The following is a 288,358-nucleotide window of genomic DNA, read 5'->3' on the forward strand; positions in this document are numbered from 1 at the left end:
CTCTGCTCTCTAAATTCCCTCTGCAGAGTCAGATAAATGTATTCATTTCCCAGTCTTACATACCTGCGTAGCATTTGCTATGAAAAGTTAAACAGCTGCTATTTCACACCAGAGATGCCTGCGTTTTGGTGTGATGTGAACTCATCCTTATGCAGTGAACACCTACTTCATTTGAAATGCTTGAGGCTTGTTTATTTTTAAATCACTTGTAGGTCTTCTGGAAGGAGCTACAGCAGTGCAGTTGTAGTATAGTGAAAACAGAGTAAAAAGGAACATTCTTGGAAGATGTAAAACATAATTTTGAATAACTGAAACTTTAAGGTGATATAGCTAAGTGGTAAAGAAGTCACAGGAAGACTATCCTTTTTGACTACACCTGAAGCTCCTTCCAAACAACCAAAGGAGAAAAGAACTAAATGATACTCCATTGGCTTAAGGTAGCTTTGAGAAATCAACGTGAAGAATAATCTAAGATCTGAAATCAATTTTCCCACCTCCCTATAAAAATCCTTAAAGACAATCTTCAACAGCCACTAAATGGTAATAAAACATCTCAATGTGCATTGATGGAGATGAGGAGTTTGAACAGAAGACACTTAAGTTTAGTGATATTCCTTTATTTTTCAAAAAAAGTAATATTTTGACTTGAAAATATACACTTAGCTAAAAAGAAAAGTCTGGTCTCAGTATGGAAATGGATTAACTGGCATGCACAGTGGCCGAACTTGTTGAGTTTCAAGAACTATCAGAAAGGAAAATGCATCCGATGGAAGTAAATTTCTGAAGCATGGGTGGAAAGCAGTTGGCTTTGCAGTCAGCTTTGCAGTAAGAAAAGGTTAAATTACCAGAAGTTTATTTGGGTTACAAATTATCACAATAAGGACTAATATAAAAATGAAAAAAACATTGAGGAAACAGGTTTACCAGGTACAAGAGAGCATATTTATCAAGACACAAAAACTAGCTTGAAATTCTTTCACTGGAAAACATGTGACCTTAAATTATAAGAGTAGAGAAGATACTTCTGTAGATGTAAAATTATAACCACAGTATACCATAGAATAAGTGAAAGACAATGAACCATATAATACAGTCCACAGTGATTATGACCTTCATGTTCTATAAACAAATTACTGAAGGAAATTGAAATTGGGTTTATTCTCTCTCTACTAATCAGTCTTGCGTCAGGCACATCTGTTTACACTGAGCCTATGAGCAACACAATAGCTTCTGTGTAACACACTTGTTTTCATATTTACTTGTCCATGCTGCACATACAGTAGATAAACCACTTCCAAAAGTTAACTGCGGGTCTAGTCATAAGACTCCACACAAGGTTCGCTCATAGCTTCTGTGTAGGATTTACAAAGTCACTGAAGGAACATAAGGATGCATTATTGCTTTGTACTAGAGATTTAAATGGAGATTCTTTATTGACTTCTACATAAATAACATTGTTAAGTCATTAAACAATTAAGGGTTTTTATAGCAGTTGTTAAAAATAAAGGATATAATATGATACACTTTAGTACTACAGTCCGTAAAATACTGGAAGAGAAACAGAACTGCATTTTCAAATTCCAAAGCTGATTTCATTGTTGACTAGGCACACTGGTGAATATAATAGCCTAAGCAGTCCATAATAATCACGACAGAAGTCCCTGGAAAAGAGGAAAACAAAATATGTTTATGTACTGGGAACTAATAATTATTACTGACTCTCTGGAGACTGTCAGATTACAGGCAGTGGAAACTGGCAATTGGAAATACAATAAATTTCTGTAGATTTATGGAAAAGAATGCAAAAAAGGAGCTAATTGTTTAAATTTAGTACATAGATGACAATAAAGCCTGTGTGCAATATGGAAAAATTAATAATTATATGATTCATCAATTGTTAAGATATTATTCACTTGTGCTATTGGATTTGACTCTAGCGATATGTAGTGATTAACCAAAAGATGTGAGAATATAAAATTCTACACTGAATGAGCTAGCTCTTCTTAGTAATTAAGTTTGATACACTGAATCAGGATTATCTAATATCTAAACTATCTTCCTTGGTAGGTTATTCCATTATTCCAAAGAAAGCTGGAGATATAATAATAATTCCAAAGAGGATGGGTCTAGACTGTTCTCAGTGGTAGCAGATGACAGAACAAGGAGTAATGGTCTCAAGTTGCAGTGGGGGAGGTTTAGGTTGGATATTAAGAAAAACTTTTTCACTAGGAGGGTGGTGAAACACTGGACTGCGTTACCTAGGGAGGTAGTGGAATCTCCTTCCTTAGAAGTTTTTAAGGTCAGGCTTGACAAAGCTCTGGCTGGGATGATTTAATTGAGGATCGGTCCTGCTTTGAGGAGGGGGTTGGACTAGATGACCTCCTGAGGTCCCTTCCAACCCTGATATTCTATCATTCTATGATAATAGACGAAAATAAGGTCAAAGTGGGTTATTTTAGCAAGTGTTGAGAAAAGATTTATACTGCAAATACTGAACCTATAAAAGTGTCTAAAATTCTGCTTCAATGTAGTTTCAAAAAGAAAAGGAGTACTTGTGGCACCTTAGAGACTAACCAATTTATCTGAGCATAAGCTTTCGTGAGCTACAGCTCACTTCATCGGATGCATACTGTGGAAAATACAGAAGATGTTTATATACATACAAACCATGAAAAAATGGGTGTTTACCACTACAAAAGGTTTGCTCTCCCCCCACCCCACTCTCCTGCTGGTAATAGCTTATCTAAAGTGATCACTCTCCTTACAATGTGTATGATAATCAAGTTGGGCCATTTCCAGCACAAATCCAGGTTCCCCCCCCCCCCCACACACAAACCCACTCTCCTGTTGGTAATAGCTTATCTAAAGTGATCACTCTCCTTACAATGTGTAAGGAGAGTGATCACTTTAGATAAGCTATTACCAACAGGAGAGTGGGTTTGTGTGTGGGGGGGTAGAAAACCTGGATTTGTGCTGGAAATGGCCCACCTTGATTATCATACACATTGTAAGGAGAGTGATCACTTTAGATAAGCTGTTACCAGCAGGAGAGTGGGGTGGGGGGAGAGAAAACCTTTTGTAGTGGTAAACACCCATTTTTTCATGCTTTGTGTGTATAAAAAGATCTTCTACACTTTCCACAGTATGCATCCGATGAAGTGAGCTGTAGCTCACAAAAGCTTATGCTCAAATAAATTGGTTAGTCTCTAAGGTGCCACAAGTACTCCTTTTCTTTTTGCGAATACAGACTAACATGGCTGTTACTCTGAAACCTTTCAAATGTGGTTTCAGTTTTTTGTTTTTGACAAAAAAAGATGTTCAATCAAATCCTTGCAGAAAGATCAAAAATATGGACATAAATTATAAAAATATTCCCTGTCCAAATATTTTAAAAATCTAGTGCTGCTATGGTCACTATTCACAAGGGTTCTTCTGTGTAGATTTAGATAAGGTCATAATAAGACCCATTAACTAAAACTGGGCCTAAGTGTGTAAGGGCTGCAGTTTTCATTTGATTGGTTCATAAACTGCATAGGGCTTAACATCAGACTTTTTATGCAACCTTAACTCTTACACTGAAACTATTTTTTTAAAAGCCATTTTGAGGATGTGGACAAAATCATGTTAACATAGTAATTAAGGGTTTAACCCAGAAAGCTATGAACATTCAGAGAAGACAGTTTCAATATACCCCACTCTATTGTGCCTAGGAATAGCAGCAGCTGTAGGAGTCAGCCTTGCTCACTGATTTTGGATCTTTGCAATTATTCTGGCCAAGGCAGATAGACGTCTCAGCTGAACTCTTTAACCTTTACAGGTCCTATGGGGCCTTTTGGCTAAATCTTAAATTAAGTCTTGAATTTGTTCCAGCAAACTTTGCATGTGCAAATGCAGGTTTTGTATATGCAAATGAAGAGACCTCCTAATGTTACTGTGTTAAACAGTAACTATGTATGCATTATTTAAAAATATATAGCTCCATTTAGACTACAAATTGCAAATTAAAGGCACCAAGTTGCTGAAAAAGCTCCAGGAACCATTTATTAATCAATTAACCTGGAATTTGAATGTTTCTTATGGGATTAGCAGCTGGAACTACCATTCAAAGTAGGAAATAAACCCGTCAAAAGTTAAAAGTTTCTGTCCTAGAATGACTCATTTTTTTATCACACAGCACATAAATATGGGTGAATTATTTTTTAACCTAGTATCTGACTAACTTCATTAGAAAAAGTAATCCACAGCAAACATGCACAGAAGCAGTAGATTCACAGCTCTGTAAATACATTTTTATGGGATTTGACTTTCCCCTTCACCAGTATTCAACATGTTTCTTGTGCAGAAATGTTCATTTTGGTTCACCAAGTCATCCTCTACCAATTTTTTTCGCTATCAAACTGTTCCCCACGAAGTTATTCTCAGAAAAAATATGGATTGGGACCTTTCTGACTAAAACTGTCAACATGCCTTTTCTATCAGGATTGAAGTTCTCTGTGGGGGATTGATGACATAAAATTATACTCATTTCCCTCTACATTCCTCTATTAGCAACTGCTTTACCTAGTTAGCTGAAATTCAAAGTTAATTCTTAAACCTCAAGAATAGATATAATCCAACAACAGCTAGGGGCACGATGGGACAGTTCAATATTAAGCTTTGCGTGTCAGACTGCTTGAAAAAAAGTACTTTTCTTTTTGGCAGACTCTTAAAGTAACTTCAGAATTCAAAATAATCACTGACTTTAGTGATTATTTAAGGATTAATCCAGAGCCTCGCAGTCATTAAAGTCTTTCCATTGATTTCAATGGGTTTTGAATTAGGCCCTAAAAATTCTTTTCTCTGGTACATCTTTTATCAGAGAGTTTAAAATATATGAACAGGTACATACCAAAGCATCAACCGATTTAGGTTTTTGTTCTCTTGGATTCCCAAGACGTTTACCGTTTCCTGACAAGAGAAAAGATCTGTTTACTAAATACAGAAGAAGACTTTAAAATATAAACTAAAACCAAACAATTCAAATTAAACTATTATTAAAAAGACAAACTGAATCATTAAGGAAAAGCTTTTGAAAACATTTGTAATGTTTAAGCACTGTTCTCAGTTACTAGAATTTATGGAAAAATAAGGTATTACAAACTACTAGTTATGAGGTTTTACATTTGTTTAATAGGGAATAGTTTGCCCAAATTAAACTGACTGAGCTAAGGATTTTTAGATTACTAAAACAAATTAAACTTTTTAAAATGAGAATTTAGGTGATCTTAAAGCCTTTCTAAAATCTAAAATGAAACTTTCTAATTTGTATTCTCCCTGATTTTATTGGTTATATTAAGATAAATTAAGTGAGATTAAAATCTTATTTGATTTATTTACCTTTGCAAATGAAGACCGTTTTAAGGGTTACACATCCTCTGCCTCTGACGAAAGCGACCTCAATTAGTCAAGTCAGAAAGTCTTTAAAAGCTTTGTGTTTATAGCTTCCAGCACGGAGCGAGGTGGTCATTAAGGTACCAAAATTCTCATAAAAATTCCAAAGTTGCACTAGTGAAAAAATGCTCAACAAGATGAAAACTAGTCACATCTTTTTCAGAAAATTCATTAGCTATTTTAAACCATTTTTAACCAAGATTTTTTTTTATATGTGGCATTCAAGCAGATCCATACCATTTGGATATTTAAACATCATTTAAATCTATTGTGAGTATATAAATGTACATTTAGGTTTATACCATTTTTAAAAAAAAAGCTGTACAGTGTTTAGTATGAGCCTTTTATGTTGATCATTGTTAGATGAATTTCTCCCTGTTTACTACTATTTATGAAGGTTTATTATAAAATAAACTAAAGCATAAAATTACTCTCACACACACTGATTTTCTTTCAAAAGTTTATTTAGTATCAAGCAAGAGTAAACTTTGCTTAACACTACAGAACATTTCAAGACTTGAGTTACAAAATACCACATTATTTGCATTTGTAATTTGCTTCCCTTTTTACGCATGTTTGCAAGAGAAAAAACTAGCAAAATGGTTGAAAAATAAAACTAAAAGAACTAAATTGCTGAAAACCTTTAAAATAAAAGGTTACGCTTATGTTAAAAGAATGGATTAACATATTTAGTAAACCTAGTTTTTGTTTAACACTAGTTAATCAGAGGTTATTTTTTTTGATCACCTATTTTTCAAATACAGTCTGGAAATAACAAAGTTCCTTGTTTTACATATCTTTCTGTCCAGGTTGTTCTTTCAACAGAATAGTTTAAGTTCAGTCCAACCATTCAATTTTTACGCACTTTGATTTACTAAAAAGGGATTGTTTATAGAAAAAAATTACTTGGAACAGTATACAGGACTGGTGGAGATTGGATATTTCACAACATCAGACAGTACAATCAGTATCTGGCATATGGCTGGTCTCTGTAGATTCCCTTTGTTGTCCTTGCTGAAGGTGCCTTGTGTCTTGAGTTGGTCCATTCTTCTTGCCCTGCAACGAGGAAAAGCAATCATAATTAGATCTTTCCTAATGGTCCTTGTGGCTGTGTTTGTTTTTACTTATAATTTTTTTTAGTTTAATTTTGGAATTCAGTGCTTTTGCACTGACAGTTGTAGAGAATGAAGTCTAATATTTAGCCAAAGAACTGGTGAACTTCCCCATACTGCTCTACCACCATGCCTCAGTTCTGACTGGGATTAGCTGGGGATGAGAATGTGTTTAGGTAACTATGATATTCAGTATGGCCTCTGATGAGGCTGCAAAGAAGGGTGAAACTTTGGAGGTAGATTGTGACGTGGGTACTTATACTAACAGGACCTGGAGTAAGAACATGAAAATCTATGTAGGCTACTGAACAGCTATAAATTCCTCCTCCCACCTAATTTCTTTTTGTCACTACCAATTTAGGACTACTTTGAATTAGAAAGCTACAAGTGAAAAGTTCCATAATTCCACTATGAACATTTGTGGCTTCCCTTTTGAAAAACACAGCCTAATACAGCATTTGAGATAACAGTGGATTTCACAGAAACAAATATATTTCCTGTAAAGTGCAAGATCTACAGAGCTGGATTTTTTTTATAATCTTCAAAGAGCAAAGGAAATTGCTTGCCTCGCTTGTAACAACAAAATGAATAAACATGCAAATAAAGATTTTCACAACACACACTGAACTGCATTATTAAGACCGAATCAGAGTCCAAATGTGCTAGGCATAGAAAGACATAGGAAGACATGGTCCATCCCAAGGTGCTAACAATCTTTCTGCAAATCTCGAAATATGAGGCACACTTAACATTTTGTACTATACTTCTGGCAAACAAGTTTGCCCTGGCAAATAACAAGCTATCAGTTTTAAGTAACAAAAGATTTAATGAGAAAATTTTAAATTTTTTTTACCTTAAATATTGTAACGCTACAAAAGGTTACATCCTCTTGTGTCCTGCATTAGGCAGGTTGTAAGCTTTATCACTATCGATTTTTCCCTTAGTGAGATACTCTGAGAAATCAGACCCCTACTGTCAAACAGTTAACTTTAATGCTGAAATATACAATGATTTAAGCAATGCAGTCCACAGAGACCACTTTAAAGAACCATGAGGGGCAAAAATTGCTTGAAGTGACCTCCTCTTTTGATGAACTCATCTAATTAATGACTTTCCCTCAAGTTATTTGCATCGATTCAAGCTGATGACATGTGGCAAACCTATATGTTCAAAGCATTTGTTATGACAAACAAATCTTAGCTGAGGTCATCATTGCTTCAGGGAGGAGATATCGTAAAATGCACTTCAAAAGATACACCAGGAAATGGTTTTCAGTTATGTTCTAAAAAATGTCATAACATCCATTAACCACAGTCATGATTCACTTGCACCAGTCACTGGCAATTCATGAGTTTCTGAGCTTCCTGACTGATTGAAAACTGCATTTCTCTGATCTCTAGCCAGAGGTCTAACATTTATCCATGAAATAAAGGTGCCTTTTAACATGCTTTATGCTTCTAATCCATAACAGATTCCTTTAATTAAACCGGTCACTGCTGCACTTCTGATTTGAAAAAAATAATCCTACCATTGTGGCATATGCTTTTTGCTTTATTATGCGTTGTCTTGCCTTCGCACAAGTACTCCAGTACCCTGGTGTCTATTACATATCGAAAATACTTTTATAACTTTTATATAATTACTACCTGCTTGAGTTTACAGAACTGGAGCTTGGAAATGAATTTATACATCAAAAGACCATAAACTAAGTGTGAAATGTGCTCAATTCAGCCCTGCTTCAGCAAAGAACTTAAGCATATGCTCAAGTCCCATTGACTTCAATGAGTCTTAAGCACATGCTTTACATTAAGCATACGCTTATGTTCACTGCTGAATTGAGGCCTTATGGCTCAATTCTTTGCCATCCTTACTCACACTAAATATGATTGAAAAAAGAAAAGGAGTACTTGTGGCACCTTAGAGACTAACCAATTTATTTGAGCATGAGCTTTCGTGAGCTACAGCTCACTTCATCGGATGCATACCGTGGAAACTGCAGAAGACACTATATACATAGAGACCATGAAACAATACCTCCTCCCACCCCATTCTCCTGCTGGTAATAGCTTATCTAAAGTGATCATCAAGTTGGGCAATTTCCAGCACAAATCCAGGTTTTCTCACCCTCCGCGCCCCCCCCCCCCCCAAAACTCACTCTCCTGCTGGTAATAGCCCATCCAAAGTGACCACTCTCTTTAAAATGTGTATGATAATCAAGGTGGACCATTTCCAGCACAAATCCAGGTTTTCTCACCCCCCCACCCCCCTCCAAAAACCACACACAAAAACTCACTCTCCTGCTGGTAATAGCTTATCCAAAGCGACCACTCTCCCTACAATGTGCATGATAATCAAGGTGGGCCATTTCCAGCACAAATACAGGTTTTCTCACCCCCCCACCCCCATACACACACAAACTCACTCTCTTGCTGGTAATAGCTCATCCAAAGTGACCACTTTCCCTACAATGTGCATGATAATCAAGGTGGGCCATTTCCAGCACAAATCCAGGTTTTCCCACCCCCCCCCCATGCACACACAAACTCACTCTTCTGCTGGCAATAGCTCATCCAAACTGACCACTCTCCTTACAATGTGCATGATAATCAAGGTGGGCCATTTCCAGCATAAATCCAAGTTTAACCAGAACGTGGTGGGGGGGGGGGGGTGGTAGAAAAAAACAAGGGGAAATAGGCGTAGGGAGAGTAGTCGCTTTGGATAAGCTATTACCAGCAGGAGAGTGAGTTTTTGTGCGTGTGTTTTTTTGAAAAAAAGGGGGTGGGGGGGTGAGAAAACCTGTATTTGTGCTGGAAATGGCCCACCTTGATTTTCATACACATTGTGAGGAGAGTGGTCACTTTGGATAAGCTGTTACCAGCAGGAGAGTGAGTTTGTGTGTGTGATTTTTGGAGGGGGGTGGAGGGGTGAGAAAACCTGGATTTGTGCTGGAAATGGCCCACCTTGATTATCATACACATTTTAAAGAGAGTAGTCACTTTGGATGGGCTATTACCAGCAGGAGAGTGAGTTTGTGTGTGTGTGTGGGGGGGGAGAGGGTGAGAAAACCTGGATTTGTGCTGGAAATGGCCCAACTTGATGATCACTTTAGATAAGCTATTACCAGCAGGAGAGTGGGGTAGGAGGAGATATTGTTTCATGGTCTCTATGTATACAATGTCTTCTGCAGTTTCCACGGTATGCATCCGATGAAGTGAGCTGTAGCTCACGAAAGCTCATGCTCAAATAAATTGGTTAGTCTCTAAGGTGCCACAAGTACTCCTTTTCTTTTTGCGAATACAGACTAACACGGCTGTTACTCTTAAACCTAAATATTATTGTACGCTGAAAATAATCCCATTGATTTGGGGGAATGTAGTAAATATGAGTAAGGGTGGAAAATGTAGCCCTTAGTGCTTATTTTTACTGTTATATGGCACAGATAGCAAACAGAATTACAAAAAAAAAAAAAATCCAAAACCCAACAAATATGTCTCAGTAACCATAAATCTTCCATATCTATAACAATGGGACTCCATATCAGCACAGAAGTCGATGCAAGTGTATCCTAATGCAGGATTGCAGCATTCCTCATGAAAATTCTTTTCGGTTTAAATTGATTTTTGTTTCAAAATTCTTTAAAATACACTGACATTTCCACTTGCAAAGCTACTCACCATAAGAATCATATGTTTCCTCACTAAGTCCGTGTCCATAATCATAGTAATCTGTTCCACTGTATGAAAAAAAGACAGACAACGTAAGTAATGCCATTAGAAATGTAGTGTTAAGCAGCATGTCTTAAATCATGATGGAAAAGAGTCACAAGGGACTTAGGCACTTCGCCTTTTTAGGTGCCAAAGTCCAACATTTAGGTGGCAGTGACATTCAAAAAACCATTTTTTAGCTGCCATCTGACGCTGTCGGTGCCTAAGTTTCTGCCAGAAGGCATGCAAAATCATCTAAATCTTGACACTGCGCAGCTGCTCGGTGCCCTAGCTTATTTTACAGGGACAACATCCCACAATGTTCTCATGGTCCATACATTTGTAACTATGTATAACCTTTTGCTTTTTGATTATTGCTTTAAAAATATTTTACATGTGATCAAATGTCTATTGGATGTTTGCAGGACACTAAGCTACAAATAAGAAACACAGTTTAAAATACAAAATACTTGGTACCCAGTAGCCAAAGAAATCCAGATCCAGTATGGAATACATGACTATTTGGAAAGTAACTAAATTACAAACTGCTACAACCAAAGCCTTGTCTTCACTAGGAAAAAAACAAGCTGTGTTCTTAACTTATGTTGGCTAACAAGTGCTAACTAACATGAAGTAAAATGTAAGTCAAGATAAAGCAATTTGTAGTTTTAACAGGAGTTTGAAGATAGGTAAACCACGGGCTCCCCCATAATCCTTTTATGTACAGAATAAACAATAGATGTATTGCAGTTGCATTTAACTTGCAGAGAGAACTACAGAGCTGAGACAGGTAATAAAACAGAGTTGTCAAATTTTGGAAAATACCTGGCCCAAACGTGTAAAAATTCTGACATATGTAAATACAAAACAATAAGATCAGTGAATGAGTATCTGTTAATGCCAGTCTAAAGCTTCCTGAACTAAAAATTCTAGTAGTGTCTGCACTGTGAAATTCTGAAGACCTATATAAAAGAGCTAAAATTCTCATCTATGGTTTGTCCACCCATGTGATACAGACCTGTATATTAAGGACAAAAATTTGAAGCATACAAAGTAGCATAAATTTGTCCTACAACAGTTCAGTGATAAAACAATCTTAGTTTTGACAATCCAGAACTTTAAATTGACATTCTCTATCATTTCACACAGCATCAGATTATTTATTGTAAAAGACTGTCATCAAGTCTAGAGGTCTATAGCAGCTGAGCCCCATCCCTGTGCCTGTCAATCCTGTCAGATTACTTTTGCAGTGTTTCATTTCACAGACCTAAAATGTCTATTAAACAAAAAATGACTCACATTTTATGGCATGTAAACTGCAAAACCAATAAACACTGGAAGGGAGAAAACCACTTATTTGCATTATAAGTACATCAAAATTTATCTTTATTACCTGACAGACTGTCCAGCATTAATAATCAGGTCAAATAATAATGTAAAGTGCTCAAAGTTGCTCATTGAAGAGCAATGCTCTCTCTCTTCCCTGCACCCTCTCCTCTCAGGCTCTATTACAAAGTAATGCTGCTAAACCCTTTCATGGCTGACTTCTGTCTGAACTTGAGAGTCCATAAACAAATATGAAATTTTACACAAGAGGGCAATGGAATGTTTGTAACACAGTGAACATATTTGATGTAAATGGTCGTAGGGAGGACTGAGGAAAGGAGAAAATATAGGAAAATTGTAAGACTACCTATCTATCGCAGGTCTTCCTATAGTTAGAGCCCCGTGAAATTATTTTATTTTTTGGGAATTTTGTCTTATTTTGGTTTATGCCCAAACCCTCACAATCCCCCCCATTGTAATAACTGGCCCCACAAATTTACATATACTGTAAACTTAACTGTAAGACAATAACGTTTATAAAACACTATGTTAACCTATAACAACAAATATTAATGGAAAAAAGGTGCAAAAGGGACACAAAAAGACTAAATTAGTCCAAACAAAAAGGCCTATTGATATAACCTCAAGGACTGTGTTAACATCATGTCTGGTAAACAAGAGAAGCGTTGGATGAGAAATCAATGAACTAAAATTGGTGTGCTCAAAATGAGGTCTAATTAATGGGCTATTCCACCTGTCACTCCCTGTTTATTCTTTTAAAAAGAAAAAGACTTTTTGGGGAAAATTAAGGGAAGAACAGATGTAAATGCTGGCTGACTGAAGAACTAGAAAAGGGGAAGGAGGGAGCTTCACCATGACAACTGTCACTCCTATTTTCTCATAGGACCCCTGACCTTCTTTGTACTAATCCTGAGAAATGTCCTGACCAGGCCGGGCCAGAGAGAGGGAGCCAAATTTCATTGCCACTCCACTGGCCCCGGCTAGGTCTCCAAACACCACATGGGAAGTGAGACTTTGCCGCCTCCCTCTCCATGTGTCCTTTTCCTTCCCACCTTATTTCTTTTCTTTCCTATCTCCCCTTTTCCTTGTGTCTAAGAGGAGTCTGGCTTAAATGGCCAAAACTGTATATTTTGCAACACCGCTTTGAACCTTTGACCAGAAAAAGGCAGATAAATGCAATTCCCTAAACAGCCCAACATTGGTACAAGTTTGCCAGGTCTCAATACAGCTAATAAGACCACATGTTATGCCCGTGTTTCTCCAGCAGTGAGGCTGCAAATGCGTCAGCACCAGAGACAGAGGCTGCATTTTCTATCTTTGCTGTTCTCTTCTTTCCCCTCTTGTTTGTTTTTGTCTTACTTTGTCTTCTAGAAAACAGGACTGGACTTCAAACGATAACAGCAACAATGATAGCTCCAGCTCATTTCAACTAACTTTTTCTCATTTCCCTAGAAAGGACAGTTATTACCATTTTAAATACCACCAAAAAGAATCATAGAATATCAGGAATGGAAGGGATCTCAAGAGATCATCCAGTCCAACCCCCTGCTCAAAGAAGGACCAATCCCCAACTAAATCATCCCAGCCAGGGCTTTGTCAAGCCTGACCTTAAAAACCTCTAAGGAAGGAGATTCCACCATCTCCCTAGGTAACCCATTCCAGTGCTGTAATGTGGAGTAGGGTTTCCTTTTAAAAACTTGTTCCAGCTAAAAGGAAAGGGAACACGGGTTGTTGTTAGAATAAAATTTACTTAATAGTTTATATGTCAAATGCTTTAACTCTTTTTCTCTCTTTTCTGTATCTTTAATTAAAGGTTAAAAGGAATTTTAATGGTATGTTTGCAATGGTTCTAAGTAGGCTGAGGATTCTGTATACAAAACTCTGTATGTTGTTTAACACTGTTTAATGTTGGACATTGACAGGGTCATGATAACACCTTTGACTCCTTGGGCCTCTTTATAACATCTACATTAATATAACACCTCTCCCCCCAACAACCCTGACTCCAACTGCCCCCGTGCCCACAACCCTTGCCCCTCTGAGCCTTAGACACCCTCCTCCCCCGACTCCTCCAACCTTTGCCTGACGTCCAGGCACGCTCGTCTCAATACCCAACCCGGGCCCTGACTCCTCTGCAGTGATGCCTAGTGCCCAGCCAGGACTCACCACTCCATCCCATAGAAGGAGCGGAAACCTGCAGTGCCACGACTCCTTTGATGGGCGTGCTCAGGAGAGGTTGAGCACCTGCTTTCCATAGCTCCCTCACCACAATGACTGCCTCACTCAGGTGTCTGCCTCTCTCCTGCACTCTTCATGCGGCCGCCAAATCCCCCTACCAGCCCCGCCTCAGCACGCACATTACACATGCACCATGAATGTATGGGACCCAGGCAGGGCCTTCCCTGGGCCGGTGCATGCTGTATGGTGGAAGTGATCCTATTAGCTCACTGTTTGCAGTTGTGGGTGCTGCCACTGGCCACTGAATCTCCCATGGTTGATGAGAAGCTTCGTTATTTTTTTTTTGTTTTCATTTTATATGTAGTTTTTTGTTTTATTTCTGGTTATTGTGTATTTGAGAAAAATATGAGGCTCTACCCATAGTGCCTATCACTGCAGAGTCTAAGCAGTGCTTGGATTCAAAAGGTAACACCCCATATTTTCTTGGATTTATTAGTATATATCCATCCTCTTTGGAAACATTTTATATAAAATATGAAGGTACTAAAATCACATACAGAAGAACTGTCTCATCCAGGAGCTAAAGATTTAGCTTTTGGTAACTTTCCTTTTATAGCTATTTACTTATAGATATTTACTATTGACAGCGCTGAGCACATTTTATAAAGAGTCTGCTATATTAGAACTTAAGCTTCCTTTCAAATTAAACATTTGAATTCATCCGCTGAAACAATCAAATAATTTCTATTTTTATGGCCATCACACTCCTCACAATTTACACCTATGCAGAGGGCCAATTTAAGCCTGCTATGCAAATAAAGGGATCTTCAGTTTCCAAAACTCTCAAACACTTTCAAAAGCATTAAAATATAAAATAATTAACTAAATAAAAAGTTAAAATATCTGAGTTTGTAAACAACCTGGATGCACATCTTTTTCACATATGTTAGAGCAACAAGTGCTTCAATATCTAAAGATGCTGGTTAAAGATTGCCTAAAGTTTGTATTTGACTTTAAATTATCTAAATCAAGAGCACTGGAGGAGGCGGGGGAAATCTACTTTGTCAGTATTTCAATATTGCTCAATAATTTTTAAAATAAAAAAAATTTCTTTCCTCACATTTTTTCTTTCTGAGATTCTCTATGCTTGCCCAGATGTCTGAGAATAGCTCCTTCCTGCCAGCAGATGGAGACAGTACTATGAAGCTTTTTTTGGTGATCTCTGCTCTGTTTATAAATAGGGTCCTACCAAATTCACGGTGATGAAAAATGCGTCACGGACTGTGAAATCTGGTCTCCCATGTGCTTTTACCCTATACTATACAGATTTCACTGGGGAGACCTGTGTTTCTCAAATTGGGATTCCTGACCTAAAAGGGTGTTGCGGGGGCGGGGGGTGGGTCATGGTATTGCCACCCTTATTTCTGCGCTGCCTTCAGAGCTGGGCAGCGGAGAGCAGCAGCTGTTGGCCAGGCGCCTATCTCTGAAGGTAGCTCCCCACCAGCAGCAGTGCAGAAGTAAGGGTGGCAATACCATATCATGCCACCCTTACTTCTGTGCTGCTGACTTCAGAGCTGGGCAGTTGGAGAGTGGCAGCTGCTGACTGAGGGCTCATCTCTGCAGGCAACAGCACAGAAGTAAGGGTGGCAATACCCTACCATGCCACCCTTACTTCTGCACTGCTGCTGGAGGGGGCTCTGCCTTGAGAGCTGGGATACCAGCCAGCAGCTGCCGCTCTCCAGCTGCCTGGCTCTGAAGGCAGTGCTACCCCCAGCAGCACAGAAGTAAGGGTGGCAGTTCTGCAAGCCCCCCTACAACAACCTTGGAACCCTCCCACAACTCATTTTTGGGTCAGGACCCCTACGATTACAACTCCGTGAAATTTCAGATTTAAATAGCTGAAATCATGAAATATATGATATTTTTAAAATCCTATGACTGTGAAATTGACCAAAATGGACCATAAATTTGGTAGGTCCCTATTTATAAATATACTGCTCACCCATGTTGGCTGAAGCTTTGAAAGCACTAAGGACATATTTTCTCAAAAATATGTAACTTTAATTCTGAATCTAGTCTGACTGCCATTGGAATTTTAACTATCTAACAGATGCTTCTGTACATTCATATATCTAATATCTACAACTGTTTGTGTGTATGTAACTACCTGGATTTTGATAGCACCCGTGTAGTATCTTAGAGCTGAAGGGAAGGGAGAGTCTGAAAGATAGTAAAGAAAATTAAATTGTCAGGTAGGAAAAAATTCGCTTTGATTTTCTGTGCCAACCTAAAATCTTGGAACCTCACAAAGCGGTATGTACACAACAGAATGAAGGGATTAGCATCCAACAATAGACTTCAGTATGCTGCTCCTAATTGCTGGAGGCTGGACATTAATCATATAATGCTTAGAGAGAGTGTGAAGTGAGGCCCAAGTAAGTAGTTTGCATATTGCCAGGAGGGTAGTGTCTGATTTCTCTGTTTAAGAAGTCACTACTGATCAAGCAGAGTGAGCTTTGAGAGATTCTGTCACTTCCTTATCACCACACAAGTAAGCCACTTGGATGAACTGTTTTATCCACTTAAACAACATGGTACATAATGTGGACCTGCAACTGCCTGTCCTTTCTTGATGCAGTGTGAAGAATGTGTCTCTAATTAACTGAATTTATAAGTGTAGAAAATAGTGTAGAACAGGGCCTAAATTCTCCAATTGTTTTTGCTGTGTAGACTGTTTCTAAAAATAAAACTTTCGTAGACCATAGCTACAGAGTGATTTTTCATTAGGATACAAACAACAGCTTAGTAAGGACTTTCAGCACCAAGCTCATGCCTCAAAGAGAAATGGCGGATTGATTGCTGGCCTTAACTACAGCCTGTTATTGCTGGAGATGGCTGGATGTTCCCTAAGTGACAATTATCTCCAGAAGAGTGGACTTCTAAAGGGCTGGCATTGATTCCCAAGTCCAGCCCATCTTGTAAGGATATTTGATATCTGGACAATCATAGGCTTAAACAATCTACATAACCACAAGACAGTGAACATATTCCATATTTTTGCATAGTGCACATGGGTGTACTCTAAAAATATACTATTAGCGATGAATTGGGATATAATGGCTCTCCAGGGATCAGTACTACCACATATCAAGGTATTCTCTAACAGACCACCTTACAGGGGCGTGATTGCTAAGGTTGAGGAAGTGGTCTCAGAATGGCAATTTGTAGTTTGGGGAGAAACCCAGACTGTTAACTCTGATAGGGCTGGTCACTGGAGTGGAAAAAGAGGAATATTCTGGATGCTCTTTTTCCCAGTCAGTGCCTAGAGGTTGCTTTGAAGTGTAGTTCATAAGCAGCCAGTTGGTAGTTCTGGGCTGGTGCAAGGCATGGTGGAAGAAGTGACAAGCAATCCATTGTTTGTTGCTTTTGCTTCTCATTTTGCAATAGCAATTGTTTGTTTTTTGCGGGCTTTGAGACTAACCCCTTTGGGGAGAGGTCAGGATAGCTTTAGAAAGAGTAGTTGAGGAAACACAGTGGCAGGGAAGTTTTTGAAGAGCGCTTTATGGGTAATGTCCAGTAAATTCCTGCTCAAGGAGACATACCCACACTAGCTTTGACTGACCTAACTTGCTGAAAATAGAGTGTAGCCACAGCCATACAAGTGGGTGGAAGAGCTAGCCACCTGAGTATGGCCCTAGCATCTTGGACAACTAGGTATTTGGGGGGGCTACCACTGCCACTTGTACCACTGTGGCTACACTCAACTTTTAGCACTCTAGCTTGATTAGAGTGGGTCTTGATCATAGGCATGTCTCCTTGAGCTGAAATGTATACCTCTAGGCTGGAGTGTAGACATACTCTATGTATGTGGACCCTTTTGTTTGGCCCGTGACAGACTGATAGCACAGAACAAGCGAACAGGGAACAAATGGCCTGTCAAAACAATTGTCTTATTTGGTCTGCAACCCCAGTTATGACACTGTCTGACAAATCCTCTTCCCCTGTCTTGCCCTCTCAAAAGTTATGTCAAAAACCTAAAGTAAGTTAGCTCTTCCTGTGTGACCGGTCTCAATATTAAGATATTTTCCCATTAATCAATTGTGGGAAATATGTCCTGGATTTTCCTGTTGGACTTAGTTGTTCTCAAGGTAGGGGAATCCTCACATCTGGTTTATTGCCTTGAACATCCTAGCGTTGAGTTCCTGTTCCTGTGTTCTTCTAGATCATCAGTGCCTGTTATGGACAATGCAACAAGACATGGATGTGGTAGTGTGTTCTGTCATAAAGGTAGGATCAGGCGGATGAGAGTTACCATTTTCTTATGTCTTCTGTGTTAATCAGCAACATACAAGGTTTTCATTCTGCCGGAAATGACTGCCCAAGTTAAACCAACAAGACTGTCATACAAACGAGATGACATCACTGAAAATATTTCAGCATATTGTCTTTATCTGCTGACAGAGATGAACTGTAGCCAAGCATATGGACTGGTACAGATGATCAAAAATAGCTGCTGGTTCATGAATCACTAGAAAAAAGTTTAGATACTATTACTCCCCCATCCCAAACCAACCACCCACCCCACTATGTTAAAAGAACATTAAGGTTGCACAGTCAAGCACTCAAAAAATTAGGAAATGCGAGAATGAAGGTTGCTTTTGCAAAACTTAGTTCAGGCCTCCTGGCCATATGCATTTTCACAGTCTTGAATTACATACTATTTTTAATCACAGGACCCCTGTTTGCTTTCTTTAGTGCCAATGATGGACCTGCTCTGGGGCTGAATCAGAATCTTGAAGGGGAGATTTATTTGTCCCTGCTCTCATTCTTGGAAACAGCTGAACTGTTTTATCTGAAAATTTTCAAAATAATTCAGTCTGACACACCCCCAGCATGGAGAATTTCAACCCAAACTGTTAAAGTTTGGCAGCATCATAAGGAACTGAAAATAGGGTCTTACAATGCAAAGCGTCAGGCAACCTTGGTGATAAGTGATGCCAACAGTCCTGCCTGGAATAACCACTGTGGCCTTAACAAATTTATTGTTCAGCATAGTATCTGATGTCCAGAATTTTTAATACTTGAATATTAATTACAGTCAGATGTTATTAAAAATTTTGTGAATCAAAATACACACACAACACATTTAACATTGTAAATGAACTTCAATTATTTTAGAAATTTTGAATATAGCATTACAATTTGTGCTCTCCTTTGGTCTATGACAAGAATAATTTGTTAGTCACAGAACTGCTGCCCTACAATGATACCCACAAATATTGCAAAGTGAACATTAAAAGGCTTTTGTTTTTAATTCAGCTGCTGTAGACAAGGTGCTCCTACTTGGGACTCTTGTTTCCCACTGCAAAATATTAATGCTGTACAAAATGCTGAGAAAGGCAGCAGAAAGGACACATGAAGTGGTGGTGATTGATACTTGTCGCTATCACACTGCCAGCAGGAAATTGTCTCCCCATGCTGCAGACGAAGACATAGCATGAGCAAATTCCTCCCTCAGTAGCAGCTTTCTCTCCTACTTTGTGTGTCAGTCACTGGACACTATACATGCAGGTGACCTGAGAAGTCTAAACCAGGAAGGAGGTAATGAGGAGCCACTGAATCGACAGCTGAGCATACAAGATCATAGTAAAGGCCCACTAAGCTATGAATATTTTTGCTTACAGCCATCTGCCTTCTGGTTCCATTAGGCTCTGAAAGGACATAACTAAAATAGGTAATTAGTTCAAAAGGGTAATAAGGGCTGACACTGCTCTCTGTTCTCCACACACAGCTTCTGATAATAAATGTGTTATGTGGACAGTGCAGGATGGTGGGTTTTTCCATTTACCCATCTTTGCATGTTCTCTAAAATTGATTGTAAGATTATTCCCGCTGGCACAGCATCCACTTTGAATAGAATACTGACCAGAGCAATAAGAGCTGTGGCCACTGTAGCCCCCTGTAGCCCACTGTAGCCCCCATCCCTATTTGGCATCGTAGATGGTCTAAAAGTTGCAGCTGTTGGTAAGGCAGCAGAATTCCACTCTGTATATTTTGGAATGATTCCTAGGTGCTCTACAGTTACTCAAGCAGCCATAAGAACAGAAGAATGGTCACAGTAGGTCAGACCAATCGTCCAGCTAGCCCAGTATCCTGCCTTCTTACACTGGCCAATGACAGTTGCTTCAAAGAGAATGAACAGAACAGGGCAATTATCAGGTGATCCATCCCATGAATCCAGTCCCAGCAACTGGCAGTCAGAGGCTTAGGGACACTCAGAGCATGGGGTTGCATCCCTGATCCTCTTGGCTAATAGCCATTGACGGATCTTTCCTCCATGAATGCATTTAATTCTTTTTTGAGTCCAGTTATATTTCTGGCCTTCACAACATCCCCCACAAACTAGTTCCATAGATTGACTGTATGTTATGTGAAGAAGTACTTCCTTTTGTTTGTTTTAAACTTGCTGCCTATTACATTTCATTGGGTGACTCCTGGTTCTTGTATTATGTGAAGGGGTAAACAACACATCCTTATTCACTTTCTCCATGTCATTTATGATTTTATAGATCTGTATCATATGCCCCCCTTAGTCATCTCTTTTCCAAGCTGAACACTCCTGCTACTGGTTTTAAACTCTCCTCCTAGGGAAGCTGTTCCATATCCTTACTCATGTTTGTTATCCTTCTCTGTACCTTTTCCATTTCTAATGCATCTTTTTTGAGAAGCAGTAAAGGATGGGTATTGTCTACCCTGTCCCTGATACCTACAGTGATACAGTGATATTTCTTGGATCACAGTTTCAAAGAAGCCCCCCTCTATTTTCTTCTCTAAGGGAGAAAGTGGCCTGGGTCACTCACTATAATAAATTAATAACCGCAGAGAGGACAGGTTTATCTCTTATTAGAGATAGGGATCAGGACAATGGCAGCAGCTCTAGCAAATGGAGAGGAAACTGTGGCCAGCATCAATCCATGGCTGTATTTAAGGTGCATACAGCACCTTTGTTGTCCCAGTGAGTTTATTTTCTTTAAGTTTGTGAAATAATTGGGTCAGGTGTCAGCATCTTGCTCTGCCTTTAATGTAGCTGCTGATCTGTTTCTCTGTCATCTCTGTTGTGACACGTTTCATATATTGATAGATATTCGGTTCCATATTATTTTGTTCAGGTAGACTCAAAATGGGGACAAACAAAACAACGTGGCCTGTAAAATACTGTCACATACACAGAAAGTGAGTATGCAGACTTCCTCCTACCCAGCTCTTTGGAAATGTTACTTGATAAGATCATAAGAGACCAATTACCATGTCTTTATCAAAGTCGCTGAAGAAACAGCTACTCCAATAATTGTACTTACAAGTTCCACCAAAATTTCCTGTAAATTCTGATTCTCCCAAATGCTCTTAAAAAGGACTACACAAGTGACTATTCACTCCATAAGTTAAGGAAAAACAACATTAACTTCTCATCACTTAAAAAAAGTGTGTATACATTTAAAATGAAAAATGTTCCCTCCATTAAAATATTGCATAAACAAACTATGCAATCAAAATTGGCTAAGCCATAATATGTAGCCAATACAAATTCATAAAAGAAAGGAAATACCAAATTTTGGACACCACTTAGCTGTACCTAATTTGCATTGCAGGAGTGATAAACCAAGGTCTGAATCTTGGACCTACAGCACAGACCTCTACCACTGGAGCCAACTTAAGGAGAAGCTCAGTAGCCTGTTATTCTTTAGTGAACCAGCCATCACAGAGGGACTGAACATGCACTTTTGCAATGAGTTACACTATCATCTCACATGATCCATCCATTGTAAAGTGAATAAACCCCTTGAGGGCTCTATGCCACACACACACACTCTTCCCTTATTAGATGAATATAATGGTCTTCTCTACACTCTTTGGTCCTGGCTCAAGGAGTGTACATTTTGTGTGTATAAACAATATAATTTTTTCAACTCTCTCTCTCTCAACTCCCAGACTTTCACCCACTTGCCTAACAACCCATAAAAGACAATTTTCCAAAGATGACATAAACCAGCTCTTCCTCTGCTCATAAGTGAAGTTTCATAGTTTTTTTTTTTTTAAGAGCTTTGGCATCTCCCCCAGCCCTTTCCAATTTGCTGTTTTTTTCTCCCAAATTAAAGTTTATTTGAATCACTGCATCTAAAAAGACTGTTTCCAAAAAGAAAGTGTTCAAAAGGGTCAGAAAGTAAAACTGCAAAATTTCATCCAGCTCTAAGGAAAACCATCAACATGTTGAATGCAAATATGCAAACCACTTTATCTTTGAAAAAAATGTGGTCTTGGTAGAAATTCTGGTGCATTCTTTGTAGCATTTAGAAACTAAACTGAACTTTTAGATTCAGCACTTTTTTCTGCCACAGGGCAGCATCTGTTGCTTGAAGTTGAGAAGGTTAAATTGCACACTTTACTTTTAATATAGTATCACTTTATTGGGAAAACAAGAACTTTCAAAGGACAGGAATAGGCAGATGGCTCATTAAAGCCTGCTCTTATAACCATTATTTGTTATTCCTATAACAAGTCAACCAATCATTTTAACATCAAGCAGTACATTTTGAAGAGATGTGCAGAGAGAGATTTAGCTTAACAATTCCCTCTCATAGTGGGAGTTGTATAGCTCAGTCTCTGCTCAATGGTTTGAAAATTTACCCACAAACAACTGTCTAGGTGATCACAAACACAGTATCTAAAGTCCAGATCCACAAATGGACTTAGACTTTTAAGCCCTAGTTTTAGGCACCACTGCAATCCAGAAAACTGCTTGGCTGCTGTGTAACCCAGTAGACACAAATTCACTTATGCCTAACTTTTCATTGTAAAAGTCCCCATGTCACTTAAGTTTCTGCCTCTGGGCGTGCATACTGCTGCCTCACTCTAGGTGTCTGGATGCCTCTCTCACACCTAAGCCCCAGTGTGATCCACAAATCAGGGAAAGACAGACATTCACCCATGTATCTTGCCTGCAAGGCCCAATCTGGTAGGCATGCTCACAACCCCATTCAAAATCCAGATGGAAATGCAGGTCGTGGAGTCTCCCTTATAATTTTTAGCCCCATGCTTAGATCACTCACTCAGGCTGTATGAGAAAGAGGTTCAATTCCCACTTCTGCATGATAGGGAGAAAGGTTTTGAACACGCGGATCTCAGCCTGAGAGCTGAGATCAAAGCTTTTGATATGATCTCCCACAGTATACTTGCCAGCAAGTTAAAAAAGTATGGATTGGATGAATGGACTATAAAGTGGCTAGAAAGCTGGCTAGATTGTTGGGCTCAACGGGTAGTGATCAATGGCTCAATGTCTAGTTGGCTGCCGGTATCAAGCGGAGTGCCCCAGGGGTCGGTCCTGGTTTTGTTCAACATCTTTATTAATGATCTGGATGGTGGGATTAATTGCACCCTCAGCAAGTTCACAGATGACTCTAAGCTGGGGGGAGAGGTAGATATGATGGAGGGTAGGGATAGTGTCCAGAGTGACCCAGACAAATTGGAGGACTGGGCAAAAAGATATCTGATGAGGTTCAACAAGAACAAGTGCAGAGTTCTGCATGTAGGAAGGAAGAATCCCATGCACCGCTACAGGCTGGGGACCGACTGGCTAAGCGGCAGTTCTGCAGAAAAGAACCTGGGGATTACAGTGGACGAGAAGGTGGATATGAGTCAGAAGTGTACCCTTGTTGCCAAGAAGGCGAATGGCATATTGGGCTGTATTAGTAGGAGCATTGCCAGCAGATTGAGGGAAGTGATTATTCCCCTCTATTCGGCACTGGTGAGGCCATACCTGGAGTATTGTGTCCCATTTTGGTCCCCCAACTAAAGAAGGGATGTGGAAAAATTGGAGAGAGTCCAGCAGAGGGCAACAAAAACGATTCAGGGGTTGGGGCACATGATTTAAAATGAGAGGCTGAGGGAACTGGGGTTATTTATTCTGCAGAAGAGAAGAGTGAGGGGGGATTTGATAGCAGCCTTCAATTACCTGAAGGGGGGGTTCCAAAGAGGATGGAGCTAGGCTGTTCTCAGTGGTAGCAGATGACAGAACAAGAAGCAATGGTCTTAAGTTGCAGTGCTGGAGGTCTAGGTTGGATATTATGAAACACTATTTCACCAGGAGGGTGGTGAAGCATTGGAATGGTTTACCTAGGGAGATGATGGAAGCTCCATCCTTAGAAGTTTTTAAGGCCTGGCCTCACAAAACCTTGGCTGGAATGATTTAGTGGGTGTTGGTCCTGCTTTGAGCAGGGGACTGGACTAGATGACCTCCTGAGGTCTCTTCCAATCCTAATCTTCTATGAGTGCCCAAACCACTGGGAAATAGTATATTCTGCCATAGAGCCCCTCAGTTTCTCCTGTTGAAGATATTCCCTCTTGAACAAAGAATTACAGTCACTGGCGAAGAGACATTGGACCCTGGATCTCCCACATGGGTGTCCTAACCCCAGTCAAAACAATCATTCATTTGCTCTCTCTCCCTGACCCAGTTATTAAGTATGCAGCCCCAACATAGGCACAAAACTCCTCAATAGGGGTGTGGCTTAGGACATACCTTTCTGGTCAGCATCTCCTATTGGCTCGTTTAGGGAGCACCCTGCCTAGTGTGCTGGCATTTGTGCATTCCACCCTTACGAGCCTATTTCTTCTTTTCATTGTATAGGGCACCTAATCTAGTCTTTGTGGGTCCCATTATTGTTCCAGTGATTTTCTAGGCACCTAAGACCTTTTGTGGTTCCGGGCCCATGTGCCTAAATAAAAGCTATATTCCAAGAGTTCTCTCTGCAAAAAAGTGTCCTGTTATTTGCTGAACAGAAAATTACTTGCTCTAGATTCACCTTTGGCCGGTTTCTAAACTTCAACTATCTTATCTTTTGTGTCAAAATGTTTTGCAGTTAGTTCAAGTTGTTCATGTAACTAAAAAGATATTTTTAATCCACAGTGCTTTTTTAATTAGTTACTATTATAAATATCTGCAATGTATAAATTCTGAAGATCTCACATCTTAAGATTACTTGCTTATTAACTTCTTTCTAAAGTAGAGGTCACACTTCACCTACCCTTTCCTAATGATTTCAGCTCTCCAGTAAGCAAAGGAGAAAGTCTTATGTCCTATTGATTCTCTTCCACCTTACCTGCACGGTGATAATTCAGACAGAGGTTCAAAAACTGTATCTGTGGGCGAAACTGAAGAATTTGTGCAATATGAATGAGTTAAATTTGCAATCAGAACATTTTTTTTGCATTTCCTGAATACTTAAAATATGACCTTAATGTTCTTGTGTTTGTATTATAATTATAGCAAATAAAAAAAAAGCTATAGCAGTTCTCCAAACTGATTTATTTTATTTATTTTTTAAGATATATCCTTCAACAAAGTTTAGGGAGTATTACTTACATCATTTATAGCATACCAGCTAGATTTTGGTTTTTTCCAACCGTTGAATTTCCAGGCTTATAAAACTCGGTCTATTCAGTATCACTAACGCTAACTAAAGATACTCCTAATATTTATTGTACTTAGTAGCTCCCTGATCTGCACCTTGGGCCACCATTCATTTGATTACCCTTCATCTGCTTTCCCCTATTTTCTGAAATATCTATGGTATGTTAGCCTCATGAATTCCATTATCGTTCGTCTCCGCTAACTGCCTATGCAATAATTTGGAAGTTTATCCTTTTATAGCATTCCAACTGCTCTACATTTTTTATAACGTTTATTTGCAGACTAATCATTTGTGCAAAGCATCAAACACTTTTCGTAACCTCAAATAATTTGCTAGATTTGGGGCAAAATTTTCAAAAGCACATAAGTTACTTAGGAACCTACAGCTAGATCCACAAAAAGGTATTTAGGTGTCCTAGTCCATAATTTAGGCACCACTGCCATTCTCAAAACGACAGTCCAGCTGCCAGTGTACCCCACAGATCCTTCCGGTTCTGCAGTCAGACCTGTCCAACATCAAACAACCTGCTTGGAGCCCTCTCTGAAGCCAAAGCCCAGTGGTCCTAGAGTGGGATTCTCAAGGTAGGTATTCCCCCGCCTATCTTTCAGTGTACCCCACAGATCCTTCCGGTTCTGCAGTCAGACCTGTCCAACATCAAACAACCTGCTTGGAGCCCTCTCTGAAGCCAAAGCCCAGTGGTCCTAGAGTGGGATTCTCAAGGTAGGTATTCCCCCGCCTATCTTTCAGGCAGTCTCCAACCATGGCTTTCCACCTGTCTCAAAAGACAGCCGGGTTAAGCAGGTTGGAAGGGAGAGAGTGTGTCAGAGCCTAGTAGTTAGGACACTCATCTGGGAGGTGGGAAACCCAAGTTCAAATCCCTGCTCTCCCTGATTTGGAAGAGGGACTTGGAACCCAGCTCTCAAACATCCAGGTGAATGCCCTAACCATCAGGTTATTGAGTATTCTGGAAGGTGGGTTCTCAATTACCCCTGTTGAAACTGCTCCACTTTCCATAAATCATTAAATATTCATTGGACTAAAGAGAAAGTGACACTATAGCCTAGTGGTTAGGGTGTTCAGCAGAGATGTAGATTCAAGGCCCTGCTCCAAATCTGGCACAGCAAGGGCTTGAAACCAGGTCTTGCACATCTGAGATGAGAAGTCCTAACCAAGAAAAGTCTGGGTTTTGGCTGCTAGGGCATGGGTTTTTTAAGCAACTCACCTGGCTTAGGTTCTTAACTCCAGGAAAGTGATTTCTTTCCTCTGCATTTTACTACTAGCTAGCTTGGACAGCTCCATGCTTAGTCTGTAAGGATCCCGTCCTTCAGTGTCTAACTCTAATCATGCATTGTATGGGGAGCATGGGTGCCCAATTTAGGGCTGAGGATTAGATGGCAGCCTAGGGATTAGGTGATGGTACACCTAACTTCATTTGGGGATCTAGGCCCTAAATCCAATTGAAAGTCAGCAGAACTTAGAGGGAGGGAGAGAGTCACATAGGCACATCTGAATATTTTACCTTTTGTCATTATCTTCAAAGGTTATATAATTGAAACAAGAAAAGTATCCTTATATTGTTTAAGTATAGAAGTTGTATGTGGATGACAGCACTACATAAATAATAGCCTTTTTATAGACTAGACATAATAAGAATTAAGGGTACATCTAAAGTTCAAGTTGGGTGTAGCCACAGCAGTGCCCTTGAGTAAGTGCCTCTGGTCTCAGATGGGCATGACTTTGGGTGGCTAACACGTTTTGCAGCTACAGTCTGTTTTTAACACACTAGCTCAACGAGAGCTAGAGCAAGTATTTGTCCTCGAGTTCAAAGTGCAGACACACCCTTAAAAGTAAGTCACAAGACACAGCAGACTCATTTTCAACTAGAAGCTACAGTACTATCCATGCTTGTGCTAATTCTTTTAGAGGGTTGCTTTGTCATAAATTATGTACTTCCAATAAATAAATGTGTCCCACCTGCTCTGTAATCAACAAATTGCAAGATACTAGCCATTTAACCTATCACAGGAAATCAAACTGTTACAGATAGGATCGATCGATTCCTGAATACATCAGAGACTGAAACATATTCTGCTACCAGCAGTAAGACGCAGAAAATTACATGTTGAAAAGCTATAACAGATACTGTTTTGCATATAATGCATATTTATGCACCCTGAAAATGCAGGATTACTGAGACACCTAACAATGTAAATTTAAAACACTGAGCCTCACAAACAAAATGTCAGCAATTAAATTTTAGTACAATTTTGAAATACCATCATCTGCAAATCAATTCATTAATGAAACTTTAAAATTAAAATTCCCATAATACAAAGACACTGCTGCTTACCAGTTTAAGAAACCTTTTTCTGATTGTATGCTTAGTGGCAGCTCTGGACTGAAATTATGCTGACAATCACAACCAGTTTTCAGACTGTTTTCGTTATACCAAGTAAATTAAAATTAAATATTATTGCTGCTCTGTCTGATGAATTGCTTTCTATTCTGCTTGTTTTGGTTTAGAATGTTGTCTGAGGGTTTCTCAGTTTCATTCTCTTATTTTTAGTGCATCTGACTCTTTGTTGGTCTCCTATGTTTAGTTTTGACCTCACTTTAATATAAATTAAAATGTCACTGCCAACAGCAGCCTGGGAAAGAGTGAGAACCAAAACTATGTAGTAATTTTCCAATTCAAGTAAAAATTTGGAAACCTCCATATATCTTTACAAATGATGCCCGTCTAGAGAAGCAACTAATAAAGGGATGGATTTAGACTGAGTATCAGGAAAAATCTTCCTGACTTATATTAAGTTGTAAAATTGTTTCTAATGACATTCAAATGGTTGAGGTGAAAACCAAAGCTGGTCAGGAAAAAAACCTTTGATGGAATCGTTTTCTGAAGTAAAATGCAATTCCATTGAAATAAAAATGCCTTGCAAAGTCATGCTGATTTTTACCAAAATTTAATTTAGGAAAAATAATAAGAAATTTCCAACAATGTCAAAACATTTTTGACACTGTCTAAATGAAACATTTTGACTTTTCATTTTGAAATGACTTCATTTCAATTTTTTTATATTTTGCATTGTATATGATAACACACGTTTTAAAAAGTCAAAATCAAATAAAAATGTTCCCATCATTCTTATACATTGTTTGAGTTGTCCTTAGTGGGGAATTTCAAAATTTTCAGGTTTCATTCCAATCTGAAATGAAGCAATTTTTAAAACCTTATAAACCTTTAGTGAAATGGAACATTCACCCTCTGTGCAATTCATGAAGTATGGACATTTAGAACTCGACTGAAAAGTACGGTAGTAAACATACCGGATGGTACGATCCTATATCGGCAGGAGAATGAAAAGGGTGATTTACATTTCTAATATCTAAATCTACTAGATGAAGCTGGGGGTTGGGGGGGTGGGAGGAGGAGAGAAGAGGCCACTGCTTAAGGCAAGGATGCTCAAACATTTTCATTGCCTGGACTATATTACTTTATTTTTCAATTTAAGCAAATGCTGTAGTTGCATGCCAAGTGGTCACAAACTGAATGGAAGGAGGTCTGCATGACTGATTTGGTAGTGGTGGGAAAATGGTCTGCCAGAATCTCTATAAAGATGTGGACGACACTATAAAATCATCATTGATGAAGTTTGCAGGGAACACAAAAATTAGGGGAGTGGCAAAGAACGAAAAAGAAATAATGATTCAGAGCGATACGGATCGCTTGGTAAACTGGGGTGAAGCAAGCAATATGTAATATTAATTATTATTATTATTATTATAGTCACACTTACAGGACTGGGGGACTCTATCCTGGGAAGCAGTGACACTGAAAAAGATTGGGGGGGTCATGGGGGATAATGAACCACACACAAGCTCCCAGTGCAACATTGTGGCCAAAAGGGCTAACGCTCTCCTGGGATGCATAAACAGGAGAATCTCAATAGGAGAGTAGAGAGGTTGTTTTACCTCTGTATTTGGCACTGGTGAGACTGCTGTTGGAATACTGTGTCCAGTTCTAGTGTTCACAATTCAAGAGAATTCAGAGAAGAGCCACAAAAATAATTAAAGGATTAGAAAACAAACCTTATAGCAACAGATTCAAATAACTCAATCTGTTTAAAATAAGAATATAAGAATGGCAATTGGTCCATCTAGCCCAGTATCCTGTCTTCCAAAAGTGGCTGGTGCCAGATGCTTCAGAGGGCATTAACAGAATGGGGCAATTAAAGTGATCCATCTCCTGTAATCCAGTCACATGGTCTGCCCGTCACAGGTTTAGGGACACCCAGCATGGGCTTGCATCCCTGACTATCTTGGCTAATAGCCATTGATGGACCTACCCTCCATGAACTTACCTAATTCTTTTTTGAATCCTTTTATAATTTTCACCTTCACAACATCCCATGACAATGAGTTCCACAGGTTGATTTGGCTGTGTGAATAAGTAATTTCTTATGTTTGTTTTAAACCTACTGCCAATTAATTTCATTGGGTGATCCCTGGTTCTTGTGTTATGGAAGGAGTAAAAAATACTTTCTTATTCACCTTCTTCACACCATTCACCATTTTATAGACCTCTATCATATCCCCCCCGCTTCTCTAATATGAATAGTCCCAGTCTTTTTAATCTCTTCTCATATGCAAGCTGTTCCATACCCTTAATTTTTGTTTCCCTCCTCTGTACTTTTTCCACTTCTAATATATCTTTCTTGAGATGGGGCGAGCCAAACTCTGCAGTATTCTAGGCATGGGCATACCATGGATTTGTATAGTGGCATTATGATATTTTTTGTCTATTTTCTAACCTTTTCCTAATATTTCCTAATGTTCTGTTAGGGGTTTTTTTTGTTTTGTTTTTCGGACTGCTGCTGCACATTAAGTGGATGTTTTCAAAGATCTATCCATGATGACTCCAAGATCTTTCTTGAGTGGTAACAGCCAAGTAGGCCTAATCATTTTGTATGTATAGTTGGGATTATGTTTTCCAATGTGCATTACTTGCACTTAACACTGAATTTTATCTGCCATTTTGTTGCCCTATCACCCAGTTCTGTGAGATCCCTTTGTAACTCTTCACAGTTAGCTTTGGACTTAACTATCTTGAGTAATTTTGTATCGTTTGCAAACTCTGTCAACTCACTTTTCATCCCCTTTTCCAGATCATTTATCAGTACTTTGAACAGCAGTGGTCTCAGTACAGATTCTTGGATGACCCCGCTATTTATGTCTCTGTACTGTAAAAACTGACCATTTATTCCTACCCTTTGTTTCCTATATTTTAACTAGTTACTGATCCAAGGGAGGACCTTATACCAGGAAGCCTTACTTTGATTAAAAGTCTTTGGTGTGGGACCTTGTCAAAGGCTTTCTGAAAATCCAGTACATTATATCAACTGGATCACCCTTGTCAACGTTTGTAGACTCCCTCAAAGAATTCTAATAGATTGGTAAGGCATGATTTCCCTTTATAAAAGCTGTGTTGACTCTTTCCCAACAAATTATGTTCATCTATGTCTCCCATTATTCTGTTCTTTATTATAGTTTCAAACAATTTGCCTGGTACCTAAGTTAGGCTTACTGGCATGCAATTACCAGGACTGCTTCTGAAGCCTTTAAAAAAAAAAAAGTCAGCGTTACATTATTTATCCTCTAGTCATCTGGTACTGAGGTTGGATTTAAGTGATAGGTTACATCAGCGGTTCTCAAACTATGGGTCAGGACCCCAAAGAGGGTTGAGACCCCATTGTAATGAGGCCGCCAGGGCTGCTTTAGAGTTGCTGGGGCACAGGGCTGAAGCCCAAGTCCCATTGCCCAGGGTCAAAACCAAAGCCCAAGGGCTTCAGCCCAGGATGGTAGGGCTCATGTTGCGGCCCCCCTGCTTGGGGCTGAAGCCCTTGAGCTTCAGCTTTGTCCCCCGCCCTGCCCAGAGCGGTGGAGCTCGGACTTTGCCTCTCCACCACACCTGGGGCAGTGGGGCTTGGGTGGGATCAGGCTTCTGTCCCCCCTCCTGGGGTCGTGTAGTAATTTTTGTTGTCAGAAGGGGGTTGTGGTGCAATGAAGTTTGAGAACTCCTGGGTTACATACCACAGCAATTTCATTTTTGAGTTCCTTCAGAACTCTTGGGAAGGACATATATCGGAAGGACAGAACAGGTCATGCAGGGGGGTTGGGAGTGGCACTGTATGTGAAAGAAAATGTAGAATCAAAGGAAGTAAAAATCTTAAATGAATCCACATGTTCCATAGAATCTCTATGGATAGTAATTCCATGCTCAAATAAGAATATAACAGTAGGGATCTATTATCGACCACCTGACCAGGACAGCAATAGTGACGATGAAATGCTAAGGGAGATTAGAGAGGCTATCAAAATAAAGAAGTCAATAATAGTGGGGGATTTCAATTATCCCCATACTGACTGGGTCCATGTCACATCAGGACGAAATGCAGAGGCAAAATTTCTTGATATTTTAAATGACTGCTTCTTGGAGCAGCTGGTACAAGAACCCACAAGGAAAGAGGCAATTCTAGATTTAGTCCTGAGTGGAGCGCAGGATCTGGTTCAAGAGGTTACTGTAACAGGACCGCTTGGAAATAGTGACCATAATATAACAACATTTAACATTCCTGTGGTTAGAACAACACCTCAACAGCCCAACACTGTGGCATTTAATTTCAGAAAGGGGAACTAGGCAAAAATGAGGAGGTTAGTTAAACAGAAATTAAAAAGGTACCGTGACTAGAGTGAAACCCCTGCAAGCTGCATGGACACTTTTCAAAGACACCATAATAGAGGCCCAACTTAAATGTATACCCCAAATAAAAAAAAAACACAGTAAAAACTAAAAAAAGAGCCACCGTGGCTTAACAACCATGTAAAAGAAGCAGTGAGAGATAAAAAGGTATCTTTTAAAAAGTGGAAATCAAATCCTAGTGAGGTAAAAAGAAAGGAGCATAAACACTGCCAAATTAAGTGTAAAAATGTAATAAGAAAAGCCAAAAAGGAGTTTGAAGAACAGCTAGCCAAAACCTCAAAAGGTAATAACAAAATGTTTCTTAAGTACATCAGAAGCAGGAAGCCTGCTAAACAACCAGTGGGGCCCCTGGACAATCGAGATACAATAGGAGCACTTAAATATGATAAAGTCGTTGTGGAGAAACTAAATGAATTCTTTGCTTCAGTCTTCATGGCTGAGGATGTTAGGGAGATTCCCAAACCTGAGCTGTCCTTTGTAGGTGACAAATCTGAGGAATTGTCACAGATTGAAGGGTCATTAGAGGAGGTTTTGGAATTAATTGATAAACTTAACAGTAACAAGTCACCAGGACCAGATGACATTCACCCAAGAGTTTTGAAAGAACTCAAATGTGAAATTGTGGAACTATTAACTAGGGTTTGTAACCTGTCCTTTAAATCAGCTTCTGTACCAATGACTGGAAGATAGCTAATGTAACGCCAATATTTAAAAAGGGCCCTAGAGGTGATCCTGGCAATTACAGACTGGTAAGTCTAACATCAGTACTGGGGAAATTAGTTGAAACAATAGTAAAGAATAAAATTGTCAGACACATAGAAGAGCATAAGTTGTTTGGCAAAAGTCAGCATGGTTTCTGTAAAGGGAAATCATGTCTTACTCATCTATTAGAGTTCTCTGAAGGGGTCAAAAACATGTGGACAAGGGGAATCCAGTGGACATAGTATACTCAGATTTCCAGAAAGCCTTTGACAAGGTCTCCCACCAAAGGCTCTTACATAAATTAAGCTATCATGGGATAAGAGGGAAAGTTCTTTCATGGATTAAGAACGGTTAAAAGACAGGGAACAAAGGGTAGGAATAAATGATAAATTTTCAGAATGGAGCAGGGTAATTAGTTGTGTTCCGCAACGGTCAGTCCTAGAACCAATCCTATTCAACTTATTCATAAATGATCTGGAGAAAGGGGTAAACAGTGAGGTGGCAAAGTTTGCAGACGATACTAAACTGCTCAAGACAGTTAAGACCAAAGCAGACTGTGAAGAACTTCAAAAAGATCTCACAAAACTAAGTGATTGGGAACAAAATGGCAAAAAAGAAAAGGAGTACTTGTGGCACCTTAGAGACTAACCAATTTATTTGAGCATAAGCTTTCGTGAGCTACAACTCACTTCATCGGAGCTGTAGCTCACGAAAGCTTATGCTCAAATAAATTGGTTAGTCTCTAAGGTGCCACAAGTACTCCTTTTCTTTTTGTGAATACAGACTAACACGGCTGTTACTCTGAAACCTGTCAAAATGGCAAATGAAATTTAATGTGGATAAATGTAAAGTAATGCACATTGGAAAAAATAAGCCCAAGTATACATACAATATGATGGGGGCGAATTTAGCTACAACTCATCAGGAAAGAGATCTTGGAATCATCGTGGATAGTTCTCTGAAGATGTCTATGCAGTGTGCAGTGGCAGTCAAAAAAGCAAACGGGGTGTTAGGAATCATTTAAATAGGGATAGAGAATAAGATGGAGAATATTTTATTGCCCTTATATAAATCCATGGTGCGCCCACATCTTGAATACTGTGTACAGATGTGGTCTCCCCATCTCAAAAAAAAGATATACTGGTGTTATAAAAGGTTCAGAGAAGGGCGACTAAAATTATTAGGGGTTTGGAACAGGTCCCATATGAGGAGAGATTAAAGAGGCCAGGACTTTTCAGCTTGGAAAAGAGGAGACTAAGGGGGGATATGATAGAAGTATATAAAATCATGAGTGGAATGGAGAAAGTGAATAGGGAAAAGTTATTTACTTGTTCCCATAATATAAGAACTAGATGCCACCAAATGAAATTAATTGGCAGCAGGTTTAAAACAAAGAAAAGGAAGTTCTTCACACAGTGCAGTTGACCTGTGGAACTCCTTGCCTGAGGAGATTGTGAAGGCTAGGACTATAACAGGGTTTAAAAGAGAACTGGATAAATTCATGGAGGTTAAGTCCATTAATGGCTATTAGCCAGGATGGGTAAGGAACTGTGTCCCTAGCCTCTGTTCGTCAGAGGGTGGAGATGGAGGGCAGGAGAGAGATCACTTGATCATTACCTGTTAGGTTCACTCCCTCTGGGGCATCTGGCATTGGCCACTGTCGGCAGAGAGGATACTGGGCTGGATGGACCTTTGGTCTGACCCAGTATGGCCATTCTTATGTTCTTATGTAATACCATCTGGTCCTGGTGATTTATTACTGTTTAATTTATCAATTTGTTCCACAACCTCCTTTACTAGCATCTTAATCTGGGATAGTTCCTCAGATCGGTCACTTAAAATGAATGGCTCAGGTGTGGGGAAACTCCCTCACACGCTCATCAGTACCAAGGGATTCAAATAATTCATTTGGCTTCTCTGCAAGGGCCTTATCTTCCTTGAATGGTCCTTTAGCATTTCAGTTGCCCCATGGTCCTACTGATTGCTTGGCAGGCTTCTTACTTCTGATGTATCTAAACATTTGTTGTTGTTGTTAGTTTGTGTTTTTTGTTAGCTGCTCTTCAAAAAAAAAATGTGGCCTGCCTAATTTTACTTCAACACTTGAATTGCCAGAGTTTATGCTCCTTTCTATTTCTTTCAGTAGGATTTGACTTTCATTTTTTGAGGGATGTGGTTTTTTGCCTCTAATTGCCTGTTTTAATCTGCTGTTTAGCCCTGGTGGCCATTTTTTGGTCATCTGTTTTTGGTTGTTTTTTTCCCCTTTAAATTTTGGGTGTATAATTAGGGTGGATAAAAATCAATGATTTAAAAATAATAATTTAAATCAGATTTTTTTTATAAAATTCTTTTTGATTATAATAGTTTTAATTAAGGTTTCAGAGTAGCAGCCGTGTTAGTCTGTATTCACAAAAAGAAAAGGAGTACTTGTAATTTGTTAGTCTCTAAAGTGCCACAAGTACTCCTTTAGTTTTAATTAAGATATCTTTGAGCTATAATGTATCTCATCATGGAATAGGGATTATAAATTCTAATTCTATAGTTGAGACAATATATTCATGTAATGTTTAAGAAAAGTTTTGTAAATGAGTTCCAATAGTTCATGGATTAGGGACCCAATTTTATGAGGTTCCGGGGGCTTCTGTATAGATTATTTAGGTTAATGTTTCTATCTACCAATGGGACTCAGTGCTCAGTCTAGAAGATACCATTAGAGATGCTTAGTTTTGCAGTTCTCAAAATGTGGATTTGTGTTTCCAGAGATAACATGCTTGTTAACAGCAAAAAATGTTTTTAAAGAAATACATAATATATAGAGGTGAGAAATAACAGACCTCAACTCTATTGTTCCTCTGAAAATTTGTGTACACAGAGTCAATCCCTTACCTCTCTAAAAGTGCAAAGTTTCAAAAAGTTCAACAAATAGAAGATTGTTGGGGGTGGAATAGATCTGGACAAGGAGAAAAAATCTGGAGATAAATGTGAGAAGGCAGTGACAGGCAGTAGAAACAAAAGTGAAACTGTCTGAACAGCATATTCCAGAAATCTTGAGGTCTTTCTGAGTGCAGCCTTCATTGATTTGAGATCTACCATACCATTTTCTCACTAGAGGGGAAATCTTATAATGGCAGCAGGCCTTAAAAGAGGCCCAGTTTGGGAATAAGAAACATTCAAGAAATATATGTTTGCTGATGATGTTTTAAAGAAAGTCACACCAATGAACTGATGGAAGTCACTTAAGCACTTAGATTCAGAGACTGCTGAAGTGATAATCTCACTTTTAACAGCAGTAGCTTCTTCTGCTGGCATAGAAAGAATATTTTCTCTCTTTGGATTAATTCATTCCAAATTGAGAAATCATTTGGGACCTGAAAAAGCAGGAAAATGAACAAATTATGATTATGAACAAACAAGAAAATGAAGGTGAAGACGACTGAGTTAGCTGCAGAAGCCAATATTTTAAGTTTCTCATGTTGACAGAACAAACATAACAAGAATACTTAAAGAGAGCTGTAGACTCAAAACTGGAAGTTCAGATTATCTTGATTGAAATGGCTCTGACTGCTGCGAACAATTTCCAGTTAATACAAGCTGATTACCAACTTTTGGGATCCTTTTAAATAGTACGAATTATTGTTGTGTGGGAAGTAAGAAAACGATGAAATATGTTTGACATGTTTAAGCCAAATACCAGAGAAATCTATAGTGTATTGTGTCAATGGGCAAAAGGGCACAAACAACATAACACAGAACACTGAAAGAACTAGACTGAGCCAACAATTAAATTTGGGGCTGACCCTCCCCCCTTTATTTCAACATCTAGTTTAAGTACTGTTTCTGCATCCTCAGCAATGGGGCAACTGTATAAGCCAGAAAAGGTGTTGTGTATGAACAGCTACTTAATTTAATTTTCTCCTTAAACTCATTCTAAGACTGATAAATATATTTACAGCACAATCAAATATCGAGTAAAATACTGCCATCACAAATAACCTTATTAATTGGTATAGCAGTTAATACTATACACTGCTTTGTCTATAAACAACTTTCGGTCAGATAGACACTATCCAGTGCTGAGGCCCCAATTTTTTTTTTAATTTAAATTGTTTTGAAGATGTTATTTTTTAATTTTTCCAAAATGATCCTTCAAGTTGCCAAATCTAAAGAAAAAAAATCATAAAGTTTGGTCCATTCTCCAAAATGCAATGATGATTAGACATAGCAGTAGCTACTATTAGCGTAGTATCTACCATCAGAATGAAAGCAAAGCATTATGGTGAAACACATTACATTCATTACATTCATTCTTAAAAATGTCCTTGTGGCTTGAAGGACTGATTTGAAGAAATTAACATTTACTGGGAATCTAGGACCTAAGATCTACTACATTTAGAAAATTTGTAAAACTGGTAAAATATCACACCTGGCCATCTTATGTCCTTTTAAGACAAAAAAAAATCCAAGGATTTGAAATTGAAAATTAAATTAACATTTCTTCTCGTTGAATACATTTTTGCTGTATTTTCTAAATGTTTACGTGTCTGCACCACTTGCATAGTTCAAAATGAACTGGACAAACTGGAGAAATGGTCTGAAGTAAATAGGATGAAATTCAATATGGACAAATGCAAAGTGCTCCACTTAGGAAGGAAAAATCAGTTGTACACACACAAAATGGGAACTGACTGCCTATGAAGGGGTATTGCAGAAAGGGATCTGGGGGTCATAGTGAATCACAAGCTAAATATGAGTCAACAGTGTAACACTGTTGCACAAAAAGCAAACATCATTCTGGGATGTATTAGCAGGAGTGTTGTAAGCAAGACATGAGAAGTAATTCTCCTGCTCTGCGCCGCGTTGATTAGTTCTGGGCACCACATTTCAGGAAAGATGTGGACAAACTGAGAAAGTCTAGAGAAGAGCAACAAAAACGATTAATGGTCTAGAAAACATGACCTATAAGGGAAGACTGAAAAAACTGAGTTTGTTTAGTCTGGGAAAGAGAAGACATAACAGTTTACAAGTACATAAAAGGTGGTTACAAGGAGGAGAGAGAAAAATTGTTCTTCTTAACCACTGAGGATAAGACAAGAAGCAATGGGCTTAAATTGAAGCAAGAGAGGTTTAGGCTGGACATTAGGAAAACTTCCTAACTGTCAGGGGAGTTAAGCACTGGAATAAATTGTCTAGGGAAGTTGTGGAATCTCCATCATCAGAGTTTTTTTTAAGAGCAGGTTAGACAAACACCTGTCGGGAATGGTCTAGATAATACTGTGTCATGCCATGATTGCAGGGGACTGGCCTAGATGTCCTCTCAAGACCCCTTCCAATCCTAAGATTCTATGAAAAAGCCATATGACATGTAGGTTTATGCAAACTAGTTTACACTCTGTGGCTTTCACAGTTTAAAGTACTAACTCTATTCTTGACAAACTTCCAGCACAGGTTGGAATATTATGGATATAGCACCCAAGAAGAACCTTTTAAGAGGAAGAAATCACTATATCCATATCACATATATCAACAAACGATTCTACAAATACTTTTTTTTTTTTTGCAGTTTCTAGGACACATGGGGCAAATTGAAAAGGTTCTATACATTTTTTAAGAGCAGCTTTGAAACCTGAGAAAAATTAAGCATTTTGTTTTGTTTACAAGCATTAATCATTCTCTCCTGACAGAAAACTTACAAATAGATAGTAAACCTTTAGTGCTGTTGGACAGGTAACAAACATATACTTTTTCAGCACTTGTGTCACATAATCTGAATTTTAGTAACAAACCTCATTCTCAGGCATGTTAATTCTCTGCAGCATCTGTCCCTGCTCTGAATGGTTGATCATAAGTACCTCTCTGTAGTCATCTCAATGCTATTAAGCAGATGGCAGCGCTAAATCCGAATGATGTAGTACATCTCCCTAGTGGACTTTGTTTCCATATACTACCATTATTCTACGATTCCTCAGTGATAAATCTTATGTATTCTAGAGAACATTAAATAGTGAACTGACAATGGCAATTGATTTATTAGCAGTAGTTTGCCTTTGCCCTATTATTGTCTTTGCAAACACTTGTGTAGATCATGTATGAAGCTTCCACAGCATAAAGGCCATTGGCCTAATTTTTTCTGTAATGTTTTAGAGATTTAATATTTTAATGAAATTTGTCTTCAGAGTGAACATGTCTAACTCTGGTCTACAGATTTGAAATAATTCCCTGTTAAAATTCTCCTTTTTCCTCTATTATTTTCTAATCTGTGGATTTTCATGATAAAATGTTCTAGTATTAACATTAGGCCATTAAAACAGGAACTTCTTTTGACCATAAATCCAAGTAAAAGATTACTGCCTGATGTATGGTTTTGAGAAGTATTATTTGTAATTCAACTTTCTTTCATAAATATCATATATATATATATATATATATATATATATATATATACACACACACATATACACACACATATATATACACTTATATACACACACACACACACACACATATACATACACATATATATACATACACACACGAGTGAAGCTGGTAAAAAAAAAAGGCACTTGTGTGCCAAGCAAAATGAATACAATAATATGGGGGGGAGGGGTTATTGTTTTAGCAGTATTTAACTTCTGCAGTTCAATTTATATTTAAACAGATCATTTGTGCTATATACAGCAATGTATGTTAAATTATTATGTATCTATGCTGTGCAGCTTTCATGAAGAAATTACTGAATGCATAATGCAAAAGCTGCCTGCAGAAAAGCTATATTGCATGGCATATGGCAACATTAATTTTAGTCTTTTTGCTTTCCTTAGCTTGGCACTGAAAATCTACCATGAGCATTCATAGCTTTTGACTGTTTCCATTATACTCTGGTTTTTAGGTAGAGTTGGCTGTCTGACAATTTCACAAATGTTTACTATTCTCTAATTTTCAAAAGCTAAGCAACAATGTTTCGTTTTATCTTTCTCACTATGACTGGACTGCTTTAGCATTGTTTGTTCAATTAGCCTTACTAATTTGTATGGGTTTAATTTCTATCTAATATTATCCCCTAATTGTTAAGTGCTGCATGGGAATTTAATCACATATCTCCCACAGAAGTCAATGAAGCTGGCTTGTTAAATCCAGCACACAGAGTTATCTATTTGAAGACTATCATAATTGCCAAAGATAGTTCCTTTGAAAGCCCACCAAAATACACTCAATTATTTGTGGATTTACTCTATGAACAAATGACTTGTAGACAATGCAACATTTTAGTATCCAAAATGGAAACACTCCCTACAGCTATTGTACTTGCTTGGTGGGACACTACCATGTATAAGAATTGGAGAGAAATCTCAAATTTAGTCTTCTCCTCTCTGGTATTAAAGTGAAAGGTTTTAACATAAAGCCCAAGGTTGATAGGTACCAGGAGTCATGCAAAAAGTGATTCTCAGTGATGACATCTGAATACCAAACAAAATGTCATTAATGAAACTTAAAATGGGTAACACTTTCAGTCTCCTAGTTGAAGGTTGGCTACTATATAACAATATTGGTGGCTGGAGAGAAGGGGAGGTTAGGTTGTATAGAGAGGAAGAGCTTCTCATGAAGACAAGTGAAGATTCAAGTACCCACCCACAATATTTAGACCATGGTGTCTGAATGTCATATCATTCCCTTCAACCCCTATCAGCTACAGATACCCTGGGGAGACAGTAAGGAGGATGTGAAAATATCAGATCGTGCAATGCTAGAGGAGAGTTCTATCCAGTTGCACTGGATGCCCCAAAATGGAGAACAAGCTACAAAAATTTACTACTGCACTTCACATTAGAGATGTACTTGGGTGAGACAGTGAGTTATTCATTCCTCTGCAAGAACATTCTCTTTAACTAACACTGTACTATTTTGTTTCACATAAGAAAACCATCTGACTCAATCTAGAATACCAAAAATACCACTACTCTGAGATGTAAAACAAATACTCTAAAAAGTCATTATTTTGAAAATCAGGAATCCTAAAACTGAACATCAACAAATAGATGAAGCATCTGTAATTTCCCATGAGTAGTAGAAACACACATACAGTGGGGTACATTTCAAAACTTTAGTTTCTAGAGATATTTCCAGTTCTAGTGGTATTCCTCATTTTAAGTACAGGGAATATCTCTGAAATCTGCAATATTTTCAAATCAGTATGAACTTTTTAAGCATACCAAGTACCCAATGTACTAGAAAAAAGGAAAATGTACCCCTGTCAACTGAGTTTAAAAGAGGCCTATTCTAATATTTGCTTTAACATTATTTTAGGGGTATTTAAAACAAGCAAAACTTGCTTTTACATGCTAATCAAAAAGTGACCCATTTTAAACATAATACATCAAGGGTTTTTTTTTTTTTTTTTGCCTTATAATTAGGGGACAGTATCAAATGGTTTAAAGATACTATAGCATCACAATTCTCTTTTGTTTCACATTATTTGTGAAACAACAAAGACATTTAGTTATATTCCAGTGTTACAAGCATCTCTCAGTAGTTACAAATGACATTACAATATGTCCTACTCTTTGATCATCAGATTAAAAATTGTTCTGTGTAGCTCAGGTGGTTTGCTTATAGCTATTAGTTTTAGCCTGCTAATACAATTCTGAGATCTCTTTGCATAAAAAACGTGAGCCTGGATTGTGTGAGCAATATTTCAGCGAGCCAGTTCCCTTTCACCATGAACTACCCCTATTGTTTATAAAAACAGCACAATAAGTACATGAATAAATCATTCTTTTAAAAAGTTTACCAAATTTGGAGTTTAGTGAACGTAACTGGAACTATACCTCACATGCAACATAAAGCAACTACCTAATAAAGTAGTTCTACCCTGGTGAGACTCAAGAATAAACTTCATGGCTAATAATCAGTACTTTACATGTGAATTACATGTGGTGTTTCATTTTCTTGGAAAATTCATTTTTGCTCATCATCATTCAGAGGACCATCAAAATTTGTAAAAGATAAAAAAAGTTCATAACAGGTCTTGTTTAAAACCTGACAAAAAGGAAAAACAAATTCAAATAATCATTTTTTAAGTTTTAGTCTAGTCCAGTATTTTCATTGTGCTATCTGAAAGCACAGCTGTCAACAGCAAATAAAACCTATTACTAACATAAAAAGTAGCAAAGCAAAATAGAACTGCCAATGTTAAAAGTAAAAATTGAAGACTTTTTGACCAGTATCTCTACTAAAAAAAAATCATGTTAACTGCAGCTATTTTCTAAAGGTAGTATGCAAGGTAGACACATCCTCCAGAGTTCTTAATGCTTCTGATATGCACATCAGAATAAAGACAACTCTTTTTCGGTTGTCAAAATCTTCATAAAAACAAACAATCTCAGTGAAAACAGTGGAATTTACACTTTCCACCGATTTTTCACTTTGAGCAGTTTGCCTGGTTTTGAGAGCTTTCTTCCCTCACAAAGACTTAAAATCATTCCTGACAAACAGAATGGCAAAATATTCCTCAGTTGCCAGCTGGGAAAAAGTGTTTTTCCTCCTCAACTGTGTTGTGAAATTAGGGTTCTTTACTTTTTCAGATTTTGCTGCACCGCTACAATGCATTTAAGTAAAAGTTGTCTTTAACTTGTTTACTGGTGGGTGAGATATATTGTCAGTTTGAGCAGCACACTCCCTATCCTTAGAAATATTGTAAAGGACATCTTACCCATTAGAAAAAAGGTAAGAGAAATCTTTTAAAGTCAATCACCATGGATAACAAATGAAACATAAAACCAGAATATCTGCATACTCAGCATGGTCAGCACAATGAGCTCAACCAAAAAAAAAAGTTCCCTAAAATAAAAGCTGCAGAATATTTGAAATTGTTTTATCAAAATCTATTTGTACTGAACAAGTTATACATATTATCCTTTGATTTTTGAAAATTTTCTAAGTCAATTTCCAACAAGCTAAAAAGTGAGTGAAAATTCCTTTTCTTTCAAGTATAGAGTTCAGACACCTTATAATGTTACTGTCAACCAAGTTTCTGAATAATGTCATCTTGTAAAATTTGCCATTCTTTCACTAGCTCTTCTGCTTGTTTACTTGGTTACTTTCAACCCTTTTGGCAGCAATTTGTCTTTTGTATATTCCTGATAGAGAAGTATATAAGATTGCAGATTGTTGCTAACAATCCTCTTAGTTATGCTGGTACGTACTGAAAGAAAAATTAGCTCATGGATTGTAGGAGTTTTCTGCTATAAATACAGTGGGACTTATACTTACCTTTGTGCCTGGGTGCTATAGCTGTTATCATAGGAGTCGTAACCCTGCTCATCATAAGCAGTGCCATATCCATCATCATACTCCTGAAAAAATATAATAGAAAAGTAATGTTAAAATTTAAAGAACACACTTCAGAACCTAAAAGAAATATTTTAATAATTATAAACGTGAACACTATTCACTGAAATCTAAATTCATGCAACAAGATGTACCATGGAACTATAAAATATTGATTTACTTAATACACACCAATTCTACCTAAGAGGCAACATGACTCTAAGATTTATGTAGTTACGTTGGATTTAAGTTTGAGATCTTGGTGGCAACCTGTGCTGCACTTTTATGAGACATTAGAATGTTGAATAAAAATGGCTACTTACCACAAAATAACTGTGGTTCTTCAAGGGTGCTGTCTCTGCATATTTACACCTGTGGAATGTCTGGAGCCACAGACTTTCAAGAAAGCAGTGTCAGTTTGGGACCTTTTGTGGTAACAAACTTTGGACCCAAAGTTATAAAAAGGCTATGCAAATCCAGTTGCCTTGGCTCTTTTCCCTAAGCTCAAGAATCCTGTAAGAGTAGAATTCTGAAGAAGAGAGAGGCTGACAGGCAGTGCAATTATGCAGAGACAACACCCTTAAGAACCACAATTACTAACATAAGTAACCATTTGTACTTCTTGAAGTAGCCTCTGCATAGTCCCAATGGGGGAGTTTAGTAAATGGCATAACCCAATGAGGGAGGGCAGAGATCTAATTAAACAAGAATTGTAGAACTGCCCTCCCAAAACCAGCATCAGACCTAGATCCCAAATTGAGAGAGCAGCGTTGTATGAAGGTTTATACAGAAGTGCAGATGTTTATAATGAAAAGAATATAGAGGTACGCCCATGATATTGGCTTATGTCTGGTAGAGTGAAATCTAGAACTGTAAAGAACTGACACCTTAGATAATTTACAACATGACTCAGTGCAAAGCCTAATCCACTTAAACAGGTGCTGACTGGAAATGGCATTCCCTTCACATTGATCCCCTGAGGCTACAAAACTGTTGACCTCCTAAAGGCCTCAATTTTACCCAAATAACTCAAAGTAACCATAGAAGGTATATAAGTCTAGTTCCTCCAGATAAGAAAGAAGCTTTGAAAAGATACTTGGGAGACTGATGATCTGATTCAGATGAAATTAAGACATGACATTTGGAATAAATTTGAGATAAAAATACAGGATAACTCCCTCTCTTGTAGATGTAATTGTGACTAAAAATGGTGCTTTTAGTGTCCAGTGGAATAAAGAACACTGTCATAAGATCTCCAACTGTATAATCTTGTCAGCACAACACTAAGGTTCCTTGATGAAATAGGTTCTCAACTCTGATGGGAAAACACCAGGCCCTTTCCGGAATCTTCTGATGACTGAAAACAATAGAAACATCCACTAGGAGATAATATAGTAAGATTATAGATAGATGCTCCTTGATAGAATACAAGGTGAGACTGAGACACCAAGTACAATACATATTTCAAAATCAATTATATGGGCATGACTCATGGAGACATTATTTCATTATCTTTGAGAAAACATCTTCTGAGAAGAACAATTCAACACACATGGCTTTCTAGAATGTAGCAGAGCCTTCTCTATTTCCACAGAGCATTTCACATCAGTAGTCTTATGTCTTATGATCAAAGCAATGGAGATGAAGTGACTCCAGATTGGTAAAATAGAGAAAATAGTCTTCCTGTGATAGCAGGTCTGATGATGAATGTAGGAGATCTAGGAACTTCATACCAATACTGTCTAGCTCATACTAGGGCAACCAGTATGATTTGGGAGAATGTCTTGTATCTTTTTATTACCATTGGAACTGTTGGAAAGGCATAAAAGAATCCTTGGCTCCAGTTCAGCAAGAATGTGTCTGTGATAGTCTATCCATCCCTGTCTATTTCAAGGAACACTCACACTGTTCCTGCAGCCAGCAACTGAGAGTCTGTTGCCATATTCTCTGTCAGATCTGTCAAGTTGCATTTGATGAGCCAGACTCCCATCCGACACAGCCATTGCTTCCTGGCATTATTGTTAATTAGAACCTCATTATTTATTAATGTAAATATTTAGCCATCACGTTAACAACATTGCCCTTATTCAATGCCACAAAGGATTTGAGATAACCCAATAGTTTTGTTCCACTACATTTATATGGCACTTGGTCTCCTCTCCCAGATTCCACCAATTTTGAACTCTCAGCTTTGGAGATAAGCTCTCAAACCCAAACTGGATGCATCTGTGATGATCACAATGGCTGGGGACAGAGGACCAAAATGAACTTCCTCTGTTATATTGGTTGGGAGCTTCCACCAATGGAGAGTCCTAAGGAACTTTGAAAGATGACTCAGATAACCCATATTGGCTACATTAGGGATGAATGTTTTGCTGAACAGTTGGCTCTGGGGGGCGTGGTGGAATAGAAGAGTCATAAAACAAAGAAAAGAAAAGGGGCTTTTGCTTGAGATCCAGCATATCTAAACTTTCTTAAAAGGAACAACGCCAAAATGTACTTCAAGTAGGAAAGAGTGCTAGCAAACTGACTCCACCACAAGGGAGACAAAATGCTGGATAAGTATGGCAGGTTCAACTTAGAGTACAGAGAGAGGCTTGGTTCCATAAGTTACTAGCACAACTGCCTTAATAGGGTGTAACTGGCATGGCCAGTACTACCGTTTCCTGTGCCATCCTGGTTGGCAGCTCTGTGTGTTACTATATTTAGTATTTGGATAACTTCTCTTTAAATATAATCTTCTTTCAAAAAGTTGGTATATTGTTTAGTAGCTTTGGGTTTCATTGAACCTTCCAGTCTCTCAACAGGTATTGGACTATTCTGTTTTTGATGCCTTCACTTCCCTATAACTCAGTTCTTTGAGATGATTACATATTCACACTTACAGGTATTGTGCCACCTGGTGGCACCTAACAGGAGAACCTCCTCCAAGCAGCTTGCGTTAAAGAGCACATGCCTTGCCTCTTTCCTTTGGCATTTCCAAAGGCTTTATAAGGGGGCGTTGGCCCTCTACAGTCTCAGTTCCTTCCATTGCTAACTCAGAGTTACCATAATAGGACTCTGAGAAAGAGGGGAAGATAGGAGGGAAGTGTGAATATGCAGTCACTTTGAAGAAAAAAGTAACCTTCATTTCTTCTTCGAGTGACTCTGCATATTATCTGCTATGGGCAGTTTGACAAGCAGTGCTGAAAACCCAGGAGGTGGGAACAAAGTCAAAATTAAATAATGACAGAAACACTGTTCTACCAAATTTGGCATTCGCTCTTGAAGCCAGATCCAGAGCATAACATTTAGTGAATGCGTGCACTGACTTCCAGGTAGCATCCAGGTAGCAGTTCCTAGCTGGAACATGTTTAAGAAAAGCAAAAGATGCCTCTACAGCCATGTAGAATGAGACCATACAACACAGAAAGTACAGGATTTTCTGCTAATTTGTAGCACTAAATGACACATTGTTTAACCCATCTGGAAATAGTCTGAGGAGACACACACTGACCTCTATTTTTCTTAGCATAACAAACAGAAAACCTAGATGAACTCTTAAAACTCTGTTATATTTAAACAACATGGAAGAACACTTCTAGCATATAAAGTGCATAACAAAGCTTTCCCTTTATTAGTGTGAGGCTTTTCGGGAAAAAACACTGGTAAAATTGTCTGGTCGATAGGAAACTTGGACACCATTTTTGGTAAAACATAGGGATCAGGTCTATGAACGATCTTATCTTTATGAAAAACTAACTGGCAAGTCAGCCATCAGGGATGGAATTCGCTTACCCTTCTGGCTGGTGTTTTAACAATAATGAAGATCTCTTTAATAGATGCACAAAATAAAGAACACTCTACCAGAAGTTAAAAAGGTACCCTCATAAGCATAGATAAAACCAGATTAAGATCCGAGCCTGGGACTGCATACTTTAAAGGACGATACACATTAAATACCCCTTCATAAATCTTTTAACAGAATAACATGCAAAGAGTGATCTACCATCGACCAAAGCATGGTAAAAATCAGCTGCCAGGTGAACCTTTAAGGAAGAATCCAATAATCCTTCAGATTTTAAGTACATTAAATATTCCAAGATACAGGGTATGGAAGCTGAAACTGGACAATCGAATTTTCCTGCATTCATGCAACAAATCTAGCCCATTCTAAATAGTAACATTTCTAGTAGACAATTTTCTAGAATTGGTTCAAAATGTACTGCTTAATGAGGAACATGAGTGTTCAGGACTAGCCAAAGTCCAATAGCAGGTAGTAAGATGAAGCGACGGAGGATCCGGATGAAGGATCCTACCTAGTTGCTATGATAAGAGATCTGGAGCCAGAGGAAGATACAGGTACAGTCTGACTAATAGCTGAAGAAAAAGGTCCTTATGCTACTGCTGTCTCAGCTAAGCTGTGGCAATCAAATTTCATTTTTGCCCTGTGCTGATGTTTCCTCTTCATCACTTTCTGAATCAATGGACAGGTCTACATCAGGTCGACCCCAACAGGAAAAGATGTCTCACGTTACGCAATCCTTCAGGGACCACTCATGAATTTGAGAACTGTTCCTGCTGACAATCTGCTAGCACATTGCTGTCCCCTCCTAAATTCAGGACAACCAGATAGATCTCTTAAACTATGCATAAATCCCATAATCTGACTGTTTCACCAGATAACTGGAAAGAATGAGTACTCCTTTGGTTTGTTCAGGTATTGTCTGTTGATTGTATTGTCTGTCGTCGTGATTGTATTATCTGTTGATACCTGAACAACCTTCTCTTTTATATGAAGGAAAGATCTGAAGGCCAAACAAATAGTTATTATTAACACGTTATGAACGAGCTCTTTTCATGAAAAGCTCAGTGACTCCAGATTGTAATCCAGCCTAAATGGGCTCCCAATCCACTGCTGGATGCATCTGACATTGTGGTGACAGATGAAGGGGGATTGAACAGAACACCTCAAAGAACATGATTTGTCTGTCTACCAATTCAGTAAATTCAGAATCCGTAAGACTTAGGAAGGGGATCACTTTCTGGGATTGGCAGGCTCAAATTTGGAAAACCACTTGTTCTATTTGTAGAAACCTGTCCTCTGGAAGAAAAGCCCTCCCTGCTACTGACTCCAGTATAGAACCTATAAAGAATTCTCTGGAGTTGGCCAGAGATTTGATAGGATGACATTAAGAAGCAGACCCAGATGCGAAAAGAGGGAGATTATAAATGTGATGTAGCAGCTTTTAGCCACCAATCATCGAAATATGAGTAAACAAAAATACCCTGTTTTCTCAGATGTACCACTACCATAGAAAGGCACTTTGAAAAGATTCTTGGTGCTGTGGAGAGGCCAAGCAGGAGCACTTTGTACTGGAAATGGCATCCCACCACTATGAAATGCAGGTATTGTCAATGACTGTGTCGGACAGAGATGAAATAAGCATCCTTTAAACAGAGAGTGACAAACCAATCCATAATTGTAAATGAAGGAATTATAGAGGCCAGGTTTAATGTACGTAATAGGAATGTCCAGGAGGATCTGTTAAGTTTTCTTAAATCTAAAATTAGACAGAAACCCGATCTTTTTTTCTATACCACGAAGTATCTTGAATGGAACCCTGACCCCACAGAGGTTTGGGTACCTCTTTAACAGCTCCTGTCTGGAGCAGCTTGTGAACTTCCTTATGTAGGATAACTTTGTGAGAAGGTTACCTGAAAAGGAAAGGATAGTGGCAGCCATGCAAACTGAATAGCATAGCCTCTGTCTGTAATTTTAGTACTCATACATTCTATGTAATCAGCCTCTGATGAACTGCTGATGAATTGGGCTAGCCTGTCCCCAAATAAAAGAAGAGATGGATCCTTTCTGATAGGACTATGACCGCCCATCAAATGTGGGACCTGGTGTTAAAGGAAGATGAAGATGGAACAGATTGCCTCATAGGTCTACATCTGAAAAGGCCTCTTTTTTATGCTTGGTCTCAAATGAAGATGGAAGTTGCTGGTGCCATTGATGACATCAGATTTGTACAAAAATAATCAGATGATGGAGAGTAATATTTCTATGGATATTGGAAAAAAAAGAAGCAGAAAGTATTCTTAGAAGATTGAGGGCTAAAGACCTAGAAAATGAGCAGTGGCTTTAGAGTCCTTTACCTGCAGAGGTACTGGGGCTGCAGAGGGGCAGCTCGAGGATAGGCAAAGGCAACAGGTCCTAACCCCTTGCCAATGATGAGTGGCCATTACAGACTGCAGTCTGCCCCAGTGAGCGGGGACTAGATGATGACTGACAGTAGCCACTGAGGCAAGGTGGGTTTAGAGGGTTGGGGGTTCCCCTGGGAGGGGAGACCCAGAGCGAGGGGGGACTGCTGGGGCAGAACCCTGAGGTAAAGGGCACCGGGGTCCGGGAGGGACATGGGGGCCAGCGGCAGGCGAGAAACTGGCCTGCAGAGGGCGCTCCATACGCTGGAGAGCTAATTCCCTGGACGACCAGCAGGAGGCGCCGCACCAGTGAGTCTCACCTCGCTACAGGAGGCATAACTTGGGACAAATCAAGTTTCCTTCCTCTCGCCTCCTCTAAAATGGGATCTGACCTCAGATCTGCTCTATATCACACCAGACACACCCACGTAACCATAGGATGAAGGCAGACAGATAGTGAGAAAGATCTGCCTGAAGATCCTGTTGGAACTGGAGAAGAATCATAGAATCATAGAATATCAGGGTTGGAAGGGACCCCTGAAGGTCATCTAGTCCAACCCCCTGCTCGAAGCAGGACCAATTCCCAGTTAAATCATCCCAGCCAGGGCTTTGTCAAGCCTGACCTTAAAAACTTCCAAGGTAGGAGATTCCACCACCTCCCTAGGCAACGCATTCCAGTGTTTCACCACCCTCTTAGTGAAAAAGTTTTTCCTAATAGCCAATCTAAACCTCCCCCACTGTAACTTGAAAAATAACTAAATTAAGGGCTAGATTCTCTGTTCTTGTAAACAAGTGTAGAGCCAATGAAATCAGTGGACCTGTGGCAGTTTACACCAATGGGGGAAAGCTATGGTCATAGAATCTCAGGGTCAGAAGTGACCATAGGAGGTCATCTAGTCCAACCCCCTGCTCAAAGCAGGACCAATCCCCAATTTTTCTCCCAGATCCCTAAATGGCCTCCTCAAGGATTGAACTCACAACCCTGGGTTTAGCACACCAATGCTCAAACCACTGAGCTATCCCTCCCCCTAAGAAGGCAGCGGCACAGATGGATCCTGAAGAAAAACTAATAACCTTCTCTGCTCTTCTCCTCTTTGCAGCAGGTGAAGAAGCAGACCACAGAACTAAAGAAGACTGCCTCTTCCTCATCACAAACTTCCTGTCAGTTGGCTATGAGGAATGCATAGATGCAGGAAGGTGCACATCAGCCACCACTGTTAACATCCTCTTTGGATCTAAGGACTGTCCCTGAACAGGGGTGGAGGATGGAACTGGCATCACAGACCTGAAAGCCACTAGATCTGGAGAAATACTCAGCTCCACAGCATCGGACTTTGAAGTGGAGCCATAGGCGCCACCTCCGTGGGTGCTCCGGGGCTGGAGCACCCATCGGAAAAATTGGTGGGCACTCTGCACCCACCAGCAGCTCCCCGCCTCACCCCCCACCCCGCCCCAGCTCACCTCCGCTCCACCTCCTCCCCTGAGTGCGCCGTGTCCCGCTTCTCCCCCCTGCCTCCCAGCGCTTGCCGTACGAAACAGCTGTTTCGTGCTGGGAGGGAGGGGGGAGAAGGGGGAAAGCAGCGCGCTTGGGGAAGTGGCGGGGCCAGGATTTGGGGAGGGGTCCAATAGGGGCAGGGACTTTGGGGAAGGGGTTGGAATGGGGGCGGGGCTGGGGCGTGTGCACCTACCACCGTCGGAGAAACTTGGCGCCTATGAGGGGAGCCCAATTTGGATTTCGAAATTGGAACCATAGAAGCTGTGGCAGAAGCAGATGGATCCAATAAGTCTATCAGACAGGATCCGGCACTACTAACAGTGGCCGCCTTCTCCCTCAGCTGCTTCTTTTGAACCAATACAGTCGGAACCGAAATGGCTCTAGGTTCCTAAGCTGTCAGCCCTTTTCTACCAATGGTGCCTTTAAAGTCTTGACAGCTTTTTCTGAAGGATTGAGAGCTGGCACTGGCAAAGATACCAATGACTGGGAACCCTTAGACAATTTAGCTGTGTTGGAGAAAGCCACCAGATTAGAAACACTTAGTCTTCAGATCCGATGACACTCCAGATCTGGATAGCTTAGTGGCAATAGCTTCTTTAAGCAAAAGCAGAGAGGTCTGTTCTGCCTGGCTTTGTGTTCTCTGGGCATGAAAGCCCAAAAAACAGAATATCCAGAAGGAGAGTGGCCTTGTCCCAGGTACTTAGGACACCTAATATTTTTGTCCAATGCCAGGAAGACCGTTGGTCATGAAACATCTTTTAAAATCCGGCTTCTACTTCTGTAGTACCACCATTACATGGCACTAACTTCACGAACCACATTGAACTATTTATGCTTATTACTATGTTTAAAACTACCTTATACCAAAAACTGTGCTAAGAACAACAATTATAAACTATCAATGCACTATAAATGGAGAAGAACCCTGGTGAAACAGTGGGAAAGAATTGAGGCGGTAGAGGGCACAGAGTTGCCCTCAGAACATTCGGAAACACTGATGGAGAGTATGAGGGGGGTGCACATGTACTTTAGTGGGCACTGCCTGAAGAAGGTTCTATCGGTAGGCTCCACTAGTTGGCCCTATACCCATAAGCGGGAGTATGCAGAGCCCCTTGAAGAACTGCCGCTTCACTGGAATCCTATTGCACTTTCAAAAACAAATCTATCCTCTACAAAGTAAAAGTACGATTCTTTGACTTTGTGATGCAATTCAAAGGTAGAATTACAGTTGACTATGTACTTACAGTGGGATGAAAATTAAAAGCAGCTGTTGTATTGTGATAGCTGTCTGATGTACTGTTAATCTCTAAATATGCAGTAGTGGATATCAGGATGACAAAATTAATAGTTTGAATAGAATTTTCAAGTCATGAAATTGGGTACCTGATTTCAGTCACTCTCAAAAGTGTACAAAGAGTCTTAGGGAAAAAAATCTATTTTTTTCTCTTTGCTAAATATCAAGTGTCTACCAAATGATTTTATCACACACAAGTTTCTTTGGACTGTTTTGCATATGATACTTGCAAATAGAAAACAGTGCCTTCCATACATCCATAAATCGCTGCCTCAGTTCCTTTGTTGTTGTTGGATATCCTTCTACTGGATTCAGATCAGGTGACTGGTGGCCAAAGCACAAAAGAATTAACCTTCTTCAAATTTGTAACTTTGTGTATGTTGGGTTATTTCTTGTTGAAACATTCTCTTAAGGTTTATTCCCTAAAGGAATAGTTGTGGATAGTAATATCCCTTTATGCGCTGTTTTGTCCATTATCCCATCAATGAAATATAGTTTTCAGAACAATCATCCAATGCCTTCATACTACCTTCATCACGCTTAGTTACTGGAACCTTGAATATGCAAACCTTTCTAACACTATGGAGCATTTTAATCACACCATTAAACTGTGTTTTAACATGTCACCCTTTTCAGGTTGTCTGGAGCAGAATTTAATTTTACTGCTTTACAGTATCATGATTTCCTACAGGCTATATTTTCATTGAAGCAGTCACCCCTTATTGCTTACCAGTTCTTCCATTCACATCAGTAATACGAAAAGGAGTACTTGTGGCACCTTAGAGACTAACTAATTTATCTGAGCATAAGCTTTCGTGAGCTACAGCTCACTTCATCGGATGCTTTGTGATGAAATGCATGCATCTGATGAAGTGAGCTGTAGCTCACGAAAACTTATGCTCAAATAAATTGGTTAGTCTCTAAGGTGCCACAAGTACTCTTTCTTTTTGTGAATAGAGACTAACACGGCTGCTACTCTGAAACCTATCAGTAATACTGTGTTCCTTAGCTCTTTTTTTTCGTAGTGTACCCTCCTTTCTTACTGGAAATATCAATATTGCTTTTTCCATTTTAGATTGGTAGCCTCTCTCTGGTTTAACAGTACACAACTCGTTTTGTTGCATTCTCCATAATCTATTTAGATAATAGGTCACCAGATTCTCATTTTCAGCCTAGTATTTAAATTTATCAAATAAATTACCTTGAAAACCAACAAGATAACTCATTCTACAAAAATAGAAGATATCTAAGAACTACTCTGAATGGATTATAGCACCAGAAACAGAAGGTCAAATATTCAAATCCTACAAATTCTCTTACAATCCAGGATTCCCTTTAAACAGCAATCAGGCATGGATGTTTCAAGTATGCTTTAAAGCTTGCCCTAGTGCAAAGTGCTTTACTTTTAGGAAGGAAAAGTCAAATACACAAAAAAATGGGAGATAACTGGCTAGGTTGTAGTATTATTGAAAAAGAAGTGGGAGTTCTAATGGATCACAAATTGAATATAAATCAACAGAGTGATGCAGCTGTGAAAAAGGCTAATATTGTTCCAGGGTGTATTAACAGGAGTGTCGTATGTAAGACATGGGAAGTAACTGTCCTGCTCTACTTCAGCACTGGTGAGGCCTCAGCTGGAGTATTGTATCCAATTTTGGGCATCACAATTTAGGAAGGATGTGGACAAATTCGAAAGAGTCTAGAGAAGAGCAACAAAAATGATTAAAGGTTTAGAAAACCTGACCTGTAGGAAAGGTTGAAAAAAATCGGTAAGTTTAATCTTGAGAAAAGACGACTAAGGGGGGACCTAATAACATTCTTCAAATATGTTAAGGGCTGTTATAAAGAAGATGGTGATTAATTGTTTCCATGTCCACTGAAGATAGGGCAAGAAGTAGTGGGATTGATCTGCAGCAAGGGAAATTGAGGTTAGATATTAGGAAAATCTTTCTAAATATAAGGGTATATTAGTTGTGGAACACGCTTCCAAGGGAGGTCATGGAATGTGTATCATTCAGGGTTTTTAAGGACAGTTTGTCCAAACACTTGTCAGGGATGGTCTAGGTCACTGGTTCTCAACTGTGGTCCACCACTTGTTCAGGGAAAGCCCTGGAGCGCCAGGCCAGTTTCTTTACCTGCCGCATTCGCAGGTTCGGCCGATCGCGGCTCCCACTGGCTGTGGTTCGCCGCTCCAGGAAAATGGGGACTGCGGGAAGGGCAGCCAGCACATCCCTCGGCCCGTGCCGCTTCCCGCAGCCCCCCCATTGGCCTGGAGCGGCGAACCGCAGCCAGTGGGAGCTGCGATCCGCTGAACCTGGGATGCTGCAGGGAAACAAACTGGCCCGGCATGCCAGGGGCTTTCCCTGAAAAAGAGGTGAACCACAGTTGAGAACCACTGGTCTAGGTTAACTTGCTCCTGTCTCAGAGCAGGGGGCTGAACTTGATGACCTCTTGAGGTCCCTTCCAGTGCTATATTTCTATGATTTTTAAAGTTTAACCCAGAGGGCACTTCAGGCAACTACAAAACTATTAAGGATGTTGGCCAGTATCTAAGGCCAACCCGAGTCACATCATTAAGGGTATTGGTGGCCAAAATACACGTAGATTGTAGGCTCTTTTTTTTGCAGAGTTCCTGTCTTTTTTTCTCACCTCTAGTCTTGTACACTTTTGATTGGGATGTAAGTAATAAATAAGACTTTTCTTGACTGAGTTAGGGAGAGAAACACAAAGCGTTTTTTTCTCCAGTTTTACCTCTGTAAGCCAAAAAATGAGAAATATAGCAGTGGGCAACCATTGTAAACTGAGCCATCCTGAGGTCAAAGAATACCCATTACTTTTCTATTCATTTGGATACAGAGGGAAATATTAGACACGAGAGAAGAATGTGTGTCCATACCATAAATACAGAATGTACTTTTGGGGAGGAGAACACCAAGCCATTTTCTGGAAAAACTGGGTGAGAAGGTAATACTGTTTGGAGGTGGTTGTTTTTTAGACAAATCAGTTTAAAATGCAAAATAGCACCGGCAGTCTTCATGAGTTTCTGTACAAACAGGTGGAGAATTAAAGCTTTTCCTTGGACTTTACTCCCATAGAGATGTTGCAGTCCTTAAAAATCAAACTTTTCTTTGTGCTCACTCAACTTCATGGCCACAAATAAGAGTTTAATAAGGTAGCCTAAGTCCTCCTGAGAAACTGCACGGGGAGGTTATAAAAATCCTCTTTTTCCAGTCCAAATATGTATTCGTTTACACTCTGAGAAAGGTTCAGAGAGGAGAGACAAGCCGAAGGCATTAGAACCACAACCTACACATGTGACTTCTACTGGGGGACCATGGCAAAAAGTACATTGGACGCCTACAGAAAAAATGGTCTATTGAGCAGGAGGTTCCCACTCTTTCAAAGGGTGATCTGAGGAGATGATATTTGGTAGAGTATGGCCTTCATCCTTCTGTAAGCAGCCAGATAGCACATTTAGAACAAATGGAGTAAAACATACAAGAGAGAGATGGAGTTTGAAATGCTTTACTAGTTCCAAGGTCTAGTTCTCATACTATTCACTGAATCTATATCTCCTTTCCAGCGATCTGCCGCTAGGTCTCATGGGCTACTCCGTATGCTGCAATCCTGGAACACTGCAATCCTGGTACTTTTGTAGGAGCTGCCATTGAGGGATCTGCTGAGAACTACTGCTGTGGGATTCTCTGAAATTATGGTGGGAGTGGGGGCTGCTCATATTGTGAACAGTGAAGTATGGAGCTAGTGATTGATAAGCCTTTTTTCATTGGTCTAAACTCATTTTGAGCTGAGAAGCAAAAATGTAGGCCTAAAAACAATTGATATTGCTGTACCAACTTCTTGCCACACTACCTGCTGTAACAAGACAGGAAGAAAACTGTGGGTTACAGGGTTCATTCACGTGGAAAGAGGCAGAACTGGAGGAGCAAAGAATCAATGTGATTGTGGTAACCACCCCCACGTGAAGACACAGGCAGGTCAAAGTCTTTTCCAGGAGACTAAGTTTGAAAATCCTGTACAGTAAAACCATGGTTAGAACTCTGTTGTGATTGAATCAGAAAACTACCGATGTTTGGCTGGCCAATGAGAATGAGGCTAAACAAAACTCCATGAAAACAATGTTCTTATAATCATTTTAATACAAGTTACTTTAAAATGGGTAATGCTTACATTTACAGTAATAGAAACTACTGAAGACTTAGCAATTCTGAAAATCAGGTCACTTATTTAGGTGCCTAAATATGGAAATAGGAACCTAACTTCAGGCACTTAAAAAAAAATATCTTGGCCCAGAATTGTAAAATAGTTCAAAGGATTTGTAGAAATATTACCTTTTATTTAAAATTAGAAAGGATCCCTAAATGTCTATCTAGTATACTCTCCATCTTAATTAAATTTCCTATTATGGCAACCAAGCTAATTGAAGCATTTTAGAGATTAGTTAACTGTCAGAAATTATGCAATTAGGCACTGCATTAGGAAAATCTGCCATCAGTGCAAACCTTGTCTGAAGGCTAACACAAAAAGCATCAATAAAATAGCCAGACACATAATTAAAGCTCTGTCACTAATTTTCACAGACTGGAAGGAATCCTTAGAACTAATTGGTTTGCACAGTGGTCTTAAAGAAAGACTACATTTCAAATAAAATTACAACACTCTGATTGTGGTTGGCAGGACTTCTGGGATTCTCTGGTTTATAGTGCAGAATCTCCCTATACTCATGAACCACTGGTTCTAAGTTTAAATTCAAAACCCAATCCCATAATTACCACTTGTCTAAACACAAAACATTATCTTGAATGTATATCCTGTCCATTTCAACAAGTATGAGCAGTGACTTGCCATGCAATCATTATATAAAGTCTTTATATAATTCTTGAAGTCAAATATTTCATTTGGAATAAATCATTTTAAAAATTCTATAAATCAGATCAGTAATTTTAAAAATCTCTTCTCAAAACAATGACACTTCAATAGAGTCCCTTCCAAATTATTAGTGAAGAGGTTTAGACAATCTTTAAATATTGTGGGAAGGGGATAATGGCAAAAAAGGTAATAAAACCTTGATTATTTATAAGAAAAGTAAATTAGGGTAAACATGTAAGTTTACTTCTGTAACCGCAGTCATTGTTTCAGAGAATGAAATGATATGAAAACAATGAGTTATAGGTATGTTGCTACTAAATATCTGTCTTCTGCTTACTGAGAGAAGTCTAGAAAAATATGAAATCATGTCCATTCCATTAGGTACTTATTAGAAATAATTACTGTTTCTTATTATAATGCAATAAAGTCAGTTGATTAAATTGCGTGCGCACACAAACACACACACACACACACACACATAATGTCTTGATTTTTTGTCGGCTTAATTTGGCCCAGTGCTCAAGAGAATAATCTCTTCCTCAGTAAACAGCATAAACATCTTTATTAAGCGGCCTACAAAAGAGGTTACTCTAACTTACTAATTGAAGCAGTGTTCCAGCTAAAGTCTTTTGCCATCCTCCAGTTAAGAAATCATGAACACAACATGTTTTGATTGTAGTTATAGGAAAGTGCACAGATTGCTTTCCTGTAACCCTGTATCTCCTAAAGATGCAAGTCTTAAACAGATTGTCTGTCACTTGGAGGCCATATCTGTCAATAAATTAATTTATTAGTTAGGGCTGTGGTTGAAACTATGTACAACCATTAAGCCAGCACTTAAAAATGCAATAGTCATGGTCCACAACTTTGAAATGATCTCTCTCTGACTGAGCCAGTAGAGAGGTTGCACTGAGGTTTATCACCTAGTAGTGAATCCCAACCTAATCCACTTTTGAGCTTGTCAAGCAGTTGCATATTAAATACACTTAACAGAATACCACTTCTCGATGACTGAACTGTATGTGAAGGAACAGCAGACCGTCACAAACAACTAAGATTAGAAATGAAATCCAATCCTCATCCACAACCAGCTGCCCTACATGGTGTGCTACAGGGTCCTCGCTGGGCTGAAAATCTTTGCCTGGCATTTGCTCATACATACACTATTTCTTTCCAGATTGCCTTTTTTGAGGAAAAACAACTATCTAGAGGAGTTTATAGAATCATAGAAATGTAAGGTTGTAAGGGATCTCAAGAGACCATCTAGTCCAGCACCCTAGAGCCAAGTATACCTAGAATGGTGTAGTATTGTGGATAGAGTAATCTTTTACTTAAAGATCCATCCCTTTCACCCCTTCTCATAAGTTGTTCAAAAACTCATGACTAACCTATCCTTTGACCTCTCTGGGTATATCTACACTGCAATAAAAGACCCACAGGCATGGCCACAGCTGGCCTGGATTATCTGACTCAGGCTTGCAGGGCTCAGGCTAAAGTGCTACAAAATTGCAGCAGGGTGAAAAGGTCTCAGAGTACATCTACACTGTGATAAAAAAAAATGTAGCACCAAATCTCAGAGCCTGGGATCAGCTGACTTGGACTAGCAGGGCTCCGATTGCGGGTCTAAAAATTGCAGTGCAGACATTTGGGCTTGGGCTGGAGCCCATGCTCTGAGACTCAGAAGGGAGGATCTTACAGGATGGGGTCCAGCCCAATCCTGAACATCTAACATTTAAATTTTATAGCCCTACATCCTGAACCTCGCAAGCCTGAGTCAGCTGACCTGGACCCTGAGACTTGGTACCATGGTTTTTTTTATCATAGTATAAACATACCCCGAGGTCTTGCTGCAAAACCAAGAGATACCAGAATTGTCATACTTGATATTTCTCAGAAAGAAAGCAAAACAGAAAAATCCTAAAACCCAATCAAACCTATTAGGTCTCTTTCTACATCAAGAAGAAAAAGGACACAATCCACTTAAAAAAAAAAATCTTTGCAAGCTACATAACTGCTTTAGGTAACTGATCTCGTATCCTCTGGTAATGTACACAAGCTCCTTCCCTTAAAAACTGACCCATTACATAAACACATTAACCTCCTTGAGATAGTGGCAATTAAGCACTGTCCCAGTTAATAGAAGCTCCTTGAACATCCAAAAGAAATGACCTCCTTCCCCCACACAGCTTGCAGATCTCCAACCCCAGTTGATGGTGTGTGTCTATTACACAAAATCTTGTAAGGACTGCAAGGACACAGCCATACTCCCTTCCCAGCACAGCCAGTATAACATGTACAATCATCTGTAGCAGTAGAGTGTTCACATCTTCCCCATAAGGGCTTGGGGTCATCTAGTTCTGCCTACACTAGGGTGTTACTAACCTCCGATATAAATGAGGACCTCCTATTTCTCTCCCTTATGCTGCTCCAAATCTACACTACTCCTGATAGGGGAACATATCTGACTTTCCCCACCTACTATTCTGGTTTAATTTTATTCATCAAAACTACTGCATGTCTGGAACTTCTGAGGAAACCTCAATACTCTGATTTCACAAACTCTCCCAAATTCTGCACTAACTTGTAATACAGTAGAATCTCAGAGTTATGAACACCAGAATTACAAGTCAACCACACCTCATTTGGAACCGAAAGTGTGTAATCAGGCAGGAGCAGACAACAAAAAGCAAATACATTACAGTACTGTGTTAAATGTAAACTACTAAAAAAATAAAGGGAAAGTTTTCAAAAAAGATTTGATAAGATAAGGAAACTTTCTATGCTTGTTTCATTTAAATTAATGGTTACAAGCAGTATTTTTCTTCTGCACAGTAAAGTTTCAAAGCTCTATTAAGTCAACGTTCAGTTGTAAACTTTTGAAGGAACGCCCACATTTGTTCAGAGTTATGAACAACCTCTATTGCTGAGGTGTTCATATGTGTGAGGTTCTACTGTATTTGAGGGGAGTAGGATAAATTTAGCCATCTAAATCTACTGGATATTTTCTCAAACATTCTTAGAAGAAATGAATTAATGGAATTTTGAAGGGATATCCAGTATAGAAACTTCACTTGCGGTTCCCCCGATTAAGAGTTAAATTGAGTTTTGCACTTGAAACAGGGGTTCAACCACTTTGCTACATATGAAGAATACAGAGTATCCGCCACAGAATAATAGCACTTACTCTCCAAATATAGAACAAATTTTCATATTATATATATATAATAAATAATATAATAAATTTTCTTATATATATATATATATATATAAAAATATAAAAAATAATAAAGAAATATAATATAAATAAACCACTTGTTTATTCTAAAACCACTGGTTAATTATATATATAAAATTAACAAGTGGTTTTATGTGTTAAAATTAATTTTAAAAAATGTGTTCTTTAAAACATTTAGCATCCTGTGTCAAAACATTTTTGATCCAAATCTTAATGAAAAAATGCAGATTCATCAACTTTCCTCTACATTTAAAACACTGAAATCTTGCACATTTGATTTTTTCCCTCTTTTTCTTCAAAACTAAATACTTCCCCTTCAGCCAGGGCTGACAAATAATGTTTTCCTACAAAGAATTCCTTGAAAAAGTGCCCTCTTTCAAAATGGCTGCCACCTCCTCCTGTTTTCTGTAAGAGTGAGGTTAAGGCAGCCTTCACTTAATATGTCCCCTTTTCAAAATGGCAACTGCCTCCCATTGTTCCCAACAGCAGTTAAACCCAGCTGCACTGGCTAAAGGGCCACCATCTTTCTTGGCGGTTGCTTGGCTTCTCTTTTATTGGGAACGTTGGCAAGCAGAGGCCATTTTGAAAGAGTGCAAAGTTGTTAAAGGACAGCCTTTAGAGTTAATCTCTTTCAGAACAAGATGTGAGAGCAGCCATTCTGGAAGAGGGCAATTCTTAGTGGAGTTCTCTTTATAGAAAAGACCACCACACCTACTGCCAAGAGGAAGGTGGAAACTAGTATAATATGTATGTATGTGCCTGTGAATGCGCATGCAGGGGAACATGGAAGTAGAGTTGGGGAAGACCAGCCTGTGTACTCTGGTTGTTTGCACCATTGCAGAGTGCATGTCTTCAAATAATTAAACATATTATATGGTAATATTTCTTGGTTTCCTGTTAATTTTCATATATGAATTTTTTAATAACTTTTTAAATCTCAGGAAACTTCCAGACAACAGCCACATGAAAGAAGAGTTAATTACATAGTAGCTGTTCTTTGAGTTGCACTGTCCACATAGATTCCATTTCTGATGTGCACAGATCCCATGTATGTGCGATCAGTTACTTTTAGTCAGTCAATGACAGGTTTCAGAGTAACAGCTGTAGCTCACGAAAGCTTATGCTCAAATAAATTGGTTAGTCTCTAAGGTGCCACAAGTACTCCTTTTCTTTTAGTCAGTGGTTTCTGTTGGGGTCAGACCCGCACCCTAGTGCCCCTCCACCCAAGGGCATAAAGGGTGAAATAAGCCCAACTGTCCCTCAGTTCCTTTGCTAATACAGATTCCAAATGGTATAGAACACTATATATGGGGAAAGAGGGTGAGTCAAGGAAACCATGTGGATAACACATCTTGAAGAACCACAGTTTTTGCAAGGTAAGTAAACCTTTTTTCTTCTGTGAGTGATTATCCAAGTGTATTTCACTTCTAGTGACTAGCAACCAGTGACTTCATCATAGTCAGAAGGTGGGTGTTACAAGTTTTGTTTAAACAAGACTTGCAGGATAGCTCTACCAAACCAGGCATCAGATCTTGAGGCCTCAACTAAGGAATAGTTCTGGGTCAAACTGTGGACTGCTCTACCCATAACATTTCAAAAGAAGCTGGTTAGACTGCCTGAGCCCTGGTGGAATGGGCTCTAACCTGCATAGGTGGATCTTGTCTAGATATTTACGATCTAATAGAGTGGATAATGCATGTTTTGAAACTATCTGCAAATGTCACAGTCTGGGGGAGCTACTGAAGAGACCTGTCCTGTTCAGGTAGTATGAAAGAGTCCTGACCATGTCAAGGAGCGCAGTTTGATTTCCTCCAGGTCTGAATGGGCTTAGGGAATAAAACTGGAAGGTGAATCAGCTGCTTTAAATTAAAATCAGACACATTATTAGATAAGAACTTGGGGTAAGGCCTGAGAGTCACCCGGCCATTAGGCAACACCATATAAAGTGAACCAGCCAGGAGGACCTAAATTTCCCCTATTCTACAAATTGAGCTGATGTTATGGCTACTAAAAAGGCAGTCTTCATAGACAGGTGGTAAAAAGAATAGGTAGGTCAGGCTCAAATGGGGATCTTATTAAGCCACATAACACTGTGTTGAGGTCACAGGACTAAGGGAAACATGTATGAAACCTCTGAGGAATCTAGCAACGGTAAAATGGAAAAATATATTATGACCCTGAATTGGAGTATGATAAGTTATTGCTGGTAAATGTACTCTTATGGAGCTAATACATGAAACATTCAGGACTATGGCTACTAGATACTCCGGAACAGCAGAAAAAAACCCAATGGTTTCCATGGAAGACAGATGACATTGTGCTGTACAAATGGAAAAATCTCAATTTAGTTACATAAATTAGTCAAGTGGAAGTTTTTCCACTATTAACCTAGATGTTCTGGACTTTTGGAAGAACAGCTTCTTTTGGTGGCAGTTAACCAGCCAGAATCCAGGTGGTCAGATGTGTAAGAATATAAACACTCTTCCTCAACCAGGTGGACATAACGTGTCAGGCATCCTAATATTTTACTGAAATCCAGTCATTATTTGAATAGGAGAGCTCATCAGTGCAATGGTTGTGTTAGTAAGCTATACCAAGGCAGAAAAACCTTTGGTGGAAGACATACAGAGTGTAGAGATGACTCTGGTTCTGTGGTCACCTTGAGATCATTCAGTACCAAGAAAGTCTTTGGTACCAAGAAAGTCAGTGACAGAAACATCTGCACTGTGGAGGTGATGTTGGAGTCCTAGTCACTGAGGCTATTGGTAATGAGTACAATGGCACAGACATTAGTACTGAGGAGCTGGTAGTGGAAAAAGTGCAAACCATGGCAGCAGCCAGTGCTGCAAGTACTCTGAGAGTTGCTGGTGCTGAGGTGTCAGAGGGAACTGATATGGGTTATGAACCATCCTTTCCCTGAAGGGCACGAGTTGATCTAGAAACTTGATGGGTTTTATGTCTCATTTTAAGGTGATGTTTGTCTGTGTTCACCCTGGGAGTGATGCTCCCTCCTACCCCTTTCTGACAACAGGTAGGTGGAGGAGTTCTTGACCATTCTGAACTCAGTAATAGGGAATTTCATTCTCTGAAAAATAAGCTTAGAAGCTCAGAGGAGACCTGGGGCCCACTACAGCACTTGTTTAAAGAAACCTGAGGGGATTTAGCAGGAATTTTAGCCTGAGACTCTGAAGAGGCCCTCATCCAACACTCCAAAAAGAAAAGCTTGAGACTGGCCCCCCTGGCTTTGTGTCCTCTTGGAAAAGGAGTGGGCAAATGTACATTTATCAGGGATATGTCCCTGGCTAAGAAAGACAAGGCACTTAGAGTGCTCATCACTGAGTGGTATAGCAGCCTTACAAGAAAGATAAGTTTTCAATTCCAAGGATTTAGTCTCAGCCATACTGGTTAGATACTTGGTACCAGGGTTAACCCCAATTTAATTTAAAAATCCTAATTTAAGAGAATGTGTGTGTGTGTGGGGGGGGGGGGTTTCGTCTTTTACCAAAGTGATCAAGCTACAACAACTATTAACTAACTTCACTAACTAACTAAAATGATAATAAAAAAGTAGCCTAACAACTAATTGCACCGTGTTCAGAGTAAGCAGACACTGCAGGAGCTACATCTCACTGCCACGGGTAATAAGAAGGAACCAAGGGATGACTGAGCCTGCCCTGTTTTATTATGCCCTATGGTGGGGCATCTAGGCCCCAGACATAATCCCAGGAGACATCGCTGGTCAAAAGAACCTAATCTCACACATGGGGCATATATGCACCCAGAAGCTGAAGCCACATGGACAATCACTTGAACATAATGGAGTTAAGGTTAAGTATATAGCAGTAAATAAAGGGTAAAACATTACAGGGATGTTGTAATTATCTCAAAAAGAAACATTTGCAATTCAAAGTCGGGTGCAAAATGCACAGTTAAGAAACACCAACCTTTACTTCTATCTGCACTAGCACCAAGAGGGAAAAAAAGTGATGCATCTTCAATTTAACCTAATATAGGACTACAAACACTAAAATGTACTAATCATAATTGCAACTGTATTGCACGGTGTCACTATATGACAGAGTTAAGGCTGTTTGAGTGCCTTAACTGTGCATTTCTATTCCTTAATACGTTTTCATTTCTTTTAAGTTTATCCTTAATGTTGAAGTTCCTGGGTTTGTAAATTGTGGTTTTGGCATAATGGAACAGTTCTCTAATGTTTTCACCCTGGAGCTACAGATACGTAATCAACTGTAACTTCATCATAGCACAGTTTATGTCTGGGAATATATTGTAATGTTAAAAATGAAACAGCAGGCTCTATTGTATAAAATATGGTTTTAAATATGGTTTTCCATTCTAGTTCAAACGTTTTCTATTGTAAGACAAATGATATAGTACTGGAGAACCTTCCATTTAAAAGTTACTGTGCGTCTTATTCATTTTCTTTGTTATTGTTTTCTAAGAATTCTCTTTTAAAAGCTAGCTGTACCTCAGTATATTGACAACCCTACCAATTATTACCATACTACATGCAGCTACAGCTTTAGGCAATAGGTATATATTAATTAACAAACACCAATTTATTTTCTAACATATATTGCCATCAGCAATGAAGAGTATGCCTTGGGAATAGTTTGTGAGAACAGATTTAATGAGGAACATTTAAAAGACATCACAAAATACATTCATTGCTCACCCTGTGGCAATCAATCTTCAGTTAGGTATTATCAGGTATGGCAACAGGACATACTTTGTCATATGTGCTAACTATATGAATCTATTAAGAATCCTTTTGGTCGATCACTCAATTGATCCTAAACCAGTGCCTACATTCAACTCTCTTTCTTTACACAGGCCTAAGAAAATTACAGGAAACTACAGGTACATATTTAAGATTATGTGATATAAAGGAGGGGGTGTTTTTGGTGGGGGGGCGGAGGAAAACGGAGGCAAGGGAGATATAGACTGAAGATCTAATTCATCAGATACACTGTCTCTAGCAAAGGAAGACCATATGAGACTCCCATTACAGGGAGGTCACTTGTGAGATATAAAACACACATCCTCAGCCTTCGTAGCAACAGACCTTTAGACCTGAACTCAGATATCACCCAGCTGAGCAGCGTGGAACAGCAGAGCAGCACACAGCAGGAGCTTGTCTGGGATTGGTGAGTATCCGAGTGTGTGTTTGCTGAATGAGTATCTGAGTGTGTGTTTGCTGGAAGGGCAGTTTGAAAGCCTGAGCGAGTGCCTGATTGGGTGGTAGCCTGCAGGGGGCGGGTATTGGGGGAGTCTGTTTGTTTGTTTCAGGGAAGCCTGGCTGTTTAAAAATAGCCAGAGCTCCCTGAACCAGCTGAGCGGCGGCGGACCAACTGAGCAGCGGGGAACAGCAGCACAGCACACAGCAGGAGTTTGCCTGGGAGTTCGCCTGGGGTGAGCCCAGTGAGGCTTACATCTTGCCAGCTTCTCTGAGAAAGCTCATAGTAGGAAGGTGATATGAAGGGGGGTGCTATTGTGACCTGCACTGGATGTGCCATGTTTGTCTTTCTTCCACAGGACAGAAGCGACTTTGTCTGTACAAAGTGCAAGCTAGTATCCATATTGGAAGAGAAGACTGAAGGTCTGGAGCAACAGATATCGACCCTGCGTTGCATACGAGAATCTGAGGATTTCCTGGACAAAAGTCAGGATATGTTTCTATGGGCACAAAACTCTAAAGATTTAGAGCAGGTTGCACAGCGGAGCCAAGAAGCCAGTGAAGAAGCTTGGCAACATGTGACCTCCAGAAGAAGGGGGAATGTCCGGGTACCAGCAATGCAGACACAGGTAAGTAACCGTTTTCATGTTCTCTCCACAGGTACCATTGCGGAGAGTGGACCAGATGATACGTCTCGGGGGAGAAAGCAGAAGGAGACTCCGCTGGTTGGAAGGCATGAGATGCGACGTCCTGAGGTTGGGGATTCCACGACCACCACTCCCAAGAGAAGGAAGCGGGTGGTGGTGGTCGGGGACTCTCTCCTCAGGGGGACTGAGTCATCTATCCGGCGCCCTGACCGGGAAAACCGAGAAGTCTGCTGCTTGCCAGGGCCTAAGATTCGCGATGTGACGGAGAGACTGCCGAGACTCATCAAGCCCTCGGATCGCTACCCCTTCCTGCTTCTCCACGTGGGCACCAATGATACTGCCAAGAATGACCTTGAGCAGATCACTGCTGACTACGTGGCTCTGGGAAGAAGGATAAAGGAGTTTGAGGCGCAAGGCTGTTCTTGTCCATCCTCCCTGTGGAAGGAAAAGGCCGGGGTAGGGACCATCGAATCGTGGAAGTCAACGAATGGCTACGCAGGTGGTGTCAGAGAGAAGGCTTTGGATTCTTTGACCATGGGATGGTGTTCCATGAAGGAGGAGTGCTGGGCAGAGACGGGCTCCACCTAACGAAGAAAGGGAAGAGCATCTTTGCGAGCAGGCTGGCTAACCTAGTGAGGAGGGCTTTAAACTAGGTTCACCGGGGGAAGGAGAACAAAGCCCTGAGGTAAGTGGGCAAGCAGGATACCGGGAGGAAGCACAGGCAGGAACGTCTGTGAGGGGAGGGCTCCTACCTCATACTGAGAATGAGGGGCGATCAGCAGGTTCTCTCAAGTGCCTATATACAAATGCACAAAGCCTTGGAAACAAGCAGGGAGAACTGGAGGTCCTGGTGAAGGCAAGGAATTATGACGTGATTGGAATAATAGAGACTTGGTGGGATAAGTCACATGACTGGAGTACTGTCATGGATGGTTATAAACTGTTCAGGAAGGACAGGCAGGGCAGAAAAGGTGGGGGAGTAGCACTGTATGTAAGGGAGCAGTATGATTGCTCAGAGCTCTGGTATGAAACTGCAGAAAAACCTGAGTGTCTATGGATTAAGTTTAGAAGTGTGAGCAACAAGAGTGATGTAGTGGTGGGAGTCTGCTCACTGGACCAGGTGGATGAGGATTTCTTCTGGCAACTCGCAGAAGCTACTAGATCGCATGCCCTGGTTCGCATGGGTGACTTTAATCATCCCGATATCTGCTGGGAGAGCACTACAGCGGTGCACAGACAATCCAGGAAGTTTTTGGAAAATGTAGGGGACAATCTCCTGGTGCAAGTGCTGGAGGAGCCAACTAGGGGGAGAGCTTTTCTTGACCTGCTGCTCACAAAATGGGAAGAATTAGTAGGGGAAGCAAAAGTGGATGGGAATCTGGGAGGCAGTGACCATGAGTTGGTCGAGTTCAGGATCCTGACACAGGGAAGAAAGGTAAGCAGCAGAATACGGACCCTGGACTTCAGGAAAGCAGACTTCGACTCCCTCAGGGAACTGATGGGTAGGATCCCCTGGGGGAATAACATGAGGGGGAAAGGAGTCCAGGATTGCTGGCTGTATTTCAAAGAATCCCTATTGAGGTTACAGGGACAAACCATCTCGATGTGTCGAAAGAATAGTAAACATGGCAGGCGACCAGCTTGGCTTAACAATGAAATCCTTGCGGATCTTAAACATAAAAAAAGAAGCTTACAAGATGTGGAAGATTGGACAAATGACCAGGGAAGAGTATAAAAATGTTGCTCGGGCATGTAGGAATGAAATCAGGAGGGCCAAATCGCACCTGGAGCTGCAGCTAGCAAGAGATGTTAAGAGTAACAAGAAGGGTTTCTTCAGGTATGTTGGCAACAAGAAGAAAGCCAAGGAAAGTGTGGGCCCCTTCCAGAATGAGGGAGGCAACCTAGTGACAGAGGATGTGGAAAAAGCTAATGTACTCAGTGCTTTTTTTACCTCTGTCTTCACGAACAAGGTCAGCTCCCAGATTGCTGCGCTGGGCAACACAGCATGGGGAGTAGGTGGCCAGCCTTCTGTGGAGAAAGAAGTGGTTAGGGACTATTTAGAAAAGCTGGATGTGCACAAGTCCATGGGGCCGGATGCGTTGCATCCGAGAGTGCTAAAGGAGCTGGCGGCTGTGATTGCAGAGCCATTGGCCATTATCTTTGAAAACTCATGGCGATCAGGGGAAGACCCGGACAACTGGAAAAAGGCTAATGTAGTGCCCATCGTTAAAAAAGGGAAGGAGGAGGATCCGGGGAACTACAGGCCAGTCAGCCTCACCTCAGTCCCTAGAAAAAATCATGGAGCAGGTCCTCAAGGAATCAATCCTGAAGCACTTACACGAGAGGAAAGTGATCAGGAACAGCCAGCATGGATTCACCAAGGGAAGGTCATGCCTGACTTATCTAATCGCATTCTATGATGAGATTACTGGTTCTGTGGAAGAAGGGAAAGCAGTGGATGTATCGTTTCTTGACTTTAGCAAAGCTTTTGACACCGTCTCCCACAGTATTCTTGTCAGCAAGTTAAAGTAGTATGGGCTGGATGAATGCACTATAAGGTGGGTAGAAAGTTGGCTAGATTGTCGGGCTCAACGGGTAGTGATCAATGGCTCCATGTCTAGATGGCAGCCGGTATCAAGTGGAGTGCCCCAAGGGTCGGTCCTGGGGCCGGTTTTGTTGAATATCTTCATAAATGATCTGGAGGATGGTCTGGATTGCACTCTCAGCAAATTCGCAGATGATACTGAACTAGGACGAGTGGTAGATACGGTGGCAGGTTGGGAGAGGATACAGAGGGACCTAGACAAATTGGAAGATTGGGCCAAAAGAAATCTGATGAGGTTCAATAAGGATAAGTGCAGGACCCTGCACTTAGGACGGAAGAATCCAATGCACCGCTACAGACTAGGGACAGAATGGCTAGGCAGCAGTTCTGCGGAAAAGGACCTAAGGGTGACAGTGGACGAGAAGCTGGATATGAGTCAACAGTGTGCCCTTGTTGCCAAGAAGGCCAATGGCATTTTGGGACGTATAAGTAGGGGCATTGCCAGCAGATTGAGGGACGTGATCATTCCCCTCTATTCGACATTGGTGAGGCCTCATCTGGAGTACTGTGTCCAGTTTTGGGCCCCACACTACAAGGAGGATGTGGAAAAATTGGAGAGAGTCCAGCGAAGGGCAACAAAAATGATTAGGGGTCTGGAACACATGACTTATGAGGAGAGGCTGAGGGAACTGGGATTGTTTAGTCTGCAGAAGAGAAGAATGAGGGGGGATTTGATAACTGCTTTCCACTACCTGAGAGGTGGTTCCAAAGAGGATGGTTCTAGACTATTCTCAGTGGTAGAAGAGGACAGGACAAGGAGTAATGGTCTCAAGTTGCAGTGGGGGAGGTTTAGGTTGGATATTAGGAAAAACTTTTTCACTATGAGGGTGGTGAAACACTGGAATGAGTTACCTAGGGAGGTGGTAGAATCTCATTCCTTAGAAGTTTTTAAGGTCAGGCTTGACAAAGTCCTGGCTGGGATGATTTAATTGGGGATTGGTCCTGCTTCGAGCAGGGGGTTGGACTAGATGACCTCTTGAGGTCCCTTCCAACCCTGATATTCTATGATTCTATGATTCTCATATAAGGTTTTTATATTATATTTTCAACATATGGAAGTTTTTCAACTGCTTAGACATAACACAATGTGATTCCTATAAATAAGGAAAAAGTAGAATATGGCTGACTGCATGGTTTTTAAACCACTTTCATTGGAACCTATAATTTAACATTCTTCTTAAAGCTTATTCAAGTAGAACTTCATTAATTCATATTTACAACTAGACAACTGACCCATTACATAGTTTTGAGTGTTGTAAGTTAGTAAGAACAAGAAAAAAGCAGGGTAATTCATTAAAAGAAGTATTTTATTCATTTGTCAACTGCAGGTTAGATTTATCTATATCTTAAGGTACGATAGCGAAGTGTAATAGAGTATTTTGTAAAGACACTAAAATTTAAGAATGTGGTATCCAGTACACTGTTAAATCTTTGTAAAAATGCTGAGACCACCAAATCTGGTGCAGATTTCAGGTGTGGGGTTCAGCAAAGTGCAGAATAAAGACTTTCTACTGAATTCTAAAATGATAGTCACAATCTTCTGTTACAAGAGTAATGAAGATTATGCTTGGTGGTGGCCAACAGCTCCATGAAAGGTTTCACTTACATATTCTCCATATGTCTCCTGTGCTGGAGGTGGTGGCAGAGGCCGGTAGCCTGCAGGTGGAGGTACTCCTCTTGCTCGGGGGGCTAGAAGTCCACGACCACGACTGACTGGACCTCTACTGGGAGGTACTCCCCTGGGAGCTGGTGCCCCTCTTGGTACACCTGCTGGTGGGGGTGGCACTCCTCCACGGCCCCTGTGAACAAGATGATAATTCTATTAAATACAATATTCGCACTCCTGGTTTTCCCTCTGCAAGGTTTCTCCCAGTAACTTCTCAATTTGGCTCCAGTTATCACTGCTACAGCTAGCTAAGAATGTTTAAGGGTTCTTTACAAAAGAGGCGATTTAGAGTTTGGCATTTGTATTTCACATTTTGATTCAGTTATGCTTAGTATGACAGTAATACCAAAGGCACAAGTTGCACTTAGGTGATTTTTCACTAATGTCTTGTGAAAGTTTCTGCTCATAGTGTATGTAGAAGCCTCCTAGTGAAATTATAGTAATCAGTCAGGCAGAAATAAAGGATTATTATTGGTTATATCATGTCCCTTAGATCCATGCACAGAGAAATCAAACCCATCTCCCTTCAGACCCTGTAAAGATGTCTCTGTATGGTTCATGGAACATGGTGAAAGGAGAGACTGGGTGGGAACAGCAGTTGATTTTCTTCCCTTTCTGGCCCTATGGAAACTACATTAAAATATATAGCATAGCTGTACATTTGTGCTGTGGTGAGAGCTACAGAAACACATTGAATTTGCAAAATACAGCCACTTATCAGTGTTTCAAGCAGAGAACATATAAATGCCCTACTTCAAGAGCTTTATAAGATTCATATATAAAATTCCAGGTGGAGTTCAAGGTACTGGCTTTAACCTAAAAAGCCTTTGGGGTACGAGGAGTGGTTACATTAGAGAATACACTTACCCACGTGTGTGGTTTATGATAGCGGTAAGCTGTGTGCTGGTGTGTGAAGGAGTACAGTTATGTACTGCTTGGTGGCTTACCTTTTCATTTCCTTGCTTTTATGATTTAGTGTCTGGCATGTTTTTAATTGTTCAAGTGTAGTGAATGAGGGTGGGGAGAAGTTACTCAGAGCTTTGTCACAGAAGTGTAGCCGCTGACACAGAAGCTGCACTTCTGTGGCAAATAAAACCTTCTCCATTGTAGGATAAAATCCAACAGAAAAGCATAGTTGCTGAAGGTAAAGATGTTATGATTGTGCTGGATAAAACAATCGATAGGTGTGAAATATAGATAGTAAGTCAATTCTTCAGAAGTACTTACCCTACACACAAGTTTTAGTCAACCCCCTTTTCTTGTTCTACAGAATTTATATCTGAGGATATGATGCGGGAGGGGGGGAGGTGAGGAAAAACCTATATAAAAATCTATGTCTTTTAAATGTAAAAAAAAAAAAAAAAAAAAGATAGTGGTTAGCTACCAAACTACTACCTTCTTTGCTTAGCTTGTGTATTAAAATTGATGATGGATGACCTTTGAAATGCTAGCAGAAAGACCTAGACAAACAGCTTATTTAAAATGTGCACTTGGTATTCTGATTCACTTATCTACTGCCAACATCTTATAATACATCTAGAGTAACCAACAGAACAATACACTGCATTCTCCACCAAAAGTAGAAAAGTAATTCATCCCAAAAGAAGTAGAGGAGCAAGAGTGACCCTTGCAATTACAACCTATTAGAGAGAATAGATTCTAGACAAGTCTGACTTGGGCAGAAATGTTTCGACTCATCTGATATGATATAAAATAATGAGGGTCAGACTTGTCTTGTGGATAACATATTGATGATCTGGGATCTATACACACTTCCTGTGTAACCCTGATTAAACCACAGAACCAATCTGCATCTTACTTTTCTTATCTGTACAACTGTTTTAATATTGTCTTACATCACAGCTGAATATATTAATGTATAAAAAATTGTGGCACTGGCTGAGAAACTTAGAAGTGCAAAGTTTGATCATAATCAGAGTAGATACATATGCAATTACTCATAATAATTAATCAAAATAGCAAAGGGCAAAATATTTTGAACAGTACAATGAACAGTATGATTAACTGGTGTGGTCTGCTGAGTACTTACTGGTCACAAGCTGCTAGCTGAAGCTCTTACTTTATAGCTGCTTCTACAGGGTTTGCAGAAGCAGCTTTAAAGGAGAAACAGTAAACCTAGCACCTTCCACTAAGGGATGCAAAGAAAGGGAGAAGAGCTTCATGTCACCGGAAGGGTCAGTGCCAGGAGATATCAGCAGATATAGACCAAGAGCCAGCTGCAGTGCCAGACCCAGAAATTTCCTTAATGACGTACTTCAGCAGAGAGAAGTAGTCAGGGGTGCAAGAGACCAGGCAGATACATGCAGGGAAGTGGAGGTGGAGGATGGGGAGGGGAAAAAACAAAATAAAAGAGGATTCTTTCACGAGAAAGTAAACTATCTAAAAAGTTTATTAATTGACCAAATTCTACAGCTGTTACAGAGCTGGCATGAGATCATGAATTCCCTCCCTTGGGCTTGCCTTCCTTTCCCCTCCAGACCGACTCTCCCTGGTCACAGACACAGAAATTTCTCCCCTGCTCTTCTCTAAACCTCTCCACTTACACCAATGATCTTATCCCATCTGCCTCACATGCACGCTCATCCCTCCCATCACTTTTCTCCTTAACCTCTCACTTTGTTCTTGTTCTTTCCCTTCACAATACAAGCACGCTTTAATCTCTCAAAGTTTAAAAACCCCATCCTTGAACCTACTTGCCTCTCCAGTTTACCACTCTAGCTCCCTTTCATGTCTAAGTTCATTGAACATGCTGTCTACAATCACTATCTGGAGTTCCTCTCCTCCAGTTCAATCCTAGACCCTCTTCAATCTTGCTTTTGCCCCTTGCATTCAACCGAAACAGCTCTCAGCAAAGTTTCTAATGACCTTTTCCTAGCCAGAAAAGACTCAGGTCAAGGAAGATAAGGATGGAATACTGTCAGCCACATTCCATGCAGCTGACCATGTTCTTGAAATTTTGTCCTTCCTTGGGTTCTGTGACTCTGGACTCTCGTGGTTCTGCTTCTATCTCTCTAATCTCTCCTTCATAGAATCATAGAAATGTGACCTAGAGAAGTCATCAAGTTCAACCCCCTGCACTGTGGCAGGAACAAGTGAGCCTAGACCATCCCTTTCAGGTGTTCGTTCAACTTGTTTTTAAAAGCTTAAAATGATAGGGACGCCACAACTTTCCTTGGAAGCCTATTCCAGAGCTTAACTACTCTTATAGTTAGAAAATGTTTCCCAATCCCTAACCTAAATCTCCCTTGCTGCAGATCAAGCCCATTACTTCTTGTCCTACCTTCAGTGGACATGGAAACAATTGATCACTATCGTCTTTATAACAGACCGTAAAACATATTGGAAGACTTAACAGGTTGCTCCTCGGACTCCTTAAGACTAAACATGTCCAGTTTTTTCAACCTTTCCTTACAAGTCAGTAAACCTTTTCTAAACCTTTTATCATTTTTGTTGCTCTTCTCTAGACTCTTAGCCAATGTGTCCACATCCTTTCTAAATTGTGGTGCCCCAAAAAGGACACAGTACTCCAGCTGAGGCCTCACCAGTGCTGAGCAGAGTGGGACAATTACATCCTGCTGCTTACATACAACACTCCTGTTAATACACCCCCCAGAATCATACTAGCCCTTTCTGACAGCTGCATCACATTGATGATTCATTCAGTTTGTGGTCACTCTAAACTCCAGACCTTTGTCAGCAGTACTACCTAGCCAGTTATTCCCCATTTTGTAGGTGTGCATTTGATTTTTCCTTCCTAAGTGAAGCACTCTGGGCTTGTATTTATTGAATTTCATCTTGTTGGATTCAGACCGACTCTCCAATTTGTCAAGGTCATTTTGAATTTCAAACCAGTCCTCCAAAGTGCTTGCAACCCCTCTCAGCTTGGTGTCATCCGCAAATTTTATAAGCATTCTCTCTACTCCACGATCCAAGTAATTAATGAAAATATTAAATAGTATGGACCCAGGACCGACCCCTGTGGGACCCCACTAGATATGTCCTCCCAATTTGACAGCGAACAATTGATAATTCCTCTTTGAGTACTGTCTTTCAACCACTTCTGCACCCACCTTACAATAATTTCATCGAGACCACATTTCCCTAGTTTGCTTATTAGAATGTCATGCAGTGCTGTGCAAAAGCCTTACTAAAATCAAGGTATATCACATCTATTGCATCCACCCTATCCACTAGGTCAGTAATCCTACCAAAGGAAATTAAGGTGATGTGGCATGATTTGTTCTTGACAAATCTATGATGATTCCTTATAACCTTTTATTATCCTTCAGGTGCTTACAAACAGATTGTTTAATAATTTGCTCCAGTATCTTTCCAGATATTGAAGTTAGGCTGACTGGCCTATAATTCCCCAGATCTTCCTTGTTCCTCTTTTTAAAGATACAGTAGAACCTCAGAGTTACGGACACCTCGGGATTGGAGGTTGTCCGTAACTCTGAAATGTTGTAATTCTGAAAAAAAAAGTGCAGTTCCGGCTCCAGATACAGCAGCTGAGCACCCTACTCAGCCCCAGCATGAGTTTGCAAGCTTATCCCCCTCCGGGCAGGGTGTGCGTGTGAATTTGCGTTTTTCCCCTCCTGGAGGGGGTAAAAGCTCCAGCTGCCTTGGGCTGGCAGCCCCAGCTTCTTGCTGTAAGTGGCTATCCTGTGGGTGGGGGTGGGAACAGGAAGCCCAGATGTGCCTACCTTTAAGATGCAATACAGGCATAGTACAGCACTTGCTTTTTTTTTTTTTTTTTATCTCTGCTGCTGCCTATTTGGTTACTTCTGGTTTCACATGGTATCCGGTTGACTGGTCAGTCCATAACTCTGGTGTTCGTATCTCTGAGGTTCTATGTTTACCCTTCTCCAGTCTTCTGTCCTCCAGGAGTTCTCAAAGATAATTGATAACAAGATTAAGAAAGTAGCTGAAACAAATACCCTTGGATGAATTTCATCAGGCTCTGTTGACTTGAATACATCTAACTTATCTAAATATTATTTATTCATCAATATTCTCTCCCTATTTTTGCTTGCATTCCTTTCCCCTATTAATTAATTGTGTTGAGTATCTCATCATCAACTTTTTTTTAGTGAAGACAGAAGCAAAATAGGCATTACAAACCTCAGCTTTCTTGATGTCAACAGTTATTAGCTCTCCTTCCCAGCTAAGTAGAGGACCTACACTTTCCTTTGTCTTTCTCTTCCTCCTAATGTATTTAAAGAACCTCTTCTTATTGCCTTTTATGGCCCTTGCCAAGGGAATCTGCATCTCTCCTGCGATTCTGTGCAGAAGATCCTGGAATTGGCGGTAGTCATCAAGCGATGCTGAAGCCACTTTCGCATCACGTGCGGACAATGGGAATCTCTCCTGCTCCAGCAGTACTGTGTGAACCGGATTGAGCAGCTCTTCTTGTGCCATCGGTTCCAAGTGTCTACTCAAAGGCACCCAAGATGGTGAAATAGACAATATTTCTCTGATGGAATGGACAGGTTCTGAGAGTAGGTATTGGGGCCAGGATCCCCAATAGGGCCAGCATGACAGAATCTGGAGGGTGTTGTGGGCCCCACGGTGCAGGAAATGAGTGACTCCATGGTGTCTAGAGAGGAGGATGGTGGGGTCCATAGTGGTGGTACCACTGGTGCTGGACTTGGACTCCATAGTGGGAGGTGCACTCCTCGCTGCTTCAGGCTGATGTATGGGGGTCTGAATGAGGTCTCATGGCAACTTCCATGAGGTGCTTCCAGAGGTGGCTGAGAGCCCGGCCTTCTTGGATATGGCTGAGGAAGGCCTGGAAGATACTGCACTTGGATGAAATATGGACTTCTCCCAAACAGTAGAGGCAGTGTTGATGTTTGCTGCTGACCAACAAGGAACATGGGCAGGAGATGCAGATTTTAAAGCCTGGGGTCTTTGGCATTGTCCAGTACCCACATATGGGTAGAGGGGTGTGTGTGTGGGGGGGTATTTACTTGGAAACAAATCCCGCAAAGTAGCCCCAATTCTACTCCTAAATCTAGTAAACAACCAAAACAACTATAAAAATATAAAAACAGTAAAATACTCTAAACTATGTACAACTATATTGTTAATAAGTGCATCATACACAAAAGGACACTAATAGTTCTGACCTGGACCATGAGGCAGTGAGAAGAAACTGGAGACATGGTCAGTCTGTCCCACCCTTTTTCACCTTGGATGAAACCATGAAGTGAACCAAGTGCGTATGCATGGATCAACAGTCACTACTACTTTCAAAATCTCCAGTTCTGGGCACATGTGTAAACCCTCAGTGGAATACAATAAGGACCATCATGTGAAAAAGAGCATGTTCTTATATAAAACCATATACGCTGGATACAGGATTGTCATTTAACACTCATCACGCTGCATCATATGTGAAAGTGTGACAAACAGAAAGAAACTAGCATCTTCATTATTATGTTAATTGAAAAGAAACCTCTTCTGGGAACCATTTTTGTGGGAACCTTATTCTTTACATATTATTGTTTCTTGACTATATTTCCTATTTTGTTTTACTAGATTTGAAGGGTAATGAAAAATGGGGAAAAGTATTAGTCCCTGGGGGACTAACTTGAAGGGGAAAGGAGTCCAGGAGAGCTGGCTGTATTTCAAGGAATCCCTGTTGAGGTTACAGGGACAAACCATCCCAATGAGTCGAAAGAATAGTAAATATGGCAGGCGACCAGCTTGGCTTAACGGTGAAATCCTAGCGGATCTTAAACATAAAGAAGCTTACAAGAAGTGGAAGGTTGGACATATGACCAGGGAAGAGTATAAAAAATATTGTTCGGGCATGTAGGAATGAAATCAGGAGGGCCAAATCGCACCTGGAGCTGCTACTAGCGAGAGATGTCAAGAGTAACAAGAAGGATTTTTTCAGGTATGTTGGCAACAAGAAGAAAGCCAAGGAAAGTGTGGGCCCCTTAATGAATGAGGGAGGCAACCTAGTGACAGAGGATGTGGAAAAAGCTAATGTACTCAATGCTTTTTTTGCCTCTGTTTTCACTAACAAGGTCAGCTCCCAGACTGCTGCGCTGGGCATCACAAAATGGGGAAGAAATGGCCAGCCCTCTGTGGAGATAGAGGTGGTTAGGGACTATTTAGAAAAGCTGGACGTGCACAAGTCCATGGGGCCGGACGAGTTGCATCCGAGAGTGCTGAAGGAATTGGCGGCTGCGATTGCAGAGCCATTGGCCATTATCTTTGAAAACTCGTGGCGAACCGGGGAAGTCCCGGATGACTGGAAAAAGGCTAATGTAGTGCCAATCTTTAAAAAAAGGGAAGGAGGAGGATCCTGGGAACTACAGGCCAGTCAGCCTCACCTCAGTCCCCGGAAAAATCATGGAGCAGATCCTCAAAGAATCAATCTTGAAGTACTTGCATGAGAGGAAAGTGATCAGGAACAGCCAGCATGGATTCACCAAGGGAAGGTCATGCCTGACTAATCTAATCGCCTTTTATGATGAGATTACTGGTTCTGTGGATGAAGGGAAAGCAGTGGATGTATTGTTTCTTGACTTTAGCAAAGCTTTTGACACGGTCTCCCACACTATTCTTGTCAGCAAGTTAAGGAAGTATGGGCTGGATGAATGCACTATAAGGTGGGTAGAAAGCTGGCTAGATTGTCGGGCTCAACGGGTAGTGATCAATGGCTTCATGTCTAGTTGGCAGCCGGTATCAAGTGGAGTGCCCCAAGGGTCGGTCCTGGGGCCGGTTTTGTTGAATATCTTCATAAATGATCTGGAGGATGGTGTGGATTGCACTCTCAGCAAATTTGCGGACGATACTAAACTGGGAGGAGTGGTAGATACGCTGGAGGGGAGGGATAGGATACAGAAGGACCTAGACAAATTGGAGGATTGGGCCAAAAGAAATCTGATGAGGTTCAATAAGGATAAGTGCAGGGTCCTGCACTTAGGACGGAAGAATCCAATGCACCGCTACAGACTAGGGGCCGAATGGCTAGGCAGCAGTTCTGCGGAAAAGGACCTAGGGGTGACAGTGGACGAGAAGCTGGATATGAGTCAGCAGTGTGCCCTTGTTGCCAAGAAGGCCAATGGCATTTTGGGATGTATAAGTAGGGGCATAGCGACCAGATCGAGGGACGTGATCGTCCCCCTCTATTCGACATTGGTGAGGCCTCATCTGGAGTACTGTGTCCAGTTTTGGGCCCCACACTACAAGAAGGATGTGGATAAATTGGAGAGAGTCCAGCGAAGGGCAACAAAAATGATTAGGGGTCTAGAACACATGACTTATGAGGAGAGGCTGAGGGAACTGGGATTGTTTAGCCTGCAGAAGAGAAGAATGAGGGGGGATTTGATAGCTGCTTTCAACTACCTGAAAGGGGGTTCCAAAGAGGATGGCTCTAGACTGTTCTCAATGGTAGCAGATGACAGAACGAGGAGTAATGGTCTCAAGTTGCAGTGGGGGAGGTTTAGATTGGATATTAGGAAAAACTTTTTCACTAAGAGGGTGGTGAAACACTGGAATGAGTTACCTAGGGAGGTGGTAGAATCTCCTTCCTTAGAGGTTTTTAAGGTCAGGCTTGACAAAGCCCTGGCTGGGATGATTTAACTGGGAATTGGTCCTGCTTCGAGCAGGGGGTTGGGCTAGATGACCTTCAGGGGTCCCTTCCAACCCTGATATTCTATGATTCTATGATTACTTTCAAAATGGTGTTGAAGGTCACAGACTAGTTCTATCCGTTTATACAATTCAGTAACTTTTTAAACTGACATCATCATTAAACATATTGAGGAAGAGTTGGATTTTTTGTACAAAATATTGAAAGGCAGCTACAGCACAGATTCTAAGTAGTATTCAAAGTACCATTAAATTATATGAACAATAGAAAGCAAAAGGATCCTTAATCGGATACAGACACAAAAAGAAGGAATAGTACCATATAAAGACTTATTTTTATACTTATTACTCCCCACCCCCACTTTTTGTATGAAGAGTATTTCTAATGCTCAGAATGTCTTTCCAAGTAAATCCAAGCTCATGCTCAAATAAATTGGTTAGTCTCTAAGGTGCCACAAGTACTCCTTTTCTTTTTGCGAATACAGACTAACACGGCTGTTACTCTGAAACAAGTAAATCTAGTCTCTCTCTCAGCACCATGATATATACTTTACTAGGGTTAGAGAGGAAATAAAACTAGGACCATCCCAGTCTATGTTTCATCAGCTGAAAAGGAGTATGTTCGTTGCCAAGCAGCAGCAGCAAAAAAGGGGAAAGATGCAGTTTTATTTTGTTCCACTTCTTCTCAGCTTCTTTATGCACTAGAGGATAAACTGTTTTGTCTGAAGTATTTGCTTCTCACAAATGAGATTTTTTCAGTGCATTTAAGATTACCTTCACCTTTTTCTTTTTTTATTTAGTCTCCTGGAGGAATTTAGCCCTTTTCTAATTGAGGCAGATAGCTTTGGCAACTACTCTGATTTTCTTGAAATACTTTATTTGATAGGATCAATTCCAGATGTATATTGCCCTTCCTTTTTCAAATCTGCACTGGCTCTTTTTAGAAACTGTTCTCGGCAAGAATCTGCCACCAGGAACATATAGGCCTGGATAAAGAATACTCTACCCATACAATGAGAGAAATGAAATGAATAGATCCAACCTAAACATCTCCTTCTGTTTCAACTGGCTGCAATAGATGCCAACTGGCTATTTAGGAGGGAAAGTCCTAATTTTTACAATTTACTTCTTCTGTACCACAAAAAAATCCATGTATTCCAATGAATTAAAAGTGTACCCTATTTACCCCCTACAAATATTCCTATTAATAATTCTCAATTGTTGACACCTATGACTATTACTATTTACTTCCAGGCCTAAACTGTTGTGCATTACTGAACTGTGCTGTTAAACCATTATAGATTAAATTTATAACTGAAATCTCAGTACAGCATCTCCTGATATCACAAGATGCTATTTTCATGAGAAATAATAGCACAGATGCACTAACTTTTAATATAACCATTGAAATCCTATTATGGGAATAAAATATGGACAACCATTGTTAAACTATTGCCAGCTGCCATGCCATTATTACAAATAGCTTTAAGCCAGAAGTTTTGTCAATGTGTTCTATTTAATATTATGAATTAGATTCATAATAGTCAAACCTTGCTTAATTAATTCAAAGAGGCATATCCACTCCCAAAGCACTAAGAGGGATAAATCCTTCCCTGCATAATTTCTAATGCATGTCAGTTAAAATGAGTGCAAAATTATCTGGCACACAGGAGCTTTTCCAATAGTTCCTTATCCAATTAAAAACCCCTAGTTCAAAATATCCAATCCTACCAAGCCATTCTACCTTGCCCACATTCTGGAATTACTGCCACTTTTGCAGTTCCAAGCTGAAAAATCAGTATGTCTTACATGTTCATGTTACAAGGGAGTTCACACCTGATACATGGAAATGGTAAATGCTCCATGTCTTGACGTCTTTAAAATTAAGAATCGATGCCTTTCTGGAAAAAGATATGCTTTACTTAAACAAAATATTGGGTTCAATACAGGGGTAACTGGGTGATATGTAAAGGTCTGGGATTTACAGAAGGTCAGACTACATGATCTATTCTGATATCATACTCTGATCTATATGTAGAGTCCTCCCACAGCCCTGGATATCTCTAATTTATCATTTTCAAGAAGCACAGCCCAGTCTTCAGATGTCATTTTCAACTGTGCTCTCAGGTTTCAAAAAGAAACAGCCAGCTTACTGTTAGCCAAAACTTCTGGGGCCACAGCCTACCAGAAGCCCTCTGAAGAAAGGGAGCCTTACCACACCTGGGGGACAATTCATTTGAGTTCCTTTTTTGTGTTTGTTGACAACCCTGGAAGGGGTGGATTGTCTCAGGCTCAGACAATGGGCTGAGACTTTACACCTGGAATACCCAGATGTCAGAGACCAGAGGCCAAGTGAGGATAAAGGCCTGGGCTGGTCCCTAGGGCCAATCCGCGCAAGGAACCTGGTGAAAAAACTCCTGAGACATTTTGTGCTTAACCAAACCAAGAAAAGGAGATTAACTCCTCTTTCTGAAACAATCTAGTTGATCGGACTTATTCAATCATTTCCAGGTAAAATTTAAGGGCTCAGACAAGCTGAGATGAATACGGGATCATTTCTTTGTCACATTTTCGGTTGAAGCAGGAAAAAGCCAGGTACACTACTTGATTAATGTGAAGGCTAGAATTTTTCTTTGGAACAAACTTTGAAGTCCCATCTACATCAAAGAAGCAAAAGAAGTCTTTTTTTTTCTGTTTGCAAATCACTTAAGTGGCTGATGTTCTTGGCATTAAAATACTTCAGCAAGGTGTCCTCAGAATCAATCTGATCTAAAAAGGATGAAAATGTTTCCCCTTCATCAGAAATCTCAGAGATATGTACTTTCTGACCTACTGGGAAGTAAAACCAAATCAAATTTCTTATGAGAGTGGAATTCTTTGTTTGGTGTTTGACAGTACTTTCTCTTAATGAGCTGTGTATTTCACTTCTACCGTACCCATCACTGTGGCTTTTTTGGATTCATAGAGTTTAATGCCGAAGAGACTGTTAGGTCAGGGTTTCTCAAACCTGATCACCTAGTGCAACCTCCTGTGTATCATATGTAAGGCTACGTTTTAGTCATAGGTATTTTTAGTAAAAGTCTTGGACAGGTCATGGGCAGTACCCAAAAATTCACGGCCCATGACTTGTACTATATATCCTTGACTAAAACTTGGGCTGGAGGGCCATGGGTGCTTTGGGAAGGTGGCTCGGGTGCTGGAGGGGTGGCCCAGGATCCCCGCTGGTGCTGGGGGGAGCAGGATTGGCGGGGCTGGCAGGCTCCCTACCCGGCTCCGCATGGATCTCTAGAAGCATCCGGTGTATCCCTGCAGCTCCTATGGGGAGGAAAGGCCAGGGGGCTCTGTGCACTGCCCCCGCCATGAGCACTAGCTCTACAGCTCCCATTGGCCGCGAATCACAGCCAATAGGAGCTGCGGGGGCAGCCCTGGCCCCTCCACCTAAGAGCTGCAGAGACAATGTCAGCCACATCTGTGACTTCTGTGACAGGCATGCAGCCTTAATCATAGGCCATTATGTTTCACTCAGCTATACCTATATTGAGTCCAATAACTTGTGTTTGACTAAAGTATATCTTAGAACTTCCAGAAAGGCATCCAGTCTTGATTCAAAGACATCAAGAGATGGAGAAATTACCATTTCCCTTGTTAGTTTGTTCCAATTATTTATCAACCTCATCGATAAAAATCTGAGCCTAATTTCCACTTTGAATTTGTCTGGCTTGTTACCCCTTTCTTTGCTACGTTAAAGATCCTTTTAGGATGCTGTATTTTCTTCCCATAAAAGGTACTTATACACTGTAACCAAGTCACCTCTCCAACCTTCTTTTTCATAGCTAAACAGATTGAGCTCTTTAAGTCTCTCATTGTTAGGCCATTTCTCCAACCCTCAAATCATTTTGGGCATCCTCACCAATTTTTCAACATCCGTATTAAACTCCAACTGTACAGAACATTCCAGTATTGTCCCACCAATACCATACACCAGTGGTTCTCAACCTATTTACTATTGTGGGCCGCATATGCAGTTCTCTATATGTTATGTGGGCTGCATCCACACAATATTTATACAACCCTGCCTGCTGTAGCTGGCCAGTCGGGCACATCCCTCGATACCTGCACCCAGACAGTCAGGGGCAGAGGTGATCCCACCAACCAAGCCATGAGAAGCCGCCCACACAACAAATTTACCCCCCACGTCAGCTCTCCACCCTGCGACAGTACTTATAGGGCAGCCTCCTGCTCTGGCTGTGAGTTCTGGAACTGGATATGGCCAGCAGGGGACAGGCTGACGGGCGCTGTCTGTTGCAGGCAGTCCAGAGCGCGCTCCAACCTGGAGCATGGTCATCCCCCGCAGAGGTTACATGTAGCTGTTGCTAGAGTGTGCGTGGGGAGAGAAAACACGTACCTCCTCCCCATTTCTCCAGATGCCTCTGGCACAGATAATCAGAAGCAACGAGGCAGCGTTCCCTCAGCGATGGCACTCGGTCATCCTCTTTTCTCCCCTCTAGCCCATCCCCCTACTCCGTTTCTTCTCCTCACTGTCCTCTGCCCACCCCATCCCCTTTCCTCTCCACACAGTCCCCTGCCTCCTCCTTCCTGCCCCATTCCCTCTTCCCCCTGCCCTACCCCATCCCTCATCCTTCCCCACTGCGTTGCTCTGCCCCACACGGGCACTCATCACTGTACAGAAACAAGACCCAGCACGCATAGATGAGGATGACGATGGGTACTAGGACCCCGGAGTCAGCATCCCGGAGCTGCCAGCTCAGTTGAGGGAAGGCACTGAGTAACCTGGCATAGGTTGGGAAGGACAGAACCTCCATCCCCCGTGACAGGGTGAGCAGAGCAAGCCCTGCTCAGTGCTCGCAGAAATTGGGGGTGGGGAGCATTGCCCCGGTGTGGATTGATGACCGAGTGCCTCCCCCCACCCTGGCAACCCTACAGTGTGTCACTGCAGTGTGGGAGCTCCTCCCCCACCACAGCGAGCTGCTTCACCTTCCCTCCTGGAAGGGAGCACTCCTGCAGGGCTCCATGGCGCCGTCTCCCCCCTCAGCCGCCTCCACTCCTGCTGGGACCGGGAAGCAGCAACCCTTTTTTTTAAAAAAAAATAAAGCAAACAGCTGAGCCACAGCTGAGCGCTAATTCGGCGGCAAGCAGCCCGCAGGCCACGTGTTGAGAACTACTGCCCTTCACAGAAGTAAAATCACCTCCTTATTCCTACACACTACTTCCATGTATATACATCCAAGGATCATATTATCCTTCTTTCCCCACAGCTTATGTTGAATTGCTTGTCCATTCGGACTCCAAAATCCTTTTTAAAGACACTGCTTTTCAGGATACAGACTTTCCATTTTGTAGCTATGGCCTGAATTCCATGTTCCTAGATGTATTCTTTGTATGTACCTGTATTAAAATGCATTTAGCTTGCTTGGTAAAACTATGGGCCATTCAATCTAGATCACACACTCTTATCATTTACCACTCTACTAACAGGCCTATAGTTATCTGAGTCATCCAACCTGCACTTTTTGAATATAGGCACAACATTAGCACTCTTCCAGTCTTCTTGCCAGCATTCCAAGATTTATTAAAAATTAACTTCAGGAGGCCAGAAATCCTCAGCCAACTCTTTTAGGACTTTTGGATGCAAGTTATGTGGGGCTGCTGCTGAGGACTTAAAAATATTTATCACTAGTAGATATTATTTAACATGCTCTTACTAATGGACCAGAAAAATATTTCATCATCCTCACGTAAGTACATCATCCTGCTTATTTCCAAAAAGATACCAGAAATATTTATTGACCATCTGTCTTTTCTGCAATATTCAAAATTTTACCACTCCCATCTAGTAATGGGCCTATGATATGCCTGGGATTTCTTTTGTCCTAATATACTTTTTTAAAAAACAAACAAACAAACCATATTGCCCTTAGCCTGGCTAGTCATGGATTTTTCCCTTTTGTCTTTAGCTTCTCTTATCAGTTTTCTACATTTCATAACTTCCATTTTATACTGATTACTCTCTATTTCTCTTTTTGCCCCAAGTTTTATATTTGGGTTTTTTTATTTCTAGTCGCTGACTTTGTTTTACTACTGAACCATGATGGGCTTTTAGCTAACTTTGTCCTCTTTCTTGATGGCTTTTGGCCATCCAATTAACTCTTCTTAAAGAGCTCCCATTTTTCATTCACATTTTTCTTTGCGCTCTCCCTTCCAATCAATTTTGCTCATAGATCTTCTTAGCTTTGGTATCTCAGTGCCGTTAAGAATAAAGAAAGACTAGTGTCGGTCATTTAAGTTTCCTTCTCAATTTCTTCCACTGGAAGGAAAAGTTAAAAACATCAATAGTTTTAAAAATATATACTGGGTATTGTTTGGCAGGAAAGGAAGACTGAAGTGACTTTACATTTGGATTTTTAAAAGTGTTATGGTTTTGACCTTTGTGCTTAGACTGATTGTGTGAGAGGTGGAGACAGGAGAGGCATAGGTTCAGACTTTCCTAAAGGCCTTGTAGATAGGCTCCCTGGTCCAGTATTAGAAGTTAAAATTTTAGAGAGCTGTGGGGGACCTAAGGAAACCAGTGACAGGAACAGGAGCGTCCTTGGAAAAACACCAGATGGTGGTACAGCAAGAAGTGTTCTATGTGAAAGGTTTTACTTTTTGGGGGTGGGGAGGTCTTGTCAGCAGTTTGTGGGGACGTTCTCTGTTTACTGGAAGGTGATGGATACCACACTTTACTAGACTCAGCAGCTGATTGCATGTTGAGCTGGAGGTCTCACCTCACATAATTCAGGCACAAAATCTGCCATAGTTGGAAGCAGGCAAATGCAGACATTAGAATAATAGAATATCAGGGTTGGAAGGGACCTCAGGAGGTCATCTAGTCCAACCCCCGCTCAAAGCAAGACCAATCCCCAATTAAATCATCCCAGCCAGGGCTTTCTCAAGCCTGACCTTAAAAATATCTAAGGAAGGAGATTCCACCACCTCCCTATGTAATGGATTCCAGTGTTTCACCACCCTCCTAGTGAAAAAGTTTTTCCTAATATCCAACCTAAACATCCCCCACTGCAACTTGAGACTGTTACTCCTTGTTCTGACATCAGCTACCGCTGAGAACAGTCTAGATCCATCCTCTTTGGAACCCCCTTTCAGGTAGTTGAAAGCAGCTATCAAATCCCCCCTCATTCTTCTCTTCCGCAGACTAAACAATCCCAGTTCCCTCAGCCTCTCCTCATAACTCATGTGTTCCAGTTCCCTAATCATTTTTGTTGCCCTCTGCTGGACTCTTTCCAATTTTTCCACATCCTTCTTGTAGTGTGGGGCCCAAAACTGGACGCAGTACTCCAGATGAGGCCTCACCAATGTCGAACAGAGGGGAATGATCATGTCCCTCGATCTGCTGGCAATGCCCCTACTTATACATCCCAAAATGCCATTGGCCTTCTTGGCAACAAGGGCACACTGTTGACTCAGCCAGCTTCTCATCCACTGTAACCCCTAGGTTCTTTTCTGCAGAACTGCTGCCGAGCCATTCGGTTCCTAATCTGTAGCGGTGCATGCGGTTCTTCCATCCTAAGTGCAGGACTCTGCACTTGTCCTTGTTGAACCACATCAGATTTCTTTTGGCCCAATCCTCTAATTTGTCTAGGTCCCTCTGCAGCCTATCCCTACCCTCCAGGGTATCTACCGCTCCTCCCAGTTTAGGGTCATCTGCAAACTTGCTGAGGTTGCAATCCACTCCATCCTCCAGATCACATCATTTATGAAGATATTGAACAAAACCGGCCCAAGGACCAACCCTTGGGGCACTCCACTTGATACCGGCTGCCAACTAGACATGGAGCCATTGATCACTATCCTTTGAGCCCAACAATCTAGCCAACGTTCTATCCACCTTATAGTCCATTCATCCAGCCCATACTTCTTTAACTTGTTGGCAAGAATACCGTGGGAGACCGTGTCAAAAGCTTTGCTAAAGTCAAGGAACCAATTAGCTGGCAAAGACCCTCTTAATTCAACATTTTACATTTTTTCCTTCCATCTACCGAATTAAAAAGAAGGTTCTTTGGAGGAGGGCTATACAATAGCTCCTTTCTGATGTGGAATGGAAACTGGTTCTTCGACGGTTAGGAGCAGCAATCCCTTGTGGAAAGAGACTTCTTCTTTGGCCATCTGCTTGTCAAATCATAGGTGGAAGCATCTCCCTTAGTAAAGATTTTACCGTGAATAAGTCACACAAATACCATGAACTGTACCACTTCCCCCAATACCTACACAACCCAATGGTATAATTACATGACAACAGTATTTTTCAAATACAGAACTCTTTTCCTGCAACCCTTATATACATGAATACAGCATTTTGTAATACTTTATCATTCTTGTATACTTACATAACATTTTTTTATAAGTGTGCAATAAGTCTTTAGTGATTTAGACTTACATGATAAATTCGTTTTTTTTTAAAAATAGTATGGGCTATTGTTTTAGTAATTTCCTTTCTACAAAAACAATATTTTTCCCTTCTATGGGCACAGATACAAATCTTGTTTTAGTAGCAGGGCAGAAACTGATCCTCAGAGAAACGTAACTGTAGAGGTAGCATTTAGTAAATATATTCATATTTAATTCTCTTGTCAAATTTCTTTAGCAACGTTGATATCTTAGCACTTTGCTATCCACATGCCAAAAATAAACAGGTCATTAGCACCTCTGCCTTCTCATTTTGTTTTGTTTTATTTTAAACACATGTCATTGCTGGAATAAAACTATCAAAAAGGTGGCCTTCATTTTGAGCTGAACATAGGCTCATACTCAGTCTCTCATCCTCTGCTAACTGCAATAAAGCCATAGAGAACACACTGCCCCACACAGCTCCTGAATCTTCTCTCTCAAGCTTCAACAACCCTATGGAGTACATTGCCTCAGTGGATTGTGGACAAAAAGGCAGTCTTTATAAATTCAAATTAATTCAGAGTATTACAGATTAGGACTGGGAGTTTAAATTCGATCTGGAAATTAATAAGGAATTTGTGAGAGCATTATAGCTACCAGCACTCCCAGCTACCTTCGAGCCATAAACCTGGAACTCCTGGGCGCCCCATCATTTCAGGCATTGGCACCCTGACAGCAGGATTGTCTGGCTATGTAGACTCCCTCCTCAGGCCCTACGCTACCAGCACTCCCAGCTACCTTCGAGACACCACTGACTTCCTGAGGAAACTTCAATCCATCGGTGATCTTCCTGATAACACCATCCTGGCCACTATGGATGTAGAAGCCCTCTACACCAACATTCCACACAAAGATGGACTACAAGCCGTCAGGAACACTATCCCCGATAATGTCACGGCTAACCTGGTGGCTGAACTTTGTGACTTTGTCCTTACCCATAACTATTTCACATTTGGGCACAATGTATACCTTCAGATCAGCGGCACTGCTATGGGTTCCCGCACGGCCCCACAGTATGCCAACATTTTTATGGCTGATTTAGAACAACGCTTCCTCAGCTCTCGTCCCCTAAAGCCCCTACTCTACTTGCGCTATATTGATGACATCTTCATCATCTGGACCCATGGAAAAGAAGCCCTTGAGGAATTCCACCGTGATTTCAACAATTTCCATCCCACCACCAACCTCAGCCTGGTCCAGTCCACACAAGAGATCCACTTCCTGGACACTACAGTGCTAATAAACAATGGTCACATAAACACCACCCTATACCGGAAACCTACTGACCGCTATTCCTACCTGCATGCCTCCAGCTTTCACCCTGACCACACCACACGATCCATCGTCTACAGCCAAGCTCTGCGATACAACCGCATTTGCTCCAACCCCTCAGACAGAGACAAACACCTACAAGATCTCTGTCAAGCTTTCTTACAACTATAATACCCACCTGCGGAAGTAAAGAAACAGATTGATAGAGCCAGAAGAGTTCCCAGAAGTTACCTACTACAGGACAGGCCTAACAAAGAAAATAACAGAACTCCACTAGCCGTCACCTTCAGCCCCCAACTAAAACCCCTCCAACGCATTATTAAGGATCTACAGCCTATCCTAAAGGATGACCCAACACTCTCACAAATCTTGGGAGACAGGCCAGTCCTTGCCTACAGACAGCCCCGCAACCTGAAGCAAATACTCACCAACAACCACATACCACACAACAGAACCACTAACCCAGGAACTTATCCTTGCAACAAAGCCCGTTGCCAATTGTGCCCACATATCTATTCAGGGGACACCATCACAGGGCCTAATAACATCAGCCACACTATCAGAGGCTCGTTCACCTGCACATCCACCAATGTGATTTATGCCATCATGTGCCAGCAATGCCCCTCTGCCATGTACATTGGTCAAACTGGACAGTCTCTACGTAAAAGAATAAATGGACACAAATCAGATGTCAAGAATTATAACATTCATAAACCAGTCGGAGAACACTTCAATCTCTCTGGTCACGCAATCACAGACATGAAGGTCGCTATCTTAAAACAAAAAAACTTCAAATCCAGACTCCAGCGAGAAACTGCTGAATTGGAATTCATTTGCAAATTGGATACTATTAATTTAGGCTTAAATAGAGACTGGGAGTGGCTAAGTCATTATGCAAGGTAGCCTATTTCCTCTTGTTTTTTCCTACCCCCCCGCCCCCAGATGTTCTGGTTTAACTTGGATTTAAACTTGGAGAGTGGTCAGTTTGGATGAGCTATTACCAGCAGGATAGTGAGTCTGTGTGTGTATGGGGGTGGGTTTTTGGAGGGGGGTGAGGGAGTGAGAGAACCTGGATTTGTGCAGGAAATGGCCTAACTTCATTATCATGCACATTGTGTAAAGAGTTGTCACTTTGGATGGGCTATCACCAGCAGGAGAGTGAATTTGTGTGGGGGGGTGGAGGGTGAGAAAACCTGGATTTGTGCTGGAAATGGCCTAACCTGATGATTACTTTAGATAAGCTATTACCAGCAGGACAGTGGGGTGGGAGGAGGTATTGTTTCATATTCTCTGTGTATATATAAAGTCTGCTGCAGTTTCCACGGTATGCATCTGATGAAGTGAGCTGTAGCTCACGAAAGCTCATGCTCAAATAAATTGGTTAGTCTCTAAGGTGCCACAAGTACTCCTTTTCTTTTTGCGAATACAGACTAACACGGCTGTTACTCTGAAACCTGTCATTATAGGAGTGACATGATCCTATGTCACTTATGACTGAGGCAGGCTGCAGCATTCTAAACTAGCTGTAGAATTTGTGTGACCGTTATATTTAGCCCCAGACAGAGTTGCAGTAATGAAGCCTTGAGGACCCCAGCCTGCACACAAAGGTAAGTAACAGGGTTTTAACAAGATATATGAATAGCGCTTCTGATCTATATTAATTGGAAACTTGTGTCATTTTCCCAAATAAGCTATCCCAAAATATAAGGACAGTATAAGGAGGGCTAAGACAAGGCATTATATGGGGTAGCATAACAGTAATACTCTATGAAGGAGACTGGTGAGAAGATTTGATAATAGCTGCATTCTTAGACGCCACAATTCTAGGAATTTTCTGTGTAGGACCAACATAACTCTTGCATGCACGTAATTCCATCAAGGAATTTGAGCCACTGAATTTTAGGTGGATAATTTTGGAGATTTTCTACATGATATTAATACTCTAAAGGAGGAAAGAAGGTATAAAAATGGGAAGTCACAATGTTTCTTCATATAGCACAATTGCACAAAAGTTACTGTATGCTAGTCCACCTTGAAGCAAGTACTTGAAATGACCATTTATATTTTCCAGGAGAATATTAGTCAGAATAGCTTCTTGTGCTCTTGTATGAGATCCTCAAAACCCAATTAAATATTCTACTGTAACTCTTATCAGTTGCTTGCATAAATTCCTCAAGTATTAGAATTTTGACTGCAAATCTGATCAAAATAAGTAGAAAGAAACCAAATGGCTAAATGGATTAGCACTGGTGGGTGCAAGCATTTAACATAGGAGAAATTATTCAACCCCACCAGAAAGCCAGGTGAGTCATAAAAGCAATTCCCTTAGCAACAATGTCAAGAGCTTTTTTAAAAAAAAATCAGGGCAACTGCGGTACATTCCTTCACTCAGGTAAATTAAGAAGTAGTGTCCAGTAAAGTCCCCCCCCGCAATATTTTTGGGTTAGAAAGTTTGTCAGGAATCTGATTAATTCTGAAGAGTCATATTTTAAGTTTAAAATAAGCTAATTATTTTTTTCAAGTGTAAAGTAAATAAAAAATGCGGTTTTCAGGTTTGCAAGAGGCCCTTGGAGAGAGACACTAGCTAGAGTCCATAAGACTTAACATTCCTCACTATACACTTTTAAAAATTGTATCTGCAATTCATATCATCATTGTCAATGCATGCATTTTTAAATAAGAAGATACTGAAAATCATATTGATTCCAAGGGAGATGTTACAATTAGAGCCTGTGTGGATACAAAATTTGTATTCACATCTGATCCACAAAAATGATCCATGGATATCTGCAGATGTGCAGGGCTTTAAATAAAAAATTTGGATCCACATCCATCCGCAATCTGCAAAAATGGTCCACTGATATCCGCATCCACGGATGTGGATATCTGCAGATAAAAAGCGGATATCCTAGGATTTGCAGGGCTTTAGTTACAGTTGCGTGAATTAACACACCAGTAGGGAAGTGACACTGGCCCACTCACTCTTGAATAATTTTTCAAATTTTAGAGCTTGCTGGGCTCCAGGAGCTGGGTAGGTGTGGGGATAGAGGAAGGGAAGGAACAGCAGCTGGGAGATGGAAGAAGCAGAAGCAGAAGCAGCATCACAGTTGGAGAACGGCTGGTTCTGCATGCTAGCTAGTAGCATGTCAGAGTTAAACAGCTAAGATTCTTCTTCCCCCCTCTTCCCCAAAGAAACGATAGCTCAGACACCCATGATGACCAAGTCCCTTTGTCCCCTCCTTTCTGATACATACTCAGAATAGATATAGAATATCTAAAGGGTAAGAGATGTTTATCAATGTAAGCCCCACCATTTTGTAGTATTGCTTCCTTCCTCCTGTCATTATCAGGAGAGCAGAGAAACAAGCCGGGGGGACCCAAGAAAAAGGAAGTAGCACTAGATTCAAGATCAACGGAAGGAAGGAAAGTGAATACTTAAAAGCTCAAGTTGGGAAGGGAGGCAAACTCTTCTGTGACAATTAAGTCTTATTTTCTACTTCTATTTTTCTCCCTCAGGAGTAGGAGGCAAGCTTTCTGTACAAAGCCATGGGAGGGATGTGGAGATGATGATATGAGAGAGAGGGAGAGGGGCAAGATGACTGGGAGAGTCCTAGTTCTAAGCCAAAGAATGCTCTATGAAAAAAGTACTCTTGTCAAGAAAGTTAGTAGGAAGCTAACTGACATACATTTATGACAATCTAATGTTTGGCAATTTACAAGAGGTAACAAATGTACTGATCTCTATATTCTGAAACTTCTAAATAAAGCATATACTGGAATTTTATATATGTAAGAAAAGGCACTTTTGACAAGCTATATTGTCTGCCAGATTTAGAATATAAAGTCCATAGGGAAAGTATCAGATCTTTCCCTGTGCAGCACTCAAGCATACAGTTGGCAGCTAATAAAGAAAAATGTGACCAATTACCAGGTACTGTACAACAGGTATATATAAAGTACAGAAACTGGAAAAGAACAAGGTATTCTGTCATGTCCTTAAAATGAAACAGCGAATAAGGAGAGAATTCCACCGTGTGGTGAAAATATAACAGGTGAAAACCCAACACTTTAACCTGTAAATAGGAAAATAAACATAAGCAAAGGAATTGAGGAAAGATTCTGTGCAGAAAGATGTTTGTTATATCATATTACATAAATTGGTTGCTGAATGAAGTGAGAGGAAGGGTTTGAGATCTTATATTCAAAATGAATTTAAAAGTATTGGAATTGTAATCTTCCTGTCTTTTATGAGGTATACGACTGAAAAGCGTGGGGTTTTTTAATCAACTTTTCTGCATCTATGTTTTCTTAGAAACATCAGGAATGTCTTTTTTGTCTTCTCTGATTTTGTTGCCAGACCTCAGGCATGTTTGTTTGTTTAAACATCATTATTTATGGGGCTGGATGTTAAAGCCTTTAACAAAGGCTTCCTTAAATCACAATGTTAGACATTTCAAGTTCTCATATTACCATTTCATCAATTCTCCAGCCATCACCTGAGACAAAACTTCAATTTTTAATGTAAAATAAAGAAACAACTTTTAAACAACTTAAACAACAACAAAAAAGGAACTCATTTCAGGGCTTCTTTATATCATCAAAAAAGGAACAGAAGACACAAACCCCATTTTTTTCCCTTGGCAGATCACCTTTAAGTTGAACTCAAACCCAGAGGTATCTAGCATACATTTAAATAGAATTGCATGGCAGTTATAAGAATTTAAAAAAAGACTGGAGGACACACAATTTTAAGTGATTGCAAATGGAAAGGGTAGAAGCTTACAGACAAATGGTAACTAAAGATCTCAAAAGAATCAATACAAGAACAGAAACAAGTTAGTCCAAGATAATGATCAAATTCTGTATCACAGAAAAAGGTGTTTCTAAGGTAAATGAAAAATTTCTCTCTAAATATTAGTAGAGTAGAAAAGCACGACAGAACCAAAAGTCTTTGTGATGAGAACTAAGTTCAGCGTGCACTTGTTAGAGGTGTCACTGAGAAAGCAAGAAATGTAAAGTCAGACCCTGAGAAGTATAAACCTAAGTTATCTACAAATAACCAAAATGTGATGTTTGTAGGAATTAGTGCACAAAAACCTTTCAGATGCAAATATATGTGTACCTAAATCTGAACACTATGGAACACCCATCAATAGATCATATGAAGAAAAATTAGAGAACCACATTAGCTGGAGAAAAGAACCAGAGATATAACACAAACCAGGGGAAAATTCCTGACAACCAGAATAATATTGCAAGAAAGGTCTACAGGATAACCAAGATGTGGCTACAAATGTTTTCAACTGGTACCTTAATATTATAAAAACAATTCAAATATATTTTATAGAAATAAAAAGATCACTGTTAAAGCTTCAGCAAAAACATGAGTTATCTAAGCCTTTATCAAAGGATTTTCATGCCCACACATTGATTGATTGATCTAAAATATACACTTAAAATACTGTAATGAAAATATTACACAAGCAGAATGGAGGGATCCAGAGGCTCCTTTCTTTTAAAACAAAAAGTGAATGGATTTAGCCTTATGGATTTCCTAAGCCTAGTGAATAACATGTACAATGCTAAGGAAGTGGGACATCATGACAGTTTTATCACTGTTTGAATAATCTTAAAATTGAAACAGCAAAGTAGACAACATGTATCTTGCAATAGGTAACTTGGCAAAGTGTACAAAAGCAAATAATTCCTCCAATACAAAAAGCCAGGACAGAGAACAAAACTATAACCTCGAAGGAATAAGGCTCTGATATAGAATACCACCATTCTAGATAATGTAAATGCTCAAAAATTAACAGACTCCATTTGCATTGTTAAATGAGATGAATAATTTGGTCATCTTTCCAGATTGTCTCAGTTCTCCAGGCACTTTTTCCCCCAAAAAATATCTGTTTACATGAGTTAGGTTAGCCTCAGGACTGTATATTGAACTTCATTTTGAAATTAACCTGTGAGTTAGGATTTACCGTAAATAAAAATGACGGATCTGGTAGAAGGGAAATGACTTAATTTACAGAGTAGCAACAGTTTTCTCTATAGAAACTAAGATCTGTGTTATAACGTAAATGCCCTGCACTACTTTTTTTACCCCCTCCACCACCCAACACACACTAGGGATTCAAAGGACTTGGAGGAAAAAAACCTGAGCTGTCCCTTCTGAATTTCAAATAAATGGGCATGAAGAGGGTTGATAACGAAGGCATAAGACTGTTCTTGTAGTAAAGGAAAGTACTATGGAAGAGGAAGCATATTTCCCCCCTTTTCTCCATCTAACAAAAATGCGTGTTAAATACTCAAATTCAAATCTGAAGGATTTGGACGTGTGGCTTTTTTTAAATTGAGAGATGGGTCCAAAACCAAACTCAAGCTTCAAAACACTTATGTGAACTTATATTTTTAGCTTTTGATCGTGCTGAATTATCACGATAATGTTAAAATTAAAAAATTAGTACATCTTATAAACCAGTTACAGAGTTAAAACAAATTAGTCTGAAATTCAGGACTCAATAAAAGGAAGCCAGACCATTAATTGTTTATCTAAGAAATGTGTCCCAAAAAGCCAATCTATAGCAGCTAAAACAACCGAAACATCAGAAGTATCATTGTGGGAGTAAAGATGCAAGACCATTTGTATCAGTGACTGCAGTTACTTGAAAAAATAACTGAACAACCTTAAGGACGGAAGGAAGGAAGGAAGGATGACACACTGTGGTTTTGTGGCTAGTGAATGGGACTAGAATTCAGGCGGACTGGATACTAATTCTAGATGTGCCAATGAGCTCCATTGTGACCTTTTGAAAGATTAACTTTTCTGTGCCTCAAAGAGTTTCTTGTTTGTACAATGGGGAAAATACATACCCTATTCTTACCTAATAACGTAATCAATTAAAGTACTGATTACAAAACTCTTAGCATTTTATAACCCTTCCTATCTGAATATCTATCTATTAAGCACATTGTAACTAGGGCTTCTGTTTTTCAGGGCTTATTAGTTTAGTTGGAGTGGAGGGGGTTATTTTAGTAAATTTTGAGTTCTATGTTGGTGCCCAAAAATTGTGGGTGCGGGAGGGAAATCGGGGTGCTCTCTTTGTATATACTTTACAATGAGATTACTACTTATGGTATACACTTCTGTAATGAGTAATGTTCCCTAGTGCACTATAATGTAGTACTGTTTCAAACAGCATTACTTTGAATTAGGCTAGGGAACCTTTCATGTGCACCAGCAGGGCCTACTCAGTTCAGTTAATGTGCAACACATTAGTGTGGTTCAGAAATCAAACCCCCACACGCTGCAGTACCACTCAGTGTACACAATAAGTAACCATTTCCAGTTTTATACTGGTCTTCATTGGCTAAACCCCTCTTTATTTTGGACAAGAAGCGTTTCATCAGTTAAAATGAAAAATCAGAAGTCCTACTTATAATTAAAACAAAACTTGATTGGTCCCTTATGTAACTGAACATCCAGTGTTACACTCAATACTGCAGAGTTATCTTTTCTCAACACAGGCATCATGTCACCCTTGCTAAGAGTTCGCAAGACATAGGCTTGCTAATTCAAACCACAATGTGTGTAAATCAACATGTGTAAACAGGAAGGCCAAAGCACAATTGGAGTTGCAGCTAGCAAGAGATGTGAATGGTAACAAGAAGGGTTTCTACAGGTATGTTAGTAACAAGAAGGTCAGGGAAAGTGTGGGACCCCTACTGAATGGGGGAGGCAACCCAGTGACAGACAACGTGGAAAAAGCTGAAGTATTCATTGCCTTTTTTGCCTCAGCCTTCACAGACAAGGTCAGCTCCCAGACTTCTGTGCTGGGCAGCACAGTATGGGGAGGAGGTGAGCAGCCTTCAGAGGTGAAAGAACAGGTTAAGGACTATTTAGAAAAGCTGGGCATGCACAAGTTCATGGATCTGGATCTAATGCATCCAAGGGTGCTGAGGGAGTCGGCTTATGGGATTGCAGAGCCATTGGCCATTATCTTTGAAAACTTGTGGTGATCTGGGGAGGTCCCAGACAATTGGAAAAAGGAAATTATAGTGCCCATCTTTAAAAAAGGGAAGAAGGAGAATCCGAGGAACTACAGACCAGTCAGCCTCACCTCTGTCCCTGGAAAAATCATGGAGCAGGTCCACAAGGAATCCATTTTGAAGCACTTGGAGAAGAGGAAGGTGATTAGGAACAGTCAACATGGATTCACCAAGGGCAAGTCATACCTGACCAACCTGATTGCCTTCTATGATGAAAGAATTAGTTCTGTGGATATGGAGAAAGCAGTGGACATGACGTACCTTGACTTTAGCAAGCCTTTTGATATGGTCTCCCACAGTATTCTTGCCAGCAAGTATGGATTGGATGAATGGACTTTAAGGAGGACAGAAAGCTGTCTAGTTCGTCAGGCTCAATGGGTAGTGATCAACGGCTCAATGTCTAGTTGGCAGCCGGTATCAAGTGGAGTGCCCAGGGGTTGGTTTTGGAGCTGGTTTTGTTCAACATCTTCATTAATAATCTGGATGATGGGATGGATTGCACCCTCAGCAAGTTCACAGATGACACTAAGCTAGGGGAAGAGGTAGATATGCTGGAGGGTAGGGATAGGGTCCAGAGTGACCTAGGCAAATTGGAGGACTGGGCCAAAAGAAATCGAATAAGGTTCAACAAGAATAAATGCAGAGTCCTGCACTTAGGACTGAAGAATCCCATGCACTGCTCCAGGCTGGGGACCGACTAGCTAAGTGGCAGTTCTGCAAAAAAGGACTGGGGGATTACAATGGACGAAAAGCAGGATATGAGTCAACAGTGTGCCCTTGTTGCCAAGATGGCTAACGGCATATTGGGCTGTATTAGTAGGAGCATTGCCGGCAGATCGAGGGAAGTGATTATTCCCCCTCTATTGAGCACTAGTGAGGCCACATCTGGAGTATTGCGTCCAGTTTTGGGCCCCCCCACTACAGAAAGGATGTGGAAAAATTGGAGACAGCCCAGCAGAGGGCAATGAAAATAATTGGGGGCTGGGGCACGTGACTTATGAGGAGAGACTGAGGGAATTGGGCTTATTTAGTCTGCGGAAGAGAAGAGTGAGGGGGGATTTTATAGCAGCCTTCAACTACCTGAAGGGAGGTTCTAAAGAGGATGGATCTAGACTGTTCTCAGTGGTGGCAGATGAAAAAATAAGAAGCAGTGGTCTCAAGTGGCAGAGGGGAAGGTCTAAGTTGGATATTAGGAAAAACTTTCACTAGGAGGGTGGTGAAGCACTGGAATGGGTTACCTAGGGAGGTGGTGGAATCTCCATCCTTAGAGGTTTTTAAGGCCCGGCTTGACAAAGCGCTGGCTGGGATGATTTAGTTGGGGTTGGTTCTGCTTTGAGCAGGGGGTTGGACTAGATGACCTCCTGAGGTCCCTTCCAACCCTAATCTTCTATGATTCTGTGAACCAATGTGAATCTTTCTCCAGAACCACGATATTTCCTCACACTTTGGTATCCGTGTAAATAGAAATCAAATGATACAGAGTTACTTTGCCATTCTTGTTTTTCTTACATAATACCTTGCCATATGCTCTGGAGAGTCAGACTTGATTCAAGACTGAGAGCAAATGTACATGTACAATTAAAACGGTGTGGCATTTTGAGGTACCTACCTGGCCAAAGCAGGGACTGGTACTCCTCGTGCTCGTATTGGTGGTTTTCCACGAACAACTGGAACTTCTGCATTTTCTGAACCACCATTCAAATATGTTAATTCTTGGAGCTGTGCCTGTCTGATTTCATCATTGTAGTCCTAGACAGAAGAAAGGAATGGAAAGCTATTCAACCAACACAGAAAAATACTTATCTCAAGGACTGCTTCTAAAAAAGTATTTTTCATAATATTCTAGATGAATTTTTTGTTGAAAACCCTTTAGAAACAACGATACAGAAAAATGCGGCAATGGGAACACCCATTTAATCTAAAATATGATTAGAACCTTCAAATAAAACATGTTTTTTAATTATATTTTTGCTTGCATCGTGTTTTCCTCTCTGAGGCTGCCCATTACCTCCAGCATATTTTCTATTAAACAAAAACAAACAAAACCAAACCACACCAGTAAAAAAGAGGTGGGGTCTTTACTGACTAGCGAAAACAATTACCATTACTTAAAACACTATATATGCCTCTTAACAATTTAGAATGAGTATCAGGCAAGAGCTGATGGTGGAATCACATTCCACTGCAAAGTGGTGAAAATCCCATCACTTCATTTCAGCTTGTCAGATCTGATGAATTTTCAGCCGAAGGCATTTTGACTGCAGGCCCGTGTACCACAGGGAGAAATCCTGTGATGGTGGAAGGTAGATTAAATGACCTGCCCCAGTAGCTCAATTCCATCTTTAAGTTCTGATTCTATGAATTTCTCTCACATATAGGAGTAATTTTATCCAAACAACAAACATACTGAGTGCTGAAAATATTTTCAATTGAAAAATCTAAAATAGACTTGTATAAGTAAACTGAGGACACACTAGATTTATTTGCTTTCCTCGATAGAGCTACTCATAAGTAAACTGAAGAATTCATAAACAGTTATTTATACAGAGTTAGTAGAATACTTCTCAAACACATGCAGACCTTGAAATACCATAAGGTATCCTTCAAATCCGGTGCGCTATGTAGGAATGAAACAGATGTTGTGAGCTAATGCGAAGTCAGAGCTGAATTTCTTTATCATCAAATTCCATTCAGTATAAATGAGCCAAGGATTGCAGTTTTAGTGTAAAGCAAGAAAAAAAGATTGTATTCAAAACAAACAGGCTCCTCCATGTACCAGTAATAAGCGCTGGTTCTCACATCATTTCACTCTTGTTAGTTCAACAACTATATTGTCTCTACTCCTTTTCAACCAGAGTGGAAGACTTTTATTCAAACACTGCCAATAGTTACAATTCTAATGAAGGAAGAAAGGGAAATCTATCAATGTGAATGCGACCAAAGAAATATCAAATGTTGCCTTATATACTTTACTATGAAGCACAGAAACTGAACAAACAAAAGGGTTAATGCCACTCTAACAACACTGGCACCCATCTGTCAGATGTTGTGCCTCCTCTCAATTGTAAGGTGTTTTACTTTTTAAAAAAAACAAAAAAACAAAAGAAGCCTTGGGTTTTCCCTCATACTTCGTTCCAAGCCTTTTGGTTGAAACACAGATTCTAAACAGTGATGTTACCAGTTAAGCATCTTTGTACACCTTTGGGATGTTAATTCAGAGAGGATAGGTTGCAGTTCACTCTCCATTCAGGCAGAAAGGCTGCAGTAACCAATCAGTAAGTAAGGCTAGGTCTACACTAGAGAGCTTACAGCGACACAGCTGTACTGATGCAATAACATCTCTCGCGTAGCAGCTCTATGCTAACAGGAGAGAGCTCTCCTTTTTGTGCCCTTCTATAGATGCCTTCTGTGACAGTTTTATTTCCAGGACCTTGTTCTTTCTAAAGCAACTGCTTCAGTAAACTGTTAATACTTTAAACTTGTGTAAGCAGCAAAGATTTTACTGCAATAAGATCTTAGATTAATACCCACATGTCAGTTATTTCCATGGGGGGAGGGATATTTCATTCTGATTGACATACAGTACAGAAAGGCAATTCGAACATAACATGTCTATTTCTGCACCTGATGTATGACAAGTCATGATGGATGGGAATTGTATATAGGAATCCCTTAGCTACAAAATACCAAATTATAAACAAGGTGTACAATGAAGAACATTCAAGAAGCACTAGATGAGCACAATAAGTAGGATGCATTGGCCAAAGTCCCCCACTAAGGAAAGCAGAGGTGACTAGTCTGCAGAGTTTTGATAAGGCATTATATGGATGCCCTATATAACTCCTATCCATATGCATGTCTGCACCAGAAATTGTCAAAGCCCCAGACAAAACAGCTTTGACTCCTAAGGGATGGGGTGGATTAGATTTTTGGTAAGTTTCTTTCCTATATCTTTATTTACTAGGCTGGAGCAGACCTGATCCAGTAGACCCTGATCTGGATTCTTCAATTAAAACTAACAGACATTCTGATTTATGAATTGCAGCCATTAAAATTTTGGCGAATAGCATGCTTTTCCAGTGACATTTGGGAGATGGCTAGAAGGTACACATGAATATCTTCTGTTTAGCCTGGAAAGAAGAAGGGAGTGGGGGGCATTTCAGATTGCTTTCATCTCTAAGATGACACTGACTTTGTCAGCCAGATACTTTTGAGAAAAGTTTTAAGTTGGTGAACTCCCCCGCCTGGGAGACTGGCATCCCTTATGAATGTTGCCCATTCTAGTTATCTAATCTCCATTCTTCCAAGCAGTTTGACATATTATAACCATGGAGGAAAGTACTGGACAACATCCTAAGGAGGCTGACCTTCTTGGGGTCTCTCTTCACAGAAAAGCAAGACAACTGAATTGTAGCCTGCCCCAGGAGACTTGAGTATGCTGGCATCTCTCTCTCTCTCTCTCAGGTATTAATATGACATTTTTAGGGACTTGGGGAACCAAAAGGACCACAAGCATATTAGAAATGTTGAGATTTTGGAGCAAAAACATAAGTATTTCTATCTTTTATGGGCATATACCGTATTATCTTGGAGATCAATAGACGTTAGATTCTATCAATAACCCAGGATTACCTAGTTTATAATTATTAATAAAATATTTTATTAAGCACGATCCACCTGGAAAATGTTCATGGTGTTGAACAATCATAAAAACAATTTGTCATTCATTAATAAAAACACCCTGACCTCAAAGTTACAAACAAGGTGGATAAATAAAACACACAGATATTTTACTATTTAAAAAAAATTACAGTTTTCATTTGCAAATTAGATCCATAAATCCAGTATGAATTGTATCCCTCCTCACATCTTCCAGACAACACATTTATAATTGTCTGTCTGTCTCTGTCTGATTTAGACGCTAATTGCTGATCTTATGTACAAGGGATAGGATATTGTATTTTGGACTATGAGATTAGGTCTGCCACATTTCTGGATAGAGGGGAAGACCTGTACAAAGCATGCCGTAACTCATGTGAAATACTGATATCACCATCTGTCCACTTTTATTTATACCTAGCATTTCCAATACTATGACAGACCTCCTCCAACAGGGATTGGCTGGTGAATTTGGTGTCAGCCAATCAGAAGAATTCATAGGGATTTATTTCAGAGGCCACAGTGGGAGAAGAACAGAATTTCACAATAGATTCTTCCTCTAAACACTTGAAAAAGGGAAATGAATATACAAAAGCTTTGACTCAGAGGACATGTCCTTTCTGCCACTGTTACAGGTGGAAACCTTGTTTTCAGACCTCCAAGTTATCAGATCCTTTCACAGCATCTAAATACACAGATGGTTGTATTCAAAATACATTCAACGGAGAGAGTGCATACACAGCTTTGTGTTGATGTAAATGTTTTGGATGATGGTGAGCTACTATCGCAGAAGCTGTATAAGCTTGGACTCCTTTAAAAAAATTGGAGCACGGTCAGACAGGAAAATAAGTTATTTAGCAGGCCTTGATTTTTCAGCCTCCTGGGAATAGGATCTCAAAACTCTCTCTCTCAATGGAAGTCTAATAAAACACAAAAGGACTTATAACCATATGAAGGAAACAGTACACATGAAGATGTACCTTGTGAAGACAGGCATTTTGACAGGCAGGCATCCATGATGGAGATCCTTCTACTCTTTAGTAAGACCTATCAAACTTGTTCCAAGCAAGTTTGTTCTCTAGGATTTAGCCATGGAGCTTCCAGACCATTAACACTCAACTATTTACAATAAAATACCAGAATACAGTCAACTGAGAGTACTTGCAAAAGCAAAGAGAGGAGTTCCAATGACCATCACAGGCCGTAAGAAGGAACTGAGAGGGCTCAGAGTCAGCTGGGCCTTTTATGTGGATGCCAGTGGCATGCAGCAGCAGCAGGTGTCCTAGCTGCCCCAACAGGTATCGCTGAGGGAAAATTTGCAGTGACTTTGAAGGGGGGCACATGTTCACCAGGAGCGGTCTGCACATGTACACTCACTCAAAGAAGAACTTTCAGTTTATGCTGCAAATAGAAAATAAAAAGTATAGGTAATATTTTTGTTCCAATGAAACTAATCGGTACAAGAATGACCTCTCTGCTCTGACAACCATGCTGCCCCCAAATATCTGTTTGCTTTGGTAGGAAGAACAGTTAGTTCTGCAAGTTGTGGTTAAATAATTTATCTTAGGAGCTTTCTTCTTCAAAAAATCCTGTTCACTTCTTGTTTTATCAAACTCTTCAGTGGGTTGTATTTAAAAATTACCTTGTCTACCAGAATGCTTTCTTTCCTCTTCTAGAAAAATAAAAAACAGTAAGAATAGGCTCTGCTCTTTCCTGCTGGTTAATACAGTAAATTATTGACTGCTTGGACAATTTCTTTTTCTCAAACGAATTTCTGTATCTGTAATCATGGGAGTTCTGTACTAGATATAGATCTTGAACATCTAAGACTGACCTGTTCTCTTGGAAATTTCTAATGAACGTGTTTCCTGAAGGAACTGTTCCCTAGAGGTATTTAGCTTCTGAGTGAAAGGCTCACCAAATAGTCTGAACATATCTAATATGAAAATACTTTTGAATCAAGGATTTGAAATCAAGTTTTGATCAAATTTAATATTAATTCTCCTCTAGACATAGTTTGTCTTCATAGAACACTTCTAGTGTCTCTTGAACTGTCAGTCATTTTTGGTGTTGTGTTGAAGACCATTGAATCAAATCAGAGAAGAGAATGAGTTACTCCTTAAGCACCCATCTGTACTGTGCAGAAAGAAAAATTGTGTTACTGGGATTTCCAATTTGGGATACATATGCAGGAGATCTTATGCAGAAATGGTATTGCACACAATACAAGGTAACTCTTTTGGATCTCATTATGACAGATAAAGATGAATTAATCACTAGAGGAGAAGTTGGTGGTGGTTGCGTAGGGACCAGTGATCATTAACAGATTACATCAATATAGGCAAAAAGAGGACAGTCATAACCAGTAATTGTATCTAGGGGGAGGGGTGAGAGACAGTCTGTATCCCTATGTTCATCCTTTTTACAAAACTATAATGGATTTTGTACAAAGTATGCCTTGTGAGGTATTGTTTGAAACTCATGATGTGCTCATTATTATTGTCCTGGTAAAATATGTATGGCAACATTATATGTAAAGTTATAAGATACTACTGTATAAACACTGAGACATATTCCAAGTTTAGAAAAGCAGGCACAAACTGGTTCCTCAAAGACAAAAGGCAAACTGACACCTCAGCCAGGTGTCAACAAAATCAAATGGACTATCACATGTGACCACTCTTTGGCAGGAAAAAGGGTACCAGCACGAAATTTACATGTTGGCAAACAGCTAGAAGTTCCCATCCCACAGACATTTTGTCTCCTGAACCCAGGGCTTGGTAACGAGTCTGTACACAGACACAAGTGTCTGTTGTAAAAATTTTGAGGTCCATGGCATGGGGTATGCTCACCTCGGGCAGCTCGGCTCCCCGTCCCTGCTGTTGCTGGCTAAGGGGAGGCATGGCCAGGCAACTCTGCAGGCAAGCACGCATGCATGTTGCCAGATTAGTCTGCTGCAGGCACCGCTCCCCCGCAGCTCCCGGCCAATGGGCTGGGAGCCGCAGAGTCAGCACATGGGGAGTGGGGACAGAGTCAGTGTCATTAGTTGCTGGGCAGAGTCAGCCAGGACAGCACGAGGGAGCGAGGGAAAAAGGCAGGAAACAGGCTGGGAGGTGGCATGCGGCTCCATTGGCCACTGATCGCATGAGGGGGCATGCTGCCTCTGTCCCCCCCGCCCCAAGCACTGGCACCATGACCAATGGGAGCTGCGGGGGGGGGGGGGGAGGAGGGGGGCCTGCACCTGCAGATGGAAGCAGTGTGCCTAAAGATCTGCCTGGCTGCACCTTGCCTCCACCAGCAGGGACATGGAGCTGCCTGAGGTGCTAGAAGGTGAAGAAGAAAGAGGTTCTTTCGAGCTGTTGGCATTGCAGGTCTCTGTAATGAAATAGGTCCCTACACAATTATCTGCTTTTACCCACTGTCGCATGTTGCTAGGCTATGTAGAACAGGGCCACCTCAGCGGGAGCACCAGGGGGCATTAAACCTGATGGGAGCATAATCCCAGACACACAGGGTTAGAATGCCCACAGCCCCATCCCTTCAGGGTAGTAGCCATGCTCCTCACCTTCTGCATCTGAGCAGCAGGCAGGCCATGACCCTGCCTCCTCCTCAGCCCCTTGTGTGCCCAAGGAGACCCAGCCCAGCAAGGCCCCCCTGTCAGCAGAGTGTGGAGTGTTGGAAAGTGGAGCAGGAACTGCATCATCGTAGGACGGTCTTAGTGATGGTGCTTCGGAGTCCCTGAGAGGCTAGGTTCGTATTCTTGGCACTGCCTCTGCCATGGATTTCTTGTGTGACCTTGGGCAAGGCCTCATCCCTGTGACAGCTGGGGAACTAACAACCCCCCATTGTGCAGTAATGAGGGCCATAAAGAAATATTTAGAAAGAGAATGAAAGTCTGATGCTAAAAAGAGATTCAAAAGGTGGGGAAGGAGAGGAGAATTTCTGGTACCTTCCCCTCCTCCTCCCCCTCCCCACAGCTAAGCATCCATGCAGGGCCCGGGTGCAATCTGGCCCATAGTTTTTATTAATGAACTGCTACTGCTGTACAGATCACAGAACTTTGATTTTCTGTGAACCCTGTAAAAAGTAGTTATTTTTTAAAAGTATTCATAATTCAAAAGAATTTCCTCCATATTTAATAAAGTGTATGAACAGTTTTTAGTAATTGCAAACCCAATAAAATGCAGTGGGGGTACCTTTTATTGTGTATGATGTTTTGATACCAACCTAGGGTGACCAGACAGCAAATCAGGACCGGGGAGGGAGGGGGGGAAGAGACGGATAACAGGAACCTATATAAGAAAAAGACCAAAAAATCAGGAATATCCCTATAAAATCAGGACATCTGGTCACCCTATACCAACCAAACCCAAGCACACAGTTATAGCAGGCTTTAATCTATTGATCTACCTACCTACATATCCACAACAATAATTTGGGATACATAACATTTCTGAATGCCATCAACTTCAGTTAAAGTTAGTTAGCCCAGTCCTGAAAGGTCCTCAGTATCTTGAACTCACAGTGCAGTCAATGGCTGTTGAGGGCCCTCAGAAGCTCATAGCAGCTGCTCAGCACCTTGCAGTATCAGGGCTTCATTCTCTTTCCAAACATCTTCCTAGGTACTTATACTGAACTCAGTAACACAGTATTTGAGTGCCTCAGACAATGAATTTAGCCTCATGCAACATTTTTGAGGTCTCCCTGTGTCTGCCTATACATATGCTATTATAGCCCAAATCTATAGCAAGGAGCAGCCCTGGCAACGACTTACATGGCACTGTTTCTCATTTTCAATCTAAGTTTCTCTCATTGTCTCTGGAACCTCTGATTCAACCCCCCCCCCATTTATTTATTTATTGGTTACTTATCCATTAGTGCTATAGTACAGAAGCAGGACAGAACTAAAGCTAAAGAAATGCATTTATAATGAATTCCCAGCACCTGTAGATTTCCACTTAACTTGATGGGATATTTTCCCTACATTATGAAAGTAACTATTCCACAGTAAAGGCCAAAATCTGTCCATCAAGTTGTATGTAGGCAGAATTGTACTTCAGCAACAGCTGTATGAAAAGGATGACTGTAATAAAGAATAAATACAGAACACTGGGAAAGCCTGATTAACATTATGTTAAACTGTTTCATATTGAGATGACAGAAGACATGGGAATAGGGCACCCATTTCTGATGCCTGTTTCCTGTATGTATGTATGTATGTACGTACTATGTTAGGTCAGTTAATCCCACCACCACAAGCGTTCCCTTCTTAGGGTCTTTTACTAATATGGTACTTCCTGATCATAGCTTGTGAATACGGATCTACATTACATGAAATTGGTTCTGCCTTTTCTTAGTGGAATCCAAATATTTTTTATTTAGCTCCTCAATTTCTCTTTTGCTTCCCCTAACCCAGAGGATCATTACATTTTTAAAAATATATTTTAACAAACAGGGATGTCACACACAAAAAAAGTTACATTGAAAATGGGTTGCCAAACCCTAGGAAGAGCTGTCAAAATACTTAAAATATTTGGAAAGAGTTCATGAAGTTTGGTGGGCTGCTTGAGCCCCTGCAAGAAATTGTTCTCAAGGGACCATTCATGCAAAACTCCCCAAAAGGAATTTAAGAACAGGCCCTAATTATTAAGCCCTCAGTAACAAAGTATGTAGCATTCTTTATAGACATCTGAAAATATCCCGTGAAAAGCTGTTGAAATAAATTTTCAAGCCATATTTTCAGGATGCTGTTTTTCCTGTAGCTCCTACAATTTTTTTCACCATTGTTCAAATTTATGCTATTACAGTTTTCTAGTTAATTTAATATACTGATCCTACAGCCACTGAAGTCAGTGAGTTTTGCCCTTAACAGCAATGGATGTAGGATCAGGCCTTTCACTGAATGTATCTGAACTGAGTTTCTGTGTGTTTTTTTTTTTTTGAAAGTATAACTTAAAAACAACACTTGATATGAACATTTATGTCCAAGAACAATAAAAAGGTGGTGACAACAATGCACTGGATATATGGTTTTAGGATAAATATTTATTTAAATACCCCCATCCTACAAAAAAAAATGACTCATTTTTTAAACAGAAAGCCCATACTGGACTTCACAGAAAATAGACTATGTACTGATAGAATAATAATAATAATAATAATAAAAGATTTAAAATGGGGGTATTCCATGTTTTTGCCTCACCATGTGAGACTGATCTTTATCTTGAAAGTTACTGAATTAAAATTCCCATACTACATGTGGCAGTAGCAACATGATAGAGTTTTGCTTCACTGATTAGAATAAAGTGAAATAGGTTACTGTAGAATCTTGACACAAAAAAAGAAGAGGCTTTGTTATCCAATCAGCCAAAGCATTAGTGTGATGTTGCACCCTATAATGCTTTACAGAATATGCTTATAAATGTAAGTATGACACAAGTTTTATGCTAGATACGCCATGTAACATATCTTTGCAAAGGTTACATTCTACTGCATGTATTCGTCCTATTCGTATGCATGTATCATTTTTATATCTGAACTTATGCGCGTTGGCTCTATGCTTGTATTTAAAGTGTTTGCTGTAGAAAGCACCTAAGGCAGATTTGGTCAACATAACGTGAAGGGGTTATTCAAGTAAATGGAAGTATGTAGCTAACAATGGACCTTGACAGACACCAATCCACATCTGAGCTTTCCTGGGAACGTTCGGGCTAACAAGTGGGCAATGGCGTCGACCTGTTGAGAACTGAGTCATGCATGGACATGTGACTCCAAAACTCCATCTTGTAGCTTTCAGAGTAACAGCCGTGTTAGTCTGTATTCGCAAAAAGAAAAGGAGTACTTGTGACACCTTAGGTCGCTATCTTAAAACAAAAAAACTTCAAATCCAGACTCCAGCGAGAAACTGCTGAATTGGAATTCATTTGCAAATTGGATACTATTAATTTAGGCTTAAATAGAGACTGGGAGTGGCTAAGTCATTATGCAAGGTAGCCTATTTCCTCTTGTTTTTTCCTACCCCCCCCCCCCCAGATGTTCTGGTTTAACTTGGATTTAAACTTGGAGAGTGGTCAGTTTCGATGAGCTATTACCAGCAGGAGAGTGAGTTTGTGTGTGTATGGGCATGGGTTTTTGGAGGGGGGTGAGGGAGTGAGAGAACCTGGATTTGTGCAGGAAATGGCCTAACTTGATTATCATGCACATTGTGTAAAGAGTTGTCACTTTGGATGGGCTATCACCAGCAGGAGAGTGAATTTGTGTGGGGGGGTGGAGAGTGAGAAAACCTGGATTTGTGCTGGAAATGGCCTAACCTGATGATTACTTTAGATAAGCTATTACCAGCAGGACAGTGGGGTGGGAGGAGGTATTGTTTCATATTCTCTGTGTATATTTAAAGTCTGCTGCAGTTTCCACGGTATGCATCTGATGAAGTGAGCTGTAGCTCACGAAAGCTCATGCTCAAATAAATTGGTTAGTCTCTAAGGTGCCACAAGTACTCCTTTTCATCTTGTAGCTGTAATTCTACACGGGGAGGGGCGGGGGGAGGGAGGAGGAGAGAAGAGGTTTCCACTCACACAAGAGAGAGACTATATAAGCCCCTGGAAACCCCTCCATTTTGTCTTCAGCTGGCTCAAGAGATAGCCTCTCCACCCCAAAGAGATGCCTGAAAGAAACTGGAACAAAGGACAGTAATTACAGAGGTGTGAGTGATCGCTGGACCCAGACTAGGAGGAAATCTAGTCTGTAAAAGAAGCTTATTGGAACATCTCTGAGGGTGAGATTTACCTGCATTTAGTGTTTTACTATAGTAGGCTTAGACTTCTGTGTTTTTCTGTTATTTTGCTTGGTAATTTACTTTGTTCTGTCTGTCAGTCATTATTTGGAACCACTTATATCCTACTTTTTATATTTAAAAACATCACTTTTTACTTATTAATTAAGTCAGAGCAAGTATTAATACTTGGAGCAAACAGCTGCGCATCTCTATCAGTGTTATAGAGGGCGAACAATGTATGAGTTTATCCTGTATAAGCTTTATACAGAGTAAAACGGATTTATTTCAGGTTTGGATCCCATTGGGAACTGGGTATCTGGGTGCTGGAGACAGGAGCACTTCTTAAGCGTTTTTCCAGGTAAGCCTGCAGCTTTTGGGGGACGTGGTTCAGACCTGGGTCTGTGTTTGTAGCAGGCTAGTGTGTCTGGCACAACCAGGCAAGGTACTGAAGGCCCAAGCTGCTAGGGAAAATGGGCTCAGTAGTAGTCCCAGGACACCAAGTGGCCATTCCCAAGGGGGTTTCTGTGACCCGACCCATCACAGTTAGCTATGTTCAAATCAACGTTGAGAGAGTTTTTCCCCCCTCATTCCAGTGGGGAAAAGAACCTGCACAACATGGCGCTGAAAAAAAAAAAAATCATTCAACCCAGCTTGGGAAAAGAATATTTTATGTTCCAAAGACCCAAAGATTGTTTTATGGAGTGCCCAAGGTGTGGCCAAGTAATGAAACTGCTCAAGTCAACTGTAGCTCGCAACCATGCTGAGAAGTGGTGCAAAAAAAATGTCCAAGACTTCAAACACCTTGAGTGTAGAGAAGCAAATTCACTCAGGAGGCCACATCAAAAAGAGATAGAGAGGTAAAGTCAATGACTGACTTTAACCAGAATGTCAAAGATGCACAGAATGATCTTTGCCTTGCCTACAGTTTAGCAAAAGCCAAATTGCCATTTAGAGCAGGTAGCATCTTCAAAGAAATTGCCAAAAAAATTGACCCAGAATGTTCTCCTTTTCAAAGACTGCACTGCAGTGCCAGAACTGTAGCAAGAAACACTGACGATTTAGGTGATTACCTTTACGGTGAAACTGAAAGCAGCAGTAAATGCTCCATTTGTTAACTTAATGTGTGACGAAAGTATCACAGAATCTCAGGGTTGGAAGGGACCTCAGGAGGTCATCCAGTCCAACCCCCTGCTGAAAGCAGGACCAATCCCCAATTTTTGGCCCAGATCCCTAAATGCCCCCCCTTCAAGGACTGAACTCACAACCCTGGATTTAGCAGGCCAATGCTCAAACCACTGAGCTATCCCCCCACCCAGTACTGACCACAGTGACAAGAGTCAGCTTATTATGTACCATTACTTTGTGAATGTTGACACAAGTGAAATTCGCTTCAAGTTTTTGAGCTTAATTGAAATAGCTGAACGATGTAATGCTGAAAATCTGAATGCAGCCATTGTTCACAGTTTGGAAAAGGACCAAAACAAGTATCCCGTGGATAAAATTTTGGGATTTACATCGGAAGGGGCATCTGTAATACTAGCCCAACGTGAAAGTGTTTCAAAGTGACTGAAAGATCGTTATGGTGATTTATTCATCCAGCATTGTATGACCCATCACCAAGCCTTAATGGATAGAGATGCTGAATCAGTCATACCTGACTTTGTGGAAGATATGATCAAAGCGACAGAGATATTTCAGGTTTCAGAGTAACAGCTGTGTTAGTCTGTTTTCACTAAAAGAAAAGGAGTACTTGTGGCACCTTAGAGACTAACCAATTTATTTGAGCATAAGCTTTCATGAGCTACAGCTCACTTCATGAGCTTATAAGCTCACGAAAGCTTATGCTCAAATAAATTGGTTAGTCTCTAAGGTGCCACAAGTACTCCTTTTCTTTTTACAGATATTTCAGTAGGGCTGTGAGAAAAAAGGAGTTTAGACAGATCTGTGAGCTGAATGAAGAATATTCAAATCTGGTTAGCTAAAAAAAATTCACAAGTTAAGTTTGGCTGCCTGAGTTGAGAGGTTTGAGCTACTGAAGGATTCTCTAGTGCAATACTTGGCAAGAGCGTCATTTGGGAACGGGTCGCCAAATTATAGAACACATTGCCAGAATATCTATGACACTATGTCATTAAGTCTGGTAATTTTGTCAAGTGTCCATCATGCAACAGGGTGGTGCTGACCCCTGCCTGAACCCCAGCTGGCAATGATTCTTAAAGAGAAGAAAAATGATAAAAATGAGGAACAGACTCCCCAAATGATCTCTCCCTTCATCTCTACTCATGGCATCACCACCACCTAAGGACAAGGAAATCAATACTAAACCAAACGAGGGATCCTGGCTGAAAGGATTCCAGCCAGTAAGACTGTTTAGCATGTGGTGAGAGAAATCTTTGATTTGAATTCACTTGCGTGTTAAGTTAGGCTTTTAGTGTGTGTTCTGGGACTGGGATTTGCTGGTGCTGCTCTGCAATGTAGTTCATGGCTGGCTAGCTAGCTAGCTAGCTAAAATACTTCTACAGTATAGCTGGAGGTGATTTACATGCTGTGTGTGGGCAGACCAGGAGCAATTACTCTCACAGCAAACCCCTGTAAATGGAACCCCAGGTAGGAGAATTGAGGGGACACAGCTGTCCATCTGTCGTGTGTGTGTGTGTGTGCACACACAGAGTACTCCAAAAGGAATAATTCTCCAAACGGAGGAAAATTCTGTGCGAATTGGGAGGGAAGGTGTAAACAGAAATGTAAAATTAAAATATGAAGTTCTTTAACAAGTTTATCAGGTGGCCAAAAAGCTGATTCCACAATCAAAAATGAGACCAACTTTGGCTAAAAGTCCAGCCCAGTTCAGTAATGAAGTGAATTAGAAATCAAAAGAATACTGTATAACAAGTGGGTGAAAAGGGGAAACAGAACAATCAGAATCTGCAGTTAGAAAATTGAGAAGGGAAGCTAAAGCCATCAGGGAAAAATCCATGGGTCGCAGAGCTAAGAACAATCAGGACCACTTTTTAAAGTATACTGGGAATAAAGAAATCCTAGCAATGGTATAGGCTCATTACTAGATAGAGATGGTAAAATTGTTCATAATGATGGAGAAAGGTAGAAAGTATTTAATTTCAAGTGTTCAGATAACCTGCTGACATGGGTAATTGTTGGCCGATTAGCCTGAAATCAATCATGAACAAAATGGAGAAGCGGATATGGGATTCAGTTGATAAACAGGACTATAAGTAATGCCAGCAAAGTTTTATGGACAGATTTCAAAGAATAAAATTGGGTTTGTCTGATAAGATTACGTTTGGTTGATGATTATTACAGATATGCAGTTCAGTTTATAGTACCGCACAATATTCGGGTTAAAATATTAGTACTACACATTATCAATAAAGCACACTAAAATGGTTCAAGATAGATTTAGAACTGAGATCTCACAGTAGTCAATGGAGAACCATCATCAAATGGGAATGTTTCTAGTGGGGTTCTGTTGGGATCGGTACTAGGTCCAACGCTATTAAAATTTTTCATCAGTAGTAAAATAAATATAAAACTACTGTTGATAAAAATTGCAGAGGACACAAAAACTTCCCATCATAAAGTAAGATCTCAATCGCTTGGTAAACTGAGCCATTCAAACAAAAATACATTTTAATATGGCCAAATATAAGAACATGGAATGCAGGCCATAGCTACAGAATGAGGGACTGTATCCTGGAAAGCAGTGATTAAAAAAAGATTTAGGGGTTACAGTGGACAAGCAACTCAACATGCACTCCCAGTGCAATGCTGTGGCAAAAAGGGATAATGTGATCATTGGATGTATAAAAACCGAAGTAGTGAATAGGATTAAGGAAATTCTTTTACCTCTGTATATGAGATTGGTTAGACAATACTGGAATGCTATGTACACAGTTCTGGTTTTATGGATATTGAAAAACTGGAGAGGGTGTAGAAAGTGATTGGGTTGGAGAATTGCCTTACAGTGAGAGGCTTAAAGAACTCAAGCTGTTTAGCTATCAAAAAGATTGAGAGGTGACTTGATTACAGCATAAGTACCTTCACAGGGAGAAAATACAGGATTCTAAAGAGTTCTTTAATCTAGCAAAGAAAAGCTTAACAAGAATCTATAACTGGAAGTGAAGCCAGACAAATTCAAATTAGGCACAGATTTTAAATTAGGGTGATTAATTATTGGAATAAACTAACAAGGCAAATGGTGGAAATCCCCATTTCTTGAGGTCTTCAAATCAAGACCGGATGCCTTTCAGGAAGAAGTTATAGGCTCAATTCAGGTGTAACTGGGAGGGAAGATTGGCCTGCAGTATGCAGGCCAGACTCCCTAGATGATCTAATGTTCCCTTTTGGCCTTAATTCAATGAATCTAGCTTTTTCTTAGAGTCTTTATTCTGGAAACAAAACAAGAATCATGGGTATATTTGTGTAAGTAGGAAGTTCTCTACAGTCCATTTTAAAAGGCAAATTAAAAGGGTAAAATACTAATCTGTAATCTGCTTGTTTTTAAATTATATTTCACAGGACTTTCTTGGTTCTTGTAGTTTCAAACATGAGAGAAGCTTGAAATTCACATTCTTCATCCACCAAGGCACTGATAGACGAGCATAAGGCTCCCATATGAATCCTTCCAAAATGTCAGTGTCTAAGCTAAAACACAAAAAATGAAAGTGCTAGGGGAGGCAGTAGCTTGTGCCAATGCCACTGCCTCCTAAACAGCTTTCTGTCAGTTCTTGAAAGTGCAGTCAGAAAGGTGAATTGAAATCTTCTAAGAAGCAGAATTACAGGTATATACATTTTATTTTATTTTTAATAAGATACCGTCTGCACCATAAATTACTCCTGGAGAGTAGACATCTCAAATGATACCTCAAAATATAAAGCATGATTAATAGTGCAGTTGGCAGAGAGAATGAAGGGCAATACCTTATATTATGCAACAAAGACTGAGAAGAATCCTCCTGCGAGGAACAGTAATACAAAAAATGAAATAGTAAATGTTATCTGGGCAAGTAAAGAGTATCAGGTTTCCTTTCTGCCTGACAGACAAGAAGAAATGCTGGGAGTGGGCTAAGTGATAACAGGCACAAAGATACCGCCCTCCCAGTCCGGGTGGAGGGAGATCAGACAGTTGAATGGGAAAGAAGAAAAAAAAGAAGATCTCCGCTGCGAAGAGAAGGGGAACGAGAAGATGCGAGTAGTGCAGAAGCAGGAGAAAATGCAATCCGTACAACAGACCAAAGCCTCAAGTCAGAGGGGAATGAATTAGGCCTTCATTTCAGCCACAAAGACGATTTCTGGGGAGAAAGGGTTGGAACTGTGGAGACGTATGCTGCTGATTATGCCTAGGGCTGAACATAATCTTAAAAGTGTTCTCTGCTAATGCTCGGATCATGGAGTTATGATGACTTGAGAGGAGAGAGAGAGGTTGGGCTTGGAGTTTTCAGTACTAGTCAGTTTATTGTGGGTTGGCTGCCTTTCAAGTGTCTACTTAGCAACTTCTAGAGCCTTGCAAACTTAGCAGCAGCAGCTTTAGTTGTTGCAAGCCAGAGTTTGATCTGATTTTAAGAAAGAATAATGTTTGCAAGCTACAGGTTATAACCAGAGTGTCGGAGTGCAATTATTTTTCCTGAAAGACAAGTGATAGCTCAATTTGCTAGGAAAGCCACACCAGGCTTCGTAGCAAATAAACCACAATTAGGTTACCCACTGCTACTGAAAAAAAACCCCTAGCTTGACTGGATTTTAGGAGGTGGACAGCTTCTCTCTTGTGCTACACAAAATGAATACTCCATTTTAAAAATGTAGGTTTTTAGTCCTTCTGGTAGATTCCTTTTGAAAAGCTAAGAGATCTTAAGACAACATGGGCTTAACCCTGGATCTAACAAAAGGTCATTTTGTACTACCTGAACTCAACACAGGCAAGGTTCCAACCCATCTCTTACAATCTGCTATGAAAAAAAATAAACCATGTAATTAGGGAGGAAAGGAGAAAGGTTGCTCTGGTTCTCAGTCTTCATCTTTCCATACTCAGCAGGATAGGATCAGCCACTGCTGAACTGAGAATCATATCAGTCTCATCTCTTATGGTGCTAGTAGAATCACAGAACAACTTCTCCACTGAGGTTAATTTATGCCTTTGCTCCAGCTGTACCAGAGGAAATACCTTCATTGCCAGTGGATGGAGACAGTGTTTCTGATCAAGCAGTCTTCTGTTGGTGCCAGGTCAGGTAGCTTCTTGTTCATTACATTAGTCAATAATATCTCCTCCATCTTCTCCCACTACTCCATCACTACCTGATTGAAGAAACAGGGTTTATCATCTGTTGACTAAATGTAATTGTGTTCGGATTAGTGGCAATCCAAAATACCTTGTGAGTATGGCCTACTGCAGGACTTTCCGACACAGGATGTTATGATCTGCTGCCTTCTTATCTAGAAGATGATGCTCAGGTTGTCCATTTAGACATGAGATCTGATTAGGATAGCATAACTGATTGCTCTCATCTCTGGAATATTCAAGAGTAGCTGTTCTTGGAGACAGCAAACTCTCTAAGTGAAAGTTCTGCTGTGTGGTATTCCATTCATCCAAGATTTGACGCAAGTTTAGTATAGTGTTTAGACACTATGGTGATAAGATACTTTATAAATACCTACAGATAAATCCAAGTGATTCCTTTCATACTGGTGTGCCTGATCGGCCAGCCATCAAGATAGGAAACCATGTGTACTCCCAGCCCATGCAGACAGGCTTCCATTACTGCTAAGAATTTCACAAGTATACACAATGCTATCGTAGAGCTACTGAGGTATAGTCCTTTAGACAGTCTGAACTTTTGGAGTCTCCAGATGCAGAATCTCTAACATACTGGAAGTCAGCCAGCGTTCAAAGAGTGTCTCTCACCTTAGAAACATATGGAAGGGCACGCACAGGAAGGTACTGCCAACCAAGAGGAACAGATGCTCCAAGAAGTACCCCACATTTAGAGCATCAAACTGTCACCAGTTATTGCTATAGATATACAGACATACGCTAGGCAAGGTATAGGTATGGAGTAAGGCACTAACGCAAAAACCAATAGTTTAGCTAAACTAACTGAGGCCTAAGGTCTAAAGATTTGACATAATAAGCTAACCAGTAAGTGACCCTATATCATAAGTTGTCACAAGATAGAGTGCTGCATTAAGTAACTGATCCTAAACTGCTGACATACCTGTTTGGAACAGCTTTTAATATTATTAAATCAGAAGCATCAGCAGATAATGCCATGGTAACGAAACATATATGCTAATAAGCTTAAGGTAAATGGCCTAGTAACCTATTGGAGAAGAGTATCCAAACATTAGTAGGGTGAGGATGTATAGGTAAGGAAAAGAGGTTGAAATCCCTATTGCATATGCCTGAGGAATAGGGAGTGTTGTCATAACCTATTATAAAGTTAGTACTCTACCTGTGCACCCCAGATAGATTTCCAGGAACCTACAAGTCCAAGGACAACTTGTGAATCATCTCACCTACTATTGGGCTCCCCACAAAGAATGGTGAGAGTACATGAATGCTGAATTCTGTATTATCTATTTTGCTGGGTTGTAGTGTTTGTGATATTGCTCATTGTGCTAATAAAATTATTACAAAAATCAGAAATGGTCTTCCCTTCCCTAAGTGTGAGTCTCTCTGATACACCGTGGCCCTCAATCTAATTTTGTAGATGATCTAGAGGCAGCTGACCAGCGCAATAAACACATCATGTTAAATTGTAAATTCTAAATAATACCTAACCAATAGATCAGGCAACAAAAGTAAACTGGAAACTATACGATGTTCCACACACCCAATGACATCCACGCTGCATCCAGGCCTTACATGACAAAACACAAAATCTCCTCCACACCAGAGGCACTTGAAGGTATGGATCCGCTGCTGAGTTGTGCCAATTTCAAAGACACTGAATTTTCATTTCTTTTTGCACATGGTGCCTCCTCCAAAGTATGTCACCAACATACTGTTACCCAGGGTTTTCAGAACCCAAAGCAGTAGAAACTTCACTGTTTCACTCCAGGTGGTGTCAGGAATAAATCAATGGGAACACAGCGCTTCCAGATGATGAAAAATTGATACAAGTGTGCTCTGATCTAAAACTACTCTTTATTAGATTTAAGCACAAGAAATAAGTTTAGAACATCCCAAGCAATTACACAGAATCTGAGATGGTACTGAGTAGTTAGCAGCAGGTCCGCAATGGTTGGTCGCTTCCCCACCAGGGAGTACGGTGTCAGGAAAGTCTCTCAGGATAGCTTCAGAGAGCTCACTCTAAAGTACACTCTATTATCTAGTCTTCTGATAACTAATTTTTACAAATCACATACCTCATAGTGACCCGTACTGGTTCATCAGTTCTCCTAACTTTAAGATTGTTAGGAATATTTTGTTAAGTAGTTTGTTAGTCATAATAAGCTTCTATATCAAAGGTGCCTGAACTCAAGGACCCCATCCACTTATTCTATTTCAGTCTCAACATGTTCAATCTCCTCCCATTCTGATTAGCCAAAACTGCAACCCTGCAGATACTTTTGACCTTGCCTCTAGAAGCCCTGCTTGTTCAAATTAATTCTTAACTATGTAGTGTTCCATATTTCATTAATTCATGGTGGCTGAATGCACACAATAAGGTTCCAATTAGCTTGATCAAATTCTGGGGTAACAAAACCACTCCATTCTGGAGCAACAGTACAACCTGCCCAACCCGAAGCACCACCAGTGTCTCTCTTGACATTTAAGATGTTCACTCTGCTCCAGGTAATGGTATTCTGCTGTGGCTCTAAGTGGGCACTGGAATTTGTGCTTGTACCCCAGAGTCCAGAAGAGAGAGAACTACTGAGCTATACAGACCTGCTTGAATGACTCCTTTCAAGCTTCAAAATCAAACATTAAACATAACATCCACCAGAAGCCAACTTTTGTCAGAGTATTTCATCAACTTCGACAAGCAAAGAGCTTATCTCCACTATGTGGTGAGTCACTCACATTGTAAAGTTTGTCTTCTACAATCACCACAGAGCACTAACACTCTCTATGCACTTTATATACACAATTTTAGTAGCACCCCTGTCATAACAGGATTAAAAATAAAAGACATCATGTAGGTGTATCAAACTTCAGTGCTGAGGACTGAAAGTGGGAGCAAACTCTGCTTCAGCTTCACTTAAGAACAAAATCAAATACATAACAATGCAAGGAAGACTCTCAGTGATGACAAATAAATTAAGTAAGGTCCCATAGCTCACACTTGGAAAAAAAAATCCAAGAGTAAGAATGCTGTGTGGGTAGTATCTTTAAAGAAGGCTCTTTATCTAGTAAGATCTGATGTAAGAGTTCAGTGTTTTCCTGCAACAGCTCAGATACTCACTAACACAACACAATCTGTACCAAAGAAAACATCACCTGAATTAACATCTTAGCATGCAAGTAAAGGGGAGGAACTGATTTTTCAAATATTTTGTCTTATAATTATTTGTAAACTTAAAGTTCATGCATATGTTTATGGAAAGCCATTATAGCTTAAAGATAATTTCATCTGGCAAAACAACGTTTAGATAAATAACCCTCTTATTATCTAGCTATTACTATCTATGGCCTTTTACTTATAACTGTTAATATTGTACCTTTATTTGCAGATAAGGTAACCATGGCTAATTTGCCTTCACTCAGTTGTCATTTGAAATTGGAGATTTATTTATTTTGTAATGGTTCCTACTTTTTGAATTGCAATGCAAATTTCCTCATATTTGCCTCTTACCCCCAACCTAACAGCAAGCAAAAGCATGGGTCTGCATATTGCCCACTCTTTCTAAGGACTTCCTTAACAGCCTACATGAAGAAACCCAAGTTACCAGGGACATCTGAATTGCCTTGTGTTTTACTACTAAGAAACCAAAAGTTGCTTTAAAGCTATATTGCCACACCTGAATATAAAACTGGTTTAAAAATCAATTCAATTGCTACCTAATTTGTTTTGACAATGTATTTTTGATAATGAGCTAACTCCAAATTATATTCAATTTTAAAACAGAAGTGGCTAAATCAAAAATATAATTAGGATGAGTTATTGGGAAACAGGCATAGCACCAGTAATAAATAACTTAGCTCACATATAACGATTTTCATCCATACATCTAAGAGTGCTTTACAAAGGAAGGCATCTGTCCCCATTTTACAGATGGGGAAACTGAGACATGGTGAGCTGGTGTGACTTGACCAAAGTCACACAGCACATTAATGTCAGAGCCAGGAATAGAATCCGGGTTTCCTGATTCCCAGTCCAGTGTCCTACCCACAAATCATGCTGCCTTCCTATTAATATACACATATTAAAATGTTTTACTTTACATGGGAATATCACAATTTAAATATTTTCATTCACATCTAGTGCAAATGATCTCTCAGATGAGTTATAGTACACATCCCTCAAAACCTAAGAGAGGGTTAGGTTAGATTATACATTAAACAGCAGTGTAAGATTACAATACTAACAGGGATAAGGAACTTCTTGATTTCTTCCAAAGCATGCCCCATTCTGGCATATGCCTCTGCTGGTGGGGCAAATACTTCAATTAGAACATGCAGGTCATCATTTAGGTGGAAGTATTTTGCTTCCCCACTTTTTCTCAACTCTTCTTCCTGGGAAGGACAGAAAATTTCACTGTTAAAATGTAATCACAAAAAGAAGAAAAAAATGTAAAATGAATGTGTGTTTGAGATGTTTGCCATATACATATAGTTCATGTACTTTTTGGATCAAATACTAAATGGAAACATAACTGGAAATTATAAATTAATATTCTCTACTGTACTCCAAGCCAATGAAACTTTACAATATTGCTATTCTGCCTATCAAAGAATGTTTTATTAAGTATATTACTCAAGAGAAAATTAGTAGATAAGATCTCTACCCTGAGACAATGACTGGTTCCTCTAACAGACAGAATTGTTTCCATTGTTTTGCCTTGATTAAAATAAACTCTCAGTATTTGTGAGCAGCGTGAAAAATATCTTTGTTCTATTTACTGTTTCAGCATTGGGGTTTTTACTCTATTCATTCCTCTTGCACCAACCTACTTCTAGGCTAGCTGGAGAGAGTGCATAATCTTTATTAAGTGACAGGTTTCAGAGCAGCAGCCCTGTTAGTCTGTATTCACAAAAAGAAAAAAGGAGTACTTGTGGCACCTTAGAGACTAACAAATTTATTTGAGCATAAGCTTTCGTGAGCTCCAACTCACTTCATCGGATGCATGCAGTGGAAAACACAGAGGGGAGATTTATATACATAGAGAACGTGCTACCATACACACTGTAAGGAGAGTGATCACTTAAGGTGAGCTATTACCAGCAGGAGAGCAGGGAGGGGGGGGGGAACCTTTTGTAGTGATAATCAAGGTGGGCCATTTCCAGCAGTTGACAAGAACGTCTGAGGAACAGTGGTGGGTGGGGGGGTTGATCATCACTACAAAATGTCCCCCCCCCGCTCTACTGCTGGTAATGGCTCACCTTAAGTGATCACTCTCCTTACAGTGTGTATGGTAACACCCATTGTTTCATGTGCTCTATGTACATAAATCTCCCCACTGTATTTTCCACTGAATGCGTCTGATGAAGTGAGCTGTAGCTCACGAAAGCTTATGCTCAAATAAATTTGTTAGTCTCTAAGGTGCCACAAGTACTCCTTTTCTTTTTATTAAGTGAATGAGCACTCAGTTCAATCTGTGTGCGCTCAGATTTCTGGAAACAGAAATTTCTGGAAATGCTTAGAGGCTTAAAGGAGCTCATCAATTTAAAAATCATACTTATGCCTGAAATGTGTTTTGATGACTTTTTAATAAGCATTGGAAAAACAACTGTGTTTTAAAATCCCAACACAAAAAGCACTGCTAACAGCCTAAGCATGGTTCCGTTGTGCTATTAGACAAGCAGTAGAAGAGTATGCTAATCTAAGTATTAATATAATTTGATTTGAATTTTTTTCTGTCATATATCTGAGGCTCTAAAAAGTATGCTATTCCTGACATTTATTCTATTTAAGTAAGAAACTAATAGTGCTCTAACATCTCTTTTAATGGGTCCAAAAATAGTAGTATTAATTACAAATTAAAGTTTTCTTATTTGTTCCTTCTCTGTCATAATTATGAGTTAAAGTTATGACAATCAGTTCTAGCTTATTGTAGGTAATCTTTGTTGTCGTCAAATGTACACAATATATGAATATTGCAAAATTGGTTGGAAAAGCAAAGTAATCTGATTAGTTGATAGAGCGTTCAGAGCAGGAAAATTAACACATCGTAATTAGTTGGCTGAATCTTCTCATCCTTAACCATCATCTTGTCAATACAAATGATGAAAGGACCACAAAAATAGAAAGTAAAAACCTCCCTCAATGACTATAATGTTCTAGCTAGGAAGGTTTTTGTTTTGTTTTTTCAAAAGCTCCTCTTCAGCTCATTTAACAAATCAGACTTCTCAAAGTGCTAAAGAAAATTTCTGCTTAAGAGCAATTTAGCATGGTCCAAAGAGTACAGGTGAGAGCACCATGAATTAAATTAAAAACTGAAAAACTTAAGCTGGATATCACAAACTTAACGGAGAATGATCAAACTGTATAATAATCTCCCTTGGGAAACAGCACAAGCTCTTGAATAATTTAAGAGAACATACCACTGGAAAACATGATAGTGAATAATCCTGCATGACACTATAACTTAGAAGAAGAAAGATGGAAAATATCTAGGATTCTTTGAGTGGTAGCAGGTTCAGAGTACAAAACAAAAGGGATTTAATCAGCCTAATTTTAACATAGTTATGTAGATTTCAACAATTTGTTTAAAATCACAATAAGCAAAGTTTGCTCATATAGAGAGCCCATATGCTAGATTTCATCCCTAGGAAATTTGTTGGCGAAAGGATTTAAAAACCTAATAAGTGGAACTGATAACAGCAGTGTGCACAGCGCTTGGATGTATTGGATCAAGGGTGGGCAGACTTTTTGGGTCGAGGGCCACATCGGGGAATAGAAATTGTATGGTGGGCCATGAATGCTCACAAAATTGGGGTTGGGGTGTGGGAGGGGGTGCGGGCTCTGGGGTGGGGCTGAGGATGAGGAGTTTGGAGAGTAGGAGGGTGCTCTGGACTGGGACTGAGGGCGATCAGGGCAGGGGTGTGGGAAGGGGTGGGGCTGGGCATGAGAAGTTTGGGGTGCAGTTTGGTGGTGTAGTTGACATCACCATCTACCTACACACTTCTGATGCCCATCATCATGGTATCTGTAATTATTTTCTTGGGAGGCACTTCATCACAATATGCCAGTGGTCTAAATTTTCCTCCCTGCATTCTTTGAGACAGTTTGGTTTTAAATAACTTCATCCTTTTCTCTCCTACTATTACATTTGTTTAACTTGAAATAAATATTTCAAAATGCCTTTGAAAGGCTATTCATGTTACAAGTTTTAGGTCTGTCTGCCATTAAATGATTTCCTCAGACATTTAACATTCTGGAAAGTTCATGACTTACATCTCAATATTGAGATGTGTTTCGCAGTGGGCAGACCCACAAGCCCATGCTGAGCCCCACTGACTTCACTATCTTCACATGTTTAGGGGTTTGCTTGCATAGAGTTCACTGCAAAATCGGAGGACTCATATGGAAAAACGGACCACATCTGAATCTGGCCCACACATGCTTTGTTTTATATTCATTTTCTAGTTCTTCTGGGCTTTTTCCACTTTCGCAAAAACTGTGCTGGGAAGACTAAGGGAAGCCACATATCATGGATGTCCTATGCACTAAAATGTTTCAGCTACTTGATTTACCTTGGATTTGTCCCTCATGGAACCTTTTCCCAATATAGACATTTTTGTCAATGTTTCTTCCTGTAAACGTTTCAGTGAATTGCCACGTGGACCCAAAAGTTTTCCCACAAAGTTGAACTGTAAGAAAACAACAAAAACACAATAAAAATATTGTAACACTGAGGAACTGTCATGTAGAATTGCAACAAGGTATGAAAGATGTTGCTTAATGTAGCTGCAAACAAAAAAAAATTGATTAGGTCACAACTTTTATAGCCATTAAACAAACATATGTGGAATAGATACCACCACTTCAGTGACTTCTCCCATTGTACAGAAACCTACAAACATCAATACACAAAACACTTTCAAATCCTATGAAGAGAACTCAATTCACGTTCAACTATATTGTTTTAGATTTAGGACAGACAGAAAAAGATGCCAACCTTTAAGCCCGAAGTACCTCTGGGCACTGTCTAAAAGCCCAGTTCAATATAAAAATAAATTCAGAAGCTAACTCAACAGTATAAAGAAGCAACCAATCAAGTCTTTTTATTTCTTAAAAGAAAAGGTAGCTCATGCTCCTTAAAAATTATCTGTGAAGGAATATGCCCCCTGCACCCCACCCCTCAAAAACCCTCCGTAAGAAGATAAGCACTTATGATTAAGGCTGCCAGTTTGTCATGGAGGTCACAGATTCTGTGACTTTCCACGACTTCTGTAGTGGCCAGTGCGCCTGGCTCAGGGGCAGCTCGGGCAGCCCCTGCGCCAATTGCACGGGCCGCTGGGGTAGCCTCAGGCTCCCACACACTCCCCTCCCCAGCAGCAGAGTTTGGATGTGGGAGGGGGAAGGGGATTGGAGCACGGGATGGGATGAGGTGGGCTCCGGGCGGTGCTTACCTGGGGGGGCTCCCCGGAAGCGGTGACATCCCCCTCACTCAGATGCTAGGCGGAGGCACGGCTACGCAGCTTTGTGGGTTGGCTCCGGCTCGCGGGCAGCCCCCTGCAAGTTTTAGTCACTGGTATTTTTAGTAGAAGTCATGGACAGGTCAAAACTGGTGAATTTTTGTTTTCTGCCCATGATCTGGGGTGACTTACTACAAATACATATGACTAAAATGTAGCCTTACTTATGATCGACAGATTTAAGCTATAATCAGACCAAGGTCAGAAACCATTTCCAAAGATTAAGGAGCTGTTATGGAGGACATCCTATCGGCAGATCCTACTTGTTGACACCAAGGAGCTCAAGCACCTAGGTTGATCTCAACTGTGATTTGTCAGAAAAAGAAAGGAAATTCAATAGCATATTGATAAAAAATTCCTATATTTTCTATATGCCTGAGTGTCTGCCTGGAGAGGTAATACTGAAAGGTAATTTACTGTAGGGGTTATTTTATCAGACACTGACCATGATCCTTTTTTGATCCTGTGATTAACAAGAATTAGAACATCAGTTTTAACAGAAAGATTAGAACCTGCTATTGGAGTAGTCAATGAACATTTAAGCATAATATACCAAAACCATTACATCTTTCTTTCAGGAGGGGATCAATCTTAGCTAGATATTAAATGTGACATAAAATCTTACTAGATTAAACTCTCTGTCTCTAGTCAGGATTTCCACAAAATTCTTTATAAGAGGTTACAAAATTTTCCATAGCCTTAAGCTTCCAGTTTTCTACACATCATATATTTAAACAGAGTGCTAGTTAGTTGATCCCCTCCTTACAGATTTAATGGTTTTGGTTAATCATTATTGCTTACAAATAGAAGCCTTATATGTAAAAAAAAAAATCTCCATTTCAGTTTAATGGAACAACAGGTCAATAGTTCAAACCATACCATGTTTCAATGTTTACAAGGCTATTTTTGTAGAAACAGTTAGAAACAGAGCCAGGTAAGAGGAAGGAATAGAAATAAATCTTCAATGCATATATAAAGACCAACTGCTTATTTTATTATATAAATCAGAAGACAGAACTTTAATACTTATCCAAAATATCAAAATTAGAAATATTTAGCATCAATTCTTCTCAATGACATTTGATAAAAGTAGTTTAGTCAACTGAATACTATTTGTTTTTATAAACACATAATATAACGTAATATTGATTTTTGTAGTCTTCCCACATAACACTATACAGTAAATAATATTTACAAAATTAAAATAATTTTAATGCATAATTAATTACAGTTGCTGAACTTCACTTCCTTTTGAAGACAAAAAGCTTTTCCAACTCATTTTAACTACTAGGCTCTCCTAACTAGCGGGCATTAGACTCAAAAGAACAAAACAAACAAAAAACAGTACACACTTTATCCTGAGGGAAGTAATCCACCTCAAATACACCAATCTCAAATCTCTGCAATATTCACATAGGAGAAAACAAGCAGAACAAACCAGAATTAACATAACTAAAAATAAATTAGCTTCACTACTCAATTACAAAATGCCCGAAGGTAGAAGCTAGTCATCATGTGCAAGCTAAGTAGACATCTTCTAGTCAACGTATTATTCAGTGAATGAGGAACTGTGTTAGCTACGCCCTTATGTCAGATCAAGACCTGCTCACTGTGCGCTGAGAAGCTCTAAATTCTAAAGTCTCTAAGGTGCCACAAGTACTCCTTTTCTTTTTTCTAAATACATTGACAGGTTTCAGAGTAGCAGCCATGTTAGTCTGTATTCGCAAAAAGAAAAGGAGTACTTGTGGCACCTTAGAGGCTAACAAATTTATTTGAGCATGAGCATTCGTGAGCTACAGCTCTCAATTCATCGGATGCATGCAAAAATATAGGAATTTTTATCAATATGCTATTGAATTTCCTTTTTTTTTCCCCTGACAAATCACAGTTGAGATCAACCTAGCTGCTTGAGCTCCTTGGTATCAAAAAGTGGGAGCTGCCGATAGGATGTCCTCCATAACAGCTCCTTGGTCTTTGGAAATGGCTTCTGACCTTAGTCTGATATAGCTTAAATCTGTTGCACCTTAGAGGCTAACAAATTTAGTGACACCTAACTTGTGGCACCTTAGAGACTAACCAATTTATTTGAGCATAAGCTTTCGTGAGCTACAGCTCACTTCATCGGACGCATGATCCGATGAAGTGAGCTGTAGCTCACGAAAGCTTATGCTCAAATAAATTGGTTAGTCTCTAAGGCGCCACAAGTACTCCTTTTCTTTTTTCTAAATACATAACTCATGTTTCAAAACTGTCAAATCCATGCTGCAAATCTGTAAAGTTTTGATGGTTTGAAGATATAAACAGCTGGAGACAGCTTAAAACCCTGACAAAAATTGATGTTTAGTGCAAGGATGTCTAACATAGGGTCCATAGGCTAGATTCAGTCTCAAGGACCCCTTCCTGCAACATTCTCCAAAGACCAAGTGTAAAATCGACAGCTATATTTTAAAAATCTAGTTTGCTACCCTGTTCATATAAAAAGAAAAAAACCTACAAACTAGAAAATGTAGGAAGTAAACCCGCTACAAAAGTTTGCTTTGAGCAGGGGTTAGACTAGATGACCTCCTGAGGTCTCTTCCAACCCTAATCTTCTATGGTTCTAAAAATGGATAAAAGCATGGAAAAAGAACATTTGCCCCAAATGGGAATTTACTTTCCCAAACTAAACCATTGTTTCAGCTCCTATTCAAGTTAAATGCCTGAGAAACACTTGATTGGAAAGACTTCTTTGTTTGAGATTCAATACAAGATATGAACCCGCATATTCCAAGGCATAAATCAACCAATAACTGATTATTATTTATATCACTGTAGTTTCAAATGCCCAAATTAAAGTCAGGGCCCCTCATGCATGGTGCTGTACAAACTTCTTGTAAGAGAAGCTGAAGCCCTCTTTGAGACTACTCTAAATTATAATGGGGACTGAACTCCCCCTCAAGAGCCCTTGTGAAACCAGGGAATACAAAATGACTTAAACCCACCTTTGTGCTCGGATACCCAGCTACACTGAGCAGAGCTCCTGTGTAGCAGAGGATCTGGGCAGAAAAAGACTCTGGTTTCAGTTATTCAATTAAATGCCTGAAAAACACTCAAGAAAAATAAAAGGTCTTGATTAAAGATTCAGAACACCTGCCCCCTACAATTAAGAGACTTTTTAAAAAAAAATTACAACAAATTTGAAACCTCCAAGACTTCCAGCAAAACCAGAGAGAACTAGATTTCAGTTTTCCTGATATTTCCAAGATTAAAATCCAAAAATAAGGACAATATTTAAACCTTTCAGAGCTGTCTTCTACACATCATAAAGAAGTGAAAAGGAACACAAGCCATTTTCACCCCACTTTGAAGGTCACCTTTAACTGCAGGATAACTTTATTTAAAAAAATTATTTTGAGTGGTAAAAAAACGTAAGACGGCTGTTCATTTTAGGTTAATGAAGAACAGTTAAAAATAATCCTATACACTGTCAACATTACATGAAAAGAAAAATTTCCACTTGAAAATTCTGTATTAAATATATTCAATAATTGGTATGTTGAAAAATAAGTCTCAGCACTAATATAGTGCATCAGTTTAACCTAATCATTGTACAGATTTACTTCCTACACAACCCCCAAATTTAAAGTGTGCCTAGTTATATATACACAGGATTAAAGATCTCTTTTTATCCAAGCACAACATCCCATCGATAGGAAAATGTATTAGTGTCTTACCTGAAAATGTCCTTTCTTGGAATAATGAGGTCCACATATTCATGACATTGGGTACACTGCTCAATGCAGCCTTAAAGGCAGACCAAAACCTGTCTGAGGCAGGGGAGATGTGACTCCACCACTGAGAAACCACCAGTTGAAACATTTGCACATCATTTGAAAAACTAAACACTATCAATAAGGAAAATTAGGCTAAGACTAAAGACTAAACAGAACAATCCTCCTGCAGAGTAAGGAATTCAGTGATTGGGAAAAATATCAAATTACTAAATGGCACTCAAGTTTATCAATTAACAGCCCATTCAGGTTGGGTTGGATCTGTGGACCTTATTAGTCCAAGTAAGGAAATTTTCACTTAAGACACATTTTCCTATTTTCTTATTCATAATGAGGTCCACAGATCCATGACACTGGGATTTTCATACCAGCATCCACTCAGAGGAACTCTACCCAGTTGTGTACAGATGTGAAATAGAATTCTTTTCTAATAGTTACTGGGATACTAAAGGAAGAGGCACCCATCTATTGAAGGCCACATCAGATGATGACTGTAGAATTTGAAAGTGGCATGAGCAGTTGGCCATGTGGCTGTTTTCCAGATTTTCTCTTTCTGCCCATAAAGCTCCCACAAGTCTGATAGATTGAGCTCTGATATTAGAAAATGCAGTTACGCTTCTTTAACTCTTGTTCTGAGATACAATACCTCAGCCACCTGGAAATGGAGAATTCCAAAACCTTCTTTCCCTCTGACACAAGATAATAAAGCACAAACAGAACATTTCCCTTTCTGACCTGAGCTGTGTGGTGAATATATACTTTAGGATGTCGTCTGAGCTGAAAAAGTAAGCCACAGTTTCTCTTTTTTTTTTTTTTTTTTTGGGGGGGGGGGGGAGGGAAGATGGAGCTTTGCTGAAGGATGGAAGAATAATCTCCTGTGCCCTCTAGAGAATGGAGTTTATCTTTGGTATGAAGACAAGGTCGAATATTGAGCACCACTTCAACTTTATGGAAGGTGCAATATTGAGGTTCCAGAAAGACAGCTCCCAACTCACTCAGAATAGACAGGATTGCAATCAGAAGGGCCACTTCAACGGTTAGAAAGTAATAGGGCACCTTCATGACAGGCTCAAATGGAAGAACCTGAGAACCAGGTAAGATCACATAAAAGAACTTTAGGCATCTAAGGAGGATGTAGAAGACATACTGCTCTCATAAGAAGAATGCTGGATATTTGGGTAAGATGAAATTCACTACTTGTCTATTGCAATAAGGATGTTACACAAAACAGCAACTTGACCTCAGTGTTTGAACAGTCAGGCTTATCACCTGGAGTCCATCCTGAAGAAACTTGAGAATGTGCAGTACCGATGCTAATGGAGGAGTGAGACCTGTCCTGGTGGTAATGAGTAAGCCTCAACCAGGCCCATGAATATATGGAATTGTGGATATTACCTCTCTGAATAACCTCTTTGGCTTAAGAGGCTCTATTCAAGAACCACGCACCCAGGTTCATACTGTCTGGATTCTGATGCATGACTGGCCTTTGTAATATATCGCTTCTGGATGGAAAGCAGATGAGAGAGCTTTGTACCATATCAAGGCAGTCAGAGAACCATGCGCTGCCAGAATTACCAATGATGTTTCTCTACTGCTCTTCAGTAACATTCTGGTGAGGATATAAAAAGGGATGGAAGGTATACAAGTCCCTCTTTTTGCCACATTTGCAACAAGCCATCTGTTGCTTTGACTTTGTGATTCCACTGGCAAGAGAATACCACTGAAACCTAGTGATTCATATGGGAGGCAAACAGATCTGTTGCTGTGAGATTAAATTTCTTAACCAAGGGATGCAACTCCTCCACCTCTAGTTCCCCTTTTTTGATGATCTAACTTTTGACTACAGAGATAGTCAGCCACAACATTGACTTTTCCTTGGATGCAAAGGCAGCAAATTGTCCTTTGGCCAAGTCATCAGGAGGTGAGCTTCTCTTTCAAGGATTGTAGACCTTGTTCCCCTTTGTTTGCTGATGTATGATATGGCAGAGATGTCATCTGTCATGATCAGCACATGAGGGCAGTCCAGATGAGAGAGCGCAAAGCCTTGAGACTGACTGGACTGCCCTGAGCTCTAACCAGTTTATGCTGTGCTTGGTCTCTCGTTTGGAACAGATCCCTTGGACAGCCCTTGATACAGGGTGAGCATTTGTGGAGATAACTATGCTGACTGGTTCTCCTACTGGGAAAAAAAAAAATCTTAGTTTACTTGGATTCATCCACCACATGAATGACCTGAGAATCTTCTTGGGGTGAGACACCTTCGCTGAGGGTTAGATAAAACAGTTGATGGAGGAGTAAGAGGAAGCTCTGTACTGTCTTTATGTGAGCAGTGGCACACTATGAATATCCACACAGTAGACCATAGATCCCAGAAGAGACAAGCATATGAATGAGTATTGCCTTTGAGAGGTTGACTATTTGGTAAGATTTTTCAGCTTCTCCAGTCTTTCCTGCCACAAACAAACTTTGTAGAGGATAATGGACTTCTCCCACTCAGAGAGATTGAGAATATGTTGAAACTGTTAATTGACTCTTTCACAAAACCAAGGCTCAGCACATCCTTGCTGTTTGGGGATACAATTTATGACTGACACTAGATGAGGCTTGAATAAGGAGGTAACCCAGGAAGGGACAGACAGACTTCTTTCTGTCTGAGAGCTGCTATTAACAATACCATCACTTTCATAAAACAAAGAAAAGGAGTACTTGTGGTACCTTAGAGACTAACCAATTTATTTGAGCATGAGCTTTCGTGAGCTACAGCTCACTTCATCAGATGCATACCGTGGAAACTGCAGCAGACTGCTGCAGTTTCCACGGTATGCATCTGATGAAGTGAGCTGTAGCTCACGAAAGCTCATGCTCAAATAAATTGGTTAGTCTCTAAGGTGCCACAAGTACTCCTTTTCTTTTTGCGAATACAGACTAACACGGCTGTTACTCTGAAACCTTTCATAAAACACTTGCAGTGTTGTTGCTAAACCAAAAAGGGAAAGGACCAAGAGGAAAGTTTAGAAAGCATTATGAGACTTTTAATTACGATATAGACATAGGAACCCTTCAAATCTACTTGAAGTCATGCAGTCCCCTTTGCTGATGGCAGCTAGTGTGGATTTTAAGGTCTTCATCTTCAATTTTTAAGTTCCTCATAGATCTGTTGAGATAACTGATGTCAATAGCTGTTCTGCAGTGTTCCTTTTTTTGGCATGACTATGAGCAATATGCAATGTCTCTGGCGAGGAGGAACAGGTCCTACTGCTCCCATTTATAGAAGCCATCCTAGGTCATCTGCTTACCCAGATTCCTCCTCTTTCTCAGGAAGAAGGCTTTAGGGTTTGCAATTTAAGTTTATAGGTTGAAAGGGACCATACTTGCAATACCGTCCACCCATGTAAGCATTGTTTGTGAAAGTCTGAGGAGGCACTTAGAATGTCAGATGACAGTTCTTTTTTATTTATTCATTCTTGTTGGCCTGTTGTCCCAGATAAAGTTCATGCCACAAAGAGGGGGCTGAGATTACAGCTGCCTGGCCTTAGCTGCCTGTGAAGGGTCTGTATAATGAGGAGGCCATGTGACATTACCCAGGGTACAATCTGGACTGTTGAACAGCGATGTCCCCTTAACTCTATAACCTGAGGTGCTTTTAATACTGCTTTGCTACCAGAACCGCTACTTCTGACCTGCTCACATAGCCTTCAGCATGCAAATTCACTTCCAGATAAATACATGAGCACTCTGACCACTCGCTCATGAATTAAACTGCAGAGCAACATCAGCAAGTTCCCTAGTCCAGACTTTCCCACCCAGAAATGTGGGTCTTGTACTACCCAGCACACTACTGAACAATGCAAGCTCATAGGAAGTCCGTCATTTCATTGAAGTGATCTATGCACCAACCTTGTTATTCAAAGCAATAAGATAAGTGTCCTAACTACACAAAGATAGATTTTAAGTGATTACCAGTAATGATGCATAAAAAAGGCAGGATTAGTTACAAAACAATTTTTTTTAAAAAAAGGGTAATATACAAGCTAATCTAATTTAACAAGATAATGGCAATTAAAAGCAAAAGGTTTTCCTCACCGTGTTCTGCTGTACATTTTACAGCTTGGGTCCCCTTTCAGCCTGGGACCACCCCCCTCCTTTAGTGGTGTCCTTCAAGTATTCACTGATGTCATAAACAGAGAGATGGGGGAGGAGAGGTGAGTTGGAGGTTACTGTCTCTGTTATATCCCTCTCCCTTCTTCAAGGATTACCCCCAGCTGGGGTGCAGATGACAAGCAGTCTCTTGAGGACGTGAGAATGGCCATTTAAGCTTCTGTTTTTTAACACCTGGCTGGGGCCAGTGTGTGTGTGTGTGTGTCTCTGAAAAACTGGTTTGTAGGGGCTACTGAAATGTTATAATTCTGGGTAACAATATACAGTAGAATCTCATAACCTGACATTAGTATTACTACATATTTCAATAGGATAATAATGTTCAGCAGATTGTGACTTTTCAAATGGTATCTCAAGGCATACTTTGTGCAACACCTGTCAGTCTTGAAAAAGTGGTGAATATAATGGCATAGACTGTCACAGTCACTCTTTCAGATAAAAATCTCATCCAGTTAGAAACGAGTCCCTGACAATCAAAGAAAGGGAACATTTATCTATGGCAGTGATGATAGGATACATTTTGACTGGTGAACACCAACAAATCTTCTGGCCTTGTAAAATGGAGGCCTGGGAAGAAGCATGGAGTAGAAAAAAGAAATGGTGGGCAAGACTCCCCTTAGTGCCTGCCAGTTCTTCCACATCTGGGCTGCTATCCCTCTCATCACTCCAGAGCCATCTGATGGGGGAAGGAGGTAGAGGTGGTAGAAAGGCATGTGGCAACCTGCAACAGAAGCTGGGAGCAAAAACCAGGATGGCAGGGCCTGGTGACCTACAGTGGCAACTGAGGAGGACAGTCTGATGCTTTCCCAGACTATCAGGTGTGACACTGGAATACACTGGAAATTAGAGCTATTAAGCACCCCACTGTTACACACACACACACACACACACACACACACACACACACACACACACACACACACAGAGTGCATGAGGGATATACAGCTATAGCTTGCCTAAGGCATCTGTATACTTCATAACTGCAGTTTACATTTCTCAAAGTATTCAGCGCACTCTGCCTTGAAAGTCTAGGTCTATCCTGTGTGTGATTGGCTTTTGTTTAAAATATATTATTCGAGTCTCTAGTTCTGATTAGGAGCATTGGCATTTCTCCCCTAAGTAGGGAGACTCCCTGAGGGGAGCACAGGATATGCACGCTTAGAGGAGACAGCACCTATTTATGGCCAGGTCTTTTCTGCACTGATTTGCCATGCTGCATTCTAGGAAGGTGGGCAGGGGGCCCCAGGATTGATTATCCCCCCTCATGCTGCACTCTGTGGAAAATGAACAGGGTACACTGGCATGGAGGAATATCTGCCCTGGTGCACTCTGGGGAGGTAAGCAGGGGAGCCATGTGCTGAGAATACCTGTCCTTCTGCACTCTGCTGATGTATACAGCTGAAGGGAAACCAATTCCACTTTGTGGCTCTTGGAGTACCTCCTAGAGGAATCCCCTGAATCAGATTCTTCAAGAGATAGCGCTTGGGGACTCTTTTTTGCGTGCCCATGCTTTATGCTGCGGAAACTTGAAGGATCTGAATGTCAGAGACCTTTTTCTTCTGCCTGTCCTTGATCTGCCTCCTCCCCAGAAGGAGAAAGAGTAATTTCATTCTGACAGTGCCCTGGAGAGGGAAGAACTTTGTGGTTACTCTTTTCAGCAACTTTCCTGTCCTGAGAAATAGAAGATTCAGACTGAAGGTGTTGCTGGACTGGGTGAAGAAGAGATTCACAAGTTCCCAAGCTTTGTTCAAGGGAGATTCCTGGACATGGCCTAAACACAGGCTGACCTCACCCCAGAAGCAGGGGTCATCCCAGGCTCCAGTCCTGGAGGTTCAAAGGGAGTCCCCCTTGGCCCACTTACAGCACTGGGAGACAGCGCTGGGCTGACACTGCTGGCAATGAGTAGCCCTGAGTCATTGCAGGGCTGGGGAGGGGGCATACTGCAGAATGGAGGGAAGGGTTGGGCCTGACTGCCTCTTAGCATACTCTCCTTGTTTTGTCCCAGATGCTTTTCCTTAGTTCCATCACTGCCATAGCTGCAGGGTAGGAGGTGGGCAGCTGCTCTGCAGTCAACAGTACTGACTGAGAATTGGCTCCAGCAGCTGGGTGAGAAACTTCCCTGACCCTTTAACATTGTACTACAAACTATATTATCCCCATGTGGTGGAAAATGAGGGATTCACCACTTGTTGGTCCCAGGTCTAGGGGATGTTGCTGTTTAGATGCTGCCACCGCTTCCTGGGAGCTCTCCTGGCTGCTTGGGGACTGAGGCTACAGGAATCTTTGCCTCTGCCTGAGTACTTGAGAGGAGGCTGGGCCTCCACAGAACAGGCACATCTTCATGCAGGCACTTAATCAACAGGAGAGGTACAGGAAACAGTGTCTTGCTCTCTCCTCCCCACTTAGTTTCTCATCCTGGAGCACCCCAGATGGGTGAGCTGCTGGCAGAGAGTTCCAGTATCTGAGGCAACCCTCTCTTTCAATAAAGGAAGACCCTGACAACCTCCCCACCCCTTTTTTCTGCAGGAGCAGCAGGAGCTAGTCTGCCTGCATTTGGAGAGGCAGATGAGGTCAGATTTTTCAAGTGGAGCCACACTTCCTCTGCCTCTGACAGCAGGCACGGTCTGCCTCCAAGTCTGTATAAAGCAGAGTACCCAAGTCTTGGATCCTTGGACCTTATTAGGAATCAGAAACAGATTTTTTTTTCCAGATTTACATTCAGACTACAAAGGACATTCCTTTCCTAGGCATTTAATCTCCTGTATGAGTTTCAGCTAGAAAAGAATATCAATGCTAAATCAAGTTTAAACATATAAATTACGGGGTAGAGGGGATACGTAATAAGACACGTAATCCTTGTTTATCCCCACCAAAGACAAATCTGCAGAGCATGCTATCTATCCAGCTTAAATGCTTAGTGAAAGTATAAACACTTGACCAAATGGTCTATTTGGAAAGCTCTAACAAGCCAATTCCAAAGCTACAGGTAGCTTTATGGCGTATTAGGTCCTCCGCTAGGGGGTTCTGTCATGTGGGATCCCTGAAACAGAGTACAGTTGTGATTGTTTATTCAGCATTCAGAACTCATTGTTCCTAAACAGTCTGATATCAGAAAACCCTGAGAGAATTTCCTCTGCCTCTTCCAAGAAATGCAAAGCTTCCACAGGGAGAAAAAAAAAAAAAAAAAAAAAAAAGGACTCTCCATTTCAAGCACCCAGTTTGTATTACACAATATTCGCCCCCTTCACTTGGGGTATCCGGTAACCATAGCTATAATTACAACAACAGATCTTAAAACAACGTTAGCAACTTTAGATTTAAACAATTAAAGAAATTCCAAAGCAATTTCCGGTACTACATCTGTACCTAATTCCTTGTAGGAAATTGTCACTTTAGAATCATCTTTTCCTGTTTTGTTTTTTAAGAATTCTCTCTCCTCCCTCTTTTTATTTGTGTTAAACATCCATTCAAAACAAGAGACATTGACCTATGAAACAGATTAAGTACTGTCAAATGTGCAATATAAACACACTGATAGAAAGAAGAAAAGGTTACACTAATCTTTGGTGTTACTTGTAACAGTAGACAAAATGCTTATAGACCAAAATGTCATTTTAAAGTAAAGTAAACAGTAGCAATTTAACATGGGGATAAACCCACAATACAGGCTCTGACTGCTGAGAGTACATAATTGAGACTAATACTTAAGGGAATACAATACGTAGATTGCTCACAGCTTTATATCTATATACCAGTCATTCTCAAAAGTCAATATGAAACAATCTTTAAATTTTAACCTACCTTAGAAGGGAAGTAACTGCCCCCAAAGTTATGATGAGTCTCTTCAGAAAACTAGTTTATTATTGACTGAAGCCATTTTTCCCCATATTCCTTCTAATGCCAAAGAAAGTCAGGTTTCCGAGAGGATGAACTGGCTCAACAAACTACTTACTCATAAAATGGAAAAGAGTAGTTACTTAACAGTAACTAATTCCTCAAGATGTACTGTCAACAAGGATTCCACTTCTGGTGTGTATGCATCCCATGCACATGAGATTGGATTCTTTTGGCCAGCAATGTCTGTTGGAGCCACATCTGCACCCTGGATGCTCATGGACCTCTCCCCCATTGGGGACATAAAGGACAGATTGGGCCCAACCATCCCTCAGCTTCTTCACGGATACAAAATCTCAAAGCTACAAGACTATGCAGAAGCAGGGAAGGAGGGCAGGTCATGGCTTCCATGAGAACAATATATCTCAAAGAACAACAGTTACCGTAAGGTAAGTAGCTTGTAATTGTCCATAGGGATCTCATTTCTGGTGACTAGTACGCAGTTACACCCCCTAGTTTGTAGGTAGATACTAGGAGTCCTATTTAAAAAAGTATTGCAGGACAGCTCTACCCAAAGTGAAAATCCAGTCTGGAAGCCTCAACTAAGGAACAGGGCTTGGAGAACTTGTTGACTGATCTCTTTGTATCCTGCAATGGATGTATCTTAAGGAAGCAAGAGAGGCTGCCCATACTCGGCTGGACTAAGCTGTAATCTAGACAGGTGGCTTTAACCAGGCTAAATTGCAGAAGGATCTTACAAAAAGTTACCTACTTTGAGACTGTCTAAATGAGTACTGTCTGACCCTTAACCCTGTCAGTAAAGGTCACAAAATCTAGGGGATTTCCTGAAAGACCAAAACTTTCATTATTTCAAGCATGTGTGGTTTAGCTTCCCTTTAATTTGAGTGAAGCTTGGAGAAGTAAACGAGAAGGTGAATAGACTGATTCAAATAAAGCAATCTTGGGCAAAACCTGGGGATGAGGTGTAAGAGTCACTTTATAGATCACCATGTAAGGTGAGCTAACCATATGGGTCTGAACTGTCTCTACCTCCAAGTTACAAGGAAGGTAGTCTTCATACACAGATAAGGAAGTCAAGAGGGGCATACAGGGGGGACCCATTAAAGTTTGTTAGTACTATACTGAGGTCCCAGAAAAGCTGGGGCTCCTGAGCTTCAGGAAACGTATATGGTGTGTGGCCCTGAACAGGAGGGTGATGTGTGAAAATTGCTGTTAGATATCCTATGGGATTAATGAAAAGTGCCAATTGTTTTAGGTCTAGCCAATAGATCAAAATAGCAGAAATAGGATTTTCAAGCGAGACAAATGTCAGGATGTCCAAATAGCCACACTGTTCCACTTTGTTTTTTAAGTCAATCTAGTTGAGGTTTTTTTTCCTTTGCTCGAGAATTCTGAACATCTGACAGGTACAGAGCCACTGGCATTATCTGATAACAAATACACTAAGTCCAAGACCTCCTGAAAAAGAGTGAAGATGATTTTGCTCCCCCAGTCTGTCAAGGTAGTGCATGGCTGTTGTATGGTCTGTCAGCAGCTGATGCAAGGGAAGGAACGCTTTGCTTGTCAGGTAGATGGCTATGAGATCCAGAACATTTCATGCAGACAAACTTTTGGGGGAAGTCTATAGGGACTCTATATGAGCACCCCACCCTTGAGTCGAAGCATCTCTCAGCAGAATCCTGGTAACAAGAGGTGAGAAGTTGCACACCTGAAGTAGATCTTTCCACCAATTTTATGAGGAAAGGACCTCTTAAGAGACCATCATCTGCATGTCCTTGCAACATGCGCTTGGCAAATATACTAATTTCAAGTACCCTTATAAAGGGCAAACTGAAGTGTGGCAAACTGCAATAGACACAAGAGGTCATACAACCCAGAAGTGCAAGGCACATTCTTACTAATGTCTTTGGATGAGCCTACAGATGGCTGAGAAGGTCACTATGTAGTTTAGAATCTTTCTTATACTAGATAAGCCTTTCCTGACCTAGAATCTAATACAGCCCCTTTGAACTCTACGCTTTGAGTTGTCACAAAGGTGGATTTTTCTCTGTTTATCTGGAGGTCCAGAGTAGCATAGAACCTCTAAATTACACTGGTCAACCTGGTCAGCTGCTAGGGTAATTTCCTATGGATGAGCTAATAGCAAAGAAATGGACAGACTTGAAAACCTTACATCTCGAGTGAGCGGCCATAGTGGCTAGGCACTTGGTGAAAACCTTCAACACTATGAAAAGACCAAAGGGTGGGGGCCCTGTATTGGAGGGCAATCTTCCATATCACAAATGAGGTAATTCCTGTGTACCAGATGAAGACACCGGTGGAAATAGGTTAAGAGCCCCAAACCAGTCATGAGGGGATTATAAAAGCCAGTTTCACCATTATGAACTTTAAATGTCAGAGAAACTTGGAGGCATCATATTTCTAGGATAGGGCACAACCTCCCTTCCTTCTTTGAGATTAGAAAACAGTGGAAATACAGTCCCCTGACCCTGAACTCTACAAGCATCACCTCCATTGCACCAACTTGCAGAACGGAGTTCAACTCCTCTTCCAACACTTTCTAGCAAAAAAGATCCCTGAGAAGGTATGGGGACGGAGAGTAAGAAAGCAATATACTTTGCTGACAAATTGAGATGCACCTTGGTGATGCCAGCCAACTATTCCCAGAAAAGGGCAAAACATTGGCCATAAAGAGGAGGGGCAGCAGTTCTAGATCCCTCATAGGTTCTGCCAGGTCTTAACTATGGTGTCAAACCTTCTGCCAAGAGGAAGGCACAGACTGGATAGCAGCTAAGGAAATGGCAAAGAATCATCCGCACTGGAATTTCTTCCTCAGTGATTCGGATGTTCTTGGCAGACTACAGGTGTATGGGGCTGAGGGATGCTGCCTGATGGACCTCTGAGGTCTGACTTGTGCTCTCTGGGCTTATACCCTGAAAAAGAAAGCAAGATAGCCCTACAGTCTTAAATCAAGGGCCTCATTGGTCTTGGAGCTGAACAGATCACAACCATACTCTACCGTGTAACTGTCAGACCTCCTTGAGTATCTGACAACTTGGGGCAATATTGGCACAAGAACAAAGAGCAAGGCCAAATGGATATAAAGAGGCCATCAACAAGTTTAGGCTTGAAATTAGATGAAAGTTTCTAACCATCAGAGGAGTGGAGTTCTGAAACAGCTTCCCAAGGGCAGTAGTGAGGGCAAAAAAAACTAACCGGCTTCAAGACTGAGCTGGTTAAGTTTATGGAGGGGGAATGGTATGATGAAACCGTCTACAATGGCATGTGGCACACCTGCCCCACTAGTAGAAAATGTGTCCCATCTTCAGCCATTGAGATGGGCCACTAGATGGGGAGGGATCTGAGTTACTACAGTGAATTCTTTCCCAAGTGTCTGCCAGGTCGTTCTTGCACACATGCTCGGGGTCTAATGGACCATCAAATTTGGGTTGGAAAAGGAATTTTCCCCCAGGTCAGACTGGCAAAGACCCTGAGAGGATTTTATCTTCCTCTGCAGCACAGGGCACAGATCACTTGCTGGTTAGATCTACAGTAAATTGTGGATTCTCAGTCAGACATTATGGGTTTATGACAGAAGTGGGAGAGAGAGATTCTGTGGCCTGTGATGTGCAGGTCAGACTAGATAATCACAATGTTCCCTTCTGGTCTTAAAAGTTTAGGAGTCTAAATGTAGCTATGGTGGATGCTGCAAATGTCAGACGATTCCAAAGCTGTCTGCAGGAAAGTTTGGGCAATCAGCTCCTCTCAAGCACTATCATGACATGCAACCCTGGCCCCAGATGTGAATAGATTTATCCAAAGCTTTTGGGAGGCACTTTGTACATCTATCTGCTCTTCTGAATGTTGTCAATATTGATGCTGGAGTCTGCCACGATTCCTTGCAAGTTTAACAATACTTCATTAACAAGCCAGTCTGCAAGGTATTAAAGGGTATAGAATACCTAACAGCTTATGCAACTTCTCTTGCACTACCTCCAGCAGGATGTCAAGGATCTGAGCCACGTGTTTCATCAAAACTTGGAATGCCTTAAAGTCATCCACTGGACAAGGCACAGGAGGAGTGACAAAACTGCAGCCAGGATGAATTGTTCTTCCACAAGTTTTTGGTGATCCTAATGACACTCTCTCCTTTTTCTTTAGGATCTATGACTTTACCAACTGAACTAGTTGGGAAAAAACATACCGTACCCTTAAGAGGCAGTGTATCTAACCCTATAAGGGAGCAGGAGTGAATGTTCATTTGTAGGACCAGGATTGTATACCCAAGGGTACCTAGTAGGGACGTGACTGATAACCATATGAATATGGATCCAGGGGAGTATACCAAGGGGGCCTGTTCTTTATGAGACCCATGCCTTTTACTGCTCAGAGAACAGTGTCCTAAGTTCCTCTCTAATAACCATAGAGAAGGGGGATGCACAGGAGAGGACTATTTATCTGAAAAGACATAAAAGATGAAAAGGAGTACATGCTCAGCAGCAGTGGTTACTTTTTCTGGCGCGCTACGGTGCTCTTCTATCTGGGAAGGCATTGGCACAGTCAACATTCCTACATATGGGACAGTGATAATGGTACCCAGGAGCTCGGTACCAGTGTCAGGTACTGCTGTGTGCCAATATCGAAGAGTCTGTGTTGGAGGAAATGTGGCCTGTTGATTTAGCCAGTACCATAGGTACTTGGTTTATGGTTAATATAGAGGCCCTAAGGGGACCCATCTTATGCCACAGGTTATACCTTTGACTGGGGAGCTGAGCCTGAGCCAAATCTAATATGATGATGATGATGATTCAGGTCTTGTTTTCATAGACACCTACATCTCAGCTCTAGAGGAGGACTTCATTGCTCTGCCACCCTTCCTCAATCTCTCCCGGTGAAGCTGTTCTACTTGGGATAAATAATTAATGAAATCCTTAGGCCACAGAGAGACAGCATGCATAAGAATGGCTGTATATATGAAACACAGGATCCAATCCCCCTGCTCCAACAGGCCAGGCTGAGGGAGACAAACATCAAAATATCCCACAGCCCAGTGGGTAGAGCACCCCCCGAAGAGGTAGAAGTTTTGTTCAATATCTCTTACCCCTTTCAGGTGGAGGGGGAACTTGAACCAGAATATCCCAGATCCCAGGTGAATACTCCAACTGCTGGGCTAAAAGTTGCAAGAAAGAAGCTGTGGGCAGAGTGGGAGAAGGATTTCCCTTGTAAGACCGACCTTAGGAACTTAACTTCAAGTAAGGGTTCACAGCTCCCTGAAGCCCAGACTCAGGCATCAAACCCCCAAGAGGGGCAGGGATCAGGACACATTCTTATCCTTAGCATCTTCCATTGGCTATTAGTGTGCTGACTTTTGTGAATCCCATTCTTAGGTGCCTATCTTCCTCCATTCATTGTATAAAAAGCCTGAGCACCAAACTCTTATTAAGATACGTTGCTCAGAACATTACTCAAAATGGAATAATGGGGGATCCCTCCTTTTCCTAGAACAGAGTGTGCCAGAAGTATAATTTAGAAAGGGTCCAGAGAACATCTTAATAATGAGAGAGGGTGTCAAGGTTCCTTCCCCACTCTGAACTGTGGGGTACAGATGTGGGGACCAGCATGAGACACCCCCTAAGCATATTTCTACCAGCTTAGGTTAAAAAAACACAAACACTTTCCTAAGGCACAAACTTTGCCTTGTCCTTGAACAGTATGCTGCCACCACCAAGTGATTTAGACAAAGAACAGAGAAAGGACTACTTGGAGTTCCTATTTCCCCAAAATAGCCCCTCAAGCCCTTACACCCTCTTTCCTGGGGAGGCTTGAGAACAAGCAAGATGAGCACAAACCAGTCTTGAATTTTTAAGACCCAAAAACCCAATCAGATTCTTAAACATCAGAACTTTATTAGAAGAACAAAGATAAAAGAAACACTCTAAGATTAGAATGGAAGATAATCTCACAGGCAATCAGATTCAAAGCACAGAGACTCCCTCTAGGCAAAACCTGAAGTTACAAAAAACACAAAAACACACATTTCCTCCAGCACAGCGAATTTACAAGCCAAAAAAAGAAAACCTAACGCATTTTCTAGCCAGATTACTTACTAACTTTTACAGGAGTTGGAGGGCTTGCATCCTTGATCTGTTCCCGGTAAAGGTATCTCACAGACAAAAGCCTTTTCCCCCCCTCCAGATTTGAAAGTATCTTGTCCCCTCATTGGTCATTTTGGGTCAGGTGCCAGTGAAGTTACCTTAGCTTCTTAACCCTTTCCAGGTGAAAGGATTTTGCCTCTGGCCAGGAGGGATTTTATAGCACTGTATACAGAAAGGTGGTTACCCTTCCCTTTATATTTATGTCAGAGGGTCAGTTAGTAAATGAAGTGGACAGAATACCCTTCAACAACATTATACTGATTAAAGCATGAAAAAAGTTTAGTTAGGAAGTAGAAATATAGTTTAAACTAAATAATTTTTAGTGTATTTCTTAAATTGCATTTTTGCCTGAGACAGAGAGGTTCAAAGGGCAGAGTCAGCATCAATGTCCCAAAATGCCATCTGCCTTTTTTTTTTCCTTCTTTTTACAGGTCTAGAGGGGCAGGTACTTAGAGTTTTCTCTTGCTCAGTCTATTAACTGACAGCAACGTGAAAGCTTTTTGTTACAACTGTTGGCAGGACTATTAACTTTTACACAGGGTTGACTCGAAACCTTCATGCTCAATTATTCGTCGCAGAATCATCCCTATTTTAGGCACTCACTGGTGTAAACCATTAAAATCATACTTTCTCTCTGCAGGCTACTCAAAAAGTTAGGCTGGTAACAATTTCTGCATTCATAACAAAGACCTGATCACCCAAAAACAGAATCTATATTAAATATAAATCACTGACAACTTTCTATTTCATACCAACATCAACACAAACAGAGACTGGCTAAGAAAAATAATGTAGTACAATAAGCAAAATATAATGGAAGAGGGGTTTCATGAAGTAAGGACAAAAATCACTTAGGGCTTTTCGATACGGACTGTTAGTGCGCAGAAAGCTAAAACAGCAATAGGTCCAAGTGCACTACACATCTTTTAGCATGCAGTAGCAGGGCTCACATGACCTGTTAATGCACAGCATGCTGCAACACTGTCAATTTACACCATAGTTTGCCATGTACTAACTCTCTGTATAGACATGCTTTACTTAAAAGCTGACAGTCCCTAGGATTTTACTGGTTTTAACCACATCTAGAAAAGGAGTACTTGTGGCACCTTAGAGACTAACCAATTTATTTGAGCATAAGCTTTCGTGAGCTACAGCTCACTTCATCGGATGCATACTGTGGAAAGTGTAGAAGATCTTTTTATACACACAAAGCATGAAAAAATACCTCCCCCCACCCCACTCTCCTGCTGGTAATAGCTTATCTAAAGTGACCACTCTCCTTACAATGTGTATGATAATCAAGGTGGGCCATTTCCAGCACAAATCCAGGGTTTAACAAGAACGTCGGGGGGGGGTGTTAGGAAAAAACAAGGGGAAATAGGTTACCTTGCATAATGACTTAGCCACTCCCAGTCTCTATTCAAGCCTAAGTCATTATGCAAGGTAACCTATTTCCCCTTGTTTTTCCTAACACCCCCCCCCCCCGACGTTCTTGTTAAACCCTGGATTTGTGCTGGAAATGGCCCACCTTGATTATCATACACATTGTAAGGAGAGTGGTCACTTTAGATAAGCTATTACCAGCAGGAGAGTGGGGTGGGGGGAGGTATTTTTTCATGCTTTGTGTGTATAAAAAGATCTTCTACACTTTCCACAGTATGCATCCGATGAAGTGAGCTGTAGCTCACGAAAGCTTATGCTCAAATAAATTGGTTAGTCTCTAAGGTGCCACAAGTACTCCTTTTCTTTTTGCGAATACAGACTAACACGGCTGTTACTCTGAAACTTATCCACATCTAGACATCGTAATAGGAAATTCAGATCTTTGAAGTAAAACCAGTATATGCTGTCCATAATGCAGAGTACTACAGGTCAGAATGAAAAAAAAATCAAATACATGAATACAAAATTAGCAATAACTGGCTAGCCAGTTGAAAAAGATCTGGGGGTTATAGTGGATCACAAATTGAGCAAGAGCCAACAATGTGATGCAGGTGCAAAAAGGTGAATATAATTCCAGGAGGTAACTATCCTGCTCTACTTGGAGCCACTAAGGCCTCAGCTGGAGACCTGTATCTCGCTTTGGGCGCCACACCTTGAGTAAGATTTTGACAAACTGGAGAGAGAGTCCAGACAAGAGCAACATAAATGATAAGTGGATTAGAAAACCACACCCATGAGGAAGGATTTTAAAAAAACTGGTCATGTTTAGTCTTGAGAAAAGACGACTGATGGGGAACCTGATAAGTTTTCAAATATGTTAAGGTCTCTTATAAAGAGGACAGTGATAAATTGTTCTCCATGTCCACGGAAGGAAAGACAATCAGTAATTAGTTTAGTCTTCGGTAAGGGACATTTAAGTTAGATGTTAGACATTTTTTCTTAACCATCCAAATAGTTAAGCACTGGAATAGGCTTCCCTGTGACTGAAGGCTTTTAACAACAGGTTAAACAAACACCTGTCAGGGATGGTCTATGTATACTTAGAATCACAGAACCGGAAGAGACCTCAAGAGGTAATCTAGTCCAGTTCCTTGCACTCAAGGCAGGACTAAGTATTATCTAGACCATCCCTGTCAGGTGTTTGTCCAACCTGCTCTTAAAAATCCCCAATGATGAGATTCCACAACCTCCCCAGGCATTTTATTCCAGTGCTTAACTACTCTGACAGACAGTTAGGAAATTTTTCCTAATGTCCAACCTAAACCACCCATGCTGCAATTTAAGCCCATTGCTTCTTGTCCTATCCTCAGAGGTTAAGAACAATTTTTCTTCCTCCTCCATGTAACAACATTTTACATACTTGAAAATATATGTCCCCTCTCAGTCTTCTTCTCCAGACTAAACAAACCCAATTTTTTCAATCTTCCCTCACAGGTCATATTTTCTAGACCTTTAATCACTTTCTCCAGTTTGTCCACATCTTTCCTGAAATGTGGAGCCCAGAACTGGACACAATACCCCAGTTGAAGACTAATCAGCGCAGAGTAGAGCGGAAGAATTACTTCTTGTCTCTTGCTTACAATACTCCTGCTAATACATCCCAGAATGATGTTTGCTTTTTTTGCAACCGCATTACACTCTTGACTCATATTTAGCTTGTGATTCACTATGACCCCCAGATCCCTTTCCGTACTACTCCTTCCTAGGCAGTCATTTCCCATTTTGTAGGTGTACAACTGATTGTTCCTTCCTAAGTGGAGTATTTCACATTTGTCCTTATTGAATTTCATCCTATTTACTTCAGACCATTTCTCCAGTTTGTCCAGATCATTTAGAATTTTAATCCCGTCATCCAAAGCACTTGCAACTCCTTCCAGCTTGGTATCGTCCACAAACTTTATAAGTGTATGCTCTATGCCATTATCTAAATCCCTGATGAAGATATTGAACAGAACCGGACCCAGAACCATTCCCTGTGGGTCCCCACTCGTTATGCCTTTCCGGCATGACTGTGAACCACTGATAACTACTCTCTGGGAACAATTTTCCAACCTTATTGTAGCTCCATATAGGCTGTATTTCCATAGTTTGTTTATGAGACGGTCATGCAAGATAATATCAAAAGTCTTAAAGTCAAGATCTATCACATCTACTGTGCGCCCCCTATCCACAAGGCTTGTTAGCTTTCTTTGACAGGGTATCAGTTTGGTTTGACATGATTTGTTCTTGACAAATCCATGCTGACTTATTTATCACCTTATTCTCTTCTAGATGTTTACAAATTGATTGCTTAATTATTTTCTCCATTATCTTTCCGGGTACTAAACTTAAGCTGATTGGTCTAATTCCCTGGGTTGTCTGTACTTCCCTTTTTATAGATTGGCACTATATTTGCCCTTTTCCAGTCTTCTGGAATGTCCCCTGTCTTCCATGTCTTTTCAAAGATAATTGCTAATGGCTCATATCTCCTGAGTCAGCTCCTTGAGTATTCTAGGATGCATTTCATCAGGGCCTGGTGATCTGAAGACATCTAACTTGTCTAAATAATTTTGTACTTGTTCTTTCTTTAGACTCTGATCCTACCTCATTTTCACTGGTATTCACTGTTAGACATCCAATCGTCATCAATCTTCTTGGTGAAAACCGAAACAAAAGCAATTAAGCATCTCTGCCATTTCCACATTTTCTGTTGTAGTCTCCCCCCCACCCCATTGCGTAATGGACCTACTCTGTCCTTGGTCTTCCTCTTGCTTCTAATGTATTTGTAGAATTTTTTTTCTTGTTTCCTTTTAATGTCCCTCGCTAGTTTGATCTCATTTTGTGTCTTGGCTTTTCTAATTTTGTCCCTACATACTTGTGTTGTTTATATTCATCCTTTGTAATCTGACCAAGTTTCCACTTTTTGTAGGACTCTGAGTTTTAGATCACTGAAGATCTCCTGGTTAAGCCAGGTGGTCTCTTGCCATACTTCAAACTATCCCACTGCATACGAAAGATAGAGATATTATTAAGGGCACAATAGCCTTTGAAAAACTGCCAGCTGCCTTCAATTGTTTTTCCCCTTAGACATGCTTCCCATGGGATGTTACCTACCAACTCCCTGAGTTTGCTAAAGTCTGCCTTCTGGAAATCCATTGTGCTGTTCTCCCTCCTACCATTCCACGATCACTTTCACCCAAGTTGACTTCCACGTTCAAATTCTCAACCAGTTCTTCCCTATTTGTCAAAATCAAATCTAGAACAGCCTCAGACTTGGTCCTGTCTCAGAGCAGAGTTGGACTAGTTGACCTATCCAAACCTCTTCCAGCCCTACATTTGTGTGATTTGATATTAATTTATTAGCATCATTTTGTTAACCACCTAGGCAACAATATCCAGTGGGTGGTATAAAGGACCAGGAGACAGCAGGCCCAAGTTCTAATTCCAGCTCTGCCACCTAATCATTGTGCAGCCTTAAGCAAGTCACTTCACTTTGTGTGTCCTTGGACTCCCCACCTGCAAAAAACAGGATAATAATGCTTACCTACTTTTGAAAATTACTTTGAGATCTATGGATTAAAGTCACTATAAGTATTTTTTATTCCTTTTTTATTATTAGAGGTTACAGAACAGCTGCAATATCTTCGAGGTTTTGGTTATGTGCTAGTTTCAATGTACTACAAACAAATATTTCTTTTTTCTACTGCTTGAAATGAGGGTTACAAGTAGCCTTCCCTTCACACAGGTAGACATAGGTACAGCTTTAAATCTACAGTTCACAGAAAATGTATCTGGAGCAGTATGGTGAGGAAGCTCGTATAAGACCTATATAATATAAACTATAGACTAGCATGAGCAATAGTAGATAATACTGTCTTAGATTTAGGAACAATCTTTTGTTGCTTAAACAACTGAATATATTTTGCTATCACATTCTTACAAAGATCCAGTTTTAAATTACTAACAAATTAACTTACCTTAGGGAATTGTTTTACTGGAATTAACACTTTCTGCCCCAGCTTCATATTTTTATTTATCACTACATCAATATACTTTTCTTCTTCCTTTCCTTCCCCTTTTTGGAATTTCTCAATTTCTGGAAAGAAAAGTACAAAAATCTGTTACTGATTTTTTTTAAACTGGATATCATGTTCCCAAGTAGAGGAATAACTTATAGCAGCAAAAATTCCAAAACCAGGGTGTAACTTGTAAAATAGACTGACTTCTCTCCTAGGCTGCAATCTACAGCCACATATTTGAGCCAAGGTAATTTTTTAAAATACTTTATCTGTTACTATCAGCACTTTGGACTATAACTGACATTTAAGAAAATATAATTTATACCACACACTGAATCATTTATAAGACTTACAAGTTACTCAGCTCGGACAATGAAATGTCTGAACTACCATTTTAGGGGGCTCTCCTGCATTTGCCTTATGCCGTTGCATGTTTCAGCTTCCAAAACTTCAAGTTTTAAATAAAAGGAAATCATTCAATGAAAACTCAAGAGCTCATCAGAACATTTCTATTTGATTTTATAAAACCCTTGAATTAAGAAAACAAATCTTGTAGCTTAAGCACAAAACAGTTGATTTGAAAAAAAACCTCTTTAAAGTGCTTTAATTTTTTTTTAATATATATATATATATATATATATATATATATATAATGTGATGGAATGTACCTGGACTTTCCTTGGCTGTATGCCTACTACACCCCGCCCTAGAAAAGGGTGGCAAAGGTGGGTCCTCCAGGCCTGCCTAGAGAGGCCTTGTGGAAGCAGACAATCCGAACTCAGCAAGCTCAGCTAAAAGACGCTGCAGGGCCTTAGCTGGTCAGTTCCTGGCTAGTGCTAGAGGGTACTCCGTTCTGGCCAGAAGATCTTGATGGGCTGTTTGCACTAAATCTGGGAGTGAGAGGACCTGAGAACTCTAACCCTAAGGTAAACAGGTAGATGTAAAGGGATCAGGTGGGAGGAGGCCCAGGGACTGTAACAGCAACTAATTAAATGAAGCAGTATCTGTGTCTGTCTGCATTGGAACTTGAAGTAGCGGGTGGACCCAGGTTCCCATACCAGCCACTGTCAAAGTGGCCTAAGCCCCCAAGAAGGGGACAAGGATCCTTTAGAAGCATGAGAGAAGAGCTGGATTTAAAGGGCCCAAAGATAGGAAGTGAAGACCCTGGTGAATGCATCCGATGAAGTGAGCTGTAGCTCACGAAAGCTTATGCTCAAATAAATTTGTTAGTCTCTAAGGTACCACAAGTACTCCTTTTCTCTTTGCGAATACAGACTAACACAGCTGCTGCTCTGAAACCTGGAGAAGACAGTTTGGCAAATGCTTTGCTACCCCAAAAGGGCTCCATTTTGATGGTGTGACTTCACCAGAGGGTCGAACCACTGAAGACCAGCTTAGTGAGGTTGGCAACCAACAGCGGGCTCCAGAAGTAGGGGAAACAATTACAGTACCACACCTTCCTGCTAGTGGATACTTGAGGTGAGTGCCCCATTACAATATTGTATATAGTTTATTTGTATTTAAATTCTCTTCTCCCTCCATAATTCACTCCCTATTCTCAACATACATTTTAACAAGAGTTGTAAAGGAGTTATAATTCTCCACTGTATATGTTTGACATCTACTTACACACATTACTGTTAGCCTCCAGATGAAGTAAAAACAGTCTTTCCAATGTTTAAAGCTACAAACTACCAAAACAAATAACCACATGCCAAGTCCAAAAGTCTAGGACTGAAGTTAATGTACAGATGATAACATTCCTGTGGATGATGGTTAGAAACACATTCACTCTTCATGCTTTTGAACATCCTGAGAATGTTATTTCCGCATCCACATCTATGGTCTCTCATTACGTTTTCCACATTACTTTAACACAGTCTCCTTTAAAACAAAGAGTAAAGCTTTGCATGTGCTTAAATCTTTGCAGTACTAGAGCCCTAAACCCTGATCCTGCAATATGTTAACCAGATGTGGAGTCCTGTGCCCACACAGAGCCCAGCTGATTTTAGAAGTGCTCCATACAGGCATAGGGTCCCCCTCCCCCATGATGTCATATTAAAAGATCAGGGGCCTTTGTCAGTAAACCGCTCTCCAAACTGATGGCAATTACCATAACTTTTGTTTGGGCTTGTCTATACTACTGCGCAGTAGTATAATCTAAAAATCACGTAGCTGAAGTTGCGTGAATAGCCTAGCTGAAGTTGACGTACTTAGATCTATTTACCACTGTGCCTTCAGTGCGGTAAGTATACAGCTGATGCTCTCCCATAGACTCCGCTTGTGTGCCTCATTCTGGTGGAGTACTGGAATTGACAGGAGAGTGCTCAGCGGTCAATTTAATCGACCCCTGCTGCATCGATCGCTGCTTGCCAATTCGGTGGGTAGTGTAGACAAGAATCAGATATCAGGGTTGGACGGGACCTCAGGAGGTCATCTAGTCCAACCCCCTGCTCAAAGTAGGACCAATCCCCAACTAAATCATCCCAGCTAGCGCTTTGTCAAGCCTGACCTTAAAAATATCTAAGGAAGGAGATTCCACTACCTCCCTAGATAATGCATTCCAATGTTTCACCACCCTCCTAGTGAAAAAGTTTTTCCTACTATCCAACCTAAACCTCCCCCACTGCAACTTGAGACCGCTACTCCTTGTTCTGTCATCTACCACCACTGAGTACAGTCTAGAGCCATCCTCTTTGGAACCCCCTTTCAGGTAGTTGAAAACAGCTATCAAATCCCCCCTCATTCTTCTCTTCCGCAGACTAAACAATCCCAGTTCCCTCAGCCTCTCCTCATAACTCATGTGTTCCAATCCCCTAATCATTTTTGTTGCCCTCTGCTGGACTCTTTCCAATTTTTCCACATCCTTCTTGTAGTGTGGGGCCCAAAACTGGACACAGTACTCCAGATGAGGCCTCACCAATGTCGAACAGAGGGGAACGATCACGTCCCTTGATCTGTTGGCAATGCCTTTACTTATACATCCCAAAATGCCATTGGCCTTCTTGGCAACAAGGGCACACTGTTGACTCATATCCAGCTTCTTGTCCACTGTAACCCCTAGGTCCTTTTCTGCAGAACTGCTGCCGAGCCATTTGGTCCCTAGTCTGTAGCGGTGCACGGGATTCTTCCGTCTTAAGTGCAGGACTTTGCACTTGTCCTTGTTGAACCTATAACAGCCCTTTGTCAAAAGGAACAAAATTTATTGAAACACCTGTTAAAAGTTTATTCAACGTAGGCTTGATCCTACACCCACTGAAATAAATAGCAAAGCTTCTAATGACATCAGTCATGCAGGAACAGAGTCTTGTTTATTCCCCACATTTTTGCTTTGGGTCGACACAAAACTCTGAATTATTTAAAAAATGACTAAGAGAACCAGAGTGTCTTCAAGGTATGCTCTCACAAACTAATTTGTCTCCTTCACTGCTAGCAGAAAAAAATTAGAAGGAACTAAAACTAGCTCAACAACAAATCTATTCCTACTGGTAAATAGGCAGCTTTGGATCATTAGTAATTGATTTTAATGAATACCAAGTCATTCTTGTTCATCACTGCAATAAAATTTGAGGGACAACTAACAGATCAATCAGCTCACATTTTTCCTCACTACTGAAATTTAACTGTTTTTATTTTTAGGATAGACTTTCACACAGCAAACAAAAAGTAAGAAATTAATACAGATAATAAGCATGAGTACGTATTTCCTATGACCCTACAAATTAAACAGAAACAGGATTCACAAATGAAGATAAAAAAGTTTCTGGTAGGGTGTGCTTCTAAAGTTTGGCTATTGAAATAAATTTCAAAGTTAATAAATGCAAAAATAAAACCAAAACTATTTTTAGATGTCACAAATATCTGTTGACCATCTCTTTAATTTTAAAGTCCTAGTGCATTTTGACAACTGAGTCAAATGTAAAGTTAGCTTGAAATTTACTTTCAGGTGAAATTGACAAGAGTGTGTATCTACAGCAGTTAGGAATTTAGGTTATACGAAGATTGAAGTTTAATGATCCATTTAAAGTTATAAAGCTTTTCCTTTTTATAGATTTATATCTCCAGTTCACATGTTGAGTGTAGTACTCTCTAAAATACTAAACTAGCTAGAATGCCTTTTTCCAAGCAAGGTAAACTTGATTATAATCATCTATGTTATATATCGCTCAGCTAATAAGGTCAGCCTATTACAAAACTTTTTAAGAGGCTGTTTACTCAATTAAAATAAATTCTGCAATATTTAATATGGAAAAAGTGGGAGAAAATGTGTGTGTTAATTGCAACATCAAAAGACAACATACTAAAGATATATAGACTCCAGATAAACCCAAAGCTTTATCATTTAAAAGACTTTGGTTATTCAACACTGGTCCCATTTTACTGACATAACATCTCATGAAAGATCACAACACGTTGTATATTAATTGTTTGTAATATAATCTTTTGCCTATGTATTTATTGCCTGTGATTGAAACAAATTAACTACAATAGAAATATATAAGCCTCAGATTTCATTATTTCCCATCCTTTGTATAACAATTTTTACTAGAAATTGCATAGAGGTGGAAAGTAAAACAAAAATGTTTCCAATGTACACTTTTACTTGTTTTATTTTGTTTCACGGAGATAAAAGTGCCACTCAAAATTGAGACTTCTGGGCACGTACTGTGCAGGAGTAAGTTAAATTTGCAGTGACTTCTGATTATGAAACTAACGTATTAATAGATTATATGTAACAAACACATAAAACTTATTCTATGAATTAAAGTAAGTTTACTAGAAAAGAAATTATCTGGCATTGTTTATCTCTGCAGGTGAGCTAACCTGTAAACAGTCATGTTTTTCTTATTAAAAAGGTTTCTCATCTCAGCATAACCAAATAAAAACTGAGGTTTGTTTTCTTCTACTAATTAAAGCTGAAGTCATGCACTGTTGCACTCAATTGAACAGATGACTTAAGATTTATTCCTCTTTTCCCAGGGCAACAAGCAAATTTAACTAGTTCTAAACCAAATCAGAAAGGACTTTTAATAAAACTTTAAAATCTACTTTTGCAATGAATGGTGGTTCACTCTAGGCTTTTATGTACACTGATGGCAAAGAACAAAAAAGTCACAACTGAAGATAATCAGCAGTCTGACCAAGAGCTGCTTACAGAATTAAGATACATTGGATGATAAGTAAAATAAAAGCTCCCACAATGCCTATATGTGCTATTCAATAGACATTGGGATTAGTTGCCTACCATCATGAGCACACTGTAAAATATGCTATTCTCTTAAAATGAGATTTTACTCTACAAAATGAAGAGTAATGAATATATATGAACTCAGTGTTCTTAAGTACCTCACTTTAAGGACAATCAATCCACTTAATATTTGTTTTCATGTAATTTTATTGTAATTTGTCCTACTTCAAATATTTTAAATTTCTAAATTAGATTTAAGTTGATATTAGTAAAAATATGTATTATCTGGGACATAAAATGCTATAAAAACAGGTAGCTTTAAGATATTGTATTCATTCACAGATGATAGATAATTAGTTAATTCAAAATATGTATCACAGATAAGTGAAAATTCATTGATTCATCTGAATATTAGCATTTCTGTCCAGAGCAAGGCATATCAATGTACATTTTATCGACCAGCCATTTGACCTATCCTACATGTCTTGCTTTCCCAATGTTTTTCAAGCTTTTTCTTAGCCTCAATACAACTATTTTGTAAATCCTTAAAGGGCCACTCATAACTTGCTGGTAAATAACAGATGTTCTTTTAAAAATTGCCAGTCAGGCTTTTTTTTCCTAAAATGAATTACTCTTCTTCCAGTAATAATAAACCTTCCCCCAATAGTCACAATGTTAGTACTAAAAACAAAAAAACACAAGACTTCTCCTATTACTCTGTTTTAACAGAATAATAATAAACTGCTGTTCCAAGATTTGTGCTAGTTCATGTTATCATAAAATTGAATTGGATTCTGAAAGAGCATTAAAAAAAAAAAACCCTACAGCAATGTCCTGTTGGCTGTTGTAACACTAAAGAAACACAGAAAAAAATATTATGCATTGCAGAGCCAATTTATTTTTACCTTTATCTTTTCTTCTCTTTCTGCTCATTTCTTCCTACTTCCAACCCCCTTTCAGGAAAGCATGAACACCAAAAGTTTTAGCATAAGAGTATACACTCATAAGATATACAAGACTCATTTGACAAATATTCATGTATATCAAGCTTAACTTAATTGGGGAAAACTACGCCAGTCCAAAGAGCAAATCCAATCAGATTTTCAAGGTCGAACAGATAGGAGGATTTGCTTTCCCTAATCCCGAGATTACATTCTGTACTACTCGGCTTTGTGGGACAGTGCAGTCTCCTTGTTCAGAAATAATAAATGAACATGTGATTAAGGCTTCTGATAATGCCAAGGGATTAAAATCCCATGTTCTCAGGCCATAGATGTAGCATTTGCATTCGTCTAGGAATTCGGCTGAATGAATAATTACGTGGGTTTTTTTTATCCACAGCAGAGAAGGCTAAGCAATGATTGCTTGCCGATTAACCCATATGACACAATACAACATTATTGAATATATTAGATAATGGCAAAGTAGACTTCTTTAACTTTAATCCCAAACTAGAATTAATCTTCCTATCAGAGAACTACAATAGTCAGGCATGTTATTTCCAATTTAAATGGTATTGCTTAGGCTTTTAAGTACTGCATATCTGCCTTTATCTGTTTAATTGTCATCATCCTTAGTCTGAGGCCAAAATGTCAAACTCAAATCTGAAGTAGGTATTGCTATAGTCTGTTCTTTTGTGGGCTGTTGTGTCAAACGATGTTGAACAAAACTGAATTCCCAATGCAATGGTTTCCAGCTCACTGAGATTATAGCTCCTAAACAAGATCCAAAAAGATGGTTTCTCCCCACTAGGAGGGCTATTTTTTTCAACATGACAGATGCAAGGATGAGAGCTAAAAATGCATTTCCTAATCTAAAAGGGATGTTCTTACAGCAATACACTGAAGTTTTCATGCAGTCTCTCTACTTATGTCTAGGTTTTCTAAAACTACTGATGCTGTGCTTACAGCTCAATTATGAACAACAAAAATAACTGAGAACAATTTTTGTATCTGCAAGCCTGGAAAAGAGAGACAAGAAACCACATCACTATTATTTTCAAACAGGTACAGTGGCCATAAAATATAAGACTCTTCACCAAACTTCTTTTGCACAAAACCTAATCACTTTACGTAATGTAAAAAGTCAGCAGGGCTAGTACTTTTTTTCCTTTTTAGAATAGTATGAATTCAGAGCTTCTAAAAGGAAATGACTGAAAGTTTGTTGACAAGTTATAGCAACGGACCTGACTGAACAATCTAAAATGTACAAGAGAATAGGATAGTCAACAGCGTAAGGAAGTACTGAAGAAACAGTAATTATAACTTAACTGGTCCAGCCCCACATTTCTGATCTTTAGGATCAGATCCAGACACAAAATAAGTACTTTTTAAAATATCTTCTGTCCACTGACCCCAAAGCACTTTGCAATCAATACCCAAGTGATAATATATAGAATATATAAATGTGGGACTTAAGTTAGTTTTAACAAATATATTTGAATGGTCTCATGATACCACATTGATTTAAGGCATCCAAATCCACTCCATCCCCCCCCACCAGATTCAAGACCACCTTGTTCTTAGGATCATTTGAAACTGGTTCAGTAAACATGAGTCACGCTGCTGAAGCCAACTAAACTGGGTCTATACTAGCTTTAACCAAATTTTAAAATCATGTTAGTTGAATCCGTTTTAAACCTATTAGAAAGTTTCCCCTGGATAGACAGGCCTTAGATTTCCTTTTTCAAAAAGTTTTAACTTTAGCAGAAAGGTTAAGCAACTGATTGCAATATGCCTACACACCAGTGGTTCTCAAACTTTTGTAATGGTGACACCTTTCACACTGCAAGCCTCTGAATGTGACCCCCCCCCTTATAAATTAAACACTTTAAAAATATTTAGCACTATTAGAAATGATGGCAGCAAAGCAGGTTTTGGGGTGGACTCTAACAGCTCATGACCCCCCACGTAATAACGTTGTGACTCCGAGGGGTTGTGACCCCCAGTTTGAGAACCCATGCTACACACTACACATAATTAATTTTTTGTAGGATTGGGGCCTTAGTATAACCATAGGGAAGATACTGTGGTTATACTAGTAATGTTTTACACTACAGTTTAAAACCGAAACAGATTCACTTGAAAGAATATTTAAAAGAAGCAAGATCTGCAACAAATATGTATCCTTGACAGGAAGCCAAAGGAAATATCAGTTTTATCTACCTTCAAGTTCAGAAAACTTTCACTTGACACTGTGCCAAATCCAGCCAACCATATAATAATTTATATAAGTGCAACTGTTTCTATTTCAGACGGAAGTGAACAAAAGAGCCCAATCCTCCATTCTTTATACACCCATCATTGACTTCATTGAAAACTCTATATAAAAGACCAGATGCTATAAAGCATCTAAGAGCTGACAAGACAAAAATGTCTCTATTAAAGATTATAGCTAGAAATTCAACTAACTACTACAACAAATCAAAGCGAAACAAGATGGTGACCTTCCTTTAAATGCTGCCAGTGCCTGATTGATCTTGAGGTGCGGTAAGGGAGGAGAAAGGTTCTGGATTGTGGAAGGGAGTCCCAAGGAATCCAGAAGGGCCATCAGCAAGTATGTGGGACCAATTCTGAGAATGCCACTGACTCTTAAAATGCTGAGGCTGAACTGTACTACAGTGGACAAGCACTTCACTAGGGCTGTTGGGCAAGCTCAGATCAGGACACAGTGGATCCAATTTCCAAGTCCTATGAGGAGTCCATTTCCTGGAGGTGAATGCCTGACTGTGAAGATGGTGTCACCAGGAGGACTTCAGCTTCCTGGACCACAGGATGTTGTTCAGGGAAGAAGGAATGCTATCATGGAAGGTGAAGAACATCTTCGCATACAAACTGGCAAACATAGTGAAGAGAGCTTTAAACTAGGTTCGATGGGAGCAGAAGACAAAAGTCCCCAGGAAAGTCAGTCAAAAAGAGAAGGGTCAGAATCTGGGTGGGGGGGAAGCATAGAATGTTATAGCAGTGATAAGAGAGACAAAAGAGAACATAGGAAGAAAATCAAATCAGTATCTTAGATGTCTGCATCCTAAATGTGAGGAGTGTGGGGAATAAGCAGGAATAACTAGAAATACTGGTTAATAAAAAGAATGGACATAGCTGGCAACACAGAATTGATGGGATAATACACAGGACTCTAATATTGGTACAGAAAGGTACAGCTTGCTCAGGAAGGACAGGCAGGGAAAAAAGGGAGGTGGTGTTGCCTTATACATCAAAAATGTATACAGTTGGACTTAAGTTGAGATGGAAATAGGAGACAGACTTGTTGAAAGTCCCTGGATAAGGATAAATGGGGGAAAAACCAAGGGTGATATCATGGTAGGGGTCTACTACAGAACACCTAACCAAGCAGAACAGGTGGATGAGGCTTTTTATAAACAAAATCATCCAAAGCACTGGACTTGGTGGTGATGGGGGACTTCAACGACCCAGACATCTGCTTGGAAAAGAACACAACAAGCCACAGATTATCCAATAAGTTTTTGGAACGTATTGGAGATAATTTTCATTTCAGAGGGTGGAGAAAGATACTAGGAGAGAAGCTGCTCTAGATTTGACAAATGGGAAAGAACTGGTTAAGAATCTGAAAGTGGAAGGCAGCTTCGGGGAAAATGATCATGAAATGATTAGTTGTTCATGATTCTAAGGAATGATAGGAGGGAAAACAGCACAATAAAGAGAATGGATTTCAAGAAGGCAGACTTTAGCAAACTTAGGGAGTTGGTAAACAAGATCCCATGGGAAGCAAGCCTAAGGAGAAAAAACAGTTCAAGAGAGTGCAGTTTTTCAAAAAAAAAAAAAAGAGACTATATTAAGGGCACAAAAGCAAACGATCCCACTACATAGGAAAGAAAAAGCATGGAAAGAGACCACCTGGCTTAACCAGGAGATCTTCAATGATCTGAAACTCAAAAAAGAGTCCTACAAAAAGTGAAAACTAGGTCAAATTACAAAGAATATGAACAAAATGCCACAAGTAAGTAGGGACAAGACTTAGAAAGGCCAAGGTACAAAATGAAAGTCAACTAGCTAGACACACAAAGTAACAAGAAAACATTTTACAAATACATTAGAAGCAAGAGGAAAACCAAGGAAAGGATAAGCCAGTTACTCAATGAAGGGAGAAAAAACAGAAAAAGTGCTAAATGACTTTTTTGTTTCAGTTTTCAGCAAAAAGTTTAGTAGGAATTGGACAAAGCCCTGGCTGGGATGATTTAACTGGGAATTGGTCCTGCTTCGAGCAGGGGGTTGGACTAGATGACCTTCTGGGGTCCCTTCCAACCCTGATATTCTATGACATCTAACTTAAAGAATGCCAATGAAAATGAAGTAGGATCAGAGGCTGAAGTAGGGAAAGAACAACTTAAAAATTATTTAGACAACTTAGATGTCTTCAAGTCACCAGGGCCTGATGAAATACATCCTAGAATACTCAAGGAACTGACTGAGGAGATATCTGAGCCATTAGGATTATCTGGAAGATGGCAGAGATTCCAGAGGACTGGAAAGGGGCAAATAAATAAGGACAACCTGGGGAATTAAAAACCTGTAAGCTCAACTTCAGTACCCAAAAAGATAATGAAGCAAATAATTAAGTAATCAATTTGCTAACATCTAGGAGAGAATAAGGTGACAAGTAACAGTTCAACATGAATTTGTCAAGAACAAATCATGACAAACCAACCCAACAGCTTTCTTTGACAGGGTAAAAAGTCTTATGGATGGGGGGGAGGGCTATTGATACCGTCTCACATGACCTTCTCAAACAAATTAGGGAAATACAACCTAGATGGAGCTATTATAAAGATGTGTGCATAACCGGTTGGAAAACCACTCAATTATCAGTGGCTCACAGTCAAGCTGAAAGGGCATATGGGGGAGGGGGGTCCTGCAGGGATCAGTTCTGGCTCTGGGTCTATTCAATATCTCCATCAATAATTTAATAATGGCAGAGAGAGCACACTTACAAAGTTTGCCAATGATACCAAACTAGGAAGGGTTGAGAATGCTTTGGAGGATAGGCTTAAAATTCAAAGTAATCTGGACAAACTGGAAAAAATGGTCTGAAGTAAATAGGATGAAGTTCAATTAGGACAAATGCAAAGTACTCCACTTTAGTAATAAACAACCAGCTGCACACATACAAAAATAGGAAATGACTGCCTAGGAAGGGGTATTGCAGAAAGGGATCTGGGAGTCATAGTGGATCACTAGCTAAATATGAGTCAACAGTGCAACACTGCTGCAAAAAAAGTGAACGTTATTCTGGGATGTATTAGCAGGAGTGTTGTAAGCAAGACAAGTAGTAATTCTTCCACTCTACTCCATGCTGATTAGGCCTCAACTGGAGTACTGGTGTCCAGTTCTGGGTGCCACATTTCAGGAAAGATGTGGACAAATCGGAGAAGTCTAGAGAAGAAGAGCAACAAAAATTACTAAAGGTCTAGAAAACTTTACCTATGAGGGAAGATTTAAGAAACTGGGTTTGTTTAGTGTGGGAGAAGCACAGACTGAGGGAGGACATGCTAACTTAAGTTTAAGTACATAAAAGGGTACATACAAAGGACGAGGGAAAAAAATTGTTCTAGTTAATCTCTGAGGATAGGACAAGAAGCAATGGGCTTAAATTGCAGTAAGGGCAGTTTAGATTGGATATTAGGAAAAACGTCCTTACTGTCCAGGTAGTTAAGCACTGGAATAAATTGCTTAGGGTGATTGTGGAATCTCCAAACACTGGAGTTTTGTAAAAACAGGTTAGACAGGGATGGTCCGATAATACTTAATCTTGTCATGAGTGCAGGGGACTGGACTAGAAAACCTCTCAAGGTCCATTCCAGTCCTACAACTCTGATTCCTCTGACCACACAGGAACTGAACCTGTAGGTCTTGAGATGGGGGTACTGGCAAAATCATTGCTGGCTTGCCTCTAGACTCAGTCTTCCACAGAGGTGCCACATGAGTAGAAGTAGTCAGTACTGATCGATGCTCTGGGGCTAGAATTGAGACTGCAGGAGCACGTGGTTCCAATGTCAGTACCATGCAAGGCTCTTGAATCACAGAAGAGGTCAAGTTACTTCCTATCTGCCTCAAACACCTCGGGTGTCAACAGCACCAGAAGGAGTCTTGAATCTGTGGTTCCAAGAGGTGCATTGATGCTTCAGGGATTTATATCAATGGACCCTTCCTGGGTTCTGGAGTCAATCCTTTGTGGTTCATAGGATTGCTCCAGAGGGTGCAACTTTTTAGGATACACCTGAGAGTCATTTTGAGACTCGGTGCCTTCCTTGTGGTAGGTCCCAGTACTGATTCCTTAGGACTCACAGAAGTTCTTCTTAGACACTGGCGATGCACATCTGGCTCATGACTCTTAGAGGAGGAGGAGCATTTCTTATAACCTCTGAAGTGCTCAGTACCCATTTAAAGCAGGTGGGTTCCAATGGTGGATCAAGTACAGACTGAGCAGATACTTAAGTCTGGCAGCCCTGTTCTTTTTTCAAAACAGAGTTTGACCTCCCTACAAATGTGACATTTGTCACTCAAATGCACCTTAATGCAACTGGGATGAGGGTCACTCACTGGCACAGACCTGTTACATGAACGGCAGGCCTTGAAGCAAGGAGAATGGGGCACCAAGCTGGCACCGGTGTCCCACACTAAAGAGATTGTTATAATGTAAACTTATACCTACTATGTGTAAAACTATATACAAGACAAACACTCTAGATACTAAGCAAAGGAAGATATGAAGATAACAGGTCTTCAGTCACTGTGATCTTGCTTTAAAATATTCCTTACCCAAAATACTTATGTTGGTGACTGAACGGTTTCTTTTCAGACCAGCAACCACTCTCTTTAGTGGAAAAAATATTCTACAACACACAAGTGGTAGGAAACTGAACTTTTAACACTACTTAGATTACATGTAAATGGAGAAGCACTTTTTTTGGCACTTCCTGATTTATACTGGCTGGTACATGGATCAAACTGAAAACAAAACATTCTACAAAAATTACTATATTACATTGAAGCTGAAGAACTCAAATCAAATATTAAGAACCATGCTGAAGATGAACCCTGGAAGCAAACCACTTTAGTATTCTCATTCACTTCCCCTATGTACACACATTACTTGCAGGACTTTTACACTGCATTGCAAACTCCTGTTTATGGCATAAGAGGAATATAGATAGTTACACTTTTAAAGTTGTATGTAAAGGTTAATCTCAGACAGATAAAGGTAACTAGTCTATTATAAGTCAGATGGCATGTACTGTTAAAGTATACATCTCAGCAATAAGATATCTGGGTATTTAAAGGTTACTGGAAGCTATAACAATGTATAAAAACATATGTGGGGGAATACTAATGATATGGGCTTTAATCTAGTTTAAGGTTATGAATACTTTTTTTGAGAACAGCTGAATTAAAGTATACAGACAAGATGCAATATCTGAATTATACTTCTTTAACTGGACTAGTTTTGTATCAGTCTGCCTACAAATCAAATGACTGAAGACCTGAAAAATTAGATACCATGAATAGCTCAGCGTACATTTTTGGAGACCCAAAGGGTTTATCAGACAAAGTTTAACACAACTACAAGTTAATATCTTCCTAAACTAATGACTTTTTGGGGGAGTAAAGTGTGTAGATTATTAAAGTCTCAGTACTGAAAACTGAGTCAACTCTTCAGCTAAATCAGCAGAAGGGTTAAGCTACATTTCTCACTTTTAATTGCAAAGGCCATTTAGATATACTGCAAAAGATCAGCTCTCTTATACAATTACCAGGCTCTGGAGGTCACCAATTAGAACCCTGCAAGGATTTGAATTAAAAAAGGCTTTGTGATTAGGTGAAGTAATGATCCAAGAAAGAGATTAGTTCTGTTCAGACTGCACTCATTATAAAACCTATTTCCTTTGTGCGAAGATTCAGTGTCTCTCACATTTATCCTGCTGGCGTTATCACACTACGAGACAGAAATATGACTGCACTAATACATTCTGTAAGAGGCATAAGAGCATTTAACTCTCTATTTTATCACTAGATGTGAAAGTGGACAAAGCGTTTTTTTTCCCTATTGACTAGCTACAAGTATGTCACAAAACTTAAAACAGTAAGAGTCACAATGAATATGGCAGGTAAGTCCAAGAAAAATTCAACTATTCATTTCTGGTCTTGGGTTTTTTTGCTTTAAAAAGTAGTTCAGTACAGGCTGTGGGTTTGGGGGTGGAGTGGGGGATGGTGTTTGTTTTTGTGGGGTTAAAACAGGAGACCGGTACCATACTATACATTTAAGTGTGTGGAGAAATTGATACCTTAGAAAGACTATTTTAGGTGGTTATTAATGTACCTGGGACTGTTATTCTTAAATCCAGATGGATTCTAAATTTGAAAGATTCTAATTAAATTCCAAAAGAGAAAAACATTCAATGTATGTATAACTTGTATGGGCAAAAAAACCAGAACTGTTGAATAAAGAATTTAGAGACTTTTAAAAACAAATATGAAATGTGTGTGGAGGGGGGGAGCGGGAAATCATGTAATAAGAGGAGGTTACTTAGCTGTAACTGGAGGCTCTTCAATATGAGAGATCCCTTTCTGTATTCCACTTCCCAGCTCCTCATTCTCCTCTGCTGCAGATAGTTTGGATTTGCAGTGGAGAAGGAACTGGAGAGGCGGTCACAGTCCGCCCCACCCTTTATCACCAGAGACGAAACCATGGGGCGACTCAAGGTGCACATGCAGACCAACAGACACTACTACTTTCAAATTGTCCAGCTCTGGACACATTGTATGCATGAGTAAACGATCAGTGGAATACAGATAATAGGGGCCACACATTTGGAAGAACCCCCAGCTACAAGTAACCAACCTTCTTCTTTACATGATGGTCCGCATTGTTGTCCACAGAGGGTGGTTAGCAAGCAGTACCTAATTCAAAAAAGAGGGTGCAAGTATGAAGATGGAAGGGTGGAGTGAAGGACAGCTATGCCGAAGGAGACATCCATTACAGGAGTCTTGCACCAAGGCGTAATGCATAGCAAAGGTGTGTACTGAACTCCACGTGGCTGCTCTACGTATGTCAAGGAGCAGCATGTCATGGAGGGAAGCCATGATCGAAGCCTGGCTCTTGTGGATGCAGTCCCGATAACTGATAAAGTGTAATGCACCCCAAAATCCACTTGGAGATTCTCTGTGTAGAGATAGCTGAAAGAGTTAAGTGTCAAGCAATTACAACAGCCATCCTGGGGGATTTCCTAGTCAGTCAATCTCATTCTCTGCAGGTAAAAGGCCAAGGCCCAACGAACATTAAAGGAACGGAGTTGTCGGCCCTCTTCCAAGGTGTGCGGCATTGGGGGGCGGGGGGGCGCAGGTAAGTGAATGGGTTGATTAACAAGAAACTGGGAGAGGACCTTTGGCAGAAATTTGGGTACAGGCACAAGGACACCATCTTTCTGGAAAGTGGTAAAAGGAGGGTCTGCCATCATGGCCCCAAGCTCAACAACCCTTCTTGCTGAAATGATAGCAACAAGGAAGGCGACTTTCATGGAAAGGAGGGACAGAGCATGATGTCAGCAGTTGGAATGGCAGTTCCGTTAGTACAGATAGAACTAGGTTGAGGTCCCATTGTGGAGCAATGGGTTGCATGGGTAGGAAGGTTCTGATGAGACCCTTCCAAAAACCTAGCAGTCAAGAGATGTGAAGACTGAATCCACACAGGGTTTGAGAGGGGGAGCGTGTGAAAGGTGCTAATTTCCACTAGGTGGACCTTGAGGGCAAGACCCCATGCCTTCAAGGGGAATCCCCTCCATTTCCAGGGAAAGTCCCTGTTCTTGTACAGGAGATGAAGCATTCCACTTCGCCTGGTAACAACTAGAGAGGATGTTTTGCACTTCTGATGAACACTCCCGTTCTATACAAGATGCCCATCCAAATACCACAAGCAAAGCGCTTATGGATTAGGATGTCTGATCTTGCCACTGTGTTATGACAGCATACTGGGGAAGGCGGGAAAAGGCAGACATATGTAGCAGTTTGGGAGACCAGAATTGTGTGGGCCAGTAGGGGCCATCAGGATGACTGTTGCTCCGTCTCATCTGATCTTGTGGAGTACTCGTGGTAGGAATGGAAGAGGCGGGAAGGCGTAGTTGATCTGATTGACCACGGCAGTATGAGGGCAACACCCTGAGAGTGGAGACCCAAGAGACTCATATCCCTGGAGCAGTATTTACTGTATTTGTTGTTGATGGGGAAAGCAAAGAGGTCTCTGGTCAGAGTCGCTCACACCCCACCGCCGCCCAAATCAGCTGAAGATGTCATATACCATGGTGCTGGAGTTCCCACTTGTGCCCAATCACCAAGTGCCTGTTGAGAGAATCTGCAACCATGTTTTGCATCCCTAGGAGATAGGCTGCCAATAAGAGGATATGGTGAGTGATGCACCAATTTCATAGGTTGACTGCTTCTGCACATAAAGCAGTTGACTTCATGTGACGTAGCAAACGGTGGTGGTGGTGGTGGTGGTGGTGTCTGACATAAGAACATGATGGAAACGGATGAACAGGACGAAAGCTTGGCAGGCCTTCCTTACAGCCCAGTGCTTCAGAATGTTTATGTGCATGCTGGATTACTGAGGAGCCCATGTTCCGTGTCATGTGCGCCCCCCCCAGCCTACGAGGAATGCATCAGTGATAATTGTTTTGTCCGAGGAGGAGGGTAGAAAGGGAATCCTAATGCAGACCTTACGTGGGTCCATCCAGCAGTGGAGGGAAGAGAGTACTCTGGGGGGGGGAGGTGGAGGGGCGGGACTGTCAGCATTTGGTCCATGGTGTGATGTTTACTCTTCCAAACTATCTGCAGCCACCTCTGGAGGTAGGAAAGTTGATGACATATGTGCACGACGCCAAAAGACAGAGAGACAAGTCCTGTCTGGGACCAAAGGATTGTTGATGATGAGCGTTCTGAGTTCTTGCAGACGCTCATCATCTGTCTAATGGTAGGTAGGCCTGTGCTGTGACTGAGTTGATGGAGGCTCTTATGAAGTCTAGGAATTGTGAGAGGTCCATGGTTGGTTTTTTTTTTTTTTTTGCATTGATGCTTACTCCAAGGGAGAAAAGGAGGCTGAGCGACATGGAGGTTGAAGCTTGAGCTTTCACCTCTGGATTGTGCCACCAGGAGCCAGTCAGTCAATCGAGATATGGGAATATAAGGACCCAATAACGCCTGATGTAAGCCGCTACAATAGAGAAAACCTTGGTTAAGACCCTGAGAGCAGTGGTGAATCCAAATGGGAGAACCCTGTACTGAAAATGGTGCAAACTGACTGAACCTCAAAACAGTCAGTGTGCCAAATAAATGTCTGTGTGAAAGTAGGTGTCTTGAATGTCAAGAGATGTAAATCACGTGAGTTTAAAAACAAAACAAAAAAAATCATGCTTGTTGCAAGTGTGACCATATGAAACAAGCCACTGAGAATGTGTAGGTCTGGAATCAGCCTCCACCCACCCTTCTTTTTGGGTATTAGGAAATAAGTTGTCTGAGGAGGGACCTGCTCTATCGCTCCTCTTTGTCTTAAGGAGTTCACCTCTTGGGTGAGGATGCAGTCATGAGAGTAGCCTTGAAGAGAGATTGGGGAGGGGGGAAGCTGTGAATGAGGTAGCGTGATTAACTCAATTGTATAGCCATGGTGGATGACGTTTAGCACCCATGTGTCCTTTTTTTACACCCCAAACTGGTAGGAAGAAAAAAAGTGCTACATGACCTCCAAAAAGAGTGAGGGGGTAGTATGGCAGTAAGGAAGGTGGTTGATGGCTCTCTAGATCCACAGAAGATATTTCTGAGAGAATGTTGCACATAGGAGGAGGAAGGCTGTGACACCTGGAGGGCGAGACTTTGGGTCTTTTGACATTTGTGTGGTGGTTCATAAGGCCTCTGATAGAAAAACTGGGAAGTCCTGTAACACTGTGTGGTGGCAGATGGTAGAATTTATGCTTCAGCACAGATGTTGAAGTACCCAAGGAACAATGTGTAGCTCTTGAATCCTTGAGGATGTGGAAAGAATCATTCACTTTCTGATTAAAAAGATGGAATTAATTGCAATTTTTTTTGCACCTCCCTGGGTAAACCAGAGGAATGGAGCCATGATTCCCTCTTCATAAGTGCCTGCTGCACTTACAGCTGATTAAAACGCTGTCCTTGCCACCAGTTTTCCTTTCTCCAAGATTGCCTGGAATCAGACTTGATCTAGTTGTGGCAGTTTTTGAGCAAATTCCTCCAGTTTGCTTTAATTCAGGAAGTTGTATTTGGCAAGTAATGCCTGAAAATTCAAAATTCTGAACTGAAGGCTAGCTGAGGAGAAGACTTTGTGGCCTAATATGTCCAACCACTTGCCCTCTATGAGCTGGAATCGAGCATGGGTGCTGTTGTCTGGACCATTCCGACATGGCCTGTACCACAAGAGAATGTGAGAAAAGAAACAGACTCCATAGTTGGTACACAGAAGCATTTTTCTGCCCCCTTGGGAGTCAGCATACACATGGACAGCATGTGTCACACTGTTCTAGCTGGCTTGAGAATGGACTTGTTGATTGACAGAGGAACTTTACCCAGTGCCAATGACTGCAGGATGTCCAGGAGCTTATGTTGTGTGCCTAGGATTTCCTCCAGGGGATGCGAAATTCACCTGCCACCCTACGCAGGAGACCTTGGAAGTGTCAAAAGTCATCTGAGGGCAAGGGAGACACTGAAGCCACTGCAGCATCTGGTGAGGATGATGGGAATCACTCCTGCCCTAGCAGTACCAGTGGAACCGGACTGAGTGGCACTTCCTTCATCAGCTCAGAGAGTGTCTGCTAGAGCAGTGGTTCTCAAAGCCGGTCCGCCGCTTGTTCAGGGAAAGCCCCTGGCGGGCTGGACCAATTTGTTTACCTGCTACATCCGCAGGTTCGGCCGATTGCAGCTCCCACTGGCCACGGTTCGCTGCTCCAGGTCAATGGGGGCTGCAGGAAGCGGCACAGGCCAAGGGACATGCTGGCCGCCCTTCCCGCAGCCCCCATTGGCTTGGAGCGGAGAACCGTGGCCAGTAGGAGCCACGATCAGCCAAACCTGCGGACGTGGCAGGTAAACAAACCGGCCCGGCCCACCAGGGGCTTTCCCTGAACAAGCGGCAGACCAGCTTTGAGAACCATTGTTCTAGAGAGCATTTGAGACAGGGAGAGAAGCAAAGTTTCCCTTGTAGAGCAGGTATATACCAACGGTAGTTATTGTGGCCAGGGACCCCAACAGGGCCAGCATGACTGATCCGGAGGGCGTTGTGGCAGGCCCCACAACGTGTGGGCCTAGTGGTTCCTTGGCAGTTGGATTGGAGGATAGTGCCATGATGTAGACAACCTCTTGGAGTCTTTGTGGTTGAGATAGGGGTCAGGAGGTCCCTGCCCTTCATCCATCTCCTCCGAAGATGAAAAACCACAAACACCAGTTCCATTAGCAGTACTGTTGGAGCTGGTGGAAGCTGAGCAGGGGGATGAAGGGTGCCTTGGCTGTGGCATGCTCTGAAGGGGAGATCTGGCCTGCCTAGGAGGTGGAAGGTAGCAGAAGGCATGAAGACCTGGGCTCTCCCAGGGCAAACACTTTCTGGGGTTCTTCCTGACCTTCCTGTTCTTAAGGGTACTCTTTCATTGCCTGAAACTGGTACCAGAGCAGTGGACTTCCTCAGAGCAGGCAGGTCTTACACCTTCATGGGGGTCTGATGTTGAGCACGGTTCGTTAACTGGTACCAGTGGATCCGTCAACTTGTGTGGTTTCTTCTCATGTTTATGTGCTTTAGAGCTCACTCCTTCCCCATGACTAGAGCTCATGGAAGAGGCATCCCTCTTCTTAGGTTTGGAGGAAGACATATTGCGACACTTATGTGCATGCCTCCTTACCTCCCAGCTAGGCCCCAGCGTAGGGTCCGTAGGGTGGTACTGCTAATGTGACTCAGTGCTGGAGTTGCCCTCTTGGCTGTCTCAGGCTAATGTGCGGTAGGGGAATGGGGAGTATCCCCAGCCTGGGTCGGAATGAGGTCTTATGGCAACTTCCATGAGCTGCTTCTGGAGGCAGAGAGCCCAGCCTTCTCAGGTACATCTGGGGGAAGGACTGGCAGATACTGTACTCTACTGCTTGGAGAAGCCCACACTGCATCAGAGGTAACATTGATGTTTGTTGCCAACCAAGTAGCAGCACAGCCAGGAGGTACATATTTTGAAGTCTTGAATCTTCAACATAGTCCAGTACCTGCATGTGGATGCTGGTGGGAAGTTAACAAGGAAACAAAAACTCCTGAAGTTCCAATTCTACTTTAAAAAAAAATTAAGACCGTAAAAACAGCAAAAATACTATTAAAAAACCACTATATACACACACAACTATACTCTTCTACAGGTGCACCACATGCAAGAGGACACTAATAGTTCCGACCCAGACCATACAGTGGTGAGAAGGAACTGGAGACATGGTTGGTCTGTCCTGCCCTCAGACGAAACCATGAGGCGAGTCAGGGCGCATGCACAGACCAATGGCCACTACTATTTTCAGCTTCTCTGGCTCCAGACATATGGTGCACATGCATAAACCCTCAGTGGAATACAAGTGTGCCTACTATAGTGTATTTCTGAAAACAAAAGTGTTCCCCCAGTGTCCAATTCAGCTGTAGGTATACGTATATTGACACAGCTAATTAGTCAGATAATATGTAAACACACAAAAGAATAAGAGAAGGGGATGGGGGAATTCTGGGGTGCAGCAGGAGCCCAGCATGCAGCATCCCCTCAGCAGCCACAGCAAGGACTCCCCTGTTAAGCAGGCCCATCAAACTCCCACCCTGATGAGCTCCACCCCCTCTTGCACCTGGACCACCCCAACGAGATCGGTGCATCCATATCCCTCACTGAGCTGCCAGCACCCAGAATACCCGTCATAAATATAAAGGGAAGGTTAAACACCTTTAAATCCCTCCTGGCCCGAGGAAAAACCCTTTCACCTGTAAAGGGCTAAGAAGCTAAGATAACCTCTCTGGCACCTGACCAAAATGACCAATGAGGAGACAAGACACTTTCAAAGCTGGAGGTGGGGGGGAAACAAAGGGTTTTCTCTGTCTGTGTGTTGCTTTTGCCAGGACCAGAGCAGGAATGCAGGTCAGAACTCCTGTAAAGGGTTAATAAGCAATCTAGTTAGATATGCGTTAGATTCTGTTTTGTTTAAATGGCTGATACAAAAAGACACAAAAACAGGAATATACATTCCATTCAGCACAACTTATTTTAACTTAAAGGTTTTGCCTAGAGGGATTCTCTATGTTCTGAATCTGATTACCCTGTAAGGTATTTACCATCCTGATTTTACAGAGGTGATTCTTTTACATTTTCTTTAATTAATATTCTAAGATCCTGACTGCTTTTTCATTGTTCTTAAGATCCAAGGGTTTGGGTCTGTGTTCACCTATGCAAATTGGTGAGGATTTTTATCAAGCCTTCCCCAGGAAAGGGGGTGTAGGGCTTGGGGGGGGAAAGACGTTTCCAAGTGGGCTCTTTCCCTGTTACATTTGTTAGATGCTTGGTGGTGGCAGTAATAAGGTCCAGGGACAAAAGGTAAAATAGTTTGTACCTTGGGGAAGTTTTAACCTAAGCTGGTAAAAATAAGCTTGGGGGGGTTTCACGCAGGTCCCCACATCTGTACCCTAGAATTCAGAGTAGGAAAGGAACCTTGACAGTCCCACACAAAACTCTCTCACCCTCGATCCCACCCCCACGTAGATCCTGCTGGGCTGACAATGCTTGCTCACATCTGGTGGGCCTGGTACAGAGGGGCAGGGCCCTGGGGTGTTGCTGGGGCAGAACCAGCCCTTGCTGTGTGTCAGGCTCAGGTGCAAACTCACTGCTGAGTCCCTATCCCAGGGGGAAGGGGAAACTGCAGGATGATCTCCCACCTCCATGCAGCCAGAAGCCTGTGCTTCCCATTGTCATGATGGAGCCTCCACATTTATTTATTGACAAATAAGATTTGCAGAATTTTAAAATATTGTGCACATAATTTTTATTTGTTTTGGCACAGAATTCCCTCAGGAGTACACAGTGTATGTGATACACTGAAAGGTGGTATTAAATAGAAGCCCCTTTTAACTTTCCTTAAATACTGCAATAAAAGCTCAAGTGTTTGAATTACTTACATGTTACATGTTCTCATCTGAGACTACTGCCACATTCAGATAGAGTCCTCCTTTTATACATGTAAATTATGCCTCCTTGATCTAATCCGGCATATTTTATGTTGAGGCTAATTAAATGTTCCTTTCTTCTACTCCTTCCCTGAGTCACCTAAAGGAGGAGCAGATGAATGAGTGCTCTGCGGTATGTCAAACAATTTGATATCTAATACGGACCTCGTGAAATCTGCAGCGGGGTTATGTGTCCCAGTGCAAGTGTGGTGAATGTGGTATTTGTACTGTGTTTTGCATATGCTGGAGATATATGGTTTAGTTGTGAAGGGGTGGAGTCTGTCAGCAAGAGAGGTTAATGGGATACGAGAGTGGTAAGGTATGTTATAAAAGTATCCCTCAACTTGACTTTGAGTTGCTTTTAAAAGTTTGCTCAAAGGCAACCCCCACTCAGTCTTAACTGACTGTTAATGAAGTTTCTTTGGGGTCTTTTCAATCAAGGCATGTATGGTAAAACAGAGGTGTAACTGACATTTTTTGAGGCAAAGATCTTTGTTACCTGTGCTATAAATTTGATCCTCCCAATGATATATTATAAACCAACATGGTCCAAGAAGTTTGAAACCAGAGAAGATATTTACATTTAGTGAACATAGCAATTTAACTTCAAAAAAGAAAAGGAGTACTTGAGGCACTTTAGAGACTAACACATTTGTCTAAGGTGCCACCAGCTACTACTCTGAAATTTAACTTCAGTGGAACATGACAATTATATCTGAAAATATGCCTGGACAGAATAGTTATTCCTCGTGTGTCTATCATCTAAAAATATTTACTATACCAAGAACTCATTAAGTTTACAAACAACGTTGTGAATAACAGAAGGCACTATATGCACAAAGCACATTGTTAATTATTAAGCTGACAAGGCAACAACACTATAGGTATTACATAAAAATACTTCATCACAGCCAGGTCCACTAAAGTCAGACATCTCAGCAGTGGAACAAAACAAGACACCACCTGGAACATAAATTGTAGATTTCAAAGCATTCTTCTCTCCCCCCACCCTTAGTAATCAACAATGCACTACAAATTCTATACCAGTCTGTTAGCAAATGAGAAGTGGGTAAATTGTACTTGTAAAACGGAATGAAACTAACAGCACACAATAGAGACTTTTCATAGAAAGCTTGTTTATCACTGATAGACACCGACTACTTTGTCTCTTCCCATAGGATTTTGTGGTGCATTTTTTAACTGTTCTTATAATGCATGATATTTCAAAACATCAGAACTGACAACTTGTCTAAAGCTGTAGAAGCTAGAAATGGGACACCTATTTGGTCATCCAGTTCATCTCCCTACCAATGCTGGATTGCCCTCTATACTACATTTTCTAGTGATTTGTAGAGTGTATTTTAAATATCCCCAAGGTAACTATAGTTCTTTACAAGTGGAATCCACATGAACAATGCATCTTGGACAGCCCACATGAGAGAGATCAGATTCTTTTGGTCAGTGTCCACACCTGTGCTTTTGATACCCTCCTCCACTTCCACTTGAGAGCATAAAAGGCAGAGTGGGCCTAACCAACAGTCAGGAGCAGCTTCAGCACTGTGGTTTCCAGACAAGTGCACCTCCCCTCCTCCCTGAATTGGGGAGCTATCCCTTGAGATACACCAAAGCTGTATTTAAAAAATAACCCAGGAAAAACAAAACGTTCAGTGACAGTTAAGTTTGCATCAAGGACATATTCTGTCCACCCAAAACCTTAGAACATGGACATAAATTAATGGAAAAGGCTTCACTTCTTTCCACCTTGTTGCCTTCAAAATTGTCAATAATATATTTCAACACACAAACATTTTCACTTCCATCTTCAAGGGATACATAAACAAATTGCACTCTAATGCAAAGCATAACAGTGAATCAGTACCGCTAAGGCAGACAGACAAACTTTGCAACTTCATGGAAGATGAAGCAAAACACCAGCAGTTCTCAAACTTCATTGCATTCATCCCTTCCGACAACAAAAATTACTACATGACCCCAGAAGGGGGGAAAATTGAAGCCTGAACCTGCCTAAATCCTGCCACCCTGGACGGGGGCGGCAATCCAAATCCCAAGGGCTTCAGCCCTGGGCAGAGGGGTTGTCCCAACCACAGTTTGAGAACTGCTGATCTGATCTGTTGATATAAAAAGCACATGAGGTCAACATTAAGGTTTTGTTTTAGAGTGCAAGTTTCAGGCAGGTCTTGCTTTTTTGATACCTGTGGAACATGGGTGGTATTCTGTTGCAACCTAAAGTGTAACTAAATGTAGTTTGTGAGCACCAATTTAAAGTATTCTCAGGGAAACCAACTTGTGAATGAGAAAATTGCCTGAAAAAGTAGCCACAAAACAACAAAATGTTTCAGGTGCGGAGCTCAAGAGTAGGAGTGACATCTAGATCTACCGAAAAGTATATATATATATTTTTTTTAGCTTTTGGAGAACTGAAAAGGAGAGGGAATTTCCAATGTTTACATTTTGCTCAGCCAATGTTGGTTAGACAGAATTGATAAAATTGTGATTTATGGGAATTGTAATTGCATTTTTTCATTTTGCCCAATGCCCCTAGATTGACATATTAGTGTTCTTTCTTCACCCCTCACCCAATATAAACTGAAGGAAAAAGAAATAATAAATAAGCCTAAATCAGATAGTTCCTATGCACTGAGAATATCTGCTTGAAAATATTTCTGCTGCTCTGTCCCCTTCTATATCTCAAGGGACTTTATGGGGAGGGAGGGGGGAGCAGCTTGTGATTATGGCACTGGACTGGGACTCATGAGATGTCAGTTCAGTTATTAGCTCTATCATGGACTTCTTGGGTAAGACATTTAACATCCCCATGCCTCAGCTCCCTGTTTTATTTCTCCAGTTTTGTCTATAATGGTGCCTGTTTACAGTAGGGTTGCCAACCCTCCAAGACTAACCTTGAGTTTCCATGATTAATCTTTTTAATTAAAGATGTGTGATGAAACCTCCAGGAATACATCCAACCAAAATTGGCAACCCTAGTTTAGAGTATAAGCTCTTAAGAGCAGAGACTGTCTCTTACTACATGTACGTATAGTGCCCAGCACAATAACACTTCAACTTTGATTAGAACCTCTAGGCACCAACTAATACAACTTAATACAATTCCATTTCTCTTGGGTCCACTAGAGGGGCAATGAGGTCCCTGGCAAAACAGGGCTAGGAAAGGTGCCATTTTTCTTCTTCCACCTTTGATAGGGAGGGAAAGGAGACAATCATGAAGTGTGAGTTGGATGCCAGATGTGCCCTAGATTGGTGTTCTTTATTTACAGTGCATTATCAGCTATATTGTCTTTCTACAAAAAGAAAAAGGACTTGTGGCACCTTAGAAATGAACAAATTTATCTGAGCATAAGCTTTCGTGAGCTACAGCTCACTTCATCAGATGCATTCAGTGGAAAATACAGTGGGGAGATTTATAGACACAGAGAACATAAAACAATGGGGGTTACCATACACACTAAGGAGAGTGATCAGGTAAGGTGAGCTATTACCAGCAGGAGAGCGGGGGGGGGGGGGGGAGGAGAGGGAGAGGGGACATTTTGTAGTGATAATCAAGGTGGGCCATTTCCAGCAGTTGACAAGAACCTCTGAGGAGCAGTAGGGAGGTGGGGGCGGGGGGTGGAATAAACATGGGGAAATAGTTTAACTTTGTGTAATGACCCATCCACTCCCAGTCTTTATTCAAGCCTAAGTTAATTGTATCCAGTTTGCAAATTAATTCCAATTCAGCAGTCTCTTATTGGAGTCTGTTTTTGAAGTTTTTTTTGTTGAAGAATTGCCACTTTTAGGTCTTTCTAGGGGATGACGTTGGATGAAAACAAGTTTCTTGCATAGCTGCAGGCAGTCCCATTGGTGATACTGTCACCTGCTTGCAGACAGTTAGGGTCTTTGGGCCAGTTGTAAAAGACAGTTATTTTTGAAATTTCTCACAGTTTTTATGCTATTCTCTGGGCTTACCTCATATATTAGACTTAAAACTATGAAACAGAGTTTACAAGATGATAGATACAATGTCTCACATTTAGGAAGCATCTTTAATATAGTATTTATACAATCATAACTTTCACCAAGGCATTTGATAAACATTACTGATGAGTAAAGGCATTTTACTACACAATATAAATATATTTTAAAAAATCAGGGTAACAACTAGGATTTACAGGGTTAAGGTGGTCATCAAAGCAGCATCATTCTGTGGCTCAGTCATTCACAGCACCTCTCCTCCTACACTCCACATACAGAACACAAGCCCTTCTTTCACCTTGATTCACTCCCCTCTCCGCCTCCCATTCAACGAAGCACTCACTCCATCCTCACATAGCCAGGTGCCAATCCTCAATTCAACAATATTTCATGGGCATGATTAGCTACACAACAGTCACTAAAGCATAAATTACAGAGAACGTTCAAGCTTCTGGGAGAAATAGGTAAAACCTGCCTATTGCAAAAGAAATATTTAAATTATCTAGTAAGAGCATGTAATTTAACTTATGAGAAGTAACAAATTTACAAGATTATTGAATATTGTATTTTATTTGGCAATTCAATTCCCGATAAAACTGTCTTCTTTACATAAAGTGCAACCTAAAAATATCACATTCACAGTTTAAATGAGGTATATGAAAGATTTTTGTTTAAGTTTTGTTAGAGTGTATTGTGATTCTTCGGGTAGACTTCCTGCCCAAAAAACTGGTGTGTGGGAGAGGGAAGAGTTCTACTGCACACGCACATGCACAGCACAAATCAGAAGTGACAATTCACATACAAAGAAAAGGAGTACTTGTGGCACCTTAAAGACTAACCAATTTAAATAAATAAATTAATTAAATTAAATAAATAAATAAATAAATTGGTTAGTCTCTAAGGTGCCACAAGTACTCCTTTTCTTTTTGCAAATACAGACTAACACGGCTGTTACTCTGAAAATTCACATACAACAACCTTAACTCTAGCCATATACTCCCATACTGTTTGCAACACTGTTTCTTGTAGTATATTTGTTTAAGATGTGTTTGTTAAATACACTGTTAAGATACTATCCTAATAGGTTTACTCCAACTTAACAGTATTTAGTGATTGGGGAGATGCAAGATTGAAATATATTTAGTTCAGATAGTCTCTTTAAAGAGACTAAATAAAAAAAACACACACACAAAAACTGGTTAAGCATGGCCACCAATGATTGTGTATTTCCTTGCACCATCAGTAATTGTTTTGTGTAGTAACTTAATATATAGGTACATGAAAATTACTATAGTGCAATTTTATTTTATATAAACACATACGTTTACAGGTCTTCTAACTTGTGAACATAAACATAGTGGCGGTAGGGTTTCAGAAATTGCCTGAATACATTAAGTATATAAATATATTTATGTACTGAAAAAGCTGAACTCCCCTGTTCTCAGGGAATGTTGCAATATGAATTTTGATTTCTTATTCATAATTGAGTGTACTGATTAAAATATTTCTCCTGAAAGATAAAAGTTATTTCTAGAGTTTATGGAAGATTTCCTGCAATCTTTAATATTTGTGTTATGGGGGAATGGGCATCAGCAAGCTAAACTCAGTGGTAAAGCAGTTGTGTGTTTTCATTCTAACCTCATTTACCATAAAATGTAAGTTTACCTACACAAGAAATCTGACTATTTTGAAAACTTATTTAATGAGTACAACTGGTTTGATACAAGGATATATAATTTAAAGGATTTATCTCAGAACAAAGCATTAAGCCTGATATCCTTAAAATTAAATGGTGCTGTTTTCACTTTTGTAAGCAACATTGTTAGTTAACTAGTTGTCCTACACACTGATTGATGTGGGTTCTTTTTGTCAACAGGAATGTATGTTGGTTTTATGTGCTGTACTCAATCTGCAAGTAGAAGCAGAAAGTATCTACTGATCATGACAAAAGTTAGTCCTCTCTTGTCCAAACTAACTGTAAAAAGAGAGCTAGGTTTTTTTTGGTAGAGATAAATGTCCACTGCATCTTGTATAATGATCCCCTCATTTTTTTGAGAGAGAACACTGAAATAAGTAGATTAGTGATAGCTATTTGCAGTAACGAAGAATATAAGTAAAAACAGAAGTATCACCAAAAGCACACAAAAAATCCCATAAAGTTAATTTCTACTGACAAAAATTAGACTAAATGCTCCCGTGGCTGCAATAGTAGCTGTTATACTATAGACAGTACACATGTATTTTTAATCACAATATTGTCTAACTCTGTTCAGGAACAGAAATCCATTGACCAAAAAAAAGTTGTAATAGCAGAAGAACACTCCATAATGGAACTGGTACTCTAGCAGCTTCGTTGCATGAATTCTAGAATGTCAAAACAGAGACAAGGCTATTTTTCCATGTCCTGCACCAGAAGAGCTTTTCCATACTCTCGAACAGGCAAGAGAAGTAGATGTACATAAAATATTTATTGCCCGAGATTAGATTTTTGTTTGCTTTTCTGCTGCCAGTATAATGGCTGCCAACTGCTCATCTTAATGGAGAAGATGCTACAGCTGCCATCCGGTAAGATGCTCTTTTAAAATGCCCACTACCTCCTACTACTGTTCAGGAAAGATGTACAAGTCTCAAAACTGAGAATACTTGGAAACTGTATAGTAGACAATAGTTTACAGTCTCACAGCCAAATTCCTACACCTTAAATTAGCATATTTATGCTTCAGTGAGCTTTACAAACTGCACTTGCTATCAGGGATCCTAAAGACTGAAGACATCCTGTACATTTAACACCATGAGCCATGTTCCAAGCTGCTCTAGGAAGTTCATGAAATATATTTTTAAAATGTTGGCATAATTTTGGATTTCAAACACTGTCAGACTGTCAAATCGGAAAAAGCTGTGAAGGTTTCATATATTTTTTTTTCTGATTATGCCAAAAATTGACTTTTAATCTAAAGAAAAGTTGATGTTTAATGGTCAACTGTTGATAAAAATTGTGGCCTTCCAAAAAGCTGGAGCTAAATCCCAACTGGTATGAGAAATTAGTGGAAAAATGTTAGATTCCTTCCTGTTACTCAAAAGTACTCTTGTGCAGAAGAATTATACCCAAATTTTCTTCCTATTGATTTTGTTTGCTAAACAAAATAGGGATTATCTCCATCCATTAGCATAGTTATTTTAGCATGCATTTTAAAGAAAAAATATTTTACAATACCAGTACACTGGATGGGTACGCTGAATTCTATACATAAATTACAGTAACAGAACTTGGGAAAATTACATGAAGTTTATCACATCTGATAATCTGAACTGTCCTAGATGCTGTGCTATCACACACCACTGCTTTACTGCCTGAGAGAGTGTAAAAGGTTACTTCTAGTCATAAAATGTAAGCTAGATATCAACTTCTTCCTGTAGTTCGTTTTAATTGTGTTGGCTTGACCTATTGTTCACATTGTTCTTACACAGTTTGCTAATTTTGTAATGTTTACAAGTTCTGTGGCCCTTTCACGTCTGTCACTGTCACCAGAGACTCCAGAGCACTTATGTATGTGACCTCCTGTTTATTAAAGTGAAAGCCACAGAAGAAGCACACAAGCTGTGTAAGTTAATAAGACAAAAAATTTGTATGCAAGGAGAGCATTAAACCAAAGATTAACATTGTAAATTCTCTTAAAAAAAAAAACAGCATGCATTTCTTAAAGGACACAAGAACAGTATTCTGCATGGTTTGCTTGTTGTGTTTGATCCATAAAACAAGATGACAGCATAAGAATTTGGAAATTGGTTTTTAATGTGTTCTACGAAAGTATGAGAATATTTTACCTGTCACTACTACATATTCATCAGAAGATCTTAAAGGGCAAGATAAGTGCCACCTCCATTTCACAGATACAGAAACGGAGGTAGGAAGGTTAATTGTCTTGTGCATAGTAACAGGAACAGAATCCAGTCAGGATATTGAAGTCTAGCACTCAATCCACTGGATCACCCTGACTCTCTTCCTTCCAAGAAGGCATTACTCCCAAAAATTAATCCTGGTGACAAGAAAGGAAGCTGAAAAAACCTTACAGAAACAGACTGGACGTGTTACATTTCTTATTACCACCAAATAACTCATTTGTTATTTAAGCGGGTCCAGACATTAGTACTAAGAATTTATCTTAGCCAAAAATGAATAACAGCATACAAGAAATTGACCAGCTACCTGACATTGTACCTAGCAATTCTGAATAGTGTTCCATTGCATGGGGTAAGCCAGATGTGACCCGAATCTTAGTTCCTATCGCATACTGGAACAAGGAAAGAAAACAAGTCACTGGACTTTGATCTAAACCCTCTTGCCAAAAAAAAGGCGTGTGTACACTATGAATGTGCGCAAGGAGCACAAGAGGTTGTGTTGCAGAGTTCTTCAAAGGAATCCCCATTTTTTTCTGTGCAAGAAGCTGTGATAGCCCTACTGGAATGAATGTGGATATTCACTTGGAAAAGATTACTCCTTTTCTAGGACCCAAATACAGGTTAGCATCCAAGTTTTAATCACCACCTTTTCTTAATGAAAAGCCAAAAAACAGAGGGAGTAAAGCAGGACAGGGCAGCCAGATCTTCCACTCTCCTACCCACTGTGAGAGCCAAAATAGCCCTCTTTCATGAAAGAATTGATACAAGATCTAAAGCAGATGAAGAGCTTATAAAATCATGAGATGGAGTCACCATGGGAATGTCCCTGGAGGTCTGAGGAAAAATTACTGCCTTTAACAAAAAATGGGAAAGGTAACCCAGACTACACCTCTTTCAGAGATACAAATACTTTAGGTATGGTCAGGTGCACATCTTGACAAGACAGCATTAGCCCAAACATTCTATCAGGGAAGATTCTGAAAAGTATTACAAGAATGATCCAGAAATGGAAGACCAGTTTATATAACAGCACCAGAGAGAAATTCCAGCTAGCTAGAATCTATTAGAAATCTCAAGTCCCACAAGAGAATTGGAGTGGTTAAAATATATATTATTTCTTGGTCCCCACCCCATCATGTTAACTGAAACATATGTTTTACTATAAAGGCTATTTCTTCTGTTTCCAGAACAAAGGGTGCATGGGTAAGCCAGTCATCCAGGCACACACCATTGCACTGGAACCATATGTTTAATTGCTTATTCACTATGACCCCTAAATCCTTTTCAAAGTCACTGGTTTCTAGAATGCAATCCTCTATTCTATAGGTCTGGCCTGCATCCCTGGTTCCTAGACATATAATTTTGCATGTGATGGTTTTAAATACACATTTGCTTCCATCTTATCAAGTGATCCAGCCTGTTGTATAACTACCCCCTCCTCATTATTCCACCAATTGTTGTCGTCTGCAAGTGATCAACACTGAATTTATATTTACTTCCACATCACTGATAATATAGATATCAGGCCTAATATCAATTCCCACAGCGTCCCATTAGAAATACCCCATACAATGTCTGAGCACAGCTTTTCTTCCAGGCCTTGCAGTGATGATTCCCTTGTCTAATAAATCTTTTGGTTGAAGGGACCTTTAGTCTCTCCCTGGGTTAGCAGTACAACAATTTCTGATGCCTGTCCTTGCTATTGCTGCCAGCTTTCTGAAGGTGGAAGGCTTCTTCTGACATCAGAACAGACAAGTCTGCCCTAAAGGAACTGTATCTTCCCATTCCTCTTCCAAAGAGTGTTTGCAATAAAAAAAAAAAAAACTCAAATCCCATTTTCTAGAGTAAAGATCAGGGAACATATAAGGACAATGACCCTTGCAGTTTTTGAAAGCACTGCCTATAATAGTTTTTAGCATCTTGCACAAGAACATGCATAGTCTGGCAATACTGGAGTCTCACCAACATATATGGGGATGTCAAACCACTCAGAACAGGCAGAGCAGTTGTGTCCTAAAAAGTTAACTTCAATTTTATCAGCACCAAAGTAAATTAATCTAAGTATGTGGCAAGAGGACTAAAATCTAACTATACAAGTTCTCAGAGATCAAAGCAGAAAGGCATGAGATGCTGAACAAGTTGAAATCTGCAATTTCAGCAACTGTAAGCACAGTGCAATGCTCCTATATAGCCCATCTCCATGCTCTCAAAAAGCTCCCTTCTAGATACCTGCTGAAGCAGCTTTCTGCAGATTTCCTCTTAATAAAGGCTCTTCCTAGGACTTCCACTCTTCCAAATGATAAATATTGGATGGAATTATATGGGGCCCGTCAATACCATTTATTCAACAAGTGGGACACACTAAACATGTATTTGCAAAAATAATTAGCAGGCTTTGTGTTAAGGAAGAGAAAATTTCTTCAAAGATGCAAAGAGATGAGAAATACACTATTTTAATCTTGAAAGTACACAAGAAACACTGCAGAATTTCTAAATATACTTTAAAGGAGGCATTATAATCAATAGAAGATGCACTAAAAATCAACAGAAGGCGCTCTTTTATTAAAAGCATTCAAATGGAACTAGTTTATGGCTGATATCTTTCCTAAAAATAAGGACACTTTTTTGACCAAAGGCAGCTAACAGAAGGCCCACGGCCACCAATTCACACAGATATTTTAATTCATTGTTTATGCACCATAAGGAATGTTTTTCACCATGTGAACCAAGATCTTGCTCCATACCATAACATATATCCAATTTCCTTTTATGCGATTTTCTGCAACACTGTAGCCTTTGGTGACCTAGCTATGTATTTTTGACCTACAGCTAAGCATTACTTCTGCTGCCTGATGGGAATTTATTCTTTTCTTCCTTCCCTTGAGGCTTGTTTACACAGTGCAGCAATGTGCACTACACAGCTGTGAATTCTAAAGTGCACTAAAATGTTGCACACTAGTTGTTTCATGTAGACCCTTCTGGGGCATGTTAAAAGCTCCCTAATGCACTTCAAAGTAGGGTGAAAGTAGTAAGCAGCACTCAACTGGGGACAAGATAGCAATGGCAAACAGGTGCATGTAGCAGATGGTATGTTGCATGGGTGCTTGAACAAACGTGTATAGTGGAGGTGCTGAGAGCCATATATAAAAACGGAAACCACTTCAAGCCAGAGGGTGCAGCAGCACCCTTAGCACCTCTAGTCCCAGCACCTATGGTATCTTGGATATGTGCAGCTCCTTGGAAGGAGATGTTCTAATGTTCACTATTTATAGAGAGAAGCAATGAAGGCTAGCACCAAATGCCTGTGTGACGTGTAAGGCCTTGAGAACTAAGCTTCCCAAGATATACTCAGAGTTGTATAAGGACTGCAAGTGTTTCTTCATAAGAAAGAGTTTCTATATATTTAATATTAGTTGCCATGTTAACAAATTAAGAATAGGAGTTACCATACACATTGGTGTTCCTCTGTTCCACATCTAACCCCCACTTGCTCCATAGGACTTGGATGTACAAGAATGCCTCACTTCAGCAAAACTCATGATTTGTTATTTTTCCTTAAATAACGTAAGCTAAAATTTGTAGTGGCTTTCCAAGTGATGCATTTAAATATCACATGAGAAATACAGGCGTTCTACTCTACCCTGAACAGCTTCAAACCTAGAACATTTACACACACACAGACACACACACACACACACACACACACACACCCCTCACCACCATCACAGAAAGAACTCTGCACTCTTCACGAGGATCAGTGACTGACTTGAGTCCATCAAGCAGCCAGAGGTGCCACTGAAAACAATCCCCAACTGAACTGTCAATGTTCTGCTGCTTTGAGCCAGCATAGATTAATATTATCCAACATCACTAATAAGACCGAAGAATATACTTCAGGATACACCATTCTGGCATGTTGCCAATTTTTAATAGCCACTCCCTAATTATTGGAAATAGGGCAGGGTATTTAAAGATTCTCAAAGGTATAAAGCTCAATGTGTCTGTTTTGGAATACATGCTATTTTAAAAGAATATACCGTAATGGCAACTCTAAAGGAAGGGATTCTCAGTTAATACAGGTTTCAGAGTAGCAGCCGTGTTAGTCTGTATTCGCAAAAAGAAAGGGAGTACTTGTGGCACCTTAGAGGCTAACCAATTTATTTGAGCATAAGCTTTTGTGAGCTACAGCTTCATCGGATGCATTCACCAGGGTCTTCACCTCCTATCTTATTTATCCAATTTATTTGCAGCTCACGAAAGCTTATGCTCAAATAAATTGGTTAGCCTCTAAGGTGCCACAAGTACTCCTTTTCTTTTTGCGAATACAGAGTCTCAGCTGTATTCATGCCATCTCCCTTTTCTCTAAGGCTTGGCACATCATTTTTCAAAACAGCATGCATTTTACACTGTACTTTGTGAGATGCATTGTATTTAAAAGGCTATTCATTGTTTTAATTTAATATATTCATGTCTCTTAAAAAAAAGTGTATCAGAATCTTCTTGAATTCAACAGAAAGGGAAAAGGATAGAGCAGGAAAGCTCTAGGTCATTCTTCTGCTTTTCATTAAAGTCATAGAGCTCACTATACATTTCTATCCTACTTGCATAATCACTAGCAATTGGCAGTACCTCTTGACAAGAGACAAGGGATTAAAACTCTGTAGCTGGCCAGGAGTGTCTATTCTTTTAATCTATTTTTCTGAAGGGGCCATCTGCTCCTATTCTTTAATTTCATACCCTAGCTCCAAATTACATTCACCATTTGGTTCGGTTTCAATTAATTGCATGTAAAAGTTTCTTCCATTTCAGGATAACTGGCTTGACTGAGGATCAAATCATGTAGGGCAGAGTTTTTACTATAGTAACCTGATTCCCCAAACTTTAATAAGTGATTTTATTGGTGGCTCAAATAACTGATTAGCCACCAATAAAACAAAGTAGAGAAAATAACCCCCTCTTTAACATTTATTTTATTATGCCACAACCTGACGTAAGTTACAAACCAATGTGGGCAGCCGTGTTTTGGAAAAACCACAATACAGAACTTGAATAGGAAAGGGACCATATCTATGTTTTCTATGTCACACAATGACAGCCAACAAGTGTAAAGAATCTGCCTTGAGAGCGACACTGAACGTGTACCCTCCAAATAAAGGACACTAGAGGAGCAGACTTAACAAAAAGATCTGTGCCACCATCAATATAAGCATTTCCCTTGCGGATTCAAATGCTACTGATTTTTTTTTTTAAATGCAACTTAAGGTGCCATCTCTTCTTCCCCCACCCCCTCTTCCTCTGTATTACCTCTCCATGGTCCCTTAACAGCACCCACTCTAGGTGCCCCTCTTCATCTGTCACCTCTTGGGCAGAGACCTCTTCCCCCCTCCCACTCCTGACTAGCAGTTTTCCAGGGCCCCTGCCTACATTCTCAGAAAGCTAGACTGCCTCAACATGCAAGCATCTACACTTTGTTTTCTCTCCAGAGGCTATCAACAGCAAATGCCTGTAGTTATAAGTTACCATACAGTTCTTTATAAGCAAGCTCTTTTATTTTTAAGGTGAAAAACGAAAACATTAAAAAACAATAAATAAAAGAAGCTACAATACATGCTAAAAAAGTTTACAAAGGTCATCCTTTTTAACAGAGAAGCTAGATGTCTTAAAATAACCAGGGCCTGATGAAATACATCCTAGAATACTCAAGGAGCTGACTAAGGACATATCTAAGCCATTAGCGATTATCTTTGAAAAGTCGCAGAAAACAGGAGAAATTCCAGAGGACTGGAAAAAGGCAAATATTTTGCCAATCTATAAAAATGGGGGAAAAAAGGACAACCTGGGGAATTACAGACCTGTCAGCTTAACTTCAGTACCCAGAAAAATAGAGCAAATATGAAAGCAATTTGTAACCACCTAGAAGAGGATAAACAGTCAGCATAGAACAAATCACGACAAACCAACCTAATAGCTTTCTTTCACAGGGTAACAAGCCGGGGGGGGGGGGGGAGAAACAGAGAGAAAGAGTGGTAGATGTGGTATATCTTGACTTCAAGTAAGGTTTTTAAACACTTCTTCACATGACTCTCTCATAAACAAAATTAGGGAAATAGAACCTAGATGGAGCTACTTTAAGATGAGTGCATAACTGGCTGGAAAACAATTCCCAGGGAGTAGTTATCAGTGGTTCAGAGTCAAGTTAGAAGGACATATCAAGTGGAATCCCACAGGGATTAGTTCTGCTTCCTATTCTGTTTAATATCTTCATCAATGATTTAGAGAATGGCACAAAGGCTACACTTATAAAGTTTGCAGATGATATCAAGCTAAGAGGGGTTGCAAGTGCTTTGGAGGATAGGGTTAAAATTCAAACTGATCTGGACAAACTGGAGAAAGGGTCTGAAGTAAACAGGATGAAATTCAATAGAGAAACACAAAGTACTCCATTTAGGGTGGAACTATCTGTTGCACTCATACAAAATGGAAAATGACTGCCAAGGAAGGAGTACTGGAGAAGGGATCTGGGGTCATAGTGGATCACAAGCTAAATAGGAGTCAAGAGTAACACTACTGCAAAAAAAAAAAAAATGAACTTTATTCTGGGATGTATTAGCAGGAGTGTTGTAAGCAAGACATGAGAAGTAATTCTTCTGCTCTACTCCACGCAGATTAGGCCTCAACTGCAGTATTGTGTCCAGTTCTGGGTGCCACATTTCAGTAATGATGGACAAACTGGAGAAGTCTAGAGAAGATCAACAACAACTAAAAGGTCTAGAAAAAATTACTTTGAGTGCAGACTGAAAAAAATTGGGTTTGTTTAGTCTGGAGAAGAGAAGATTGAGAGGGCACATGATCGTTTTCAAGAACGTAAAAAGCTATTACAAGGAGGAAGGAGAAAAAAAATTGTCTTCTCAGTGGTTAAGGAGAACAAGAAGCAATGGTCTTAAATTGCAGTAAGGGCAATTTAGGTTGGATACTAGGAAAAACGTCTTAACTATCAGTGTAGATAATTACTGGAATAAATTGCCTAAGGAGGTTGTGGAATCTCCATCACTGGAGATTTTTTAAGAGCAGTTTAGACAAACATCTGTCAGGGATGGTCTAGCTAATACTTAGTCCTGCCACGAGTGCAGGGGACTGGACTAGATGACCTATCGAGATTCCTTCCAGTCCTACAATTCTATTATGAATCTGATGATTTACTAAATAGATGGGACAAATATTTTTCTACAATTCTATGATCCCAACTTCAACCTCAGGCTACGTTAAGTGTTAGTCCTTCAAAACCCATAACTGGTTTTCTCCATGGTTACAAGGTGACAACTGTCTCAGATTCAGAACCTAAAAACAACCATGAATAGTTCATTCATTCCTTTATAGAGCTTGAGCCTTTGATCTCAGCATCATAACAGTTGTTCAACAGACAAAGGCCACCCCTGAAAGCATAGCTTCAAAAAGCTGGGCTTTTGCATAACCACAGATAGGAAATTTGTATTCACCTCCCCTTAGATATTCCTCAGGAAAAGCACTTAACACTTTTTGTACCAACAGTCCATTCTTGTCTGGCAAATTGTTCAGTATAGTCCTTTGACTCTCCAGGCCTCACATCAAGGGATATGCACAATCCTGGACTACAATAATAAATAGGCTACTGATTTAATACAATGGCCCCAAAGAGGAAAAAAAAACTCAATTCAATAAGGTCTCTTAAGGATACTACAGGAAATTGCCACATCTGTCACACACTTAGAATCTAAAAGAAAAACAAACATAAGAAACACAAAAAACACCCCACCACTATGTACAGTTTGGTGCAGTGTTTCTCTTTTAAAAGTTCATTCAGTTAATATCAAATGGGATTGATAGCCTTAGAAAATGAAATCCTAGATCCACAGAAAGGCTAAAGCATACACAGAAGCAATATTAACTTCAACCAACATGCCCCAACTATATCTGGAAACCCCATCTCTAGAGATAAGGTGGTCTAGTCTCAGTTGTGATGCTCATTCTATCCTTAAGACTGAGCTTCCCACCAAGGATACCAACTCTAATGAGAGCAGCTGAGATAGATACCTAGCTAGCCTAAGTGAAGTAAGGTGGTAGAGAAGGCAGACTGAAATTTAGTAGTGGTTGTGTGGCAAAACAGTTAAATTGTCCAGTTATAGATGAAGTCTGCACAATTTTAACTTTGGCATCTTTCATATTCATACAGAGTGTAGCCACTGTGACAAAGTTCCTGCTCTACCTTGGTGGGTCTTGCGCTTATTGGTGGATTTGCTCGCCTTGGAGCTTCACGGCAGCACTCAGCTTGGCTGTTTTTCTGAACCCACAGTCCAGGTAGACTCCTCCTGTGTCTGACCAGGAGTTGGGAGAATTTGGGGGGAACCCGGGCCCGCCCTCTACTCCGGGTTCCAGCCCAGGGCCCTGTGGAATGCAGCTATCTAGAGAGCCTCCTGGAACTCCCTGGGCTACTTCCCCATGGCCTCCTCCCAACACCTTCTTTATCTTCACCATAGGACCTTCCTCCTGGTGTCTGAGAATGCTTGTATACCTCAGTCCTCCAACAGTAGTCCACGTTCTCAGTCTCAGCTCCTAGTGCCTCTTGCTCCCAGCTCCTCACACGCACACCACAAACTGAAGTGAGGTCCTTTTTAAAACCCAGGTACCCTGACTAGCCTACCTTAATTGAGTCTAACAGCTTCTTGATTGGCTGCAGGTGTTCTAATCAACCTGTCTTAATGGTCTCCAGAAGGTTCCTGATTGTCTGGAAACTTCCTTGTTACCTTATCCAGGGAAAAGGGACCTACTGAACCTGGGGCTAATAGATCTGCCTTCTGTTACTCTCCTATAGCCATCTGGCCCGACCCTGTCACACCACCTATACCTGAAAAGCTTCTCCCACATGTTTTAATTTAAAATTAAGACCCCAAATTCAAAAGTTGATCAAAAAATGTTCCTCCAATGGACATGTCGAGGAGGGGGGCCAAAAGGAAGGAATGCAAAAAAGTACTCCAAGGGCATCATCTCTCTTAATACATCTCACCATATAAGTCACTAAACTATTACATGTTAAGCATGAAGAAATGCTCTAAATATACTGAACAATTGTCTTCAGTTTCCACAGCAATAGCTCCTAGATTTCCTCATTAAAAGCAAAATTAATTCCCTATAGTTTTTTCTTTGCTAACTAAGTCTCTTGTCCAGTACTGATGGGGTTTCTGCCTTTGTTACACACATCAGGAGGTAGACAATATCCTTGATTGATTCTCTTGTCAGGCTTAATGTCAGCTCCCCCGGCTGGCATGCTTCTGGTACTCGAGCTACATACCAGCCCTACCAAACTTCCTCTACTGAAGAAACAGGCAATATCCAAAAATGACCTCAAAAAAGGAAGGAACAAAATTTGTCCAGGAAGGAACAAAATTTAACCCAAGAGAAAGTAGCAAACAACAGCCAACCTCCAAAATCTAGATCCTGAGAGGAACTGAAAACACTTAACAGGTGCTTTCAAGGACTATTCTTGCAGAAGACCAAGAGCAGACTGGAGGACTCTTCATCCAAAAGCATGCTGGAAAAGTCTAAAATAACTGTGAAAGCAATTAGTATATACTTGACTTGAGACCAACCTGCCATAAAGAAGATCTCATTGCGGACATTACATACTGCTCTCCCCTTGACATAGCCAGGTTGAGTGATCCCCTCAGCTACACAGAGGTTTTGTGGTTAACAGCAGACACTAAGTGCTGCAGGAGTACGGACATTTATGAAAACTTTCAGTCCTGCTAGGAGACACTTACCACCACCAATGCAGAGGAGAGAGTGAGCGAACAAGTGAAAACGGAGGTAAAGGAAAATGCCAGCCAGTCTTCAAATCCTGTGTCTCGTTATCAGCTGAACACTGAGTTTAAAATGGCATATTGCTGCTAGATATCAAACATCCTCCTGCATATTTGTGGTTGCTTCACTTCCCCTTACCATAAGACCCTCTAGTTGACCCCTAGGAACAGCAGTCAAGATACAAATAAGGAGAGAAAAAGGAGTACTTGTGACACCTTAGAGACTAACAAATTTGAGCATAAGCTTTCATGAGCTACAACTCACTTCATCGGATGCAATGAGGAAAGGAATCACTAATCAATGTTTGTCCTCCTAGCACAATTTAGGCAAAAGGAAAGTTATAGAAGCAGTCTGAAGTTCCTACAATTAAGATATTTCCTTCACCTCTGACACATTTCTTGATCTTGCAACTGCGTTCAGTATTATCTGGAAGAAGCAGAAGGAGAGAAATTGGCTGTGAACATCTAAAGGAGCAGTTCTCAAACTTTTGTTTTGTGGACCACTTGAAAATTGCCGAGGGTCTTAATGATCTTTCCAAATGTCCGTACCGTTAGCTAACTATTGTAAAGCGCTTTGGATAAAAGTGCTAAATAAAAAATACACCTTATTAGCTTTTTTGTTCTACAAATAAAAGCACAACTCATATTTTAAGATCAGTAGTCTTACTTTTCTAATGTGATGGATGTGCCCTCTCTCCCCTGCCACAGCAGCCACAAAGCTGGGGCTGGGAAGGAGGACAGTCTCTCCCCAGCAGCTGCAGCCCTGGAGCTGGGAAAAGTCTCCTTTTTCTCTGGCTGCTGCAGCCCTCCATGTCCCCAATTCCCTCCACCCCCGTATTCGGACCTCACTGACCCCCTCCCACCAACTCCCTCTCCCCCGCTCCAAACCCCAGGCCACCACCTCATCTTACATGTGCATCTTCTCCAGGGTCCAAGCCTGCGTGCCTCCGCTAATAAGGTAGGTGGTCCTTCATTCTCATGTGCAGCTGCCCAGGTGTGCACCTTAGAGGGAACTATCTGCGGAGTGCCTAAATGGAGTTTGCGGTCCACAGGATGAGACCTCTGATCTAAAGTATCTGCTTTAAAAACTTTCTCCAAATCACCCAAGACTATTGTTACGTCTCCCACTCAATAGAAATGCTGGTAAGAGATGCATCCCAAAGCACAGAATGAATGCAGAAAGCCCATTAGTACTGGACTAATTGTAGCAGCAGTCATCCAAACAAAAAGGGGGGGGGGTGTAGCTCATGCACGTATCCCACGTTTTTTCTAAGAGGCATTTTTCCTATTCACAGTTCCTCTTGCTGTATGATTCAAATAAGTTAAAATGAGAGAAGTTCTCACTGAAATTGAGGGGTATATAGAATCTTAAAGGATTCAGGGGCAGCCGCAACTCATCATTGTCACTCCATCATACCAATACTTCCATTGTGGAGAAAAGAGAAAAAAAAGATAACCCCAAAGAAAATCGATACAAAGCTTCATATGAATGCACACACACACACACGCGCGCAAGCAAGAGTTTATTGAAAAGTTTTTAGCCAAAGGTTTCATAGATGGAATTTCTCTATAAAAAGAAAACCAAGGAAGGAAAAATCCTCCCAAGAGTTGTATAAAAAACTTCCTATATGCTCACCAAGAAAGCGTAAAAGATTTACCAACCACTAATGTTAGACTAGCATTTGTTTGCTGCCTTGTAGGTTCGCTCTTGGTGAGCTGCTAGCTGAAGCTGAAAATCTGATAAAGATATCAAATGCAAGAGATGGAAAGCAGCCAGCGATATAGCATCAACTGGAAGTGGAGAATAATAGGTGAAGCAAAACTCACTTAACTTCCCAGTTTCCTATTAATTTTATACTTGACAAAAAAAATGTGATGAAAGAAGGCAGTTGAAAAACACAAAAAAGACAAGCAATGGAAAGAGAGCAACAAGGAGAAGAGCATACATGAAAAGTTCTATATAAAGGGACGGATCTGAAAGGGGAAATCTATGCAACGAACAAACAATGCATTACATAAGACAGGGAGACCCCCCACTGCTGAAAGAAAATTATGTTTTAGTCTCTTACAAGTTACAGTACATGGATATCTGTTCTCTTCCTACCCCAGTCTTCATGGCCTGCTCCTTTTCTCGGAGATCATATAGTCTGAACTCCAATACATCAAAGACCATCACACTTCACCCAGTTACCCTTGTATTGAGCCTGATAACCTAGTTGACTAAAGCATAAATTCTAGAAAAGCACAGTCTAGATAGAAGTGGACAGAGAATCCACCACTTCCCTTAGTAGTTTGGCCAATGGGTGATCACCTTCCCTATTACAAATCTGTGCCTTATTTCTAATTTGAATTTGTTTGGCTTCATCTTCCAGGACACTGATTCCGGTTATCTTTCTCTGACAGATTAAATGACTCTTTAGCACCCAATACTTTCTACTTTGTGAAGGTACTTACACCCTTGAAACAGTCATCTCTCAATATTCTTAGAGTTCAATCTCTTTAATTTATCAAAATCTCACCGCAAGGCATTTTCTTCAAACCACAAATTTTGTGGCTCCTCTGCACTCTCTCATTTTTCAACATTCTTCTTAAAAGGCGGAAACCAAAACCTTCACAGTATTCCAGTATTTTTTCCACCACTGCCATATACAGAGAATCACCTCCCTACTCCTAATCCCTTTGTTTATTCATCCAAGGATCACAATAGCCCTTATTGTCACATCACACTATTCAGTTGATTGCCCACCGCCCCCGAGAATCACTGCTTTCCAGGATGTAATCCTGCAGTCTGTAGGTTTGGGCTACCTTCCCTGATGTATAATTTTGCACTTGGCTGTATTAAAACACGTTTTGTTTGAATGGACACAGCTTACCAAGCAATCCAAATCACTCTATACCAGAGGTTCTTAAATTGGGGTGAGTCCCCCTGAAGGGGCACAGAATGTATTCTGGGGAGCGACATGAGAACATTCAGGGAAGAGAAAAACTTACTGCCTACATTTTACCCACATCAATGAAAAACTAGCAAAATTGGATACCTCCAGATACAGCTGGTCTTCAGATGGCACTGTGTATTTTGACGGATTTCTGTTAAACTTGCATAGCCTTATACAAAGTTGTTACCATCTGTATGTTAATCCATTTGCTACAATGCAGTGTGCATATTTAATTGCAAACATTGACCACAATTGCAGTTTTGCTTGTGTGTTTATTACAGTGGATAATTTGCTCTGTTTGAATCAATGCCTTACTGTTTAATATGTAGTGTATGTATGTTTTATATGCGTTCTTTTTTAAAAATCGGTATATGTACTTGTGGGGGGGGGTGTAAACTATGACAGATACAAAGAAGGGGAACACAATCAAATAAGTTTGAGAATAATTGCTCATACAACTGCCCTCTCCTCATTAATTTACCACTCCAGTCTGTGTGTCATCCACAATTTTTTTTAAAGAGTGATTTTAGATTTACTTCTACTTTATGTACCCCACTAGAAACACCACCCTTCAATGATTCCTCAGATAACTACCTTGAGAGGTCTCATATAGCAGATTCTTTATCCATTTACCATGTGCTGTAATATCGCATAGTGATTAAAAAAACAGAATGACATGCAATATAAAGTCAGATGCTTTACAAAAGGGAATCCTTACCCCAACCCTGATACTTCACTCTTCCATATAAAAGGGACAAAGGAGTTTAATATCTTGACTTAAAATTATTCTTCAACTCCCCCCACCCCCACAGTAGGGGGGGGTGGAATTCCAGAGAGGGCATAGAAAAGGTTGCCTATGTAGAATTTAGGAGTACATGCAAGTCAAACAAGACCAGAACATAAGAGTAGACGATCAGTACTCTGACCTTCTTACTGACTTCTCCAGTAAGGTACTCAGAAGGTTACAGTTTTAATTTGCGTGGCTGATGTTAATGAGGATTAGAAGTGACAAACCATATCAATTTAAATTTGAAACCTTTATATTTCATCACTCTCATTGACTGTCAAAGTAAGTGTGCAACTGAATCAGAAGTCAGTTTAGACTAGATGAGATCATCAGTGAGTGGCTGCAGGCTGGAGTCATGCTTCAGAGCAGAGGAGCCCAGGGTGAAGCAGTGTGATTAGCTTAAACTGTTATTTTACAGCATCCTTGTTAACTACTTGCTACATAAAGTATCTGACTCATGTTGGCATCAGAAGTCAGAGGAACAATTACAGAGTCCACAAATTTGACATTTAAGGTTCTCAGAAGTTTCATATAGTTATTCAAAACCTAGTTTTATTGGGGGAGGGATCACAAAACCAGTCTTTTCAAGAAATGCTAAACTACCCAACCAATCCCATTACTGAAAGTTTTAACCAGTGAAGTCTTATTTATTGCAGGTATAAGTCCTATTAGTGGGTGAGGAGCAATATTCAAACACTAACTGATTTCTAATGCATCTGCAGTCCCATTGCCTACTACTGCAGTAATAAAGAGAGGGGGAAAGAAAGAACCAAAGCAACTTAATGACAGGTTTCAGAGTAACAGCCGTGTTAGTCTGTATTCGCAAAAAGAAAAGGAGTACTTGTGGCACCTTAGAGACTAACCAATTTATTTGAGCATAAGCTTTCGTGAGCACTTTAGATAAGCTATTACCAGCAGGAGAGTGGGGTGGGAGGAGGTATTTTTTCATGCTTTTTGTGTGTATATAATAAGATCTTCTACACTTTCCACAACATGCATCCGATGAAGTGAGCTGTAGCTCATGAAAGCTTATGCTCAAATAAATTGGTTAGTCTAAGGTGCCACAAGTACTCCTTTTCTTTTTGCAAAGCAACTTAGTTATTTGTTTTTTGTGAAGCTTCTAGAAAACCATGTCCAGTCATATAGCTACTTCTATTTTCCATAAAATCTGCTAACTAATCTACCTTTGCATGAACCTTTTCATGGTCTTCTATTTTAACCAGATAATGTGACCATATAGATCATTGTTACAACCACTGTTATATATTTGCAACAAATCTTTTACAAAATGTGGCATGTAAGATGTCTATGGAAAGGTTATGATTTGCTGAATACGATTATGCTATTTGTATGCAATGTATAACTTAAAATACAAAAATGATGAGTACTGGATATATACCTGGATTTCAAATGTTTGCTCCTGGGGTAACGCCCACAAGGTAGTTAGCCAGCACATCTTGGAGAGACTAGTCACATTGAGTGGCCCATCAAAAGGGCACTTAACTCACAATGAGCCATTGGAGATGCCCATCTAAACTGAATGGACCTTCCTGTGGCTGTTCCATCTGAAGTCTAGGTAATGGCTTCCTACCATGACTAAGCAAAATCAGGCAGACAGGTGACTTGCCCATGTGACTCCAAACTCCCATCTTTTTACCTGTAATTTTCCACTAGCTGTGCTGAGGGCTTTGTTTGAAACAATGGGTTTCCCTCACCATGGCAGAGGCTATAAAAGGTCCTGGAAACACCTTTGTTTTGCCTCTTTCCTGCTCAAACCTCTGGACTTATACTAATGGGAGCACTCTAACCAAGGGACTGATGTCCGTCCAGTGATTTGGAAGCAACCAGAGACTTAAAGCAGCAGTTTATTCCATCACTGCTACAAGTCTGAACCAAGAACTTCGTATGTATTTGATTCCTTTAACCAATTTTAACACTGTTTATGAATAAACCTTTTGATTTTAGACACTAAAGGATTGGCAAGAGTTTGATGTTTGGGTAAGATCTGAGATATATATTGACCCGGGTGTGTGGCTGGTCCTTTGGGATCAGGAGAACCTTATATTTAATGAGGCTGGTTGTAAAGAACCACTCATCTTTAAATCCAGTGTTTTGGGGTGATACAAGGACTGGAATACCTAAGGAAACTGCTTTTATAACTTCTTGTTAGTCAGTGTGGTGAGACAGAAGTTTTTTTGTTGCTGATTTGGTATATCTTATGGAGGAATAAGCACCAGTTTGGGGTGTATCTGCCTTATTTCTCAGCAGTTTGTCCTGAATTTGGTATTCTCAGTTGTGACCCCCCGAAGCACGGTTACATGTGGATCTTTCATTCTTTTGCCATGATCATTATTCCATCAAGAAAATCATTGCCTACTCCCAAGCAGACATTACTTTCTAAGTCACTTCTGGGGAGGACAATTTATTCAGAGTGACTCATAGGCTTAAGCAAGCCTCTTCTCATTATGGATCAATTATTTTCAACTGAGTAGACTAAGCATACAGCCCGTGAATGGTTTAGTACATCTTATTAACTTACTGTCCTCATCTCTGAGGAATTTTCTTTATCTACATTTTTAGTTACAAAATGTCTACTTCTCTTACGAAGCAATTTGATAGCCACTCAGAAGAAACACTTGTACAAATCTGTGCTGTCCCTCCTTCTCAATCAAAAGAGAGACACTGTGATAGCAGATGAAAGATTAGAGGTTGTGCAGTAACAAAATAGTGGCCACAGAATGAAGGCTTAAGGAGAGATCATCATCATCCCCCAAACCTGTCACACTCCCAGTCCTCACACAAACAATTCACTACCAAAGATATTTACATCAAATAAAATATGAATGTCACTTCACAGTCTTCTAACCAGAAACACACCTTTAAGAGAGTCCCTGAACATTGAAAAATTATGGCATATCCCATGTTGTGACAAAGTTCCTCCTACCTTGGTGGGTCTTGTGCTTATTGGCGGATTTGCTTGCCTTGGAGCTTCACGGCAGCACTCAGTTTGGCTGTTTTCGTGAACTTACAGTCCAGGTCAACTCCTCCTGTGTCTGACCAGGAGTTGGGAGGTTTGGGGGGAACCTGGGCCCGTCCTGTACTCTGCGTTCCAGCCCACGGCCCTGTGGAATGCAGCTATCTAGAGTGCCTCCTGGAAAAGCTGTGCGACAGCTACAACTCCCTGGGCTACTTCCCCATGGCCTCCTCCCAACACCTTCTTTATCCTCACTGTAGGACCTACCTCTTGGTGTCTGATAATGCTTGTACTCCTCAGTCCTCCAACAGTATGCGTTCTAACTCTCAGCTCCTAGTGCCTCTTGCTCCCAGCTCCTCCCAGGTGCACCACAAACCAAAGTGAGCTCCTTCTTAAACCCAGGTGCCCTGATTAGCCTGCCTTAATTGATTCTAGCAGCTTCTTGATTGGCTGCAGGTGTTCTAATCAGCCTGTCTGTCTTAACTGTCTACAGAAGGTTCCTGGTTGCTCTGGAACCTTCCTTGTTATCTTACCCAGGGAAAAGGGACCTACTTAACCTGGGGCTAATATATTTGCCTTCTATTACTCTCCTGTACCCATCTGGCCCAACCCTGTCACAATGTATAAAAATTACAAATTCTTAGTAAAATACAGTATGCTGCAGACTTTTGTTGAGGAAACCTGACTGAAGATGCAGATGCTTTGAGAAATGCAGAGTCACTGTTTACAAAATAAAACTGATTAATTACAGCTTCAAACACCCAATTCTTTAACAGCATAATAAAATTAATCAGTACTACTTACTATATGTGGAGAAAATTAACTGAATAAAAGTCAGTAGCTTACTTTATCCCTGAAGTATTTTGGGGACAAAGTTTAGTTCTCAAGATCTTTAATTGTTTTATTTCATTGTTACTCCAAGTAATTTGTACATAAAAACCAGCAGGCCTGTTCTGTGATCAGTACTAGCTGCCCATTCAATAAAATGGATCAAAATATAGTTAATATACAAAAAACAGCCTCTCCCCCGAGGAAAGGTCTATTGCTGCCTTATATCTGGCCATGTCAGTGGAAATCATCAAGAGTGGAACTGCAAACTAATTCAACTACTCTGTGTAGGATGAGAGACAGGGTCTTGTGTCACGAACTTGCATCTGTGAACCTCTTCCCTTCAACATACATACAAGTAAAATATATTACATCTTTCTGTAATAACCTGGAATCCGTATTTCCTTTTAGATGATGTTTGCATCTCTAATGCTTTTGCATTTATATGTTTCTTCTATTCCAAGCATTTAACCTAAATACAGTACATGGGCCTTAGTGGGTGGTATGGGTTGAGATTGTTTCTTCTGAGGGTGAGGGGCAGGTGTAAGGTTCCCATATGCCTTCTGTAATGAAGAACTACAAATGAAAATGTTAACAGGTTTTATTTCTATTAATTTCTTTAAATTTGATTTTAACATATTTCAACAGGCATTCACAAGGGCTAATTAAATACATAACTAGAGAAAGGCAGTTCCTATCCTCATTTCTCTCCATTATTTCAACAGAAATCCTTCCCTTTCCAACCTTTTTCAGCATTCTGTGTGTTCACAGCCTGGTTTACACTACAGCGTTAGGTTGAAGGAAGCTGCTTAAAGTCAAACTATTAATGTATGTATTTACACTACCAGGTCCTTTAAGTCAACCTAAGTTGCCTCTGACGTGGACTTCTGTAATCCACCTCTGCAAGGGGCGTAGTGCTTAGTTTGATTTTCATGGGCCAACTGTGAGGCAGCGCAGACACAGTGTTGTCTAATTAGACTTAATTGGCCTCCAGGTGGTATCTCCAATGCTCATCTGTGACCGCTCTGGAGATCATTCTCAACTCTGCTGCACTGCAGCCAGGTACACAGGAAACAGCCCCTCCCCTGCTAAAGCACCGGAACTTTTGATTACCCATTTCCTGTTTGATTAGTATTGGGAGCATACCAGCTTGAGCACAGCTGATCGTGGAGACTACACACCTAAAACGTGCCCCAGCCTGGTCTGTACAGGAGGTGGTGGATCTCATCACTATGTGGGAAGAAGAGTCTGTGCAAGCAAAGCTCTGATCCAGGAGAAGAAACGTTGATATCTATGTAAAGATCACTCATGGAATGGGGGAGAAGAGCTACATGCGGGACACACAACATTACTGTATGAAAATAAAAACTTCGCCAGGCGTACTAGATGAACAGTTCTGGTGCTGAACCCCACACATGCTGGTTCTACAACGAGCTGCATGTGATTCTTGTGGGGTGACCCTACAAGCACCCCCCCCACACACACAAGCAACATGGACACCTCACAGGTGTGAGAGTCTAGGGATAACAAGGAGAATGATATGGTGGAGGAGGAGGAGAATGGGAGACAGGCAAGTGGTGGCTCCATTCTCCCCAAGAACCAGGAAATATTTTTAACCCCAGAGCATTGCAGGTTGCAGGACATCATAGTGGCGGACCATGATGCCAGGGAAGGCACCTCTGGCACGTACACAATTACAATGAAAGTCTAGTTAAACTTAGGGGGTGCACACTTTCAATGGTATTGTATGTTTACTGTGAAGAAAAAGCGAGGTGCTGTGGTTCTCTGCTTACAAGAGGCTGCTCCAGCTACGCAGAGGGTTGCCCCCCAGAAAGATTGTTTATGTGGACTGAGATATCCATGGAGGATTCCCAGGCTCTCTAGGAAACTTTCATGGAGGTACTCTGCCATCCTTTGCAGAAGGTTTCTGGGCAGGGAGTCTTATTTCTTCCACCATGGTAGGACACTTTCCCCACACAACTCCTGAATTAATTCAGCTGGCATCGTTGTAGTACACAGCGACCGGGTTTATACCCAGCACTTGCAACATCTCCTTCCTTTCCACCTCTGTTACCCTCAGGAGACTAATATCACATAGGGTCACCTAGGGGAAAACAGGTGAAGTCCTCATTAAAAGTGCTCTTACATGGAAAAAAGGCATGTAGACCCATCCCGCCCCACGCACACGTTCCAGATTGCCAAACCACATGGCCACTAATGTGCCTTTACTGTGCTTGGCATGGATCACAAATAGTTTAAAGTGGCTGATGGGGATTTGAGCCCCACCTGAGAGATTCCACGATTTGGAAATGAAAATGTTTGTCCCTGCCCCCTTCATAAACAGCTTCCCATGGTTCTATGGGAAAGGGCTACTGTTTGACTAGCTACCTGGGCTCCTGACATAAGCCTGCCATAAAGCTTCATTAAAAAAGTGCAGTCACCCATGACCTGGGGGGGGTAATACTACCCATGACTGGAGCAGCAAAAAACAGTACAGTGAACAGTTATGGATTCTGATTATGTTATGGCTCGCACCTAGTCTAATAAGTTTTTTTTAAAAAAAATGGAAAAACAGCCTTGCTATGGAAACATTTTATTCATATACAATGGCTCCTTTATCTCCCCCTCCCCCGACAGCTGGAAATGTGTCCTTCAGCATGTCATCAACACCTGAAAGCAGACTTTTGGTGATTAGGAGAAGAACGAACATGGGAGGACATTTTCATTGAGATAATGAACGCCTCTGGAGCTGCTGACACAGAGCTGAAAGCATAGAGGATTTCACTGTCTGAGAAGTTAACAGGAAAGCATCCAACGAGTGTGGAGCACAGGATAAGATGCTTTGGATTATGAGGGACCAAGCAGACATGTTGAGGCATCTGGTTAAACTGCAGGAACAGAAGCAGGAGGGTGGAGTCCCTCTGCAGACCCTGGTGGACAGCCAGCCAGCATCGCCTAGTGTAAAATCACCCTCCCACAAGTGCTCCATGATGCGTGGGTAAAAAGCCCATTATCCCTTTCACTTAACTCGGGCGGGGAGGGTACAAGGAACAGAAGACACCCCTTCACAGACCTTTGATGATCTAGAATGTGGTGTTATGTTACACAACTGAAAATGTTTCTGCCCTTCCAACTTTACAACCCTTCCCCCCCCACCCCACCCCACCCCCAGGTTAGCTTTTCTCTCTTCTCCCTCCTTACTGATGTTTGTTAAATAAAGTAAATGGATTTGAGAAATAAATGTTCTTTATTGAGTAGAAGCACGGGGCTTGGCTTTACAAGTACAGTGATACAAACAAGGTGGAGGTTTGGGAAAAGCACAATGCACACAAGCAGCTCACATTACTCTAACAGCTTTTCAAAGCCTCATGGATATGCAGCGACCCTTGCTGTGCTCTTCTTATTGCCCTGGTGTCTGGCTGCTCAAAAATGGCTGCCATGTGATCAGTCTCAACTGCCCACCCTGGCAAAACCTTCCCCCCCTCAGATATTCTGGAGCATACAGCTATAACTATGGGGATGTTCTCCTCACTATGGTCCAGCCTTGTTAGTAAACTTCTCCAGTGCCCTTTCAAATCACCAAAGGCACATTCAACCACCATTCTGCACCTGATGAGCCTATAATTGAACTGTTCCTTACTGCTGTCCAGGCGGCCAGTGTATGGCTTCATGAGCCACAGGAACAAGGGGTAGGCTGGGTCCCCCAGGATAACTATAGCATCTCAACATCAATGTTAATTCTGTGGTCTGGAAAGTCCCAGATTGCAGCTTTAACAGACCCAAGTTCCTAAAGATGCACGTCATGAACCTTTCCCGACCAACCTATGCTGATGTCAGTGAAATGCCCCCTGTGATCCACCAGGGCTTGCAAGACCACTGAAAAGTATGCCAAAGAGTACATAAACCAAAAGGGAATGTGGTCTGGTGTCAAGATGGGGATATGCATGCTATTACCTCACTGCAATTAGGGAACCCCATGGTGGCAAAACCATCCATTATGTCCTGCAAATTTCCAAGACCCACTACCCTTTGCAGCAGAAGTCGATTAATGGCCCTGCACATTTGGAGCACAGCAACTCCCACAGCTGACTTGCCTACTCCAAATTGATTCCCCACTGCCCAGTAACTGTCTCGTGTTGCAAGCTTCCAAATACGGCGATCGCCACTCACTTCTCCACTGTCAGAGCAGCTCTCATTTTTGTGTTGCTGAACTGCAGGGCAGGGGAAAGCTCTGCACAAAGTTCCTGGAAGGTGGCCTTCTGCATTCAGAAGTTCTGCAGCCACTGCTCATGCCATATCCGCAAAAGATGCAGTCCCAGTCCATGCTTGTTTCACAGGACCAGAAACGGTGCTCAGAGTGCAGCTGCTCTGTGACTGCCAGCAGCAATTGTGAACTGTCCCCCACTCCAATGGCTTGCAGCACAACTGAGCAGGCTCCATGCTTCTGAGGCTATGGTGTACGCACAGTGGTTTTAAGGACTAAAACCACTGGATTCTTTGCCATGGATATGAGGGAGGGAGCACAGTGCATCATGGGATGCTGATGCAGTGTTCCTATTCTCCTCTGTTTTGGTCCCATAAGGCATTGTACAAACTTCCTAAAACACAGTGCGGCAAGTTGCACTTTGGGATAGGTACCCACGATGCACTGCTTTGTGCATTGATATAGGTGCTGCTAGTGAGGACGCACTCCATCGAGACAATGAGTATTATGTGGCACTGCAAAATTGACTTCATTAATTCAGAGGCTCGAGGTCAAATTAGATAGTCAACTTAATTTTGTAGTTGAGACAAGCCCTAGTTACTGAACTATGGAACAGTTTAATAGGTATTATGTCAGCCTCTTTAGTATTTACATTTGCAAATGTATAATCTGAAAGACAAACAGTCAGCCTTGCAGACACAACACTGTGCTTGATAAAGGGCACTGAATTGTACACCAAGAAAGAGTAGTTTAACTTTTGACAGCAATGACATGTCCAGAGGTAGAAAACAAGTTAGGCAACCTAATCTCAAAAGACAGATTCAAGTTGCACATCTTTAAGTAGTATTTCCAATAGCAGATATAAAATTACAAAAACCTGGTGATAAATTCAGCTATGAAGCCTATGAAAGTTCACCCTCACCTCAGAAAATAATTGCTATAATTCTTCACGCCTTCAAGTGCATTGCTATAGAAAGATTTTAATTTTAACCAGGAGCAACTTACTGCTGTCGTCTTCAACTCAGTTTGTTTCCGTATATGTTAAGGAGCAGATGTAACCATTGCATATTAAAGTTGTTACACCTGCAAAGATTTAGTAGGATGATTGACGAGTCCCTTATGCTACAGAAATTTTAAACAACAACACTTCCCTCTGCATGATAAGCTATTGCCATGATAAGGTTAAAGATCAAAGCTATATCTAATGCCTTTGATTAAGGTGATTGTAAAAAACAAAACAAAAACACCACACACCACAATTTCTAGGAAACTTCTCTCACCTCTTAGATGAAAATTTCAGCTTCTAAAGCCAAAAATGTATTTTATTTCTCTACCAAAATAGCAGTTCCCAAACACTGCAAAACATGGAAAAAAATGCAGAACTGAGCTGCATGCTCTTACATGGCCATGGGGGTGCCCACCACCTTGACTTTTCCCATGTGATCTAACCTCCATGGGAGAGGCACCAGAGGCCTTCCTTTAGGATAAGAGCTACTATATGTAGGCTAGAATTAGCCAGAATGTTTTATTCCTGGTACTTAACAGCTGCATATTAATCCCTTCAGAATTGCCAATTTATTAGTATATGAAAACCTCACCCATGTGTCTGGCTCTCTTGTGTCACAAACCTAACTATGTTTATAGAAAGAAAGCTAATTGTGTTACAGTAAACAGGTTTAATATGTTTTGCTCAAGTAGAAAAGTAAACAAACATCTGATTCAGAGAAGAACTGTGACAATATATTCTCATTACCTCCTGGAGAAGGACCCCTACTGTTCTACCAAATTTAAGCAGTAGTGGATTGCTCCAATACTTGTTTAACACTGCACTTCAACAATAATGTTTTCTCAATTTATATTGGTGAAAATTCTATTAAAGCCATTGGAGGCCTCACATTTTGGGGGAACAATAGGAGAAAATTACTGCTCTATAGCAATTGAAAATAGCAAGCAATGAAGTTAATAAGTATGTAGGTAGGCAACAAATATGTAGGTGCTCATTTCAATTCCATCAGTATGCTCAATGCCAGCAAATGCTTTTTGCCAAGCAAAACATAGTATTACTTAACCTCGTTTCTCTGTAGTAGTTCAGAATTGTCTGGTAAAGAGTTCCTCTCTCCGTGCTCTGAACCGATGTTTATTATGCCCTGTAGTTTACAGAGTTCTGTAACCAAACCTTCAGACCAAGAAAGCATACAAGCATGTATATTTTATGATTTCTAATGGCAGATGAAAAAAATCTCAGTATACTGTTGTGTATTACCATGTGGAGACTATAATTGGCAGTTATGTAAAGTCTGGGCACAGGGCAGCTTCTCAATTCCCTCCCGATACTCAATTTCAAGATGGCAAGTCATTTGTGACTTATTATTGTGCTCTCGTATGTACTGAAAAAATTGCACTTATTTCAGCCCTTCTGAACTTCGGGGTTTTTTTCCCCCAATACTGTGACTGATGTTGCTCAATAAGTCCCAAGAAGTGATTCTAAAAGAATTAGGAAAATTGGCTTTATTCATCAAAATATGTTTGCCTTTCCACACAGTGGAGCGTATCCATAAGACAATCTTTTCCGTTGATTTGGCAAAAGTTAAAACAAACAATAATTAAACTGCATTTTGAAAACCTTACAAATAACTATTTTTGCAACCCAAATCCCAATTTTGATTATTGCACCATTGGCGGGGGGAGGTAGTGTTACTAAATGGGTAAGAATTAAACTTCTATTACTTTCAAATAAGCAAAAATAGTGACATGTTTAGATTTTCTGATTCTTGAACAATTGTAAGAAAGGGAAGTTAACTCAGCTTTTCAACTTTAGTACAAACCACCAAAATTACAAGTTCAGGTAGAAAAAGAAAACATTTTAAAAAAAGTGTTATATTCTATTTTACCAAGAAGATCATAGCCTGCTATAATTGAGAAGAATAGGTTAAAGAGTTATTAACTTCTGAAGTCAAAGTAATATTAAAAACATCCTATTTCAGTAAGACTAGCAGATACCCTACATAGTCCATTTCTTTTAGTCAGCAGCAACTTCAAAACAGTAGATTATACACAACTGTTTGTCTATGAGGCCAGCCATCAACTCAGGTAATTTTAAGTAGTTAAGGTTACAGAAGCCTGATTTTAAATTGGAGCAGTAACTTGGTAGTTACTATGCTTTTATTTTAGGAGCTTACATTTCAAAAGATAAAATGAGTGAAACATCTAAGTCTGTGATTAACGGCACAGAAATTAAATCCGAAGCCGAACAAAAGTCTACCTAAGTACAAGATATATTACTAACAAATGTGCTACTGAGAACACCATTCATGTTTTAGTTGTATGAGCTAGAACAGCACCTTTGAAAACATGTGGGGAGACACACACTAAAACTACTGTACCAGGAAACAGGATTAGAAATAGATGTGACCCTGGTTATCAATAAAAAAATATACCAAAGGGTGAGCCCTAGGTATTAATTCTGGTTAATTTACTTTGTCATCAAACTTCAGACCCACAGTTAAGTACATTAGTTAAAGATCAAACTTTAACAGAAAAGGGAATAACTGTCATGATGTTTGAGGACAGTATATAGTTAGAAGTTGATTAAACTTCCATCAGTAATTAAAAAAAAATTAAGCACATATTTAACAGAGATACTTATTCACAGTATCAGAAAACTTGATTTACACTACGATTTCCCTTCTCAAATAATTTTACCTTAAGTTAATTGGAAACTTTTTACAAAAAAAAAGATTCCTTCAGATAAGATTGTCTAGTGTTTCGCTCATGGGATTTTTTTTGGCGTAAACTTTGCATTGTTTTAGAGTATCAAGCTACAAAACCATGGTATTTGCATTTTGCAATTGAGATTATGTGCATCAACTATCAAACAACACCTTGTTAGTCCTTAAATTTAAAGCCAGAAATTATTTCCTAGCACACTGAAAATCAACCAGCTATGCCAATCTAACATTTGTAACTTAGATATGGAACAATGAATGTAATGAAGCAAATACCAGTATAGCCTTCCGATGATTTCAGCAATGAGATCAAGATGCATACTCGATTTTCATTTTTAAAAGTTAACTAGTGAATTGATTTGGTAATAAACCTGGAATACTACTACTTGTGAATTTTGTACCATATTACCTCAGCATATTTTATGAATATTTTAAAGTAATCTACCCATCATAAAGCAGTTTACCATTCAGACACTTCCTCGGAATAATAGCCAAATTTACACTATACTTTCTTCTTTAATATTCAGGCAATAGACATTTCTGAAAATACTAGTGACCATTTAAAACAAATTATTTTTCAGTTTACTGTTGCTAATTGACTTTGACGCTTAGAAATCAATTTTTTCAATCACAGATTATAATTGCAGAAAATTCTGCTTTAGGCAATTTTGCATAAAACTGATTTTAAGAGCTACTTTCAATTTCTGAAGTTACTTACAAAGGTGTACATGACTTCCTGTGGGAAAGCTTAGTTTGCAGACCACTTCTTAAAGAAAATTATTATGTTCATATTTGTTCTATTTAGTTTTGCTGGCATACTGGACAGCTCCTAGAGAACAATTTTTTTGTAGAATAAGTAAGGCTATTTTGAGATAAACGATGCACATGCAGTTGAATCTATTCTTACTATATATTAATACATAACCCAACTATGGACTGTTTGCAGCATAAACTGACAGGCGTGTACGCTCAATAATCCCAAAGCAACACTTCACATAGCAGTGGCAACATGAAAAATCTGGAATCAAGACTAAATGTCCTATGCATATAGATTTAAACAATTCTTCTCATTCTGCTAATAGGATGTTGTTTTGCTGAGTAATTTATTCTCTGATTTTGTAACCCCAGTCCTCGTTAACTCCACTGATCACACACTGTACAATTCAGATTCTCTCACAGCAGCCTGCACAGTAGGTAACAATAAAAAAAAAAAAAAAACATAGTTCACTAGACACAAGAGCAAGCCCAATTAGGAATGTAAACAAAAAAAAAACATTAGAAGTGGATCAAGAACAATAAACCTTTTAGAAACTGCAGTAATTAACTTAAATGGTCATCATCAATAATCCAATAGAAGTAAAACAGGAAAAATATCGTGATACCGTTTATTTGAACTAAAATTACAGTGTTTGACAATCCTATATTATCTGCTCACTAAAAGTGTATGTTTTCCTTCTAAAGCCCACTCTTTAAACAATTTGGGTATTTAAGGGAACTTCACGACATCCGTCTGCTAAAACGCGAAGCGAAGAATCACAATGTGCATTGTTCTCGGGGCCATTTTTTTTTTTTTCCTTCTTACTTTACACAAACTCGTCAGGCTTCCTTCTCCTAGCAGAAATGTACATCACTATTAAGATCAATTGAAAGCGACAACATCAAACCCACAAGTGTCAACAGATCGGGACAACGCGTCACGTCCCAAGCACACCCCAGAGAGAAGACCCGGCTTCCTCCCCAGCCCTAGGACCAGAGGCATCCTACTGCGAGAGATCACAACAGGCTCCAGAGCTGAAGTCATCCCTTCGCCCCTCCTGGGCAGCGTCTGGACGGAGATTTCCCGTCCCTGGCAGGTGCGTCGCCCCCCACCGGAGTGCGATGTGCCAAGGCACCAGCCGCCCTCTCTCCGCCTCCCGGTCCACGCGTGCTGGGGATCGCGTCTCGCCGGGAGATGGCGACCCAGCCGCCAAACCCCCCAGAGCGAGCGGCGCTTGGCCCCGGGAGCAACTTTCACCTGGCAGCCGCGGAGCGGTGGCCGGCGTCCCGGGCAGGCAACCGAAGGAGCCGGAGATGCCAGGCTCCGCACCTGGCTGCCAGCCGCCGACAGGAGCCCGCCCCGCCGGGACTCAGCCCGCGCCGCACGGAGCAAGCGAGCCCCCGTCCCCAACTCAGGGCCGCCCCTTCCCACGCCTCGGGGGTCCCGCCCGCAGCCCCCGTGCCGCCCACCTTGGTTCACCAGCCGCAGCGCATGGGTGAAGGACGGGTCCAGCGAGTCCTTCTCCGCCATCAGCTCGGGCAGGTACTTCTCGTCCATCTCCGCTTCCCGCGCGCCAGGGGGACCTGCACACAGGGCAGGCGGCGGCAGCACCGGCGCCAGGCGGAGTCCGAGACGTCGTAAATCCTCTCAGGCAGCGGCGAGGCAACGCCTCCCTCCGGCCCCCTCCTGCCCCGGGCTCCGGGAGCGCATCCAACGGGCGCCACAGACCCACCACGGCCGCCCTACAAGACGGGGACCCCCTCCTCCCCCACCCGCCGAAGCCCGCCTTTGCTGCGGAGGAAAGGGGCAGCCACGGGGATGAGGAACCTGCGCGCACAACCGTTATCCAAGGCGGCCTCCGCTGAGGCTGCAACACCTGCAGCGGCTCCGCGCCGACTCAGCGGTAGAGGCTGGGAGCAGCAGGTTTAAATAGCGCCCGCTAGGCCACGCCCATCGCCAAGCAAAGGCCTCGCCCAACGTCCTTTCAAACCACGCCCCCGTGCGGTTTAGCCGCGCCCCTACGATCCTCCCAGCGGGCGGTGCCGTTTAGCCTCCTCAACAATCGTCCTGCCCTTCTCTTAAGATGCCTCACATTGGGTAGGCTCGCCTGTCAGTCAGCTACGTTCTGCGGCTTCTGATTGGCTGATTCTCTTCAGCGCCAGCTTGTTTGGGTCGGATCTCCAGGCGGCCCGGCAGCGGGAGCGCGGGCGGGCGGGGGTAACCGTTAGAGGCTCTGCTCCTTCCCCCTGAGCGCACCTGAGGCGGTGCTGGTGGGAACAGCACCTCAGCCTGCCCTCCGTACCCAGGGCTCCAGGCAGGGGCTGGATGAGTGTGAGGGGATCATGTAAATGCGGGAGGGTTTAAATGCCTCATCCAAACACACGGCAAAATCTTTCTCCACCCTGCAGATCCCGCCCCCCGGCCCCTCCAGTCACCTCCATATGCACACACCCCCCTAGCTAGGAGGGTGGTCTCCAGCTAACCCTCCCTCCCAGATGCAGAAATCCCAGCCCAATATCACTTATGCCTCAAAGTCTCACCACCTGACATTTCCCAAAATCCCATTATTTTAAAAAAAGAATTGGGGGATCTGTAGCTATCCCCACTCACTCATCCTTCCCCACTAGTGCACCGTCTTGTTGTCAACCATCCTGATTGTATCAGGAGTCTCACAATATTTGAAATTTAATTTAAAATCCCAGCTACTGAAGACAAGTGGTTGTGGGAATCACAGCTTTCATTAGGTTTCAGAGTAGCAGCCGTGTTAGTCTGTATTCGCAAAAGGAAAAGGAGTACTTGTGGCACCTTAGCGTCTCTAAAGTGCCACAAGTACTCCTTTTCTTTTTACAGCTTTCATTAGAAAATGCTTCTAGCTTTCATGGTTGCAAAGAAAAGATTAAACGTATGACCTGAGTGCACCCTAAAAGCTCAGAAACCAAAATGCCAATTAAAAAAGCAATTTTTTTTAATCTCATGATCTTTTGGGTACTTATGATATTTTTTTAAACACTTGTGGTTGGCTATATTGAAATGCCCTACTAACATTCAGCTCTCTTGCCATACTTAATATTGAGCACTCACATGTTTCTCCAAACTGAGATTTAAAGCTCTTTACAAAGGTTCGCTAAATAATCCTCAGAACAGACCTATGATGTAGGAAGATAGCTTAGTATCAGTGTACAGATGGGGAAACATAGGATAAATAAGTTGGTCAAGATCACCTAGAAAGCCTGTCACTCTTTCCACATTTTTTCTGTTGGTAAACATATTAGAAGATTTTGACATTGTGTGGCTTCCTGGTTGGCCTTCAGAAATTTCACCAATGAATCATTGTTGATAACCTAAGAGGAGAGAGAAAAAAAATCTGCTCCCCAGAGGACATGAGAAAAATAGACAACTCATTTCACTAAAGCCTTTACAACAAACTGCCATAATGCTAGCGGAATATTTTAATTTCAAAGTTTATGTTTATTGAAAAAAATCAATATAGATGCCAGCAAGTGATCAACATTTCAAAGATCTGTGAAAAAATACAAAATATGCAGTGATAATCAGATAACTTTATATTTATATAGTGCATTTCATCCAAAAGTGTTTTGCAAAATAAATACAGACGTGTATAATATTAATACAAAAAGAGAGAGACTAATATTAATATTATGGTTGAGAAACCATGCACTCAAAAACAAAGAAGTGCAGAATTAAGACTGAACTCTGAGCATTTCATACGTTCTTTTTTGTATTGAATATAAAGAGATTATGTTTGAAAGCATAAGCATCAAATATTACAACATATAATACAAACTGGATTTCTTATGAACCTTTTTACATGGTACTTTATTGTATAAAACACGGTATGTATTGGATATTGTATTGTATTGTATAAAGTCATCAAACTTAGCTTGACTACATTCCTTATATGATTTACAGAATAAACCCGATTCAAAGCTATTTAGTTCAAGAACCCCAGAAGCAATCTATACTGGGCTAAACAGTTCCAAAAGCAACCCATCATTAAGAAAGGACTCAGATCCAACCAAAAAGAAATTTTGAACTTGCTGTTAAGGTAGTTCCACTTTGGGACAGTTGTCCCCATATGTATACCTAAGTTTACCAGACTGATTTTAGTTAAACTTGGCTTAATACTCAGATCTTTTAATGAGATCTATTTGTATATGGCTTGTTTTATAAAGATAACATTTCTATAGTTATGAATATGTGAAGTCAGCAAATGAATTTAGAATTGGGGCAACCTTAACAAAAACTACTTTAAACGAACCAGAAAAATTCTAATACATATACAATTAAGTTGTTCAGAGTTTCTAGTTGTTGAGGAAGACCAAATAGCAAGGTTTGATGGGCAGACACAGTACCTGGGATAGCTACAGCAAAGAGATCAATCCCTAAAAGTGTGGCGTTCTCAGGGTTCAGAGAAGAGACGGGGAAGTGTCTGTTCTAGGAGCAGGGCTGAGAAAGGAAGAGCAGCCCAGTAAATATTAGTATTACTACCCCCAAGACGTCAGAGAACATGAGTCAGATTCAAAAAAATAGCATTACTTTTCCTCTGCCTTCTGATTTGAGTCTTAGTTGTTAAGAAACTCCCCTCCATTTTGTGCATGATTGTGGGATTAAATTTTGAAACCAAAGCAATCATATGAACAGATGAACCTCCTGTTCAGATGGCAATTCTACTTACCCTCTTAACTCCTGGGGTCAAAGGGAAAGAAAAACATTCTATACATCTTCTTGTATTATCCCATCTTCCCTCTTGTCTTCTGCCCCACAAGCATTCTCCCTCCACATTCTACCAGTCTTTAGTCCCCCATGTTTACCCCACATTCTCACACCTTCCCTATGTCCCTGTTCTGTACACCAGCTTAGTATTTTACCTGCCCCCAGCTTGTCCCCCTCACAATTTTCCTAACCGCATTCATAGAAACATAGAATATCAGGGTTGGAAGGGACCTCAGGAGGCCATCTAATCCAACCCCCTGCTCAAAGCAGGAGCTAATCCCCAACTAAATCATCCCAGCCAGGGCTTTGTCAAGCCTGACCTTAAAAACCTCTAAGGATAGAGATTCCATCACCTCCCTAGGTAACCCATTCCACTGTTTCACCACCCTCCTTGTGAAAACGTTTTTCCTAATATCCAACCTAAACCTCCCCCACTGCAACTTGAGACCATTACTCCTTGTTCTATCAAATGGTACCACTGAGAACAGTCTAGATCCATCCTCTTTCGAACCCCCTTTCAGGTAGTTGAAAGCAGCTATCAAATCCCCCCTCATTCTTCTCTTCTGCAGTCTAAATAATCCCAGTTCCCTCAGCCTCTCCTCATAAGTCATGTGCTCCAGCCCCCTAAGCATTTTTATTGCCCTTCGCTGGACATTTTCCAATTTTTCCACATCCTTCTTATAGTGTGGGGCCCAAAACTGGACACAGTACTCTAGATGAGACCTCACCAATGCCAGATAGAGGGGAATGATCACGTCCCTCTATCTGCTGGCAATGCTCCTACTTATACCGCTCAAAATTCTATTAGCCTTCTTGGCAACAAGGGCACACTGCTGACTCATATCCTGCTTCTCATCCACCGTAACCCCTAGGTCCTTTTCTGCAGAACTGCTGCCTAGCCACTCGGTTCCTAGTCTGTAGCGGTGCATGGGATTCTTTTGTCCTAAGTGCAGGACTCTGCACTTGTCCTTGTTGAACCTCATCAGATTTCTTTTGGCCCAATCCTCTAATTTGTCTAGATCCGTCTGTATCCTATCCCTACCCTTCAGCGCATCTACCACTCCTCCCAGTTTAGTGTCATCTGCAAACTTGCTGAGGATGCAATCCACGCCATCCTCCCGATCATTAATGAAGATATTGAACAACACCGGCTCTAGGACCAACCCTCGGGGCACTCCGCTTGATACCAGCTGCCAACTACACATGGAGCCATTGATCACTACCCGTTGAGCCTGACGATCTAGCAAGCTTTCTATCCACTTTATAGTCCATTCATCCAGCCCATACTACTTTAACTTGCTGGCAAGAATACTGTGGGAGACCGTATCACAAGTTTTGCTAAAGTCAAGGAATAAAACCTCCACTGCTTTCCCCTCATCCGCAGATCTAGTTATCTTGTCATAGAAGGCAATTAGATTAGTCAGGCATGATTTTCCCTTGGTGAATCCATGCTGACTGTTCCTGATCACTTTCCTCTCCTCAAAGTGCTTCAGAATTGATTCCTTGAGGACCTGCTTCATGATTTTTCCAGGGACTGATCTCAGACTGACTGGCCTGTAGTTCCCCGGATCCTCCTTCTTCCCTGTTTTAAAGATGGGCATTACATTACCCTTTTTCCAGTCATCAGGGACCTCACCTGATCACCATGAGTTTTCAAAGATAATGGTCAATGGCTCTCCAATGACAGGAATTGGCGGCTGTGATTGCAGAGCCATTGGCCATTATCTTTGAAAGCTCGTGGCGAACGGGGGAAGTCCCGGATGACTGGAAAAATGCTAATGTAGTGCCAATCTTTAAAAAAGGGAAGAAGGAGGATCCTGGGAACTACAGGCCAGTCAGCCTTACCTCAGTCCCCGGAAAAATCATGGAGCAGGTCCTCAAAGAATCAATCCTGAAGCACTTACATGAGAGGAAAGTGATCAGGAACAGTCAGCATGGATTCACCAAGGGAAGGTCATGCCTGACTAATCTAATCACCTTCTATGATGAGATTATTGGTTCTGTGGATGCAGGGAAAGTAGTGGATGTATTGTTTCTTGACTTTAGCAAAGCTTTTGACATGGTCTCCCACAGTATTCTTGTCAGCAAGTTAAAGTATGGGCTGGATGAATGCACTATAAGGTGGGTAGAAAGTTGGCTAGATTGTCGGGCTCAACGGGTAGTGATCAATGGTTCCATGTCTAGTTGGCAGCCGGTGTCAAGTGGAGTGCCCCAGGGGTCGGTCCTGGGGCTGGTTTTGTTCAATATCTTCATAAATGATCTGGAGGATGGTGTGGATTGCACTCTCAGCAAATTTGCGGATAATACTAAACTGGGAGGAGTGGTAGATACGCTGGAGGGCAGGGATAGGATACAGAGGGACATAGACAAATTGGAGGATTGGGCCAAAAGAAATCTGATGAGGTTCAATAAGGATAAGTGCAGGGTCCTGCACTTAGGACGGAAGAACCCAATGCACAGCTACAGACTAGGGACCGAATGGCTAGGCAGCAGTTCTGCGGAAAAGGACCTAGGGGTGACAGTGGATGAGAAGCTGGATATGACTCAGCAGCGTGCCCTTGTTGCCAAGAAGGCCAATGGCATTTTGGGATGTATAAGTAGGGGCATAGCGAGCAGATCGAGGGACGTGATCGTCCCCCTCTATTTGACATTGGTGAGGCCTCATCTGGAGTACTGTGTCCAGATTTGGGCCCCACGCTACAAGAAGGATGTGGAAAAATTGGAAAGAGTCCAGCGAAGGGCAACAAAAATGATTAGGGGTCTGGAACACATGACTTATGAGGAGAGGCTGAGGGAACTGGGATTGTTTAGTCTGCAGAAGAGAAGAATGAGGGGAGATTTGATAGCTGCTTTCAACTACCTGAGAGGTGGTTCCAGAGAGGATCGTTCTAGACTATTCTCAGTGGTAGAAAAGGACAGGACAAGGAGTAATGGTCTCAAGTTGCAGTGGGGGAGGTTTAGGTTGGATATTAGGAAAAACTTTTTCACTAGGAGGGTGGTGAAACACTGGAATGCGTTACCTAGGGAGGTGGTAGAATCTCCTTCCTTAGAAGTTTTTAAGGTCAGGCTTGACAAAGCCCTGGCTAGGATGATTTAATTGGGGATTGGTCCTGCTTTGAGCAGGGGGTTGGACTAGATGACCTCTTGAGGTCCCTTCCAACCCTGATATTCTATGATTCTATGATCTGCCAACTCCTTTAGCACTCTCAGATGCAGTGCATCCGGCCCTCTGGACTTGTGCTCATCCAGCTTTTTCTAAATAGTCTCGAACCACTTCTTTCTCCACAGAGGGCTGGTCACCTCCTCCCCATGCTGTGCTGCCCAGTGCAGTAGTCTGGGAGCTGACCTTGTTCGTGAAGACAGAGGTGAAAAAAGCATTGAGTACATTAGCTTTTTCCACATCCTCTGTCACTAGGTTGCCTCCCTCATTCAGTAAGGGGCCCACGCTTTCGCTGACCTTCTTCTTGTTGTTAACATACCTGTAGAAACCCTTCTTGTTACTTTTAACATCTCTTCTGAGCTGCAACTCCAAGTGTGATTTGCCTGAGCAATATTTTTATACTCCTCCCTGGTCATTTGTCCAATCTTCCACTTCTTGTAAGCTTCAAGAACATTGCCATGTTCTTGTCTATCTTCCTTGGGTGCTCTTTGACTTCACTCTCACCGAAAACAATGGGAGATGTGGGAACAGTGACGATCTATCCTGACAGCAGGTTGTGGCTTCAGTCCTGTTGGAAAAGATGGAAAATGATGCCCATTTTGAATCTGAGCAATGATTCGTGAAAACAGTGTGGATGATCATAAGAAGCCAAAAAACACCACAGGAAAAATAGTGAGACTTGCAAGAAAATTTGGAAAAGATGGCAATTCTGAGGTTTGCAACCATGAAGCAAACTAGTGGTGTTGGGAGAGCCCCAGGGAAACCACTGAAGAGCAGGTAGTGCAACCAGTTCTACCACTCCTTTCTTTTGGGATACAAGTGTGCTAATTTTATTCTTTCCAACGTGCAATGTATGGCAGAGGATAAACCTCCCACAAAAGAAGGGACAAGATTTCTACAGAATTTAGATGCTCCAGTTTCTGCTCTGAATTAAACATATAAGCAGTGCAATGAGTGCAAAGCTGATTTCATGAGTGCTTCTATTCTCATCAAGCAGAGCATGGTGTTCCTGACAGTTTGTGCTGCCTTTGTGTTCCGTGGCACAAAAGGGTGCAACACAGAACCAATGAACAGGGTTGCACTCGTGTTTAAAAGGCATCTTTTAAAAAGTGGAAGTCAAATCCGAGTGAGGTAATAGAAAGGAGCATAAACACTGCCAATTTAAATGTAAAAATCTAATAAGAAAAGCCAAAAAGGAGTTTGAAGAACAGCTAGCCAAAAACTCAAAAGGTAATAACAATTTTTTTTAAGTACATCAGAAGCAGGAAGCCTGCTAGACAACCAGTGGGCCCCTTGGATGATCGAGATAAAAAAGGAGCACGTAAAGATGATACAGTCATCGCAAGGAAACTAAATGAATTATTTGCTTCAGTCTTCCTGGCTGAGGATGTTAGGGAGATTCCCAACCCTGAGCCGTTTTTTGTAGGTGACAAATCTGAGGAATTGTCACAAATTGAAGTACCACTAGAGGAGGTATTGGAATTAATTGAGAAACTTAACAGTAACAAGTCACCGGGACCAGATGGCATTCACCCAAGAGTTCTGAAAGAACTCAAATGTGAAATTGTGGAACTATTAACTATGGTTTGTAACCTGTCCTTTAAATCAGCTTCTGTACCCAATGACTGGAAGAGAGCTAATGTAACGCCAATATTTAAGAAGGGCCCTAGAGGTGATCCTGGCAATTACAGACCGGTAAGTCTAACGTCAGTACCAGGCAAATTAGTTGAAACAATAGTAAAGAATAAAATTGTCAGACGCATAGAAGAGCATAAATTCTTGCACAAAAGTCAACATGGTTTCTGTAAAGGGAGATCATGTCTTACTAATCTATTAGAGTTCTTTGAGGGGGTCAGCAAACATGTGGACAAGGGGGATTCAGGGGACAAAGTGTACTTAGATTTCCAGAAAGCCTTTGATAAGGTCCCTCACCAAAGGCTCTTACATAAATTAAGTTGTCATGGGATAAGAGGGAAGATCCTTTCATGGATTGAGAACTGGTTAAAAGACAGGGAACAAAGGGTAGGAATAAATGGTAAAATTTCAGAATGGAGAAGGGTAACTAATGGTGTTCCCCAAGGGTGAGTCCTAGGACCAATCCTGTTCAACTTATTCATAAGTGATCTGGAGAAAGGGGTAAATAGTGAGGTGGCAAAGTTTGCAGACGATACTAAACTGCTCAAGACAGTTAAGACCAAAGCAGACTGTGAAGAACTTCAAAAAGATCTCACAAAACTAAGTGATTGGGAAACAAAATGGCAAATGAAATTTAATGTGGATAAATGTAAAGTAATGCACATTGGAAAAAATAACCCCCACTACACATACAATATGATGGGGGCTAATTTAGCTACAAGTAATCAGGAGAAAGATCTTGGAGTCATCGTGGATAATTCTCTGAAGATGTCCACGCAGTGTGCAGCGGCAGTCAAAAAAGCAAATGGGATGTTAGGAATCATTAAAAAAGGGATAGAGAATGAGACAGAGAATATCTTATTGCCCTTATATAAATCCATGGTATGCCCACATCTTGAATACTGCGTAAAGATGTGGTCACTTCATCTCAAAAAAGATATACTGGCATTAGAAAAGGTTCAGAAAAGGGCAACTAAAATGATTAGGGGTTTGGAATGGGTTCCATATGAGGAGAGATTAAAGAGGCCAGGACTTTTCAGCTTAGAAAAGAGGAGACTATGGGGGGATATGATAGAGGTATATAAAATCATGAGTGATGTGGAAAAAGTGAATAAGGAAAAGTTATTTACTTGTTCCCATAATATAAGAACTAGGGGCCACCAAATGAAATTAATGAGTAGCAGCTTTAAATCAAATGACCAGGGAAGAGTATAAAAATATTGCTCAGGCATGCAGGAGTGAAATTAGGAAGGCCAAATCACACCTGGAGTTGCAGCTAGCAAGAGAGGTTAAGAGTAACAAGAAGGGTTTCTTCAGGTATGTTAGCAACAATAAGAAAGTCAAGGAAAGTGTGGGCCTCTTACTGAATGAGGTAGGCAACCTAGTGACAGAGGATGCGGAAAAAGCTAATGTACTCAATGCTTTTCTCACCTCCGTCTTCACGAACAAGGTCAGCTCCCAGACTACTGCACTGGGCAGCACAGCATGGGAAGGAGGTGACCAGCCCTCTATGGAGAAAGAAGTGGTTCAGAACTATTTAGAAAAGCTGTACGAGCACAAGTCCATGGGGCCGGATGCGCTGCATCCGAGAGTGCAAAAGGAGTTGGCAGATGTGATTGCAGAGTCACTGGCCATTATTTTTGAAAATTCATGGCGATTGGGGGAGGTCCCAGACGACTGGAAAAAGGCTCATGTAGTGCCCATCTTTAAAAACGGGAAGAAGGAGGATCCTGGGAACTGCAGGCCAGTCAGCCTCACCTCAGTCCCTGGAAAAATCATGGAGCAGGTCCTCAAGGAATCAATTCTGAAACACAAGTTTCCGCTTCTTGTAAGCTTCATTTTTGTGTTTGAGCTCACCAAAGATTTCTCTGTTAAGCCAAGCTGGTTGCCTGCCATGTTTACTATTCTTTCTGCACATCGGGATGGTTTGTTCCTGCACCCTCAATAAGGCTCCTTTAAAATACAGCCAGCTCTCTTGGACTCCTTTCCCTCTCAAAAAGAAAAGGAGTACTTGTGGCACCTTAGAGACTAACCAATTTATTTGTCTCTAAGGTGCCACAAGTACTCCTTTTCTTTTTGCGAATACAGACTAACACGGCTGTTACTCTGAAACCTTTCCCTCTCCAACTCCCTCTGTCTGCCTGTCCTCTGTTCGCCACTCACTCGGTTCGTAACTGGCTGTTTTTTTATAAGGCTGCTGGCTCGAAGCAATTGGCCTGGTTCAAAGCCTTCTCTCCAGTCAATCACTCAAGGCCCACCAGGAACAAAGCACTCCCAGTTCACACTTTTCAAACAAACAACCAAACTGTTAAACAGTCCCTGCAACTAACTCCAGTCAAACAAATGGTCACAGCAGACAGACAGTGGGATAGTCACCCTACCAGCTCACAACACAGCCCTGGCATAAATATAAAGGGAAGGGTAAACACCTTTAAATCCCTCCTGGCCAGAAGAAAAACCCTTTCACCTGTAAAGGGTTAAGAAGCTAAGATAACCTCGCTGGCACCTGACCAAAGTGACCAATGTGGAGACAAGATACTTTCAAAGCTGGAGGGAGGGCGGGGGGAAACAAAGGGTCCTCTCTTTCTGCGTGATGCTTTTGCTGGGACCAGAGCAGGAATGTAGTTCAGAACTCCTGTAAAGAGTTAGTAAGCAATCTAGTTAGATATGCGTTAGATTCTGTTTTGTTTAAATGGCTGATAAAATAAGTTGTGCTGAATGGAATGTATATTCCTGTTTTTGCGTCTTTTTGTAACTTAAGGTTTTGCCTAGAGGGATTCTCTATGTTTTGAATCTGATTACCCTGTAAGGTATTTACCATCCTGATTTTACAGAGGTGATTCTTTTACTTTTTCTTTAATTAAAATTCTTCTTTTAAGAACCTGATTGCTTTTTCATGGATCTTAAGATCCAAGGGTTTGGGTCTGTGTTCACCTATGCAAATTGGTGAGGATTTTTATCAAGCCTTCCCCAGGAAACGGGTTGTAGGGCTTGGGGGAATATTTGTGGGGGGAGATGTTTCCAAGTGGGCACTTCCCCTGTTATTTTTGTTAGACACTTTAGTGGTGGCAGCATAAGGTCCAGGGAGAAAAGGTAAAACAGTTTGTACCTTGGGGAAGTTTTAACCTAAGCTGGTAAAAATAAGCTTAGGGGGTCTTTCATGCATGTCCCCACATCTGTCCCTAGAATTCAGAGTGTGGAAGGAACCTTGACAGCCCCCAAATGCAGCACTCACTGTAGCTCTTCTCGGATGGTTCACCTTCACTTCTCTGAATCCATGATTACTATGTCAATTTCTCTTTGTGCTCCCAAGACCACTCTCTCAATGTACAGCTGCATAGTACAGGATCCCATGGCACTTACCATTAAGATGGGTGAATGCTTTTTTGATTGGTATTCTTTTACTACTTAGAAATATAATTGGAAGGGGTTTTGTTGTTGTTTGTTGTTTCATCCCTTTACTATCGCTGGGAAATCCCATCAGTTAAGTTTGAATACACGCTTTTTGTAAGCATTCCTGTTACTTGTTTTTTTTTCCTTGTCCTTGCCAGTTTATACTGCTTTTAATCTTGTAAGATTTTAAACAGTACTAGAATCAGGTATGGTAAGGGAGGCTGTATATTTAACACAGCTAGCCAGGCATTTGTAACTTTAAAACCATAACATTTTGAACTATTTATGCAATAGCTGTGTTACCCGTTCCTGCAACATTACCTGTTATTGTGGCAACCCATCTCTTCAATAAACTATCCAGGATACAAATATCATCCTTTACCTTCTACACTGAGACAGATGATGAAGAGTCTGAAATATCCAAATAATTTTAAACATGTAATAATTTATATGTTCAAATGAATGGTTCTGTATTAATGACATTAAAAGTTCAAATGTAGCCTAAAATATAGGTTTAGTAAAAATAAGCTTTAATAAAAACTAAGACTAACAGAAATGTTTGGAAAAAATTGATGGTATTTAACTAAAATTCTCTTGCAGAGCATGCAATACAAACATTGGATTGCAACTAGTGCAATGAAATCTAGTGGTGAAATTAGATTGGCAACAAAATGGAAATTGCCTCATCTATTTTCATTATCCAAAGCAGAAATGCCCAAATAAATAATCTGAATATTATTTATCTAATGCTAACAATATGATAATTTATGTTGTATACAAAAGTACAGGGATTGGTCCTGCTTTGAGCAGGGGGTTGGACTAGATGACCTCCTGAGATCCCTTCCAACCCTGATATTCTAGGATTCCATTATTTCCTCCCCTCAAAACCTAGAGAAAAATATTTTTTTAAAATTATTTCAGTTATAAACGTGTATTTTTGTAATACAGGTAAGGAAGTTTGTGTGGGCGGGTGGGAAGCCAGATTAATCATTGGTGTAAGAGTTGCATTGCACCTGAATTTGGGCCTGATTTTCTTTTGACCTAACCTATAATGGATGTAAAGAGCAATTGTTATAAGAGAGACTTTATACACGCCATCTCTAACAAAGCTCTGCCTTAATCATCATGGAATTTTTTTTTATCCATCATTAATAATTACCAAGATGTGTGTAAATTGAACTTTTCTTCAATACAATTGCTTTGGACTCACTGCCTGACTCATTTGGTGATGCCACGCTACAGAGAGAGTAAAATCTGTCAGTGTCAGGGTGGTGAACAAATAGTTACCATCCAGACCAGTACTGCAAATGGGAAGAGGTTTTAGGGGACAACCTGGGAATATGGTTCTTTAGAAATTTGTATAAACATACATTAAATATGCAAAAATTCTTTACTATTTAGAGCTAGGTATGAAAATGTGCCAGACTGCTCAGCAATAGTGAGTGAACTTCACAAACATAAGAACATAAGAATGGCTATACTGGGTCAGACCAAAGGTCCATTCAGCCCAGTATCCTGTCTACTGACAGTGGCCAATGCCAGGTGCCCCAGAGGGAGTGAACTTAACTGGTAATGATCTAGTGATCTCTCTCCTGCCATCCATCTCCGCCCTCTGACAAACAGAGTCTAGGGACACCATTGCTTACCTATCCTGGCTAATAACCATAAATGGACTTAACCACCATGAATTTATCTAGTTCCCTTTTAAACCTTGTTATAGTCCTAGCCTTACAACCTCCTCAGGTAAGGAGTTCCACAGGTTAACTGTGTGCTGAGTGAAGAAGAACTTCCTTTTATTTTATAGTGGAAACTTGGACAAATGACTTGGGAGGGGTATAAATATATTGCTCGAGCATGCCGGGGGTTTAATCAGGAAGGCCAAAGCACAATTGGTGTTGCAGCGAGTAAGGGATGTGAAAGGTAACAAGAAGGGTTTCTACAGGTATGTTAGCAATAAGAATAAGGTCAGGGAAAGTGTGGAAGCCTTACTGAATGGGGGAGGCAACCTAGTGACAGACGATGTGGAAAAAGCAGAAGTACTCAATTATTTTTTTGCCTCGGTCTTCACAGACAAGGTCAGCTCCCAGACTGCTGCACTGGGCAGCACAGTATTGGGAGGAGGTGACCAGCCCAAAGTGGTGAAAGAACCAGTTAAGGACTAGTTAGAAAAGCTCGACATGCACAAGTCCGTGGGTCCAGATCTAATGCATCCAAGGGTGCTGAGGGAGTTGGCTGATGTGATAGCAGAGCCATTGGCCATTATCTTTGAAAACTTGTGGCAATCGGGGGAGATCCCAGACGACTGGAAGAAGGCAAATATAGTGCCCATCTTCTAAAAAGGGAAGAAGAAGAATTCGGGGAACTACAGCCTTACCTCAGTCCCTGGAAAAACCATGGAACAGGTTGTCAAGGTTCCTCCCCCACTCTGAACTCTAGGGTACAGATGTGGGGACCTGCATGAAAACCTCCTAAGCTTACTTTTACCAGCTTAGGTTAAAATTTCCCCAAAGTACAAATTAATTTTATCCTTTGTCCTTGGAATATCCACTGCCACCACCAAACTCTTACTGGGTTTACTGGGAAACGCAATTTGGACACGTCTTTCCCCCCAAAATCCTCCCAACCCTTGCACACTACTTCCTGGGAAAGGTTTGGTAAAAATCCTCACCAATTTGCATAGGTGACCACAGACCCAAACCCTTGGATCTGAGAACAATGAAAAAGCATTCAGTTTTCTTACAAGAAGACTTTTAATAGAAATAGAAGTAAACAGAAGTAAAGGAATCACCCCTGTAAAATCAGGATGGTAGATACCTTACAGGGTAATTAGATTCAAACATAGAGAATCCCTCTAGGCAAAACCTTAAGTTACAAAAAAGATACACAGACAGAAATAGTCATTCTATTCAGCACAATTCTTTCCTCAGCCATTTAAAGAAATCATAATCTAACGCATACATAGCTAGATTACTTACTAAAAGTTCTAAGACTCCATTCCTGTTCTATCCCCGACAAAAGCAGCATATAGACAGACACACAGACCCTTTGTTTCTCTCCCTCCTCCCAGCTTTTGAAAGTATCTTGTCTCCTCATTGGTCATTTTGGTCAGGTGCCAGCGAGGTTACCTTTAGCTTCTTAACCCTTTACAGGTGAGAGGAGCTTTCCCCTGGCCAGGAGGGATTTTAAAGGGGTTTACCCTTCCCTTTATATTTATGACACAGGTCCTCAAGGAATCCATTATGAAGCACTTGGAGGAGAGGAAGGTGACCAGGAACAGTCAACATGGATTCACCAAGGGCAAGTCATGCCTGACCAACCTGATTGCCTTCTATGTTGAGATAACTGGCTCTGTGGATATGGGGAAAGCGGTGGACATGATATACCTTGACTTTAGCAAAGATTTTGATATGGTCTCCCACAGTATTCTTGCCAGCAAGTTAAAAAAGTATGGATTGGATGAATGGACTATGAGGTGGATAGAAATCTGGTTAGATCGTTGGGCTCAATGAGTAGTGATCAGTGGCTTGATGTGTAGTTGGCAGCTGATATCAAGTGGAGTGCCCCAGCAGTCGGTCCTGGGGCCGGTTTTGTTCAACATCTTCATTAATGATCTGTATGATGGGATGGATTGCACCCTCAGCAAGTTTGTGGATGACACTAAGCTGCTGGGAGAGGTAGATATACTAGAGGGTAGGGAAAGGGTCCAGAGTGACCTAGACAAATTAGAGGATTGGGCCAAAAGAAATCTGATGAGGTTCAACAAGGACAAGTGCAGAGTCCTGCACTTCAGACGGAAGAATCCCATGCACTGCTACAGGCCTGGTACCGACCGGCTAAGCAGCAGTTCTGCAGAAAAGGACCTGGGGATTACGGTGGATGAGAAGCTTGATATAAGTCAACAAGGTGGCCTTTTTGTCAAGAAGGCTAACAGCATATTGGGCTGCATTAGTAGGAACACTGCCAGCAGATAGAGGGAAGTGATTATTCCCCTCTATTTGGCACTGGTGAGTATTGTGTCCAGTTTTGACCCCCCACCACCACCACCACTACAGAAAGGATGTGGACAAATTGGAGAGAGTCTAGTGGAGGGCAATAAAAATGGTTAGGGGGCTGGGGCACATGACCTATGAGGAGAGGCTGAGGGAACTGGGCTTATTTAGTCTGCAGAAGAGAAGAGTGAGGGGGGATTTGATAGCAGCCTTCTACTACCTGAAGGGGGGAGTTCCAAAAAGGATGGAGCTAGGCTGTTCTCAGTGGTGGCAGATGACAGAAGAAGGAGCAATGGTCTCAAGTTGCAGTGGGGGAGGTCTAGGTTGGATATTAGAAAAAAACTATTTCACTAGGAGGGTAGTGAAGCACTGGAATGGGTTATCTAGGGAAGTGGTGAAATCTCCATCCTTAGAGGTTTTTAAGGCATGGCTTGACAAAGACTGCTGGGATGATTTAGTTGGGGTTGGTCCTGCTTTGAGCAGGGGATTGGACTAGATGACCTCCTGAGGTCTCTTCCAACCGTAATCTTTTATGATGAAGAGAACACAAAGGAGGGTCAGAACAATGTAAGAAGAGTGAGGAGAACTGGTAATTTGAAGTTGGGAATTGTTGGTTATGAGAGGAGAAATAAGAGTCAACAGCTACTGACATAAAATAATACCTAAGATAGGTAACTTGTTACATGGGTTCTGTATGTACTGATGACCTGATTTCAACTTCTAATTGAAGACTCAGATCTTAACTAGGAACCAACATTAATTTCCTCTGTCCTAGCCATATCATCACAAACATAACAGCATTTATCTCCATATATTTTTATTAAAATGATAGAAGATATAAAAAGAGCAAAATAGTAATCATATAGAACTGTATAAACTGGAAAAATGTTAAAACAAAAATATCTGTTTTTCTCCTAGAAGGATTCCAATCAAGTTTAAGTTTGTGTCTTTTCCATGAAAGCAGCAACCAGAGCTGTTTAACAGAATACTACTCAGATGAAGGGGTTTTTTTTGTGCTAATTAGAAGTTTATCTATATACTAGATACAACAGTAATAAGCATAGTACAAGAACCAATAGAACAGAATAGAATTTGGTTTTCCCTTTCCCTCATTAAAGGTTTCCTTGTTTCATACACAGACTCAGTGTTTGTGAGTGGGAAATTATTGCCTATTAAGAGTGCCCAGAAAAATATTCAGTGATCTCAGAAATTCTGCACAGGGACTTGAGCTGGTGGTGTTCGTTAGTGTTTAAAAGGGACGCCCAATTTGAATCTGGGCCTTGTTGATGCTGACAACACCTGGCAGAAGTGGTGCATTATAACTTCTTTACTGGTATCTTCCAGATATTTCAAACTGATATCAAAGGGCAGGTGTAGGATTCATACAGGGTTCATGCGCTTGGCAACATTCAGGGCACATCCGGAGTGTTTTGTAGGAGCTGTGCACACACAGCTCCTCTCAAGGGCATGAACCTTGGAATCTCGCCCAGATGACATGAACCGTGGGAAGCCTCCCAGGACTGGGCTCAAGGCCCGAGAGCAAGGAATGCGGTAGATAGAAATTGGTAAATAAGAATGTTAAACAAAGCCAGTGTATTCCTTTTATCTGTTGGAGAATGTAATGCGCGGGGGGAGAGAAAGAATAAAGGAGAGGTGGAAAGCTGACAGGACCAGTCCGTTGGCAGACCAGCCTGTTTGCTTGCTTAAAGCTTTGTGCTGTCTTGTATTTGAACCGCAACAACTGGCGCCCAAACGTGGGGCCCTCAGCACTCACCTCGCCCGGCAAGGGTTTCAGACACGTCACTCATCCGCTTCGCGGATCCCGGTGAGTATTTTTCATTGTGGTAAGTATGGGAAGCTCCCTCTCTGCTTTGCAAGTGCAACACCGCAATGAGCTACAGTATTTGCTGCGTAAGGCTCAGCATGACTGCCCCACTCGAGAACTCACTCTCCTGCTACAGGAGGTAAGTGCCCAATGCCCGTGGTACCCTGAAGCCGGAACCCTTAAGCTAGTGAACTGGGAGCGGTTGGGCCAGACATTGCACAAAGAGCCTCGGGCACCCATACAGGCTTTACATGCCTGGCACCTCTGCCGCGACACGATACAGCGTGTCGCCTCGGACAGGCCCTCCCTCGCGGGGCTGGTGCTCTCGCCACTCCCGTCCGCTCCTGCAGCCATCCCCCCTCCTGGTGATGCGACACAGCATGTCGCCTCGGAAAGGCCCTCTCCCGCACCAACAGGGGCTGTCGATCCCGCCACCCCCGTCCGCTCCTGCAACCATCCCTCCCCCTGCTTCGCCCCCAGTGCCTCTACTACCACCGCCTCCCTTGCCTTCCCTACTGGAGCCGGTGTGTGATCGCCATCCCCTCGTGGGGCCCCATGCTCCGGGGCCCCCCGGGGGGTCGTCCGCGTCTGCTCAGGGGCTTTCGCTGGTGCAACAAATGGTTCACGCAGCGAAGACTTGCTCAGATATTACAGCAGAGGAGCTTGCTGATCTGGTCTCAGTTTGTCCAGTGACCTGGCAGGATGATGGCCAGGGCAACCAGGTTGCAAACTGGGTCAGTTTGCCTTACTCGGTGATCAGAGAGGTAAAGAAAGCGATTCGCGAGTTCGGCCTCACTAGCACGTATGTACGTGGTCTCATTGAAGGGCTAGGTACTGGGTACACCCTGATCCCTGAAGATTGGAAGGCGCTGTTGCGCATGATGCTGACACCCAGTCAGTATGTTATTTGGCTTAGTGAGTATCGGCAGATGGCGGAACGCCAAGCCCAGGTATATAGAGAGCAAGGTATCATTTATGAGCACTTGGCAGGGGAGAGCCAGTTTGCTACCGTTCAGATGCAGTCTCAACTCCCTCAGGCCGTCTTCCCCATTATTTCCACCTGCGCCCAGCATGCTTTCCGGAAGGTCCCGGATTCAGGCAAGCCTACCAAAAGCTTTGCCAGTATCCGTCAGGGTGCATCAGAGTCCTTTATGGATTTTACCAACAGATTGCAGGAGGCTATCCTCCGACAGGTGGATAACCCTGCAGCAGCTCAGGAGATCCTGTTAAAAATGTGAACGAGGATTGCCGCCGTGCTCTCCAGGTGGCACAAGCCGCTGGCATTCTAGAGCTGTCAGACATGCTGCGGGTGTGCCAAAACATCGGCACACAAGCACATAAAGCTGGGGTTCTGGCCGCCGCCCTGCGGAAAAGCGGGAAGGAGGGGAAGCATTATCGCTGTGGTAAGGAGGGTCACTTTCATCGGGAGTGCCGCTCATCGACGGCGCCCACCCGCGCCTCAAAGAAGTGCCCCAAGTGTTGGAAGGGCTATCACTGGGCTAATCGGTGTCGTAGCGGGTCGGGAAACCGCACGACGGGTCTCCCCCAAACCCAGGGCCAAACGGGGGTGTTTCCCACTCAGACAACTGTTTCTCTGCCTTAAAATCCATAGACTCCATGAGAGCGGCAACTGCCGGAAGTGCAGGGCTTGATTTGATTATGCAGGAGGACGCTGATTTTCAGTTGCCGGGGGAGGTTTGCGCCATACCTACACAGGTGATGGGACCTCTCCCTGCCGGTGTTGTGGGACTGGTTCTCCCTCGCTCACATGCTGGGAAACAGGGTTTTTTTGTCATCCCAGGGGTCACTGACGCCGATTACACCGGCGTTATTAAGGTTCAGGTGTGGACCCATCTTCCGCAGTCGCTCCCGCGTGGACGGTCAATTACACAATTGATTTTAGTCCCCTATCAGGTGCCAGCCGCAGAGGATCGAGCCTGGGGCGGGAATGGCTTTGGATCGACGCTGTCTCAATTGCTGTCTCACAACACCTCCTCTCCACTTGTTGCTCTAACAATGTCAGTCTGCCCCTCGAAACCTCAGTTAACACTTCTCTGAAATAATGTTCCTTTTACAGGGCTAGTGGACCCTGGAGCTGACGTTACGGTGATTAGTGATCCGGAGTGGCCGGTCAGTTGGCCAACAGTTCCTTCTAAAGAGTTGTGGAGGATCGGGGGTAGCAAACCCGGGCGCCAAAGTTTGTCTTGGGTCACGGTCTCTAAACCAGGAGGCCATGCCCTTGCTACAATCAGCCCTTTTGTACTCCCTGTCCACCTCAATATTTGATGCTATGACTTACTTGTAAAGCTGGACACCACCCTCGATATTAATATATAATGGCCCGAAATCCTCCCTCACCCACCTTGCCATCCGCATTACCATTGGTATGGCAATCCTTAGAGCCCGTATGGATTGACCAGTGGCCCCTCCCCCTAGAAAAGCTGAAAGCGCTTCAGTCACTTGTACAACAACATTTGCATGCACAGCGCTTGGAGAGCTTCACTAGTCCTTGGAACTAGCTGCTGTTATTTTGGCCTTTCAACTTTTTGCTGATTGTCCCTTTAATTTAATCGTGGACACGCATTATGTTTATTAGGTAATTGATCATTTACCCCTTGCCCTCATCACCCCTCAGGTCGATGCGGACCTTCTTCGCCTGTTTTTGTCCTTACAGTATGTCATCACCACTTGTAATTTCCCTTATTTTGTTGCTCATATTCGCAGTCATACCCCTCTGCCTGGGCTACTCACTGAAGGCAATGCGCGCGCTGATCGCGCATTACGTGATCAGGTAAATTCCCTTTTTTCTGACCCCATTGAAAGCCATTCCTTTTTTCATCAGTCTGCCTCTGTTTTGGCCCGACAGTTTTACATTCCTGCTGATCATGCACGTTCTATTGTTCGTTCCTGCCCCCACTGTGCCGCTGCTGCCCCTACCTTTTCTTATGCCGTTAACCCCAGAGGTACCGCAGCGAATCAGCTGTGGCAAATGGATGTCACTCACATGCCACAATTCCGCCCCTATTCGTTTTTACATGTTTCCATTGATACCTATTCGGGATTTCTCTGGGCGACCCCACAGCGTGGGGAAGCCACTCCCAAAGTTATTCACCATTTGCTAGCCTGTTTTGCTGTTATGGGTCGCCCGAGCCAGATAAAAATGGATAATGACCCAGCCTATTGCTCCACAACCCTCTTCACCTTTTGTGCCCAATGGGACGTCCGTCTCAAACACGGGATCCCTTATAATTCCACAGGCCAAGCTATTGTTGAACGTGCAAATCGCACGCTAAAAACCTTGCTCGACAAACAATTAAAACAAGGGGAGCTTCGTCTCCGAACCTTAGGAGACATTCAGCAACAAATGCATATCCTTTTGTTTACTTTAAATAATTTAACGCTGAACGCAGATCAGCAGACCCCCACGGATTGGCATTTTCATAAGTCCAAGGTACTGGAAAGACCGCGTGTCTATTACTGTCAGCTGCCCGATCCGCAATGGTTGGGCCCAGTACCTTTAATTACTTGGGGTCGGGGATATGCTGCTGTGTCTCTCCCTGCAGGACTGTTGTGGGTTCCGGCCCGGCGTGTGTGACTGGCACTGAAACAGCATGGCGTGGCACCAGAGGCTATCGAACCCCATACCGGAGTTTCAGCTGACCTTGGAGGAGAACGCGGTGCCTCCCGGGTCGACAATGGCGGGACGGAAACGGAGGAGGCGTAGCGTCCCAAGCCAGCCCGTGACATGGGGAGCAGTAAAAGCATTGGTCTCCGCGGCTCAACAAAGACTGGCAGCAAACCAACAGCCAGAGACTCCTGAGACTTTGTTTGTGGCAATTCTCGCCCAAATTACTGCTAATTCTGTATTGATTGTATGCCTTTTCTGCCTGCTGTTTCCTGTAGGGGTTGGCTCGGGAGCGCTTCCTCCATTATGGGCCCGAATGACATATAACCTATGGGAAAGATTGGCTTCAATAGCAAATGTTACCCACTTTTGTTTATCTGATTTTGTAGCAGCTGAAGAATTGTTAGGTACGTGCCTTATTCCAGTATGTCATCACCCTGAGGAAATTGGGAATGAGATGATGCTCGCTGCTTACGCGAACCTCTCTTCCCAGTACTCTAGCATGGCTAATTGGGGCCTGGCCAATTATACTTTACCTTCTTGGGCTTATTTTTTGCTGTTGTTCTGTGCAATGTATTTCCTTTTTGTTAAGGCTTTGTCGAGACCCACCCTGGCAGGCTCCACGAGTTATGACCTCGTCTGTCTGGGAGTTAATTGGCTTGCAAAAGCAAATTGATGGCTACCATGAGATGGCCGAGCACAAATAAACAAAAAAGGAGGGGATGTAGGATTCATACAGGGTTCATGCGCTTGGCAACATTCAGAGCACACCCGGAGTGTTTTGTAGGAGCTGTGCACACACAGCTCCTCTCAAGGGCATGAACCTTGGAATCTCGCCCAGATGACATTGAACCGTGGGAAGCCTCCCAGGACTGGGCTCAAGGCCCGAGAGCAAGGAATGCGGTAGATAGAAATTGGTAAATAAGAATGTTAAACAAAGCCAGTGTATTCCTTTTATCTGTTGGAGAATGTAATGCGCGGGGGGAGAGAAAGAATAAAGGAGAGGTGGAAAGCTGACAGGACCAGTCCGTTGGCAGACCAGCCTGTTTGCTTGCTTAAAGCTTTGTGCTGTCTTGTATTTGAACTGCAACAGGCAGGTCTACACTACTGCTTAAGTTGATCTAACTTACATCACTCAGGGGTATGAAAAAGACATCCCCGAATGATGCAAGTTAGAGTGACCTAAGCGCTTTTCACACTTGTGCTATGTCAACAGGATATGCTCTCCATCTGACAGAGCTTCCATCTCTTGCAGAGGTGGAGTAATTATTCCAACAGGAGAGCATTCTCCCATTGACTTAGAACGTCTTCACCAAATGTGCTACAGTGGCACAGCTGCACTGTTGCAGCTGCACTGATGTAGCGCTTCTAGAGTAGACCTGCCCTAAGAATCCTTTATGCTCCCCAAGCACAAAACTTTAGTAAAAATAAGGCTTATACCTTTCCCCTTCCAATTTAGGATCCTTTAATGTAGTCCAGTTGCTTTACTTACCTATTTCTGAGGTTGGGTCTTAGAAGTAGGTTCCCCATTCCAGACAACTGCCATGGTTGGAGACAACCTTTCAAACAAGTGGTAAAAGTAACAGTAAGAACAGTAAGCAATTCTTCTAATTCCATTTCCCATGCAAAGACAATGCCAAACATCTTTGGAAAACATGGAATCATTCACAATTCAAACAAAAATGCTATCTTAAATTTGAAGAGAAAGAATTAATTGTTTTAGTGACATACTAAAAATCAGCAGTTAAAGATTTCTGGCTGTTCTCCTCTAGTTACCAATTAACATAACAATAGTGCAGACTACCTTGCCAGTCCATATTTTAAAGTAGTCTCAACTGGTTTAAAGCAGTCATAATAATATGTGCAAGAAAGGGTTAGAGGCCTACAGATTGCTATGGCTTATACCAGGGCTTTGGAGCAGAGCCCGGAGCTGGAGCGCGGAGTAGTGGAGCTGCAGGTTTTTGCCCAGAGCTGGAGCGGAGCCGGAGTACAGAAAATCTTGACTGCTCCACTGCTCCATTTTTTTTCATTTTCAATCCAAAATGAATGATATTTAGAAAGAAAGTCCTAAAGGTGCCAAAACATTTTAGATTGTATAAAAATTGATATTAACATCTTCTTTACCACTTTAGGTAATATGTCACAGTTATTCTCACTTTGGCCGATATCAAGATTTAATGTACAGATACAAAATTACAAAGTTTTTTGGAGATATATTTTATTAAAGAAGCAGATAATTATCAGACATCTGGCAACACTGCAGACTGCTCCAACCCTTGTGCCAAGGTTAGGCGAGTATGTACTCGCGTAGATTAGTTAGCTAGTTAGATTAGTATGTGTTGATACTTCTTTTGTAAAGATTGATCAACAAGACACGCTGAGTGCTGCAATTATGGAAGAGTGTGACACAAGACGCAACATTTAATATATCACAAACAGGTATATTGCAAAAAAAATAATGTTTTTGTTTATTGATATATTAAGATATCTCAAGAGATATTAACTACTTAAGCTCATTTCTCACATGGGCTTCCGTTACTGGTACATGTGTTCATTTGTACATGCTCCCATATTACTCTGGCGGACTTATTTTATATGTCATCTGTTCAACAGTCTTTTGATAGCATTGTTTGTAATTTAAAATTTACTGAAAAAGTCACGTGCAGCAGAAATATAAATATACAGTAAAAAAATTTCATAAATTAGGAGTGATTTTTGTGATATATCCAGAGTAATTGGAAAATGTCCAACACAACTTTGGGGATGAATCCTTAGGTCATCTTAAGAAAAAACGTTTCTGTGAACACGTGTCCTAAAATTCTTCCTAAGTAAGATACAGTCCCTTCAAGGAGGTGATAAAAAGTTAATTTCTGATTAATATCTCAAAAATGCTTTAATATAAAGTAATGAAATTATGTCTGTGTCTTAGCGTTAGTAGGTGCTACCATATTATATTATCCAAAATTATTTAAACCATAGGAGTCCCAAACTGGCGGTTGGTCATTTTTATTTCATATTTCAAGAAAGGCTTGTCGTCGACTGCCCCTGGCTATGAGTGGTAATATTATGTTCCATAATAAATTAATAATTTTTGATTATTATTTATTATTAAGTTTAAAATGTATGGTTCCAAAGTTGAAAAATAAGTAATAAGCAAAATTGTTTGTCTCATTCTAAGCATCTAAGCAGATTAAAATTTTTAAACAGTTTTCTTGGAAATGGTTAATTATACAAAATAAATTAAGAGTATCATTTTAATGCATGTTTTAGCATTAAATCATATTCCAGGGTCGTATCTGTTAAATAGTCAAAGAGTTAAAAAATATTAAATAAAATTGGCCCAGTCCCCTCAGTTCACGACTCCTGTAGTTTAAATAATTTTATTTGAATGATGTTGTATGATAGAACTTTGGAAATAAACTTTAATGGGAAAGCGGATTCAAATTGCAAGCATAGTAAAAGGACTGTGCTTGCAATTTGAATCCGCTTTCCCGTTAAAGTTTATTTTCAACCTTGTAACGTGTAGCCTCGTTACTTCCCAACAATTAATGTTGTAGAACAGTGATAGCACGTACTAACGCTACGGCACATACCAAATTTCATTGATATATCTATATTAAAGCATTTTTGAGATATTAATTAAAAAATTGGAAAATATTTTGAATATTTTACCACAAAATTTCATAAGAAAAACAAACTTGTGATTTATAAATAAAAATGTATATTAATTATGTATATTAAAATACTTCTTACTTCATTAAAACTGCAAGAAACGTTAAAATATTAAAATATACTTTAATAATAATTTTATGTAAAAAGAAAATGTGATAATTTTTGTCCAGAAAATCCAAAATAAATTCAAAGTACTTTAAGTTGTTAAGACATCACAAGCAGGTACATTATAAAAAATGTAATGCTTTTGTTCATTGCTTTTTGAAGATCATAACAAGAAACATTTGGATGCGGTAGCAGCACAAGAAGATTTGGCCATGGCTTCAACAAAAAAATCAAATCTGCCCCCCGTGATTGATAGCCGATTTACGGAAAAGGATCTCAATGACGTCTTTACTTTTGAATTTGAAAAGCCCAAATTTGAGCTTTTGGGAAAAGCAAAGAAGAAATCGGCAATGTGCAAGGTGGAAAAGGAAGTGAATGGCAAGCTCCAACCATGTAGCTTCAAGACAAGCGAAGCAAGTGCTGTGAAATGTTTCAACCTTTGGTGGCATGTAAAACGTAACCATCCTGAAAACTATGCGGCTCTGGTTACAAAAAAGGACCAGGAAGATGAAGCAAAACAGAATGGCTAAACGACGTTCATCTGGCTCTTTGAAAACTCCTGGAGAAAAGATTATTTGCAGAGCTTCATCTGAAAAGAAACCCAAAATTGAGCAAATAAAACTTGACTCATATTTGAAATTCTCAAAGGTTACAGTCACCATGGATGCCGATACTTTCCAGGAAGGGCTGATGGAAATGGTTTGCTTGAGTTCAACACCACTCACTAGCTTCAGGCTAAAGAACAAAGGATTCCAAAAAATTGCAGGTGAAATGGGTCAGCAGCTTGGCATTTCGACGGGGCACGATGCGGTTTGTCATTTAGTTGTCAGCACAGTGGAGTCTGGTCACGAAGAACTCAAGAAAGCTTTGGAGCAAAAATTGTGCTACCTGAAAATGGATGGAGCAACCCGTGGAAACAGAAAATTCCTTGCAATCAATGCTCAGTACTACGAAGAATGAAAAGATAAAGCTGTGGTAAAAACCTTGGACATAATCGACACTGAAGGGCGTCACAGTTCTTCGTACATGAAAAGTCAAGTAAAAGCTATTTAAGAAAAATTTGGGATCAGTGAAATGCAAGTGCTGAGCATCTGTGTTGACAATGCAGCAAACATGACGTGTGCTGTCAAAAATTTCAGCAAGGACAATGAAACCATTTCTACCTCTGAGAACAGGGATGTGGACAAAACTGAAGCTATTTTGCCTGATGAAGGAACTAAAGGAATGGATGAAATCAAACTCAGCATGGATGCTGCTGCGCAATGGATTAATGACCCTAGCCTCATACTTCCAACATGGCTTCATGAGGACGACTCAAAAGTCCAGCTGATGAGGTGTAGTTGGCAATCTGGGATGGACTGAACAAAGAACATGTGAAGAAATTTCTGGCAAAAATGCGACAAGTCGTTGTCAAACTACGAACCCCAAGTATTCAAAGTGTTCTGCTTGATCTACATGGGGTAACTCAATCATTGGATACTGTGACTCGCTGGGGTTCAACATTTGCGATGATTGATCGGCTTCTCATTTTTCAATCTTACTGTGAACAAGTGGTGGCTGCTGGAACAAGAGAACTCAAGTTAACAAAAGATGAAGGGGACGAAGTGAAGAACCTGTGAGACCTCTTGGCAAAACCAAACCAAACAACCATGAATCTTCAAGCTGTCGATGTAACCCCAGGAGTTTTAATGAAGGAACGGCGAAAAGTGTCAAAATTCTTGCAAGTAAATGGTGGACAAATTGCAGAAGGAATTCTATCCTCCATGAAGAAATGCAAAGAAAAGGTTTTTGACAATATGCATTTCCTTGCTGGAGTCTATGTTGACCCACACTATCGGATTCTTCTTACCTCAAGGGAAATACCAAAGGCAAAGGAAGGGCTCCTTGATATTGCTCAATGACTTGAAAAACAAAATCTATTCCTACATTTGAACTCGGTGAAAGAGGTTGAAGAAAATGAAACACAACAAAAGGAGTCATCAACAATGAAATTTGTTTCAGAGTAGCAGCCGTGTTAGTCTGTATTCGCAAAAAGAAAAGGAGTACTTGTGGCACCTTAGAGACTTACCAATTTATTTGAGCATAAGCTTTTGTGAGCTACAGCTCACTTCATCGGATGCGTAAAGTGGAAAATGCAGTGAGGATGTTTTATACACACAGACCATGAAAAAATGGGTGTTTATCACTTCAAAAGGTTTTCTCTCCCCCCACCCCACTCTCCTGCTGGTAATAGCTTATCTAAAGTGATCACTCTCCTTACAATGTGTATGATAATCAAGGTGGGCCATTTCCAGCACAAATCCAGGGTTTAACAAGAACGTCTGAGGAACGGGGGGGAGGGGGGGGGAAGGGGTGTTAGGAAAACAAGGGGAAATAGGTTACCTTGCATATTGACTTAGCCACTCCCAGTCTCTATTCAAGCCTAAGTTAATTGTATTCAATTTGCAAATGAATTCCAATTCAGCAGTCTCTCGCTGGAGTCTGGTTTTGAAGTTTTTCTGTTGTAATATCGCAACTTTCATGTCTGTAATTACATGACCAGAGAGAATGAAGTGTTCTCCGACTGGTTTATGAATGTTATAATTCTTGACATCTGATTTGTGTCCATTTATTCTTTTACGTAGAGACTGTCCAGTTTGACTAATGTACATGGCAGCGGGGCATTGCTTGCACATGATGGCATATATCACATTGGTAGATGTGCAGGTGAACGAGCCTCTGATAGTGTGGCAGATGTTATTAGGCCCTGTGATGGTGTCCCCTGAATAGATATGTGGGCACAGTTGCAACGGGCTTTGTTGCAAGGATAGGTTCCTGGGTTAGTGGTTCTGTTGTGTGGTATGTAGTTGCTGGTGAGTATTTGTTTCAGATTGGGGGGCTGTCTGTAGGCAAGGACTGGCCTGTCTCCCAAGATTTGTGAGAGTGACGGGTCGTCCTTCAGGATAGGTTGTAGATCCTTGATAATGCGTTGGAGAGATTTTAGTTGGGGGCTGAAGGTGATGGCTAGTGGCGTTCTGTTATTTTCTTTGTTAGGCCTGTCCTGTAGTAGGTGACTTCTGGGTACTCTTCTGGCTCTGTCAGTCTGTTTCTTCACTTCCGCAGGTGGGTACTGTAGTTGTAAGAATGCTTTATAGAGATCTTGTAGGTGTTTGTCTCTGTCTGAGGGGTTGGAGCAAATACGGTTGTATCGTAGAGCTTTGTGGTTGCGGAAAGTTCACATAGCAGGCTGTTCTCAGACTTCCGTCTCCACTCCGAACTTGTTCGAGCGTCCATCCCTGCGACGTCTTCAGCCATCACAGGGAAATGGAGATAATTCAAGCACCAATTCTTCAGAAGATGACGCCTTTGAAAAGGAATTGGATAAACAAGAAAGACGCTGGCAAGTTTCTGCGATTCACAATTGTAATGCGTTATTCGAGAGAAACTTTCGGGAAGATTGTGAGGCAATGGAGTCTATTTGTAGGCTAAAAGTTAAGTCTGTTTTTGAGGCCATTCATAGCTACCCACACCGCATTCAGGCTGCCTGTAGAATTGCTTCAAGCATGCCAACAACTCAAGCTAGTGTAGAGCAACTGTTTTCGGCTTTAAATTAAATTTTAAATTATTTGCGGCAGGCTATGAAAGACAACTTGATTGCTGCAATAATTTTTTACAGAATGAATTATGAATGATTCTAGTTTGTATCATTGTTGATGACATTTAAATTGTTTTAAAATCTGAATAAAAATAATGTTTTTTTCAAAATTACAGTATGCACTTTTTTATTTAATTAAAAATTAATTTGAGTCGGAGCATGGAGCGGAGTTGGAGCAGAGCTGGAGCAGTCACTGTTGGTGCCGGAGCAGAGCTGGAGCAGAGAAATTCAAAAATTTGATTGCTCCAAATCCTTGGCTTATACAACAATCTGTAACCCACTAACCCCCTCTTTTTTGTCCTATGACTGCAGAGGTGTTAACAGGCCACTCTACCTTGAATGGTCCCTTAGAATATGTGCTAACTACTTATGCTAAACAATCTGTTCCACAGGTTTCAGAGTAACAGCCCTGTTAGTCTGTATTCGCAAAAAGAAAAGGAGTACTTGTGGCACCTTAGAGACTAACCAATTTATTTGAGCATAAGCTTTCGTGAGCTACAGCTCACTTCATCGGATGCATGCTGTGGAAACCTGTTCCACCTTGCTTTTAGCTGCAGTGCTCAAAGTAGCTTTCCCAGACCTGAAGAAGAGCTTTGTAAAGCTTGAAAGCTTGTCTCTCTCACCAACAGGAGTTGGTCCAGTAAAAAAATACTACCTCACCACTTTTTCATTCTAACATCCTCGGTCCAACACAGCTAAAACTACTCCATATACAGCATATTTTAAGTCATTTTCAAAGCCAAATACTACTACTTAATGATTGGTTTGTGCGGTCATCATTTAATTCAAGACTAACTGTTCAACCAAAGTTTGATAAAATAATTAGGAGAATTCTAATATTAGTCCAATTTTCCTCTGCTCTCATTGTTACGCTCTCTCCTTTTCCCACCACTCTTTGCATATTTTCTGTCTTTTTAAATTAGAAAACTCTTCAAGGAGGAAACTTTTTTCTTCCTACAGATCTATACAGCATTTAGTACATTTTGACCACTATTATAAGCAAAATGGTTTATGATTTCGTCTGAAGACCTTTGATATATTTTGTTGTAATTAACAATTGACTGTCATTTATGCTATATACGTGTATTATTATGGTCTAAACATTCATGATATAATTGAGGGATTTATTCTGGTATTTTTGAAATATATGTGGCCACATTAGGAAAGTATGAGTCTTTGTCCCCCTCCAGTGATGAATGCATAGGAGGTTTAGGAGTCTGCTACTGTTGCCAGCTGAAAGAACTGTCTTTCATGCTTTTAGCACTGAAGGTTCCAGGTTCAAACACAGCTGTTAGTCCAGGTGGCATTCACAGGCTAAGGCCAGGTCTACACTAGAAAGTTTTTTCAGCATAGCTATATCAGTCAGGGTTGCCAGCAAAACCCTCAGCATGGATGCAGCTATGACAACAGAAGAGTGATTCTATCGGCATAGCTTATATTATTTGGGGACGCGGTGTTACTATGCAAACAGAAAATCTCCTCCTGTTAGCATATGCTGCATTGGCATTAGGAGGCTCTATATCAGTTTATCTGGATCACCAAAGCACTACAGTGCCTGTATGAGCTGAATTGGAAAATACTATTTCTTTTGTTTATCTTTTTACAGTGCAAATATTTGTAATAAAAGATAATAATATAAAGTGAGCACTGTACGCTTTGTAGTCTGTGCTGTAATTGAAATTAATATATTTTAAAATGTAGAAAAACATCCAAAAATATTTAAATGGTATTCTGACATTGTTTAACAGTGCGATTAAAACTGCAATTAATCATGACTTTTTTTATCTTGTGATTAATCAATTAATTTTTAATGGTCTGTTCACAGCAGAATTCATTTGGGGCAGGGACTGTCTCCCACTATGTGTCTGTACAGCACCTAGCACAATGAGGCCCTAATTTTGGCTGGGGCCAATCGGCATTATTGTAACATAATAGTATCTGCGTTTAAATTTAATCTCGTCCTCACTCTAGTTATAATTATTTAACTTCTCACATGTGATACACATGTATATGGAATGTTGGAATATACAATTACAACATTTATTAACAGACACAACATAGGGATATATGGAGATGAGCAAAGCCTTCACTGACCTTGTACCAAATTTAAGATAATGGATTAATAGTTTTTGATACTGTCCAAAGTATACAGAATATGGGCATGGCCTTATATATATGTTGACATGATCGTGGGAAAGTTGGTACTGTCTTTGTCCCAAAACCTGGAAACATTGTATTAGTTGATACACGTGAAAAGTCCCATTAGTGCAATGTTGAAGATAATGTGACTGTAGTCTACTCAAGATTTAGAGAGTTTGGTAATACAAAAGAAAACAAAAAGGAGCAAAAAAATGTTATGGTGCCTAAAAGCAACTATAGATTAAACAAAAATAAACCTTTTTTGGTACATATCTATGTAATATTGCTAGAAAAATGCTCTACACACTGCTGATAAAATTCTATATGGTATCTTGACTACTGTAATATATTTTAAAATAAAAGTTTAACAAAGCAAATGCAAAAATTTGTGGTAACAGAATGATAAAGTTATGCAATTAAAAATCACAATAGATCAGGAAATGGAAGAGTTAAGGCCCCAATCCTGAAACTAGATGCACACAGGTACACTCCTGCATTAACTTCAGTTGGCACCGTGAGGACAAATAATTTTGGGGAAGTTCTTTGGCTGTGTTATACAGGAGATTGGATTAGATGATCACAGTGGTCTCTTCTGACCTTGGAATCTATGACACAAGAATCTGCTTCTGTTGATATAATTGCAAGATCAACAGAAAATTCCCCTATCCATGTGCACATATGGATTACTTTTTATTCCTGTTTACCTCATTAGAATGTGTAATTATTATTAATGTTAAATTGTGTATTGTAATATACATGATGTACAATATGGTCATACAGACATGAAAGTTGCGATATTACAACAGAAAAACTTCAAAACCAGACTCCAGCGAGAGACTGTTGAATTGGAATTCATTTGCAAATTGGATACAATTAACTTAGGCTTGAATAGAGACTGGGAGTGGCTACATCATTATGCAAGGTAACCTATTTCCCCTTGTTTTTTCCTACCCCCCAGATGTTCTTGTTAAACCCTGGATTTGTGCTGGAAATGGCTCACCTTGATTATCATACACATTGTAAGGAGAGTGATCACTTTAGATAAGCTATTACCAACAGGAGAGTGGGGTGGGGGGAGAGAAAACCTTTTGTAGTGGTAAACACCCATTTTTTCATGGTTTGTGTGTATAAAAAGATTTTCTGTACTTTCCACAGTATGCATCCGATGAAGTGAGCTGTAGCTCACGAAAGCTTATGTTCAAATAAATTGGTAAGTCTCTAAGGTGCCACAAGTACTCCTTTTCTTTTTGCGAATACAGACTAACACGGCTGTTACTCTGAAATATGGTCAAGTTAACATTGCTGCTGGAACCTTTCCTTTTGCTCCTGACTTCTGATTTTAACTCTGCAACTTTATCATTGCACTGTCTTTTTAAAAATAATTTATCATACTGTTCCTTAGTGGAGCAGTTGAATTTTGTGTCTACATATTGGTAAAATTAACACTAAAGACCATATGCGAGAATTTTTCCCACTATCATGAAACTGCTTTAAGAAACATTCTGGTGCTTGTCTTAATGAAATTACAAGATGCCCAAACTACAGTCATGGTTGAGTGCTGAGATCTTCTCCATTTTTTTGAGTGGTGAATAAATCAAGTTTCTGTTGTCCTAACTGTGGTTTTATTAAGTCAGTGACCATTTCTGATCTTATTTTCTGTCACCTGTAATACGAGTTAAGAAAAGTATTAGTGTCACACGAAAAAATAACCTACTGAAACCAATATATTGAGATTTACTGAAGTACTTGCAAGAAATGTTTCTGTGTGTGTGCAACAAGTACCAGGGAGCTATGCTTGACAATGAAATATTAATATTTCTACCTAATCAAATCTCTCTAAATAAAGAAACTTCTTTAAAAATTGTGAAATAATTGGCTAATACCTTAAATCCCCATTCTCATTGCTATCTTAAAAAAAAATCTGACTAGCTAGTTGGCAGATAATTAGAACATAATACTTCCCCAAGAAATAACTGCAGTTTTCTTAAAGAAGCTGTTAGGTTTTATAGACTTTCAAATAGTTTACCTCTTATGAAGTTCAAGCAGAAGTGCAATGCTTGAAAAATAGTGAAAATAAGTGAGCCTTTTAAATTATCTTGAGACACTAAGGATATCTTTGTTGCATTAGTAGTTAGTAATTGATGCATTCATCCTGATTCCCATCTTTGCTGTTGCAGCAAGTCCCAGAAATTAGCATAACAATCCCAAGAACAAATGGGTCCCTAGTTGCAAGTTTCTCTGCTTCTTATTTTTTCATTCATTACTGTGATTTGTGTCTGGTGTTTCACCACAGATATTTTGTTTGCATGAAAATACACATTAACGATTCTCTTATTTTATACTTGTTTTTCGAGCAATTGAATGTGTAGCACTGATGTGCCATATCAGTGATTATACTGCAAAACTAATAAAAATGCTATACATGACACCTCTCATTAGTATCTTTTAATGATATTTTTAAATTCTTAATTTACTTCTTGAGACCCTGCATTATGGCTGCAGGAATAACAATTTTATGGTCTCTTTTTTTCTCCTGCACTGTATGAGAAAGATTTCCACAGAAGCTTGTGAAACACAATTCTAAAAGGTTTCAGAGTAGCAGCCATGTTAGTCTGTATCCATAAAAAGAAAAGGAGTACTCGTGGCACCTTAGAGACGAACACATTTATTATAGCATAAGCTTTCGTGAGCTACAGTGTTACCATACAGACTGTAACAAGAGTGATCAGGAAAGGTGAGCTATTACCAGCAGGAAAGCTGGAGGGGGGGGTGGGGGACTACAAAAGGTCCATTGTTTCATGTTCTCTGTATATATAAAATCTCCCCACTATATTTTCCACTGTATGCATCCGATGAAGTGAGCTGTAGCTCACGAAAGCTTATGCTCTAATAAATTTGTTAGTCTCTAAGGTGCCACAAGTCCTCCTTTTCTTTTTACAATTCTAAAAATATCTACATACATTTCTGCTTTATTTTTACACTATATAAATAGCACAAACATAATTTTATAGTAGTAACAAATGTCTAAGATCTGAGAATAAAGGTGGCAAAGTGTGAAACAAATGTGCTGATTTCATTTTGCAGTATCTAAATATTGCAAGCCTAAAACCATGCTGTTTTTCAAAAAGTGGCGAATAAGAACATGAAAGTTTCTGTATCAGAAGATATTTTTAAGTAGTTTTTCTGCCTGTGGTGTATATGTTCTGTGGATAAATAGGACTTCAAAAAGCCTTTAAAAGGTTTATACCTTGCTCTGTTGTAAACAGATTTGTGTTTAATTAATGGAAGGCAAAGTTGAGGCATATAATTAACGTGCTCAATTTAAAAAATAATAAATAATTAGCACTTATATAGAGCCTTACATGTTCAAAGCACTTTACAGACTATACCTAATCCTTAACACTCCTCTGGGGAGAGAGAAATATTAATAAGGATCAGATACTACATTAATAAGAATAGCCTCTGTAATTAAACAGCCAGGATAAAAAAATTACAAGGATTATCAATCCTCATGCTTTAGGGTAAGAACTGATCATGCTAGGCATCAATCCTGAAGTGAGCTCCATGCAGACCTCTTTCCCCCCGCCCTCTCCCCCTGCCCCTTTGTGGCTATTTTTGGGTGCCGGAGTCTGCTCACATGGAGTTAATTTGCAGGATTGAGGCCTAAATGAGGTCAAGAAGAAATTTCACTCTGTAGTGTATTTCTACATAAAGTGAGATTTATGCCTTCTACTTAAACTTTCATTTATAAGGCTACAGGCTGGAAATGGTTCTACCTAAAATTATAGGAAAATTCTTGACATTTGAGTTTCCATGTTTCTTTCCTTTCCATGTTTGAGTTATTATTGCAGGAAAAGCCCTATTCACCCCTTGAAACATATAAGATCATTTGTCCCACAAACAAGGGCAGCTGTTAAGAGGTAACTTTCTAGAAGCAGCTTTTAAGAGTCTTGTCCCAGAATGAGATGTGAAAGAATTTTTTTTTTTTACATTGAAATCTATAAAAGTGTTTTCAATCTGGATCAGAAAAAATATTAGTTCAAACTAAACTGGAAACCCCAAAAGGAGCATGATCTTTAACAGGGTTCTGTTTTATGGTAGGTTTTTTTCTTCTTTTTTTGCCATATGTGGTGTTCAAATCAGTGGTGTCAGCATGGCATATCTTTTTTAAGAGCAGGGAGCTCAGGCTGTAATATTAAAGCTTTGTGCTTAAAGCTTTGTGCTCCCAGTTTTCTACAGCTTGGTGCTGCCTTCTGATTAGTGAGCTGTAGAAGTAGCTTGAGTCAAATGTTATAAGAATGGAAAACAAGGAAACTCTAAAAACACTTCTCACATTCACTTAAAATTGACTAAAGCTTATTCAGAAAAAAACTTTCAGGCGTTGACCTTGTAATATGGCAAGTTTTACCCCAAATCTAATTTTTGCAGCTGAATTTTATAAGGCACTGATACCATGGTATTATAATATAAACACCGAACAGCCTCAGTTATGACATTGCTAATAGCACCACTATCACCCAATTAAATTGGTTTCAGCCTATGTGATTGGTCGATATATGATTTCTTATTTAAGAGCCACTGTAACAATGTTATTGCAGACTAATGGCCTTTTCTACTTCTAGGTAAATGTCAAGGTCAAATGAAGGTATTTGTAGAAAAGTTACCGTAAAAGTTATCGGCTTTTGGAGAAAGCTGAGTCAAGCAAATGCTCTGAGATGAGCAGTCTTACATTCTTTATAATTAAGACTAGCACGTTTAGGTCAACCTCATCATTCTTCCGTGCATTGCATTATGGGACATAAAAGGCTCAGAAATAATATTTGCTCTCAAAGTCCCGCAGATGGACACAGTTTAGGACATCTGTTTGCAAAAAATATAATCCAAGATTAGATGCATAAAGTGGTAATAATAAATGAAAACAAGAGGCTCTCAGACTCACTTGCTGAAAGATAAAGATTTTTAAAAACAAAAGCACCCTGTGCAAGTTTTATAGAAGTTGGTGCCATGGGAGAAAAGGGAAAGCTATAATTTGAGGAACAAGCATTTGTTTTCTTTTTAATAGAGAGAAAACCAAATCTATCCACTATCTTTGGTCCTGATCTTGCAAGCTCGTTTGTCTATATGGAACAGTATACAAGATCTTGACCCCTGGCACTTTCTTTCTAAGATTATTTTGCTGACAAAAGAAAAAAGTGATGTTCTTTTTCTGGAAGGAAAATATCATCTCAACCTTTTCAGGAACAATAAGATGTACTTATATAGTGCCTTACCCAAGGATACAAAATCACTTTAAAATTGTGACATTTCACAGCAACTCTGTGAGAGATAGGAAAAGAGATGGACTAAATTGTACCTAATTTGGTATTTAACTAACCTGTTTATGAGCCAGCTTCTTCTCATTTAAAACTTGAACAGGGCCCTAAACTATTCAAGTTTTTTGTTTGTTTGTTTTACATTTCCACACAATTCTGCATGGCCCAATTTCATCCACAAGCTAAAGTGATGACACCACAACAGCCCATTCTGGAGTCATTTCTAGTCTAACTCAAACCACAAAAAACATACTAGTCAAGTGAGATTTCTAGCTTGATTTTTAGATAGAAGTTCAGAATGGATCTGAATTTTAGATGCTAACCTACACGCTGTAGTAGATATGTTAAACTTAGCCAAACATTTAAAAATAGCAGTTTGTTTGCATATGTATTAACACAATAGGGAAGACTAATAGGGATAACAGGAAAGGATAGGGAAAAAAATAGCTTTAGGGAAATAGAGTCACTCATATTAACAAGCCCATTTGTTTTCTCAGATATATTTTTCCCAAGCCCTGAAATTGGAGCTCCATCAGTGTATTTTAGGATTTCATATAACACTTATCATTTAGCTATCTAAACATTTCCCAAGCAAATGAGGTCTTTACAAGAGGTCCCTAGTGGACTTTCCAAAGTCTTCTGCTTTTCTTCTTAGTTAAAAGAAGCTATTGTTGGAGTATGTAAAGGCATCTGTGTCACTGTGGTAGAGACTAGGTAAGTTATCTACAAACAAAGAACCACCTTAACAATTTCTCTTTATTTATCTGCTGGCGCATAACCAGGAGTTGGGAACAGTTAAACAGTACCTGTTTGTGTTGTAGCTGGCTCTATTCAATCCTAATATCCAGTTCCCCAGAAAGGTTAAGGAAACTAGTAAATCAAACTAACTAAAATAATTCACTTGTAATTAAAATACTACTGCACGGGGCTTGATGATAGTCAATTGGAAATGTGGGAAGTCAGTGGTTTCCTACTGCCTCTATTTAAGATTGACCCTTTTGCAGTAGATTCCTGGGAAATGGTGAGGAGCCTGGGGCCCATTATAAATAGGACCTCTTAATAGCAAAAAAGAGGATGTGTTACCAAGAATGAGTTAGGCTGATGAAATAATGTCTGTTAGTATTCCAGTTGGCTCTGTTCAGGGTTTGTAGCGTTTACAAGCATTTTATTTAGGGGCAGGGAGGGTAGCTGTTTATGAGTATAGCACAGAGGTGATTTATTTAAAAATGCCATTTGTTTTAAAAACGGGGCTCTTTGAAGAGCACAGAATCTGTCTAAAACTCAGGATACAATTTGCTAATAGTAATTGAATGAGTGAATGGTGCTGTACTCAGCAACATTCTGACAAAGTGATGTTTGGTCTCTGTTTATACCGTGGCTTCTTCTTTATCAGTACAACTTAGCTGGTAGCTCTTTGACCTCTGCAATAGCAGGTTGAGTTCCCTTCATCAGAAGTGTGCAGGTGGACATCACAGTGCACTATTAGGAGTTATTGCACTGTTGGAGGACCCTTTACCCCATCTTGTGCCTGTAAGAGTGGATGATCCTATCACTCTTTCAGAAAAGTGAAGCTGATTGTCCTAGTGCTCAGAGGAATGTTCTCTCACCAATTAAAGGAAGCTATTAGTACCAATCAGATACTATAAAACAAAGTCAGTGAATATCCAGTAGAATCTTTTAGCGAATTCATTTTGACTTTGTTGTCATCCCTTTTGTGTTTGCTTTATATGACTATCCTTGTTAGTGGCTGAAATATTCACAAAGGCAGCACATTTTATATGATTTTGGAAGATATTGGTACAAAGTTAAGTTTGAAATTGTGAATGGAAATATAACCCTTGAAATGATGTTTTTGGTCTATGCTCATTCAGTCAGTGGAAGGAAACATGCTATGTGACCTGTGTCTAAGCCAAACTAACTAGTATACTCACAATAAATAAATAACAAGACTTTAATTATACCAGTTCTAGATGCGGGGGGAGAGTTATAATTGCTGTTCAAAAATTACTTGAATTTGTAGGCTTTTGAGTTTAAAATCTGATTGCTAGTATTGTAGTAATGCTGCTCTCTGTGAGTTAATTATAATTGCAGAGTGAGTGATATGCTCTCTTACAAAGTAACTGTGTTACTGCATCTCTTTGGGGAGGGGGGACGCGGTGGGGGTTCTTTGGCATAACCTGAGTATGTAAAAGTTGCTCTATCAAACCATGCTGCTCTATGAGAGAAACAAAGTTACTGGAAAAATGTGTTGTCATAATATAAATGTAGCCCACTTGGAAAATGAATGTCTTGGTTTCACCTCAGTGTTTATTTTTGAGAAATGCCTCATGTTTGCCTTATTAATCTAGCAGCAGACACTACTATCCCGTGACAACATTCTGTTCCATTGACATTATCTCCTAAAGAAAAATATCTTTACGTTAGGTTATTTCTATCACAAAATGTCTACTTTATAGGGCTAGTGTTTATAGACATGTTAAAATAAGAATACATTCATACATGTTCAGTACTCTGAGGCTCTACATTAATAGTTTTTCAGACAATTTTCTGATCTCCCAGAGATATTTAGTGGGATTGTATTGCCTTGGTAACTTCCTTAGAGTGTGGAAAAACAAGTTTTCATGTAGTCTCTTGAAAAGAAATTTTCCACCAATGGAACTGATTGCTATGATCCCCATCCTGCAAAGATTTATGCAGGCACTTAAATGTGAGACCTATGAAGTCCCATTACGATGGCCTCTAATCCTCTCATTTATAATGGATTCAAAGACAGAGTGTTCAATGTTAGCCTAAATTAGCTCTCTGTCCAATACCACTTCTTGATTCCTATATTGCAGTGTGGAGAGTACTTTTATCCACTCAATTATATATATATATATATATATATATATATTGCAAATCAGGCTTCTTCACCTGTCCTTTGCGGTACTTAATTGGCAAAACTAGTGTCAAATATGACTCTACCAACTGTGGCAACATTAGGGTCAAATATACCCATAGTCCACATCTGGCCATTGTAATATTTGATCTAGTCCACTACTGAGCCATAGACTTTTTTTTTTCAGTATGTAAAGTAGGAAGGGGTGGGGAAAACAAACTCATATATTCATTACGCCCAGGTATCCTGGGTAGTAGGGCACATTGTAGGAAATGACAGACTATGATGAGGAAGCAGGGGAATGCTTGTAATGATGCCTCAAAGACTGAGGCGCTGAGTGAACTGGATTTAAGAGGTGTATGTTTATTTTCTTTGACTAAAGTAATTTCATCAGCCCATATTGGTATTACTGAAAATATTGGGTCTGCTTTTATGGCCTTTACTCACATGAGTACCCCCAGTGTCCACCCATTGCTACTGTTGATGTTTTTTTGTTAAATATAGTATATTATAATTATAGGTCCCAATCCTGAAATTGGATCCAGTTGGGAAGATTCTTGTGGCCATGCAGAGCTCATTGGAGAATGAAGGCCATATTTTTGACAACAAAGCAGCCTGCATCCAAAGTAAGTTGCTTTGTTTAGAGAAAAGAGTTGACATAACACTTATGCTTTCAAATTATTTTCCAATAAGACGTTGCTACAGGAAAATAATGGTATGCTCATTCCTAAAACCAGGAACGAATAATATTAAAAGCCATAACAATTATATAGCATCTTCTGTTCTAGGATGTAAAGTACTTTACAAATAGCAATTTTTGCAACCCCCTCTGAATCTAAGCTAATCCTGTTAGACCCACTTTACAGATGAGTATATTGGGGCCCAAAGAGATTAAGTGATACACACAGCGAGTACCCATATCTTGCCACTAGACAAGACTCCTTTTCTTGGGAACAAAGGATAGTTAAAATGGGGTTTACATATATATATCTGTGCAAAAAAATGAACCTGGCAGGAAGTCCCCTGAACTTAGTTATAACAGAATGTTTGTACATTTTCCAGTTTGCATGCTGTGCACAATCTCTGTATTATAATTTCTTTTATTTGAAGGTGTGATTGTGGGAAAGAGAGACTGACTACACACAGCAGTGCCCTAAGTTCTGTTTTAAACAAAATGAAGCCCCCAAACAATAATGGTAAATACCCATTTTCCCCTCTTTCTTACTTAATACAAAAACAATTGTGGTTCTGTACTTTTATAAGAATGGAAGGAACTTTAGCTAATTGAACATAGTGGTTAGAAATGGTGCATGTGATTGTGTTCTCACATTGGTGTGAATCAGAAGCAACTTCATTGCAGTGAATGACATTTCATTGGTGCAAATATAGTAGATGAGGACAAGGACCAATATGCTTTTTTTTCTTGAAATACTCTGTCCAGATGCTTAGTATGAAGTATAATAATAATAATAATAATTAATAGGTGAAAGCTGCCAAGAGGTGAGAGCACCCTTTCTGACCCTTCAGAACTGCAGTGGAATTACAACTTCTGGTAAATCAATAGGTTAAGTGTATACATTTTCACCTGAAAGATGGGGCTTGCAGCAGCATAGTGCCCCCTAATGCCATGGTGAAGTACTGTTCTGAATGATGAATAAAAGTCTACAAAAAGAAAAGGCGTACTTGTGGCACCTTAGAGACTAACAAATTTATTTGAGCATAAGCTTTCGTGAGTTACAGCTCACTTCATCGGATGCATACTGTGGAGAAAAAGTCTAGTTTATCTACTCCAGACTGAGGTGCAGCTCATAAAAAGCTGTATCCCACTCTATTGACTTCAGTGGGAACAGGATCAGCCTTGGTGTAGAGGAAGAGTGATCGGTACTCCAGCCTTGAGCTATTCCAGATTCCCAGTGCCGATAATAGATTAGTTTCATTTGGTCAAACCTGGCAGTTCCCAAGAATTGACACAGATTGTCTCTATCAGTGGTTTCAGCTACAGAAAGAGAAATTTAGAAAAAAATGTCCTCCCACCTCAGTCTGATGACCTGCAGATGTACTTGGTGGAGCTGGCCCAAGAACCTGTCTTTGATCACAAATGTCAGGCAGTACAAGAAAAAGTAAGTTTTATAATGCCCCTGCAATTGTTTTCTACCTCAAGGCTACTTAAACTTTGCGACATCCAGGACTGCTTTGGGAACTTTTGAGAAGGACCCCACTTTTTCCTCATTCTTATCCCTCCTAATAACTGACTTCTTCCACAAGGTTCAGAAATTAAGGAATGAAAACACACATGCACTATCACAACCTTATAAGAGAACCTTTCCGTCCGTATTGTCTTATCTGTGTTTGTCTTTTAGACCATACGCTCCTTGGGGCAGGGACAGTCTGTAGATGTGTCTTGTACGTGCTGACCACATGACTTGCTTATAACAAGTTTTGAATGGCACATGTAACTAGGATTCACATTTACACAAATTATTTTTAGTAAAGATAAATGCAAACAACCACAATTTTTGCTTGTACTTCGTATTATATATTCTCTCTCTGGTATAGAACTAAAAGATTATTCCTTGTTTGTGTTTACCAGCTGTCATAAACAAATAAAGCAAGTAATCTGCTTTATCCCCTCTCCCTGAAGCAGTGGATTGCATTTAAGAATACAAAAGGCCACTAAAGGACCTAGAGCTTTGGATGCCCTTCTCTTATTCTGATTATTCAGCTGATTTTTTAAAGACCCCTCTGGAGACTATTATCTTAGGTAATTGTGTGTCCCCCATTACCATGGTATGTAAGCACCTCACACCCTTTAATGTGTATATAGCCTTATAACTCCCCTGGAGAGTAGAGAAGTACTTTTCCAAATGGGGGACTTAGGCTCAGAGACACAGAATGACTTGCCCAAGGTTTCACAGAAAGTCCGTGATAGAGCAGGCAATTGAATCCAGGTCTCCCTAACCGTCAGACCATATTTCTTCTCTGGTAGTCTCGCCAGGGGTGCTGGAACAATTTATACAGTGGGGGTGCTAAGAGCCATTGAACTAAACTGTAAACCCTTTATATGATGGAAACCACTTCAGGTCAGGGGGTGAAGCAGCACCCCCAGCGCTACTTGTTCCAGAACCAATGAGTCTCACTGGATGATTCCAGTGCCAACCATCTTCCACACGTCTCCAAAGAACTAAGCTTTTGTATGCATCAAATTGCTTTAACTTTAAAAACTCTAATCTAAAGGGATATTTGTTTTGGGGTGTGTGCCCTTATTCCTCCCCCTCCCCCCCATTATTCTACTGAATGTAGAAATAAAATAATACAAAAACTAGGATGTGCCTTAAGTAGTCCAATTATGGTTCTTTACTGATTTCTCATAATATCAGCAAAACTTGATAGGTTAATTTTCTTTGAGTGCTGTGGTGAGTTGTATGCACAACTTCCAGTAACAATAATTGGAGGTGCATGAACCTTTCTCTATGTGACAGAGGGCATGCATTATGTGGATATAGGCAGGGTCTGAATGAGCTGTCCCCTGACATCTATTGATGATCTGGGGGAAAAGACTTTAGGAGCAGATCGTATTTGCATGGGACCTACCCTTCCGCAGACAAAGCAACTATGCCAAAGTGATCAGTTTGGGCTGGTTTTGAGTTACAATTCCCATTCGTATTGAATGCAGGGGTAATGAAATGTTACATTTCCTGTATGAGTAAGGGGCAGCAGAACTATTTAGCACACCCTGACTAAGGGGGTCACCCTAAACTGAGCTTCACTTGCTAAGCAGGTGGTAGGGATGCCAAATCCCACTGCAAATGAGAGGGGGTGGGAAAAGGTGTCTTTACTGTATGGTGTGGACTCTGCCTAAAGAGCCTTAGACACTATTTGACCCTCCCCGCTCCAGACAGAGCTGATTGGACTCACTTGAGAGTCCATGTTTCTGTTCAGGGTTAACTAGAGCCAAAATCTCTGATGAGCAGGTCTACGGGATAAGCCTTAGACTGGGAGAGAGAGACAGTGTGCAGTGACATGAAGAGGGAAGAGCAGTGAGGTTCCTCACTACCTAGGGGAGCTGTGAGAGCTGAAATCACTACGAGCTGGGCTAAGTGGTGGAACCTCAGAATACAATATCGCAGAAGTGGCAGTGAGTGGCAAGCAGCTGTGACACAGGTGGCTCCAAGTGGCCAGTGGCAGCAGAGGTAATGGTGGCAGAGAGCCAGACGCAGAGCAGCAGCAGAGGCATTGCTCGGGCCCCCCTACTGGCCCCATTTTCAGGGGTGGGAGGTGAACCTGCATGAATGCACCTCTGAACTCTGGGTCTTTTCTGACCAGCAATAACCACTGTGAGTGGGATGCAGCAGCTGGAGAGGGGAGTGGCATGTTAAAGGGCCATTCGTTCATTGGACTTTCACACTGCAAGGTGGGAAACTGAGGCAAAGGACACTGCCCAATGTACTGTTGGGTGGGTGTTTGCTTATGGTGAAATGCTTTTGAATTGTGGTAATGGTGTTTTCCCAAATTAATGCTGGTTTCCCTTTCCCTTCTAATAAAAGTTTTCTTCTGTTATACGCAGACGCAGTGGTTATGAGTGGGGAAGTATTCCCTCTTAAAGGTGCCTGGGGTGGTGTGTAATTTTCCCGGATTACGGGATGGTGGCTTGAGTGAATTCTGTTTTGTATTGTTAAAAGGAACTCCTAGATATTGAACTCTGCCCTTGTAGCTGCTGACTCCGCCTGGCAGAAGGGTCTGAATGCAGACTGTCATGTGGGTAACAGAGGAAAAGGAAAAGTGCTGTTGGCAATTTAAGGAGCAAAATGTTCATGTGACCATATGGGTTAATAGAGATTTGAAGCCATCATTTGAAACAATACCCCATGTTTCTTTTTTTAGTGAAAAGCATTTTGCCATTTTTACATGTATCAGCTATTCCTGCGTTTTACCAAATTCACAGCGACTGGGTAAAAGTTGGCAGAAAAATGTAAAATTTCATTGATAATTTGGAGCCTGCTCTGAGTGCAGCACGGCGATTGAGGGTCACAATTATTTTGAGTGAATGGCTTCAGAATTATAGAAGTTAGAGATGGAAAAGACCTGTGAGATCATCTAGTCCATCTTCCTACCAGTGAAGGATTATTTAAAGTGCTCCAAAACTGAATCTAGCTCAGTGTGTCTGCTACAAATTCCCCTTATTCTTTACATAACTTAGAATAGCAATGAAATGTTGGTTAATACAGACATGCTCTATTAGCTAGACAATGCATTTTGGACTTCTGACTTTGATCTTTAAAAAATTCACGACACACATCTCTTTGTCATTTAATAGGAGCCAGTAGTCAACAGGGATGATGGGTAAAGCCTTGAAACCATAAGAAAACACAAATTTAAATTGTTAGGTCATCCAAAAGAGAAATCACATTAAATCACTTAACTCAGTTTCTTTTTTACACAGCAGTTTGTGCTCTTAGAGGAAGAATAATCACTCTGTAGAAAGGCCATAATTTCTCCCTTACAAAGGAGCCCTTTTCCGAGCACGTAAAGTGGCAGTTTGTACAGTATAACCTCTGCTTTCATTATATCAAGGTTGTATCTGATTAGGATATAAGACAGATGAAGGGGATGCTGTACCAAAAAGAAAAAAAAGAAGTTTTAGTTTTGGGTCACTTGTAGAAGTGGTTCATCACTTTTATTGGAAATGTTTTCAATACCATTCAAGATAGGTTCAAATATATCAGCCTCTAAAGATCTGTATGTGATATATTTTCTGCACTTTGATGTGCTTATTTGGAAGTTGACCTGCATTCAGTACTACTACATGCAGCTTTTCAGTGTTCTGAGGACATAGGACAGAAGGAGAATGGAGCTCTGACAGCCCTACTTGTAAAGTGACAATACTGCCTCCCAGTGGCTTTGTGTGTCATTCTTTACTGGCTTATTGAAATTTAAAACTGACTGAACTGAATCATTTTTCCTTTTTCTTTAAGAGCTAAATAAATAAAAATATCGTTTTCAGCTGCATTCTTTGATTTGTATAATAATAAAGTAATACAGATTTAAAAATTATTTAAATGAACTGGCCTGGTGTAGACAAACCATAGGAAAAATAATAAGTATTTTTATGCATTAATTTTGATATGTCTTTAAATCACACAATTCTCACACAGAAACTCTTGCTACATGATTTTCTTTCTGCCTGTTGAGCTGGAAACATTTTAAGAGAGCACATAGATGTGTTTTTAAACAGTCAAATGTGGGCACAAAATAATTCCCTTTCCAATATGTAGTGCAAAATTTGAAGGGGTGTCAAATGACTAAAAAAAAATAAGTCACAATTAATTGTAGTTTTAATGACACAATTAAACAATAATATTATTTATTTAGATTTGTGGATGTTTTCTACATTTTCCATTACAATACAGAATACAGTGCTCACTTTATATTATTATTTTTATTACAAATATTTTCACTGTAAAAAGAAACAAACGAAATAGCATTTTTCATTTCACCTCATACAAGTACTCTAGTGCAATCTCTTTATTGTGAAAGTGCAATTTACAAATGTAGAATTTTTTTTTTACGTAATTGCACTCAAAAACAAAACAATGTAAAAGTTTAGAGCCTACAAGTCCACTCAGTCCTACTTCTTGTTTGTCTTAGCAATTGGCTGAACAAGTTTATTTACATTTATGGGAGATAATGCTGCCCGCTTCTTATTTACAATGTCACCTGAAAGTGAGAAGAGGTGCTCACATGGCACTGTTGTAGCTGGCAATGCAAGGTATTTACGTGCTAGATATACTAAACATTCTTATGACCCTTCATGCTTCAAACACTATTCCAGAGGACATGCTTCCATGCTGATGAGACTCATTCAAATAATGTGTTAATTACATTTGTAACTGAAGTCCTAGGGCAGTAGTTTTCAAACTTTTGTATTGGTGACCCCTTTCACACAGCAAGTCTCTGAGTGGGACCCCTCTTATAAATTAAACACACTTTTTTATATTTAACAGTATTATAAATGCTGGAGGCAAAGGAGGGTTTGAGTGTGGAGGTTGACAGCTGGCAACCCCCAGCTGTTAACCTCACAACCCCCTGAGCGGTCACGACCCCCAGTTTTAGAACCCCTGTCCTAGGAGAAAATTGCATGTCTCCTGCTTTTTGGTTTTACTCATATTCTGCCATATATTTTATGTTATCTCAGTCTCTGATGACCCAGCACATGTTGTTCAATCTAAGAACACTTTCACTGCAGATTAGACAAAACACAAAAGGTATCAATATGAGATTTCTAAAGATAGCTACAGCGCTATACCTAAGGTTTAAGAATCTGAAGTGCCTTCTAAAATCTGAGAGGGACAAGGTGTGGAACATGCTGTCAATAGTCTTAAAAGAGCAATACTCCAATGCAGAAACTTCAGAACTTGAACTACCAAAAAAGAAAATGAACCTTCTGTTGGTGGCACCTGACTCAGATGATGAAAATGAAAGAGCATCAGTCCACACTGCTTTGGATCATTATAGAGCAGAACTGGTCATAAGTATGTCCTCTGGAATGGTGATTGAAGCATGAAGGGACATATGAATGTTTAGCATATCTGGCACCTAAATAGCTTGCAATGCCAGCTACAACAGTGTCATGTGAACACCTGTTCTCACTTTCAGGTGAGGTAAATAAGAAGCAGGCAGCATTATCTCCAGCATATGTAAACAAATGTGTTTGTCTTAGCGTTTGGCTGAATGAGAAGTAGGATTGAGTGGACATGTAGGCTCTAAAGTTTTACATTGTTTTGGTTTTGAGTGCAGTTATGTTAAAAAATCTTAATATTTGTAAGTTGAACTTTCACAATAAAGAGACTTCACCACAGTTCTTGTATGAGGTGAATTGAAAAATACTATTTATTTAGTTTCTTTTTTACAGTGCAAATATTTGTAATAAAAATAATATAAAGTGACCACTGTACAAATATTCTGTATTGTAATTGAAATCAATATACAGTAAAAGCTGTTTTATCTGGCATGTTGGGGGAATGGGGAGTGCTGGAAGTGAAAAATGCCAGTTAACTAAGAGGGAGGGAGTTTGGGTGCGGGAGGGGGTGCAGGGCGCAGGCTCTGGGAGGGAGTTTGGGTGTGGGACGGGGCTTGGGACAGCAGGAGTCCGGGGTACCAGATATGGGGGATGCTCACCACGGGCGGTTCCCTGCAAGTGTGACCTGTCCTGACTGCTCCTAGGCAGAGGCACAGCAGGCAGCTCTGCGTGCTGCCTCCGCCTGCAGGCACCACCCCTGCAGCTCCCTTTGGCCATGGTTCCCAGCCAATAGGAGCTGTGGAGCTAGCGCTCAGGGCAGGGTAGGGGCAGCGTGCAGAGCCCCCTTCTGCACCCAAACTCCCTCCCAAAGCCCGTATTTGAAAATGTAGAAAAACATCCAAAATATTTATAATAAATTTAAATTGGTATTCTATTATTGTTTGATAGTGCAGTTAAAGCTGCAATTAATTGTGACTAATTTTAATCTAGTTAATTTGTTTTGTATTAATTGCTTGAGTTAACAGAATGCAAACACTACCTGGTGTTCAGGTAGGACATCAGCAACCTTCTACTGATCAATTACATGCTATCAGTGTCCGTCTGCATTCTTTAAGGATACATCTGAACACCTGAATCCATTTGGGATATATGCATAAGGGAGGCTGAGGGATAGACTTTTTAAGCACTCGGCACCCACAAATGAGACCAAATTTTCAAAACAGGTCAGCTCTCATTAGAAAGAAAGGCCAGATTGTCAAAAGTGTTTGGCACCCAGAAGCTCCCCCGGGGATGTTTATGGCCAGATTTTCAAAGAGCACTCAATGTTCTGAACACCTTTAAAAAATTGACCCTGATTGTAGGTGCCAAGCACTTTAAAATCTGTCATTAAAAGTTCATGTGTGCAGGCGTGCGTGCATAGGGGTGTTATCTGTATCTATGAATATACAGATGGCACAGCATGTATGGAGCTGAAATTGTTAGTTTGTAGAATGAAATATAGAGGCTAGCATACAATGAGATCTTGCAATCTAAAATTCACTCAGGGTGTTTCAAGTGGGCCTCCCAGAAACTTGACAGAGAGCTTAGGAAAGAATAGGAGCTACACCTTGGACAACATGGGCAAGAATGTCTCTTTGGCACACACACTGAAATCTTTCCAAAATACTCTATCTTAATATCAAGAACAGGGAGAGAAAATTAAATTTGTAATAATGCACAGTAGACTTTAGGTTCTTAAGATTTCATTTTGAAATAAGTTTCTATATTTTGTCAAGGTACAGACATTATTACAATACTAGTAGCTGAAGGTCCATGCTGTCGCACAGTGTAATTTGTAAAATTTTATATTAAAAAAGCCAAAAATCACTGAATACTTAAAAACTGGATGGTAACAGACTGCAAATCCCAGTGATGGTTGAACCTGCTGATATTCTAAGCTCTCAACCATGCTTGCAGTTATTTCCATCTCTTCACAAGGACTCAACAGATATTCTAGGCTTCAGGATGGTGTTGGGTTTGTTTTGTGCGCTGGTTGTTTTGGACTGGGAAAGTTGTGTTGATTTGTGTAGGTGGCAAATGAGGGGTATGTACTGCAATGAGAGGCTATGTGTGTTTGGGATTATGATGTATGCTGGTTGTGTTGTGTGGCTGGTTTTGAAGAATGGTGGCAGTTGGGCCAAGTAATTCATCTTCTGTGCAGTTTGCCTCATACAACCAATGAAATTGTTGCATGCAGATTAGCTGTAGAGTAAGGCTAGTGACTGATAGTTACATCTGATATCACAATGATTTAGGACTCTTGGCATGGCATAAATACATGCCTTACTATAGCTTTAGACAGCATGGGTATAATCTGTAAAGGCAAAATGGCTGAGAACTTAAACATCGGATAGTATCAGACCTTGACTCCAAGTGATGATTCAACCTGGTGATATTCTGAACAATAAGAGATGTCAACCACAGTTGTAGCTGTTTTCATCACTCCGCACTGACTCAACAGACATTCTAGGCTTCAAATTGACACAGTGACAATCCTGGAATCCTATTATATAGATAAGCAGATGTGCTTCTGCTTTATTAATTAGCACAGCTTTGCCAAAAGCTTGTGGAGGTAGAAACTTACTTCTCTTCCACCTATTTTTCTTCAATGGCTTGGTGAAATTCAAAGCCTCATTGGGATTATTAAATAAGTAATTTATATTTTCCCTTTTTCTTAAAGAATAAAGCTAACAAGGAAACTAGATGCAGAAACTATATTAATGTGATATTTATGTTGCACAGTTAAAATATCTCTCGAAAAATGCAAAAGTCAAAGCTCTCATTGAAGCCAATGTCTGTCTTTTTTCTTGATTTCTTTCATAACAGGATTTGGCCTAAATTTTTCTTACCACACTGTTAAACTGTCCACATTATCCAGGCCCTATAAACTCCAGGACCTGTAAACATTTAAGCTTACATTTGCAAAAGTAGCTAGTGATTTTTGAGTGCCCAACTTGAGGCATATAAAAGGGTTATGATTGTCAAGGGCAGAGGCACTTCCTGAAAATCAAGTCTGTTGGGTGTCTCATGTTGGGCACCAAAAACTGAATCACCCATAATCAGCAATGACTTCTGAAAATGTAGCTCTTTGATTATGATATATTAAGCAATAGCTAAAGATTTACAATAGCATGGAAAAACAGGAAAAGAATGTGATACATATATGCAACAAAGATGAGTTAATGCTATAGGAAAATTCGTTTTTTGCTGTTCCTGGAATTGTGATTTTTACCTTTAATCTTTATGCTGTATTAACATATTTGCATGTAATACCTATATTTACTGATTACATACACAGGTATATAAGTACCACAAACACAGGAATGAACTCAGTGGACCTGATTCTCCACTGCCTTGTGCACTCATTTACATCTGTGCAAAGTGAGTACAAAGCTGGGTGTAAAATATGCATGTCAGAGTCTCCTTCCCTTTAAACTCACGTTAGCATTTCATACTCCCTAAGGATATGTCTACACTATGAAATAAGGTTGAATTTATAGAAGTCGGTTTTTTAGAAATCGTTTTTATATATTTGATTGTGTGTGTCCCCACAGAAAATGCTCTAAGTGCATTAAGTGCATTAACTCGGTGGAGTGCTTCCACTGTACCGAGGCAAGTGTCAACTTCCGGAGTGTTGCACTGTGGGTAGCTATCCCACAGTTCCCGCAGTCTCCACTGCCCATTGGAATTCTGGGTTGAGATCCCAGTGCCTGATGGGGTAAAAAACATTGTCGCGGGTGGTTCTGGGTACATGTAATCAGGCCCTCCCTCCCGCTGTGAAAGCAACAGCGGACAATTGTTTTGTGCCTTTTTTCCTGAGTTACCTGTGCAGACGCCATACCACGGCAAGCATGGAGCCCGCTCAGCTCACGGTCACCGTATGTCTCCTGGGTGCTGGCTGACGCAGTACTGCATTGCTACACAGCAACAGCAACCCATTGCCTTGTGACAGCAGATGGTGCAATAGGACTGGTAGCCGTCATCGTCGTGTCTGAGGTGCTCCTGGTCACCTCTGTGAGGTCAATCAGGAGCACCTGGGCAGACATGGGCGCAGGGACTAAATTTGGAGTGACTCGACCAGGTCATTCTCTTTAGTCCTGCAGTCAGTCCTATTGAACCATCTTATGGTGAGCAGGCAGGTGATTCGGATTGCTAGCAGTCCTATTGCACCATCTTATGCTGGGCAGGCAAGAGATGAGGATGGCTAGCAGTCCTATTGCACCATCTTCTGCCGAGCAGCCATGGGATGTGGATGGCTTGCAGTCCTGCACCATCTGCTGCCAGCCAAAGATGTAAAAGATAGATGGAGTGGATCAAAACAAGAAATAGACAAGAAACAGACCAGATTTGTTTTGTACTCATTTGCCCCCCCCCCCCCATCTAGGGGCCTCATTCCTCTAGGTCACACTGCAGTCACTCACAGAGAAAGTGCAGTGAGGTAAATCTAGCCATGTATCAATCAGAGGCCAGACAAACCTGCTTGTTCCAATAAGAACAATTACTTAGGTGCACCATTTCTTATTGGAACCCTCCATGAAATCCTGCCTGAAATACTCCTTGATGTAAAGCCACCCCCTTTGTTGATTTTAGCTCCCTGAAGCCAACCCTGTAAGCCATGTCGTCAGTCGCTCCTCCCTCCGTCAGAGCAACGGCAGGCAATCGTTCCGCGCCTTTTTTCTGTGCGGACGCCATACCAAGGCAAGCATGGAGGCGGCTCAGCTCACTTTGGCAATTAGGAGCACATTAAACACCACACGCATTATCCAGCAGTATATGCAGCACCAGAACCTGGCAGAGCGATACCGGGCGAGTAGGCGACGTCAGCGCGGTCTTGTGAGTGATCAGGACATGGACACAGATTTCTCTGAAAGCATGGGCCCTGCCAATGCATGCATCATGGTGCTAATGGGGCAGGTTCATGCTGTGGAACGCCGATTCTGGGCTCGGGAAACAAGCACAGACTGGTGGGACCGCATAGTGTTGCAGGTCTGGGACGATTCCCAGTGGCTACGAAACTTTCACATGCGTAAGGGCACTTTCATGGAACTCTGTGACTTGCTTTCCCCTGCCCTGAAGTGCATGAATACCAAGATGAGAGCAGCCCTCACAGTTGAGAAGCGAGTGGCGATAGCCCTGTGGAAGCTTGCAATGCCAGACAGCTACCGGTCAGTTGGGAATCAATTTGGAGTGAGCAAATCTACTGTGGTGTAGCCCACGCACCAAAGATCTGCTGATATCAAGGGTAGTGACCCTGGGAAATGTGCAGGTCATAGTGGATGGCTTTCCCTAACTGTGGTGGGGCCATAGACGGAACCCATATCCCTATCTTGGCACCAGAGCACCAAGCCGGCGAGTACATAAACCGCAAGGGGTACTTTTCAATAGTGCTGCAAGCTCTGGTGGATCATAAGGGACGTTTCACCAACATTAACATGGGATGGCCGGGAAAGGTACATGACGCTCGCATCTTCAGGAACTCTGATCTGTTTCAAAAGCTGCAGGAAGGGAATTTATTCCCAGACCAGAAAATAACCGTTGGGGATGTTGAAATGCCTATAGTTATCCTTGGGGACCCAGCCTACCCCTCAGTGCCATGGCTCATGAAGCCATACACAGGCAGCCTGGACAGTAGTCAGGAGCTGTTTAACTACAAGCTGACCAAGTGCAGAATGGTGGTAGAATGTGCATTTGGACATTTAAAAGTGCGCTGGCGCAGTTTACTGACTCGGTTAGACCTCAGCGAAAACAATATTCCCACTGTTATTACTGCTTGCTGTGTGCTCCACAATATCTGTGAGAGTAAGGGGGAGACGTTTATGGCGGGATGGGAGGTTGAAGCAAATCACCTGACTGCTGGTTACGCGCAGCCAGACACCAGGGCAGTTAGAAGAGCACAGGAGGGCGCGGTGCGCATCAGAGAAGCTTTCAAAACCAGTTTCATGACTGGACAGGCTACGGTGTGAAAGTTCTGTTTGTTTCTCCTTGATGAAACCCCCTGCCCCTTGGTTCACTCTACTTCCCTGTAAGCTAACCACCCTCCCCTCCTTCCTTCGATCACCGCTTGCAGAGGCAATAAAGTCATTGTTGCTTCACATTCATGCATTCTTTATTCATTCATCACACAAATAGGGGGATGACTACCAAGGCAGCCCAGGAGGGGTGGTGGAGGAGGGAAGGACAGTGCCACACAGCACTTTAAAAGTTTACAACTTTAAAACTTATTGAATGTCAGCCTTCTGTTTTTTGGGCAATCCTCTGGGGTGGAGTGGCTGGGTGGCCGGAAGCCCCCCCACCGCGTTCTTGGGCGTCTGGGTGAGGAGGCTATGGAACTTGGGAAGGAGGTTGGTTGATTACACAGGGGCTGTAGCAGCAGTCTGTGCTCCAGCTGCCTTTGCTGCAGCTCAACCATACACTGGAGCATATTGGTTTGATCCTCCAGCAGCCTCAGCATTGAATCCTGCCTCCTCTCATCACGCTGCCGCCACATTTGAGCTTCAGCCCTGTCTTCAGCCCGCCACTTACTCTCTTCAGCTCGCCACCTCTCCTCCTGGTCATTTTGTGCTTTCCTGCACTCTGACATTGTCTGCCTCCACGCATTCGTCTGTGCTCTGTCAGTGTGGGCGGACAGCATGAGCTCAGAGAACATTTCATCACGAGTGCGGTTTTTTCTCTTTCTAATCTTCACTAGCCTCTGGGAAGGAGAAGATCCTGTGATCATTGAAACACATGCAGCTGGTGGAGAAAAAAAGGGGACAATGGTATTTAAAAAGACACATTTTATAGAACAATGGGTACACTCTTTCACGGTAAACCTTGCTGTTAACATTACATACATAGCACACGTGCTTTCGTTCCAAGGTTGCATTTTGCCTCCCCCCACCACGTGGCTAACCCCTCACCCCTCCCTGTGGCTAACAGCGGGGAACATTTCTGTTCAGCCACAGGCAAACAGCCCAGCAGGAATGGGCTCCTCTGAGTGTCCCCTGAAGAAAAGCACCCTGTTTCAACCAGGTGACCATGAATGATATCACTCTCCTGAGGATAACACAGAGAGATAAAGAACGGATGTTGTTTGAACGCGAGCAAACATACACTGCAATGCTTTGTTGTATAATGATTCCCGAGTACGTGCTACTGGCCTGGTGTGGTAAAGTGTCCTACCATGGAGGACGCAATAAGGCTGCCCTCCCCAGAAACCTTTTGCAAAGGCTTTGGGAGTACATCCGGGAGAGCTGCAAATGCTAGGGCAAATTAATCATTACACATGCTTGCTTTTAAACCATGTATAGTATTTTAAAAGGTACACTCACCGGAGGTCCCTTCTCCACCTGCTAGGTCCAGGAGGCAGCCTTGGGTGGGTTCGGGGAGTACTGGCTCTAGGTCCAGGGTGAGAAACAGTTCCTGGCTGTCGGGAAAACCGGTTTCTCCATTCGCTTGCTGTGAGCTATCTACAACCACATCATCATCATCATCTTCCTCGTCCCCAAAACCTGCTTCTGTGTTGCCTCCATCTCCATTGAAGGAGTCAAACAACACGGCTGGGGTAGTGGTGGCTGAACCCCCTAAAATGGCATGCAGCTCATCATAGAAGCGGCATGTTTGGGGCTATGACCCGGAGCGGCTGTTCGCCTCTCTGGTTTTCTGGTACGCTTGCCTCAGCTCCTTAAGTTTCATGTGGCACTGCTTCGGGTCCCTGTTATGGCCTCTGTCCTTCATGCCCTGGGAGATTTTGACAAATGTTTCGGCATTTCGAAAACTGGAATGGAGTTCTGATAGCACAGATTCCTCTCCCCATACAGTGATCAGATCCCGTACCTCCCGTTCGGTCCATGCTGAGCTCTTTTGCGATTCTGGGACTCCATCATGGTCACCTCTGCTGATGAGCTCTGCATAGTCACCTGCAGCTTGCCATGCTGGCCAAACAGGAAACTGAAATTCAAAAGTTCGTGGGCCTTTTCCTGTCTACCTGGCCAGTGCATCTGAGTTGAGAGTGCTGTCCAGAGCGGTCGCAATGGAGCACTCTGGGATAGCTCCCGGAGGCCAATACTGTCTAATTGTGTCCACAGTACCCCAGATTTGACCTGGCAAGGCTGATTTAAGCGCTAATCCACTTGTCAGAGGTGGAGTAAGGAAATTGATTTTAAGAGCCCTTTAAGTCGAAAAAAGGGCTTCATCGTGTGGACGGGTACAGGTTTACATGGATTTAATGCTGCTAAATTTGACCTAAACTCCTAGTGTAGACCAGGGCTTACACAAAGGGACATAAGTACACAGTGTGTGAGGCAGTTGAGAGTCAGGCCCTATGTCTTCAGGTTACTATTAAGACAAGACTTAAGAAGAAGAAAAGTTGTCATGTTCACTGGTCTCTCTTTGCACATCATCAGTCTACTCACTGTTTCCTAACACTAAATTTTATGTCCTAGTATTTATTTTGTTTGTCATCTGCCTCATACGGGAAGCTCCCTTATAATTCTCAGATATGTAGGGAGAGGACAAGTGATCCCTTTTATGTAACCACTTCTTTTTCCTTGCCCTGGGGATCATCTCTCACACATTCAATTCGCTAGTCCCCTGCAGGTAAGTACATATTTCCGAAGAAGACAGCTCTCTTTGGTAAGTGCTGCTTTTTTGTACACTCCTGCTAACTTAGCTTTTTTTTATTTTGGGCGGGGGAGGGGAGGGTGCGGAGGAATCAAAAGCCTTCAAGTACAGACATGTTATGAAGGCTTAATATGTTATAGCAGCTCCCGTGCTACTTGAAGGACAAAGCTGGCTTTGTGCTTTGCTGGCAGGCAACACCTCACTCTAACGAGAACACTGCACAGATGTAATTACAAAGTGCCACTTACAGATTTAGGAATTTATTCAGTATCACCTAATACTCCCTAACTCCATTCTATTACCTCATAAAGGTAAGCCTGGAGATCAGAGCAAATGACTTCAGAGTGTTCAACAGCAGTGGCAAGAGTGAGAAGACCATGTAAGGTATGAATCTCTCTGGTTTGTGCTCCATAGCACCTGAATCCTGTTTCCAAGGGGGTTACAGGAGAACTCCTTATTCAGTTCCTGCTCTAAGTAGTTATGTAGAATTGTCCTGGTCATCTATTCTTATTCATTTATTTAAAGAAAGAAAAACAACTTCTATGTTGCACTCCAGAGTTTAGTGCTAAAAGTTTTTCACCATACAATGTCATTATATGATCCTTGTTCTTAGCATATACTGTTTATTTATAAAGCATGCACAAAGTCTTGTTTCTCTGAACACAGTAGGAATCAAATAAGACTGTTTTTCTCTGCTCACAATTCCAAGCCTCTTGTCAGCCAGTATTCTGATCAAAAGGCTCTCTCAGGGGGTTTTCACAGTTCCCTGCACCCAGTGCTCATTCTAGCTGTCTCCTTGGATTTCTGCTGCTTCTGAGTTTCTCTCACACATACACACATTTGTAAGCAAATGCATCCCCTGCCCCTGAGCATGTTACCAGATCATAGTGGAACCCCTCAGGATATATGGCTAAACTCATATTCCAGCTTTGCATATGCCTGTGTTTTGGGCAGAGGCCCCTAGTGTATTAGCTATCTGTCCCATAAATGAGCTTGTTAGAGGATGGACTGGGCCCTTTTACACGGAGCTGGTGCAGCCCACTTGTGCCTTGTTAACTGCCTTGCTATGGGGCCTGGTAGAGGGCAGCTGGTCTCTTTAAAAAAAAAAGGCATAAGAAAAGAAGAAATAGACACAAAGCTGTGGCAGAGAATGGAGAACAGCAGCAGTGAGCAGGAGGTTCCTAGACTATAAGGACAGGGTGTTTGTGGAGTTCGTTACAGAGCCCTGAGGAGGGAACACAGAGACAGGGTACTGCTGAGCCACTGCTGGCCATGAGGGAGTGTTCAGAAAGCAGCTGACCCTATTTCAGGCCTCAACAGCTTACTTATCCTAAATGAAAGGCAGCTGTTACACCCACCAGCTTAAATGAGGGTTAACCCAACCCATAACAAGACTATATGTTGTCTGGAGGGGCTTGTCATTTGTAATTGTGTTAAGCATATTGGAATGCTATTGTAAGAAAATACTTATATAAAATCAAGCTATATTGTACTGAAGGGACACACTCTGAGTAATCAGTTACTACTTGAACACTAAAGAATTCCACAAGGTTAGCAGTTCCCACACTGTAACTTGTAGACTACTGTTGGTCTGTGGAAACTTACTGGTGGTTTGCAAAGAGCCGGCTGGTCACACGGTGCTGTGTCTGAAGGGTTTCCATCTGCTTTTATGTGTCTCTGTCTTCATCACAAATGAGAGTATGGAGGCCTGCAAAAGCACTTGGATAGAAGGAAGAGAAGCCATACTAGCTGCCTCTGCTATGAACAGCTACTACGTAGGAACAAGAGAAGAGTTACTCTCAGGAACTGGAGTGGTCAGTCACTTCAGGGAAAGGAACAAAGCAGCCAGACAGTATGTCCAGAGGAGCAGGGGGAGAAGAGATCCAGGTGGATGGATGGTGTGTCCAATGAGAAAGGGCATTGAAGCATGTGCCAGGGAGAGGAAGACCAGGTAACAGGGAAGCATGTGCAGGACTGGGGGAGGAAAAAAGGATCAGGTGGTTGAGATGTATGTTCAGGTGGAAGGGGGAGAGGGAGGAATTGAAGAGAGAGAAGAAAGAGATAATGTACTAAATGAAAATGGAGAAAGTGGTTGAACTCTTATTACAGTAAAGACAATTAAATATATGCAAATATTTTTGCAATATTTTCCACGTGAGCAATTGCTGCAAGTGCCATTGGGGGTGGTCTATGATAATGCCTAAATGTGGTATGCACTCTGAAAAACTTTTTGTGAATCTTTAACTAGAGGATATAGAAGGCTTCATGCACTTCTGAGCAGAATAAAAACTCTGAAGCATCTTGATATTATTGTTGAATTCCAGTATTTCTGTAATTCTCTGGAGTTGGATATACAGCCTTGGATCGTTCAAGTATGAGATTTGATAAATGGCAGTTAGAATATAGTATATAGTTAGCACAATAGCTCTTAAAAAATTACAACAAACAATCTTAGATAAATAGAATAGTGCTGCACTGCGCTACCCAAGAATGTGTTTCTGAAGTCACTACAGACCCATTCCTAAAGCTCTCATTCCATGATGCACCTATTAATTGCTGACTTGCAGTTTTAGAGGAATACAATATAAATCAAAAGATGTGGTTCTGTGGTTGTACAATGTAGTACTTAGGATGGGAGTGTAGTCTAATGGTTTCAGCAGGAAATGGGCAACAGGGACTTTTGGTTTCTTTTTTTCCTCGTTCTGCTACTTATTTTGTATATGTCCTTGGAAAAATTAACCATGTTCTGCCTCAGTTTACCTGTTACAGTTATAACTAAGGCTATGATTTAGTCATGGATATTTTTAGTAAAAGTCATGGACAGGTCATGGGCAATAAACAAAAATTCACAGCCAGTGACCTGTCCATGACTTATTCTAAAAATATCTGTGATTAAATCTTGCTGGGGGTTTGTGGGGGGCCACTACTAGGCGGGACGCTCATGGCACCAGCTGCCAGAGGCTACGAACTGTAGCTGCTCTGGCCAGCAGGCCACTGCCGCTGCAGATCACGGCAGCTCCAGCAGGCCGGGGACTGCTGCGGGGCTAGCAGACCATCTCTGGCCGGCTGAGGATCGCTGCTGGGGCCATGGACTGCGGCTGCTCCTGCCAGCCAGTCAGGGACTGCTGCTTGGGGCTGTAGATCACAGCTGCTCCGGCCATCTGGGGACTGCTGCCACACTGGCCCCTGCAGAAGTCACAGAGGTTACGGAAAGTCACAGAATCTGTGACTCCCATGACCTCCGTGACAGACCTGGAGCCCTAGTTATAACACCCCTCAAGGATGTTGTGAGAATTGATTAATATTTATAAATCTCTTTGAAATACTTTCAGGAAAAGTGGTACTGCATAAAGGTGCAAAATTGAATTCTATACGTACAATATTGTGAAGAAAATTATAACTTATTAGAAGACAGCAGAATATACCGTTAGGTCCAGATTTTTAGAGGTATTTAGGCACTGCTGCACTCAGCATTGCAATGCCTAACTGACTTAGGAGTCTAAGGTCTTGTCTATGTTGCTGTACAGTGCAGACTGTGGTGTGGCAGGCAGGAGAAGCGAATTGTAGAGTGCACCAAAATGTTGTGATCTGATTGCCCTGTGTGGACAATGCCATCACAAACTAAAAGACACCTAGTTCATGTTAATGTAACCTGGTGGGATTTTGCTTTCTAGGGCCCAGATTTTTAAAGGAATTTAGGTGAGCAGAGCAATGTCTAACCCTTAGGCAAGTTGCCTCAAAATGGAGCTTTCAGACCTGAGTTAGGTGGCTCTGTGCTGCCCAGGCTTCCTATGGAAGGCATGGGGATAGTTAAGCACCTAAGAAAGGGATTTTCAGAAGCTGGCCAGCTGAGCAGGGAGCTACCTGAGCAAGCCAGGACTGAAATGTCTAGGAGAAGAGTGGGGAGAGGAGTGTTGCTTAGGCATCTAAGGGTCTGTCAACACTTCAGTGTAAGCCCAGAGTTAGTAGCACTTGAGTTAACCGACCCTGGGTTTGTTAATCTAGGGTTTGAATGTCTAGAGTAACTTGTCTACAGTTCAGGTTAGGATTGTTGAACTCTGGGTCCCAGACTGGGGTTCCATTGCCTATGCTGCATTATGCAGGCCTGAGACCAACCACCCATATCCCAGACTTCCTAGGTGGCCATGCTAGTCCTTTGTTCATGGTGCAGTGTGGGAAAACTTGACTGCCTACCAAACTTGATTGTCCACAGAACAAAGAAAGTTGTTCCATCCTATGCAGCAAAGCAATAGGGCTTGAACTGTGGGTCACAGCTTGATTCAGCCTTGGACCACTCTACTCTTGTGAGATCCTGGGACCCTGGGTTCAAGCCCTGAGTTAGCCCAATTTGTGTGTAGATTTACATTGTAGTTTAGACATACCGTAAGCAGCTGACTCTATGTTCCTGGCTGAGAGGCCAGAAATAGTCATTTCTCTCCACTGAGGATCTTCAGCCATGAACCCTCTCTTGGAGTTAGGCCAATAAGCCAGGTCAGCTGAGTGAAGCAACACTTAAATGCCTTTGAAAATCTCTGCCTTAGAGTCCAGTCCTTCATCCCTCTACTCTCATAAGTTCCACAAATGTCTGTGGGACTAGTTGCATGAATAAGGATTGCAAGATTAGCCCTTTCCTTAGGCTCCTTAGGAGAGCTATATTTGTGCTTACTGGTGTTAATGGACTGATTGAACCAATAAGGAGACCTAAATTAAATGTGTACAGCCTGAAACAGGGAGTTAAGGCAAAATCTATTTTTCTTAGCAAATATATGGATACAACAAATGGGTGGTAAAGCAAGAACAGTTGTGTTCAGTGCATAATTGGATGGCTTTTCTAAAGAAAGTATAGAAGATATAGAACAAATCTGCAAAGGAAGTTAGAAAGTAAGTGTGCTCAAACACCTTTCCCTTTTCCTGGAATTTCACATTTTCACAATAGATAGGTAATATATTGTGTGACTATCTTTGAGAAACTGTGGGGAAGCATTCAGTGATGCAGAGGATGTCATCCAAGCACCTGTTTCATAGACAGTAAAGTAAACCAGTAATTTAGGTTTCTATGATTTATAGATAAACAACCAGACCACATATTGGAATTGTCTCTAGGCAGGGACAACTCATTTAGTGTTTTCTTAATAGTAATAACTTAGCTATATAGAGTGCCTTTCATCCCCAAAGATCCTGAAGCATTTTATTAACTCAGCCAACTACTGTGTAGATAAAGGAAATGCTTGACTCGTGAAGAAAATGCAACCACTTCTGGGGCAAAAAGCAACAGTTGCTTAATATCACTACACAACAGTTTAGGACAGGAAGTGAAGAAAGAAACTATATCAAATTAAAATTGTAGGTGAAATTTGGTTAGGTAGAATATAACTAAATCTAACTACTGGAGTTGGAATGTGGGCAGTGTACAGCATCTAATACATCTCCACTAGAGAAAAATGCCTTTTTAAAAAAAGACTCATTTGAAATGAGCACAATTTCCCTCACTACTACATTGGAACATGGTTTCAATGCTGTCTTAGGCCTTATCCCGCAAGCTATTTTGTGTGGGTGGACCTCTGTGTCTCCATGGAGCCCTACTGCAGTGGTGCTCTTCATGAGTACAGGGCTCTGTCCGTGTAAAACAGCTTGAAGAATTGGGACACTGGAGAGAAGAATACAGTACCACGTCTTACTGCACTTCGGGGTTTCCTGAGAGGTCTCCTATCCAAAAACTGACCACATTCAACCCTTCTTCATGACATTGGAGAGGATTGCTGTGGTTTCAGTTTCCTTGGAACTATTTAAGTGTGGGCATGTATGGGTGAAAGGAATATATGTTTTTATCATTTATATTCCAGAATCACGCAAAATATGAGTTGTTGTGCAGACTTTATGGGGAGACACTGTCTTGGCCCCAAGGAATTATTCACAGTCTAAACAGACATGACAAAAGACATGGGAATAGGATGGATGTACAAGAAAATCTATTTGATGTGCTGTTATGGCAGTAACCAGTAGTGGATTTGACAGTGTTTTCTGTCCATCGTCTCCTCCTTCCTTCATGTTTTACATGTGTTCTGCTATTCCAAATTAGTTGCTCCCCCATGTGCTATTCTCAGTTACAGTAAGCCCCCTTCCTAACCTACTTCGTAGACTAGGAATTTAGTGTGGGAGATAAAAATGCAAAACAATCAGATAATAAGAAGGTGTTTCTGCTTTAAACATGTTGGGCCAAAATCTGATCAGATTTGTACTCTGTTCAAATCAATAGGAGCTATTGGCGAGTAAATCAAGACAACATTTGGTCCATTGTTTATTTCTTTTAATACTGTGTTTTTATTATTCATTCATATGAGAAGGCAATGACAATTTTGAATTCCTTTCTCTGCCCTTTTTAGTCTACAGGGCGTCTGAAGAGAATGCCTACAGTGAAAGATTTATTTGCAGACAAGTGAAGAGAGGTCTATCAAGTAATGAAAATGTGGTCTTGTTTGGTTGCTGTCTTTTCCATTTTTTTTTGAGAGAGAGCTATTAACTTGTACAAGAAAATCACTTTAATGGAACATAACTGTTTTATGAATAAAGTGCAAAGAGATCTCCATGCAGTATTTATATGCTGTCTCAATTACCACTGCAAATAGATTTGATGATTCAGCAGATAAGAGTTCTAACAGGATCTTCAGTAATTCCTTTCTCCATTAAGTCCTCTGAAGGAGAACCCAGATCTACACTGTAGCCTAGTCTTGTATTCCATTTAGCTCACACATTTCACAATAATGTAATTGTGTTGTAATACATTACAATAATGTAATCTGTTGTAAACCAGAAATGCAGACAAGCTAGTGAAGCAGAGCCGAATGGAATGCTGATATTCTGTAGCAATATAAGTTTCCAGTCAGCTTTCTTTAATATAAGATTCTTTGAGGTAAATGTGTCTGGTGTCCAATCACATTGAAATGTGTTGGGGATGTGTGTGTGTGTGGAGAGGAATGTACACCTTATTGTAACACACACAAACACACACACACTAACACAGAGTACAGAAGCATTCTAGAAAGAAGCAAATGTGTCACTTCCAAATGTTTGGTCACTTTATTGTACAAAACAAAGGCATACATTTTTATTGTCTCTAAAGGGGAAAGTCAGTGAGTTACGAGAAGTGAAGAAACCCAGAGCGGAAACTTGGAAGAATTAGCATATGGCACTGTGTGAGAGATCTTACAAAGAAGGACCTTTTTCCCCCCTTTACCAATGTCAGAATGCTTGCTGCCTTTTTAAAGCATCATCAGGGGAGTAGGGAGCAAGTGCCATTTGCACAGGAATACATGAAGAACGGCTGTTAAGAATATTGTGACATGTTATATGAAGCACCAAGGGATATTCCAGACTTTATCAAGAATGAGGCAATCATTTCCACAGTCATAAAAGTACCTTGGCAGGCAGACTGCAAACATAATAAAAGGACGGGGAGCAGGGGGGTATGTTGCCTGTGCTCATAAAAGGGGATGGTGATTGTGTAGTTACAGTCCTTCATAAAATCCTTCACTTTAGATGGAGGGAAGGAAATTAGGTCAGAAGACCTGGTTACAAAGCGACCTACATTATTTTAGCTAAAATAAAGGCGACTAGTAGGATCGAAAACAGCAAAACAATCTCATTATTCCAATACATAAGGGGCTTCTACATGTCATTCTAGATCAAGAACAACAGACAGGACGAGGTAGATGCTTAGGAAGAGAAGAGAACTCTGTCAGATTTCTTCCCTGGAAAGCTGTGATGGAAGAGGCAAGGGATTGTAATCAATTACTCTTCTCAATGGGATTTGTTAATTACGCAAAGATTTTTAGTGTCCAATCCTTTGGGAACTTGAATGGTTACAGGTTTCCCTTTTGGCCTAAATGGATTTATTCAGAACCAATAAAGGAATGCAGTGGATTGTCAGCATGTTACAAGACTGTAGAATTACACAAGAAAGGGCTTTGCAACAATACACTTCCTTTTTATCTCTTTTGAGAAAATTATAGTGGGTGGTTTTGAGGATGTAGTTCAGATACCTGATAAACAATTGGAAATGTGAAGTTCAGTATGGTTTTCTTTTTCATATGTATCATAGACAGCACCCAAGGTAGTTTTTTGGCAGATATTTTGTGGCTTGTACTGTGGCATCTTTCTGGCTGTTTAAGACACCAAGGCCATGATAACAGAGCTAAAAATACATAGGTTTGGAACAAGAGGTTTGCTTCAGTCGTTTAGGCTTAGTGATTAATGAGAACTGTGATAGCTCTCTGGAGATTCATAAGAGACCATTAATGACAGGTTCATTTATAAAGGATAAAGATCTCTCCAACATCAAAGTACTTCAAAAAGTACAATAAATAAGGGAAATTTTGAACTTTGGTGAGATCTGGACAGTGGTGCAATATGACTGTCATCTAGTTAGTGTGACTTCTGAAAGGATGGATTTATCAAGAAGATAAGTTTTCATTTTCTTTTGTTTTTCCCCCTCAGAACATTTTGTTTTCTTCTTCTTATGCTTCACACATCAACCTACCAATACAAGGTGGTACAAGTTTCAAACAGCTGTGAATCTCTCCAGAACCCACATCAAATCCCGAAGGATGTACCTAAATAATGTTAACAAATTTAGTTTAAAAATGTTAATGAATAAATAAATAGCCTTCCTCCTTGTTATACACTATATCTACTTTCAAATTTTAAACCTACCCATGTACTTTAATATATATTGAAATTTGATCAAATATGTACTGTAAATAAAAGCACAATTTGATATTTTCAAGATTTTTTTCCTATAAATAAATAAATCTAGTAGTTACTTCAGGGAATATTTTTAGAAAGAACCAATAGAAGAAACAAACATGGTCCAGTGTTTAGGGCACTGGTCTGGGGGTCAAGGTTAACAAGCTATTTTCCCAGATCTGTCCCTGACTCATTGTGCAATCTTGGCCAAGAAATTTAGGGCTGAATTTTTAGAACTGTGTGTTATTCATGTAATCCTTCTGTGCCTCAGTTTCTCCCTGTAAAGTTGGTATAATACTTATTTCACAAGAATTTCACATCTCAAAAGGTGCTTCATTGGTGTCTATATAGTATTTTAAGACCCCTGAATAAAATCCGAAATAAATGCTGTATCTTTATTATTACTATTATTATTTATTATTAAATTCCCTTACAGTATGAGAAGGCTGTATATTCCATGCAATTTTGAAAAACAACTCTCTCTCCATTATTTGTTATTTGTGATCCAGTCTCGCTCCCATTGAGCTAGTCAGGGGCCAGCCTGCAGCAGAGCCAATCTCCTGGCAACCTAATGAGCAGGGCTGGTCCTCATAGAAGCTGTCTGATTCACTGCACCACCTGAATGGTTGCAGGAGTCAGCAGGCTGATACTTAAGCTCAGTAGCAGCAACAGTCCAATGGCTGCTCAATGCATTCCTGCCCCACAGCTGTGCTTGGGTACTGTCCCTGCTGCTGCTGTCATCTCTAGCCTTGCCCCAGTCTCAGTCCCGTTCCTCCAGCTTCTTCCTGACTTCTGACTCCTGGTTCAGACCCTTGGCTCTGCCTTCTGACTGTGACTCTGGTTCACCCTTGGGTTTAGGCTTTGGCTCCTGGCTCTGAGACTTGGCTTTGATCTCCTACCCACCTGGTCTGGATCCAGCCCTAACTGGTAGTCTGGACTCTTGTGCCAACCATTAGGGAAGATCACCTATGATCCAGTTGCTGACAAGTGGCCAAACTCCCATTAACTTCAGTGTTGCAGGGTCAAATTCATAGTTCTCATCAATCAGAAGTTATATCTGCCATCATAATTGTATCAGTAGCTGGAGATGCAAACTTTGGGTCAAGACCTGAAATGTGTTGAGTGCCTGTAACTTCCATGGGAATTATAAATGCTCAGAACTTCTCAGGAATGTCCCAAAATTGTGAAATATTGTCCTGAGGTGTGAACTTGTGTCCTGGCTAAAGAACAAATGGTAGTTTGGCAAAAATATTGCAGTAGGGTCAAATGCTCATAAAATCAATTAGCCGTTCAACTAAGCTAAGACTGATGAAGCAAGATCTCTTTTGTACACACTGTATTTTTAATGTAACATACAGGAGTGTTGACTGTTTTGCCTATTACTTCCATATAAAATGGGGGTGAGCAAACTTTTTGGCACGAGGGCCACATTGAGGTTCCAAAACTGTATGGAGGGCCGGGTAGGGAAGGCTGTGCCTCCTCAAACAGCCTGACCCCACCGCCATCCTATCCCCTGACTGCCCCCCCACAGAACCTCTGACCCAAGCAACCCCCCCATCTCTGTGTCCCTTTACCGTCCATCCCCCCCGGACCCTGCTCCCTGTCCCCTGACTGCCCCGACCCCTATCCACATACCTGCCCCCTAACAAGCCTCCTGCGACTCCCATGCCTATCCAACTCCCTTTGTCCCCGACACCCACCCCCTGCAGAACTGCCACCCCAGCCAACTGCTCCCTGTTCCCTGTCTGCCCCCCAGGACCACCTGCCCCTTATCCAACTCCCCCTAATCCCTGCCCCCTTACCATGCTGCTCAGAGCACCAGGACTGGCAGCCACGCCGCCCGGCCAGAGCCAGCCACGCTGCCGCACAGTCTAGAGCACCAGGGCAGGCCAGCGGCTCTCGCAGCCGCGCTGCTCAGCAGGAGCTTGCAGCCCAACCGCACAGGGCGCTGGCTGCACAGCAAGCTGAGGCTGCGGGGGAGGGAGCTAGCCTTCCCAATCGGGACCTTAAGCTCTGGGCAGGAGGGTCCCATGGGCCAGATGTAGCTTGCGGGCTGCAGTTTGCCCACCTCTGATATAAAAGTTACTACAGATTTGAATAATAATGAAAATCCATTGCAAAAACATGAATATTCATTCAATATTGCCCTCTGATAAAGGTTAGGCAACTGAGGATTTGTAATTCTAGTTATAGACTAGCTAAAAACTGAACACTCAACTCATTTGTACTAAAATTCTCCACTGTTTTTGCTACCCACTTGTTTGCCTCATTCAGCTGTTATGTCTTGTCCTTTACCCTGTAAGTTTGTAAGGCCAGGGACTCTCCTTTACAATATATTTATATAGCGCTTAGCACAATGGGATTCCAACTGCACTGACTCCTCTGTGCACTTTCGGAATATAAAATTTAAATAATAATTTTGCACTATATTGTTGTTGTTAATTTGATTTAATAATTGATTGTAAGGTTTACTTTTGCAGGCTCTGGCACTGTTTATTTATGCCAACCTTGCAAGCTCCTGTGTTGAAGTTGATGACAATAATACCTTTTACTTACACAGCACCTTTCATCCGAGGTTCTTGAAGCACTCTGCAAAGGCCAGTCAGTATCATTCTCTCCACATTACATACTAGGGAATGGAAGTAAAGAGAGTTGAAGTGGCTTGTCTGAAGTCACACAATAAGCAATTGACAAAGTGGAGAAAAGATCCCAGATCCCTTGACTGACCGTCTCCTACATACCATCAGGCAATGTCACTTTTGAAATATCAGGCCAGTCATAGAATCATAGAATATCAGGGTTTGTAGGGACCTCAGGAGGTCATCTAGTCCAACCCACTGCTCAAAGCAAAACCAAACGTTACTATGGTAATTTCTTTATGTCAGGATATTAGTAGGAGTCCTTGTCTTCATATTACTAGTCTTATTTTGCAATGATCATAGGTCTATGAGGAGGGAACCTGTTATATTACTCCAAGTGACAGGATGGAAAACAGCATCACACCTTTTTTTTTTTTTTACCTGATGTGGCATTCACCTTGGACTTACCCTCTGAAAGCCAAATAATTAGCTACATGAACTCATCCTTCAAAGCCTCCTTATACAAGAACAGCAAATTATAGTGGGTTTCCCAGGTCAGTGTAACCTATAAGACTGTTACAGGTAAGAAAATCCAACACTATTAATCTGGCATTTGGGCCAGATTCTGCTTTCAGTGATGCCAGTGTAACTCTATTGACTCTAAAGGGAAAGACTGGAGTCTTCTAATGCCCACTTTGTAATCACGGGAAATTCATTGTGTTGGATCTGAGTTTAACAGATAAATGCCCCTTAGCTCCCACATTCAGTCTAATAGAGACAAAGGAAGGATGGTTCAGAGCAGCAGGTGGTCAGATTCTGTGCTAGCTTAAACCCTGTGAAACCCCACAAACAGAACCAAATTACATGACATTCAAATCTGTCCAGGATGTTGGGTACTCAATTTGTTTAATCTTTTTATGAGTAGGATGTTTAAATTTTTTTTATTTAGCTCTTTTTTTAAATATACTTTTAAAGTGGAAATTTATTAAAGGCTCAATTTTGATATTTTCCCACTTTTGTACTGTTATTATGCTACTGAATTCAGTGGAGTTACTCCTAACATTTAAGAAGTGAAAATAGTTGTAGTTGCTCAGTTCAATGGCCACATTCTGGTCTGCCTTTATGCAGTCCCACTATTGGAGAGAAAAATGGGTCAGGTGAGTGAACAAGTTCGCAGTAAAGATGGGTAGGTTTGCATACATGGGGAGTCTCAGTGGTCACAGGTAACTACCAGCCACAGTCCTGCCATCTGATTCATGGAGGTGAATCACTATGCTCACATAAAGAAAAGGAGGACTTGTGGCACTTTAGAGACTAACCAATTTATCTGAGCATAAGCTTCACTTATCACTTCACTTCATCCGATGAAGTGAGCTGTAGCTCACGAAAGCTTATGCTCAAATAAATTGGTTAGTCTCTAAGGTGCCACAAGTACTCCTTTTCTTTTTGCGAATACAGACTAACACGGCTGTTACTCTGAAACCTATGCTCACATAGAGCTTCATAAAATTCAACGGGATTTTGTGTGGGCAGAAGGGTCTGGTTGATCAGATGAGATTTACTGTCAGGACTTTAGAGTGTACAAATCTCTGGGTACAGACTGTTTTCCTCTGTGCATGGTCGCCTGTTTCAATGGCATCATTAATATCTTTTACTATTGGCTACCAAAATGGAAATACAATGATTGCTGTATGCTTGCCTCTTGACACACACACTTCTCTATTGGCTCATAAATGCTTAGAGCTAACTTCTTGATCAACATGCAATTGCCCCCTAAACAGATACTTTACAAAAGCAGCATCAATATGTGCTTGTAATGTTGCTGGCATCAGTCCCTCACGCAGATTACTCCTGGTAAGAGTATAAATAATCTGCACAGTTGTAATGATGCACAGGGGTCAGGTCAGAGTGTGTATGTGTATAAACATGAGGAGCAAGGCCCCTTGACTCTTGTTCCCCTGCTGTGCAGCTCCATAATCAAAGGCCTACTGTGTTGTGTCTCCATGGAGCTGTGGGAAGTGAGTGATGGAATGGTCATCCCAATAGGAACATATGCCTTACACACCTGCTGTTGGGTATTTTTTTCCCAGCAGCTGCCCATGCAATGCACCTACCAGAATTTGACCTTATAACATATATAATTATTTACTGTCGTATTACTTGTAAGATGTACAGGCCCAGATGAGCCAAAAGGTAGAAATGTAGTCCAGAATTACAGCCTTTAGCATTAGATATATAAAAAAATTCCTTCGTGGCAGGAGGCTAGTTTTATTTCAATTATAACATCTGAAGTTTCTTATACTTCCAGCTAACGGTTGTGTGAAGTAGCTCGTCCACCCATACTGGAATAACTCTAACTCAGAGTTTAGTTATTTTCTTCCCATAGCTTACTGAAAAGGGGAAAATAATCATGTGAATGAAGCTTAGCAGGGGAGCTGCTTTTGGGTAAACTCCCAGCAGTGCTCTGGAGCTGAAACCAAGAATCTGAAAACTCAAGCTATAATACACGTGTGCATCACATGTATTTTAAATGGCTCTGTAGACCACCTGATATTTGTTCAATTTCTTGGTCCGATGCTGGACCGAGATGCAGTGGACTTGTTTCACAACAGCCTTACTTTTTTTTTTTGTAATGGATAGAGGCTATGTTTAATTTTTTACCACATTTAACTGTGTTTCAACCGGTTCAGTTTTGAGGCTGTTTTAATATACTTATTTATATTTAATTTCTGACATATATGCTGAAATCCTAATAGAAATGGTGTTGGAGGTGCTGGCGACTATGTAAGATGCACTCTTCATGGTCTGTTAGTAACGAACCAATATAATATGCAGCATGTACACTTTTGGGAATTCTTCCAGATACAAGGTGCTATCTAATGGCATTGTATTTATTTATTATTAACATATTTCCCAGAGAATACTGTGGTGGAAATGCTGTCTTTTAGATGAGATATATAACTGACTCTATACAAATGGTAACATCAGATTCCTTACTTATTGTGTCTCAGTGATTCAGTATTGAATCTGCTCACTATTCTTAATTTCCTGTCCAAACCTGCTGAGTCAGGATGTTGTGACCACTTGGGCCCCTTGAGAGACTTATCCAAAGCCCACAGAAGTCAATGGAATGTGTTAGCCCTTTAAACAGTGAATGCATTTTTGAGGTGGATTAAGTACTTTTGGTTAAAACTCAGTATATAAATCTAAGTTATCATTAAAATGCCATTTTACTTAACTGCTATAAGTTTAACTATAGACATTGGGCCAGATAATGATCTTGGTTACACTGACGTAAATCCAGAGTAACTCCATTGACTTAAGTCATTGGAATTACTCTGAACTCTACTGGTATAACTGAGATTAAAATATGGGTCCATTACCATTACTCCACTTATTAGCATCTAAACTGCAGTTTTCATTTCATTTCCATTTACAAGCTCTCCCCTAGGCATTTTTAGACTACTCAACAATGGCAAAACCCACTAATTCTTTCATAAATATGATCTATATGGTAAATGTGCTTTGTTTTGCATTTCTTTATTTTTGGCTCAGAGAAAAGACTGGTGATCCTAATGCAATTGTCCAGTTATTTTTTAACCCTGCCTCTGACTTACATTATGGGCTTTCTTAAGGAACTACACAAGTGTTGGGGTCTTCTATAACTTCCTTTCAATAGGGTATGGGAAAACATAATCCCGCATTTGCGGTGGTAATACGTTTCTTGTTTGTTTTCCCTAACAGAATCCAGTCACAATATTATTTCCCCAGGCAGATCTGTATGTGCATAAATAATAGGATTTGTAAACAAGTGTACCTATCCATATGGTCACCCAGATGGTTTTGAAAAATCCCTAGGGGGACACCAATTAGTGGTAGCACAAACATAAATTAATGAATAGCTGCAAAGGTGAGTTCTTTCTACAGTTTACAAATTATGATAAAACTAGTTACAGCAGCAATAACTTGTATGTTTATAAAGAGCCTTTTATCTTACAATCCCCTTAGCACTTTGTCAGGATGACTTGTAAATATAATTGAATGATGGGTCTTTGACTTACACAGCCATAAAATGTAGAACTTTATGGGCAAATGAGCAATAGGTACAAAGGTGTACTGCCTTTCAAATAAATGAAAAACTTAAAAACTGATGGTCTTTCCTTCTTTCTGGACCCTTGTGCATCTGAATGGTTACATCAGGTGGAAGGGGAAGTTTGGATGGCTGTTTCCTCTGGAAGGATACATACTTTTACTGAGCTCCTGCAGCAGGATTTGACATCTCTTCCATGGCATGCCTGCTTGCTTACCTGTTTAGTTTTTTGTAGGCTGATGTAGATACTGCAACCCTCCACAAAAACAAGCACATCCCTCATTCAGTCATCCTGGTTATGACAGGGCCTGGATTTAGGCATGTGTCACAGTATAACTGGCCTTGCAAGAAAGGGAGCAGAGTCCAGTGCACATGAACTGATTGCCTGCTGCCCAGTGGGCTTAATGGAAGGTAGATGGGACCTACTATGGGGGAGACAGCTATAGGTGAGGTGTTAGATGCATGCAGACACAGCAGGGGGTAAGAAGGCTCCTGTAGGGCCCTGAGTTAGCAGAGAGAAGACAGCAGCAGGGAAGGGCAAGAGGTGCTGAGAGACCAGGGAGGAGGATGGGCTGGGCCCAGTTTGGAGCTGGAGCATAAGAGTGCTTGAATTGTGAGGGACAGACAGACCCTCAGGGAGGAGGGGCTGGGCCCAGCTGAAAGTGGGAGGAAGATTTTGTAAGTTTGCATTTTGAAAGACTTTCTGCAGGGCTCAATAAACTGGACCACAGAAGGGGGGAATGTTTTGAATATTGGGACTGTGTGGACTTTTTAAGGGAGCCTGAGTTAAAGAGAAACTGAAGCTGCCATCAGCAGAGCCACTTTTGGCCAGAAGGGGGTGCTACAGGGTGGGCCGCCCTTTGACAGCAGAAGGTGTGGGGATAGCATATCAGCACTTCTCCGTAGCTGCTGTTTTGTTTGCCAGAAGCTTAGCTTTTATTTCTGTAAAAAGAAAGTTTCTAGCTGTTATGGTTGTGGAGAAAATGTTACCACTGTAACCAATGCATAGATGAGAGTTAGCAGAGAGTCACGGGGTGAACTGCCCAGCTTTCTCAATGAAGGTGCCCAGTGCAAGATGGTACAAAGGGGGTCCAGTGGTACTGGGCCTGGGCCCATCAGGGATATGGATTTTTTACTTATTTTCTTCCATTGTGGAGATCTTAGTCTTCTCTGCTTATGGCCCCAGATGGACAATTCAGGCCCCATTTCATACCTTGTAGATTTCACTGCAATGCACACCAAAACAGAGGAGATATGATGGAGGTTATGTTAGAGAAGCTGAAAAAAGACAGTTTAGATATGGCTGATTGCAGGGGACAAAGCTATGACGATGGCTGCATCATACAAAGGTGTTCAGAATCAAATTCAGCAGTTAAATCAGTATGTGTCTTTTGTCCCATGTGCTGCCCATTCACTGAATCATGTTGGAGAAGCTCTGGCAATTCTTCCTCAAGTTGTGCTGTTTTTTGTAATTGTTGAGAAATTGTATATCCCGTTTTTCTGCTTCTTCTAGTCATTGGGATGAGTTGAAAAAGCATATTAGCATTACATTAAAATGACAAGGCACCACAAGATGGACAGCAAGGGTAAAGGCAATCTGTCCACTACAAAATCAGGTTGAGAATGTTCTTGCTGCTTTAGATGAGATTAAGGCTTCACACAGTCTTACACCAGAACCTAATTCAGACGCTGATAGCTTTCAAAAGAACACTTCGGATTTTTTGTTTCTTGTTTTGGCCGAGATGTGATATACTATCTTATCAAAAATTAATGTTGTGAACAAAAAATTAAGAGTTTGGATCTTGATGTTCAAATGGCTCACAGTTTACTGCGTGGCTTTTGAGATGCTTTAATGGAATTATGGTCTTCTGGGTTCACTACATCTAAGGAAACTGCTGCTTCACTGGCTGAAACGTTCAAAATATCCACAGAGCTCAAAGAGAAATGATGTCAAAGGGGGAAAGTAATGCCAGTAAAACTTGCAAAGGATGAAAAGTCATCAGATACTCTAAGTTTTTGAACGTGATGTTTTTAACCCCATCTTAGACACAACATTAACACAATTGGATGACAGGATGTGTAAGTACAATAGAGTCAGACAAAGGTTTACTTTTTTGATGGGCTGGAAACTGAAAAGTATCAGCGGCAAGGACCTAAAGAGGCACGCTCGAAACTTAGCAAGCACCTACCCTGAGGTTTTAAACTTGGAGTTTTGAGAACAAGATTGAGCTCTTTGCCAGGTTTTACAAGCGAATCTTTAAGCATGACTTCGGCAACAATGGTGCCGATTGATCTACATTCACTATAAGTCTTTAGAATCAAGTTTACCTAAAATCAGTGTATTTTTTGCTGTGTTCCTGTAACTGTGGCCACTAATGAAAGGCGTTTCAGCAAGCTAAAACTAATCAAGACCTATTGAAGAATATCCATGGGGCAAGAAAGATTAAGTGATCTGGCAGTTATTTCTGTAGAGGATTCAGAAGCAAGGTGAACGGACTGGGGTAAGATAATTAATGAGATTACTTCAGAGGAGAGTAAGAAAGGAAGGTTCTTTTGTAAAAGTACTTAGTGATGATTGCAGATTTTTGTGATAGGGAGATAGGGGCCCCCAGATTTGAGTCTTAAAACTGGGCCAGTGTAGGGGCAAGGTTGCGGAAGATTGGCAAGGAGCTAAGTGGTGGACTGAGTATGTGACTGGATGAAAGCGGAGGATGCAGGCAGTTTCAATGAACTTTGTCCGACAGACCCTGCCAAAAGATATTGTAGCATAGCTCAGCATATTTTTGCCTGTAAATGAGTCAGTTTATGTAGTAAGAATAAATTATATATATAAGAATGTAACCAGCTGTTGACCCCATGTAACCCCGAGATAAGCGCGGGGAATATAGCGCCGCAGAGGACTCGCCCCTGGTGGAGTCCTGCCTGGTCAGCAGTCCCAAACGGCCAGACTCCCCTGCAGCCCCTCTGTGCGTCCTAGGGGCTCCCTGCGCAGATTGGAGTGTAAGTTCTTCCTTCCTTCAATAAAGCATAGTTTACTATTCTTAGGCTTGAGTGTCCTTCTTTCGCTGGTATCTTCCCACCCCACGCCCCAGCCCTTGCTGGCACAGCCTGGAACACCTTTGGCATGGCACTGGCCCTGTGATAATTTAAATGTCCACATTGTAAACAATTTCACTCATCCCATAAATAAAAAAAAAAGAGGGTCACAGATTTGCACAATTTATAGGAGTGACCTCTCATTTTTGTGCCATAGGAGTGACCTCTCATTTTTGTGCCATAAGTGGATGGTGTTGGGAGATGCTACCACTCAATTTCTTCCCCAGCATCCGATGAAGTGAGCTGTAGCTCACGAAAGCTTATGGTCTAATAAATTGGTTAGTCTCTAAGGTGCCACAAGTACTCCTTTTCTTTTTAGAGATGAGGGAGTTAATGCAAGTGGCTTAGGAAAGTAGAAATACTGCTAAATTTTGGGCAGCAATAGAATGAATGCAAGAATTTCTGGGTGCAATTAGTTTATTTCATCCAGACACTGGCATTTTAAATATTAAGTTATATTAAAGGGCACTTCTGTTCTGAATGATGGCGGTAAAAGCTTTATCATGGAATTCCTTATCTTTGGGCTTCAGTGGCTCCTAGTCAAGTGCACTTACTTTACAAGTAAAAAGCTGTTTCTTTTTTTCCTAACAACCAGCCCTGCAAACTCAACATCGTTTCCGACAATCAAGCTGTGCTCTGTCCTACTTGCACTTCATTGCCAGTAACAACGATTTTGCAAGACAAGTTATACCCTCTGGGACACCTGTGCAACCATATTTTCTGATGCTTATCCTCTTTATTACATGTGGGTAAATGGTATATTGTTGACAATGGAGTTTCACTGATGTAAATGAGCACAATTTTGAAGATATAATGGGGATACACAAGTATAACTGAGGTCATAATCTGAAAATGGGAGGGTTGCACAGATTGACATGAGGGCAGATTTTGAGCTCCAGATTCTCTTTCCAGTGGTGGTATAGAAGAAGGAAAGAACACATCTTGACTGAGAATCTGAGTTTGCAGGGCTGGGAGTTAGGGGAAAAAATATCATTTAACTTTTAAGATGAGCATATCTGATATGGAAATCACTGAGATGCAAGACGTCTGGCACCCCACGATGCCATCTTCACAGTCACTTTTCAGAGCAGAACCACATTATACATAGCTATCAAAGAAAACTTATGGGACTAGCATAATGTGTAGAAAGAACATGTATAATGAGACACTGGACAAAGGGAATCTGTGCTTTCAGTGTCAGAATGGATGAAGGATATGATTGCATGTATCCCACTCAAATATATTACTTATCAACTCAGAAGACATCTAGAGATTTAAGTTGATACAGTATCCAAAGTTCATCTTACATTTGGTATAAATTATTTCTAAATGTGACTGTTATAATGTAGCTTCTTTTGAGTTTTTTATTTGAGTATGACTCTTTTTGACACTGAAGCCGCTAAGCAAAGTGTCCCTTGTTCTTTGCAAACAATTCTCACCTCAGTGCAAATTCACACAAAACATATGTTTTATAGGTTATTGGTCCATAAAGAGTAACATGTAAGGTATCTACAGAAAGTTTGTAATTTGTCAAGATTCATAATCATTGTGAGACGTAGACACAGAAAACACTTTGGGACTAATGTATTTATATTGAAAGTATGCTTTATGGATGTGGAGTAAAAATTATTCACCAGGGGGATAATATGTCTTGATGATGGGCCAGTCAGGTAGGAAGGAATTGTCACCCCGCCCTGTTAGTCTGTGTTGCAGTGCAAGGCTTGATTATTTAGTCTTGCTCAGTCCCAAGACTTTCAATGGAAAACCATCAGAAACAACTGCAAACAAAACCATTTGAAAGTAAAAGGCAAGGATTTGTCCTCTTTATGAATAGAAACAAAAGACTTTCAATATAACATAGAGAAGGGAGAGGGCCTCTGAATCCTTTCACTAAGGAGTCATCTTGAGGAGCAAGATGTTCTCATAAAAAACATTTGTTTCCATCATATTCTCTTGTTTTTAGTTAAATCTGTATTTTTTTTGTTTTATTACAAGTGCTCTTGAGTGCTGTGTGGTTTAGAGGAGTAGTGATTTAAAGTAACAGTAGTGAACTGCGACATACTTCTCTTTTAGGGGCAGAGAATCTGGAGTTTCTGTGAGTTGCTAGTGTCAGGGGTTGGCCATGACAGGGGAACAATTCAAAGGGACTCAGGAACTGGGGTGCACCTATTGTTAACCTGCAAGGCAAAACCAGCACTGGCATAGCCCAGAGGATGGTGCTTGAGCGACTCAAAGGTTTGGGGTGGTAGGGAGCTGACACCCAGCCAGGTACAGGTAAGACTCCCTCATGCTGGAGGGGTGACTTTCAGTCCTAGGTACTCCGAGAACCGTCTCACTCTTATATTTACGTTTTATGAGGTATATATTGTGTGTTATTTAAGGAATTATATGTACACATGCAAACTGATTTGAAGAAGCTATCTGGTATTCATTGCTCACAGCCTCTGAAGGGAAGTGTAGATTAGGGGCCAAACCCAACTGGACCTGCTGAGGACACCTGGTTGGTAAAAGGGGGTGTTTCAGCCTGGAGACCCAGTCTAAGAGTAGGCGGAATCATGGGATTCCACTCTGAGAGAAGGGCAGGCACTGGGCCTGTCACTTGAAAGGGGTTGAGTGAAGGGTCAAAGGTACAACTAACTGAAAGTCTATGGGAACAACAGGGGAAAAGCTTTCAGATGTTGACTACTCTACACCCCCCTCAAGGGCTGACAGTACAGCTGACTCAGGTAGGGGAATATGATTGTGGGTAAAACACTATTCTTCGGTCTGCACTAATTTTCTATTTGAACTTAGTCAAATCACTGACATTCCCCCTGCCTCAGTTTCTCGGTCTATAAAATGGTGATGAATATTTTCCTGCCATCCAGAATTGCTTGGAGGTGTGCAATGGTTTTCCTGTCCTGTGAAAACATTTAGGACTTCAAAAAAAAAAAAATCTTCCCAGTCTGCATGCAGATGAAATCAAGACATTTTGAATGTTTTCATGAAAAGCAAGATTGAAAGAGAAACTGACCCACCCTAGAAAAGCCTGTTGGTAGGACACTTACCTGGGATGTGGAAGATCCATGTCATTAGTGAGTGCCCTAACCACTGAATTCTTCTGGGCTGAGTCTGTCTTGACCAGAAATTCCATCCTGGAGCTGAGAAATCTTTCCCAATGAAAGTATAGTTGACACTGGTGTGTTCTTGCATTTCAGTTTTGATGCACTGGCATTTTCCAATGAAAAACCAATTTGTCAAAAACTTCCTGACCAGCTCTACTTTTTGTTCTTTGTTGTTAACTTCTTCTAGCCTTAGTCCCATCTAGATGGAGTCAGCTGTTCAAGTCCTTCTTCCCCATTCCAGTCCATCTTGCAGCATTTCCTCAGAAACTCCACAGCTAATCAAATCCTTTTGTATGAAATCCATCCATCTAGTTTTGTGTTTTCCAACCCTTCTCTTACCCTCCACTTCTAAGTTTAATACCCTGTTTCCTATATATTCTTCCAGTCTTTTTTTCTCGGGCCCAAACCATCTAAGTCTGCATTTCCTCAGCTTTTCTGTAATTGATACCACCTTCACACTTCTTCTCATTTGTTTGTTCCAAATATGGTCCATTCTTGTAACTCCAAAAATCCATCTTAGTGATTTCATTTCCACTGTATTCAGGATCTTCTCCTGTCTCTTCCTCAGTGCCCAGCATTGAAAGTCATACAAAAGTGCAGACCTATTTACCATCTTATTTTTCAATTTGATAGGCACTCTCCTATCGCAGATCACTCCACTCACTTCTCTCCATTTAGTCCACACCTTTCCAGTTCTGCTTATAAGTTCATTGTTGAGTTCACCACTATTTTGTACTATTGAATCTAGATACTTGAATTGCTATACCTTTTGTAGTGGCTGCCCCACTGCCCTTCCCCCGACGGTGTCTCCAAGTCCCATTGTCTTCATGCAAGCTCTCATTGAATCTATAGCTCAAATACTCTGTTTTATATCTGCTGATCTTCATGCTGTTTCTTTTAAGTATCCATCTCCATTTCTTTAAATCTTTTCCCACTTCCTCTTTGCTCTCCCCCATGAGCACTACATCATCTGCAAAGAGCATACACCAGGATGCCACTCTCTGGATGTTCTGTAAATGCACTGAACGCCAACATCCTGAGTAGCTATAGTATGCACAATCAATGTTTGTAAAAGCATTTTGAAATCCTTGGATGGAAAGTGCTAGAAGTATGCAAAGCATCATTATTATTGTCTGATCTTCTACCTGCTGGATCAGCAATTTCCACATATGACATGTCAAAGCTATAGAGGGAAACTAATCAGAACAGCAATAACTTATGATCCAAGTTATACTGCGTTCAAAGAACAACATGATGCAGAGTGGTTCTTCCATCTCCTTCTCTTCTCAGGCTACCTCGATCCTTGTGGTTGCATACAGTTGAGGTCACATGTTATGGCCACAGAGAGGCTATAGAGAGCTACACAGAAGGGGAACGTTTAATGTTGCCCTTCTCCTCCATGTGGAATCCTGATTCACTTTTGTTTGGATTTCCAGTCATGCTGCATGACAGAAAGGAAAGGACACATAGCTTCATGTTTCCGTCCCTTCTGATCCAGTGTCTAACAATTTGGGTCATGGATGAGGGGTTCTTAGCTGTGATCCTGGGAGCCTCTCGGAGCCAACTAGCAGAGGACACACCTTACCATAACTCTCATGAGACCTGACACACTCATAGCCCCAACTCATTGTTTTCATAATCTGTACCTAGAAGGTGTTGTGTAAGGTGTCATATGTAAACTGGTAACATACTGGCCATTAATATCACTGCAGAATCTGTGTATGGGTGATGTATAAAGAATTATAGGTGTGTGTTGGAAATATATTCCAAAAATGTGTTTGGCAGGCAATGCCTAAGCCTCGCCTGTCCTAGACAAAGAAGTCTTGTTTTGCTGGCTTGACTGTGTCTTCAATGTAAATTAAGCCAAGTGTGATCAAAGACAATGAAAAACACATTTATATAGAAGGTAAAAAAAGGCCATCAGGTGAGCAAGTGGGGGAAGATGGCCACTTAACACTTTCAACTGGGGATGGAGACCGCATCCCCAGGAAAGCCTTCCTGCCTTTTCAAACAGGGTCAATGAACTTTGAGAAGATATAAGCAGAGGCAATAAACCATTTTGTGACTTATCACCTTGGGGACATAGGGGATCAGCGTCATTTTAGCTCATGAAAAGTGGAGCCACTTGGCCCAGGCAGCAAGAGTAGCTGGAAACTGACTATAGGTGAGAATCCTGCTTAGACAGAGATTGAAACTTGCTGAAGTTAAGTTTTATGAATTAGAAAGTGTCTTTTTTTGTTTTGCTTGTATCTGTATTACTTAAATCTCTGTTCTCTGTAAATAAACGTATTCTTGTCTTATTACAAAACCATCTCCATGCAGTGGACCAAACTGAAGGGTAAAATCCTCATCCAAAGTAAACAGGCTGGTGTGTGTTCTGTCTCTTGGGAGATAGTAAACTTGGTAACTTCTATAATGGTCCCATGGGAGGGACTGGACACTGCAAGGGGATGGTTCTGGGGAAACTCGGGACTGGAAGAGCTGTTGGTGTCACACTGGAAGGAGTAACCAGGCTGGTGGAAGCCAGGGTGAGGCCATTGTGCTGTCAACAGGCTGCTGGTGTCAGGGTTCTGAGCCAAAGCTGCATAACACAGAAGCACCCAGGGTTATTGGTCAGGTGGTGACATAGCCCCTTATTGGTCTGGGTGAACCCCAGGGTTTCCCACTGGGTGAAACTCAACCCAGATAATACCAAGATAGACATTATAGGATTGGCAAAACAGGAGGGATTGGCAAAACAGGAGGAGTTGGTGGAAGTTACATAAGGACCTTCCAATTTGTTGGGTGTGCTTGCTGTTTTGTTTTTAAGGTTCATAATGCAGGGCGCTTGCTGGATCCCCAGCTAATTCTAGAGATATATAAACAGTGGTTGCCAAGTGTACTTTCTGTCACCCATGCTTGGCAAGATGGCTGTGCCCTTTTCTCTCAAATGTGAATTTATCCAAGGTTGTCCATGTATTTTTCACCTAGAGGTAAGATTATTGCAACAGAGTTCTCGGTGAGCCTACCCCTACATTCAGCAATTGCTGCCAGCTCAGAATGCAGCATATCATTAATTCAATGGCATTTGCCACTCAGAGCACAATATAAGTATGGTCTACACTGCCTTCCGGACAGGGGCATGCGCAAGGGGGGGCAAGCAGGGGCATTCCCCCCCACCAACCCATGAGCAGGGGCACAGAACTCACCCGGAGCCAGGGTGGGGGAGTGAGCTCCTTTGGCCCCAGTCCAGGGCGGGAGATGACAGCTCCTTTGGCCACAAGGGGAGTAGGGGAGAACCAGCTCCTCTGGATGAGGGAGGCACACAAAGTGTCCCCCCAAAAGCGGCCACATTTTTATTCCTGTGCAGGTCCCTGCTTTTGGATGATTTGTAGGCAGACTGTAGGTGTTGGCTTTGAGCTTATAAAACCATGAATGATTTGGGACCTGACTACTTGGGAAACCAACTCCCTTTGCATGTGATAACACAGCTGTTGCAATCCTCCAAGGTGTCTGAAGTAATAGATCTGATCTAAAAAAGATGGGTCTGGCAGCAGTTTGTCTGTGGTTAGGAGCCTTGACTCTGGAAGTCACTTATTGTCTTGACTCACCATAGCCCATGTATGGTGACTTTCAGGGCATGCTTTAAGACTCTCATATTTTCCTAGGCCTGGAGGAGGAGAAGGAAATTTAGGCTGCTCTGGGGGTGGGAAGATTTTTTTAGATCTTTATTTCTTTGAGATTTTTATTTATTTTGATAAAAGTTTGTGAGTTTAAATTATGGAATGTTTCTACAGTGATTCAGATATACATCTAAATCTATCAGGATTAATAATTCATTAAAAGTGTAAATTTCCTTGTTAATATTAATGAAGAATTTGTTTAAAAGCGTAACCCAACACCACTATTATCAGCCTACTGTGAATTGTCATATCAGAAGCTTCCTGATCACGTGCTCTGCAATGTGATATTCCATTCGAGAGGACAGATTTGTTTGATAGAATAAGGCTGCAAATACTAGATATTTCTGTAACATATTGTAACAGTGTCGCGGGGCCCTCTTGGCTCCTGCCCCTGTTGTGCTGCCAGTGTCACTCTGAGACCCTGGGATTCAGTAGCCACTGGTGCTGTTTATTTACAGGTTGTGCTCCCATCACCTTTTCACCATACACAGCTTGGGTTCTCGTATCTGCCCCCGGGAGGGAAGAGCTATCGCTCTGCTTCCACTCCCTCGCTCTCCTTCCTAGCTTCCTTCCACCCAGCCTTTTATATAGCCCCAGGCTAATTGGGGGGGCAGCTGTCTCCCATTCTCCAATTATGCTCAGGTTTTCTCTAGCCAGCTCTAATTTGCTTCCCTTAATGGGAGCTGGTGTGACAGAGGGCTGAGGCAGCAGTTCTTGCCCAGCACCCTGTCACACATATATACACGGCAAGCCAGATCCTCAGCTGATGTAAATCAGCATAGTTCCCTTGAAATTAACAGAGCTACACTGATTTTTACACACACACACAGTGGTGAGCTGGAGCCGTTCCCACCGGTTCGCTAGAACCGGTTGTTAAATTTAGAAGCCCTTTTAGAATCCGTTGTTCCGCAAGGGACAAGCGGTTCTAAAAGGGCTTCTAAATGTAACTGGCCAAAAGGGGTGCCTAAGGCGCCGACTCCATGGGTGCTCCAGCCCTGGAGCACCCAAGGAGAAAATCTGGTGGGTGCAGAGCACCCACCGGCAGCTCCCCGCCCCACCCCTGGCCCTGGCTCACCTCCACCTCCGCCTCCTCCCCTGAACGTGCCGCCCTGCTCTGTTTCTCCGCCCCCGCCCCCAGCTTCCCGCGAATCAGCTGTTCATGCGGGAAGCTGGGGCAGGCTGAGAAGCAGGCCGCAGCTTCCCGCTCAGGCCCAGGGAGGCGGAGTTGAGCTGGGGTGGGGGGCACGAGGAGGGCCACCCACACCGCAGCAGGTAACCCGGGGGGGGGGGGGGGGCGCACGCAGGGGAACCGCTCCAGCTCACCTCCGCCACCCTCGGCCTGAGTGGGAAGCCACCGCCTGCTTCTCAGCCCTCCCTGGCTTCCTGCCGAACAGCTGATCCGTGGGAAGCTGGGGGGCGGAGAAGCAGAGCAGGGCAGTGCATTCAGGGGAGGAGGCGGAGCGGAGGTGAGGTGATTTGGGGCCGGGCGCGAGGCGGGGAGCTGCTGGTGGGTGCTCTGCGCCCACCAAATTTTCCCCATGGGTGCTCAAGCCCCGGAGCACCCATGGAGTCGGCGCCTAAGGCACCACTTTTGATGTGATCAATGGGGGAGCGGCCGCTCCCCCTGCTTCCCCCTAGCTACGCACCCCCACCCCTAGGAGCTAGAGGGACCTGCTGGATGCTTCCTGGGAGCTCCCCCAGGTAAGCACCACCGGGTCTCCCCACCTCGTCCCCCAGCAGGTGCCTCTGGCTCTTAGGGGTTGGGTGGGCACCCACTACGGTGGCCCACGAGACCCTCCTGCCCAGGTTCTGGGGGCAGTCAGGGGACAAGGGAGGGGGGGTGGATGGGGCTGGAGGGGCATCAAGGAACAAAGCGGGGTTGGATGGGGCAGGACTCCCGGGGGGCGGGGGTGGGCAACGATCCCCTCGTGGTGTGAGGAGGGAACCCATTGTTAAGATTTTGGCAGCTCATCACTACACACACACACACCTCTATCTAGCTATCAAAGAGCCTACCATGGCCACTGGAGCCACACACAAACTCCCAGTTATGGCCCCATTTCGGTAAGGTACTTAGACGTGTCTAAATTTAAGCAGGTGAGTAATTCCATTGAGTTCAATGGGACTGCTCCTGTGCTTAAGCGTGTGCTTAAGTACCAGAGAGAATTGGGACCTTAGGATAAGAGATCAGTGATACAGTTTTTAGGACTCAAATCCACCTGTCTCCAAGCACTGAAACATTCTGAGATCCATTTGTTCTTTTCTCCAAATACAGTGGAAAGAGCTGAAAAGTTGCAACTTCCCTGCAGAGCCCACAGTGAAGAATGTGCAGAGTCTGCAGATTCCTTCACCACTTGCACTGCTGTGCAGTACCTTCACTTTTCAGCTTCCTTCCCTGTACCTTTGCTTTGTCTCTTGACCTTCTCTCTTTCCCTTCACCAGTTGTGCTTGAAAAAGGCCTCCTGCTCAAAATATTGTCAAGAACTGTTCTTTCTATTTTCAGCCTGAATTTATAAGGTCTTTGTTACATTTGCAGATCTCCAGTCTCCCTTGTGACTGTGTGTTCGTACAAGAGAGATCTAATTCCAAATTACAACAATCCTGATATAACAATCCTTATAGTACTAAGTGATTTTTAACAAAATAAAATAAAATATGGTGCCATAATGTTTTAAATTACATTTGAGTTAAGACATTTAAGGAAATTATATACAACAGAAGTGACACACAGAAATAACTGTGGATGAAGTTCTGCCCAGTAACAATGGAATGCTATACTTCCTGAACTGGGTCATAAACATACAGCTAAGGGTAACATAAAATCCCTCCTTTATCTGTAAAGAGTTAAGAAGCTCAGATAACCTGATTGGCACCTGACCAAAAGTACCAATGAGGGGAGAAGATACTTTCAAATCTGTGGGGGAAGGTTTTTGTGTTGTGTTTCTTTGTGTTCTCTCTGGGTCAGCAAGGAACCAGGGCAGGGAAAATACATCTCCTAAAGCCATACCTGAACTAAGCATCTAAGGTTACAAATTGTAAGTAATAAGAAGGAAATGCGTTAGATTATCTTTTGTTTTAGCTTGTGAATTTTCCCTGTGCTAACAGGAAGGTTAATCCCTGTTTTTTGTAACTTTGAAGTTTTTCCTAGAGGGGAATCCTCTATGTTTTAAATCTT

At 41.0% G+C, this 288,358-nt stretch overlaps 1 protein-coding gene across 1 annotated transcript; it reads right to left on the bottom strand.

The window, feature by feature from the left end:
• Positions 1-6,394: 6,394 nt before the first annotated feature.
• KHDRBS3 (KH RNA binding domain containing, signal transduction associated 3) lies at positions 6,395-205,210 on the bottom strand. Its single transcript, XM_077808828.1, has 9 exons — positions 205,123-205,210; positions 147,234-147,352; positions 122,952-123,068; positions 119,625-119,771; positions 98,258-98,397; positions 70,174-70,366; positions 42,965-43,047; positions 10,217-10,275; positions 6,395-6,486 (listed from the first exon to the last, which is right to left on the bottom strand). Exons 1-9 carry the CDS (start codon positions 205,208-205,210, stop codon positions 6,395-6,397), a joined length of 1,038 nt encoding a protein of 345 aa, XP_077664954.1.
• Between the last annotated feature and the right edge of the window lie 83,148 nt (positions 205,211-288,358).

Source organism: Eretmochelys imbricata, chromosome 2 (assembly GCF_965152235.1).
Source record: "Eretmochelys imbricata isolate rEreImb1 chromosome 2, rEreImb1.hap1, whole genome shotgun sequence".
Taxonomy (NCBI): Eukaryota; Metazoa; Chordata; order Testudines; family Cheloniidae; genus Eretmochelys; species Eretmochelys imbricata.

What these genes read in the sequence shown, in the direction of transcription:
- KHDRBS3 (XM_077808828.1), bottom strand. Translation starts at nt 205,210, where the DNA reads ATGGACGAGAAGTACCTGCCCGAGCTGATGGCGGAGAAGGACTCGCTG. An exon ending in AGGAGACATATGGAGAATAT is followed by an intron (nt 43,048 to 70,173) that starts GTAAGTGAAACC and finishes ATATTTTTTCAG; the next exon opens with GAGTATGATGATGGATATGG. An exon ending in GGAAACATATGATTCTTATG is followed by an intron (nt 6,487 to 10,216) that starts GTGAGTAGCTTT and finishes TCCTCGTTGCAG; the next exon opens with GGCAAGAAGAATGGACCAAC.